The sequence below is a fragment of the Nyctereutes procyonoides genome, unplaced genomic scaffold, assembly GCF_905146905.1.
Source record: "Nyctereutes procyonoides isolate TBG_1078 unplaced genomic scaffold, NYPRO_anot_genome, whole genome shotgun sequence".
Lineage (NCBI taxonomy): Eukaryota > Metazoa > Chordata > Mammalia > Carnivora > Canidae > Nyctereutes > Nyctereutes procyonoides.
The window spans coordinates 32,400,157-32,669,646 of record NW_026575159.1 but is presented as its reverse complement, the minus strand read 5'-3'; the positions used below and the strand labels follow the sequence as shown (position 1 = coordinate 32,669,646).

The 269,490-nt window shown below is 61.2% G+C and overlaps 14 protein-coding genes across 27 annotated transcripts in view; 9 read left to right on the top strand and 5 right to left on the bottom strand.

Moving 5' to 3' along the window:
- FAM83H (family with sequence similarity 83 member H) overlaps window positions 1–12,650 on the top strand; it is a 12,683-nt gene extending 33 nt beyond the window's left edge. The window contains exons 1-5 of one of the 2 annotated variants that reach the window (XM_055314355.1): window positions 1–704; window positions 6,651–7,112; window positions 7,971–8,135; window positions 8,209–8,333; window positions 8,514–12,650. The exon at window positions 1–704 is cut by the window's left edge and continues 33 nt beyond it. In XM_055314355.1, coding sequence (XP_055170330.1) covers window positions 57–704; window positions 6,651–7,112; window positions 7,971–8,135; window positions 8,209–8,333; window positions 8,514–11,229 — 4,116 coding nt within the window. In that variant the 5' untranslated portion in view covers window positions 1–56 and the 3' untranslated portion in view covers window positions 11,230–12,650. Of the gene's footprint in view, window positions 705–3,747; window positions 3,897–6,650; window positions 7,113–7,970; window positions 8,136–8,208; window positions 8,334–8,513 lie in introns of those variants that run through there. The other variant, XM_055314356.1, reaches the window with a different exon arrangement.
- An 88-nt stretch (window positions 12,651–12,738) lies between these two features.
- MAPK15 (mitogen-activated protein kinase 15) lies at window positions 12,739–32,758 on the bottom strand. Its single transcript, XM_055314048.1, has 15 exons — window positions 31,907–32,758; window positions 30,936–31,546; window positions 30,269–30,476; window positions 29,027–29,242; window positions 18,420–18,518; window positions 18,141–18,170; window positions 17,940–18,030; window positions 17,294–17,424; window positions 17,046–17,209; window positions 16,695–16,834; window positions 15,907–15,964; window positions 15,449–15,586; window positions 15,211–15,316; window positions 14,693–15,123; window positions 12,739–14,345 (listed from the first exon to the last, which is right to left on the bottom strand). The coding sequence occupies exons 1-15, from the start codon at window positions 32,756–32,758 to the stop codon at window positions 14,018–14,020; spliced, it is 3,603 nt and encodes a 1,200-aa protein (XP_055170023.1). The 3' UTR covers window positions 12,739–14,017.
- CCDC166 (coiled-coil domain containing 166) lies at window positions 31,683–35,088 on the top strand. The gene is made up of 4 exons (XM_055314357.1): window positions 31,683–32,251; window positions 32,336–32,686; window positions 33,171–33,256; window positions 33,649–35,088. Exons 1-3 carry the CDS (start codon window positions 31,811–31,813, stop codon window positions 33,252–33,254), a joined length of 876 nt encoding a protein of 291 aa, XP_055170332.1. The 5' UTR covers window positions 31,683–31,810; the 3' UTR covers window positions 33,255–33,256; window positions 33,649–35,088.
- Window positions 35,089–44,222: 9,134 nt separating this feature from the next.
- Window positions 44,223–57,419, bottom strand: ZNF623 (zinc finger protein 623). The gene is made up of 2 exons (XM_055314320.1): window positions 57,283–57,419; window positions 44,223–49,196 (listed from the first exon to the last, which is right to left on the bottom strand). Exon 2 carries the CDS (start codon window positions 49,100–49,102, stop codon window positions 47,606–47,608), a length of 1,497 nt encoding a protein of 498 aa, XP_055170295.1. The 5' UTR covers window positions 49,103–49,196; window positions 57,283–57,419; the 3' UTR covers window positions 44,223–47,605.
- Window positions 57,420–66,629: 9,210 nt separating this feature from the next.
- On the top strand, window positions 66,630–71,633 carry GFUS (GDP-L-fucose synthase). 3 transcript variants are annotated; one of them, XM_055314124.1, is made up of 11 exons: window positions 66,630–66,758; window positions 67,588–67,744; window positions 68,066–68,180; window positions 69,327–69,455; window positions 69,545–69,618; window positions 69,803–69,936; window positions 70,036–70,100; window positions 70,448–70,514; window positions 70,669–70,748; window positions 70,935–71,034; window positions 71,289–71,633. In XM_055314124.1, exons 2-11 carry the CDS (start codon window positions 67,599–67,601, stop codon window positions 71,342–71,344), a joined length of 966 nt encoding a protein of 321 aa, XP_055170099.1. In that variant the 5' UTR covers window positions 66,630–66,758; window positions 67,588–67,598; the 3' UTR covers window positions 71,345–71,633. The 3 variants fall into 3 exon arrangements, with proteins under 3 accessions (XP_055170099.1, XP_055170100.1, XP_055170098.1); XM_055314125.1 differs by lacking the exon at window positions 66,630–66,758 and adding an exon at window positions 66,806–67,105; XM_055314123.1 differs by lacking the exon at window positions 66,630–66,758 and adding an exon at window positions 67,127–67,250.
- A 2,713-nt stretch (window positions 71,634–74,346) lies between these two features.
- Window positions 74,347–79,592, top strand: PYCR3 (pyrroline-5-carboxylate reductase 3). Its single transcript, XM_055314122.1, has 6 exons — window positions 74,347–74,467; window positions 76,351–76,415; window positions 76,941–77,120; window positions 77,429–77,641; window positions 77,955–78,047; window positions 78,263–79,592. Exons 1-6 carry the CDS (start codon window positions 74,368–74,370, stop codon window positions 78,443–78,445), a joined length of 834 nt encoding a protein of 277 aa, XP_055170097.1. The 5' UTR covers window positions 74,347–74,367; the 3' UTR covers window positions 78,446–79,592.
- A 683-nt stretch (window positions 79,593–80,275) lies between these two features.
- TIGD5 (tigger transposable element derived 5) lies at window positions 80,276–84,400 on the bottom strand. Its single transcript, XM_055314121.1, has one exon. The coding sequence runs from the start codon at window positions 84,398–84,400 to the stop codon at window positions 82,448–82,450; it is 1,953 nt and encodes a 650-aa protein (XP_055170096.1). The 3' UTR covers window positions 80,276–82,447.
- Window positions 84,401–84,970: 570 nt separating this feature from the next.
- EEF1D (eukaryotic translation elongation factor 1 delta) lies at window positions 84,971–98,165 on the top strand. 3 transcript variants are annotated; one of them, XM_055314116.1, is made up of 8 exons: window positions 84,971–85,112; window positions 93,638–93,761; window positions 94,136–94,207; window positions 96,960–97,059; window positions 97,144–97,244; window positions 97,368–97,586; window positions 97,774–97,968; window positions 98,069–98,165. In XM_055314116.1, exons 2-8 carry the CDS (start codon window positions 93,645–93,647, stop codon window positions 98,105–98,107), a joined length of 843 nt encoding a protein of 280 aa, XP_055170091.1. In that variant the 5' UTR covers window positions 84,971–85,112; window positions 93,638–93,644; the 3' UTR covers window positions 98,108–98,165. The 3 variants fall into 3 exon arrangements, with proteins under 3 accessions (XP_055170091.1, XP_055170092.1, XP_055170093.1); XM_055314117.1 differs by having other exon boundaries at window positions 84,984–85,112; window positions 93,641–93,761; XM_055314118.1 differs by lacking the exon at window positions 84,971–85,112 and adding an exon at window positions 91,094–92,194 and having other exon boundaries at window positions 93,641–93,761.
- A 1,166-nt stretch (window positions 98,166–99,331) lies between these two features.
- Window positions 99,332–102,979, top strand: NAPRT (nicotinate phosphoribosyltransferase). Of its 2 annotated transcripts, none has more exons than XM_055314115.1 (13): window positions 99,332–99,571; window positions 99,727–99,854; window positions 99,942–100,024; window positions 100,144–100,274; window positions 100,388–100,473; window positions 100,676–100,872; window positions 100,953–101,093; window positions 101,422–101,506; window positions 101,738–101,818; window positions 101,905–102,007; window positions 102,083–102,237; window positions 102,336–102,443; window positions 102,524–102,979. In XM_055314115.1, the coding sequence occupies exons 1-13, from the start codon at window positions 99,346–99,348 to the stop codon at window positions 102,584–102,586; spliced, it is 1,587 nt and encodes a 528-aa protein (XP_055170090.1). In that variant the 5' UTR covers window positions 99,332–99,345; the 3' UTR covers window positions 102,587–102,979. The 2 variants fall into 2 exon arrangements, with proteins under 2 accessions (XP_055170090.1, XP_055170089.1); XM_055314114.1 differs by having other exon boundaries at window positions 100,358–100,473.
- Window positions 102,980–104,518: 1,539 nt separating this feature from the next.
- MROH6 (maestro heat like repeat family member 6) lies at window positions 104,519–110,297 on the top strand. 3 transcript variants are annotated; one of them, XM_055314067.1, is made up of 14 exons: window positions 104,522–105,119; window positions 105,232–105,435; window positions 105,542–105,696; window positions 106,186–106,303; window positions 106,444–106,628; window positions 106,708–106,845; window positions 106,950–107,064; window positions 107,134–107,277; window positions 107,635–107,808; window positions 108,061–108,228; window positions 108,468–108,587; window positions 108,829–108,931; window positions 109,029–109,094; window positions 109,255–110,297. In XM_055314067.1, exons 1-14 carry the CDS (start codon window positions 104,874–104,876, stop codon window positions 109,488–109,490), a joined length of 2,172 nt encoding a protein of 723 aa, XP_055170042.1. In that variant the 5' UTR covers window positions 104,522–104,873; the 3' UTR covers window positions 109,491–110,297. The 3 variants fall into 3 exon arrangements, with proteins under 3 accessions (XP_055170044.1, XP_055170042.1, XP_055170043.1); XM_055314068.1 differs by having other exon boundaries at window positions 104,524–105,119; window positions 105,232–105,384; XM_055314069.1 differs by lacking the exons at window positions 109,029–109,094; window positions 109,255–110,297 and having other exon boundaries at window positions 104,519–105,119; window positions 108,688–108,911.
- Window positions 110,298–112,167: 1,870 nt separating this feature from the next.
- On the bottom strand, window positions 112,168–118,265 carry GSDMD (gasdermin D). Of its 3 annotated transcripts, XM_055314425.1 has the most exons (13): window positions 118,094–118,228; window positions 117,184–117,317; window positions 116,854–116,908; window positions 115,505–115,726; window positions 115,169–115,361; window positions 114,630–114,798; window positions 114,412–114,508; window positions 114,064–114,117; window positions 113,412–113,453; window positions 113,108–113,283; window positions 112,883–113,024; window positions 112,722–112,795; window positions 112,168–112,574 (listed from the first exon to the last, which is right to left on the bottom strand). In XM_055314425.1, exons 4-13 carry the CDS (start codon window positions 115,719–115,721, stop codon window positions 112,332–112,334), a joined length of 1,407 nt encoding a protein of 468 aa, XP_055170400.1. In that variant the 5' UTR covers window positions 115,722–115,726; window positions 116,854–116,908; window positions 117,184–117,317; window positions 118,094–118,228; the 3' UTR covers window positions 112,168–112,331. The 3 variants fall into 3 exon arrangements, with proteins under 3 accessions (XP_055170400.1, XP_055170398.1, XP_055170399.1); XM_055314423.1 differs by lacking the exon at window positions 117,184–117,317 and having other exon boundaries at window positions 116,627–116,908; window positions 118,094–118,265; XM_055314424.1 differs by lacking the exons at window positions 116,854–116,908; window positions 117,184–117,317 and having other exon boundaries at window positions 118,094–118,265.
- A 4,930-nt stretch (window positions 118,266–123,195) lies between these two features.
- On the top strand, window positions 123,196–208,377 carry ZC3H3 (zinc finger CCCH-type containing 3). The gene is given in 15 exon segments (XM_055314216.1): window positions 123,196–123,319; window positions 124,955–125,401; window positions 125,404–125,502; window positions 125,505–126,149; window positions 126,152–126,269; window positions 127,246–127,442; window positions 159,502–159,655; window positions 183,996–184,180; window positions 189,171–189,213; window positions 189,297–189,458; window positions 189,562–189,631; window positions 191,933–192,064; window positions 204,990–205,174; window positions 205,768–206,126; window positions 208,219–208,377. Coding segments are annotated over 15 exon segments (2,916 nt in total). The 5' UTR covers window positions 123,196–123,231; the 3' UTR covers window positions 208,251–208,377.
- A 4,884-nt stretch (window positions 208,378–213,261) lies between these two features.
- Window positions 213,262–214,645, top strand: MAFA (MAF bZIP transcription factor A). The gene has a single exon (XM_055314234.1). The coding sequence runs from the start codon at window positions 213,526–213,528 to the stop codon at window positions 214,573–214,575; it is 1,050 nt and encodes a 349-aa protein (XP_055170209.1). The 5' UTR covers window positions 213,262–213,525; the 3' UTR covers window positions 214,576–214,645.
- Window positions 214,646–245,543: 30,898 nt separating this feature from the next.
- RHPN1 (rhophilin Rho GTPase binding protein 1) lies at window positions 245,544–256,399 on the bottom strand. 4 transcript variants are annotated; one of them, XM_055314375.1, is made up of 15 exons: window positions 255,531–255,731; window positions 252,680–252,795; window positions 251,522–251,650; window positions 251,353–251,428; window positions 250,793–250,870; window positions 250,016–250,146; window positions 249,750–249,916; window positions 249,348–249,541; window positions 248,848–249,004; window positions 248,654–248,764; window positions 248,184–248,378; window positions 247,746–247,822; window positions 247,393–247,539; window positions 247,121–247,282; window positions 245,544–246,772 (listed from the first exon to the last, which is right to left on the bottom strand). In XM_055314375.1, exons 1-15 carry the CDS (start codon window positions 255,609–255,611, stop codon window positions 246,614–246,616), a joined length of 1,980 nt encoding a protein of 659 aa, XP_055170350.1. In that variant the 5' UTR covers window positions 255,612–255,731; the 3' UTR covers window positions 245,544–246,613. The 4 variants fall into 4 exon arrangements, with proteins under 4 accessions (XP_055170350.1, XP_055170352.1, XP_055170348.1 ...); XM_055314377.1 differs by lacking the exon at window positions 255,531–255,731 and adding an exon at window positions 255,767–256,399 and having other exon boundaries at window positions 246,630–247,282; XM_055314373.1 differs by having other exon boundaries at window positions 246,630–247,282.
- Window positions 256,400–269,490: the final 13,091 nt, after the last annotated feature.

The following is a 269,490-nucleotide window of genomic DNA, read 5'->3' as shown; positions in this document are numbered from 1 at the left end:
CCACCGCAGCCTCCCAGGGAGGCCTGCTGAGCCCGCCTGATCCAGGCCGGCCCGCGATGAGCCAGGGTCCCAGGGAGCAGACACTGGGTGACAGGCGCCGGCTCGGGGCCATGTCGGGGAAACGAAGTCGCGCTCGAAAACCCCGAGGCAGGAGGAGGGCGGGCAAGGTGCAGCAGGCCTTGGGTCAGCCTGGCCCTGAGGCGCAGCCCCCGCCCCCCGCCGCAGGGGGCCCCCAGGACACGGTGGGGGTGGCCCCTGTGGAGCACGTGACCAGCAACAAGCCAGCTGCCCGGGGACACCCCAGGGTGGCCAAGCCAGAGTGGCCACGAGCAGCCCAGGGGCCAGCACAGGCCAGTGCTCTGGGGTCCGAGCTGGCATTAGCCGCCCCTGCGGACATGGAAGGCTGTGGGGCAGGGGGCCTCACCCCGGGCCTGGGGCCCGAGCTGCTGAGGCTCCACGAGGTCCAGCTGTGCCTGGCTCAGGAGCAACTGCTACTGGAGGACCAGCGGCGGCAGGTTCAGCTGCAGATGCAGCTGTGGCAGGAGGAGCAGCTGTGGAGGGAGCAGCTGTGGCAGGAGGAGCAGCTGTGGCTGCAGCAGCTACAGGAGGAGCAGGCCTGGGTGCGCGTGGAGGGGCTGGAGCTGGCCATGGCCCTGGAACAACTCCGGAGCGAGGGCCTTGAGGTGCTGCAGACCCAAGGCCAGGTAAGGGGGCGGTGGGGGGGGGGCTCCGACAGTGTGTGGGGGTGTGGTGACCGTGCAAGCAGCCGGCAGGTGCGGGCTGCACCGCTGTGGCAGGACGGCCAAGGGATAACCGTGGGCCTGCTTCACACTTGCAAGGGGAGGCCGGTGCCCGGCACACAGGGTGCCCTCCCAGGCGGGCTCAGGGCCTGGCAGGTAGGACTGCCCAGAGAGAACACTTGCTTGGGGAAACCGAGGCAGGCGTATTCCTACAGAGGACCCAGGCGTCGTGGCTGGGGGCGGGGGCTGGGGGCTGGAGCGGGCAGCTGCCGGAGCCCTCCGGGACAGTGTTTGGGGCGCATGGGGTGAGGGCTGCGGCAAGGACGGAGGTCAGAAACGTGCCCCCTCCCCGCCCCCGGCCCTGGCGGCCTCCGCTGTTTACTGCAGGCCATGTTCCCACGGCTTGAGATCACAGGGGAAGCGTGCGGCCCTGAGCCCATCATCCTCATTCCAGAAGGGCTGCTTCCTTAGACGCCGCTGGGGCTATTTTGGGAAACTAGGGTCTAACCACGGCTTGGCATGGAAGAGGAGTCACCACCCCCAGCGGGGCATGCGATCTGTGAGGCCCCTGGGCGCCAGGGACTTGGGGCAGCCCCCTCCAAGCAGACCCCAGAGCTGCCCTGGGTGCTGCAGGGACACAGAACCGCGGCCTGGTCGCTACTGACAGGGTCGCAGAGAACTCACGAGTGCCACGACAGAGAAGAAATGGGACCCAGAGAAGAGAGGGACAACGGGTGGGGGTAGGTGTGAGAGGAGGTGCCCTTCCTGACCCACAGCGGGACCGAAGCAAGGGCATGCTGTCACCATTCACCCCGGGAGTGGCTACGGAGAGGGTGGTCTGAGCCGCAGGCAGGGAAAAGCAAGGGGATGGCCCAGGTGGAAGAGAGGGTCAGAGTGGACCACACGCTTAGCCTGAGAATCCCCAACGTGAATTCTGAGCTCTGTCTCAGAACCTGTCCCCTGTCCCCACGGGCCTGCGTCCCATCTCCATGTGTTCTTGTGCTATGCCCCTCACCCCAGCCTAGGGCGGGGGCACGAGTCTCAGGGCCAGGGTCTGGAATGGACTTCTGCACTCTGAATCCTCCATCTACCGTACCCGAGCCCAGCTCAGAGGTCCCCTGAAAGCCACTCTCAGAGGGAAGGGTCTCCTGAGCGCATCCCTGGCGGCTGCAGAGAGGGCGTCCCAAGTCCGTGCTGGAGCGGGGGTCAGACTCCCCAGCAGCGGCACCCGGCATTGCTCCGGGGAGGGATGTCAGCCAGTTCCCTGATGCAGCTTTGGGACCTGCCTTCTTGCTGCTCATTTTCCTGGAGGCAGGTAGGAAAGGTCAAGGAGCATGTGCTTAGAGTAGCAGAGGCAGTGGCATTGCTCATTGCCCCCTCCCCGTCCCCCAGGTTCCCGGCTCACCTGTGCCCAGCAGCTTCCGTGGGAATGCTTGGCAAGAACACCTGGCGGCAGCTCAGCCCCTTGCCCAGCTCACCTGCCTCTTCTCCCTGGTTCATCCATCCTTTGGCCCCAGGCCCTGACCGTGACCCCCAGGGCGGGGTGTCTGGTACCTCTGTCCCTGCTCCAAACGGCTGGGCTGCCACCTTGCCCTGCGGCAGCCTCCATGCTTCCCCACTGCCCGCAGCCCACCCAAGACCCTGATGCTTCTGTGCCCTCGGCCCTCCCTTGTTCCAGCCTTGACACACGTGGTTGTCAGGGCCGGGAAGCCATGCCTGTCTCCCTAGTCCAGGCAGCTGACCCCAAGGGTGCCTTTCCCTGGGAGGCCTCCCTTGGCCCAGGGGGGAGGGGCGGGCCGCCCCCACTGCACAGGTAAGTCCCTGCACACAGGTGTGACCCCATGCCGGTGTGCTGCCACCTTCTGTGCTGGGGTGTCTCGGGGTGTTTGGAGAAGGAATTAATGAAACTGAGAGCAACCCTGGAAACCAAGAAAATGGGATCATGTAGCAAGAGGGACCGGGAGGAAGATGACCACAGGCTGGCAGTAAGCGGTTCTGGCACCGACTGGGGAAGGAGGAGCCTCGGGCAGGAGACTTGACTGGGACACACGGTTGACCCCAGGGCAGGCCTAAGGGGCATCTGATGGGGAACGGGGGCTCTGAACAAGGACCTGAAGTGTCTGGGGGGACGGAGGACTTCTTGGGGTGGGTGCGTGCTCACGGGGCCCTGCCATGTGGAGCAGGGCCAGCAGGGCACGCTCAGCGCTCGGGTGGGCATGGGCCTGTGGGGGGTCCTGGTACTGTGGCCGGCGCGAGGGCGTCGGTGAATGGGGGGGCCCAGTCGGGGTGCGGGGCTGGAGCGTGGGGCTTCCCGCGAGCACGCGGGGTCTCCCGGGCGTGGCCGTTGGCTGTGCCTGGGTGATAAGCCTGTGGGGGTGGCGGGCGCAGGGTCCTGGGTGCAGGGGCGTGCAAGGGGGGAGGTGGGGCGTCCGACGGCCCGCGGGGTCCGGTCCGCACGGGGCTCCCCAGGGAGGGCGCCGGTGCGCGGGGAGGTACCGGGGCGCGGCGGCCGCCGCCCGGTGGGATCCCGCGGACTGTGGGATCCCGCGGACTGTGGGTATTGAGTGCGCGGCCGCGGCGGCCTCGGAGGTCGTCGGGGTGGGGTGCCGGGGGGGGGGGGGGGGGGGGGGCGGGGTCCCCAGGCCCGGCGCCGCCCCCGCCGCCTCACCGGCCCCACCTGCCTCACCTGCCCCGGCGCGGGCCGGCGGAGAGGCCCCGCCCCCACGTCGGGCTGGCCCGTTGCCTAGCGACGGAGCCGGAACTTCCGAGTCCCCCCACTTCCGGGGCGAGGGTCAGGGGTCAAGCGTAGGGACCTCGAGCTCCGCGAGCGGATGGGCGGCGGGGGCGGCGGGGGCGGCGGGGGCGGCGGGGCCGGGGGGCGGGGGGCCGGGGCCCGGGGGCGGCGGGCCTGGGGGGCGGCGGGGGCGTGGGCGGCGGAATGCGGGCGCGCCGCGGGTGGGGCCGCCCCGCCCCCAGGTGCTGCCCGGGCAGGCCAGCGGCGGGAGCGGCGGGCGGGGCGGGGGCGGGCGCGTGAATCAGGCCGCGCGGCGGGCGGGCCGCGGCAGGGAGTGGCTGCCGGACCGCCCGGACCGCGAGGCCGCTGGGCGGCGGTCGGCTCCTGCTGCCCCAGTCCCGAGACCCCGCGCACCTGGCCAGGTAGGGCCCCCTCCCCATCTCGGGCGGGGCGGGGCGCGCGGGACGGGAGGCGGCGGCCGGGCCCGGCGGGGGACGCCCGGCGCCCCTCGTGGCGGCCTCACCTGCGCGGCGCCCCGCACCTGGGCCGGGCGGGCGGGGGCGCGGGGGGCGCGGGGCCGCGGGTGCCGCCGTGGACGCGAGCGCCCCCGCACGACGCGGCGCGGGGAGCCGACGGGGAAGGGGCCCGGGGCCGGGCCGGGCCGGCCCGCCCGCTCCAAGCTGCCCGGCTTCCGCCCCCGCGGCCTAGTGGAGCCCGGGAGGGTGCTGGGCCCGGCCTGGACGCCTGCCCACCGCCCGGGGGTCCGGGCTGCCTGGACCGCGGTGGCCGAGGCGCGGCCCGTGTCGCGGCGGAGCGGGAAGCCGGGCGGGCGCGGGGCGCGCCGAGGACCTGGGCTCCTGGGCTCCAGCGCTCCAGCGCTCCAGCCTCCCGCCCCAGCCTCCCCCGCCTGGCCTCTCGCGTCCCGGACTCTGCGCGAACCTGCAGCACCTGTCCAGGGCAGGGTCGCCTCGCCTGGTGCTTGACCCCTGGGCCTTCCCTCCTCCCCAGCCCCTAGAAAGCTCCCTCCTAGGAGCCGGAAGGAGCCAAGCCTGAAGGTCCCTAGTTAGGGGCCCACTAGAGCCCCGAGGGCCCTGCAGGATTTGTCAGGGGTCAGAGGTCAGCAGCAAAGGAGTAGATTCCTGCTGAGTCATTGGCCTGGGTGGGAGAAGTGCCCCTCCCTCCCTTGGGGCAGCCCTTTGGGAGGCAGGTGTGAGGAGGCGCTGTCCTTCCGGTCAGAGCTGGACCGTGGCCACTGCCCAGGTCACAGTGCAAGGCTGTGCCGTGGGGTCCTGGGGGGGTCACCTGCTGTGGGATCTCAGGATGGGCACCCCCTTCCTGACGGGTCCCGTCTGCTGAGGTGGCTCCTGGGCACCACGGCTGCCCCCCACCCCCACGGCCAACAGCGGGGGCAGTTTTCATGGACTCCCCTTCCCAATGCCGAGCAGGGCACAGGATCCCTTCTGCTGCGGTTCCCAACGTGGGAAGCGCTCAGTCCCAAACGCAGTGAGCAGGATCGGCCACTGACCCCACACAGCCAGATTCCTTGCTGTCTCCCCCGCACCCCCATGATGACCGGGTGCCTCGGGAGGCCCCACTGCAGCCAGACCTGCTCCGCGTACCCAGCGTGGCCCGCCTCCGAGAACAGTGGGGGCATCCTGTGTGTAGCTGGAGGTGGGGCGCTGACGGAGGAAGGGCGGAGCAGCTCTCCCTCAGCGTCTCCCATCTCCACGGCCTGTTCAGTCACCCCCCCAGGGGCAGTGGGCAGAAAGGTCCCTCAGCTCGCCGAACGCAAAGCCCCATCCGGTTCCCAGCTGCCCCTGACCAGCCAGTCTGCAGCAACCAGCTGCCCCTGCAGAGCGGGGCGCACCAGGGGCCTGGCAGGACCAAATTCAGGGAGCAGTGAGCTAGGCAGGGTGCAAATCCAGCTCAGTCCCAGACCCGAGGAGCGGGTGGAGTGGGCAGTGCCTGGGGCTCTCCCAGGGCAGGAGCAGGCCAGGTATCCAGGCAGCTCAGGAACTGTAGGTGGATGCTCCCTGGGAATCCAAGAGGCCCCCATGCGGCCTTCCAGAGCTAATGGCAGCTCCTCCCAGCCTAGGTCGCCTCCCAGCCGCTGGGAAGCAGGTGGACCCAGCAGGGCTTCGGCGTCAGGGTGAAGTTGGGACAAGGGGAGAAGATGGGGAGGTACATTTGGAGCCCAGACTGAGGCTGGCAAAGGGTGCTGGCCTCCTCCTGAGCGCAGTGGGGACCAGGGCATGACCGGAGACTTGAGGACAGCACCACCGGCACAGGGCTGGGCTCAGCCGGGCAGCCGCTGCCCAGATCTGCCGGGGGTGTGTGGCTCTGGGAGGTTTTATCTAAGGTGGCACAGCAGCGGCTAGGAAGGTGGAGGGATGGGCCAAGGGGAAGGGAGTGGTCCTGGTGCACAGGGACAAAGGGCAGGGGTCAGGGTATGGAGGACTGTGAAGGCCATGCATGGGTTGTGGGGCTCTGTGTGACCCCATAGGACGAGCACAGGTATGGCCAGGGCTGTGGATTTAATGCTAAGTCCTGGGACAGAAGGAGTGACAAGTTTTGTAAGCCGAGCTCACATGGGGCCACGTATGGTATCAGGCGAACCCTGATGGCTGCATTTTACAGCGGAGATAACGGGCTAGAGAGGGCCAATGAGCGGCCCTGGGTCCCCCTCACCCCCCTGGACTGCCGACACGCACAGCCAGGGAGCCACCTGACTTGCTCAGTACACACAATTTCATTCTGGGCCCACAAAAATGCATTAATACCAAGATCAGAAGAAAGTAAATATAATAAAGAATCTCACCTGGATTATATTTTCTTTATACCAATAATCTAAAAGAATTGGTTTTCTTCCTATGGAGGAACAGGCCCACAAAGAAGTGCCTGGGTCATGGGGGCCACATGGTGCCCCCGAGCAGGGGCTTCGTGCAGCTAGCACCCCTGCCTGGAAACCAGGGTGTAGGCACTGCTGAGGTCCCAGTGAGCGTAGGGGCCCAGTGGGTACAGTCTGTGTCCCTAGCTACGGGCACCCCAGGGTCCAGGCATGGCCTGCACTGTCCCGCCCTTTCTACACTGTGTCTACACCCAGCGGTGGGGAAGGGAGGGTCGGGAGTGGGCCCTGTGCCCCTTCCCCAGTAATGTGTCTCCCTGCCCCTTCCCAGGCCCCTGACCCCGACATGGCCCGCCGCTCCCAGAGCTCCTCGCAGGGGGACAACCCACTGGCACCTGGGTACCTGCCACCTCACTACAAAGAGTACTACCGCCTGGCGGTAGATGCCCTGGCCGAGGGAGGCCCAGAGGCCTACAGCCGCTTCCTGGCGTCCGAGGGGGCACCTGCCTTCCTGTGCCCCGAGGAGCTGGAGCACGTGAGCTGCCACTTGCGGCCCCCGCAGCATGTTGCTCGTGAGCCCCCTGATGGCAGCCCTCCCAACGTGGACATGGATGGCTCCTCAGGCACCTACTGGCCCATGAACTCAGACCAGGCGGTGCCTGAGCTTGACCTAGGCTGGCCCCTGACCTTCGGCTTCCAGGGCACCGAAGTTACCACACTGGTGCAGCCACCACCGCCTGACAGCCCCAGCATCAAGGATGAGGCTCGGAGGATGATCCGCTCTGCTCAGCAGGTGTGCTGTCGCGGGCTGGGTGGACAGCGGGGGCAGCCCTCCGAGCAGGAGTGTGAGCAGGCGGGCGCGGGGAAAGAAAAATACCAGCACTTCCAGCTTGGGGGGCAGGGGTGAGCCCTGGGCCAGCTGGCCACGTGTCTCCAGCTATCAAGCTACAGCACGGGCTCCCTGGCAGTGCACTTTAGGGTCCCAGACTGTTTGGTGACTGCACGCTGCCCGGCTTTACGTGCCCTTGGCTGTGGCCAGTGCCCAGAAGCCCCAGGACTCTGGGGTGGCTGGGCCCCCCTCCTGGTTGGGGTGTATTGTTCAGAGAATTCTCTCCAGTCTCCTTTGACCCAACTGAGGGCTTCCCCCCACCAAGCAGGTGGCAGACAGCGAAGGGAGGCTGAGGCAGCAGGTCCAGGAGCCAAAGACTGGCAACTGCTGCCTGCACCCTCCGCAGCAGTCTCCTCTCAGGGGCAGAGCTAGAGCTTTGGCTCAGCTACCTGTAGGCTGGGGCCTGGGTGCTGCTATCTGTAGGGCGACCTGGGGCCCAGCCTCGCCATCTGAGGGCAGGGCCGTGTGAGGTGTGTCGCAGGCGCTTCATTTGCCTTGTGCCTTGCCCAGTGGGAGGTAGGCCCTGTGCCTAGGGCTCCATCATGGGCCACCCGCCCGCCAGCAGCCCCACACCCCCTCTGTAGGACTTTCCTCTGGACTCCCCGTCCCTGGCAGGGCCCCCTCTCCCCTGGGAGGGGCTAGAGGGTGATTTGCAGCGTTTGTGGGTGATCCCGGGGCCTGTCCGGGCCATGCGGGTACAGCTAGAGAATGGTGGGGACAGCAGAGGGGTCTGTCCTCTGTCCCTAACCCGCCCCCCTGCAGGTGGTGGCTGTGGTGATGGACATGTTCACCGACGTGGACCTGCTTGGTGAAGTGCTGGAGGCAGCTGCCCGCCGAGTCCCGGTCTACATCCTCCTGGATGAGATGAACGCCCAGCACTTCCTGGACATGGCCGACAAGTGCCGCGTCAACCTGCACCACGTGGATGTGAGTGCCGGGCTGGGCGGGCAGGGGCGGTGGAGGGCTGCCCCGCGGAGACCTCACGCCTCTGCCTCCCCAGTTCCTGCGCGTGCGCACTGTGGCAGGCCCCACGTACTACTGCCGGACGGGGAAGTCCTTCAAGGGCCACGTGAAGGAGAAGTTCCTGCTGGTGGACTGCGCAGTGGTGATGAGCGGGAGCTACAGGTGCGCCCCACGCGGTGGCCCTGTGGCCCCTGTGGCTCCCCACCTAGGGTCCAGTGGCCCCGAAACAGCACCCCTACCCCCACCCGGGTTCTTGCAGACTTGACACTTCAGAACCCCAGGGCCCTTTTGCGGAGCCCCACCCCCGCCTCGACTCTGATCTTGACACTACCCGCCCCGCAGCTTCATGTGGTCCTTCGAGAAGATCCACCGGAGCCTGGCGCATGTGTTCCAGGGCGAGCTGGTCTCCAGCTTCGATGAGGAGTTCCGCATCCTGTTCGCGCAGTCCGAGCCTCTGGTGCCCTCGGCAGGGGCGCTGGCCCGCATGGACGCTTATGCCCTGGCCCCGTACACGGGAGCGGGGCCCCTTATGGGCACGCCGACCCCCTTCTCCTTCCCCAAACGGGCGCACCTCCTGTTCCCACCATCTCGGGAGGAGGGCCTGGGCTTCCCCTCCTTCGTCGACCCCGACCGCCACTTCCTGTCGGCCTTCCGCCGGGAGGAGCCCATGCGGATGCCCGGCGGAGCCCTGGAGCTGCATGCGGGGCTACGGCCTCTGGCTCGGCGGCTGGACGCCGAGGCGGGTGCGGGGGGTGAGCTCGCCGGCCCGCGGGCCTTCTTCCAGGCCCGGCACCTGGAGATGGACGCCTTCAAGCGGCACAGCTTCGCGGCCGCCGACGGCTCGGGCGCCGTGGAGAACTTCGCGGCTGCACGGCAGGTGTCGCGGCAGACGTTCCTCAGCCACGGCGATGACCTGCGCTTCCAGACCAGCCACTTCCAACGAGATCAGCTGTACCAGCAGCACTACCAGTGGGAGCCGCAGCTTGTGCCCACGCGCCCGCAGGGCCTGTTTGAGAAGCTGCGCGCTGGCCGCCCGGGCTTCACGGAGCACGACGACTTGGCCCTGGGGCTCGGGCCGCGCTTCCCCGAGCTCGGCCCCGACGGACACCAGCGACTGGACTACGTGCCGTCCAGCGCCTCACGCGAGGTGCGCCACGGCTCGGACCCCGCCCCGGGCCCCACGCCCCGTGGCCTGGAGCCCAGTGGGGCCCTGCGCGCCAACCTGGGCCAGCGCTTCCCGTGCCAGGCAGCGGCGAGGCCCGGTCCCGAGGCGCCCGACGCGGAGCAGGAGCGCAGGGGCGGGCCTGAGGGGCGGGCGGGGATGCGGCACTGGCGCCTCGCCTCCTACCTGAGCGGCTGCCATGGCGAGGACGCGGGCGACGAGGGCCTGCCTGTGCCCATGGACGCCGAGGCCTACGAGGACGACGTGCTGGGCTGTGCTGGCCGGCCGGGCCCCGGGGACCTGCTGCCCTCAGCCACCCGTATGCCCGCGGCCTTCCCGGCCAAGGGCCTGGCGCCCTGCCCTGGCCGCGGGGACAGCCCTGAGCGCGAGGCGCTGGAGGAGGCAGGGCTGGCCAAGCAGGACTCCTTCCGCTCTCGCCTGAACCCGCTGATCCAGCGTAGCTCACGCCTGCGCTCCTCCCTGATCTTCAGCGCCTCGCAGGCCGAGGGCGCGGGTGGGGCTCCGGCCGCCGCCACCGAGAGGGCACAGCTGCTGCACAAGGAGCAGGCAGTCAGCGAGACGCTGGGGCCCGGGGGCGAGGCCACGCGCTCCGCCACTTCCACCAAGGTGGCCGAGCTCCTGGAGAAGTACAAGGGCCCCGCGCGAGATGCGGGAGCGGCGGGGGCCCCGGTCACGGTCGCCAGCCACAGCAAGGCTGTTGTGTCCCAGGCATGGCGGGAGGAGGTGGTGGCGCCAGGCGGGGGAAGCGAGCGCCGCAGCCTGGAGAGCTGCCTGCTGGACCTGCGCGACTCCTTCGCCCAGCGGCTGCACCAGGAGGCGGAGAGGCAGCCGGGGGCCGCCACGCTGACTGCCACGCAGCTGCTGGACACGCTGGGCCGCGGCGGCACCGACCGGCTGCCCTCCCGCTTCCTCTCCACCCAGGGCCGCCCCGGCTCCCCACCAGGGCGGGACAGCCCCCCACCAGAGGGGCCGCGCCAGGCACCTCACCCTGAGCCCAAGGGGAGCCCCGCCTCTGCCTACCCCGAACGGAAAGGGAGCCCCACCTCGGCCCTCCCCGAGCGCAGGGCAAGCCCGGTGCCCCCCGTGCCCGAGCGCCGGGCCAGCCCGGTGCCCCCCGTGCCCGAGCGCCGGGCCAGCCTCACCCTTTCCTTCGCCGAGGAGTCCGCCAAGACTGGCACCGCGGAGGAATCAGCGGGCGGCCCCATGGAGGTGCTGCGCAAGGGCTCCCTGCGCCTCCGCCAGCTGCTGAGCCCCAAGGGGGAGCGGCGCGCAGAGGAAGACGGCAGCTTCCCGGCGCCGCAGGAGAACGGGCAGCCCGAGAGCCCCCCGCGGCCGTCGCTGGGCCGGGCTGACAGCACCGAGGCTGCCGCCGCTGCAGACGAGCGGGGCCTGCGGGCGCGCACGGCCTCCGCCACAGCCAACGCCTTGTACAGCAGCAACCTGCGGGATGACACGAAAGCCATTCTGGAGCAGATCAGCGCCCACGGCCAGAAACACCGCGCGGTCCCGGCCCCCGCCCCGGGCCTGGCTCACAGCAGCCCTGAACTGGGCCGATCGCCCACCACTGGCGGCCTGGCCCCTGACATGTCCGACAAGGACAAATGCTCTGCCATCTTCCGCTCGGACAGCCTGGGGACGCAGGGGAGGCTGAGCCGCACCCTGCCTGCCAGCGCTGAGGACCGCGACAGGCTGCTCCGCCGCATGGAAAGTATGCGCAAGGAGAAGCGCGTCTACAGCCGCTTCGAGGTCTTCTGCAAAAAGGAAGAGGCCGGAGGCCCGGGGGCAGGGGAGGGCCCAGCAGAGGACGACACCAGGGACAGCAAGGTGGGCAAGTTCATGCCCAAGATCCTGGGCACCTTCAAAAGCAAGAAGTGAGCCTCCTGGCCCCACAGCCCCGGCCCGTTGAGCGCAGCCAGCTCGGCTCCACCTGGGGCTCAGCCAGGGGCTGGCCTGCCCTTTGCCCCGGCCTCTCCCCGCGGGGGCCCCAGCCCCTCACTGCCCCGTGCCGTACCCCTCCAGCTCCATCCCCATCCCTCCCTGTGCCTTGAGCTTCCCCCTCCTGCACCTCTGCCTCCCTATCGCTTCAGGCTTCAGGTCCCCTTTAGCCCTTCACTCACCTCAGGGCCCATCTTTGTGCCTTAGGTCCCGTCTGTGGGGCCCCATGTCTCAGGGCTTCCGTATCTCAGGGCTTTCCTCCGCTCACTGCCTCCTGCCTCACCGCTGCCTCTCTCCCGTGTCCTGGCAGCCCCAGCCTCCCTCCCTGGGCCTCCGCCTCTGCCTCCCGGCCCAGGTCTCCCCCTCCACCTCAGGTGCTCAGGCTCCCTTCTTGCCCCGCTGGCATCCCTCCTCTCTGCCTCCGGCACCCCTCTGAGCGGCCCAGCCTGTCACTGTGGGGAGGTAGAGCTGCTCGCAGGCCATCCGGGATGGAGTTGGGGTCAGACCCAAAGGTTGTTCGTCTCAGGAAACGCTGTCCCCTGGGCTCCTGGCAGAGGGGTGGGGGGCCCCCTGAGACACTGCCCTGCCAGGAGAACTGAGGCAGACAGACCTGGCTGCTTCCTGCAGGGCGCCAGCAAGCGGTGAGCTGCCAGGTTTTGCAGCACAATAAAACCGGGTCTGGATGGATGCTGGGCCCTAGCCACGCTGGGGAAGGGCTGGACCGGACCCCTAGTACTTGAACAGGTGAGGGTGGGGTCGGGCGTGGTGGTGCCTGGGCCCCCTCCCACCTCGCTTCAGTGCCCAGCAGGCCCTGACTCCACCCTCTTCTGGATCCTTCCTTCCCTCTTTGTCACCAACCTGTGAGATCTAATCCCCCCCCCCCTCCACCTACCTTTCCTGTATCTCTGTCACCTCTGGAGAGTGACTTTGATTTGGAATAACACAGTTTGACACCAAATGCTTAGGAAGGCCCCCATTCTAAGTGCTAGCATTATGAAATTAGTATTTCTGCCAGTTTTGGGTTGTTTTTTTTAAAGTATAAAATTGCAGTCACTCAGGCTGGGAAGGGAAACAAGGCAAAGGCAGCAGTTCTGACGACAGCCGGAGAAGGGAGTCAGGGAGGCTCGGGGATACTTTGATTCAGGTGGAAGGGCCACCGAGGAGCCAGATGTGCTGGAATGTTCCTTGGCCTCAATGTGCTTGCTGACCACTTTGCTTTTGTGTGGCTTGGTGCGGCCCCGTTGCCCTGGAGGGCCCTTGCAGCCTGTCGGCACCCTCCACGTTGTGCTGAGTAACACATCTCAAATGTGACCTCTGCACATTCTGGTGTTAACAATAAAACACAACAAGATATTCCGACACATTCCTAAACATATATATTAATCACCCTTCTTGTTAAGTCTTGTGATCTCAGATTTCCCTCCAGACAGCACCACGAATCCTTGTGGGCTCCCCACACACACACACACACACACACACACACACACACACACATCTGTCCTGCCAACTCCTCCAGCCAGTCTAACCCAGAGACTCCTTCCACCTCAGCCCCTTCCCACGACCAGCTCCCTTTCACAGCCCGAGTCCACGACTCTCCAACTGGCACCAGCCCTCTGTGTAGACATACCTGGTGTCTCCCCTGGGGGCTGCTGCTCACCAAGCCCAGCAGACAGCTCCCACCTTCCCCGGCTCCTCCCCACCACAGGGTGCCCCTCCCCCCCTCCTGGCCCCGATTCCCAAGGCTGGCTCTGGGGGGGCCCCCTCCCTCCGCTTTGCTGGGCTGGGACATTCCTTCACACTCATTCGGCGCCCTGTCCATCACCTGACCCCCGGCAGCCCAGTTGTCTCCAAGCCAAGCCTGGGCCATATGGCCTGGCCTCTTTTCTTGGCCTCCCCCGGAGTCCTGTTGTGCTTGTAGCCGCGTGGTCCAGGCGCACCCTCTGGCCAGCTGTCCCTGCCCTTCCCACCTGTGCCTCCCGCAGCAGCAGGGAGCAGCAGCTTTCACAGGTGAGTGGAGCTGGGGCTCCCAGCTGCCCAGCCCCCACCCAGGCACAGGCCACACCCTTTAGACCGTGACTCCGCCTGTGTTCCAGCCCCTGCCCCGGTCAGGTGAAGTGGAAGCAGTCCTGGAACCAGGAGACAGTTTGGTGTGCACTAGGCCCCTTGCATCTCTGGCTCCCACCCCCTGGGCCCACCCCCTGGACAAACCAGCTGCCAGTCACTTGGTGACAGTGGAGCTCTGCGAAGAGCACCATGACCACACTCAGGGGCTGTGCCCAAGGGCCCTGCCCTGTAATCTCTTCCACCCTTACTCTGGGCCAGGGTTGCAAATGCTGTCACGTGATGGCATGCACCGAGGCAACAGGTGCACCCCGGGGACAGCCCTGTCCCTCTGATGGTGCTCTGGCACCAGGCCAACCTCTGGCATTTGTGCAAAGAGGACAGGAAGCTGGCCCCAAGGGGGACCCCAGGCCAGTCTCTGGTGCCAAGGGCTCAGAGAGAAAGCACAGGGCATTAGGCAGGCAAGAGCCACACAGCGGCAGCAGAAGGTGCCCTCGGAGCTTCTCATGGGCTCTGCACTGGACGGGGGTCCTCGGAAGGGGGTGGGCTCCAGGAAAGGGGCGGTGTGGCCTCAGAGCGAGTCCCTCACTGAGAAGAGAAGCTAGGCAGGCAGGCTGGGGATGGATCAGACTTTATTGGAGGGAGCGACTGGGGATGGGTGGGAAGCTCAACTCCCCCCCAGGAGGCCCGGACAAGCTCCAGGGATCCTAAGAATGCGGCCAGGCAAAAGGGGGGGCGGGGAGCACCGGGACCTAGGGGCAATCCGGGGCTGCGCAGAAGAGCCGGGTGGGAGCTGGAGGGGCGGCCTAGGCGCGGGCCCCGGGGAGCAGAGGCAGGCGGCCCAGCGCCGAGCGGCAGACGGTCCCGTAGGCTTGAGAGTAGCCCCCGAGCGCCGCCCTGGCCGCACCCTGAGCGCCCTGCGAGGCCGAGGCGCTGAACATCCTCCGGCCCGGCCGGGGCTCGCGCGAGGCATCCGCGGGAAGCGCGCGCGGGACCTGCGCACAGCGTGGGGGGGGGGGTGTCAGGGGCGGGGGCGGGGCCGGGGAGGGGGCGGGAGGGACGCCTCGGGGGAGGAGGCGGGGCCGGGGAGGGAGCGGGAGGGACGCCCCAGGTCGGGGGCCGGGATCTGGCCGCGCTCACCCGCCGCGCGCCGGCCGACCTCCCCCCGCGGCGCGGGTGCCAGTCGCTCCGGATCAGGGCCTGGACGGCCACCTGGGCGGCGGCCTGCGAGGCCAGGGAGGGCGCCGCCCCCTTCCCGCTGGGCTCCACCTGGGAAGGGGCGCGTCACGGGGGGGCCGCCAGCCCGCGGGCAGCACCGGGGACACCCTCCCGGCCGACCTACCCACGAAGGCGCCGAGGGGGCCGCCGCCGCCCCCGCCGCCCCGGGGGGCCTGTCCCCTCTCCCGGGACCTCCTGGCGGCGGAGGCTGCAGCAGGGGGACCGAGCTCTGCCGGGGAAGGTTCTTGGCTCCGCAGGCTTCGTCTGTGGGGCCTGAAGGTCAACCCCCGGGGTTAGCCGGGCGCTGTGGTCGTTGGTGGCTCCACCCAGCAGGGCCAGGGGCCGTGAGGGGTCACACACCGTGGACGCCCTGGCGACCCGGGCCGCTCTGAGGTCTGCGTCCCGGCTTCTGTGCAGGGGATCCCGGAGACAGCTGACGGATGGCCCTGGGTTTGAGCAGGTGCGCCCGGGGCCCACTGGGCTCTGCCCCCCGGGGGGTACCCCCAGGCCCTTCTCTCCGGGGACGCGGCCGTCACCCCTGCGCTCCAGGATCATCTGCGGGAAGGAAGGCGGGGCTCAGAGGTGCACGGCGCGGTGTAGACGGTTCTGGGGTCGCCCCCAGGGTGGTCGGGGCCAGAGCACCTGATAGACACGCCTGCGATACTCGGGGGCGGAGAGCTGAACTCCCTCGAGCACTGGGAGCCGCACGGCCGAGTCCAGTGTCCACTCACGGGCTGGGCAGTGGAACCTGCGGGGAGCAGCCGGCGGCGGTCAGGCCGGGCCTCTCGCACCAGCTCAGATCCGCCCCCAACACCTGGCCCCCGCGGGGGAGGAGCTGGCCCTCGGGACCCCGCCTTCTCCCGCCCCCTCCCGCCCCTACCTTCGCACGTAGGGGTGCTGCAGGGCCTGGGCTGCGCTAAGCCGCTTGTCGGGGGCAAACACCAGGAGTCTCCCGAGGAGATCCAAGGCCTCCGGGGGCGTGTCGGGCGGCAGGAGGGTGTCCAGCGTGTGCTGCGGCCTGCGGGCGCCCGCGTACTGTCCCCTCTCCACGTCGGGGCCCCTCCCCACATCTACAGCTGTGGCAGCTGGGCTTCCAACCCCCCCGCGGGCACCACTTAACTGTCCTCCCCGCTCAACACCCCCAGGCAGCCTGGGACGGTAGGGAGACCCCTGCGCAGTGCCTGTGGGCCTCCCCGCCCCTCAGGCCTGCTGGCGACGCTGGGGACTCCTCATACCGCCGGCAACCCACACGCTGAGGTTGAGACACCATCAGAAGGCGGGGCCCAGGTCTGGGCTGGCAGGCTGGCCAGAGCCAGGCCCCTAAGCAGCCCCACTCACCGGGCCCCCAGGCAGGGCAGGATGGAGGCAGTGTAGCTTGAGCCAAGAGCCAGGAGATCTGCAGGTGGGAGGACAGGAGGTGGAGGTGAGTGGGAGGGCCTGGTCCCACGTGTGTGGCAGCTGGGGAGCTGTAGGGCCAGTGGTTTCCTGCCTCGTTGGGCGCCCGTCTCCCTGCAGGGCTTCCGCTGTCTGCTCCAACCTCAAATATCTGTCCTCCTGCCCTAGGCGTGCATGTGCACACCTGCAGTGTGCCTGCCCTTGCACACTCCTTCACTCCCACACCTGCACTCCACCTCCTCCTCCATGGAAGAGCCCCTTGACCTCCACCCAGGAAAGCAGAGACCTGGCCGGACGACAGGGTTCCTCTCACCTGGTCCTTCCCCTCTCTTTGGCCCTGCTCCCTCCTGCGGGGACTAGGAAGGACTCTGAGCCTACCTACCCCCACTGTTATCCTCCTCCATCCCTACCCCCAACTCCCCACCTCCCAGCAAAGGTGCTGGACCTGCCCCTGCCACCCCTCAGCTCTTGTCCTCCTCTTGTCCTGACCCAGCTGGACGCTTGGTCCTCAAGGACCCGTGGCCAGGCCCTCAAGGCTTGTAGCTCCTCCCTGGGCCTACCATGTGCAGGGCCTGGCCTTTCCATCCTCCTGAGGCTCTGGACCCTTCCCCTCCTCCTCTTCCCCAGCCTCCTCCCTACCAGTCCTGACCTTTCAGGTGCTGTCCCCCTACAGTTGTGTGCTCTGAACCTTGGGCTCCCCATGCTGACCAGAGTCCTGCACACATCCTCACCCTCCTTGGATGGTGGAGGGATGGTTTCCAGGATCAGCTCCAGCTGGTGGAGTGTGGATGTGCCAGGGAACAGGGGCCTTCCCCGAAGCATCTCCCCCAGGATGCAGCCCAGACTCCACATGTCCACCCCAGGGGTGTACCTGGGGCAGGAAGGGGTGGAGGCCTGGGCTGGGGGTGGGGGAGGGACCCAGGAGGCAGAGGTGGGGGGAGGAGGAGAGACATTCAAGGGGGCAGGGTCTGGGGTGTGGGGAGGGAGCCAGTGAGGACATGGGGGGCCTTGGCTGGACAAGAGGATATGGGGGGTGCTGGGGGGGAGGTGAGGGCAGGGTTGGGGGAGAGTGATGCTGTTACCAGCTCGAGGACAGCAGCACCTCTGGAGCCCGGTACCAGCGCGTGGCCACATAATCTGTCAGGGCCTGGCCTGCAGGCTCCTCAGGGAGGCCGCTGAGGGGGCGCGCAAGCCCAAAGTCGCAGAGCTTCACCACGCAGCTGGAGTCCAGGAGGATGTTGGACGGCTGTAGGAGAGGAGGCGCCGAGGCTGTCAGGGGTGTGTGCACACAGTGGGAGGACAGGCCCTGCTAATGGAGCATGGATGGCACCTTCTGGTCCCGGTGGATGACGCGTCCCGAGTGGATGTACTTGGTGGCCCGCAGAAGCTGGTAGAAGATGTAGCGCTTGTGGACGTCCCTCAGCAGCCTGCCCTTACAGATGACGGCGTTCAGGTCAGTGTCTAGGGGAGTGGGCGGGTCAGTCTAGGGGGCCTGGGGAGCGTGGACAGGTCTGTCCCACTTTGGAGTAGGGGGGTCAGTCCTCCCATGACTGCAGTCCCCAAGTCCCACTGGCTTGGCCACCCTCGAAGCCCTGTCCCTGGCCCCGTCCTGGGCACAGCCACTTCTCCATGGTTCCAGCAAGCTTCTTGGGGCCTGCTCGCTGCCTTAGTTGGCACAACAATAACAGTCTGTGGGATTATTTTTAATGCTTTATTTCATGTTGCCATGTTTTATAAAATGGGTAGAAAAAGGGAAATACAGAGCCGCAAAAGGGGAGAAAGCAGGAGCCTGTGCAGGTGGGCTCAAGGTGGTCCTGGCAGGCCCAGGTGCAGATTCAGTCAGCTGCTTGTCCTTGTGCACTGAGAAACTGTGCTGGCTGAGAGCTGGACACTGGTGACCCGAGCGGCAGAGGGACATACAAAGAGAGACCGGCCACTGGAGGGTCCTGGACCAGACCGAGTAAGGCCTCACTCACCCATAGACTCAAACACCAGGTAAATGTCCCTGTCATTCTCCGCCCGGATCACGTCCAGGAGGCGGATGATGTTGGGATGGTCCCCAAGTTCCTAAGGAGAGAGCCAGGGGCTGTGTGCTTTGCTGGGCGAGGGTATGGGCTTCCCCCCTTGTTTGGAGAAACTGCACCTGGGGAAACGGTCAGGTGGCCCTGGCCACTCACCTGGAGCAGCGTGATTTCCCGGAATGTTCTCTGGAATGATATAGGAACATCAGTGTGGGTACAGACGAAGAAGGAAGTGCACTTCTTGAAAGGATCCATAGGGACTCATGGTCATCACCCACACCAGACCTTAGGGTCAGAGGGCAGGTGGTGCTCTGAGCAGAACCTGCTGTGAACGGGCTTCAAAATAACCCTGGAGCTTCCAGGCACCACGGCAGCAGGGAGTCACCCCCACACTCCTGCCCCTGTCCCTCCCACACCTCTTCCCCACTCACTTACCTGGGCATCTGTCTTGTCTCTAAAGGCATCGAAGATTTTCTTGATGGCCACGACCTCTCCAGTCTTCCTATCCACCGCCTTCCACACAATGCCATAGGCCTGCGAGGAGGGTGATCAGCTTGTTGGGCCAGGGCCAGCCTCCAGCCTGGCCTTCCCCTACATACCAGACTGTGCCTCCCACCTGCTCTGGCTCCTGGGAGGGAATGAGGGCGTGGTGAGGGCCTGTGGCTCTGGGGGAGGTCCCTGTAGCTGAAGACAACCCCAGTGTCTTCCCCGGTGGAGGAGGATGGTGGGAAGCAAGGTCACAGATGGGAGATTCTGGGTGGGAGATAAAGCCTGTTCTGGGTACCACTCCCCTCTCACATCCCCCATCCAGCCTGTCAGCAGATCCTGTTGGCTCCAGAATTTGTCAGAATCCAACCACTTGCTACCATCTCCACCTGGTCTGAGCCTCTACGGAGGAGGCAGGGTGAGTCTTGTAAAGTGGCATCAAAGGCTGCTACCACCCCTGTGTGCTGCCCAGTAAAAGCCCTTGCAGTTTCCCAAAACCACAGGTGATCAGAGCCCTCCCCCGAGTCACTCCTATCCAGGTCACACCAACTCTGATGTTTCCCCACAGCCAGCAGGTCCTTGCCTCAGGGCCTTTGCACTTGCTGTCTGTGCTGTTTGGAACGTTCTTTCTTCCTCCCGCATTACACGCCCACACAGTCACACACCTTCTCATACACCCTTAGACACAATCCCACATGCTCTCACACACGGTTCTGGCTGTCACTGCATGCCCGTTTATCTGCCCAGGCTCTTCCTGGGCCAGGCTTAGGATCTACCCATCACCCTCAGCGACTGGACTGGGTGGGTCCGGCCTCCTTAGAGTGTCCTATAGGCACCAGGAGAGCCAGCTGGGAGTATGGGACCCTGGGTGAGGACTGGGGAGGGGATCTGTCCAGGGTCCCTCCGGCCTGAGACCGCTGTGGGCCCAGAGCCAGGCGAGGCTCCCTCGGAATAGGCGTTGTTAGGACGCTGTTCCAGCAAACGGAAGCCCGAGGGGCTCGGTGGCTTGGCCAAGGCCACCGTCCAGTCCGTGGACCCCCGGCAGTGTCGGAACGAACAGACCTCGCACTGGACCTGCCCCCGCCCTGCAGGTGTCCGGGCTCACCCCCTTCCCCAGCCGCCGCTTGAGCAGGTATCGCTGGGCTACGTGGTCGTCCACTTCCGCGGCGCACATGCCTGGGCCGGGCTCTGGGGCCTCCAGACGCCCGCAGCGCTGGAGCTGTTGAACCCGGTTGCCTTGGAGACTGCCCCCTCTGTTGCGCTTGCGCGGTGCCGGGGTGGGGCGGAGGGTGCACCTCGAGCCCCACCCCTCGCCCCGCCCCCGAGTGTCTCCCCTCCACCTCGCCCCAGTGGCGCCCCGCCCACTCGAGCCTGGCCCCGCCCCCAGCGGCGCCCCGCCCACTCCTACCCCGGCCCCGCCCACGGTAGCCTGGCCCCGCCCCGGCGGCGCCCCGCCCACTCCTACCCCGCCCCTGGGCGCCCGGCTCCGAGGCCTCCGGAGCCAGACTGTGGGTGACTCCGAGGTGGCGGTGGCGGTTAGCGCGGCGCTCGGAGCAGGCCTCCTAAGGCCCCGCAGTCTGGGGCAGGGGCCCCGCCGCTCTCCGCGCGGACGCCGGGGCTGGGGGATGCTGAGGCGCCCCGGGGGCTGGAGGCTGGGCTCCCAGGGCAGGCCGGAGGAGGCGGGAGTTTGCACACACGGTTGGTGAGAGTGTAAAGTACATTCTTTGGAAGACAGTTGCGCAGTTTGTTGATCATAGATGTACCACGAGCCAGGCATTCTTCACCTGGAGAGTTCCCCAAAAGCAATGGGAACACAGGTCCGCACAAAGAGTCATACATGAACGCTCCTAGCAGCTTTGTCTCTAGTAGCCCCGAACTGGAAACCACCCAAATATTTCCAATTTTTTTTTGTAAGATTTTTATGGATTTATTCATGAGAGACGCAGAGAGAGGCAGAGACACAGGCAGAGAGGGAGAAGCAGGTTCCATGCAGGGAGCCCAATGCAGGACTCAACCCCAGGACCCCCGGGTCAGGCGCTGAGCGGAAGGCAGATGCTCACCACTGAGCCACCCGGGCGTCCCTGCTTCCAACATTGAAACATTTGAAAATGGATAAATAAAACGTGGCCTAGGCGTACGATGGCGCATTGCTCAGCAAGAAAGGGAAAGAAACTACTGACACACACAACATGGGCTGCAAGATCATGATGCTGGCCAAGTCAGACCCCTCCTCAAATCACCGGATGAATCCATTCATAGAGAACTGTAGACAGTGCTTCCTCTGGTTCAGTGATGGCCCCCGGGCTCCCGGGAGCGCAGGGAGAGAGGGACTGTCCAGGGAACGTTCGGAGGTAGCAGAAATGTTACATTGCGGTGATGCTTTCAAGGGTGTATACCTCTAAGTTGTTGAAATCATGCCATGTGGTTGTATCTCAATATAAAGTTGGAGGACGTGGAGAATGAACAAGGGAAAGAAATGAGGCGGGAGAGCGTGCTCTTCTGGTCCCCAGTGTCCAGAGCTGGACATGCCTTCCCCCAGTAAACAGCAGCAAAACGTGACAAAATATGTGAAACAAGTGTTTGTGGATTGGACAAGTAGTGCCAGCCCTGTGTCAGGGAAGAGTGGGAGAAAATTTCCACCATCTGAGACATGGAAACTCAAGGACTCCACAACAATCTCCTTTTTGCTCCTTTTCCTGCTTCAATTCTTATGAGAACTGGCACTTCACAAACATTCTACGCACGCCTCAGAATACAAGTAGTGTACGTGTTCCTTGTAAGGGGCAAGGAGTTAGTGTTTCCCCTGGAACAGCACTGGACACTGGGGACCAGAAGCATCTAAGGAAGGACCAGCGGAGGATGACCAGACCAGCCATCAAATGCATATTGGAGACCACCAGCGCTGGACCCCTCCATGCCAAGGCCTGCTGGATCCAACAGATGACAGCTGGGCTCTCATCTTTGTCCTGACCAGTTCCCAGATGCCTGAGGGGGCAAGTACACCAGACCAGGCCACCATCCTCAATAAAAACCCCATTCCCCCAAAGACTAGGCTTATGCTTCCTTCCTTTCGGAGTCTCCCAGACACTCTGTCTATATCTGCTCTCTCTGTATCTTCAATAATCTCCGCTCTCACTTCCTGCTGGCTCATGTTTGATTTCTAGCCTGCAGGAAGCCAAGGAGCCTCCTGGCTGGTCCTTGGACCCAGCCTGCTGGCATGAAGTCCATGGGAAGAACAACTTGGTGGCAGGGGGTGGGGATGGTGTTGCTGAAAATTTCCAAATTTCACTTCAGTAGGAAGGTCTTAATGTGCCAAGCAGCCAAACTGGACACCAGAGATTCAGGAGAGACTCCAGACATGTCACTTCTCCATAAAGTGACTAAGCCGGCTCTAGACCAAAACCTACTCCACACCCGTCGTGAGTGTAGAGAACAAGCCTTAAAAGGAACAAGATGCTACAAATATAGCCTAACTGTTGGCCAAAAATCTTCACCACTCTTTAAAGGGAAACACCACAAACAGCACTCTATTACACAAAATTCAAAATCTTCAGCATCCAGAATGTAATAAAAAGTTACTAGTTTAGGGCACCTGAGTGACTCAGTAGGTTAAGCTTCCAATTCTTGATTTCAGTCCAATTCTTGATCTCAGGGTTGTGGAACCTGCTTAAAAAAAAAAGTTACTAGATTTACCCAATTAAAAATATGGGCAAAGAATTTGAATAGATATAGCTCCAAAGAAGGTATACAGATGGTCAACAGCACATGAAGAGATGCACAACATCATTAATCATCGGGGAAATGCAATAAAAAATACATGAGATACTGTGCAGTGACTCAATCAGGTGGAGGCTGGTGGTGTGGGCAGGGAAAGAATTCACCAAAGACAGAACAAGGAAGATAGAAGTTTGTTGGATACGCTGCAAGGCAGCAGCGGGCAGGACGGCAAAGGAGAGACTGCCAGGGGGCAGGGGGAGGGCGGTGACAGGCTTGGGGGGGGCTGTATTTATTGGAGGGGAGTGAGGACATATAGCAACATATAGAATTTTCCTTTTTGGTGCCTATGCCTGGTTGTCAGTGGCCCACTGGTCAGCTTGGGCCTATGGCTAACTTGAGGTTGGTCACCTAATGAGCCTGTTTGCATTCAGCTGCGTGGTTGTAGTGGGGCCTGTCACCTTAGTCAGGTTTCTAATGAAACCTGTGGCCTAAAAGCAGCCTCTACAGATACTACTCCACATTCACTCGGATGGCTGTAACAATAACAATAACAATAAGTCTTCACGAGGATGGAGAGAGATTGGAACTCTCTTGATTGCTCAAGGGCATGCAGAATGATGCAGCTGCTGCAGAAAACAGTTTGGCAGTTCCTCCAACAGTTAAACATAGAATTAGCATACAACCCATCAATTCCACTCCCGGAATATACCCAAAAGAATAGAAAACAGGCATTCAAACAGATACTTGCACACAAGTGTTCACAGCATTCACAAAAGCCAAAAAGCGGAAACAACCCAATGTCCACCAATTGATGAATGGAAAAACAAACTGTGGTCTCTCCATACAGTGGAATATAATTCAGCCATAGAAAGGACTAAAGTGCCTGCTACACGTGACAATTTGGTGAGCTTCAGAAACACTGTGCCCAGGCAGCCTGGGTGGCTCAGCAGTTTAGCACCGCCTTCAGTCCAGGGCGAGATCCCAGAGTCTCAGGATCGAGTCCCACACTGAGCTCCCTGGGTGGGGCCTGCTTCTCCCTCTGCCTGTGTCTCTGCCTCTCTCTCTCTCTGTGTGTCTCTCATGAATAAATAAAATCTTTTTTTTTTTAAAGAAACACTGTGCCAGGTGAAAGAGGTCAGATACAAAAGACACGTATGTGATTCCACTTATATGAAATCCTCAGAGTAGGTAGGTCCATAGAGACAGAACACAGATTGATGGCTTCCAGTTCCAGGGGTTGAAGGAAGGGGATGGGTCAGGACTGCTTAATGGGAACAGGGTTCCCTTTAGGGTGATGCAAATGTTTTGTAACTAGATAGAGGTAGTGGTTACATAACACTGTGAATGGACCAAATGCCACGGAGATGTATCCTCTAATGTAGTTAATTCTATGTGAATTTCACCTCAAATTCACCTTGTAAAAAAAGTTACAGGGCTTGTGAGGAAGCAGGAACACATGACCATATCCAGGAGACAAGTCAGTTGATAGAACTAGACCCATAGGGACGCCTGGGTGGCTGAGCAGTTAAGCGTCCTCCTTTGGCTCACCATGTGATCCCGGGGTCCTGGGATTGAGTCCCACAGCGGGCTCCCTGCATGGGGCCTGCTTCTCCCTCTGCCTATGTCTCTGCCTCTCTTTCTTTCTCTCTCTGTGTCTCTCATGAATAAATAAAATAAAATCTTTTAAAAAAAGTAGACCCATAAATGACAGAGATGATGTAATTGGCAATGACTTTAAGAAACAGCTGTTCTAAGTATGTTCATGGCTTTATTTTTTTTTAAGATTTTATTTATTTATTCAAGAGAGACAGAGAGAGAGAGAGAGAGGCAGAGACACAGGCAGAGGGAGAAGCAGGCTCCATGCAGGGAGCCTGACATGGGACTCGATCCCGGGACTCCAGGATCACGCCCTGGGCCGAAAGCAGCGCTAAATTGCTGAGCCACCAGGGCTGTCCTGTTCATGACTTTAAAGAAAAACATGAATATGATGAGATGAGAAGTTATAAAAAAGAACCCTGTGGAATTTCTAGAGCTGAAAAATAAAATATCTGAAGTGCAAACTCATTGAATAGACTTAATGGCAGAAGAGATGGCAGTGAACATGATGACATACCAATAGGAACTAAGCACATTGAAACAGGAAAAAAACAAAAAACAAACAAACAAAAGAAACAGGAAAAAACAAAACTCAAGAACCTGTGGGAGAGTATCAACAAAAGAGAGCAATGAAGAGAGTATATTTGAGAGAGTAATGGCTGACATTTTTGCAAGTTTGAAGGAAAAGTAATACACTCACAAATCCAGGAATTTAAGTGAAACCTAAGGAGGAAAAACACAAAGGAAGCTATAATAAGCACATGATAACTAAATTGCTGAAAAAGTGATAAAAATAACAAAATTATCAAAAAATTTACAAACAGAGGAACAAAAATAACTATAACCACAGAGTTCTTGTCAGAAAATAACTTCAAGACAAAGGACAAAGCAAGGACATTATTAATGCACTAAAAACAAAAATATACAAATCAAAACAAAAACATTGCTAATCTAGAGTAATATACTCAGAGTATCATTCAAAAATGAAGACAAGGCGATCCTGGAGACCCGGGATCGAGTCCCACGTCAGGCTCCCGGTGCATGGAGCCTGCTTCTCCCTCTGCCTGTGTCTCTGCCTCTCTCTCTCTCTCTCTCTCTCTCTGTATGACTATAATAAATAAATAAATAAATAAATAAATAAATAAATAAATAAATAAATAAATAAATAAATTCAAAAATGAAGACAAGGAACACCTGGGTGGCTCAGTGGTTGAGTGCCTGCCTTTGGCCCAGGGCATGATCCTGGAGTCCCAGGATCGAGTCCCACATCGGGCTCCATGCATGGAGCCTGCTTCTCCCTCTGCCTGTGTCCCTGCCTCGCTCTCTGTGTCTCTCATGAATAAATAAATAAAATCTTAAAAAAAAAATGAAGACAATACTTGTTCAGAGAAACAAAAACTGAGAGTATGTAATACCTGCAGACCTGCACTGCAAAAAAACATTAATGAAAGTTTTCTGCAATGAAGGAAAATGATTCTGAATGAAAATCTGGGTTGACATAAAAAAAGGAAATAAAGAACTCTAGAAATGGGATATAATGGCTGAATATAAAAGACATTTTTCTCATCCACTAAATTTCACTAAAAGATATGACTGCCCTAGCTAGACCTGGTAACTCAATGATATGATCAAAAATCTATCTTAAATCCCATCATGACCATAATAAGATACCACCTCATGCCCATGAGGATGAAAACAAACCCAAGACCCAAAACCAAAACCAAAAAACCTAAAACCCAAACCAAACTAAAAAACTGAAAACAGGAAAATAAAAAGAATTGGTGAGAATGTGAGAAAATTGGAACCGTTGGACACTGTTGCCGGGATTGTAAACTGGTGTAGTCAATATGGAAAACAGTATGGTGGTTCCTAAAAAAAAAATTAAAATTAGAATCACCATAATATCAGGGAGTGGGGCTTTAGGAGGTGCTCAGGTCATAAGAATAGATCCCCATGCTAGAATGAATGATATTATAAAAGAGGCACCAGAGAAATGTGTAACCCCTTCCACCATATGAGAACACAGAGAGGAGCTGCCTATGAGCCACAAAGAGGGCCTTCACTAGATTGCAAATATTCCCGCCCCTTGATCTTGAACTTTCATTTTAGAGTAAACTCTCCCCTTCCCCCCACATGGAGCTCAAACCCATGACCTTGAGATCAAAAGTTGCATGTTCCACTCACTGAGCCAGCCAGGCACTTTGATCTTGGACTTCTCAGCCTCCAGAACATGAGAAATAAGTTTCTGTTGTTTATAAGCCACCCAGTCTGTGGTATTTTGTTATAGGAGCCTGAATAGACTAAGACGAATAGGAAAAGATCTAACATGCAAATAGTTTTCAAAAGAAAGCTTTAGTGGCTATGTTAATACCCAACAAAGTAGACTTTAGGACACAGACTATTACCAGGGAGAAAGAGGGACACTTCATTATGATACAAATGTCAAGTCATCAAGCAGATATTCTAATCCTGGGAGTACATGCACCTAATAGCAAATCCTCAAAATACATAAGGTAAAACCTGACAGAACTGAAAGAAGAAACCATCAAATCAGTTGGAGACACTCCTTTTTCAATAATGAGTAGAGCAAGCAAGTGGAAAAATAAAGATGCAGTAGACCTGAGCAGCACTGTTGTACAGTTTGACCTAATTGACATTTATGGAACAATCGCCCACCACCAATAGAATACACACTTTTTTCAAATGTGGAAATTTGAAGAATTTGAGGAATATGAAGGTAAATCATATTCTAGGTACCATAAAACAAAGATCAACAGATTTTTAAAGGACTGAAATATACAAAACACGTTCTCAGATCCCACAGAATTGAATTAGAATTAAATATCAGAAAGATATTTGGAAAATTCACACCCCCCAAAAAAATTTGGAGATTAAACAACACATATAAATAAACCAGTGGGTCAAAGAAGAAATTGTGAGGGAAATTAGAAACGATTTTGAGCTGGAAGGTCATGAAAACATGATGTGAAAACGTGCAGAGTGCAGCTAATGCAGCAATTAGAGGGAAATTTATAGTTGCAAATGCTTATATTAGAAAAGACAAAAGATTTCAGTTTCCAACCTTAAATGCTAGAAAAAGAAGACAAAATTAAACCCAAAGTACATACAAGAATGAAGACAAGAGTAAGAATCATTGAAATGGAAAGTGTATAAACAGGAGGAAAGAATTCAATACAATTAAAATTGATTCTTGGGGTGCCTGGGTGGCTCAGTTGGTTAAGCGTCGACTTCAGCTCAGGTCATGATCTTAGGGTCCTGGAATCGAGCTCCACATCGAGCTGCCCGCTCAGTAAGGAGTTTGCTTCTCCCTCTCCCTCTGCCCCTCCTCTGGCTCCTGCTCTTTCTATCTCTCTCTCAAATGAGGAAAATCCTTTTAAAAAAAAAAAAACTTTGATTCTTTGAATAAATGGGATAAAATCGAAATAGACGATAAAACGAAGAAATTACCAGTGTCAGGAATGAAAGACAGTGCATTCCTACAGATTCTTCAAACATTAAAAAGATGACAAGAGTGTATTATGAACAACCTCACATCCGTCAATTTGATAACTTAGCTGAAATGGCTGATCTACAGAACATGTGGAGCATTCATTCCTCAAATATACTCAAGAAAAAATATAAATATGAACTGAAAAGCTATAGGGCCCCCGGGACACAGAGGAGAGGAGAAGGCGCGTGGATGGAGACGGAGGGAGGAGTGGTGGCTAGTTGGCCACGCTGCAGGAAATGAGACCTGAGCCCACTGATGGGGAGCCCAAGGCCAGGATGGGGCAGCAGGATCCTTGGTGACCTCTGGCAGCAAGAGCCCCTTCCCAGGAGACTGTGAAGCGGCCCAATGCACCTGCTGGGGACTGTGGGCTCCTAGAGCGCCCAAGATGTGTGACAGCTGGCAGGCCACCCCTCTTTTCCTTGCCTCCTCCCCCCAAGTTAGAGGGGGTCTTGATCCTGCCATTCTGCCACTGAGAATGGAGCAGATAAGCAAAATTATACCAGCATCAGTGAACTTTGGCAAAAAAGAACTCTGCAGAGTGAACTTCATTACATTTAATCATCAAGTCAATTTTTCGATGGGCGTTTGACTCATCCGTTAGTTGGTACTTTCAAAGCTGCTGTTAGGTGTTTTCTCTCGGGGCCATATGTCTATGCTGTCCAACTGTGCCCTGTCCAAATACCTTGCAGATATAAAGTTGGCCAAGAGGATTTCATTTTCTCATCAACCGTTAGTCAACAATAAATTTTGTTGTGTGCGATTATACCCCTCAGCTTCGTTTTGAGCACATTATCAACAGGGGATATTTATTACACATTAGTTAAAAAGTGGACTGTGTGTTTCATTTTTAGCTGATACCTGGGGCAGTCATGGTAGCTTGGGGAGGCCTTGTCCAGAAGACCCACAGTGGGTCCCACAGTGGCAGGGAGCGAGGGCAGGTGGGAGCTCCCAGGGTCAAGCGGGGCGGTCAGACCCTCCTGCTCCCTCCACGGCCCTCCTCCTTGTAACTCAGGAGACCACAGAGTCCCCAGCTCGCAGGCTGCAGACTGTCACAGTCGTGTCATGGGCCCCGCCCTTTCCTGCGGGTCACAGTCCCCGGGGGGGGGGGGGCGCCCCACCGCTCGGGGTACAGGTCTGAGGACACAGCACGGTGCGCCCCACCGGCGCCTGGCGGTCTCGAGCACAGCCTCTGCACCTCGCTGGAATGCACCTGCTACGCTCCTCCAGCGCCCGGACCTCCAAAGCCGGCCTCTCCCCTCTCCTGCTCCCGGCGGCGTGGGCTATGGACTCAGGTACTGTGGGTCCCCCAGGAAGGCACCGTGGGGGCGAAGATGCCGTCCTCTCAGAGATCACGAGGGGCCTGGAGGAGGTGTGCTCCGGGCCAGCGCCCCCTCATAGCTGTCTCTCAGGGGCACCTCTGAGCCATCCTGCAGAGGTGCACGTGGCCATTGCCCTCGGGGCCTGCGGGGCGCTCTGGACACTGGGCATCCTTCTTTTTGTCATCCTCTTCCTCACAGAGGTAGGTGAGCACCCCTGGAGACTGCGCCAGGAGGCTGACCTGCACCACGCCCCAAGCCCCAGCCTTCCTGGTTCAGCCCCCTTCAGGGAGGAGTAGGGAGCCAAGCCCACGGGCACTGGCTCCAGCCAGGCCTGTCAAGGCTCCTTCGCCCTGACGTGGCGAAGCCTCAGGTCCCATGAAGCCCCACCTGGCCTTCCCGCGCTCCATGCATACCCCCAGGGGCTCCTGCTGGCTCCCGCCTGTCAGCCCGAGCAAGAGCAGCGGTGGCAGCGCTGGGCCCTCACGGCACCGTGTGTCAGGGAGGGCGGAGCGCTTCCTCCAGTGGCAGCCGTGGCTCTGGGAGCTGACGCACGTCGTGGCCTGGATCTGGGCATTCCACCTGGGGCTGACTGCGAACCTGGTGTGGGTCTGGCACCGGCTCCGAGGTACCTGGCCGTGAAGGGGAAGCCACTTGAGGAAGGGTCCTTGCCTACATGTCCAGCCGAGAACCGACTCCCTGGTCTGGGGAAGTGGGGGGGGGGCAGGTGGAGGCCTGCAGGCAGTACCCAACCTTGGACATAGGGGTATGGACAAGGGGACAGATTTGGGTCCCAGCCAGGGCCCAGAGAACAGCCAGGCCTGGGCCCTCCAGGACTTGACCCCAGCCAGAGGACACACTGGATAGACAGGCTCTCCTGCACTTCGCTCACATTCCTGCCCATCGTCCCCTTTGCCGCGGTGGTCACCGTCAGCGCTGTGCTTCTGATCAAGGGACAAGGTACTGGGGTGGGGCTGGGGCATCCTACCACCCCCCAGGGGCCCTTCCTCCGCTCACTAGTCAGTATCTGGCTCCCGCCCAGGGCTGAGCTTCAAGAACAGGTCTTTGGTATCACCTGAACCCACCGATTCTACAGGTCCAGTTGGCCTGGCAGGTAGAAGGGTCATGGACACTAGCCATGTGCTGGCCTCGGCTGCTGTGGGGTGGGGGTCAGTAAAGGTGGCTGGCTCTGCCCCTTGCGTCAGGGCACAGGGCAGAGATGGGGAAAAGACTGGGCAAGGGGTAGCAGTACACACGGGGACAGAGCCCACCAATGTCCAAGTCACAGCCCTAGGGCTTCCAGGGGTCCTCGGACAATCACTTTGTGCCTCAGTTTTTCCACCTGTGAAATGGGAGCAGAGGCTGCTGGAGGTGCTCACCTGCGGGTCAAGCATAGCCTAACTCCACTGGCTACTCCTGAGGGAGGGGGCTCACCCCAAGTCTCAAGAGCTGAAGAGGGACGGCATGTAAGACAAGGGGCCAGAGAGTGGGCCCTTGGGAAGCCTGACGGGGGATGGTGGTGAGTACTCAGGAGCCTGAGGAGTAGTGTGAGCAACTGAGAACCCGTCTTGGGGGGTCCACGGCAAGAGCTGAAACAGTGCAGGGCCTCCACGGGGGTGGGCGGGGGGCAGCCTTGGCAGGCTGAGTGCACTGCTCACCCCCTTCCTCCTAGTGTCTTTCCAGCTCAGCATTCCTGAGAAGAGGTGAAACAGGGTCCCTGCTTCCCCTGATCCGTGCAGGTCACGATGGGGGGGGGGAGGCAGGGGGGCAGAGGCGGGCAGGGAGTGGATGGCGCGCTGGGCAGGGCTTCCCACGCGGCTGTCGCGTCTAGACTGCAGAACTGGGAAGATGCGAGTCCTGAGAAAACTGGGGGCAGAGGAGAACAAAGCGCTGGCTCAGACCTGTCCTGGGAGGAGGCATCCGGGGGCAGTAAAGCAGAGACAAGAGACGGAGAGATCCGAGAGGCTGGGAAGACTTAACGGCCTCTCTCCACTGAGTCCCTCACTTCGCCCCAGAAATTAAAGGACGGGGCCAATCACAGCCCCATTGTCTTGAGTGTACGTCATATTATTTTTAAGATAAATATTGTTTTACTAGGAAGAAAATGCCTCTTGTGTTCCTAATTTTAAGAGGCTCTGCCACCAGGCAGGTGTGGCGACCAGAGCACGTCCAGAGGTGAGGGGATGCCCATAGCTCTGCAGTTGGCCTCCTAAGAGGTCCACACGAGCCTTCCTACTGATGCAGGCTTCCTTAAACCGTGTTCCTCCCAAACTGCCAGGTGCACAGTTCGTGCCTCTGCTCACACGGCAGCAAACGTGGACACACCTGCACAGGAGAGGAACTATGTGATGACAGGCCCCAAGCAGGTGTGGCTTCAAGTTGCCGGTCAAAGGTGGTAGAGACGCAGGTCTTTCAGAGCACCCGGCCGGGGGTGAGGCGGGACCTGCCCGGCGCTGGCACCCCTGGAAGCTGACCCGGGGCTGGTCAGTGGGATGAGACAGCAGGCGCTCACGTGTGGGCTCAGGAACCCAGAGGGAACCCCAGACAGAGAGGCAGTGGACAAGTGACGGCATCCGAATGGATGCAACCTTCAGGGGCCTCCAGGAGTGGAAAGAATCCCAGAGATGAGGGGTTGTGCGGTGCTCTGTCCTGGTAGGACCGGGGACCTTCCCCGGGGGAGGCTTGCTCACGGCTGCGGCCCAGGAACTGGGGCACCCTCTAGCACGCGGGAGCGACGAAAGGAGTGTCCCCTGGCGGCCAGACTCCGGGAGCGACGAAAGGAGTGTCCCCTGGCGGCCGTGGGCTCCGGGGCCGGGGCCGGTCCAGCGTCCTCGTCGGGAGCCACAATCCTGCGGGCTGGCGGGACCCCCGCGGGGCACACACGCGGGCGGGGCCGGAGGGAGACGGGAGGGGGTGGCCGTTGCCCGGGGGATGCGCTGGCCGCGCGGGAGGGCGACTGAGTTCTGTCTCCATGGAGACCGTGAGCCAAGGTGAGCCGCCCCCCCCACCCCCCCCCCCCCCGCCGGCGACGCTAAGGCCTGGAGAGGGCCCAAGATTAAGGTCAGACGATGCCCTGGCCCCTGCCCGGCCCCACCCCCCGGGGGCCGCCTCCCCCCACCTCGCGGCCCGCAGGCCCACGTCGCTAGAATATTTGGATATTCGGGCCGGGTCAAGGGAAGGCCCTCGGCGGGCCGCAGCCCATGGCGCCCAAGAAGCAGCGCGGGGCCAGCGTGGGGCGCCGGCCGGGCGCGGGGGGGGACGGCGCCGAGCCGCCGCTGTCGGAGCGCGCACAGTACCTGCAGCGCGAGGACACGCGGCTCTCGGAGGAGCTGGGCGCCTGCCAGGCGCGCGTGGACCAGGTGCTGCGGGACAACGCCTTCCTGGACGCCGAGGCGCTGCGCCTGCGCGAGGAGAACCGGCTCCACGCCAGCTCCGCGAGCGCGCGCGGCCGCCGCTGCCCCCGCGCAGTGGTGCGACTGGACGAGCAGCACCGCGCGGACCTGAGGCAGCTCCAGTGGCAGCGGGCGGAGCTGACCTCGCTCTTCCGCGGCCGCGAGGACGGCGTGCGCACGCAGCTGCTGGAGAGGGAGGCGCGCGCGGCGCAGATGGCGCGGCAGGTGCAGGAGCTGCAGCCCTACAAGGCCAGTGGCGCCCCGGCCGTGCCCCGAGGGCGAGGTGGGCGCGCGCCGCCCCCGCTCTGACCCGCGCCCCCGCCCCCGCTGCAGGAGCTGCAGCTGGAGCAGTTGGCCCGCATCCGGGCTCTGGAGCGCGAGCTGCTGCACATGCGCGTGGAGCACACGCAGCTGCTTCGCCGCGTGAAAAGGCGTTTCCTGGAGGACAAGGCGGCCTTCGAGCGCGAGGCGCGTCAGCGGGTGCAGTCCCTGGCGCGACGCGCCGAGCGGGAGGCGGCCCGGGCACTCATCGCGCACACGCAGGCCATCAGGGCGGACAACGGGCGCCTGCGGCAGGAGCTGCTGCGGCTGCTTCGCTGGGCTCAGGGGCTGCACCACATGCGGCGCCAGCTGCTGGAGCAGCGCGAGCAGCTGCGGCGTGAGCACCAGGACACTCGGGACCTGGTGCGTGTGCACGGCTGGCTGCGCCGGGGCCCCGACGGCCCGCCGCTGTGGCAGCCGCCGCCCGCCTCGCATCCCGTGTCCTTCTCCGCCTCCACGGCCCCGTCGCGCGTGGCCTCCCAGATCCTGTCATCGCTCCTGTCGCATGTGGACTCCTGGATCCCATCACGGGCCCCCTCGGGGGCGGGTTCACGGGCTCCATCCCAGCCCTGCACGAACGCGGGTGTCCGGGTCCCGTCCCTGACCCTGTCCCTGACCCCGTCCCGCCCGGGCTCCCGGATCCTGTCCCTGGTCCCGTCCCTGACCCCGTCCCACAAGGGCTCCAGGGTCCCGTCCCTGACCCCGTCCCGCCAGGGTGGCCGGGCCCAGTCCTTGCCCTCGTCGCGCCCGGGCTCCCAGGTCTCTTTGCGGGCCCCTTTAGCTGGCGCCTCACAGAGCAACACTCCTGCTAAGTCGGTCTCGCGATCAGGCTCCTCCTGTCCCCCAGTCCAAGGAGACCCCGGACACTGACGCTGCAGCGGAAGCCGCCCGTGGAGACGTGGAATCGCGAGAGGCCGTGGGGGGCGTGTGAAGGTGAGGGCGCGCGAGCTCAGGTGTTCGGGGCCGCACTGTTAATAAAGATGTGAGCGGCATGGCCCGCAGCAGGTCTGGAGGCACGGCCCCCTCCTTCTCGCTTCGTTTCCAAACGGCAAAGCAGTCGGGTGCGCCGCTCGCCCCGCGTGTCCCTGTACCCCACGACTGACCCCATCTGCTCCGCACGGGCAGAGGACGTCAGCCACGCGGGGTGGTGCAAGCAGGGCAGGAGTCCGCTGGCCTGGGGGCGCTGGGCGCTGCAGCCGGGAGGGCTAGCATCGGGTGGGCTGTGGTCGGGAGGGCCATGGGGTGGGGGTCTAAAGGTCGTGGGAGCTTTTATGCTTAACTTATTGGGGATTTGGGGGTAATTTTTAATTTAATATAATTTCCAGCTTGGAGAAAAGTTGCCGAGTACAGAGAACTCCCGCACATGGTTTATCAAGAACCGCCGGCAGTGTGCATTCTGCCCTGTGTCTGTGTCTGCATTTTGTTCCTGAACCACTTGAGATTAGGTTCAAGACCCCAGGCCCTTTTGCTTAAAGGATTTAACATCCTTTAGTGTTACTGAGCACGAGCATGTTCTCCTACTACCCCAGTACAATGATCCAAATCCAGAAGTGTGGTACAGAGAAGACAGTATTGGCTAAGCCACAGGTCACATGCACCTGCTGTCTGCTGTCCCAACAGCATCCTTTGTGGCTCCGCCTCTGGCAGGGCTGCACATTGCATTCAGCTATCAGTCCCAATGTGCCTAGGCTGGCCCCGACGATGTCCCATGGTTGTGGTTTGTATTCACCCACAGCCATACCTAGGGAGGACCAGCAGCTGGGGGGTGGGGGTAGGCCCTGCTGCTCTCATGCCCTCAATCCTGGCCCTAGGGCAGGGACTTCATCCCCAGCACAGAGGGAAGGTTCTTAAAAATTCTGGGTCTTTGGCTGCACATTGCCAGCCGGCGTCAGAGAGGCCCAAACAGGAGGTGGCCATGGCTAGAGTGGCTGGTGCCCTTCTGGAGGGAGGGTGCTCCCCAAAAACGGTGGCCTACAGACCAGGGGTCCAAGCAGCCAGTCCTGATGGCCGTTAACCTTAAAAATGAAAGGGCCAGTTATTTGACCAGCAGAAATGGGTCTGTTCAGGAACAGCAGGGAATTGCAACCCCCAGGCAAGTCAGCTAGGGCAGGAGGCAGGTGAGCCCTGGGAACAAAGAAGCTCTACAGGCTCAGGCCAGGGGGAGCTGGGAGGGGCGGCTGTAAAGAGAGTGTCCCTTGGCCTGAGCGGAGCTGGACCTGTAGCGGCTTCTCATTGGCTGGGCTGTTGGCGGAGAGGGAGGAAACCATCCTTCCCCAGGGGGCCTGGAGGGCTGCAGTGACTGGCGAGGCCCCAGCTGGCTCTGTGGGGACAAGATGCAGGGGCTGCAAGAGGTCCCCCTACTGGCTTCCCAGCTCCCCCCCCCCCTATTATTTTCACAGCTCCCGTGGAAGGGGATGGTCAGGGCAGGCGGAACCGGGACTGGACCCGGGCGTGGTGGAGACAGGAGTTCAGATCACAGGTTTAAAATGGAGCTTTTAGTCATCAAGGGCAGTGCACACTGAGGGTGAGCCACCCCGGGGAAGTGGGCAGAAGCCCTGGCCTGCCTCACCTAGCGGTATTTGGGGTTCTGTATGCTTTGGCCACACCCCCCACCGTGAAACTTTGGTTTAAACGTTCTGGTCCGGGATCCCTGGGTGGCGCAGAGGTTTGGCGCCTGCCTTTGGCCCAGGACGCGATCCTGGAGACCCGGGATCGAATCCCACGTCGGGCTCCCGGTGCATGGAGCCTGCTTCTCCCTCTGCCTATGTCTCTGCCTCTCTCTCTCTCTCTCTCTCTCTCTCTCTCTCTCTCTCTCTCGCTGTGTGTGTGACTATCATAAATAAATAAAAATTTAAAAAAAAGTAAACGTTCTGGTCCTGGGTGGGCAGTGTTCCTAGGTCCCTCCCAGCACTAAACACAAACACTCTTGGAGGAGTTCAGCATTTCCCTTTAAAAGGAACTAGGGCTCCTTTGAGATTTGGGGAAGGAAATAACACAAAATGTGTTTAGGACATCTTGTGCCAGAAAGCAAGGTTGCTACCAGAAAGAGACCTTTGCCAGAGGGACAAGGTGACAAAAGTGAAAGGCCCTGAATGGCCAAAAAGCCAACAATTTCATCATCAAAAATAATAATGTCTGTACTGAACAGAAACATACCACATATATAAAATGCATGTTTAAAATACTATAAAAATCCATTCCATTAGCCATTTGAAAGTTGCTACTACAGTCATCCACTGTTGAAAAATTGGTAGTTGAAGAATCACATCCTTTCTGACTCTCCCCTATGAACTGCATTTCAGGACAAATTGGTGAAGGAAAGTTATGTGTAGAATTCCATCTAGTAAATGCAGAAGAAAGAGTTGGCAATGTCATAATGGCAGTAAAAGCCTATAGGTGGAAGACTGATGAAAATAATGGAAGATTCAGCTGACCCTCTGAACCCATGAGTGACCCTAACTCTGCCAGGAGGGTATTAAGTGCCTACTGGTATGAAGCCATAGAATCTTGCACAATGCAACCTACAGAGCTTTCCTGATGAGAAACAAACTGATCTAATCAAGCTTCTGAATGTAACTACGAGCATATACAAAATACAGGGGAAAGAGGAACATATTAAAAGATATAGTAGGGATGTAGTCATTCAAATCTTCTATGGAGTAAATGACTTTTCCCCCAAAAAAATAAATGGGAAGGGATTTTTTAAAAAGAAGGAACAGAGTTCCTTTAGTTTTGTTATGGATTAACAGACTTAAGATACATTTCCACTAAATGCAACATGTAGACCTTGTTCAAACCCTTATTCTAATTTGAAGTGTTAAAAAAATAATAATACTTTGAAGTGTTAAATCAGGATCCCTGGGTGGCTCACCGGCTGAACACCTGCCTTTGGCCCAGGGTGTGATCCTGGGGTCCCCAGATCGAGTCCCACATCGGGCTCCCTGCATGGAGCCTGCTTCTCCCTCTGTCTGTGTCTCTGCCTCTCTGTGTCTCTCATGAATAAATAAAATCTTTAAAAAAATGAAGTGTTAAATCAAGATAAAGTTTACTGGTACTTATGAGGGTAATAAGCAGTAACATGTCTCACACCTTCTCTTCCCAGGTACTCCTCCTATCAACTGATGCTCTGATACTCTAGTCTTTCTTCTGCCCAGACACCCTCTGTCCTCAAGACCCTCTAGCTCACAGATTCCAATGAAATAGCTCCCTGAGAGACATCACTCAGACTAGGCATTTGTCAGTTTCTCTCATTTCAGTTTTGTCATTTCTACTTTATGTATTTTAAAGCAATTATTAATTGCATATGAGTTTAGAACTCTTCCTGTAGTTTCTTCCTATAGTACAGGAAAGTCTAGCTCTCCCCTCTAAATTGAGCAGTGTTTTTTTTTTTTTTTTTTTTAGTGTTCTTCTTTATACCTCTGCCCACAGCCTGTTATTAATGTGGCTGCTTCAGATTTCTTTTGGTTTGTCTTGCACACCCCTCTGTATGGGTGTCAATTATATATTTTCAATGTGTCTCTAGAGGCAGTTTAAGTGGTTCTTATTGTTTTAAATCCAGTCCAACAGGGGTGCCTGGGTGGCTCAGTCAGTTAACCATTTGCCTTTGGCTCAGGTCATGATTCTGAGGTCCTAGGATCTAGCCACAAGGCAGCCTCCCTGCTTAGTGAGGAGTCTGTTTGTCCCTCTCCCTCTGCACAACGTCCCCCCTACTGTGTGCTGTTGCTCTCTCTTAAGTAAATTTTAAAGATCTTTTGAATAAATGAACATAGCCCAACAATCTTTGTCCAATAACTTTCATCTCAACGTATTTGCAGTATTGGTAGCAGTATTTTTAAAATCAGTTTATTTTATACTTTCTGTATTTTCTTTCTTTGTATTTCTCTTGAAGCCCTTCCCCCGTTTCATTTGTTTTCCTCCACTTGTGTGGGAATCTCACTCTTCTTCTCTTTCAGTGGTCACCTGAGACATGGAAATGGGGACATTTAAGTCCATCATTCATGAAGATATTAATATATTTACCCTTCTCCTAACCCTCACAGTGCTTTAAATTTCCCTACCTTTCTGGTTTAGAACCTAGCGATAACAAGATTACTCACAAATTACATTGCTACTTTCTTCGCGAAAATTCATCTGCCTGCATACTCATCACTTGAGAGTGATATGCGGTATGTGTTTGTGCTTGAATACTGTTTACTTTAAAACTCCTGCTGGGGTAGCTCTGCTGCTCCCTTCGTCCTCGTCCTCGTCCAGCTTTCTGGCTTCTCCATCTAAACAAGCTGCTACAACTCGGCCCTGGTCTGCCCTGTCCAACTGCGGCCCTGAAGGCACCGCGAGGATGGAGAGCGCGAGCCCCCAGGCCCCTGAGGCCTAGCCACGCGGGACACGCAGCAGCGGAGTGTCAGGATGGACCCAAGTGGGCACATCCAGTCGGGCCTCCCTCGGATTGTAAACGGTCCTCTTCTCCCCCCTCAACACCTGCCCGGGGCCCTGCGGGTCCTGCCCCGGGGGCTATGGGGTCTCCCCTATCCCCGCCTGGATCCCGTTCCCAGGACCTTCAGGCCAGTCCGGAGAGTGGGACTTGCAGCTGTGCTCTCTGGGCCCCCGGGAAGAGTCAATGACCCTGTTCAGCTTCCAAATAAAACAGAGAAAGGGGAGCTCCTTACAACGGGCTGTAGCGGGGCGGGGGGCGGGGGGGCCCGCCGCGGCTTCCCGGGCGCACAGCAAGGGGCTAACCCGGAGGCTGCCGTGGGGCGCGGGGGCGCGGAGGGCAGGCCCGGGGCGGCGCGTGGCCGAGTCAGGACGCAGACCCGGGGGCGGGGAACCGCGGGGCCCGGGAGGCTGCCGTCGGGCGTGGAGGCCGCGCGAGCAGCGGTCGGCGGCCAGGGCGGGGCGCCACGCGGGGGGCTCGCGATCCCGACCTCCGCGGCCCGGGCACCTCCGGGGGAAGTGCTGCTGCCGCGGCCGGAAGCGCCCCGCCCCCCCGGTGCGGAGGCGGGGCTCGGCGGGCGCTGGCTGCCCCCACCCCCCCCCGCGCCGCGCCCTGGCTGCCCCCGGGTCCTCGACGCCCTGAGACCTTCACGGTTCCTTTTTTTTTTTTTTTTTTTTAATTTATTTATGATAGTCACAGAGAGAGAGAGAGAGAGAGAGAGAGAGAGAGAGAGAGAGGGGCAGAGGGAGAAGCAGGCTCCCTGCACCGGGAGCCCGACGTGGGACTCGATCCCGGGTCTCCAGGATCGCGCCCTGGGCCAAAGGCAGGCGCCAAACCGCTGCGCCACCCAGGGATCCCCCCTTCACGGTTCCTTATTGCGGGTTGTGGTAAAATGCCCAAAACTCAGAATTCACTGTCCTAACCATTTTTTAAAAAGATTTTATTTATTTATTCATGAGAGACCCAGAGAGAGGCGGAGACCCAGGCTGAGGGAGGGGCAGGCTCCATGCAGGGAGCCCGACGCGGGACTCGATTCCGGCACCCTGGGGTCACGCGCTGGGCCGGAGCAGGCGCTCAGCCGCTGAGCCCCCCGGGCCCCCCCCCCCCCGGCAACCCCCTGCAGCGGCACACTGCACTGGCACTAGGTGCGTTCACAGCGTTGGGCACTAAACTCCAAACGTACGTTTCACACCAAATGTGGGGCTTGAACTCAGGACCCTGGGATCAAGAGTTGGATTCCCCGGGCGACTGAGCCACCCGGGCACCCCTAGCCGCCAAACTCTTGATCTTGCAAAAGAGGAACCCTGCACCCATAAAACGACTTCCCACCCCTGGGTCCCCGGCCACCACCACTCCACTTCCGGTCTTTATAATTCAATGCCTCCTAGTAAGTGGGCGCACGTGGTATTGGTCTCTGCGGCTGGCTTAGTTAACTGGGCTTTTTTTAAAAAATATTTTATTTATTTATTCACGAGAAACACACAGAGAGAGGCAGAGACACAAGCAGAGGGAGAAGCAGGCTCCATGCACCGGGAGCCCGACGTGGGACTCGATCCCGGGTCTCCAGGATCGCGCCCTGGGCCAAAGGCAGGCGCCAAACCGCTGAGCCACCCAGGGATTCCCTAGTTTACTAGGCTTAAGTCCTCACGATTCTCTTATGTCCATGCACGTGACAGGACTTTTAAGGTTAACATTCCATTGTAGGGATAAACTACATTTTGCTTCTCCATTCATCCCTTGCAGGACACTTGGATTGCTTCCGCCTTTTGGCTCCTGTGAGTAACGCTGCCACGCACAAGGCTGTGCAAGTATCTCTGCAGGACCCTGCCTTGACTCCTTTTCAGTATTTACCCACAAGTGGAATTGCTGGGTCAAATGGTGACTCTAGTTTTAACTTTTTGAGGACCAGTCACACTGATTTCCAGTGGGGCTGCACCACTTCACGTTCCCACCGACAGCGCACAAGGGACCCCAGTTCTCCGCAGCCTCACCAGCACTTGCTACTCATTATTCACGATACCCGTCCCAGCAGGTGTGAAGTAGTATCTCATCGGGAGTCTGATATGCATTTCCCAAGTGATTAATGATACTAAGCAGCTTCTCATGCGCTTATTGACCATTCAAATATCGTCTTTGGGATCCCTGGGTGGCGCAGCGGTTTGGCGCCTGCCTTTGGCCCAGGGCGCGATCCTGGAGACCCGGTATCGAATCCCACGTCGGGCTCCCGGTGCATGGAGCCTGCTTCTCCCTCTGCCTGTGTCTCTGCCTCTCTCTCTCTCTCTCTGTATGACTATCGTAAATAAAAAAAATTAAAAAAAATATCGTCTTTGGAGAGCTCTTTATTGAAGCCCTTTGTCCATTGTCTTTTCTTTTTAAGATTTTATTTATTTATTCATGAGAGACAGAGAGAGGCAGACACACAGGCAGAGAGAGAAGCAGGCTCCCTGCAGGGAACCCGACGTGGGACTTGATCCCAGGACCCCGGAATCATGCCCTGAGCCGAAAGCAGGTGCTAAACTGCTGAGCCACCCAGGGATCCCCCTTTTGTTCATTTTTGAATTCAGTTTTGCTGTTACCATCTTTAGAAGTCCTTTATATATTCTGGGTATTCATCTTTTTTTTTAAAGATTTTATTTATTTATTTATTTATTTATTTATTTATTTATTTATTTATTTATTTATTTATTTATGAGAGAGAGAGAGAGAGAGAGGCAGAGACACAGGCAGAGGGAGAAGCAGGCTCCATGCAGGGAGCCCGACGTGGGACTCGATCCCGGGTCTCCAGGATCACGCCCTGGACTGAAGGTGGCACTAAACGGCTGAGCCACCCAGGCTGCCCTTCATGTTTTATTAGATAAGTGATTTGCAAGTGTTTTCCTCCCATTCTGTGGATTGCCTTTTAATCTGTTGATAGTATCTTTTGATGCAGTTTTTAATTTTGTTTAAAGATTTAATTAATTAATTATTTAGTTAGTTAGTTAGCTATGACAGAGAGAGAGAGAAAGAGGCAGAGACACAGGCAGAGGGAGAAGCAGGCTCCATGCCAGGAGCCAGATGTGAGACTCAATCCCAGGGCTCCAGGATCACGCCCTAGGCCGAAGGCAGGCGCTAAACCGCTGAGCCACCCAAGGATCCCCAGTTTTTAATTTTGATGAAGCACCATATCTATTTTTACTTCCGTTGCCTATACATTTGGTGTCATATCCAAGAAATCATCACCAGATCCAATGTCGTGAAGCTTTTCCCCTACATTGTCTCCTAGGAGTTTTCTGGCTTTAGCCCTTAAGCTTAGGTCTTTGATTCTCTTTCAGTTAGTTTTTATATATGGGGTTAGGTGAGCACCCAACGTTCTCTCGAACATGGGTGCCTGCCTTTCTCAGCACTATTTGTTGAAAACTATCCTTTCCCTACTGAATGGTCTTGGCACCCTTGGTAAAAATCATCTGACTATATGAAAAAGTTTATTTCTGAGCTTTACCCTCTTCCAATGGTCTCTGTGTCTGTTTATGCTAGTACCTACTGCCAGCAGATTTTATACCCTCGGAAGATGGAGATACCTGGCTCAACAGATTGAGTCCATAATACTGTATGATTCCATTTATATAAAATTGTTAATATGACAAAATTATAGAAGCACAGAGAACATTAATGGTTGCTAGCTGAGGAGGGATTGAAGGTGAAGGGAAGTGAATTATAAAAGGGTAGTGAGAGATCTTCTGGTAAGTGTATCTTCTGTATCTTGATGACGTCAGTGTCACTCTCCTGGTTGTAATGTTGTACTGCAGTCTTCAAGATGCTGCCAGTGGATAAAATTTAAAAAAAAAAAAAAAAGGATCCCTGGGTGGCACAGTGGTTTGGCGCCTGCCTTTGGCCCAGGGCGTGATCCTGGAGACCTGGGATCGAATCCCACATCGGGCTCCCGGTGCATAGAGCCTACTTCTCCCTCTGCCTATGTCTCTGTGCCTCTCTCTCTCTCTGTGTGTGACTATCATAAATAAATAAAATTAAAAAAAAAAAGATGCTGCCAGTGGGGTAGGTGGGGTAAACAGAACACAGAAACTCTGTATTACATCTTATACATGGATGTAAATGTACAATTATCTCAAAAAGTTTAAGAATAGAAATGTGTTGGAGATCCCTGAGTGGCTCAGTGGTTCAGCACCTGCCTTCAGCCCAGGGCATGATCCTGGAGTCCCAGGACTGAGTTCCGTGTCGGGCTCCCGGCATGGAGCCTGCTTCTCCCTCTGCCTGTGCCTCTGCCTCTCTCTCTCTCTCTCTATGCCTATCATGAATAAATAAATAAAACCTTAAAAAAAAATAGAAATGTGACAGTGGAGGATGCCTGAACTAATTAAATCAGCCTGTGCTCCAGTAGGGCTACCCCAGGGACTGTTAAAACTCTCCAGGTGATGCTGAACCATAGCCAGGGCCAATCTGTTGCTCTTGGGGCCTCTTGTTTCCTCTGCCCAGAGCACAACTGTGGCCATCCTGGTACTTGTCAAACATTAAGGAGCTGGGGAGACCTAGCTCACTATGTGAACTCCTCCTAAAGACTGAGTGGGAGACCCCGAGAAGGATGACCTAGGGTGGACAGTGCTGACCCAGGAAGAGCAAGGAGGGTGTGTAGATCCCACACAGAAAGTCCAATGGACCTGGTTGACAGACGAGAACACCTTACTCAGGAGGGCACTGCTCAGGTACGTGGCTTTGGCTCATTCCAAACTTGGTGAGAGGCGGTGGCGTGGTGAGTAACTGGGATCCCAGCAGTCCGGTGGAGGAAGAGACCTCTTAGCCCAAGTCCTGATTAGATGTCCCTATAACCCTGGGCTCTGCAGACACCCAGCCCTGAGCCCTCTTGTCTCACCTGGGACTATGCTCCACCCAACCTCCCTCTCCTGCTACTGCCCCAGCAACTCGGTCCAAAGCACATGTCCACCAATGCTACACACCGGGGTGCTCCCCACACCCCGGGGGAGGACAAGACTTGGCCTTGGTACCACTCAGCCCCACTCACCACCATTCAGAAACTGTAATGGAGGGGTGCCTGGTGGGCTCAGTTGGAGGAGTGAGTGACATTTAATCTTGGGATTGTGAGTTTTGGCCCCACATTGGGGGGTAGAGATTACTTAAAAATTAAATCTTTGGGGGACGTGGTTGGCTCTGTCAGCTAAGTGTCTGCCTTTGGCTCGGGGCATAATTCCAGGGTCCTGGGATTGAGCCCCACATGTGGCTCCCTGCTCGGCAGGGAGCCTGCTTCTCCCTCTCCCGTTCCCCCAGCTTGTGCTGTCTCTCTCTGTGTCAAATAAAGTAAATAAAATCTTTTTTTTAATTATTTTTTTTAAAGGGAGAAAAGAAACTGTAATGGAAAAGACTCCAAATTTGATGAAAACAATAAATCTAAAATCAATAAACAAATCCAAAATCAATAAATCAACAAACAAACAAAATCAATAAATCCCGATCAGGATGAAAACAAAAATATATCAGGCACATCAACCAAATGGCTGAAAGGCACTGATAAAACTTTAGAAGCACCTAGAAGAGAAAAAGACATTATGAACAGGAGAACAAAGGCAGAGATGATTGCAAAATTTTCTTCAGAAATAATGTGAGCCACAAGACAATGGAATATCTTCAAGGTAATGAAAGATAACCTGTTACCCTAAAACTTTATACCCAAGAAAAATATCCTTTGAAACTAAAGACAAAATACAGATATTTTCAGCAGACCAGATCTGAGAGAAACTGTCCTTGGTGTAACAGCAATAAAATAAATGATAAAGCACATCATTCAGGTTGCAGGAAACAAAAATGTAAACTTGGACCAGAAATAGTAATTGTGTGGGTAAATGTAAAAACCTGTAACGTTAAAATTTCATTAAAAGATAATTGTTTAGGGATACCTGGGTGGCTCAGTGGCTAAGGCTGAGTGTCTGCCTTTGGCTCAGGGCGTGACCCCCGGGGTCCTGGGATTGAGTCCCGCATTTGGCTCCCCGCATGGAGCCTGCTTCTCCCTCTGCCTATATCTCTGCCTGTGTCTCCCATGAATAAATAAAAATTAAAAATAAAATAAGGGGATCCTGGGTGGCTCAGCGGTTTAGCGCCTGCCTTTGGCCCAGGGAGTGAACCTGGAGTCCCGGGATCGAGTCCCGTGTCGGGCTCCCTACATGGAGCCTGCTTCTCCCTCTGCCTGTGTCTCTGCCTATGTGTCTCTCATGAATAAATAAATAAAATATCTTAAATAAAATAAACCATATCAATATTAAAAGTAAATATACTAGGGATGCCTGGGTGGCTTAGGGGTTGAGTGTCTGCCTTTGGCTCTGGTTGGTCACGATCCTGGGGTCCAGAGGTAGAGTCTCGAGTCCCACATTGGGTTCCCTGCTGGGAGCGTGCTTCGCCCTCTCTCTCTCTCTCTCTCTCTCTCGTGAACAAGAACTTAAAAAAAAAAAGGACCTAACTGCATCTGTCTCCAAGAAATACACTTTAATTATACTGACATACATAGGTTAAGTAACAATTATATCCTGGAAGCACTAATCATAACACCAAAACAAATGCATTAATATCAGACACAGTGGATTTCAGGTTTTCTAAAAAACACCAGAGGGGCAACTGGGTGGCTCAGTGAGCGTCTGCCTTTGGCTCAGATCATGATCCTGGAGTCCTGGGATCGAGTCCCACAACAGGCTCCCTGCATGGAGCTTGCTTCTCCCTCTGCCTGTCTTTGCCTCTGTGTAATTTAAAAATCTTTAAAAATGTATTTATAAAACCCCCAGAGATAGTCATTAAAACACCAGCAATTCTAAATGTTTAGGTACCCAAAACGAGAGCTGCAAAATGCATAAAAGTTGACATTAAAGGAGGAAAAACTCCATTTTTTAAAAAGATTTTATTTATTCATGAAAGACACACAGAGAGAGAGAGACAGAGGGAGAAGCAGGCTCTGTGCAGGGAGCCCAAAGTGGGACTTGATCCTGGACAGTGAGATCACACCCTGAGCCAAAGGCAGAGGCTCAACTACTGAGCCACCCAGGGGCCCCTTAAACTCCACATTTATAATTGAGGAGTTCAACATTCTCTGTGATAGAAAAGTAGAAAGAAAATCAGGAAAGATACAGGAAACCTGAACAAAACCATCAGACAATGTGACCTAAGCGCCATGCACAGAATACTCACGCAAACAACGGTGTAGCACAAAGGGAACATTTATCAAGATAAGGTACCATCTGGGCCATAAAACAAGTCCTGGATTTAAAAATATTAGTATACAGAGTATGGTGTCCTATTATATAATGGAGTTAAATTAGAAATCAGTAATAAAAATATCTGAAAATTGCCCCAAGTATTTGGAAATTAAACAGACTTCTACATACATAATAGTCAAAGAAAACATCACAAGAAACCAGAAAATACTTTTTCAGGGGCACCTGAGTGGCTCGGTTGGTTACGTGTCTGACTCTTGTTTTCAGCTCAGGTCATGTAAAATGGTACAACCACTATGGAGAATATTTTGGCAATTTATTATAGGTTAAAATCACGCTTATAATCCAGAAATTTAATTCCTAGGCATTAACCCAAGAGAAATAAAGAGGCATGTCCAAATACATATTTTTACACAAATTCTCATAGCAGTTTTATTCATAAGAGCCAAATCTGGAAACCAATTTCTATCAACACAGTGGATGAATAACAAAGGTTTGTCCGTACAACAGAACACTACTCAGCAGAGATACCCAAACACATAACTACTCGGCTGAGTCTTTAAAACATGCCAAAGCAAAAGCCAAGACACACAGAATTACATACTGTATGGGTCCATTTATGTGAGGCCCTACAAGCGACTCTAATCTACACGGACCCAAAGAGGGTACTTGGGACTAGGGTGAGATTAACTGGGAAGGGGCAAAAGGGAATATTATTGGGTGATAAGAATGTTATTTTTCTTTATCCTAATGGTGGTTACACAGATAAATGGTTTCTCAAAACTCTGTACACTTCAAATAGGTGTTTTACTGTATGGAAACTAGATGTCACTGACGTTGATCAAAATGGTCTGGTAATCTCTCTTCTGTATCATTTGAAGCATCTCTAGTAATGAGTTTTTCAGATGTAGTACTGTATGCCCCTGTTTATCACTTACCCCCTGAAGGCTTCTAGTGTTGCTTCAATTTAAAAACTCAAACATGCCCTCACAGGCAAAAAAAAAAAACTGGTACATGTCATTTCAAAACTGGTTGTTTTGGTTCATGTTCAGAAGAAAAAAAAAATCAGATGCAGCAACTCAAATTTGTGTAGATTGTTATCTACTGTGAACTACATCTAAAAAGGTGTATGCTGCACCTCCTGGTATCTGCAGATTCCTCTCCCAGGTCATTCTCTTCTCTAACTGCCACAGCTCTCTCTCAGTTCCAGTGTCACCTCTTCTATGAAGCTGGCCCAGATCCTCCACACAGATCAGTCCTGTTCTTACCTATGTTCCTATGCAATGTGGAACCTCTACTTCAGCACTTAACTCTGTGAGGTGATCTTTGTCTTCCCCATCAAACCCAATGATTCCATCTGTTTCTCACAGTTCAGCCCTGGTCTTCCAGATCAATACATTTTCAGGTAAATGACAAAATGAGCCAGAAAACAGAGGAAGTGACCAGAAGAGATGAAGTCAATCACAGAACTGCTGAGACAGAAAACCTTGAGCGGCACACTGGGACTGGGTGCCCCTTAAGTGGCTTAGAACGATACACAAGCAACCAGGTGAAGACAACACTCCCAAAAAGCAAGTAGTTGGTCATGGGTGAGTTGTGAAGGCATAAATATGAGGTGTGCTAGTCTTCCACTGGGTTACTCGTTACAACTTCTAAGTTACATATAAGCAGAAGACTACAGGGCTGCAAGAGAAGATATTTCCAGTAAACCAGTAAATCATACTCTTACCAAACAACAAAATCCAAAAATTTAAATGATAGCAGTACAGAATGGACAAAGCAAAAGAGGTACCAATTACACATAGACTTGGGGTGTACTTTCTATTGCCTTGCACTGGATACCAGGGACACATAAACCAATCAGCTATGACCAGGTCCTTAAGAAATTAGTAGTGTAATAATGAAAAAGATAGTAGATAAAAACCTAATCTTTATATACGAAAGTAAGCACCAGAACAGAAGTGCTCACTAACAACACAAGCACAGAGGAAGGGCAGCTGGCTGAGCCTGACATGATGCCTGAGATGGGTCCTGATTCATCATGAGGAGTCAACCAGGTGTGGAGCAGAGGGCATTCAAACAAAGAGAAGGAGGCAGGTGCAACTTGGGTAAGTGGGAATGTCAAGCAGTTAGTGTTGCTGCAGCGCCAACCATGTGGCAGGTGGTTAAGCCGTGGGAGATGGAACTCCAAGAAGCAAAATGCCTTTGAGAGCTGGACTGGGAGCTGGGAAATTATCCTAAGGACAAGGGGAACCAATTTGTAGTTTGTTTGTTTTTTTTTTCCAATTTGTAGTTTTAAATAACAAACATCTTTCTCCAACCTGCCTTTTGGATAGGTCAAAATTTACCATGTGACATTCTTAAGTACTAAGAATAGATACATAGTTAAGCTTTAAAAAGCATTTTTAACTCGGGTGAATTGTAATTGTGCAATAAAACGTAGAAACCTTCTTTGAGACCTAGCCACCCACCCCCAGCATTGTTCCAGCTCAAAGTCAGCTGTCCAGTCATGTGGCTCTCCTGACTTCACACATTCCTCGTGGAGGACAGCAGCCCAGTGCTGCTGTACAGCAGTGACAGCCCACTCCGAAAGCAGCCCTGTCTAGGACGTTGGAAAACGCTGACACATCTCACTGAGTTGGAGAATAATTATTTTATGTTATCTGTATGCTCCCCCTGACTTGCAGACTTCTCACCCAAATGTATGGGAGTCTTACTCAAGGGAAATCCCTCTTGGTGAACACCTTGATTATTTTTAAAGTTTGGGGTCGAGGTGAAATCTTTCCCATACTGACTACATTCATAGAGTTTCTCTTCAGTATGGATTTTCTGGTGTTGAAGAAAGTTTGACCTCTGAATAAAGCCTTTCCCACAGTAACTACACACATAGGGCTTTTCTCCAGTATGAATAATCTGATGTAGTAGCAGCTTGGAGCTCTGAATGAAAGCTTTTCCACAGTCCTTACATTCAAAGGGCCGATCCCCAGTGTGGATTTTCTGATGTTCAGTGAGATGGGCTTTCTGGAGAAAAGCTTTCCCACATTCCTTACATTCATACACTCTCTCTCCAGTGTGGATTTTCTGGTGTCGAATAAGGTACGAACTCAGAAAGAAAGCTTTCCCACATTCATTACATTCATAGAGTTTCTCTCCAGTGTGAATTCTCTGATGCTGGGTAAAGTTTGATGTTTGGCTGAAGCGCTTCCCACACTCATTGCACACATAAGGCCTTTCCCCAGTATGGATCCTCTGATGCTGAATAAGCTTTGAACTCCGAATAAAGGCTTTCCCACATTCGTTACATTCAAAGGGCCTCTCTCCAGTGTGAATCCTCTGATGTTCAATGAGGTCTGAGCGATGACGGAAGGCCTTCCCACACTCCTTACATTCATACTGTTTCACTTCTGTGTGGATCTGATAATGTCGAATAAGGCTTGAGCTCCTAATGAAGGATTTTCCACACTCATTACACTCATAGGGTCTTTCTCCTGTGTGAATTCTCTGATGGCGAATAAGCAAAGAGCTCTGGCTGAAGCCTTTCCCACATTCCTTGCATTCAAAAGGCCTCTCCCGAGTGTGAACTCGCTGGTGCCGAACCAGGTCAGAGCTGTGATGGAAGGCTCTCCCACACTGCATACATCGGAATGGCTTTCCTCCTGCATGTGCTCTCTGGTGCTCAGCGAGGTCTGCATAGTGAATGAAGTCCTTCCCACACATGTTGCACACATAGAGTCTTTCTCCAGTGTGAGCTCTCTGATGCTCAGCAAGATGGGAGCTCTGGCTGAAGCTTTTCCCACACTGCTCACATCTGTAATGTTTCTCCCCAGCATGAGAAATCTGATGTCTAACTAGATCGGAATTAAATGTGAAGCTTTTGCCACAAGTCTCACAATGGTGAGCTTCCCCTTCCACAAGATCTCTCTGGAGGAGGAGGAGGTTTGAGCTCAGAACGGGGCCTTCTCCTGATTTATTGCTCGCTCGAGCCGCATCTCCTGCTTGGATTTTCCAATGGGTAACAGTCACTCCCCTGAAACTGCCCTCCTGAGGGGAGCAGCTCCGCAGATTCTGCCTTTCGGGGTTTCCCAAAAGTCCCCCTAATCTGGGTTCAGGGAATGCCCCAGACTCAGAGGCAGGGGGCTCCATCATTGTGAGTGTTTCTGAAATGGTTTTAGGCAAATTTCCATCCTCAGAAATTCAGGCTCCAGAGTCACCTTCTTGTCACAAGTTCCTAGGTTAGAACCTGAAATAAAGGAGATTAAGATCATTTTTTCCCTTCATCAACAGACACGAATCTGCTGGAACAGGCTGGGGATAAAACACATCCAGAGTGTGGAGAGAGGAGCGTTTCCTCTGTCCACAGTCTTTACCCCAGTATGCATCTCAGCCACCTACCTCACCCACTTCAGAAGGCTTCTCTGAGGCTCAACCTCAAACACCCACATCCAGGGAAAGAGTGGCTTGATGGCAGATGGAGAGGGATGTGGCTTGGACTCTATTATAAAATTAACACATATTTCCAAAGAAACACAAATGTACTGCTCTTGCCACCTCTTCATTGTCCTCCTTCCCTTTTACCCAGCTTAGATCCCACGTTCTATGGTACTATGTTTATTTCTGGTTATATATTATAACCATCCTAACTAACTCCAGCCCTTCCTGTATCATCCCTGCATTGGAAAACCCCAAGTTGGGGTAAATTTCACTTGCTTCTGATTCTGTTTCTGCATCCATGCCAACTGAGCTCTACACTTACAACCCCTTGACTAATGGGGCCCTGAGAACTACCAGCAATCTCTATACTTTCCTTATTCTTCTACATGACCACCCTGCTTGTCTTCTCTTTTCAAATGTCCAACACTCCCTCCTTCCTCTCAGCGGATGCTCTTGCTTATCTCAATGAGAAGACAGAAGCAATGAGATGAGAATGTCGTTTTTTTCCTACCCCATCTACCAACCTATCTGTCCATAGGCAGGCCATGCCCTCCCTCCTTATACGGGTTACACTGCCCTTGATCTAATCTAAGGTGAACATCACCTGGGCACTAACACTCACCTCTCTCATCCACTCAACAGCACCAAACCTCTCTTTAACAAGTCTAAAGCTGGAATGTTCATAGTAGCACTATTCATAACCACCAAAATAAACAATAGAGGGATGGGCATATTGAAGAGTACTTCTACCAAGGAGTAACACATAGCAATGAAGAACCGCAACACACAAAAAGCAAAGATGAGTCTCGCAGATGTAGTATTCAGCAGGAGCTAGGCACAAAAGAGTTTATGTTGTATGATTCTGTTTACATCAAGTTAAAAAACAGACAAAAGCAATCCATCCATGGTGGAAGAACTGAAACACTGCTGTCCTTTAGGGAGAAGATAAGGACTGGTGGAGGGTGCAGGGTCACTAGGGTACTGGTTATCTACATGGCACTTTGAGCCACACCGGTGTGTCACTGTGGAAAAGCTTGTTTGGTCAGGGGTTATTTAACCCAACAACTGCTGGAGTTCTGGGCCCAGCTCTGCACCGCACTGGGAACCACCTGCAGGCAGGACTCTGCCTCCCCGCAAGGTCATGCCCCTCCCCCTGACAGCCCACTCTTGGCAGGATGACACACCACAAACACAGCAGCAAAAAACAGCACATGTGTCATCTTACAGCCAAATGTGACTGGGACCCCTGTCCAGGGTCACAAAAGGTGTCAGCCAGGCTAAGGGCACATCTGGAAACCTGTTTCTAAACTCATTCAGATGTCAGTAGAAATCAGTTCCCTTCAACCATAGGACTGTCCCTGAGTCCTTGCCAGCTGTCAGTTAGAAGCTGCTCTTGGCTCCTAGGGACACTTCTAACACTAGAAACAATGCAGAGAACCCATCTCTGACTTTTCTTCTGCCACCAGCTGCAGAAGGCTGTTTTCCAAGGACATGCATCATTAGGTCAGCCCACCTGGAGAGCTTCACGCCACCTTATGTCAGCTGACTTGGGACCTTAATTACAGCTGCAAAACCCCTCCACAGAAGCTGGGAGGAAGTGTGTGTACCTGAGGGGCTAGGAATCTCAGAGGGCCATCTCAGATGCCTACCATGGCCAATACCTGGCCAATCACAGGAATGCAGAGTGCCTTGGGGGGAACTCAAGTGTTATCCCGACCCCAGAGCTCCACTGGGATTGGTCGCAGCCTCAGTTTTGGCCCCACAGACAAATAAGGCCTTCTTTACAGATGTATCACCTGAAAACTCTACACAGCTGAGTCTACTTCCAGGGAGCTCCATCCAAGATGACCTCAATCACTCCTTGCTCCAAATCTGCACCAGTAGGGAAGAGATCTTGCTGTGTAGCCCCATGAAGGGATGCCCTCCAGACTTGTTTCCAACGTGGCCATCAAGGAAAAGGATCTGCCTCTGAGGGCAAAGCTGGGGGCGAGGTGGAGCAGCAATGGGAGCAGAAGCAGAGGGAGTGACTGGGTAACACATGCTCTGTGGTCCCGGCAGGGCATCATTTCAACATACTTTTATGTGAGACATAACTGGCATAAAGTGCACATATCTTGATAAACTTGTGACATCTGTTTAACCATCACAGGCCAACACAGAACATTTCTGTCACCAAAAAGGGTCTCCTTCCAAGGGCAACCACCTCTTTTATAATAGATGAATTCTGCTCATTAAAAAAAAAAATTCAATTAGAGGCGCCTTGCTGGCTCAGTCAGCAGAGTGTGTGGCTCTTGAGGTTTGTGAATTCAAGCCCCACAATTAGGCGTAGAGCTTACTTAAGAAATTTTTAAATAAAAAATTTAATTTAAACGGAATTATACAGGTTTCTGTGTCTGCTTTTTATTTATCACCTACTCATTTTTAAAAAAAAGATTTATTTATTTATTTGAGAGAAAAAGTGTGCATTGCACACACAGGAGGAGGAGCAGAGGGGGAAGGAGAAGGAGATTCCCAAACTCCATGTTGATCTCACAACCCTGAGATCAGGACTTGAGCCAAAACCAAGTCAGAGGCTTAACCAACTAAGTCGCCCATGTGCCCCAATGTGTACCTACTTTTTGTTGAATTATAACACATACCATAATATTCACCATCCTAAAGTGCTCAATCCAGTGTTTTTCCAAGTATTCCTAAGATTGCAAAACCATCATGACTATTTACTTCCAGAACATTTTCATCACTCCCCCAAATATATATCTGCTTAAACTCAGCATCCCACCTGTGAAAGTCCCCCATGCTGCAGGCACCAGCAGCTCATCCTTTTTGCTGATGCACAGCACACCACTGCATGAATAGGTCATGATTTATTTTTCACGAACAACTAAGTTGTCTGTGGTTTGGGGTGTTAATTAAAGCTGCCTGAAACATTCCTGTACTTGTCTTTTGGTAGATGGGGGTCCTCGTTTCTGCTGGGTGTATACCTGCAAGTGACTGCTTTGCTTTAGCAGCCAGCTGGTGGGGATACTTTTGCAAATTCCACTGGGAACCAGTGCAGCTGTGGACAGTGATTCTTCCCCTTGAGTGCGTGTGTCCATACAGTCGTGCTGCTTTAGGTGAGTGTTGGAGACAGCGTCAGGGAGGCCAGGGCTTGTATGAGTTTAGAGTATGACTGTGTGAAACTGATGGGCACCTGGTGAAGAAAGCCACATCCCATCCTCGGGGCCACAGGATGTGGGGCAGAATGGCCAGTGGGGTAAACTGTGGCTGACTGAAGACTGCCCAGCATCTCTGCTCCCTCTGAGTGACAGAAACTCCACCTAACAATTGAGCGGGCACATGGACACCTAGCCTAGAGCCCCCTGAAGTTAGGTGTGACTCTGTGACTGGAATCCAGCCAATGAGACGGGAATGTAATGGATGCATGTGCAGGGCCCTTATCTCCACACCGCCTCTCCCTCCCCATGGTGACACGCTGACGAGGCAAAGCAGCCAGGCTCCCATATGGCCTTGAGGGCCAGAGCCAGCTAGTAGACGAAGCAGACTGAGAAATCAAGTTTTTTGTCAGAAACGCTATTTTGGGGATCCCTGGGTGGCGCAGCGGTTTGGCGCCTGCCTTTGGCCCAGGGCGCGATCCTGGAGACCCGGGATCGAATCCCACATCGGGCTCCCGGTGCATGGAGCCTGCTTCTCCCTCTGCCTGTGTCTCTGCCTCTCTCTCTCTCACTGTGTGCCTGTCATAAATAAAATTAAAAAAAAAAAAAAAAGAAACGCTATTTTGAATCTCTGTTATAGCTATTTGAATAATGCTTAAGTAATGCTAACAGGCTGATTACTCAGGCCAATGCTCCCAGGGATGAGAAAGAAACTGAACCCACACACCAGTTACTAGCAGTAAGGACGAGGAACTGAGCACGAGTGTACTGCAGGCATTTCTGAACGTATGAGATCTGCTTGCTAATTCATCTGCCAACACAACCCCCTGGAGCAGCGACACAGAACAGATAAGACCTGCCTCCTGGCATTCACTAGGATGTGAATTTTTTTTTTTTTTTGAGTTAAAGGCTCAATAACTTGATTTTTTTTAAAAAAAAATCTTTCTCCTGCTTATAAATATTACCTTAGTTATTTTTATCAAGCTATAAGGTAAATTATGCCAATTGAGAAAACAGAGACAACAGTAAAACTGAAAAAACAAAAATAAAATGATCTTTTCCTCCACCACTAAGATTATCGGTGAACATTTTCTTCCGGTATACTTCCTGCACTAGTATTTTTATGAAATCAGGACTATACCACTCAGTTTTGCATCCTGTGTTACTTTTTGTATCTAATGCTCACCAATTACAAACATAACATGCCCAATGTAAAAATATTTCAAATAATAAAGAAGTATAGACAATATAGACAAAATTTAGACAATGAGAATCCCCACCAATTCAACAGATTACTACAGTTAGCTGTTTCCTCATACGTATTCATTTACACTTTGCTTGAACGAATACAATTATACACATACATTTACTTACATACAATTTTCAAAAACAAAAATGGGATCACAGTACACTCATCCATCTGCAACCTTTCCCCCATTTATAATATATCCTGGCATTCCTCAAGTTTACCCACACAGATGTTACCTGGTTCTCTGGACGCCCTCCCCATATGTAGTCACGGACTCCCTATTCGGGTTAGACACTGGAAGAACATCCCTGCGCCTCTGGTGTCAAGAGGAGGAATGTTCCCTGCCCATTTACCTGACCCTTCCTCCTCCCCAGGGACGGAAGGCGAGAGCAGAATGAAAAGTCTGGGCAAATCACAGGCAAACAGCACAGAGCCTCCTCAGAGGGGCGCTCACTCTCCACGTCTACACTCGCAGGCTCAGTGGGCAGGCCCCCGTGGGGCTGCAGCAACGCGTGCTTCGTGTGGGCAGGCGCCGGAGCTGGTTTGAGGCTCTGACCCAGCTTCTGCCCAGAAGTGAGGCAGCAGTTGGCCTGTGTGCCTCACTGCTTCGAAGCTCAGGAGAGGGGGATGCTAGTTATTAAGGCCCCTCGAACCCCACCAGGCACCGGGCTGAGCGACGGACCCCACCATCTCCGGCACTCCTCTAAACCTCCTAAGGCGGGTGTTCACGCCATTACTTACTCTACAGACGAAACAGAGGCTAAGAGAGACAGTTCCCCAAGGTCACTAGACTAGTGATTTGAACTAAGGTTCAAAGCCAGGTCTACCTCCAGTGCCCATTTCCCCATTGTGGAAGATTTTTTTTCCCTTTCCAAGTGTCACCTGTCACTTTTACAGGATCCTATGGGGTAAGTACTATAAAACTAAGCTGATAATTTAAACCTTATTTTTCTTAATTTAAAAGGGGGTGGGATGCTGGGTTTTGTTTCGGAAATAATATCTTCTGATTTTTATGTTTAAAGGGCTGTTAAATAAGTAAGTAAGTAAGTAAGTAAGTAAGTAAATAAATAAATAAATAAATAAATAAATAAATGGCTGTTGAGGGGCACCTGGGTGGCTCAGTGGTGAGCGTCCACCTTCGGCTCAGGGCGTGATCCTGGGGTCCTGGGATCGAGTCCTGCATCGGGCTCCCTGAGGGAAGCCTGCTTCTCCCTCTACCTTTGACTTTGTCTCTTTCTCTGTGTCTCTCATGAATACATAAAATCTTAATAGTAATAAATAATAATAAAAGGACTGTTGTACTCCCTGCAAACAAGCTTGCGTGCGTCTACAAGAAAACAGCTTAAAAGTTATGTGTTTTGGGGCACCTGGTGGCTCAGTGAAGCATTTGCCTTTGGCTCAGGTCACGATCCCAGTGTCCTGGGATTGAGCCCCACATTGGGCTTCTTGCTCAGGGGGAGCCCACTGCTCCATCTCTGATTGCTGCTCCCCCTGCTTATGCTTTCTCTGTCAAGTAAATAAAAAATTTTTTTAAATATTTTATTTATTTATTCATGAGAGACACATAGAGAAGCAGAGACAAAGCAGAGGGAGAAGCAGGCTCCATGCAGGGAGCCTGATGCGGCACTCGATCCTGGGACTCAGGATCACGTCCTGGACAAAGGCAGGCGCCCAACCGTTGAGCCACCCAGGTGTCCCCTAAATAAAATCTTAAAAAAAAAAAAAACCCACAATGATGTGTCTTTTAACGAGTTTTCATAATTTCCTCCTAACTTTGGAGAGTTACAGCTTGCTTTGAATAACATTTATCTGAAAATCAGCCATCTGTCAGTTTCTGCTTAGCTGTTTTTTTTGTTTTTTTCTTTGGTGAATTCAAGCAAAATTAAACTGATACTCTTTCATTTAAAGAAGCCTGAAGTGAACAAAAGGAAATAAAAATACACCACATTTGTGATCCCACAACATACTGAGCTACCATGGCCCACACCTTTCTCTTGTAACACCGAATTTGCTGGATGAGATATAACATGAAATTGTGTAAACACACAGTTGATGTTGAGAAAGTTGGGGCGATTCCTGATGCTGGAAATGAAGTGCGATCTTAACCTGGAGTGGAACCCTGTGAGCTTTGGGATGGCAAGGGGGGGGGGAGCACCAAATGCAGGCACTAGGAGCTTTTTCTTATGTGCACTGGTAACGGGGTATGCAGCCCTGGATGCACAGGTAGGTCCCGGTCACTGTCTGCGGCTTACAGCCTCGAGAAAAGCAGCAGGAAGGTTTCTGAGCTTCACGCTTGGGAATAACCAGAGCGAGGGGCACGAGGGTGAGACAGAACCCAGAGCTCCGGGAGAATCTGCACCTCTGCGCCCACCCTGCCTCCATCTTCAACCTGCGCTCCTGCCACAGCAAGTGTGAAGGGAACCGAGAAGCTGGTGTGTGCCGGCCACTAGGCAGGGTATCTCGTTTCCCATTTTCTCATGTTCTCACAATTATCCCGGTTCAGGGAGGTGACCTGCTTAAAGTCAAACCAGCTGCTGGGTGCTTCTCTTCCTCCCTGTCCCACCCCATGGCACTTTGGTTCCTGCTCTCAGGGCTCTAAGGATCCCCACGGCCTTCTCCTCTCCTGAGAAGTCCAGTGTCACCTACCGGGACCCGAGGCCACATGGACACGCCTGACAGCTCCCTGAGCCGTTTCCATGGCACTGCCCTGTTGGGTCCGCTGTCCCCCGGACCACCCCTTCCTCTGGCTCATGAGGGCCTTCAGCTCTGGCCTCTGCCCACATCATCCCCAAAGCCCTTTCCAGGAGTCAGGAATCCATCGCCATCACTGCAGGAGAGGCTGGAGCGGGGTGTGCAGGCTTGTGAAAAACCACAGCGGGCGCTGCCCCTAAGTCCTCTGTCTCTGCCTCAAGGGAGCTACTGCGGTCACTGCTGGCGATCACACACTGTGGGGATGCTACGTTTCTAACAGGGTCAAAGGTTCCATCTCTGCGACCAGGGCGCAAGGTACCAGCTGAAGCCATCTCAGATCCTCGGTGGGCAAAAGACACGTCGCTCGTCGGGCCCGGGCTCCGGGGAAGAGACGCGCTGCAGGGCGGTGAGGAGCCCGCGGCCCGCCTGCAAGCCGGCCTCCAGCCAACAGCCAGGGGACCGCAGGCCCGGGCCCGACTGCGGCGGACGCAGCCCAGCAGGGCACGGCGGGGGGTGGGGGGGCGTCGGAAAGCGCCGGGCGGCGCAGCCCGAGGTCTGGAGGGAGAGCCATGCCTCTGGCTCCCGCACCGCGCCCGCACCCGCATGCGGGCATCGGGCTGGCTCTGCCCCTGCGCCCGCGCCACGGGCTCCAACCCGGCCCCTCGGCCCGCACCTTCGGGAGCGCTCCCCGGCTGCCGATCCAGGAGGCGGGCCCGCAGCGGCCGGGACCCCCAGGGGGAGGAGGTGCGGGCCGGGCCGCGCCCACGGCCCCCGCCCGCCCGGGCCCGACACCAGCCACTCACCCACACGCCCGCGGCGAAGCCACCGCCGCCGACAAAGCCCATACGGCCGCCCGCACGCCGCGGCCGGAAGTCGGCCGAGGCCCCGCCCCGAGCGCTTCCGGGACCGCTCTAGGCGCCCGGCGCCGGCGGCCTCTCGGTGGTGCGGACTTCCGCCCGCGAGGCCCGCCCCGAGCGCCCGCGGCTCCGGTGCGGCCGGTCCCCGAGCGTCTGCGCGCGCCCGGGCTTCGGTCTCCGGGGCGCTGCGGCGCGGCCGGCGGGGACTCTCTGAGCGGCTCGCGGCCCTGCGGGCTGCCCGGGGCCCCACGGCGCCGCGGAAGGGCCTGGACCGCGAGCTCGCGGAGGCAGCGAGCGGCCGGCCGGCCCCCCGAGGCCACGCTGTCGCTCTGGCGCTGGGGCGGGTCCTGGGGTGCGGGAGGACCGCTCCTGCGTCCCGCCTGCAGGGGGCGCTCAGGGCCCTCCGGAGGCACCGGAGCCCTGGTCGCGGACGGAGATCTTTGGGGGGAGCCTGCGGAGCGCGGGGAGCCGTGGGCCTGTCGTCTCCTCGCGCAGCTGGCCGTGTCCAGCCCTCCGCGTGACCTCGAACGTGCCGTCCCGTGCGTCTGCGCTGCTGTCTGCCCCCGCGGGAGCGAGCGCTGCTTGGTTTCGCAGTGTCCTGCCGCGGATGGTGCAGGAGAGCCGGTCAGGGTGCGGCAGGCCTCCCAGGTCCTGGCGGCGATGCCCAGAGACGGGATCAAACGTGCACGTTGCCTGCTCGGCTTTGCGGTGACCGCCGTGACTTACACTCCGTCTCCGTGGCCGATAGAATTGGCCTCCCCACCTCTTCACCCACACTTAGAGCCTGACTTTCTGGATTTTGCCAATCCAAGGGGGAAAGGCAGTAGCCTGGTTCTTACCAAATTCAGGGAGATGTGATTTAGAAACAAACGCAGTTGGTTTTTAATAAATACGTGTGACAAGTAGCTTTGCTCGATGTATCCTCCTGGGTGAGCTCCCCAGTCCAGACGGAAGGTCACCGTCCGACCCAAGCGGTGCCCTAGGCTCCTCCCGAGCCCTCCAGCTGCTCCACTGAGCACCTCTGCTTCCTAATCAGGCCAAACCTCCATGTTTATTAGTCACTTGGACTTCTTAAGTCGGCCTGAAATGACCTTGGCTCCCTTTTCCACTGGCTGATTGTCTTTCCTTGTGATCTGGTGGAGGTTTTTAGTCTGGATACAAATCGTTTGCCAGTTACGTATGTTGCCAATGTCTTGCCTTTATCTGCTCACGAGTTACCCGCGCCCTACGCGCCCTCCACTATTGCTGGGAATTCAGGCCTGACTTTCCCTTTGTGACATGTGCTCTGTTCCTCCCTGCGTCTCAGGACCCTGACGATGCTGTCTTTTCTCTGAGAGGCTTAACATTTTTACTCTCAATGCTTATAGGTCTTGCAACCATCTGGAATATACCTCTGGATACATGAGATGTTGGAATCTGGATACAATGAGCCAATATCTCCGTGAAATGAGTTACACAACTACCATTTCACACACTGCCTTGTCGTAGAAAAGTGTCTGGAGAAGCACTGTGTTGAAAAGAAACGAGTGTTGCAGCCATAGTGAGTGGAGGTGTGTGTGGGTGAACTATGAAGTGCTGGGTCGTGATATATAGGGAGTTACACACAATGCAATTACACATATCAGGTGTGGTCCACAGGGGAGGACTGCAAAGAAACACCCACACATCCTTATTTAAGACTTAGGGGCAGGGATCCCTGGGTGGCGCAGCAGTTTGGCGCTTGCCTTTGGCCCAGGGCGCGATCCTGGAGACTCGGGATCGAATCCCACGTCGGGCTCCCGGTGCATGGAGCCTGCTTCTCCCTCTGCCTGTGTCTCTGCCTCTCTCTCTCTCTCTCTCTCTCTCTCTCTCTCGCTTGCTCTCTGTGTGACTATCATAAATAAATAATTTTAAAAAAATTAAAAAAAAAAAAAAAAAGACTTAGGGGCAGCCTTGGTGGCTCAGTGGTTTAGCCCGCCGTCAGCCCAGGGTGTGATCTTGGAGACTCAGGATCGAGTCCCATGTCGGGTTCCCTGCATGGAGCCTGCTTCTCCCTCGCCTGCGTCTGTGCCTCTCAATCTCTCTCTGTGTCTCTCATGAGTAAATAAAATCTTAAAAAAAAAAAAAAAAAAAAGACTTCGGCTCCTGGCTGGCATAGTCGGCAGAGTATGGGCCTTGATCTTGGTAATGAGTTCTAGCTCCACATTGGTGGTAGTGAGTATTTAAAATAAAAAAGCGGGGGGAATCCCTGGGTGGTTCAATGGTTGAGTGTCTGCCTTCGGCCTAGGGCGTGATCCTGGAGCCCCGGGATTGAGTCTCACATCTGGCTCCCGACATGGAGCCTGCTTCTCCCTCTGCCTGTGTCTCTGCCTCTCTCTCTCTCTCTCTCTCTGTGTGTGTGTCTCTCATGAATAAATAAATAAAGTCTTTTTTTAAAAAAGAAAGTCTTAGAAATAGGATGCTGTTGAAACTAAGGAGTCAGAACAGAGCTGGACCTCTCCCAGCCTTTGGCACAGGCCTGGGGCTGCAGCCATAGAGCAGGGCTGCTCAGTGGGAGCCCGGGCTCCTGGTGGAGGACAGGGAGGCTGCCTGGCAAGGAGCAGAGGCATCAGATCTGCAGGCCTCAAGAGGTGCACCGCCACCCAGCACGGGCCCCTGGCAATCTGCGTGTGCTTCATCTCAAGCCTACCAAAAAATTGCTGGGGTTGCATGGTTTCTCTTACACGCCTGCCTCCTGGGAAGGACTCTGGAGAGGGTGCCCAGGGATCTGTCACTGTGGGAGGCCACCTGCCTTTACCCACCAGGCTCCTGCAGGAGTTAACACATGTGAACCCCTGGAGAGAGACTAGCTCTCTGATGCTTGAACTTGGTTGCAGAGAGCTGTTGCCATAAGAACTTAGTGCCAGATGACAAATGCAGCCCAGGGGGACCAGCTCTCTGAGAAGCACCCTCTGCTTCGCTGCTGGCTGTCTGCCCCCTCCCTGGATTGCACATTGGCCCTCAACCGCACATCTGGGTTGTGAAGACTATTAGCCCAGTCAGAGCAAGGACAAAATCTAACTGGAAGCAAAACAAAATCTAGCAAACAAAATCTAACTGGAGTTGAGGAAGGACAATATTCACAAGGGATGAGGTGCTGGCAGCGTGGGAGGACTCACAAGGAGCTGTTATAATCAGCTGTGTGAAAGGGGCCTTGGGGCCTGAGGATGAATTCCTAACCCTCTTCACCCTCAGCACTGCAGGGAAAGCTTCCTGGAGGAGGAGGCCTCTTAACAGATTCCTGAGGGGAAGGAGGACTGCCTCTCTTAAAACATGGGCAAGATCTGTATGCTTCTAATTACAAAATGCTGATGAAAGACCTAAGAAGACCTAAATAAATGGAGACACATACCACGTTCATGAATTGGAAGCAGTAAAGTTCTCCCAAGCAAAATTAAAAGAGAGAGAGAGACACACACACACCAAGAAACAGACTCTTAATTATAGAGAACACACTGATGGTTACCAGTGGGGAAGTGAGTGGGGGGTTGGGGAAAATAGGGGATGGGGATTAAGGAGTGCACTTATCCTGATGAAAAGAAAAAGTCAATTCTCCCAAAATCAATCTAAACGTTTAATGCAATTCATATCCAACTCCCAGAAGGAATTTTAGTAGACACAGATAAACTTATTCTTAAATTTATATGGACAGGACAGGCCCCAGAGTAGCTAAAAATAATACACACATACATACATAATAAATAAATCTTGGAAAAAGAGAATGAGAGAGAGGATCATTGTACCTGATATTAAGACTTACTGTATTGCTACTGTAATCCAGACAGTGTGACACTGGTGAAGGGATAGATACCTAGATCTGTGGAGCAGAATACAGAGCCCGTGTCTGACTGATTTTTGGCAAAGCTACAGAAGCAATTCATTAGAGTTAATAATAATGATGTATTGATACTGGTTCAACATTTACAAAAAAGAAAAAAGAAAAATAGCTAAGCTTGGATTTTTTTTGTTAGACTTTTATCAATATTATTGATAACCGACATTCCATTTCAAATCTGTGGATAGTGCAAATTCAAGAGTAACTTCATTTTCCACTTAAGACCATGATTTGCTCTTTGAGAATCTTCCAATATCCAAATGAAATCTACTTTCTTCAAAGCACTTAGTTAGCATTCCCATCACGTGTCCAAGGCTAGTTTTAAGATCGATGTGATGTGTTTTTCCAAGATGTTTCATCTCTGGGCAGATCCAGAAATACAAATACAAATACAGAAAATACTGTATTTGATCTTTTATTTGTTCTAGAGAATGTCATCATGACCAGCACAATTGAAGTCAGGTCTCCCTGTGACATGATACGTAGCACAAAAAAATGCTTCTGGATTTTGGCCAAAACCTCTGGCTTGTTCACTTTTATCCTCTCCAAACTCCTCAGCACCAGTATCATCTTCTTGCCCTCAATAATACTTTAAATCAATGCCTAAAATTGTATGTTACTTTTCCCCAGTTCTTTCCGTAAGTCAAATGCATATTTCATCTAGACCTACAGATATACAAACGCAAGAGAATATGAATATATTGCAATATATTCCTCAGCTTCCAATGCAAATACTACATTAATTCCTGAGTACTCCCGGAATCGCAGATTGGAACAGGAAGAAAAGCAAGAAGGATCCAATCCATTAATTTATCTTTTTCCTAACCTAAGTGCCTCCACCACTCAACCTCCCCTTGCACAACCCACAGACTTGCATGGTCTTTAAAAAGCTCTGTTAAGGGAATGAAAAGACAAGCTCCAGAAATAGCTCCCAGAAATGGGAGAAAAACTTGCAAATTACATATCCAACAAAATTTATATCCAGAATATATGAAAAATTCTCCAAAGAAAATAGTTTATTTAGAACACAAACAAAAGATCTGAACAGACATGTTACCAAAAATAGAGAAAGATGGCAAATAAGCACATGGAAAGATGCTCGCTGTTGTACTGCCGTTAGCCATGAGGAAAATGCAAATTACACCCACGATGAGGCGTCTCTCAGAATACATGTCCCAGAACGGCTAAAATAAAAAACAGTGACAGCACCAAATGCTGCTGAGGAAGTGGGTCACTCCTACATTGCTGGAAAGGCAGGAGGCAGTTTCTTACTAAGTTAAACATATACTTGTCATCAAAAGCCCTGCAATTGCATTTCCTGGGTATTTATCCTACAGAAAGAAGAATATCTGGGATCCCTGGGTGGCTCAGCAGTGGAGCGTCTGCCTTTGGCTCAGGGCGTGACCCCAGGGTCCTGGGATCGAGTCCTGCGTCAGCTCCCCGCAGGGAGCCTGCTTCTCCCTCTGCCTGTGTCTCTGCCTCTCTCTGTGCGTCTCTCATGAATAAGTAAATAAAATATTTTTTTAAAAAAAGAAAGAAGAGGGGATCCCTGGGTGGCGCAGCGGTTTGGCGCCTGCCTTTGGCCCAGGGCGCGATCCTGGCGACCCGGGATCGAATCCCACGTCGGGCTCCCGATGCATGTAGCCTGCTTCTCCCTCTGCCTGTGTCTCTGCCCCCCTCTCTCTCTCTCTGTGACTATCATAAATAAAAAATAAATAAATAAAAAATCTTATATGAACCAAATCATCTTTTTAAAAAAAAAAAAGAAAGAAGAATTTATGGTCACCAAAAGCCTCCACCTAAATGTGTTAGCAGCTTTGTGTACAATTGCCCCAAACTGGAAACAACCCCAATATCCTTGAGCAGGTGAATGAATACACGGGGTCCCTCCACACCTCGGGGGACAGCACACTTGAGCCTGTGCTGCCATTGTGGGGGGGCTGTGGGCCCTCTACCCCCAAAAAGCCGGTCCCCAAAGGCTGCATGTATATGGTTCCATTTGTAGGACATTCTTGACAAGAGGACACCGTCGTGATGGAGACCCAGGGTGTGGGGTGTGTGTGCAGGACAGGCCCTCCCTGTGGTGCAGCAGGACTGTGTCCCGGGGCTGGTGGTGGTTACAAGAATCCGTGTATGTGACAACCTTTCAAAAACTATACTCCCCCTTCCCCAACAGCAGGGATGCCTGGGAGACTCTGCGGTTGGGCATCTGCCTTGGGCTCAGGGTGTGACCCCGGAGTCCCGGGATCGAGGCCCACATCAGGCTCCCTGCAGGGATCCTGCTTCTCCCTCTGCCTGTGTCTCTGCCTCTCTCTGTGTGTCTCTCATGAATAAATAAATAAAATCTTTTAAAAATTAAAAAAATAAAAAACAGAAAAAATTAAAAAATAAAGCAGTGCTTCTCAAAATAGTTTTTGAAAAAAGAAATCACAAATAACATTTTTTTTTTGGTTAAGGATAAAAACCTCCCACTCTGACTATTGTGAATAATGCTGCTATGAACATGGTGTACAGATATGTGTTTCAGTTCGTGCTCTCAGTTATTGCGGTGCATACCCAGAAGTGGGATAGGAGCAGCAGCACCACATCACAGCCCCATCAGCAGGGCGCCAGGGCTCTGAATGTCCACATCCTTGTCAACACTTGTGTTTTCTGTGTTTTTGACACTTGCTATCGTAAATGGCATGAGGTGGACATGCATGGTTTTTGAAAGAAATAAAAACTGTGGTAAGTAATTGCTTTGTGTTACTCAGTAGTTCTCTACTCCACGCTCCCTCATTCCTTGAAGCAGACTCTTCCATAAAATAAATGCTGAGAGAGCACCTGGGTGGCTTAGTGGTTGAGTGTCTGCCTTTGGCTCAGGTCGTGATCCTGGGGTCCTGGGATCAAGTCCCACATTGAGCTCCCTGCATGGAGCCTGCTTCTCCCTCTGCCTGTGTCTCTGCCTCTCTCTCTGTGTCTCTCATGAATAAATAAAGTCTTTAAAAAGGGGGGGGGGGGCAGCTCGGGTGGCCCAGCGGTTTAGCGCCACCTTCAGCCCAGGGCGTGATCCTGGAGACCCAGAATCGAGTCCTGCGCCAGGCTCCGTGCAAGGGAGCCTCTGCCTGGGTCTCTGCCTCTCTCTCCCTCTGCCTGGGTCTCTGCCTCTCTCTGCCTGGGTCTCTGCCTGGGTCTCTGCCTCTTGCCTGGGTCTCTGCCTCTCCCTCTGCCTCGGTCTCTGACTCTCTCTCTCTCATGAATAAATAGATAAAATCTTAAAAAAAAAAAAGTGAAGAAGCCAGAACGTAGGCTGGAAAACTAGATGTATTATTTGTGTCATTTGTTGAACATTTCATCTGTGCCTGAGATGTGGCCTCGGTTGCCCTGACCAATCATGTTCCTTAAAACAACTCAAAATCACATAGTATGTTCCTTGATTTGGCCCAGAGATACAACATCTTGATGACATATGGGTCAGTCTTGACCTTGAATGCCTCCCCGCCTAGGACACAGCCTGCGAACAGTGACTACACAGTACAAAAGGAACGAGGGTCATGGCAGAGCAGATGTGGAAGTCCCACAGGGAGAACGCAGACAGCAGGTGCTCACCAGCAGAACCCATGCTCTTTCCTAGAAGAGATCAATTTTGGAGTGAGGGGCCCCCGGCTGTTTGAGATGAACTCTTACTGGTCTTATATGATGTTTATAAAGCTTTCCAAACCCCAAAGAGAGATAAGATGGATAATTCCATTTTCAAAGGGATTTTTAAATAGATTTATTTAATTTTACAATGTTTTTCTAAACTGACAGAAACAGCACGTGAATCACAAAAGAGTAACATTTCAATATGTGAGGTTGAAACAAGGAGTGACAAAATGTTTATGTGACCATGAAGAAGAAAATTCTCACAAAAAGGGATCCCTGGGTGGCGCAGCGGTTTGGCACCTGCCTTTGGCCCAGGGCACGATCCTGGAGACCCGGGATCGAGTCCCACGTTGGGCTCCCGATGCATGGAGCCTGCTTCTCCCTCTGCTTGTGTCTCTGCCTCTCTCTCTCTCTGTGAATATCATAAATAAATAAAAATTTAAAAAAATAAATTCTCACAAAAAATAAGCCCAAATGTACCCCTGCACCCCAAAGTTTACAGCAGCAATGCCCACAAGCACCAAACTAGGGAACGAGCCCAGATGTCCATCAACAGATGATGATAGAGAAGATGTGATCTGTATATACAACAGAATATTACTCGGTTATTACAAAGAATGAGATCTTAGCCATTTGCAAAGATGTGGATGGAACTAGAGGGTATTACGTTAAGCAAAATAAGTCAATCAGGGAAACAATTACATACAATCTCACATTGATATGTGGAAATTAAGAAACAAAGCAGGGCATCATGGGGGAAAGGAGGAAAAAATAAAACAAGATGATGTCAGAAAGGGAGACAAACCGTAAGAGACACTGAATCCTGGGGAACTGAGGGTTTCTGGAGGGGATGGGGGGACGGGGTGAGGGGGTGACGGGCACTAAGGAGGGCACTTGATGGGATGAGCACTGGGTGCTGTGTGCAGCTCATGAATCACTGACCTCTACCTCTGAAACTAATGATACATTACATGGTAACTAATTGAATTTAAATTTAAAAATAAAAAAATTTTTTAAAGCCCAAATGTCAGGCAGCCCCGGTGGCGCAGCAGTTTTGGCGCTGCCTGCAGCCTGGGGTGTGATCCTGGAGACCCAGGATCGAGTCCCGTGTCGGGCTCCCTGCGTGGAGCCTGCTTCTCCCTCTGCCTCTCTCTCTCTCTCTCTCTCTGAATAAACAAATAAAATCTAAAAAAAAAAAAAAAAAAAAAAAGCCCAAATGTCATTTTCATTAAAATTATCTTCTGGGGACGACTGGGTGGCTCAGGGGTTGAGCGTCTGCCTTCGGCCCAGGGCGTGATCCCGGGGTCCTGGGATCGAATCCCACGTCGGGCTCCCGGTGCATGGAGCCTGCTTCTCCCTCTGCCTGTGTCTCTGCCTCTCTCTCTCTCTCTCTGTGTGACTATCATAAAAAAAAAAAAAAAAAAAAAAAAAATCCACGGTTGCATTTATTTAGAGGGCAGGCCGGTCACCAGGGGGCGCCCAAGGGACAGGGCAGGGCTGTCACCCGGGCGCCAGGAGCACCCTCCGAGGGGGGCGCCGGCTGCGGCCAGCCCCTCGGTCCCAGCTCTCCTGCCGCTCTCCCGTCCTGAGGCTGCGGAGCCCCAGCGCCGCGCGGCCTCCCCTCTGCCACCGCCCACCGCCCACAGTCCCCCGACGAGAGAACCAGGTCTCCGCCCCGCACCTCCCGCAGCGGCCTCGGTACCCGCCCGACGCAGGCGGAGGCAGAGGCGGAGCCGCAAGAACTACATTTCCCAGGGTGCTGCGCGCTCCCGGACTCCACTTCCCAGCAGCGCCCGGGACGCCGCCGAGGACTGCATTTCCCAGAGTGCCGAGGGCGGGCCCGCGGGGCCCTCCGGGTTCCGCCCCCTCCACCTGGCACCCGCGCGCGGCTGGGGAGTCCATCCCCTGCCGGAAGCCGCTCCAGGGCGACGGGCAGGTGGGGCAGGTAGGGCAGGTGGGGCAGGGCGCAGGTGAGGCGGCGCGGGGCGCCTTGGGTCCCCAGGGGAGCCCGGGCCCCGGCCGTTCCGCGGCAGCCGGGGAGTCCTGAGGGGTGTGGGGCTCCGAGGGCGTGGAGGGCCCGGTGGGCAGGGAAGCGGCGTGGGTGCCCGGGCGCCGCGGTGCTTCCTCGCCCCCGGCTGCTGGACTGCTGGCGTGGGGCCTGCCCCCGGGTCAGCGCCAGCCCGCGGGGCCCAGCACATCCTCAGCCCGGGGATGCGGGCCGCGAGGGGTGGCGCCCTGAGGCCTGTCCAGTTCCGAGTCGGAAGCGCCACCTGCCCTGCAGGAGCTCGGCAGGTGAAGGCTCCCCTGGACCAGCTGGCGGCGGCGGGCTCCTGGGCGCTGCCCCTTCCTGGCCTGTGGAGCGTGAGCTCTGGCCTCATGACGGGGGCCAGGAGCCCCCAGCCCCAAGACTGTCTGCCTCCCTACCTGTCAGCCCCAGGTGTGCTGACTGCCCCCCTCCTTGGGCCAGTGTGGGGCCCAGCTGGCACCAGGCTCCCTTGGCTGGGTGGGAGCCCCATGGCTCCTGTGCAGATCCAGGCAGAGGGCTCCCTAGGGAATGGGACCGGGAGGGGGAGCCTCAGCCCAGCTGGGTCTCTGTGGCCCCCAGCAGGCTCTCTCTCCTCCCTGGGGCTCTCATCCTGTTCCACTTGCCACAGGGAACCCTGAGTGAGGTCTTGGACAGTTGCTGTGGTGCCCAGTGCTAAGGGCAGTGACCCCAAGGAGGGGCATCTTCAGGGAGTGGGGTTCTGTCTGCCTCCCACCATTTGTCCCCGCAGGTGCAGCCAACATGAGTGAGCCTGGGGGGTCAGTACGAATCCTAGTGACCGGCGGATCTGGACTGGTGGGCAGAGCCATCCAAAAGGTGGTAGCAGATGGAGCTGGGCTGCCTGGAGAGGACTGGGTGTTCGTCTCCTCCAAGGACGCTGATCTCACGTGAGTGGACCCATCCCTGGAGCAAACCCTCCAGATGCAGAGCTCAAGGCCAGGCCTGTCCCTGAGGCTAGTAGCCTCCTGTCTGGGTCCTCCCCGCCAGGTGGCTGCCCTGGCGTGGGTGTGTGCAGTTCTGCTTCTAGGCAAACATCCTCACATCTCTTCCTGGAAGCCCACGGCTTTGTAACAGCCAGTGCCTGAACTGGCCACTTTCCTTTTTGGCAGTTCTGCCTGCCATCAGCCCTGCCACCAATACCCCACCCCCAGGGTGCTAGTTCCTTCCCTCAGGCCTCCAGCAGCCTCTGAGAGCCTGGCTCCTCCCAGGGACGCTGCACAGACCCGAGCCCTGTTTGAAAAGGTGCGGCCCACACACGTCATCCACCTTGCTGCAATGGTGGGGGGCCTGTTCCGGAATATCAAGTACAACCTGGACTTCTGGGTGAGTAAGGGCCCATGGAGCCCTGGGGACTTCTTCCTCAGCTTCCTATGCTTATGTTTTGACCCCAGGAAGTCCCTGAGGGTCCAGCTTGGCACAGCCTGGTGGGGACAGCCCCTGTGGAGCCCCTAATAATCCACACTCACTTTGTAGGTAGATGGGCCTAGAGGAGGGCCTGGGGGCATTGGCCCAATAGGAAAAGCCGAGGTGGGTTGGGGGAGCTGGGAGAAACCAGTATTTGCTGTTTGACCTAGGTAGGGTAGGTTCCTATCCTCTGCACCCTCTGGGCCTCGAGACATTCCTGCTCCCCAGACCTCTCTGGTCTGGCTGCATTGAACCAGGCTCACCACACATTCTGGGGTGCAGAGACGTGAGCTGGGTTCTGGGCCCGAGGCATCTGGCCTAGGGGCGTGGGGTATGGTGGAAGGGACAGGAGAGCAGGGCTCTGCCTGTGGCCCCTCCTGCCAGGCCGTGCCCCTGAGGGCTGCCCCGCCATCTCTGGGCATCCGGTCTTGGTGTGGTTCAGCCCTGCAGCAGGCACAGGGATGGCAGAGGCTCAGATCAGATTCTGCCCAAGGCCCCTGTCACCCCAGGGCTCTCCTTGTCTTAGTAGCAGTCTTCCCAGAAGCCTGCCTAGTCCTCATCTCTCCCTCTGCTCAGAGCAGTGCAAATGCCCAGTGTCCTCCCAGGGTCCAGGGAAAAGGAGGGGTGGGACTGACCAAGGCCTGTCTGCTACTAGGTGCTGGGTAGGCTCCTCCGGGGTGGAGGAGTGGAGGGCCCCTTCTCCCCATCCCTCCTAGGGCCCGATTGGGCCTGCCCTTAGCAACCTGTCTGGGTGAGGTCCAGCTCTGAGCTAGGGGGTGTAGGCCTCTCCTCCAGCCCCCCTCCCAGAGCCCCAGGGAGGGGGAGTGGGGGAAGACAACTGCCTCTAAGGATGTAAGAGGCTTGAGGGGGCCGTGGTTTCTGGAAGGTCTGTGCTGGGAGGTTTCGCCTTGTCCCAGGAAGCAGTTAGGATAAACTGGCTCAGGTGCTGCCCTCGTGGGAGGCGCCAAGTGTATCCTGCTTCAGTCTTTGGAGGAGCAGATAAGGGCTGGGGTTCTGCCTGGAGGGGCCTGAACAGCCCTGCCCGCCCTTCCCCTCCCGTGCCAGAGGAAAAACGTGCACATCAACGACAACGTCCTGCACTCGGCCTTCGAGGTGGGCGTGTGTAAGGTGGTCTCCTGCCTGTCTACCTGCATCTTCCCGGACAAGACCACCTACCCCATCGATGAGACTATGGTGAGGGGCGGGGTCGGGCGGGGCCGGGGCGGGGCCGGTGGGTCCTGGCAGGGCGGGGCCAGGAAAGCCAAGGCCTCCTGCTCCCCTAGATCCACAATGGGCCACCGCACAACAGCAATTTTGGCTACTCCTACGCCAAGAGGATGATCGACGTGCAGAACAGGTCCTCCTCCCGCACCCCAGCCGAGACCCAACAGGAAAAGGGAGGAAGCCCAGTGGGTTCCCCTGGCAGAGGGAATGCCCCCTCTTTGTGGGCCTCCGGTTTTTCCATCCGGGCGAAGCCGGGGCGGGTGCAGTGGGTCAGTGGTCCCAGGGCAAGGGCCGGAAGAGACGCTGTGATTCCGCAGGGCCTACTTCCAGCAGCATGGCTGCACTTTCACCGCCGTCATCCCCACTAACGTCTTTGGGCCCCACGACAACTTCAACATCGAGGATGGCCACGTGCTGCCCGGCCTCATCCACAAGGTGCACCTGGCCAAGAGTGAGTGTCCGCTCTGTGGGGCCCCAGGGCCTCCACAGGGAGGAGGGGGTGGTGGCTGGCACAGCCTGTCCTGACACCGCCCCCTCGCTGATTCTGCAGGCAGCGGCTCTGCCCTGACGGTGTGGGGCACTGGAAAGCCACGGAGGCAGTTCATCTACTCACTGGTTTGTGCAGGACGGTGCCTCGCTCTCCACCCAAATGTTTCCTGGCCTGCCATGCTGGCTGTGGCAGGGCCATAGCATGAGGGAGCCTGGTAAAGGAGCGGGGGTCCAGGCTGAGCCCCTGGAGGAGCCATCACTGGTCCTCTCTGGGGCCCTATAGGCAGTGGCCAGGTGCAGCACTGAGCAGGGTGTTGGGCTGAGCTGGCTAAGAGCTGCCCAAAGGGAGAAACCTCCGGCCCCGCCCCAGTGAAGCCCAGGCTGCACCCTCACTGAGCAGGGGCATGTAGGAGGGGTGGCACGTGGCCCCATGTGGCCATAACTTGTGGCCTTTGACCCTGTTTGACTTCTAGGACCTGGCCCGGCTCTTCATCTGGGTCCTACGGGAGTACAATGAAGTGGAGCCCATCATCCTGTCAGGTGGGCCCCCCGTGGCTCCCCGGCCGCTGCCGCAGGGCAAAACCCATCGGTCCTGAGAGCAGCCAGGGTTGGGAGAGAATGTCATGGGGGCTGGGTGACAACAAGGCCAGGTGGGGGAGGCCTGACCTGGCTGCTGGCCCCCTGCTCCCTGCAGTGGGCGAGGAGGATGAGGTCTCTATCCAGGAGGCGGCCGAAGCCGTGGTGGAGGCCATGGACTTCCATGGGGAGGTCACTGTATCCTTTGGCTCTGGGGTGGGGCACTGTGGGTCTGACGTGCCCAAAATGGGTCTCTCCCTGGTAACTGGAGAGAGGGATGGTGTTCTGACCCCAAGGTGCCTCAGGGAAAGGCAGCGGAAGTTTGAGGGCAGGCTGGGGTGGGGCTGGGTGCCCCTCCTGCTGTGGCCTTGACTGGGCACCTAGTTTGATACCACCAAGTCAGATGGACAGTTTAAGAAAACGGCCAGTAACGGCAAGCTTCGGACCTACCTGCCTGACTTCCGGTTCACACCCTTCAAGCAGGGTGAGCCCCCTGTCCTCCCACCCCATCCCTCAGGACCCCCCAGCCCCTCCTTGGCTTTGGGCTGGCCTTGCTTTCCCTACTCGAGCTGGGGACACCCTGTAGGTTTGGTGTCCAAACCCTTACCGGGGAGGCAGGAAACAGAAGGGGTGATTGAGGGTGTTGCTGGGGCCCCTGCCCTCCCCTTCTCCCCCAGGGGAGATCAGGGCAGCCTCAGCCCTCACCTGCCACCACCTGTCACCTGCCTACCTCTGCAGCTGTGAAGGAGACCTGTGCCTGGTTCACCCACAACTACGAACAGGCCCGGAAGTGAGGCAGTGTGGGAGCAGGCGCCGGCTGCTCCCCGATGCCCCGGAGGCAGCACCCTCAGACTCTGCGGGAGTGGAGGGCACTGCCTGGCAACCTGGGGCCATGTTCTACTTGGCCAGGGCGGCTCTGGGCATCTGTGCACTGGGCCCACCGTTCATGTCTGTCCTCAGGGAAACCAAGGCCTGGCCAGGCCCAGCACCTTGCTCCCCAAACCAGTCCCGGGGTCCTGAGCGTGGCCCCTCCTGATCCTTTTCTCCCATTCCTTGGGATCTAATAAAGTCCACTTTCCCAGGCCTGGCCCCAGCAGCTCTGTGCCCCCCCATCCCGCAACACACACACAAGCACTGTCCCCCCTGAGCCTGGTTAGCCCCAGGACCCACCATTCACCTGCTGACTGCTCTGACCTGCAGAGCTGCTGGGCGAGGGTGGTAGGCTGGCCCTGGAGGAGAAGGGCAGCTGCAGCTGGCAAAGCAGGTATGCGGGCGAGAGGCAGGCAGGCTGCCGGGTAGAGGCGGTGGACAGTCAGCCGGTGGGGGTGCGGGGCAGGGTACCTGGAGCAGTCTCAGCTGCCGCTGCGGCCACAGCTTAGCCTTTCCACGTGAGGTCCCATGCAGGCCTGGTGACCTGAGCTCCCTGGGCCTACCTGTCAGCACCAGGCCTTTGGGGGACAAAGCTGGTTCCGGATTTGGACCGGCTGAGTAGGCATGTGGATGGATCTCGGGAGGGTGGTGAGCGGGACCCCAGGAGAGAGCTGTACTGGGCCCCTCTCCCTAGCCCTCAGGTGGCAGCTTGTGGTGGGCCTGGCCTGCCCTCTCGCCTGGGCGGTAACAGGTGTCACAGAGGAGGGCCTGCTGGGAAGGGGTGCGCAGCACAGACTTTCACATTCTCAGTAGGAATCCAGCCAAGTCCCTGGGGCAGCCGGTCAGTGCTGTGGGGTGTGCATCGAGGAGCAACCAACTCCAAAGCCCTCAGACACCTTCCCAGGCTCCAGGCCCACCCTTGGGGCCGCTTCCTCTCAGGTCCCCTGCCTCCTGGTCACCCTCTGTCATCCTCATGATGGTGACTCTCAGCTCTTTTCTGACCCCAGATGTGCCCGTTGTGTGAACTGTCTCCTCTAAGGCAGTGTGCCAGGTACACGCTTCCCACCCCCACCCGTCGCTGTGCCCGGCTGGCCTCTCTCGGCACTTGTCTCCACCCTCTTTCTCCAGCAAGCTGCAGTGTTTATGCCCCAGGGGCTCCCTAGTCAGTGCCTCCCCACCTTTGAGGCCTGGAGCGAAATGTTGGTTTCTTGGAGTGCCCACCCTGCCGTGGAGTCCCGTGTGCTTGCCCGGGGTGCCCGGGAGCCTCTTCCTGGCCCTGGACGCGGAGCTGTTGGACCTGGTCAGCCGCCCTGTGTCCCCTGTTCTCCAGCCCCGGGGGAGTGGAGGCTCTGCTCCTGTGGGGTTCGGGGAAGGGGGTGGTGCCTGAGCTGGAGCTTGAGTCAGCCACGTGAGAATATTCAGAGGGAGGCCCAGTGTGGCGGAGAGGCCCGGACACACCTGGCAGGACAGAAACTGGCCACGTGTCTTGCAGTGTGTGTTCATTGCAGGGGGCTGTGTCCCCAGCCAGAATGCAGGTCCCCCAAGTGCGGGCTCAGCTGCCTATAGTCTGCTGCTGTATGGCCTTCATCCCCTGCCCACAGCGGGCTGACCCACCGCCAGGGTAGTGTTGAATGAATGAGATTTGATTGTTGAAGAGCTAAGAATGTGTCAAAGTAGAGTTTAGAATAACAAAATATATTTTTAAAAGATTTTATTTGTTCATGAGAGGCAGAGACACAGACAGAGGGAGAAACAGGTTCCCTGTAGGGAGCCGGATGCGGGACTCGATCCCAAGACCCTCGGGGTCACGCCCTGGGCCAAAGGCAGACACTCAACTGCTGAGCCACCCAGGCGTCTCCAGAATAACAAAACATTTTCAGATGCAATCGTAAAGAATACCCTTCAATGTTAGATCTTCAGGTCTCATTGTTCCCGTGTCAATTAAAAATTACAAGTACAGGGATCCCTGGGTGGCGCAGCGGTTTGGCGCCTGCCTTTGGCCCAGGGCGCGATCCTGGAGACCCGGGATCGAATCCCACGTCGGGCTCCCGGTGCATGGAGCCTGCTTCTCCCTCTGCCTGTGTCTCTGCCTCTCTCTGAATAAATAAAAAAATCTTAAAAAAAAAAAAATCACAAGTCCCCTCCCACCCCTACCCTACCCTCTGGTCAGTTTCAAACGGGCCCCTGCGCGGCCGAGCACTCCATCAGCGCCCCCACCCCAGGATCAACAAGGTCTCCGCTGGGGACCCAGGCCTCAGGAAGGCCCCTCCTGCCTTCTCGCAGGATCCAGGCTGACTGGAGAACTTCGGGTGCAGAGAAGGGACAGGCCGGCTCACACGTTTCAGGGCCTGGAGCCGCTGCAGCTCGCCAGCCAGCCGGCCCCGCGGCCCTCGCTCCGCGGCTGCCACCGCCGTTAAGCTCCAGGGCCCAGGGCGCCCCGAGGGCGCGGCTCCCGCCGGAGAACCCAGCCCAGGCCGGCGGGCTGCACTCACTCCCCAGCTCCCCAGGCGCCGGCCTTGCGTGCCCGGGTCTTTCACCGGAATCGGGGCGGATGTTCCTCCGCGGGAGCTCAGCTGCGCAGCGGCCGGCCGCCGGGGCTTTCCGGGACTCCGCCGCGTTCCCGCGGGGACCCCACCCTTTCCGGCCCTTCGTTGAACGGAGCCTCTCGAGCTGCCCCTGGGAAAGCAGGGTCCGCCCGGTTCCACGCGGCCCGACTCCACCACCGCAGCTCTCGCCCTCCGCCCGGGGCCGCGCCTTCCGCGGAGCGCCAGGCCACGCCCACTTCCTCGCGGCGCCACGCCCGCTCGGGTCAATGAGCGGCCGGGGGAGGGGCTCGCCGCGGAGCCCGGAAGGGGGTGGGCGGGGCGTGAGGTCCCGGCAGCCAATCGACGGGCGGGGGGGGCGCGGCGGCGACATGGGCGGGGCCAGGTCAGGCCGCGGTGACGAGATGGCGGCGGCGGCGGTGCTTGGCCCGGGTCCGCTACGTGTGGGCTTCGTGGGCGCGGGACGTATGGCCGAGGCCATCGCGCAGGGCTTCATCCGAGCAGGTGGGGCGCCGCGGGCGTGGAGCGCGTGGGTCCCCAGGCCTGGGAGCCAGCGGGCGTCCCACGCCGGCCGGGTGTGCGCGGGAAGGGCTCACCTGTCCGGAGCTCACCTGCCGGGAGCTCACCTGCCCGGAGCTCTTCTGCCGGGAGGTCACCTGCCCGGAGCCCACCTCCTGGAGCTCACCTCCCGGAGCTCGCCTCTTGGAGCTCACCTCTCGTAGCTCACCTGCGCGGAGCTCACCTGCTCGGAGCTCACGTCCCGGAGCTCACCTTCTGGAGCTCACCTGCCGGGAGCTCACCTGCGCGGAGCTCACCTGCCCGGAGCTCACGTCCCGGAGCGACGCGTCCCGCGGAGGCTCTGGGCGAGGGTCACCAGGGAGCCCTCCGCGGGGGGTGGTAAGGGCTCAGCAGGACCACCTCTCCATCGCTGGGCACGGCAGCAGGGTGCGCGTGGGGCGCCAGGGCTGCTTGTCCCGGTGAGCCTCGTGCCCACCGCCAGCGCTTGCCACGTGGGTGGTCCGAGCCTAGGGGGCTGCGAGTTTGTAGAATAAGATTTTGAGTTTGGAAGATTTACAAGAACGTAACATATTTTAGTACTTTTTAATGCTGATTAAAACCGGATATTTGGAAGGATAGTATTTTGTTTACATGGGGTTAAATAAAATATATACAATTAACTTTACCTTTTTTTTCTTACTTGCTTTTAACATGGCAACTAGAAAGTGTGAAGCTGGGTCTTTGGTCCCAGTAGTATTGTTCTTGGTCGGTGCTACCTTCGCCCCCGGGATCTCCCACCAACTTCTGGTTTCCTTCCGGCCTCGGGTGGTTTGACCTTTGAGACTCTGATTCTGTTTCCGATGTGATGTGTGCGGCAGCTGCACCCGGTGGCGGGCTGCAGGCCTGGTCCACCTCCTGATGGGCATGGGGTGGGGGTGTGGTTCTTAATCCTTCACACCGTAGGGTGTCGAGCTGCCTTCCTGGTCTGTCCCCCCTAGATGTTGGTAGCACCCCCCAGTTAGGACAGCCGGAACTGTCTCGAGGTTGCACACGTGCCCTGGGGCCTGGAGGCCAGGACCTCCCTGGGGGAGAACGGTTGGTTCACAGGAGGCCTGACAGTGCCGTCCTAGTCTTACTCCAGGGGATTTGGAAACCGTTATGTGTAGAATCTGGGCTGGCTTTCTGCCGTCCGCCACAGTCATGGTCCAGAAGGGTGAAAATCATCAGAAAATAGTTTATGGCAAGTCTCAGGCGCTTTCCGTGTAAAACTCTGCAGTATCACCTTCCTCCCAGGGCTGTGCAGGTTCACCGTACTCTGCGTAGGCACGCCTGGAGGTGGTCACTGTCACGACTCACTGGCTCGGTGTTCGGGTTGTGGGGCGCACTTCTGCCTTCCTGGCAGACCTTACAGAAGTGTAATCTCACCAGTCCTGCACCCCAGAAATGCAGATAATTTCTACCAAATGGGGATTTAGCCCCTGCTTGGACATCCCAGCACAGACACACCCCCCACTCCCAGGGAAGCTCAGCACCTACTGGGCCTCCCTCCCCACCCTGCCCGGGCTCTGTCCCCGCCTTCCTGTCCCCAGAGGCACAGGCCCCTGAGATGGAGTCCTCATGAGACTAGGCAAGCTCTGGGCCCCTGTGTCTAGCAGAGCATCTGGACTCGGCAGCAGCAGAGAATGGAGCAGAGTGCCTGGTCCTGGCTGCACGCAGCACCCCTGCCAATCACTTGGGTTCTTACAGAGCATCAGGCCAGCTGGGGCCAGGATGGCCCGGGGATGGCTGAGCAGGAGAAGCCAGTAAGGGGCAGGCCAGGCTCGTTCCTGCTCTTCTTTCCTTCCACTCCACGTCCTCACCGACCCTTCTGCTTTTGCCTTTCTCTCCAGGAAAAGTAGAAGCTCAGCACATACTGGCCAGTGCACCGAGTGACAGGAACCTCTGCCACTTCCAGGTGGGCTGGGCCCCAGCTCTTCTGCGTTGAGGCTGTCCTGGGGGGTTCATGGGGGCTCTTGGCTCCTGAGACAGTTCTTGGTCCAGGGAAGTGCTGCTTGTTTAGGTAAACTTTTGAGACTGGCTGGGCTGGGCTGGGAAAGAGGAGGTCAGGTCAAAGACCAGAAGGAAAGTTGAGGTTGTGGGGGATGCTAGGACAGAGTAAAGGGGGTATGTGTGCATGTGCATACGTGTGTGCACAAATACACACACGTGTACCCATGCATTGGGTTGGGCAGAGACGGTTGTGGGCACTAACTGGGGTCAGAGGGCATGAGGAAGTGCTGACGTCAGGGGTCAGGGGTCCTGAGCCAGGCGGATGGCCTGGGTGCGTCTTGGGCAGTGGGAGTGGGGGTGGTGCAGGCATTCGCAATGGGAGAGACCCACGGGGACCCCTGGGGCTGCAGAGTGGCCTTCCGCGGCAAGTGCCATAGTCTGGGAGGCTGTCCCACTTACCCCAGCCCTGATCCCACTGTTCCCGTTGCAGGCTCTGGGCTGCCAGACCACCCACTCCAACCAGGAGGTTCTGCAGAGCTGCTTGCTGGTCTTCTTTGCTACCAAGCCCCATGTCCTGCCAGCTGTCCTGGCAGAGGTGGCCTCTGTGGTAACCACTGAGCACATCTTGGTGTCTGTGACTGCTGGGGTGTCTCTGAGCACCCTGGAGGAGGTGAGTGGCCTGTGGGGTTGTGTGGGAGCTGAGGCTCTGAGCCCAGAGTCCGTTCTGCTGGCCAGACGCTGCTTCCCACCCCTTGCCATCCCACACTGGTGCCCTTGAAGAAGGTGGGATGGGTGAAGCATGCGACGGCCTCCCGGACAACCTGGAGAGGTGGCCAGTGGCCCAGGGGGCTGGGCTTCCCAATCCTGCTGGCACCACACCCAGGACACAGGGGAGGGAGCCCGCAGCTGGCTGAGGCCTGGGCCTGCCTGGAGGGGCTGCTTGCACATGTCCCCTGACCCCCGCTTCTCTCTGACCAGCTGCTGCCGCCGACCACACGGGTGCTACGAGTCTCACCCAACCTGCCCTGCTTGGTTCAGGAGGGGAGTGTGGTGATGGCGCGGGGCCGCCATGCTGGAAGCAGTGAGGCCAAGCTTCTGCAGACCCTGCTGGAGGCCTGCGGGCAGTGCGAGGAGGTGCCTGAGGCCCACATGGACATCCACACCGGCCTCAGTGGCAGCGGTGTGGCCTTTGTAAGTGTTATCTCATCCCCTATCCCCCAGGCCAGCCCTTGGCTAAGCGGAGACTTTCCAAGTCTCTTCAAGGACTCTGGCCTTTGGGATTCGAGGACTCAGCTCCCGGGCTGCCTGTGAACTCTCCTCTCTGCTACATCACTGCCTTCCTGGAATGCTCCAGGCAGACCACGGGGCTCGAGCCTCTGCCGTCGTTCCTGCACTGGTGGCCAGTGCTCTGGGCCGGGTTCCTGGGGGTTCCAGGCTTTCTGCAGACTGGGTGGTTTGTCCAGGGGAGTGCTGGCTCTGACAGTCCTACTCCCCACTGGGACAGGTGTGTACCTTCTCCGAAGCCCTGGCCGAAGGTGCCATCAAGATGGGCATGCCCAGTGGCCTGGCCCACCGCATTGTTGCTCAGACCCTGCTGGTGAGTGAGGGCAGCCCCAGCGGGGTCGTGTGAAAAGGGACGGGCTGGCATGTCTTCCAGGAGCAGTGGGAAGGGAGACAGCAGGCCCAGGAAGCCCGCATCAAGATCTGGGATGGGGGCAGTGGACACATGATGAAGCAGGCTACACAGTGGGGCTGAGCTGGAGAGGGAGCTGCCCGGGTCCCTGCAGTCACCCCTGGTGCCCCTCTCCCCAGGGGACAGCCAAGATGTTGCAGCAGAAGGAACAGCACCCGGCTCAGCTGCGGACAGACGTGTGCACGCCGGGTGGCACCACCATCTACGGGCTCCACGCCCTGGAGCAGGGGGGGCTGCGGGCAGCCACCATGAGCGCCGTGGAGGCTGCCACGTGCCGGGCCAGGGAGCTCAGCAGGAAGTAGGGAAAGGCCCTGGACGTGGGCTGCCCCGGCCCCTCCTCCCCGCCCCTTCCCGAGGACTGCAGCCCTCCCACCATGCAGGGGCTTCTTGCCTGCCCCCCTCCCGAGCTCCACACGAGGAAGTGAGAAGGGACAGGACTGGAGGGGCTCACAGGCAGTGGCCCACCATCATGGGTGACTCGGGGTCGTGGGGCCTGAGCGTGAGCACTGCTGGCGGCTGCGGGGCAGGAGCAGGGCTGCTGCTGGGGCATCGGTAGCCTTTCCAATAGCTACGTAACTGCAGCCAGCTCAGGGGGTGGGGGACGTGGAGACTGCACGAGACTGGCTCCTCCTCAGCGAAGCCAGCGGGGGTCTTGCCCCCGGCTTGACCTGCCATGGGGTGAGGCCACCCACGGGGAGCTGGGCCCCAACCCCGCCAGCCTCTGAGAAGAAAACAGGGCTGGCCACTCTTTCCCTGGCTGAGGAGCTGATGGTCCTTCCCTTGGGGAGCCCACCCCAACAGAGGCCCGGGCCCAGGATCTGTGCAGCGCTGGTCGGCAGCAGGTCCCTGAAGGGCCCCGCTGGCTGCAGAGTGAGGACTTGGCTTCGGCTGGGTGTGGGCCCCCTCCCCCAGCTAAGCTCCAGACAAGTGGCAGGTGGAGCTGGCCGTGACGACCCTTCCCTGGGTCATCCTGGCGGGTCTCCTGGCCTGGCCTCCGACTACAGGACATGGCTCTTCAGCATGTCCCTGAATGGAGCAACTGGCCAGGAAAGCCAGGAACTCGGGTCCCCAGCCAAAGGCACAGTCTCCCCGCCCACCCTGCCCCCGAGGTTCACCGGAGCCTCCCCACCCTACAAAGGCCCTGGAGTGCCGGACTTGCCTCGCTCCCACCCAGCGGTCTGCTGAGACGAGGCCAGCCACGCAAGAGCCAGGCTGCCCCCAGCTGACCAGCTGAGACGTGAAGCCAATCCATCCCGTCTGTAGCTGGCTGATGGCACCCCCGCTGCAGTGCTCTCCGTGCTCAGGCCCTTGCCCCCATCCCGAGCCTCCAGCCCGTCCTCCCCCTTCCATCCTTCGTTAGCCAGCTGGCCCTTCCACCTGTTAGGCCAGCCTGAGGCCACGTCCACACCTGATGTATCCATGAGATGGGAATAAAGACACTGTCCAGTAGCACTGAGTGACCGAGATTTGGGCTGATAAAGGGCCTGGAAGCACATGTCAGCTGGGGCTCAGGTGGACCTGGGAGCTGGTAGGTGCCGGGGGCAGGGCGAGGTTGTCCGTCCTGGCTGCGCAGCACCATCAGCTCTGGGACGGTGGAGTGGCTTCCTCACGACACCAACGCCACCTTTCACTGTGTTGGGTTCAGCACTGCCTCCTCCCGTACGGTCCCTGGGAACCCGGTGGGTGGGCTTGTGGGGCAGGTGCGCACGGGCAGGCCGCTTGCCAAGTAGAGGCGCCTCCATGAGCCCCCAGCCCAGCTGGAAGGGCACTGTGCCCCTGGTGGCAGTGGCCCTGGATAGTGCAGGGGCCAGGACAGTGGCTTTGGGGGTCAGGGTTGCAGCCTGACCATGGGCTGGCCACAGCGCTAAAATTACTTTTTCAGGAGGCCGGTGGATATAATTTCTCCTCATCAATTTATATTTTCCTGTCTTTTTCAAATTCTGAGGTTCTAGGCATTGGGTCAAACGTTACAAAATGAGACTCTAGGGGTACCTGGTTGGCTGAGGCAGCAGAGCATGAAACTCTTGATCCTTGGGGTCATGAGTTCAGCCCATTTGGTGTAGAGGTTATTGAAATAATAAGCCGAAACTCAAAAAATATATTAAAATAAGACTTTAGGAAAAGGATGTATGTGATGTTGACACGAACCTTTATTATAAAGCACGTGGGGCCCACCTGATTGGGCCACCCCCCTACCAGCAAGGGTCGGTGTGAAAAGGCCCTGAGCCGAGCATGCACCCTCAAAGCCCACGGTCCTCTCAAGGACACGCCCCTGGATCAGCCTCACCTGTGGACACCCTTATCTGGGGACCAAGAGTGCCCGACCCTGGCCCTGGGCTCCCCGCGGCAATCCTGGCGTGTGGGCTGGGGGACCCCGCAGGGTGTGCTCTTCCCCTCAGCTCGTGCGGACATTGCACTTGCCGCCCGAGGGATGTCTGGGTCGCTTCCCAGGCATGCAGCCCCCCTGGGCAAGGCCACACGTCTCAGACCGGCTCCCTCCTGGTTGCAGCGTGGTCTCATCCCCCTGAAACATGCAGGTCAAGGGGGGTTTAGCAGAAGCCTGCACGCCCACCGGGCCTCCATTCCCAGGCCCCTGCCAAGCCCACTGGAGGCCCTAACCACGACCCTGACCAAGAGCAGATCTTTGCTGCTTTGAATATTCAGCCATTCCATGGAGATACACTTGGGGGCCCCAGATGCCCCTGCCTAGCGCCCCTGGGGCCTGGGGGCTGCTCTCCAGTGGGCAGGCCCGGCGGGGCGGAGGCCAGGCGCCCCAGCCCTAGGGCCCTGAGCTGCCATCAGGTGGTAGGAGATGTGAGACTGGCTGAAGCCCTGAGCCAGCCGCAGACGCCCAGAGCTCCTCTAGGGGTGCAGGCTCCACACAGCTGTGGAGTGGATGGGCCCGGTTGGGGGCTGCTGCCCTGGCCTGGCTACCCAAGCCTTGCTTCCCCCGCTCCCAAATTCTTCACACCCTCCCTCAGCTTTCAGATTTGAGCCATATGAATGGCGCACACGCACGCGCGCACACACACACACACGCACACACACGCGCGCGCACACACACACACACACACACACACACACACACACACTCTCGCTTTTTGACTAGGGACGGTTCCCAGGAACAGTTTGCTCTCAGACTCGTGGGGAAGTTGCTCTGGGGGCTCCCTCCAGCTGCCTCCAGGTGCATCCCAGAGCAGCAGCAGGACTCCGAACCCCCCGCTGGGCAGCAACACATGGACACCTCCCTCCTCCTCTCAACCTGAGCCACCCAAAGCCCAACTGCCAGAGGCTCTGGGAACAGCTCCTGAGCCACACGCTCGCTCGGCAGTACCAGCAGAGGTGGGGCAGCGGTGGAGGGGAACTAAGGCACTGGAGGTCATCCCGGTGTGGCTGGCAGAACCCCAGGCCCGCTCCGGGGAGACTGCACCGCTCTGGGCCCTGGGCTGCACCGAGTGCGCTGTGGCCGCCCCAGGGAGCTCGCTCCGCCATTGGTCAAGTCACCAGGGCCCGAGAGTACAAGGTTGCTAACCACATTGACTAAGAGGTTTGGAATGCAATTTTCTTAAGGAAAACTAACAATCCCAGTGGAACAGAAATCTATGCTCCAAGCTGCATCCAGAACCTCCCGCTCCCCACTTGCTGGCCGCCATCGTCCCTTCCCACTCCCTACAGAGCCAACCTCCAAGGCCAGCCACAGGCTGTGGAGAGATACCACCGTGGCCCCCAGGAAGGAGATCTGTAAAAACGGGGTTAATGTGCTAAAAACCCAACTGGAATCGCGTGATTCCGCATGGAGAGGGCTGCAGGGCTGTAGCACATGGACTGTGAGATAGCAGGGCTCGACTTACGGGAGTGCTGGGCCCTTGTCCAGTGCACAGGATGGGCCACCGGGAGGAAGGCAGGAGGTACAGAAAGGCGCACAAGGGCCAGGGCAGGAACACGGGAAACTGCTCTGGTAAGTGCGCTACGACGTTGTGTGCGTGGCAGGTGGGTGTGGCAAGGGACCCTGGCTAAAACCACAGACCCTACGAGTCTGCTTGCCCAGGGAGGACGGAGGACGTGTGTGAGCCCAGGACCCCTCTGCTAGGTCCCCCTCCAGAGAACGGGGACGAGTGGAGCGGGATGACCCTTCACCAACGGGGCCCCTACAAGCCAGCCTGGGGACCGGGATCCCTGTAGCCCCGAGCCACGGGGTGGGCCATCTCAGGGTAGGAAAGAGGGGAAATGGAAGACTGTGCGTGTCCCCTCCCTCCAAGTGCAGCAGGAGAACAGCCACCGGGGGGCCACTCCGGCAGGCCTGGTCACACCCCATCCTCCGGGACTGCAGGAGAGGGACTGATGCCCCCCAGCCTCCGAGCCATACTGATCAGTGAACGCAGCTGCACCAGCTTCGGCGGCCCCACCTCCCGAGGGTCCTGATTCTCCAGCCACCGAAGAGCTGTCTCCAGACCCCGGACAGCCTCCCCGGCCGTGGGCACGGCAGCCTCCTCCTCCTCCTCTGCACCCCCCATGACAGAGGGTAGGCTGGCCGGGGGTGGAGGGGCGGCAGGGGCCAGCACAGGGGGCCGGCCAGGGCCCGCCTCCTCTCTGCAGCTGTCGGGCAGCCCCCCGTCATCGTCCAGATGCAGCCACTTGGCCACCTCCTCAGGCGCCAGGCGCTTGTAGGACAGGGCGGCCAGGTGTGTGAGGTCGCTGAGCACCCGGCTGTGCTCCGCAGCCTCCTCGGCCTGGCCGGCCGGCTGCCCCCCAACACACTCCCCGGCTGGCCCGGGCTCGAATGCCGCCCGCAGGCCCAGCAGCCAGCACCGCTCAATACTGCCTGCCTGCACCAGGTCCCAGGAGAGGCCGGCCAGGTAGAGCATGTCCTTGAGCATGAAGCTGCGCATGAAGTCCAGCGGGGAGCCCCCGGCACAGGACACGGCTAGCCGCAGCAGCTCCCGCTTGTACAGCTGCTTGAAGGCAGCCACGACGCCCTGCTCCAGCGGGGCAGGGATGTGAGCCCGGCTGCTGCCCTTGGACAGGAATAGCACCCGCACCGCACCATCCGGGGTCTGCAGCTCCTCTGGGGGGCTGAGGGGCTCAGGCCGACAGCGCCGGAGGGCGTCCTCGCTCTCCTCCAGGGCAGGCATCCTGGCCGCTGGGCTCGGGCAGGGCGGGTGGGCGACCAGCAGAACGGCCTTCTGCTGCAGGCAGCTGCGGCGCAGATAACGCCGGACCCCGGGGACGAACTCCTCGAAGAACCAGCCCCGCAACAGCGGGCGGCTGAGCCAGGCGTCGGGGCTGTAGCGGTAGGAGGCCGGGAACTTGTCCTGGTTGTGGTGGCGCAGGCTCGGCGGGTCTGGCAGCTGCCCGATGACCAGCGGCTTCAACTTGTGGCTGCCCGTCAGGTTGGCGGCCAGCAGCACGGTCACCCGGTCGCCGCGCCCGCGCCGCCCGCAGCCGCCCGCGCCGGGGTCCCCTGCGCCCAGGGGCGCCGCCTGCTCCGGAAGTAGCTTCCAGTAGAGGCCGGTGACGTTGGCGTTGTAGATCTGCTCGTCGCCGTAGCCGCCCTCGGCGGGGGGCGGCGGGGCGGGGGCCCGGGCGGCCGGGGAGCCGGGGCCGGGGCCCGGGGGCGGCGCGGGCTCCTGCTTGACCGGCGGGCCCGGCGCGGGGCCGGCGGCCAGGGGCTCGGCCTCGCCGTAGATGCGCTGGCTGGAGATGCCGTGGCGCTTCTGCCAGCGCCAGAACCAGCCGTGGCTGGCCTTGAAGGTGCACTCGGGCCCGTAAATCTGGCGCGCGAAGGCCTCGGCCTGCGCCTGGATGAGCGGCCCCGACAGCGGCACGCCGTGCTGGCGCAGCGCCACGAACCACGAGTAGACGGCGCGGTCGATCTCCTCCTCGTTGGCCAGCCGCATCTTCTTGCGCTGCGTGCCCACCTCGCCGCCCAGCTGCTCCAGGAACCAGCGCAGCTTGGGCTCGTCCTTGAGCCAGCCGCGCAGCGTGCCGCCCGGCACCCCGAAGTCCCGGCACACGCTGGCCTGCCGCTCGCCGCCCTTGACGCGCTCGATGGCCTGCAGCTTGTCCTTGATGGAGTAGGCCTTGCGGAAGGCCATCTTCACGGCCACGCGGGGCCGCGGCCCGGGCGCTGGGGGCGGCGGCCGCGCGGCGGGGGCCGGGGTGGGCGCGGGGAGCCGCGGCGGCTGCGCGGGGCGCCCGGGCGGGGCATGGCGGCCGCGGCGCGGAGCGGGGCCGGCCAGGGGGCCCGCGGGGTACATGGCGGCGGCGGCGGCGGGGGGGGCGGCGGCGGCGGCGGCGGGGGCGGGGGCGCGGGGGCCACACGCCCGCCCGGCCGGCCGCGCGGGGCGGGACGGGGCGCTGGGGGCGGGGCCGGCCGGGCCCTCCCCTTTGTCTCGCCAGTTCTGGGGGCGCAGGCGCGGAGGCCCCGCCGCCCGGCCCCGCCCCGCGCCTTCGGCCCCGCCCCGCTCGCCCTCCGGCCCCGCCCCACGCGTCCTCCGGCCCCGCCCCACGCGTCCTCCGGCCCCGTCCCGCTCGCCCTCTGGCCCCGCCCCGCTCGCCTTCCGGCCCCGCCCCGCGCAGTCCGGCCCCGCCCCGCGCAGTCCGTCCCCTTGAGCGTGCGGGCTCTTCCGCCCCACCCCGGCCGGACCAGCCCACTGCGCCGGCGGCGGAGGGGGGAGGCTGAGCAGCCGCCGTGTTCCCGGCCGCCCGCTCCGGCTCCGCTGGGCCGGCGCGAGCCCCGAGTTGGTCTCCCACGGCTTCCGGCTGGCGGCCGCGGGCAGGGCCGGGGCGCGCAGGGTGCTGCGGCGGCCAGGTGGACGGTGCGCGGGCGCCGTTTCCCCTGCGAGCGCGGCTGGCGGCGGTGGTACGTCCCGCTGCTTCATTTCCCGTGCGCGGCGAGGCCGGCGCTCCCTTTCCCCAGCCGTCCCGCGCCGCGAGCCTGCCTCCTTGGTCGCCGCGTCCTTGGCAGGCGTGAGTACAGCGCCCCGCGCCGCGAGCAGCTGCGCGCGCCGCCGAGGCCCCCGGGGCCGGGCGGAGGGGACGGCGGGCCGGGGCTGGGGGCGCGCAGGGGCGGGGCGCGCGGGCCACGTGGCCGGCCGGACCCCGCCGCAACCCCGGCGGGAGGGCGGCCGCCGTGGTCCTGGCCCGCGGCCTCGCGGTGTCTTGCGCGCGCCGGCCCGACCTGGGGCAGCCCCGACGGCTCGTGGGGTGAGCCAGAGGGGCGCGGGGCTCCGAGCGCGCGGGGTCCCGGCGTGGGTAGTGCCGGGCCGACGGCGCCGGGAGGCCGGCCTCTGAGGGGTGTGCGCGGGGCCTCCGCGCGACGTGGAAGGGCTCCCGGAGCCGCGGGGGCTGTACGGGGCGCTGGATGTTGGGGACCCCGGCGTGAAGGGCCCCTGCCGCGGGAGAGACCATGGGCGAGATCGGGGAGGCCTTGCCCGAGGGCGAGCACCTCTTAAGTTGACCCTGGCGAGCACGTTCCCTGGAGGAGGCGGGGAAGGACGCGCTAGGGGGCTCCCGCGGGGGCGGCCCAGGGCACCCCGAGAGGGCGTCGCCCTGCGCAGGGACGGGCGCAGGAACCTGTCACCTCCTAGGGCGGCCCTCCAGCTGGGCCCCTGCCAGTCCTGGGGAGAGCCCTTGATGGGCTGGACAGCTGCCCTCTGCAGGATCCTGGTGCGGGGTCAGGCTGCCCAGGGTCAGCGCAGGTCCTCAAATGTGCTGACCCATGCTTTTGTGAAAACAGCTTTCTCCAAGGCCTTTTTTCTTTTCCTTCTTCTTCTTCTTTTTTTTTTTTTTAAGATTAACCAAAAAATTGTCCGTGGCGTATTGCGCAGGGGTGTGTTTCAGGGGGGCCGCAGGCGGAAAATACAGGCAAGAATATGTGTTGATCCCTGGCCCTGGGCTGACAATTTAGGATCACATGTGCTCGAAGTGGGTGGCAACATTTTGTCCACGCGGAGTAGAGGGTGGTCCCCAGCCCTTCCCTCACTGACCAGGGCCTTCCCTTCCCCACGCCAGCCGTCCAGCTCTGTGTGGGGCCTGGAGATGCTCAGAGTCAAGTGTGCATAGGAGGGTTGAGGGAGCGCGTGCAGTACTGGGGTCGCCCTGAGGGAAGGGGCCCAGGGGCCAGGCTGGTTAGGTTAGACCCGGGCTCTGGCCGCTGGGACAGGCTGTGGTGGGGACATTGTTGTGCCTGCCTGGGGTGACATGGGCAGCTGCAGCGTGACCGCTGAAGGTGACCACATAGGGGCCCCGTTTTTGCCAGCAGGACAGGTTGATATTTCGAAATGGAGCTGGAGTTCCCCCTGCATGCAAGAGGCAGGCGGCCTCACTCCCAGGGCAGCCACCCTCTGGCTACTCTCATTCACCCAAACAGCACCAGCGTGTGTTACTGCTGTCTCAGGCCCTCAGCTACGGAGAGCTCTGTTACGAAGTACGGGGTCCAACTCTGGGGGCCGAGAGGAAACGGAGCCTGCGGGCTCCCCAGTTCCCACTTCTCATGGAAGGTGGGCGGAGATGTTTGTTCCCTGGGTGAACATTTGTGTGTGTGACTGTGGTGGGGTGGTGTCGGAGGATGGGGCAGTAGTACTGAGGGCAGAGCCTGGGGAGGGGCCGGCCCTTCCCAGAAACCTTCCCCATTCACCTAGGCGCACAGAGGCTCAGAGGCCCCCGACCTGGGTGGGCACAGCTCCGGCCGGCCACACCCTCCCCTTCCTTCAAGGCCCTCCAGCCACTAGTGTCCTTTCGGGGGCTACTGCCCCCCACCCCCGCTCTAAGAGCTCTGCACACGCTTTGGAGCACATAGCACTTCCAACTGCTGGTGATGCAGACTGTGCCAGGCTGGGAGGGTTGCAGAGGAGCGGCCGTTGGTGGCCAGAAGCAATGCAGGCTGCCTTCACCACAGTCCCCGGGGGTGGGGGGGAGTTGATCCCTCTGGGATGTCCCAGACTTTGGGCCCTCCGGAACCCTGGGCAGCTCAGCAGGACCATGCCCCTTCTTGCAGGAAGGGTCCACATGTGCCTGGGGCCCTGGGCCGGGCCTTCAGGGTGCGAGGCACAGCTTCATGGCTGCACAGGGGAGCAAGCCAGTAGATGCCAGCAGTCGTCTGCTCTCAGGAGCAGGGCCCGGGGACACCTGAGGCCCCTTCCTCGAGGGTCTAAGGGGACTGCTCAAACTCAGACTTGCTTTTCTACTGGAAGACATGGGTTTTTTGGTTCAGCAGTCTTCATGGAACAGGATGAGGGAGACGGAGGCCGTGGAAGGGGGTCCCCTGCCGGGTGTCCTGGGAGGTGCAGTGGCAGGGCAGGGGAAGCCGGGAGCCCCCTGCTGCCTGGTCCTCCGTGTCCCTGTGTGTGCTCTTGGCCTCAACACTGGCCTCGCTGCCAGCAGGAGTGGTTTGCTGCCATGTCTGTGGGTAGCTTGCCCAGGACCCTTCATGTGCTCCTGTGGGGCAGCTGCGTCCCTTTGGTACCGGCGTCCTTGTGTCTGCCACACACCCCAGGGGACCGTGGACGTCCCTGTCTGTGACTTGATGCTGGTGCTCTCGTGCTGGCTGCAGCGTGGGGTAGACGTAGGAGGGCAGCAGCCTGGAGGGCAGAGCTTCTATTACAGGAGGGCTCTGGGGCCTGAGTGGCTGGGGGGGTCCTGCCTGCTGGACCCCGAAGGCTCTTTGAGACGGCTGTTGCATCTGGGCAGGGGCATTTCATTGTTTCTGGCCTGGTTTACCACCTGTGATCGGGCTCAAGACCTGTCCCTTTGTTCACTGGGAAGACCGTGTCTTTGAGCCTGGAGTGACATGGTGGTGGGGGCTGCAGAGGCCGGTAGAGCAGTTGTGGTGGTCTGTGCCTTGTCCAGCAGCCTGGATCTAGTGGCAGCACGACAGCGCGGCAGGGTAGGGATCTCCTGGACAGCTCCAGGTGGCCGGCAAGGGCACTGGGGTGCTGGCTGACCTCTCCCCAGGTTGGGACAGGTGGGAGGGTGCTCAGCTGGTGCTCCCCAGGGCCCGCCTGGGCTCCAGATAACAGGAGCTCTAGGAGTTGCTCCTTTCAAGTGTCAGCAGAGTGGTGCTGCCCTGAGTGGGTGGCCTTTGGCGGCGGGTCTGTTGGGTGCTCATCACCCGTGTGCTCCAGCACGCACCTCCGCGCCACCTTCCCAAGCACCTTCTGCAGAGGCCTCCCAGCCTGCCTGCGCTGTCCTTTCTGACCACCTCTAACCTTGCTGCTTTCTCTTCATGCCGTCCTAGGACACCAAAGTGAAAGTAAGTACCTGCCCATCCTGGGTCGAGGCGTTCCCTTCGCCTCAGCCAGGGAGCATGTCGGGCTGTCCCAGCATGAGGGGCCTGGCAGTTGGGCCTCTGTTTCCTTGTCTGCCACGCAGAGGGTTGGATTTGTTGGGCTTTGATCTGTGGAGCAGGGCAGCGGCCTTTAGGGGTGTCTCGCTGCTTCCCTGGGCTGAGCCGGTGTCTGCCTCTGGTGGGAGCACCCCCTGAGCAGGCCAGGATGGGCCTGCACCCCAGCTAGCCTCTCACCCAAGCCACGTCCCTCATTGTTCTGAGACGTCTTACGAAGCGGCTTGGCCTTCCCTGAGGTGTGGCCGCAGAGCCTGGTGTGATGCCAGGAGACCAGGACAGGCCGATGCGGTCTGGCAGGGCTTCACCACTCGGGGGTCAGCCCTTGAAGGGGCCCAAGCAACCCAGCCCTGGGCTGCGCTGAGGGTCTACCGGGGGCTTGGTGCCAGAAGGATTGAAGGGCCGACAAGCCCTGCTCAATTGGCCTGCAGTCCCTTTGGGGACAGTGGGTGATGTCACAATGCCTTGCCTCCTGGGCACATGCCCCCACCTCCCATCACTGCCTCTGCTGTCAGCCTGGCCTTGGTAAGTACTGCTGCCGGCCTGGGGAGGAAGGCACAAGGGCACAGCCCAGGGGTCTCCGAGTCTGGGGCTTCTATCCTGTGGCCCGTGCCCGTAGAGGCCTCCAACATGTCCCTTCACAGTACACGAGAGAATCTGTCCCTGATCCTCGGTGGTGTGGGGCCTAGACAGCTGACGTGTCCCACTGGATAATTAGAATCAGGTTTCAGTTTTGTTTGGGGTGTTAGGAAAGGGATGTCGATCCTGCCACAGGTGGTGGGGAAGGTTCGCTGCCCTCCTCTGGAGACCTTGTCTCCTGGGGATGAGGGCCCAGCAGGTGGGTGTCCTTGCACAGGCTCCATGCACGACCCCACAGAAGCGGGGGGGACAGCAAAGATGACCCGAGGGGAAGCTGCTCAGCCCCTGGCAAGTTAGCTCCTGGGTGTTGGTGTGTCAGCACTGGCACTTCTCTGGGATCAGGGCCCAGGGTCCTATCTGTGCTGGTTACAGTCGTTCCTCTCAGAGCCAGCTGAGTGAGCTCGACCTCCAGGTACATCCTGAGAGCACACTGGCTTCTGGGGCTTCCTGGGCTTGAGCTGCTCCTGGCCAGAAGCTGCGGTGGTGGCGGTGTCCCCCCTCCTTCAGATGACCGTGGTCTCCCAGCTGGAGGGAACAGCACCTCTAGCCCAGAAGCTGAGGCTTTTGGGCCAATAGCTTGTCCACTGTAGCAGATGGGACACAGAGCCCCCAGCCTGCCTCCCACCATCCTGTGGGCGGGCCCTGACATCAAACTGCATTGAAAGGAGGGGAGGGCTCCTCACACCCTCTGGGGCCCGGATTCTCAGGTGGCCTCATTTAGCCGTAGGTACACACAGTTGTGAGCTGATGACCCCCCCAGGCCAGAGGTGGCTGCAGCTGACCAGGGAGACTGGTTCTTGATGCCTGAGCCACTGGGCTCTTTCTCTTTTATTTGCTTATTTTTAACTTAATTATATTTTTTAAAGATTTTATTTATTCACGGGAGCCACACAGGCAGAGGGAGAAGCAGGCTCCATGCAGGGAGCCCTATGTGGGACTCGATCCCAGGACCCCGGGGTTACGCTCTGAGCTGAAGGCAGACCTTCAACCACTGAGCCACCCACATATCCCAAGCTCCTTGTATTTTATTTTATTTATTTATTTTTAGAGGTTTGTTTATTTATGATAGGGAGAGAGAGAGAGAGAGAGAGGCAGAGACACAGGAGGAGGGAGAAGCAGGCCCCATGCCGGGAGCCCAATGTGGGACTTGATCCCAGGACTCCAGGATCGTGCCCTGGGCCAAAGGCAGGCGCTAAACCACTGAGCCACCCAGGGATCCCCCAAGCTCCTTGTCTTTTAGATAAACATTAGCATCCTGCCAGGTGTCCCCCCCCGCCCCCCCGTGGCCCTGCAGGGACGCGCTCTCCATCTCTGCTCCCAGCTGCCCGCCCCCCAGAGGCTGTCGTTCGTCTAAGGCTCTTGGCAGCTCCCCTTGAAGCGTGTGCTGCTTTGGATGGTGGTGTGGCCTGTGGCGGGTGTACAGCCCCACAGGGCGGGTGGCCCATCCTCAGAGATGCCAAGTGTGTTTCTGTAAAGCGGGAGCCCCAGTGCCTCGGGCACGGTGGCCAAATGTAGCAAAGTCAGAGGACCTCCAGTTAAAATTTTAGATGAGCAAGGAATAATCCTTCAGCATAAATGTCTTTAAGTATTTCATGGAACATATTTATTTTAAGAATTATTTTCTGTTTATGAAAGTCTGAGTGTGTCCTGTGTTTTCTCTAGCAACCCTCCGGAGGTTCTGTGAGAGAAGGCATCTGTGGCTAGGTTTGGAAACTGTTCTCTAGACCCCTTTGCAGAGCTTGGGTGCCTTAGGAAAGATTAGTTTTACGGTGAAAAGAACACAGACTCACGCACACGCATGCACGTAATTGTATTTTGGTTTGCTGGGTTTCCCAGGGACTTGCCTCCGGGCCCTGGCTGCCTGGGCCCACGGCACCCCCATCCGGGAGCCCACCCAGGCCCCGCCAGCAGTCAGGCTGAGGAGGGGTGGGGGGCGCCGTCCTCCCGCGGCCCGCTGTGTTGCAACTGCCTTCTTGTGCTTGCTTTTTAACGCTGCGCGGAAGATGAGGAGCGGGAGAGCCTCCTGTGCCCTGGAGACTGTCTGGGAGGACAAGCAGAAGCATGGGGAAGCCGAGCGGCGTTTCTGCGAGCAGGAGGCCACCCGAGCCGCTGCCACCCAGCAGCTCCTGGCTGAGGTGCCCACCATGAACGGGCCCGGGCAGGAGGAGGCCCAGGACGCCGAGGAGGCCGATGCCCCCGACAGCAGCAGCAGGAGCGACCCTGGGAAGAGCCACAACGGCAGGAAGCCTCTGCAGAAGAAGAGGAAGCGCTCCCCGAAGGGCTGGCTCGGCGCGGCAGACCTAGCCCTCGTGGGCCTCTCAGCCGACTGCGTGTGGCTGGACAAGCCGCTCTTCGACCAGGCGGAGAGCTCCTACCGCCAGAGGCTGGCCGACGGGGCCGCGCAGGCAGCCCAGCCCGCCGCGCTGGCGCCCCGGGGCCCCTGCACCCACGGGAGCCAGGTGGCCTGCCACCACGTGACCTGGGGCGTCTGGGTCAACAAGTCTTCCTTCGACCAGGCCGAGCGGGCGTTTGTGGAGTGGTCTCAGGCCCTGCTCTTGGCCGCGGAGGGGAGCGGCAGGCGGGGGGCAGCCGGCCCCGACCTGGCTGTCCCCCTGCCCGGCCCACCGGCCAGCAGCCAGTCCCCGCTGGGTGGCCTGCAGGCGCTGGTGCGGGAGGTGTGGCTGGAGAAGCCTCAGTACGATGCCGCCGAGCGGGGCTTCTATGAGGCCATGTTTGACGGCCACCCGCCCGGGAAGGTGCGCCTGCAGGAGCGGGCCGGGCCCGAGGGCGCACGGCGGGGCCGCAGAGACCGTCGGGGCCGCGCGGCCGTGGGAAGCAGGCGGGTCGGGCCGCGGCGGCTGGACGGGGACGCCTCCTGTGCCCTGCCCTACTGGTACTTCCTGCACAAGGACGCCGAGGCCCCCTGGCTCAGCAAGCCCGCCTACGACAGCGCTGAGTGCCGCCACCACGCTGCCGAGGCCCTCCGCATGGCCTGGCGCCTCGAGGCCGCGTCCCTGCCTCACCGACCCAGTGCCCGGTCTGGCCTGTCCGTGTCCGGCCTGAGACCCAAGTAGGAGAAACCTGCCACGCGGGTGCCTGGCCCGGCCCCCCCACCCCCACCCCCGGCTGGGGCCCTGGCGCTCTCCTCCCCGCCCCTGCCCCGCGCGGCTCTCCCAATACCCCTGGACCCGGCTGAGTTGGCTGCAGGAGTGGGGTGGGCAGAGGGGCTTCCTGGGGCGGTGCTGTAGGAGCCTCCCAAGGTTTGGGGCCAGGGGAGGGGGGCGGCTTTGCCTTCCAACTGGGCGTCCCCCAGGGTCCCCTCTGGCTGTCCCAGGGCAGGGTGGGGAGGACGTGGGGGCTGGTGTGTCCTCCTGCCTCCCTTCCCCGCAGCCACCCCTAAGGTGAGGCGGGTGTCCCCGGGACACCAGCATGCCGGCAGGAGGGCACCCTGTGTCTGAAGGGCACCTGCAGGGGGCTGGGGTGGCAGCAGGGCAGAGATCTGCAAGTGCAAAGGGCGGGGTGTGGGCAGCCTGATGGCCAGGCCCCTGGGGAAGCAGCGCCACCCTGGCCCCACGTTCCCACCAGCAGCCCCGCATCTCCTGGGAGGGGGGTGGATTTGTTAGTTTGACTGAACGCTTACTGGTGTGAGGGACGAGGTGGGCGGCTTGTGCAGGGGTGTCCCCATTGGTGTGCGGGCAGCACGGAGCCAAAACCACATCGTGGCCTGGCTACTCCTGACGGGGGTCCAGGTGTGCATGGACGACAATCCTGGGACCCAGCCCCCGTTTTGCCATCAAGGGTGAGGTGCAGTGATGGCCTGGGGCCCTCGGCACAGCCAGTCGGTGAGATCGGGTCCATTTCTGTTGCCCTCGGTCAGGAACGGGCTATGCTCAGTGGCGGGGCGGTGGCGGCAGGCCCAGCGTGTAGAGCAGCTGTTCTCAGACTTAGTCTCTGGAGCCCAAGGAGCTTCTCTTGGATCTCCTTTTGCCATGTTTGCATTTAAAACAAAAAGGGTGGAAGTACTTTATTCATTGAAAAATAAATTTGTTGTTTGTTAATGTTGGCGACTTGTTAGGAGTAGTTTTCCCATAACGATTTACCGAGCAGAGTGGCCTTATACGTTTTCTTCAGATCTCTTCAGTGTCTTGGCTAATGGGCGGCAGCTGGATTCTCATGCTTCTGCGCTGTCTGTTGGTGTGACTTGTTTGTTGGACAATAGATGGAGCCTTGTGCAGATGTGTGGTTGGAAAGGGAGAGTCCTGGGAACCCCCAGAAGCTCCTCGCCCCACTTCGAGAGCCACTGGTCTTGGGGAAAGCCTGGGAATGCTGACCGGGAAGCACAGGGGTGGTGGCAAGGAATGGTGTGGAGGGTGTTACAGACTTGGTTCAGCCGTGCTGAGACCCCTGGTGCCTGGGCCGTCGGTGGAGCGCTCGTACAGGCCAGGCCTGGCGCCTTCGGGGGTGCACCTTTTCCTTCCAGCCACACTGTCTTAGTGTTTCATTCCCTTCCCAGCAGGAAAATGGCCACAAACTTCTTAGTACATGAGAAGATCTGGTTTGACAAGTTCAAATACGATGAAGCAGAAAGGAAATTCTACGAGCAGATGAACGGGCCTGCGGCTGGCTCCTCACGCCAGGTAGGGACTGTACGCAGATCATTGGGTGTCTGTGTCCGCGCCGGTTGGGGTGGGGCATGTGGAGGTGTGGCCGCCCTGAAGGGCTGCTAGGGTTCCGGATCTGCTCGGGTGCCCGCCCGGGACGGACAGTCCCCCCCACTGTCTCAGACCAGTGGGTTGGGCTTGCAGACTGGGTGCGCCTCGGGCCCTGCTGTTACGGCTACGAGACTGGCACCTTGCGCTCCTTGCCACCCTGCTGAGCTTTCATTCTGCACAGCTCTTGCTTGCTCTCCGTATCAGGATTCTTCTTTTTTTTTTTTTTCCCTTTTTCCTCCCCATTAAAATCGTTTTAATTGGGGTGGGGGAAAGACAGGTTGTTTCTGCACTGTCTACAGGAGAACGGCGCCAGTGTGATCCTCCGTGACATTGCAAGAGCCAGAGAAAACATCCAGAAATCCCTGGCCGGAGTGAGTACCTGCAGGCTCGTCCTGGCTGTGCTGCCCACCACGCAGCACGTCTGGCCTTGCCCCCTAGTCCTGCTGCCCTTCGGAGCAAAGTTAGGGCGAGGTATATGGTGCCGTGTTCCTGCTGGGACAGGAGCCTTCCCTGCTCTGCCTCTGGCCAGCCCAGGTCACCAGGACTCCCTTCGGCCCTCGCCCTGGCTGCCACTCGGTGCCATCCCTGCGCCAACACCATCGTCCTCCACAGGCCTCCCGCTTGCATAGCGCCCTGCTGGGGAGGAGTGTGAGCGGCGGCATCTGCTTCCCCTTCCCCCTGCTCCCCAGGTCCTGCGTCCCCAGAGAGAGGAGTTCACAGGGCTTGTGGAGTCCAAGCGGTAGATTAGAGGCCCGGTTCAGCCTCCAGGTCCCAGATGGGATCCAGAGAGGAGGGTAGGGCCGTGTCTAGCTCTGTCCCCAGCCTGGCTGAGCAGCTGTGTCCCCAGGAGGAGGCAGACCTGCAGCCCTGCCTTCCTGGCCAGTGGAGTCAGGGCTGCGTTCTCCCTCTGGGCACGTGCTGTGCTGTGCTGTCCTTGGAGGCCAAGCATCATCAGCGTTGTATTCCTCCGGGAGACTTGAGGAAGGACTCTCTTTTTGTTGCCTTTTCCGACTTTGAGAAGCTGCCCGCATCCTGTGGCTTCCAGCCAGCTGCGTCACGACTCCAGCGTTTCTTTCTCTTCTGCCTCTCACGGACGTGGGGCCTGGCAGTGACCTGGGGCCTGCCCACATAACCCTGGATAATTTATCTCCAGAGCCTCTGTTCCGTCCTATATGCAAAGTCCCTTTTGTCAGCTGAGGTCATCTTTTTATAGACTTTGGGGATTAGTGCATGGGTAAGTTTGGGAGCCTCTGCTTGGCACCGCCAGTTTGGATGTACTGGCTCCTGGGCCATAGGCTGGACAGCTCTCCACAAACTCCAGGGGCTGTTGCCTTGAACCCAGGCCAGGTGTGTGGGATCCTGGCCCCCAGAAGGCCAGGGCCAAGGTGCTAAGCAGCTCTGAATTCAGCAGCCATGGGGGTTCTTGGGCTACAGGAACTCTTGCTCTGGCCTTGTTTGCGGTTGACTGCTGGGTCCTGGTCTTGAGGAAAGCACGTGGGTGTCCTGCTAGGCCTGGGGGCTGGTTTACTGGGGTTGCTGTAACAAAGCACCGCAGACCAAGGCTTTAGTGCACTTTGTAAGCTGGAAGTCCCAGGCCGAGGTGTGGGCAGGTTCCGAGCCCTTTCCTAGGCATGAGGATGCCCCTTGTTTTGTGTCTTCACATCGTATTCCCGCCATGTGTCTGTATCCAAATTTCCTTTTATAAGGACACCAGAGTTAGGGCCAACCTAATGACCTCATTATGACTGGATTACTACTGTAAGGACCCAGTCTACAGACAGGCACCTCTCCTGAGAAAGCAGCGTGAAGCTGACAGCAGTATCATTCGACGGCTAATGGCCTGGGAAGGACGTTGCTAGACCAGCCCCAGGCTTGGATAGAGCTCAGCAGACCCATGGGTTCCTGGGAATAGTGGATGGTGCCAGGGGCAAGGTTGGAGGTGGGGATGGGGAAACCCTGGATGTGGCACTATGCCATGGCCTGCTGTTGTAGGCTCAGACTAGACAGGGTAGCCTAGGGCTCCTGGGTCAGGGTCGGGGTGAGTGAGGTCGTCCCAGGCCATAGACTTCAGTAAGGCCGCCAGCACCCTGGTCTCTGCCCACCACTTCCTGGGACACCCTTGGGACCTGTCAGCAGGCAGTCCCCATTCCATGGTCACCAGGGCTAAAGCTTGAGACACCAGCCTGCTGCCAGGGCCTCGGGGGAACAGAAGGCTCCCTGTGTGATGGAAACTTGGGAAATTCTAGTGAGGAGCTGAGTGCTGGGGAAACAGGCTGGAGAGGAGGCCACAGGCCAGGTGGTGGCAGCCAAGATTTGAGGGAATCCAGCCCAGCTTCCCATTGGGGCAAGGGGTTTCGCTGAAAGGAGGGGAGTGCTGTGAGCAGAGCCCACCCTGGTGCCCATGCTCCTGCCCCAGCCACACGGTGCCCTGTGCACCTTTGGCTGGCTCTGCTAGGAGCCAGGTAGGGAGCTGGGGGTCACGGGTTAGCGTGAGCCTGGTATTGCTCACCCATCCCCTGGCAGGGAGTGGGCACGCCCATCAGCCTCTTTTCTGGGCCTTCACCTTGTCTGTGACTTGGGGGTACGTAGAGCACAGGAGGCCTTGGGGCTTGCTCTGTTGCTGGTGGCAGTGGGCCCTAGGCCCAGGGTCTTTGTCATAATTGGACATGGGGCTGGGGGAATGACAACAACCCTTGGGAAAGGACCAGGTCCACTCTGTCCTCCTAAGCCATGCCATTGGGGTGTGCGTGTGGGCCCCGGGGTGTAACTCGGGCTTGGACTGTGGTGTGGGGCCGAAGGGCTCCCTGGGGAGCACGGCTTGAGTCACATGATGTGCTCCCAGTTTGGGGGGGTGGGGATCCAGAGGGAGGCTGGCAGGTAGGTGCCTGGCCTGGGGGAGGCAAGGTGCTATGGAGTGGCCGTCCCTTGCACGGGAAGGTTCCTTTCTCCTGTCCTCACTGGCCCCTCAGCTGCTCTTCTGTCCTGTGTCCAGTTCCGAGTTGGGCTGCCTGGCCCCGTGGTGGCTGAGGCTGCCCCAGGGCTGTGTGCTGTCTGTGGCCGTGAGTGGGGGGGACCCTGGGAGCAGACTGGGTGCCTCGTCTTCATCTTCGCCCTGCCTTACAGAGCTCAGGCCCTGGTGCCTCCAGCGGGCCCAGCGGGGATCACAGTGAGCTCGCCATCCGGATCGCCAGCCTGGAAGTGGAGAATCAGAGCTTGCGAGGTGGTGAGTCCCTGGGCCTAACAGGTGGGATGGCCCCCCTACCCCGGTCCCTCTGCCCTCTGACCAGCATCCCCTCTGCTCCTGCAGTCGTGCAGGATCTGCAGCAGGCGGTTTCCAAGCTGGAGGCCCGGCTAAGCGTGCTGGAGAAGAGCTCACCCACCCACCGGGCCGCAGCCCCTCAGACCCAGGTGAGTACCCTCGCAGGCCAGGGGCCCTCGGCCACCCTGGGGGCTGGCATCCTCAAGGCCCCCAGCTGGGATGCATACCTGGGGCCCCGGTGGCACAGGCCTCAGCCTCTCCCCCCATGGCAGCACGTGTCCCCCATGCGCCAAGCGGAGCCCCCTCCCAGGAAGGCGGCCACTGCTGCAGAGGACGATGAGGACGATGCCATCGACCTGTTTGGCAGCGATGAGGAGGAGGACAAGGAGGCGGCACGGCTGCGGGAGGAGCGGCTGCGGCAGTATGCTGAGAAGAAGGCCAAGAAGCCAGCGCTGGTGGCCAAGTCCTCCATCCTCCTGGACGTCAAGCCTGTGAGTGGTGTGCCTCTGCCGCCGCCCGCCCGCCCTGCCGCCTGTCCCAGTGGGCTGCGCACTGCTGGCCCAGATTGTGCTTGGGGCTCTGGAGGGGCTGCTTGCTCCGTGGTGCTCTGGGTGAAGCAGGGGACACTCGCTGGGGTCTGCAGGCTCCTGACCCAGTCTCCACCCCTTTACTTGCCAGTGGGACGATGAGACAGACATGGCCCAGCTGGAGGCCTACGTGCGCTCCATCCAGTTAGACGGGCTGACCTGGGGGGGCTCCAAGCTGGTGCCAGTGGGCTATGGCATCCGCAAGCTACAGATCCAGTGCGTGGTGGAGGACGACAAGGTGGGGACAGACCTGCTGGAGGAGGAGATCACCAAGTTCGAGGAGCACGTAAGTGTCTCAAGGAAACCCCTGGCCTGGCAGGTGGCCCGAGCGGGTGGGTGTTCGGGAAATGGGGCCCCACGTGACCGCTGGCCTCCCTCCTCCTCAGGTGCAGAGTGTGGACATTGCTGCTTTCAACAAGATCTGAGCCCCAGCACCGGGCCTGGGTGTGTGAGGCCCCGCAGCCATTAAAGACTGAGATTGCACACTCTGAGTCCTGTCCTGGTCTGGGCCCAGGGGGCGGGCACCGTTGGGGCCGTCGTGCGTGCCACGCTCCAGGGCTCCGACTTGGCCTCCATCCCATCCGTGTCCAACCTGGACCCCCGCCTGTCCTGCCCCCCCTACAGCAGGGATCCCAAGGGCTGTGCCCTCTCCCAGTCTCTCCACCGTGTTTGGGTGACTGGATGACCTCACTCCCCGTCAGCCCCTTCTCTGTCTCTTGGCTGCCAGCCTGACTTCACCCTACCCCCACCCCCACCCCCATTACAACGGTCACGTCCAGTTCAAGCTGTTGAAGCCAGAACCAGAGCGTGCCTTCGTCTTCCGTAGGGCTGGGTCCCCTCTCTGGGTTCCATTCCCTGCTGAGCTACCCCCATGGGAGCAAAGGTGTCAGCCTGAAGCTGTCCAGGGAACAAAGGTTCCAGTGGGTGTCCTGGCCCTGCTGCTGTGGTTAGTCACGGCCCCCCGGGGGTTCCCCAGGCTGACCTGTGCAGAGTCCTGCCAACCTCCCACTGTGTGGGGCAGGGCTCCTGCCTTAGCTGAGCAGCCTTCACATCCCCTGCCTGTGCTGTGACCCTCGGTCCCTGGACCTGGATGGGCCCATACGGAGTCCCGTGGGGTCGCACCCACGGTCCTGCCACTACTAAGGTCCCTAGCGCCTCCTCCCCTGGACTGCTGGCCAGCCTGGCTGGTGAGACGGCCACTCGCGAGCTGGGGAAGGGGTGCGGACTGTGGTTCTGGTCAGAGCTGGTGTCCTCCAGGGACCCGAGCCACAGGGGCATGGACTGCTGTGCCCACCCCCGTCGGGGGAAGCCCTGCACACCACTACAGCGTTCCCCGGGGGTGCAAGAGAACGGGCGCCCGCGGAGGGTGGACAAGTGCCTCCTTGCCCTTTGTCAGCACGCGCCCTGAGCTGTACATAGTGTGGCGCCACCTAGATGCCCACCTGGGGCAGGTTCGAGGCCCCTTCCCGGGCCTGCCCCTTCCCACCCGCCCTGCAGCTGCCCGCCAGGGCCCTGTCCCGGCTGGAGGGGGCGGAGCCGCGAGCGGACCCGGCCCTGCGGGAGGCGGGGCGCGCCGGAGTCCGGGGGGGGCGGGGCGGGGCCGGGACCCGGGGGCGGGGCTGGGGTCGGAGTCCGGGGGGCGGGGCTGGGGCGCGGGGTCGAGATGGCGGCGGAGCAGGACCCCGAGGCGCGCGCGGCGGCCCGGCCGCTGCTCACCGACCTGTACCAGGCCACCATGGCGCTGGGCTACTGGCGCGCGGGCCGGGCGCGGGAGCAGGCCGAGTTCGAGCTCTTCTTCCGCGGCTGCCCGTTCGGCGGCGCCTTCGCCCTGGCGGCCGGGCTCCGCGACTGCGTGCGCTTCCTGCGCGCCTTCCGCCTTCGGGACGCAGGTAGCCCAGCCCCGGCCCCCGGTCCCCCGCCCCCTAGATGAGCCGCCCCCGCCCCCCGCTGAGCCGGGCCGAGCCTCCCCTGAGCCCGAGGCCTCCGGCTCCTGCCCCGACGCGTCCTGCGCTGGCTCCAGCGGTGAGGGCCTCTGTCCCCCCAGACGTGCAGTTTCTGGCCTCGGTGCTGCCCCCCGACACGGACCCCGCGTTCTTCGAGCACCTTCGTGCCCTCGACTGCTCGGATGTGACGGTGCGGGCCCTGCCCGAGGGCTCCCTCGCCTTCCCCAGCGTGAGTATGGGGTGAGCGGGGCGCGTGGGGCGCACAGGGCGCGGGCCCGCCGGGCGTCGCCCAGCCGACACTCCTCCGCCCCCGCAGGTGCCGTTGTTGCAGGTGTCGGGGCCGCTCCTGGTGGTGCAGCTGCTGGAGACGCCCCTCCTCTGCCTGGTCAGCTACGCCAGGTGGGGTCCCCGGAGGAGCGGGGGGCGGGGCTGCGGGGGCGGGGCCTGGGCCCGGGAGAGGGGCCCCGCACGGTGACCTCCTGACCCCCCGCGCGGCCCCTGCTCCCTTGCCCCCACAGCCTCATCGCCACCAACGCTGCACGCCTTCGCCTGATCGCGGGCCCAGAGAAGCGGCTGTTGGAGATGGGGCTGCGGCGAGCCCAGGGCCCCGATGGGGGTCTCACGGCCTCCACCTACAGCTACCTGGGCGGTGAGAGCCGGAGGGGGGGGGGGAAGGAGACCTGCCCAAAGCCCTCCAGCCCCGCCTGACCCCAAGCCTGACCCCCGGCCCAGGTTTCGATGGCAGCAGCAATGTGCTTGCAGGACAGCTGCGGGGTGTGCCCCTGGCGGGAACCCTGGCCCACTCCTTCGTCACCTCCTTTTCGGGCACTGAGGTGCCCCCCGACCAGGTCAGTACCTCTCATCCCTGTTGCACTCGACAGCAGACCCCAAAGCCAGTCCTTGTTCAGGGGAGGGTGGTCCAGCTGTCACTCATGCCATGCGTGGCCCACCTGAGCCACCCCGGCAGGTAGCCCTGGTGCTGGCACTGCCCCCACTCAGACCTCCCCCTGCACGAGGGACTGCCCAGCCTTCACTGAGCCCTCTCCGTAGATGCTGGCTCCAGCCGCCAGTCCAGGACCCAGGGTGGACCTGACTGCTCGTGTGGAGGCATGGCTGGATCGCGTGTGTGCCCATCTGGGGCTGGGGGTGCAGGAGCCCCACCGGGGGGAGCGGGCAGCCTTTGTGGCCTATGCCCTGGCTTTTCCCCAGGCCTTCCAGGGCCTGCTGGACACCTACAGCGTGCAAAGGTGAGGCCCAGGTGCTCCCCTGGGTGGGCTCTGCAGAGTGGCCACGGCCCCTCACTCACCCTTCTTGTACCCGCCCACAGGAGCGGTCTTCCTAACTTCCTGGCAGTAGCCCTGGCCCTGGGGGAGCTGGGCTACCGCGCAGTAGGCGTACGATTGGACAGCGGTGACTTGCTTCAGCAGGCCCAGGAGATCCGCGGGGTCTTCAGGACTGTCTCGGCCCGGTGAGTCCCCCGGACAGTTATGCCTGCGGAGAGATCCCGTCGGGGGGCAGGAATGTTGGGATGGGGCAGAGGGAGGAAGCAGTTTGCCCCTCCCAAAGTGAGGAGCTCTGATCCAGTTGCTACCTCAGTAGAGACACTGGGCCCTTGGTGGGCGAATTGGGTGGGTTCACCCAGGGGCTGAAGCAAAAGGCCAAAGCCTGCGCGGCTGAAGACAGACCTTCGGCTGGTGTTGGTGGCCTGGGGGGGGGGGGTGGCGGGGGGGAATCACTGTGGGGTGCATGTGACCATGGAACATCGGGGAACATTGGAGGGGCTGCCCCCATTACAGGTTCCAGATGCCCTGGCTGGAATCCATCTCCATCGCCGTCAGCAACAACATTGATGAGAAGGAGCTGGCCCGGCTGGCCCAGGAGGTGAGGTGAGGTGAGGTGGGGTGGGGCGGGGCGGGGTGGGGGCAAGCCAGAGCATGGCTAGGAGGGCTCTGGGCCTGCAGATGTTAAGAAGGCCAGTGCCACAAAAAAAATGAAAATAAAAATAAAATAAAAATTAAAAAAATAAAAATAAAAATAAATGAAAAACATAAACAAAAAAATAAAAAAATAAAAAAGTAAAAAGAAGGCCAGTGCCATCCTCTTCTCCTCCAGGGCAGTGAGGTGAACGTCATAGGCATTGGCACCAATGTGGTCACGTGTCCCCACCAGCCTTCCCTGGGCTGCGTCTATAAGGTAGCGGATTGGGGGACCCGGTGGAGTAGGCCAGAGGGATCTCGGGTTGGGGAGGAGTCCAGCGATCCCAGCACACGTTTCTGCAGCTGGTGTCTGTGGGAGGCCAACCACGAATGAAGCTGACTGAGGACCCCGAGAAACAGACGCTGCCTGGGAGCAAGGCTGCCTTCCGGCTCCTGGGCCCTGAAGGTGAGCCCCTCCCAGCCCTCCAAGGCCCTTCTCAAGTCCCTGGGCACCCCCCTTCATTCTTGACCCTTCATACAGGGTCCCTGCTGTTAGATGTGCTGCAGCTGGCAGAGGAGCCACCACCCCAGGCTGGCCAGGAGCTGCGGGTCTGGCCTCACGGGGCCCGGGAAGCCTGTACCGTGAGGCCTACCGGCGTGGAGCCCCTGCTGAGGCTCTGGGTCCAGCAGGGACAGGTGGGCGCCTCCAGCTCCTCCCGTAGTCTGCACCTTCAGCCAGAGTTGAGCCCTGGCTCTGGCCCCTGACCCAGCCCCTTCTTCCCGTCTTCCCCCAGCTGTGCGAGCCGCTCCCATCTCTGGCTGAATCTAGATCCTTTGCCCAGCTGTCCCTGAGCCGTCTGAGCCCTGAGCACAAGCGGCTGGAGCGGCCCGCGCTCTACCAGGTTGGTGCATGGCCACATCCTCAGCTGGCCCTGGGATCCTCTGTCCCGACGGCTCCCATCAGCCTCTCTTCTTCCCACAGGTTGCGTTGTCTGATAAGCTCCGGGCCCTGGTGGACAGACTGAGTGCGGGAGGATCCTCGTGAGAACCCTGCTGGGGGGGCAGCCCCGGGGGCTCGGTAGTTTAGCACTGCCTTCGGCCCAGGGCTTGATCCTGGGGTCCCGGGATCGAGTCCCACATCGGGCTCCCTGCCTGGAGCCTGCTTCTCCCTCTACCGGTGTCTCTGCCTCTTTCTCTCTTTCATGAATAAATAAAATCTTTTAAAAAAGAAAATCTTGGGGATCCCTGGGTGGCGCAGCGGTTTGGCACCTGCCTTTGGCCCAGGGCGCGATCCTGGAGAACCCAGGATCGAATCCCACGTCGGGCTCCCGGTGCATGGAGCCTGCTTCTCCCTCTGCCTATGTCTCTGCCTCTCTCTCTCTGTGTGTGTGACTATCATAAATAAATAAAAATTAAAAAAAAAAAAAAGGAATCCCTGGGTGGTGCCGCGGTTTAGCGCCTGCCTTTGGCCCAGGGCACGATCCTGGAGACCCGGGATCGAATCCCACGTCGGGCTCCCGGTGCATGGAGCCTGCTTCTCCCTCTGCCTGTGTCTCTGCCCCCCCCCTCTCCTCTATCATAGATAAATTAAAAAAATTAAAAAAAAAAAGAAAAAAGAAAAAAAAGAAAAAAGAAAATCTTAAAAAAAAAAATGAACCAAGCTGGGGTTTGCCTGAAGTCAACACGTCACTCACTGTCCTGCACAACTTGTCCTGTGTCATTTTTTTCACCCAGCCCACTGCTCCCTAGACCCCCTGGGGCCTCCAGGGGTGGGCTGGAATCTGGGATTGGAGTGTCGGCCCAGCTCCCAGGGGAGGCCAAGGCTGGGAGTGCCTGAGGCTCATGGAGCTGGACTCGGGGGACAGATCTGAGGCTGGAGGACACAGGGCTGTGGGGAGACGGGGGCTTCTAGTGCCTATCTAGGGTTTGGGGGAGTTGTTGCGGGAGCCTGGGGGCGGGGAGCCATGGGGTGGGAATGAGGTGCCAGAAAGAGGGCCTGGGGGACTTCCTGCATCCGGGCATGGCCGCAGACTACACACCGACCATGGGCACTTCAAGCCTCCCGAGCCAGAGCAGCCCAGGTGTCCCTGGCCACTGCTGCTGCCAACCCCGGGACTGCCACGGGGACACTGCGCTCATGGGCTCCACCCTACTGGCTTGGCTTCTGTCATGGGGTCACCAGGCCTGGACCTTAGAGGAAGCCAGCTCCTGACCCAGCAGCCTCCCAAAGGGAGGGGAGCTAGGGAGGAGATGAGCCGTGCTGGGCCTGCCTCTGAGCAGGGAGCGACTCAGCTTCCAGAGAACCACTTGGGGGAGATGTTCTCTGTGCTGTGGGCTGTGGGGGGGGCAGGGGCTCTTGGATGCAGGCGGCACAAGGGCGGCAGAGGCAGGCAGGGCAAGGGTGTGGAGAGGTGCTGGCTTCCTGGGGCCCTTCCTACAACACTTCCGCTTCTTCAGGTATCTGACCAGACTGGCTCTTCTGGGTCCCAAGGCTGGGTTAGGTTGGGCAGTGTCCCGTGTCACCGGGGGAGCGTTCCAGGATCTGGGACAGAGGCCTGATCAGGCCAGCCCTGGGGGGCATGAGGCTCGGAGGGGTACAGAATTCACCAGGCCCTAGGGACCCACAGGTCACCATGTCCTCTGCACGGGGTCCAGGGGCCCTGACCTTACAACTGACCAGGATGCAGAAGGCCCACCCCAACAACAGTGGTCCCAGCAAGGGTGCCCGAGTGGCCACAGGCACACTCCTCTCCCCCCTGCTCCACCCCTGCCCTGCCTGAGCTCAGAGGCAGGGACAGCTCTCTCAACCCCCCTCATCCCCAGGACACCTGGCTAGGTCAGAATGCGGCGGGGACAGCCCAGCTCCAGGCCCCGCTGGCTCCTCTAGGGCTGAACCAGGCAAAGCCTTAGCTCAGGGCTGGCCCGGACTTCCGGACCCTGCTGGGGCCTGCTGAGGGCTGTCCACACCTGCCTGGGGTCTCCCCACCCAGGGGGATGGATGTCGGGGTGCAGGTCCACCATCCCAGGCATCCCATCCCTTCCGCAGGGCCCTGGCGGGCACAGCCAGAGCCCACACACTCGAGCTCCAGGCTGGCTACTCACTGCGAGGGCGGGAGGGCCCTTCACAAGCCACTGATGCCTACACCTGGGGGTGTCTGTGAAACGCCCCAACCCCCCCACACAACGCTCGCACGCATGCGCCACCACGCCTGTCACCGGTCCTACCTGCCCAGGACCAGCTTCTAGGTCAGGCCTGGGCACGACTTCCCGGGAGAACCAGCACAGGTGCTGCAGGCCGGGCTCAGCTGCGCAGCTTGGGGTGTGCGGTGGCCATGGCCTGGGGACTGTGGGGCAGGGCCCGAGGGGGCCCTGTGGGGGCTCTAACCCTGTCGGCTCTGGCTGAAGGCATCCAAGCCAACCAGGGACAGACCCCAGGTCGCTCTTCTGCTGGTCCTCAGCCTGAACGTGCGCTTGAACCTGAGGTGGAGCCTCGGAGTGCAAGTGCCATCCCCCCAGCCAGTAGGGAGCTGTGCCCCTCGCCCAGCGGGCAAGGTCCCGCCCCTGAGGGACCCCACCAGGTGAGTGTGGAGGGAAGGGAGGCCGAGGGGACCCCAGGAAGGAGGTTGGGGGGCACTAGGGAACAGAATCAGGCGAGGCAAGACTTTGTACTTCCCGCCCACCCTGTCCTAGGAACCCCAGAGTTCCTGGGAAGAGGGGGCGCTCGCTGACCTGGCCTTGTACACGGCTGCCTGCCTGGAAGAGGCTGGCGTTGTGGGGACCCAGGCAACAGCGCTCATGCTGTCTTCCGCTCTGGAGGCCCGGGGGGAGCATCTGGAGGACAACGTAAGCCACGCCCCCCCGGGGCCCCTGACACTCCTGCTGCGGAGTTCCAAGGTGGGGGGACAAGCAAGTGGCCCGACCAGCACACAGGCTGCGGGCTGCACCTGCCCTGTGGGGGCGCAGAGAGTGGCGGAGCCCTGATGCCCACTCACCTGTACAGGTGTATGTCCTGGTGCGAGGGCTGCTGGCGCAGGTGCCCAGCTTGGCCCAAGGGAGGCCCCGGCAGGCGGCCCTGCGGGTGATGAGCGCACTGGCCCTGGAGCACGCGCGGGAAGTGGTGTGTGCGCTGCTGCCAAGCTCGCTGCCCCCCGACCGGTAACCTGCCGCACCCAGGCTGGAGCCACATCTTGGAGCCCCCTTCCCCATGCAGCTTCCTTCCCCTTCCTGATCCTTCCTGATTGGCAGTGGAGTTTAGCCCCCGTAGGGGGGAGGGGACAGAGGGGGGCAGAGCCTCTGAATTCCCTCCACCACCTATCGCCCTGCCCTCGCACCTGGGGGGCCCTGGCTGGGGGCCCTGCCATCATCCCCCAGGTCATGCTGGAAGCCCAGCCCAGGGCTCTAGGGTGGGACGAGCAAGCCAGCTGGCTTCTTGGCCCCAAGGCCCCTGGCTCCTCGGTTAACCTGCCCCGGAGACGTTTTCTTTGGTTTCATCCTCTGCAGTGACCACGTGCAATCCAGCTTCGTTTCCCTGCTGCTGGCTCCACACGGGGTTTGGGGTAGTCTACACAGATGCCACTCACTCTGGTTCTCCGGGGGTTTGCGGGGGGAGGGGGACTCCCCGTCTCAGGTGCTCCGTCCCCCCAGGGCAGCTGCCGAGCTGTGGCGCAGCCTGAGCCGGAACCAGCGCGTAAACAGGCAGGTGCTGGTCCAGCTGCTGTGGGCGTTGAGGAACGAAGCCCGGCCTGAGCTCGAGGCGCTGGCGGTAGGAGACTCCCCAGGGCCCAGGGGCAGGAGCGGGGGCGGCAGCTGCTCCTCAGTCTGGTCCTCAGGTGTCCGCGGCTTTGTCCTCGAGCTCTCGGTATGTGGGGCACCAGGGCCTGAGCCTGGCTTCTTGTTCTGCAGGCCACTCGGGCCCTCGGGGAGATGCTGACTGTGTCTGGCTGCGTGGGTGCCACTCGGGGCTTCTACCCACACCTCCTGCTTGTGCTGGTTACACAGCTACACCGGCTGGCGTGGCATGTGCGCTCCCCGGACACCCCTAAGGTGCAGGCTCCATGGCACCGAGGGCCCCCGCACAGCCACGCCAGGTGAGGGGCACGCGCCAGGGAGAAGCGGGGGCTGGGCCAGCGCCCTCCGTACCCTGACCCCCTGCCGCCCGCCCCGCAGCTGTGCTGTGGAAACCTTGAAGGCTCTGCTCACTGGGGATGGAGGCCGCATGGTGGTCACGTGCATGGAGCAGGCCGGGGGCTGGAGGAGGCTGGTGGGAGCCCACACCCACCTAGAAGGCGTCCTGCTGCTGGCCAGGTGCTGCAGGCAGGGGGCGGGGGGGGGGGGGGGGCGGGTGTGTGCTGGTTAGGGGGAGCCCCGCAGCAGCAGGACAGAGAATGCCCATTTCCGCCCCACCCCAGTGCCATGGTGGCCCACGCTGACCACCACCTGCGGGGCCTTTTTGGGAACGTGCTGCCCCAGCTACGCAGCCCCGAGGACACGCAGCGCCTCACGGCCATGGCCTTCTTCACGGGGGTGAGCCTGCTTCCCCGCGGCGGTGAGGGGCGGCGTGGACGCCCGAGTGCTGACCCGCCGCCCCCTCAGCTGTTGCAGAGCCGGCCCACAGCAGGCCTCTTGAGGGAGGAGAGCGTCCTGGAGCGGCTCTGCGCCTGGCAGGGCGACCGCGAGCCCACTGTGCGCTGGCTGGGCCTGCTGGGCCTGGGCCACCTGGCGCTGAACCGCGGCAAGGTGGGGGCCAGGGGAGGGGAGGGGGTAGAGGGTAGGGGGTAGGGAGGGGGAGGGGAGGGCACCTCGACAAGGTGGGGGCCGGGGGAGGGAGAAGGGGGTAGGGAGGGAGGGGGGGTACGGAGGGAGAGGGGAGGGCACCGCGCGACAAGGTGGGGGCCGGGGGAGGGGGAGGGCGGTAGGGAGGGAGAGGGGAGGGCATCGCGACAAGGTAGGGGGCGCACCGTCAAGGTGGGGGAGGGGGCACCGGGGCGGGGGTGGAGAGGGAGAGGGCACGGGGTGGGGGAGGGGCGAGAGGGCGCCGCGGCAAGGTGGGGGGCGGGGGCGAACGGCCGCCCACGCGAGCCCCTGCCCCCGCAGGTGCGGCACGTGAGCAGGGTGCTGCCCGCACTGCTGGACGCGCTGGGCGAGGGCGACGCGAGGCTCGTGGACGCCGCGCTGCGCGCCCTGCGGAGGCTCCTGCTGCGGCCTCGGGCTCCCGTGCGGCTGCTGAGCGCCGAGCTGGGGCTCCGCCTCCCGCCGCTGCTGGACGACGTAAGCCCCGCCCCGCTGGCCCCGCCCCGCCCCCAGCCCCCACCTTGCCCTCTCCCCCCTCCCGCCCGCCCCGCCCCTCCCCCGCAGGGCCCCTCCCCTCCCCCGCAGGGCCCTGCCCCCCAGCCCCCACTTTGCCGCGGTGCCCTCTCCCCCCTCCCGCCCCGTCCCTCCCCATCCCCATCCCCACCGGGACGCCGCCCTCCCCGGGCTCTCTGGGTCCTGGGTCTGCCCCGAGCGCGTCCCCCCACGCAGGCCCGGGACTCTGTGCGCGCCTCGGCTGTCGGGCTTCTGGGGACGCTGGTGCAGCGGGGCCGGGGCGGGCTCCGGGTGGGGCTCCGCGGCCCCCTGCGGAAGCTGGTGCTCCGGAGCCTCGTCCCTCTGCTGTTGCGCCTGCAAGATCCCAGCCGGGATGCTGCTGAGGTCAGCCGCCCAGACCTTCCCACTGCTGTCCCCATCCGGCCCTCCCCATCCCCCCGGCCCATCTGTGAAGTCTGAGGTCAGGGACTCCTCCAGGGACGCCCACGTCGGGGGCTCCCGAGTGCCTGGCCTTTCCTGGGCGGCTTACCCTGGGCTGCTCCGGCCCTCGTCCTGGCCCCACCCGCCCCCCTATCCCTCTTGTCACTTTCTGGACCTAACCCTGACCCCGTCCCCTGTTGTAGAGTTCAGAGTGGACCCTGGCCCGCTGTGACCAGGCCTTGCGTTGGGGCCTGCTGGAGGACATGGTCACGGTGGCCCACTACGACAGCCCTGAGGCCCTAAGCCGCATCTGCCACTGCCTGGTCAGTAGGGGAGGACAGTGCCTGGTACAGGGTATGGTCGGCTGCCCACGAGCTGCAGTGGACACCAGGCCCCCCAGACTGAGTCTCCTCACTCCCCCAGCCAAGGTGGCGGCAGGCCTAAGACCTCAGGGCCTGCTGCCTTGCCCTGGGGGCTCCCCAGGGGACCCCAGCCTGGGGGCTTGCCTCAGCCACCTCCTCCCCGTGTGGGATTCACGGGCTGCCATGAGCCCATCGCTCCCAGGTGCAGCAGTACCCGAGTCACGTACCCAGCTTCCTGAGCCAGACCCAGGGCTACCTGCGGAGCCCACAGGACCCCTTGCGCTGGGCAGCGGCCGTGCTCCTAGGTGAGGCGGTCCCGCTGTCACTCAGGGCTCTGGGAGCTGGACGGGCCCCACCCTGTTGGGGTCTGGGGCCAGCGCTCACAGGTGTGCCTCGGTCCAGGCTTCCTCGTCCACCACACGTGCCCAGGCTGCGTCAGCCAGGACCTGCTGGACTCCCTGTCGCAGGGTAGGGCCCAGCTTGCTTGCCGGGGTGTGGGGTCCTGGAGAGGCCGTAGGCGCAAGGCCGGGGTGGGTGGGAATGGATGGCTGGAGGGCCAGGGCCTGGAATCCGCGGTGGCCCTGAGAGCCGCCCCCACCCCCCTGCCGGAGCCGCCCTGTGCCTGCAGACCTGGGGCAGCTGCAGAGTGACCCGGAGCCAGCCGTGGTGGCCGCCGCCCACGTGTCCGCCCAACAGGTGGCGCTGCTGACCCACGCACAGGCCGGGCCCCGCAGCCTGCGACTCCTCCTCCGGGCAGGCCTCTGGCCCCAGCTCTGCCCCCGCCGGCCCCCACCGGCCTTCAGCGACAGCCCTTTCCAGCCCCGCAGCTTCATAGGCCGCTGGGGCTGCGTGGGACCTGGCTGAGCCCAAACAGAGCCAGCCCAGAGGGTGCCTGGGGCCAAGTCAGGCTCTGGCCAGTCCCGGCCAGGGCGGGTCTGCAGAGGAGGCTCACAGGTGCAGGTGGGCAGCCTGGGCCTGGTCCTGGGTGCACACACACCCTCCCCGTCCAAGAGCACTCCGCCTGGCAGCCTCGGGGCCTAGGACAGCGGTGCCTCCTGTCCCAGCACCAGCTTGTCCTCAGCCTCCTGTGCCTCCTGCACCCTGGACGGCACCCAGCCTCGTGAGCTGGGGTCTGGTGGGGACATCGTGAAACTGGCCTGACCGTGGGAGCCGGCGCCACCATAGGGTGTCTGCTTTCTGGGCCTGCGCACAGCCCGGCTCGGCCTCCCCGACCCGTCTGGGCTCTCCTCCCCAGCAGCCCCTCAATCCCCGTCCCCCATCCCGTCTCCATGCCCCCACCCCATTCCTGCTCATCGTGTCACACCACCCGAGCCTTCTCCTGGTTTCCCCTGACGTCCCCACTGGAGGCTTGGGACGACACCTGTGGCTTCAGGTGTGAGGTACCACCGTCAGCACCCCACCAGGCCGGGCCCTCACACCGGCTCTCCAGCGCCCTGTGTGGGCTTGGACGAGGACAGCACGACTGGGCATGCAGGGAGGAAGGCCCTCTCGAAGCCGGCTCCTCCAGAACGCCTACTTTGAACTATTCTCTCTCCCGCCTCAGAGAGGCCTTGGCTCACAGCCTCTTGGGGGGCTGGGAGAAGTCCTCCCAGTCTGGAGACCCCTTGGGGTCCTGTGGGAAGTGTTTTAAATAAACACAGGTGGATGAAAGGGCTGTGGTGTGTGTCTGGGATGGGGTCTGTGCCCAGGATGGATTCTGATGACCTCAGCCTGGTCCACCGTGTGGCTGAGGATCACATGTGAGGCAGTGTAGCCAGGAATAAGGATCCGCCTGGTGGCAGGGTGAGAGTCAGGCTGGTTCAGAGTCCAGGTCTGTGGCCAGGGTCAGGCGGGGCTCAGCCTGAGATAAGGAAGAGAAAGCTCAGGAGCTCAAGCAGGAGGGAGGTGAGGTGTCTCTGGGGCCAGGCAGGGTCAGGCTGAGGGCACGGGTCTGCAGGGAGCCAGGCAGGGCTTGGGTGTTAATTCACAGCCTCCAGAGCAGATGCCAAACAAGATTAAGCCGTAAGAAACGTAGGGAGGAAAAAAAAAAAAAAAAGAAACGTAGGGAGGACGCAGGACAGGCCAGGAGGCCCTCAGACTCCAGGGGAGGGAGGGCGGGAGGGGAAGCAAAGGGTTGGTGGGAGCATCCTGGGAGTCCGTGCTGGCCTGGGTGCCCTCGGGCTCCCAAGACAGGTGCTGTGCAGGGCTGGGTCTCCCTCCTCAGTTTCCCTGGAGGCAGCCCGTGTGGGGGGAGCATCCTCAGGGCTTTGACTCGATCGGGGCCCTAAGCCAGGCCGAGCAGGAGCCTCAGGCTGCCCTTGGTAGCGGCCCCTGAGGCCGGAAGCCAGCCTGGCCTCCCCACAGCTGCAGCCTGGGAGCCAGGCCTCAGGAGCCCGCTTCTCTCACCAAGGGGAGCCCGGTGGGATGGAGGCCTTCTCCAGAGGAGGCCCCAGCCCCCATGGAAGCTCAGGCGGGCCGTGCTGCCCTTCCCACCCCTTAGCGGGGGCGCAGGCTTGTCTCTTGCATGATGCATCGGCCTGCTGGCGGCCCCGTGCCCATCCCCGTTCCTTGGCCCCCACCCAGGACCACTGGACCAGCCACCCTCCAGGTGTGGGGTCCATGCGACGTCCACGTGGCCCGAAGGCCCAGGCGGTGGCTGGGCCCTGGGAGTGTGGCTGTCCCACCCTGTGGCGCTGCTCAGCCGTGTGCCAGGCGAGCGTTTCCAGCTTGGGGAGGGGTCTAGGCTGACTGGCTCCACCGGGCCTGCCCTCAGAGGGGCCCCAGGTGCTCCTGCCTCTGGAACGCTTCCCGAGACCTGGCCTAGTCCAGTCCTGCTCACGCACCGTGGTTTCCTTGGCAGCGCCCCGGACCAGGGCTCCCAAAAGAGAAGCGTGGGTCCTGGAGAAGCCCAACAGGCCTGGCACTGCCTGCCTCCCTCCGTGTGTGGGAGGCGCACCTAGAGGGTTCCTGGAACCGGGATCTGGGACGTTTCTGGGGCGGTCCACCTTTGTTCTGATGATACTCATTCCGCTGTTGGGTTTGGATGCCACACATCCTCCCGAGCTCTTGTCCTGGCAATGGTTGGACTCACGAGCCCTGGTCCGGGGTGGGGGGTCCCCGAAGCTGTGTCAGCAGCGGGCTGTGACAGTAGGACAGCGCAGCTTCCTCCACCCTCCCGTATGACTGCGCCTCCCACCGGGAGAGGGACCTGTCTCCCTGGCTGAGCACATTTCTGGAGATGGGGAAGGACACCACCTGTCCCTTCCCCCTGGGCGCTCCCACCATGGGAGGCTGAATGCCCAGGAATCTGCCTCTGGGGCAAGGAGGGATTTCACTGCCTGTCCAGAGCCCCATGAGCCCCAGGAGGACAGGGAGCCCCGCAGTGTCACAGGATCCAGTGTGAAGACCACGGAGGAGGCCCCCCTGCTTGGCCCCCATGTCTCTCCCCACCTCGAGTGGGCACGGGAAGCCAAACAAGAGATGGTCCCTGCTCCCTTCCCGGATCTAGGGCCCCTCAAAAACTCGGTGACCCATCTTTCCTTTGTATATCACATTTACTGACTTTCCCCAGCTCCCCACCCCAGGATGAACTGGCCGCATGGCTGGGTGGGGCTCTAGCCTTCCCGGTGCGGACAGCCAGGTGGGCATGAGTCCCACGCCGTCTGGAGAGCTGCCCAGCATGCCGGCGGGCAGAGCCGGTCAGCTCTAACAGGGGTCCTCGCTCAGGCATAACAGCAGTGCCAGACAGGCGTAGAGTGTACATGTGTGGTCCCGGGCCTCTGGCTCCCAGCACACCTGGGGGTCGTCCACCTGCAGCTCGAGGCCGCACTCCTCCAGCAAGACCCACGCAGGTGCCTCTGCGTCCCAGCTGCCCTCCAGGAGCCCCTGTGGCAGGGACACAGCCCTGCGCTCCTGCCAGGGGGTGCTCTGCTCCAAAATGCTCTGCACCTGGTAGGACAGGGTGGGGGCTTGTCCGTGAGCAGCTCTTCCCCCGCCGCCCCAGCATCCAGCACCTGCCCGCAGCACTCCATCCTAGAAGCACCTGGGGCCCCTCAGCACAGCAGCCCCTTCTCCCTGCAATCTGTGCTCTCTTACCAGCTTGAAGGGCCGGGACAGCTCTCCTGTCTCCAGGACCTTTGTGAGCAGCTTGAGCTGGGTTTCACTCAGCCCTGGGAGGAGACTTGAGGTAAGAAGGGTCCAGAAATGGAGAAGCCCACATCTCTGCCCCGACCTGCCCTGCCCCAGCAGCAGCTCACCAGTCAGCAAGTCCACCAGGTAGAGAACGGGTCTGGCAAGTTGCTCTTCTAGCGTTCTGGAGGTATGCACCAGGCACTCGAGGACGGCGCCCACCGGACCTTCCAGGGGTGCCACCCACCCACAGAACAGGCCCTGTTCCAGCTGCGGACACAGGGAGGGCCGTGAGCCCGATGGGCCGGGCGCAGCACCCCCCCCCCCGCACCCACTCCAGCAGGCCCGCTCACCGCCTCCTCCAGGGTTTGCAGGGCTGGCTCCTCCTGCAGCACCCGCACCAGGCCTGCCAGCAGCTGGTCGCACAGGCCCCTGGACAAGCCCCGCAGGCCCTCGGCCTGGGTCCCCACCTCTGCCAGCAGGCCCTGGAAGTCTTCTGTGACTGCCACTGAGTCCTCGCCAAACCCGTCTGCGGGGAGACGGCTGGAACTGCCTGGCTGCCCACAGGCCCCAGGAGAGCCCTGGTCGGGAAGGGCAGACTCCCAGGGGCAGAAAGGGGGTCCCCAAGGGTTCCAGGGTTGTCAAGAAGGTACTGACCCGACTGTATTTTGGAGCCTGCGCTGCTCATGGGCTTGTGATCTGGAAGGGACAGAGTTAGGGTGGCGTGCAAGCCCCTGGGCCCTCACAACCCATCGCCACCACCCAACACTGGCAGCCCGGGCAGGTGTGAGGCTGTGCCAGGCCGATGTCAGCGCTGCCTTGTAGCTGCTCCGCCCAGCCTGTGTGTGCACGTGTGTGTCCATGCATGTGCGTGCACATGTCTGTATATGTGTGTCCATGCATGCCTGCACATGTGTGTCTGTACATGTGCGTGTGGATGTGTCCGTGTGTGTGCATGTGTCCATGCATGTGTATGCCTGTCCGTGCACGTGTGTGCATGTGTGCCAGTGTGTGCATGTGTCTGTACATGTGCATGCGTGTATGTGTGCACATGTGTGAGTGTCCATACATGCGTGTGGATGTGTCCATGCATGTGTGCATGTGTCCATGTGTGGGTGTCTGTGCACGTGTATGCATGTGTCTGTGCATGTGTGCGTGTCTGCATGTGTATGTGTGTGCATGCATGTGCGCATGTGTCTATGCATGTGTGTGCGTGTGTATGTGTCTACTCCCACGCCTGCTCCTCAGGAGCCTCTCTGCTGAGCTGAGCTGTGCAGAGGCCCCGTCTGGGGGCGCCCACAGGCCTCACCTTTCTTGGACTGCTTGAAGGTCCTCTGCTTCTTGTTCGGGAAGAGGAGGACATCTGGGAGCCAGACCAGAGAGGGGGGGGCACGTTGGCCGGTGACCCAAGCCTCCCCTCACCCACTGGGGCCACCCTGCACCGTTGGCCCCGTGTGCCCCAACCTCCCACTTCCCAGAGCATGGGCTCCTGGGCTCCTGGGCCCCCTCGGCCCCCTGGCCCCCTCGGCCCCCTCGGCCTGGGAAGTGGTCCAGCCAGGTGCTTGCAGCACCCCAGCCAACTGGCAGTTCGTCCCCTGCTTCCCTGCCTATCTGTCCTGGAGCCTGGGCCCCAGAAGTCACCCCAACCCCAGCTCACCCCAGTCAGGGCCGATAACCAGCTGGGCCACCTCGAACGCAAGGATGCTGCCTGAGGGGATGGTGACTGTCTTCTTCCGCCTCAGATGGCCCTGGCCCTGAGGGGTGGATGTGGGCTCAGGACGGGGCTCTGGGTTGTGGGGCTGGGTAGGTTGGGGGCTGGGGCTGGGGGTCTGCCTGGGGGCATCCCCTCCTGCCTCCCCAACCCATACCACACACCTGGAGGGACAGGGCTCCAGGCAGGGAAAACTGGCTGGAGCCCTCCTGCTTATAGATCCAGGTGACTGTCACCTCCTTCTGTGTCTGCAGCACCTCTGTCACCACGAATATGTCGTTGCCACAGTTCCGCAGCTGTTCTAGGACTTTGTGCTGGGGCTGCCGTAGGCGCCTATAGCAAGTGGTTGGCCTGGAAGCTGCAGGGGTGTGTCCGGCCCTCCCCACCCCCGGGTCATGGGACCAGCTTCCCTCCTGGGACCTCAGCCTTTGTGCCAGCCCTGGGGTGGCCGGGAGCTCTCTGGGTGCCCAGAGACAGGGTTCCCATCCTTCCCTCCCTGGGGGCTCCCGACGGTGTTTGTGGGAGGGGTAGCCTGTGGGGAGAGGGGGCACAAGACCCAGGGGTGCCAAGTGGACATCCACAGAACCTCCAGATGCAGCCAGAGCAGAGATGGGGGGTCCGGCACAGACGCCCTGGGACTCCTGACGCCCCAGGCTGTGACCTGGTGGCTGCCTGGGGTTGGCAGGTCCCCCCCGGGGCTCACCTCTCTTGGCGCATGGTGTCCCAGGTGTTGGGGACCACTCGCAGCGTACACACGTTCATCGAGGTGCTGAGGTTGTCAGCCACTGTCGCCTCCCCTGCCAGCTGCACCTGTCCTGGGGGTGCCAGCTCCACAGAGCCCTGCAGCTGCCCGTCCATGAAGTCGCACACGTGGAAGGGGCCGTCACATTTCACAGCTAGAGCCAGACCAGAGCTGAGGCCCCTGTCCTCCCAACTGCCACCCATCCCACCTAGGCAGACGGCCTGGAAGGCAGGAAGCCCGAGGCCCAGCACGGGCAGCAGGCCGGCCAGCTGACACCCTTCCCACCAGGCTGGGTACCTGGTTCTGGGTCATTAGGCTCCAGAATGTCCCTGATGGACAGGTTGATGCACTTGTAGCGTGGTTTCCAGAACCACAGTCTTGAGAGCTTCCTGGCCAGCAAGCAGTAGGGCTGGAAGCTGGTGGAGCTCCGCAGACTGTCCACGGGGATGAGCTTGCCTCTGTGGTCCAGCTCCCGGATCACGCTCTTGATCACTCCCTCAAAGGCAGATCCCATTGCTCCTGAGGAGGACAGGGGGCTCAGCCGTTCTGCCCTCGGGGCTGGAAGAGGGGGCGGGACACCTCTGGTCCTGGATGCCCTGACGGGCAGTGTCTACCCTGCCAGCCACTCGACTGTCTCTCCACGGGGCTGGTGGACACCTCTAGGCAGGATGGCATTCGCAGCCCTCGGCGGGGCTCAGGCCATTTACACCATCTGTACCGTGGCCAGAGGGCCCGGGGGGGGGGGCAGGAGAGCACTGGGGCTCTCAGTGCTTGGGGGGGCACTGAGACCTTTGCCACTTTGTCCACCCAACGTGGCTTAGAGCCACTCACAAAAAGCAGCCACTGAGGAAGGGAAGGGCAAAGCAGGAGAGTGACACCAGGACAGTGCTCTACAGCAGCCGGGTCCCTGGCTGAAGCATCCCGAGGGCAGGGGAAGAAATAGGAAGCACCGAGCTTCTGGACACTGGGCACAGGGGCCCGCAGCCTGGCGCAGCCACAGCATCCCCCACTTCTCAGGATGTCCTCGGGGCTTTCTCTGTGCCCGGAGTTCCGTGAGCCGCCTGTCCAAGGCTGAGGCCTCAGGGACCAGAGGCCAAAGCAGGCCTGACCCCAGGACACGGGAGGCCTGGACCCCAGGCAGGGGAACCGGCCGGCCCCAGCCACTGTGGTGGGTCAGTGCTGGTCCGTGTGTGGAGGAGGCCGGGGGTGCCTGGGAGACCCCCCCCCCAGAGTCAAGCCCAAACCCAGATGGGCTTCTGAGAGGACTCAGACTTCCCCAACGGGTCTGGGTCTACAGGGAGCCGGGGAGGGGCCGCAAGCAGGTGGTGCCCCAAAGAGCAGGCATCGCCCCTGCTTAGCGTGAGCCACACCCCCCCCCACCAGGTAGAGGGAACGCACTGGGCATGGGGAGCAGCTCACCGTGACTGTCACCCCCCGCTCCAGGCCCACGACAGGAAGCAAGTCCGCCCCAAGACCAGGGCGGCGCTGCTCTGCTGGGGAGCCTCCGAGCAAGCAAGCTTAGCTGGCGCCGGGACCCAAAAGTGAAACTTTGGCTTCGTGACGCCAGCAGCCACTCCCGGAAACACCCCAGCCCGCAATGGGGGGGGGGCCTCCGCCCGCCCAGCCGCCCAGCCCCGCGGCCTCGCCTCCAGCGGCAGCGCTTCTGAGATTTCCTTCCTATGCTCAGGTCCGTCGACGTTTCTGCAGAGAAAATGTTCAGAGGGTCAGCGAGCACGGCCCGGGTGTGGGGGGGGGGCGCGGGGGGGCCCCCCGGGCCGCATGCCGCACGGGCGCTTGCTCAGCATCGTTGGCAAAACCGAAACGGAGAAGCGGCCACAGGTCGTGAGCCCGGGAAGCGTCTGGGCGCGGGCACGGGGCGGCCCCGGGACAGAAAGGCGGGAGCCTCAGGAGCCGGCGGGTCATGGGTGCTACATGAGCCTTGAGGCGCCGGGGCTGGGGGGACAGCCCATAGGTACCCCGTTTCTTTTGAGGAGACGAAACGCTCTGAGGTCGGCCGTGGCGCTGCTGTCACGACTCCAGACGCACTGAGCACTGAAGCGAGTCGTATGCCCTGTGGACCGCTCATCCATACAGCTGTTGCTGAGAAAACCTGCAGTCAGGAGTTTTTTTTTTTCTTTAAGATTTTATTTATTTATTTATGTGTGTGTGTGAGAGAGAGAGAGACAGACCCAGGCAGAGGGAGAAGCAGCCTCCTTGTGGGGAGCCCGACGTGGGACTCGATCTGGGACCCCAGAATCACGCCCCCAGCTGACTGCGGTGCTAAACCGCTGAGCCACACGGGCCGCCCTGGAGTCAGGTTTTCTTTTTTTTTTTTTTAATTTATTTTTTATTTATTTATGATAGTCACACACACACACACACACACACACACACACACACACAGAGAGAGGCAGAGACATAGGCAGAGGGAGAAGCAGGCTCCATGCACCGGGAGCCCGACGTGGGATTCGATCCCTGGTCTCCAGGATCGTGCCCTGGGCCAAAGGCAGGCGCTAAACCGCTGCGCCACCCAGGGATCCCCTGGAGTCAGGTTTTCAACATCCAGGCCGTCGTCCCGCTCATGCTGGGCAGTGACAGTCACGGCCAAGGCAGGACAGCCAGAGGGAGCCCCGCGGGCTCCCCCTCCCGCGCTCCCAGCCCTGACACCCTGGAGGCCGAACGGGGCGAGGCTTGGCCGGCTGTCCCTTGGGGGCGGTGGGTGCTCGAGGTGGCCGAAGCTGCAGGCCCACCCCTGGAGGCCACTGCTGCCGGGAGCAGGAGGCTCCAAGAGCCTGAGCGGGGAGCCCGCGTGTGCTCACGCGTTTGCCATGTGCGCTATTTGCGCTTGCACACGTGTGTGCCTATACACATGTGTCGTGTGCATACCTGTGTGGAGGCCGTGAGGCCAAGGCTGGGCCGAGGCTGCTGATGCTGGAAGGCTGTCCCGCCTGGGGCCTGTCTCTTCGGGCACAGTCTGCTCCTTCCCCTGCTCCCACGCGGCCGGCCCCGGGGCCCTGGGTCCGAGGCGGAGGAGCCGGTGGGGCATCCGAGGGCAGGCTGCCGTGCACGCGTGTGCCCAGAGGCACTTACGGGGCTGCCATGGCCCTGGGCGGGGAGGGCGGGGGCCTGGGCAGGGCTGCCGCGATTCCTCTTTCGGTTTCAGTTTCTGCCAATAACCAAAATACGAGGCACTGGCCAAGCCCAGCCTGCTGCGTGTCTATCTCCCAGGCTCCCGGCTTCCGGCGAGGACAGAGGTCAGCCCTGGCACGGCCTATGGGGACGAGAGGTGGGAGGGGCTGCCTCTGTGCCCTGTCCCCTCCCTGGCTCCCATTCAAGAGGGGAAAGGTGGCCAGCAGGACACTTTGAGGGCCAGGAACTCCAGGGTGACACTATGTCCTCCTCAAGCCCACCCTCTGTGTCATGGTCACAGGTGAGGCTGCCCTGGCCAAGGCCCTGGGGGTCCACGGGGATAGCAGGTTGTGACCCCAGACGGGGAGGCCGCGGGCACCTTGGGCTGTGTGCGGGGCCTGAGGGTAACCCAGAGCGCTGGGTGGAGGGCACTGCCCCAGGTGCACCCTGGCCCAGGCGTTGGGGGCACACAGAGCAGGCCCCAGCACCCCCAGCACGAGCAGCCCAAGGCCGGCTGCAGCCGGTGGCGATCATTACAGGGGCGTTCCTGGAAGTCCGTGCCCACACCCTCCGCAGCCTCCCCACCAGCCCCCATCACTGCTTCTGCCCTGTGTCCACATCTCGGTCCTGACCCCTGGGCCACTGGGGTCCCTCGCTCCAAAAATCGGTCAGGATTAGAGACTTCCCTGTGGCGGCAGCCCAGGGCCAAGAGAGTGCTGAGCGCAGACGAAGTCCCAGAAGTCTGAGAATTAAGTCCCCCCTCACCCTGGTATCCCTCCCGCTCCATCCCCACGGCCACCCGGGGGGTCAATAGCTATGGGCCTTGGGGCACAACTGCAATGACCTGGCCAGCAGTCGCTCAGTCAACGTTGTGCGGATCTCAGGACAGCGGGGTCAGGGGCGGCTCAGGGGCACCCAGGGGTCTGGGGGCAAGAGCAGCAGGAAGGCCACTGTACTGGGCCCTGCAGTGATCTGTCTGGTTTGCTGGGCTTTCTGCCTGCTGCAGTGGGGGCTGCAGGACCCTATCCCGCCCCAACGGGACCTCTGCAGGAGGAAGCAGCCCCCTTGCTCACGCTTCTGGTTTTCTGGGCCTTACTTCACTGCCCCAGCTGGGAGGAGCGCTCACTGCCCGAATCCAGGCATTGCTGGGGCAGGAGGTGAGTAGTTACTGGCGGGCCCCGCTTGAGGTCTGCTTAGGTCCAGGCATGTGGGTTGTCCTCGAGCATATTGTGGAAACGCCGTGGTTTAGGGCACAGTAGACCCTAACACCTTTCTTCCAGACTGGACCTGGCTAAGAGTCTGAGGGTCATGCTTTTTAGCGAGGGTTAGGTGTGGGAGGTGATGCTGGGGTGACGCAGGGATCCCCAGGTCCTTGGGGGCAGCCGTCTCCCGCAGGGACACCTGCTCCCTTCCCTCTGGGATGAAAGGCGAGGGGGCGTCCATGGGGTCACGGTCCCAGCCTGCCAAACACCTGTTTCCCCCCGAAGGCCTGGCAAGCCAGGCTCCCACCTGCGTGCGCGCAGCTCCAGAGGGAAGGAGTTGGCAGGAGGGGTGGGAGTGCCCGGGTGGGTGGAAGGAGGCGGGTAGCAGGACGGATCTGACACCTTGACGTTCCCTGAGAATGGATCTGGTATGGCTACGCTGTGCTCTCCTTAATAGGCCCTGTCCCTTCGGAGCGGTGGTGCACCTGCAGGGCAGCTTTGTGCTGTGGCGAAGCAGCAGCCGCAGGAGAGTGGCAGCTGGGCGTGGGGAAGGTGGGAAGCAGCAGGCCTCACTCCAGGGCTTGTCTGCTGAACATCTGTCTGCGGTAGAGACCTCAGGCCGCCCCTGCCTGCCCCGGGCAGCCCTCTGGGAGGGTGCGGCTCAGGTCAGGCCTGGGGGAGCAGCGAGAAAGGCTGCGGGAGGGGGGTGGTCAGCAGGAAGCAAGCACTGCGGGGAGATGGCAGCTGGCCGGGACACGCGGGGCTCAGGAGGGCCCAGGACGGACACCTGCCTCCAGAAGTGACCTCTGAAGACGGTTGTCGTGGGAACTGGCTGTGCTGATGTCCTGACACCAGAGCGGCGCCTGGCCTGCTGTGAAGGGCTACAGTGTGCTCGGTGTGTTTGTCTGCTGGTCAGAGAACGCGCCACGTCTCGGGGCCTGGGAGCTGTCAGTGAAGCCTCTGCCTTGGGCTCAGGTCAGGATCTCAGGTCCTGGGATCGAACCCCATGTCGGGCTCCCTGCTCAGCACAGAGTCTGCTTCTCCTTCTCACACTCCCCCTGCTTGCTCTTTTTCTCTCTCAAATAAAAAAAATGTCCTGTTGCATTTTTTAAAAAGATTTTATTTATTCATAGACACACACACAGAGAGAGAGAGAGAGAGAGAGAGAGAGAGAGAGAGAGGCAGAGCTTCTCTTTCCTCTTTCCTCCAGGCAGAGGGAAGCAGGTTCTATCTATGCAGGGAGCCTGATGCGGGACTCGATCCCGGGATCCTGGGGTCATGCCCTGGACTGAAGGCGCTGCTAAACCGCTGCGCCACCCGGGCTGCCCTGCCCTGTTGCATTTTGAGGAGAGTTCCTAAAAACAAAATTACTCGAAAAACCCTCAGGGCCTTGGCGCACATTTCAAGTCGCCTTTCATTAAGGCTTTGCCAATGTCCGGAGCAGTGTGCGTTTCTGTGCCCCCCACACCCCGTGCCTACACTGAACAGAGCGTTTCCATTTTTGCCAGTTTGAGGAGCGTCAATGAGTTGTTGTTGTTGTTGTTGTTTTTTTTTTTTTTTTTTTTTTTATGATAGGCACACAGTGAGAGAGAGAGAGGCAGAGACACAGGCAGAGGGAGAAGCAGGCTCCATGCACCGGGAGCCTGACGTGGGATTCGATCCCGGGTCTCCAGGATCGCGCCCAGGGCCAAAGGCAGGCGCCAAACCGCTGCGCCACCCAGGGATCCCGCGTCAATGAGTTTTGAGCGTAACTGTTAGGATCAGTTTTGGTGAGTTAGCTGGGGCAGAAGGACGTCCTTGCTACAGTTTCTCACCCCGGGGACAATCCCCAAGGCTGTGCCCTCTGCGTGTGGCTGGGCTCTCCTCTCCGCCACCGCAGGACTGGACCACTCGTCCCATAACAGAAGAGAACAGGCTTAGGGCCAGACTCGCGAATCTCAGGAAATACCCCCACCTCAGTGGCGTGACCGACACCCACTGAGTCAAGCATAAACGTGGGAGTCGTCCTGAATTACGCCATCTAGGCTGGACACAACAGAAGTGGGCCGCCCCTGCCCCCGGGCATTGCCTGGGTTCACAGCAGCCGGCTGGCTACCAGTCCTGTCACGTGTTTGGCAGGTGGCTGACGGTGAAAGCGCTGGCGGCAGAGCTGCGCGGTTCTGTCCTCCACCGGGCCAGCCGCCACGTTCACGGGGTGATGGTTGTAGGAATCTCAAGGGAAGCAACGCAGGACGAGCCCAAAGGACCCAAAGGAGTGCTTTTCAGGATCCCTGTGACAACTCCCTCCCCTGACCTCAGGGTTTTGGCAAGTACGCCGGGCACCCTGGGCAAGTCCATGCAGCCTCCCTCCTAGGGTGCCTAGGCTGACTGTGGGTGAGGAGGGAAGGGGGTGGGACAGAGCATGGACAGGCCGGGTGGTGCCTGCAGAGGGACCAGAAAGGGTGCAGGAAGCAAAGATGGTTCCAGATAGATTCCACTCCTCAAAGGCCTCTGGGCTGGGAGGGACGCCCGGCTGCGGTTCCACCCGCTTCTTCTCAGCCTGGCACGCGCCCCCCATGAGGCTCCAGAGTGTCCACCGCTGTCGCTGTCTGCGGAGCGCCTGGGGCTGTCCCCCCTGCAGACACGGCGCCTGTGAACACCTGGCCTCGTTGCTGGCACGCGTTTCATCCCCGGTCGGGGGATCCCCGGGGGGGGGGGGTGGGCTCAGCGGTGGAGCACCTGCCTTTGGCCCAGGGCGTGACCCCGGGTTCCGGGATCGAGTCCCGCGTCGGGCTCCGTGCAGGGAGCCTGCTCCTCCCTCTGCCTGGGTCTCTGCCTCTCTGTCATTCATAAATAAATAAAATCTTAAAAAAATAACCCTAAGGTCGGTGCTGCGGTATCACCGCTGTGGTCCACGCTTTTCCTGCTCCTGCGGTAGCTCTTCCTTCCGCAGGCGGCCCCTCCCCGGCCAGCTTCCTCTTTCCTCGGCACCTGCCGCCGCCCCGCCCCCCCCCCCCCCCCGCCGCCGGCTCCCGCGCGCCCTCTAGGTTCGGCTGCTGAGCGTCCGGCCCCACCGTGCCTTCTCCGCAAGCCTCCCGGGCTCGCCCTCCGCGGCTCGCGGGTCGTGTGAGGTCGGTCCACGCGGCAGCGCCGCTTCCCGACGCGACCTCGGGGCGCCGCAGGGCTGCTCCGCCGCCCACCACGCCCCCTCCCTCCGGGCTCGCGGCCCCAGGACCAGGCTGCGAGCCTGCGTTCGCCCGTTTCCGCCGACACACCGAGGCTCTCCCGCTCTCGGCGGCTGCTCCTCCCGCCCCGACCCACGGAGCAGCGTTAGCAGCCCCACCGGCCGCCCCCGCGGAGCCCGCACAGCCCAACCATACGGCAGCGGGGGGCGCGGGGATCCCAGGCCCTCCGCGGCCCCGCCCCGGGAGCTAGCGCCACTTGCCGGCGCTCCCTACTGACGTCACCCGCCCCTCTGCGCAGGCGCGGCCCCGCCTTTCCGCGGGCGTCGCCAGGACAACGGCGCGTCCCCCGAGGCCCCGCCAACGCCCCGGCCTGGCTGGCAGCGCGCAGTCTCGGCGCTCCCGCGGGCCCCGCCCCGCTCCCGCCCCGCTCCCGCCCCGCTCCCGCCCCGGCCCGCTCCGGCCCGGCCCGCCCCGGCCCGGCCCGACTCCGCCCCGCCCCGCCCGCGGGGGGAAAAACAGTCGCGCGGCGATGACGTGGCGGGGGCCTGGCCGGGCGTCGCGGACTCCGGAGATGGAGGAAAAGGAGCAATTACGGCGACAGATCCGCCTGCTGCAGGGTGGGTCGGGCCGGCCCGGGCCCCGCGTCCTTCCCTGTGCCCTTGCTGCACGGCGAGCCCTGCCCACCCCCGGAGGGCGTCGCTCCCCGCCTGCGGTGCCGGCGGCGGGTCGGGCGGGTGGGGGGCCCCGGAGGGGGCGGCCAGGGTCGGTCGGCGCCCGGGTTTCGGCGGACGGTTAGTGCGGGTCCCGGCGGCGGCGGGCGGTCGCCTAGTAACCGCGGGAGGCGTCCGCCATCCCCTCGGCCGGCGCCCCTCGTCCGGGGCCGGGCGGTGCGGCGGGTCCCTGGACGTGTGCATCGGCTCCTGCCCTGCGTGGCCCGGCCCGGCCCCGGCTTCCGCTTTCCAACGCGCACATTCCCGTTTGCGGGGATCCTCCTCCTCAAGACTCCGGCCTTGGAAAGCGGCCGTGGGAGGGGCCGGGCGGGGTCCAGCTGCCCGGGCTTCGTGGGCTCCTGGCCTGCGCCGGGGAGGACCTGATGAGGGAGGCAGGACCTGTGATGGGGGGTGTGGGGGGGACAGGACCTGTGACGGGGGGTGTGGGGGGGACAGGACCTGTGACGGGGGGTGTGGGGGGGACAGGACCTGTGACGGGGGGTGTCAGGGGGGACAGGACCTGTGACGGGGGTGTGGGGGGGGACAGGACCTGTGACGGGGGGTGTGGGGGGGACAGGACCTGTGACGGGGGGTGTGGGGGGACAGGACCTGTGACGGGGGGTGTGGGGGGACAGGACCTGTGACGGGGGGTGTGGGGGGGACAGGACCTGTGACGGGGGTGTGGGGGGGGACAGGACCTGTGACGGGGGGTGTCGGGGGGGACAGGACCTGTGACGGGGGGTGTGGGGGGGACAGGACCTGTGACGGGGGTGTGGGGGGGGACAGGACCTGTGACGGGGGGTGTGGGGGGGACAGGACCTGTTGACAGGGGGTGTGAGGGGGACAGGACCTGTGACGGGGGGTGTGGGGGGGACAGGACCTGTTGACAGGGGGTGTGGGGGGGACAGGACCTGTTGACGGGGGTGTGGGGGGGGACAGGACCTGTGACGGGGGGTGTCGGGGGGGACAGGACCTGTGACGGGGGGTGTGGGGGGGACAGGACCTGTTGACGGGGGGTGTGGGGGGGACAGGACCTGTGACGGGGGGTGTCAGGGCGGGGACAGGACCTGTGATGGGGGGTGTCAGGGCGGGGACAGGACCTGTGATGGGGGGTGTCAGGGCGGGGACAGGACCTGTGATGGAGGGTTGTCGGGGGGCCCACTGCCAGCCTGCACCCCCCTGCACCATGGTAGCTATGCAGGAGCTTCCTAGGATGTATTGAGTGACACCCCACCTAAGAGGATGGTTGAACCCATTTCATATTCCAGAAAATTAGGGGTGATATGGGTGCATGTTTAGGATGAACAACCAGAAATAGGACTGGAGTAGAACGTGTGGGAAAAGGCTCACAGAAAACAGAGGAGTTTGGGTTGAACTGTCCACGGTTCTCAGGCACGAGGGGCTGCCTATCCTTGCTGGGGACCCACAGGCCCAGGAGTGAGGGGGTCTGTGCGGTGTCCTGTCAGCTGTGCGTTGCCAGAGGACTGTTGTCATTTTACTTTCACCCCCTGGCTAATTGAGCCTGTGATTCCGCCTTCTCAGGTCTGATCGATGACTACAAAAACCTCCATGGCAATGCCTCTGCCCCGGGCACCGCAGCTGCTTTCCGGTGGCAACCACCTGCTTACAACAGCAGCAGGTCCTTCAGTGCCTGCTACCCTCGTCCAAGCCGGAGGGGCTTCCCCCTGAACCACGGACCCGCGTGGCGCAAGAAGTATTCGCTTGTGAATCGGCCCCCGGGATCTTCAGACCCACCCGGTGACTGTACTGTGCAGCCACCCCTCAGGGCTGAGGGCAGCCAGGGTCCTGACCTCCAGCAGTATGTCCTGGAGAGGCAGGTGCAGCTTAGTCCAGATCAGAACATGGTTATCAAGATCAAACCGCCATCGAAACCGGGCTCGGCTAGCACTGCAGGGGTCCCCCGGGGCTCCTTGGAAGAATATGAGAACCCCCCCTGGAGCGACCACAGGCCTCAGGAGGGGGCGGGCGAGCCCCTGGTGGGCAGCGGCAACCCTCAAAGCCAGGAAGAGTCAAGGGGAGCTGCAGTGCAGAGGACCCCCTTCTGGTCTGCCAGAAGGAGCCCGGCAAGCCCGGGTGGTAAAGTCTGTGAGCAGCATGAGTGACAGCCCCTCCGAGCCCCGGCGGACTGTTAGTGAGAGTGCTGTTGCCGTCAAGGCTCGCCTCGTGTCCTCCGGTCTGCCCCAGCGCAGTGGCATGGCTGTGGGACGGAAGGTGGCCTCACACTCTGTGGACAGCTGTGTCGCACAGCTCTTTGGAGACGGGAGAGTGAACGCTGGCCATCCAGATCAGCCGGCTTCCTCTGGCTTGGTGGCAGGCCCTGCTAGACCAGCTTCTGGACCCAGGCAGGTCCAAGAGTCCTCTCTGCTTGCGTCCTGTCGAACCACCAAGTTCCGAAAAAACAACTACAAGTGGGTGGCTGCTTCAGCAAAGAGCCCCCGGGCCACTCGGAGGGCCCTCAGCCCCAGAGCAGCCTCAGAGAACGTGTGCAAGGCCCCCTTTGGCACAGAGGAACAGGTGGAGAAGCCACAGCTACGAGCTGACCCGGATGCTAAGCCCAGGAGGGCGGCTGTGTCCTCCACGCCCGGGGCATCCCCCAGCAAGTACAAGTGGAAGGCCTCCAGCCCCTCGGTCTCCTCGTCCTCCTCCTTCCGTTGGCAGTCGGAAGCTGGCAGCAAGGACCATGCCTCCCAGCTCTCTCCAGTCCCATCTCGGTCCCCCCGGGGGACAGACCAGCAGTAGGATCCAGCAGTTTGAAGCCCCTCTTCAGTGAGACCCCACTGTCAGCTTACAAAGTGAAGAGCCGCACCAAGATCGTCCGGAGGCGGGGTGGTGCTAGGTAGGTGCCCCTGCTGCCACCCTAGGATTCTGTCCGGGCAGGCAGGGGACAGGCCTGGGCCTCGCGAGCTGCCTGCTTGGTGTGCAGAGCTGTGGGAGGGCCCACCTGCAGGAGTGGGGGAGGAGGGAAAGGAGCACCACCTGCTACTGGGCCAGCCTGGGTGTGTGTGGTGGCATTCACATACCCAGTGCGATGGAGGCTTGGTGTTCTCCCTTAGAGCTAAGTGACGGGGGCTCAGCCAGTGAGGATGGGGGCAGGGTGCCAACAAGCCCGCCCTCTCCTGCTGGTGACAGACCAGAGGCCGCCGGAGCAGCTTTGGTTCTGGGTGCGCAGGGTTTGTGGATGATTGCTTTATACCCAGGCCAGACACGGGGTGAGAGACCGGGGGGCACCGGGGGGAAGTCTGCCCTCTTGGCGGCCAAGTGACCAGGTAAGTCACTGTCTTGCTGAGTACCTGTCACCTCCCTGCGCCTCCACCGTCAAGGACTGTGAGGAGGCCGAAAAGTGGCATCGTGGCTCAGCGCTTGGTCTGGGGTCAGGGCCTTAGTCACGGCAGCCGTTAACACCGTGAGGTGTGTCTCCCGCCCAGGTCTTTCCCGCTGTCTGACTTTGGTCTTTGGCAGCTGCCTGGGGAGGCTGGGGGCTGCTTCTCCTCTGCTGTGGCTCCTCAGGGCCTCCCCCAGCCCCACGGGGGAGTTCATCTGCCTGGGGAGCCACAGGAGACCTGGTGCAGATGCCCCCTGAGGGTATCAAGGTTGGGGCTGCTCCCCCCGGCCCTCACTCCCGGCTCTGAAGGGGAGGAGGAGGGCGATAGTTGTCAGCCGCTGCCGGTTACGTGAGAAGGCTGGGATCGCTGGGGCTGGTTGCCTCCTGGGGTGGATCCCGTGCTGCTGGGGTCTGGGTGGGCAAGGGTGAGTGAGGACAGCTCCCACACTGGGGGAGCCCATTGGAAGCTGCCTACTTTTTGTCTCTGCAGCCTTCCTGGGGAGAAGAAGAGCAGCCCCCCACCTGCTGCCACTGCTAAGACCCAGTTCAGCCTGCGGCGGAGGCAGGTCCTCCGGGGAAAGAGCAGCCCCATTCTAAAGAAGACCCCCAGCAAGGGCCTGATGCAGGTCACCAGGCACCGGCTGTGCTGCCTGCCTCCAGGCCGGGCCCACCTCCCCACCAAAGAAGGTATGACCAGGCGTTGGGGTTCTGGAAAGCTTGCTCAGCCAGGTCTGTGAGCCCTGACCTCACCAGCTACCTTGCTCTGTCGGTGCCCCAGCCCAATCGCACTCAGCCTGCTGGGCAGTGGCTGGCTTGGGCTGGAGAGCAGGGCGAAGGCTGGACCGTTGTACCTTGCTCTGCTGTGGCCAGGTGTGTGGTGGCCTTTGTAGCGTGTCTCTCCTGTACACCTGGTCCTGTCCCTCTTGGTGGAAGGAGCCAGAAAGTGGACGAGAGGGTGGCAGCCATGCACCCTGTGGGGAGGGGAGCTGTGGTTTATACTGCCTGGGGCTCCTGTGCCCTAGGCCTCTGCCACCTGTCCTGGGCCAACAGGCTGGTGGGGCCTCTCCGTTGGTTGCTGCCTCTTCCTCAGGAACCCTGCGCTGGCCTGGGAGGGGTCAGCTTTGCCTGCTTCCTGAGTCACTGTGAGGGTGACTGGGATTTGGTGAAGGGTGCAGGGGAGGAAGAGCCTTGGGGTCATGGTTCCCTTAAGAAGGATGCCCCCCCGCTGTGAGCTGCTGGCCGCACACTGAGGAGCTGGCAGGTGCTGGCCATCTGGGTGGGGGTCTCTGGCCATGGGGAGTGGGGAAGGGCGAGGTGATCACCTGTGACGTGGTGTCCTGGCAAGCCTGGGGTTCCTCTGGGCAGTCCTGGTCCTGTGGCATCCCTGCGTGGCAGCGGCTCCCCAGGCTGATGCGTGTGGGGTCTGGAGGTGATGGGGTTCGGGCCCTGTGCCGTCGGACTTGGGACTTGTGCCCTGGTGGCTCTTTTGCAGCAGGCATTTGGGGGGTCCATAGAGGGGCCAGCAGGGCTTTGGACACGGCTGTGAGAGGAGGTGGTGCCTGGGCAGAGCCAAGCGCCTGCGTGAGAGCTGGCCATGGGAGAGTGGAGCTTAGGGGCTCAGGCACAGGGCCGACTGGTGCCATGAGAAGGGGTGGGGAAGCGGGGCTGGGGGTGCTGGCCACCCACCTGACCTTTGGCTGCCACGGGGAGTGTGGACCTCATCCCTGGTGGCTGCAGCGAGGGGGCCAGATTGAGGGTTGGGCTTTGGCTGTGGGTGGACCAATGGCCAGGCTGTGCCAGGCGTGACGCGAACGTCCCTCGCTTTGGGAGGCTGGCAGGGGGTGGCTGAGCCCCCGGGAGGTTGGGGCAGCCTGGAGACACGTCAGAAAGTAATGTCCAGGGGCATCCATCCGGGCCTTTGCAGGGATTCCTGACTCTGCCTCCGCTCCTCGGTCACAGTGTTGTCACAGCTGGCAGAGCGGTCCTGCTGAATGAGGGAGGTCTGTCCCCACAGATGAGCCGTCACACGGGGATGGCCGCTTGTGGGCATGATGGGGCTCAGGCCTGGCTGTGGCAGGTGCATGTGTCCCCAGGCCTCTCTGCATCCTGCTCCAGGTGCACATCAGGCAGGAGCCGGGAGTGTCCTTCTGCCCTCCTGTGCCCTAGCCCACGAGGCACTGGGACGCTTCTGTAGTGACTTGCCGCGGGGAGAGTGGATCGGGGCAAACGGAGTCGGGTGGCCAGGCCGGTGCCCCCGGATGGCAGTACTTCAGTAAGACTCGAAGCACAGGGACGTGGTGTGCGGATGGTGGCATGAGGTGGCTTGGGGAAGGGGTGTCCCAGTCAGAGGCAGCCTGTCCTGGCGCCAGGGCGCCCTGGAGGGCTGGATTCCTGGAGTGCCGGTGGGCATCTGCTGGGAGTCTGGCCTCCTCGCTGGGCCTGGAAGCAAGTGCTTGAGGAGCAAGTGCCGAGCTAGGTGTTGAGTGGGACAGGGTAAGAGCAGCCAGGGCCTGGGCCTCCTGTCACCCTCCGTGTCTGCCAGGGCTCCCCTGTCCTAATGCTGGGACGGGCACTGAGGGGCTTGTGGGGCACCCTGGTGGGCACGCTTTGACCTCTTCAGCCCATGCTCCTGGGGTACATTTGCCGCTCTCCCCAGAGTTGAGCAGAGCTGGCCTTGATGGGGGCCTGGCCAGGCCTGGGCTGTTTCTGCCGCCGAGGAACCTGGTTTGGAGGCAGACAGGCCTGAGCCAGACCATAGCCATCCCCTATAGCAGGCACCCCTGAGGAAGGAGCACCATTTGGTTGAAGAACACCTGTCTTGTGCGCTGAGGGCCTGCAGCTGAGGACCTCTCTCCAGATGGGGCAAAAGGGAGTCGACACCGGGGACCCTCCACACACACTGAGCTTTCCCTCCAGGCAGGTGGCCTGATGTGCTCTTACCAGCTCCCGGCAGGAGTGCCTGGTGTGCCTGGGGGCTGGGACGAGGGCTGGGATGAGGTCTGGGACGGGGGCTGGAACGGGGGCTGTCTGAGGCCGGGAACAGCCCAGCTGTGCACAGGCTTTTGACAGGAGCTGCTGGCTGAGTGCCACTGGGAGAGCAGGGCAACGGCCACAGGGGCAGCATCCTTGGGCATAGTGACACAGGCCAGGATGTTCTAGGATTCTCACTGCCTGCCAGGGGGACCATGGCCTGGAGGGTTAAGGAGAGGGGGATGCTGGGTCTGCAGGCTCAGGCTGTGCTTGCCGTATCCCATGCTTGTCGGCCCAGGACCACTGGTTTTCTTGTTGGGCCTAGAGCAGTCCCAGGTGCAGCCCAGTAGGGAGACTGCCTCCTGCCCGTAGGGTGGGTGTGGTGCTATTTCGAGAGGAGGAGAAAGCTTGGGGCCAGGCAAAATGGGGGTGGGGGTGGGGTGGGGGGCTGACAAGGTCCCTGCCTTCATACTTCTCTCCACTAGGAGGTGAACAGGTCAGGTCGCTGTTGTAGATGGATGTGCTGACCGTGGTGCAGAAGGCCCTGGGAGGGATGGGGAGGGATGGGGAGGGTCCTGCCAGGGGAAGAGCTTGGAGAAGGCTGCCACTCACTCATCCACCCACCCACCCACCCATCCACCATTCATTGTCTGTACGTCCACCTGTTTATCACTTACGCGTTCTCCCGTCTGTCCTCCCCTCATCTGTTCTGTCTTGCGTCTATCTTCCATTCATGCTCTGTCCATCTGTGCTCTCTACCATTCAGCCAGCCACCCCCCCGCCCCCCTTAGCCAACAAGCATGCAGTGAGTACATCTGGTGCGGGGAAGTGTGCTGGCTCCGGTGGGCACTGTGGGTGCTGCAGCTGTATTACAGCTGTGAGGACAAGCAGCTACCTGGGTCCTTGTAAATAACCTGGAAAGACACTCTGAGGTGGAGAAAGTGCGCAGAGGAGAAGGAAGTGGGGTAGTGTAGTGGAGAGCTGTGGAGAGGGTGGTCAGCCTGAGCCAGGCAGCTGGCGTCTCTGAGGAGGTGACCTGTACACCGAGTTCTGCATGAGGAGGAGAGAGGAGGGAAGTGCACCTCTGCAGGCGAAGGACGCAGGTGGGAATGAGCTCTGCCAGGGCGCAGGAGCAGAGAGGTCCTGTGTGGCAGGCATCTGGGAGGGCGGGACCAGGTGATGGGAGGGAGAGCCCAGTAGGGCCACAGGGAGGGGAAGGGGGTGGTTCTGGCTGCCTGAGAGGAGGGACCTCAGACCTGCATGAATGTGCTCAGGGATGGGGCCCCAGGGCTGTGTTGGGGGCCCCAACGGTGTCCAGCAGGCCTGTAGGGGGCAGTAAGCCAGGAGGAGCTCGCAGTAAGGTCTTGAATGTGGGGTTAAGGAGTGGGGTCCTCATTCTCAGAGGTGGGCAGGGAACTCCTGGAAGATGCTTGTGCACAGGGCTGAAACGCGGACGGGCAGGTCCAGACACCACCCTGAGAGCCTGAGCCTGGCAGAGGTGGTGGTGGTGGGGACAGGGGTGAGGACGAGCGTTTCCCAGGCTGAGGGCCACTAAGGAGTCAGTGGGAAGTACCCAGGCCCCTTTCTGCTTCCCTCTCCTGTCTCCCTCTTTCCCTGCTCCATCTTCCTGGCCCCAGGCCCTGGGCTAGGGGCTCCTGGGCAAGCCCCAGCCAACTACCGGCTGCGGGCCACGCAAGCTTTCTTGAGTGCTGTGCGCTTATGGGGTGCAGACCAGGGGCTGCGGGGCTCAGGGGCTCAGGCCGTGGGCAGTGCCCCCTGCGGCGGACAGGCGGCTTCCCCGCCCAGACCATTGGCCCAGGTGTGGGCTGGCCCTGAGCCTGTAGGGGAGGGAGCTGATGCGCGGTGGGCACTGGCCGGGGAGGAGGGGTGGGGGGACAATGACAGGGACCCCGACTGGCCCAGGCGGTCCCTTGTCACCCCGCCGGCCGCCGCTGGCCAGCAGAGGGCGCACTCGCCCCTCTTATCTCTCCGTCCACCTCTTTCTGGTAATTGATTGCCTAATTTCCTCTTTATGTGAAAGAAAGCAGATATCAAGTAATTTGCAGCAATAACCTGCTAATGCTAGGCCAGTATCGAAACTCCCCTGTTCATTTCAAGTGGCAGATAAAACACTAATACATAATTATCCTTGCAAATTGGATTGTTTTAAATAACCAAAAGGCTGTGGCCAGGAGAGAGCGATCCCATCTCCCTGGAGTTCCTGTTCCCGTGTAATTGCCGCGCTCAATCAATTTCCCTGGCATTAGAAATTCCATCACAATCAACATTAAGCTTTATTCATTGTGATGGCTAAGAGCCGGGCCATTTCTCCTCTTTTTCTTAACTGGCAAAATTAATCAGGGAAAAGATTTTAAACATTTACCCGCGCGAAAGAGGTCAGCTCTGCCACTATATTGCTCAGCAGATAAGGGGGCTAATAAAAAGAAAATTGAATTACTAATGATCACCAGGAACAGAGTATATAAAACCTGGCAATCGCCGGTTCAGGAAAAGGGAGAATCAATTTTCTTGGGACAAGGTGCGCTCATTTTTTATTTTGGCGCATATTATCAGCAATTTAATTTGAGAACGCATAAACAGGAGGAAACAGTTAGGGAATAATGAGCCCGGAGGTGTAAAGTGCCGCAGGATATATGCTGTACACAATTTATTTGGCACAACAGATAATCGCTTTAATTGAATTCAAAACTGCATTGTTCAGCAGCCGTGTGGCCGCTGGTGCCTTGCGCCTTGGGGACCGAGCATTATGAAGATCCAGCCTGACTCCTCCTCCTGCTTTCCCGCCTCTGCCTCCCCTCCCCAGCTCCCCTGCTCTCAGACCCTCCTGCCCAGCTCACCTACAGTCAGACTTTGGTTGGGGGGTGAGGCAGGTGGCCTCATCACTACCCCCCCTCCCCGCCTCTGCCTCTAGCCTGCCTTCCTTCGCTTTATCTCCTGGTGATGAGTCTGTTGGCAGCCGGGGGGATCGAGGGATGATACCCAAGAAAGGGCCCAGGGGAGCCTCATTTACTGAGGACTGTTGGGGGGGTCTATCACATTTTGGCTGCACGGCACAGAGACCCTGCTTGACCTGTTGCAGGATGGACAGACACTGCAGAAAGCAGAGAGAAGAAAACCATTTACAGACTTCAAGAATGGTTTCCGATTTCCCACCCATGTAATTGTGGCAATTAGCAATCCCAGCTTTGGTGTTTACAGCACACAGGGCTCATGTGGGCTCTTGCTCCACCGCGGGGCCAGCTCGGCTTGTCTCTGTCCACGCTGGGCCCAGTGCCATGACTCGGGCCACCCTGAGGCGGCAGGCTTGATGCGTGCCACCGAGTGTGGCTTCAGAGTGGGTACTTCCTGGCCCACATGCACCTGTACCCTAGGCCAGTATGCTCCAGAGTGGCCACAGGTCACGAGGTTCCCTCCAACCACTTGGCAATGTTGGCTTTTGTGTGCCACGGAGAAGCCATGGGTGGGCAGGTGTCACCTCCCAGAAGTCCCTTAGGTAGGAGGGTCCCTCTGGCTCACCTGCCCAGCACGGTGGGAGCCCTCCTTCCTCCCCTTGGGTCTGGGTCCTTGCACAGAAGAGCACCTAGTGTGGTGGGGGAGAGCGTGGGCCTGGGTGGTTGCTCAGGGCTGCAGGGGCAAGACCACAGGTGATGGGAAGAGCCCAGTTCTCACAGTGGCCTCGGGCACATCGAGGGTTACCGAGGCTTTCACAGGAGCCAGGCCTTGCACCGCCACTTTACGTTGGGTGAGAGCTTGCCACCCATCCCTCAGGCCCCCATCTTGGCCACGTGGTCTTGAGAAACTGCTGTCACCAATGTGCAGACCAGAAGTGGAGTGTCCACTCCCCAAAAAGGCAGCTGTGGTCTCGGACCCTTCTCTGGATCTTGCCAGGTCTTCACCATGCAGCCCCCAATGACAGTCCCCGTCCCCTGGTGGTGGCGTCCAGCGGGAAGCACCTCTGGCTGGGACGGCCCAGTGTTGGGCGGGCCACCTGCCACTCCAACCAGAAGTGGGACCCCTAAGGGGCACCTGGGTGGCTTGGTTAAACGTCCGACTCTTGATTTCGGCTCAGGTCATGATCTTGGGGTCATGGGATTGAGCCCCACATTGGGCCATGAACTTAGTACTATGTCTGCCTGGGATTCTCTCTCTCTCTGCTTCTCCCCCCAGTGCCTGTATGCACCGGCTCATTTTCTCTTCTTTGAAATAATTTTTTTTAAGGTTTTATTTGTTTGAGACAGAGCGCACAAGCAGGGGAAGGAGGCTGAGAGCGAGAGAGAAGCAGACTCCCTGCTGGCTCGGGGCTTGATCCCAGGACCCCAAGGTTGTGAACTGAGCTGCAGGCAGATGCTTCAACTGAGCCACCCAGGAGCCCCTAAATAAAATCTTTTTTAAAAAAGAAGTGGGACACACATTTCCTGTGTCCCAAGTTTGTACAAGGAAGTGCTCAGGGAGTTGTACCCGTGAGAGCTCCCAAGGGCCCTCCCGGCCCCTCCCCTAGCACTCGGGGCCCTCATGAAGCCCCTTGGGTGGCCCTTGTACCTTCCCCTTCACCGCAGAGGGGGGCCACAGGGCTTGCTCAGCGGTGGATCTCCCCATCTCCCCGGGTCCCCATGGGCTGTCTTGCTCCTTGCCCACCCCCTCCTGGCTCCTTGGGGGCTGAATGTCCCTGGCCCACTGTCCGGGGCTTGAAGGGCCTGCCTTGGGGCTGTGCCGTGCTTCTGGAGAGGTCAGCACAGGCCTTGTCAGACTCCTGGGCATCAGACATCCAGATGGGCTCACTTTGTGTGGGGCACTTGTGGGGTTCTTGCGGAGCAGGTGGCAGCTTGGAGGGCTCAGGCCACACCCACTGCTGCTTCTCTCCTCAAGCAGCTGCCAGGGGAGCCTTCCTCCTCTGAAGGCTCTGGTGCCTAGAAGGGTCCAGCTCTCCCCACCTGCTGGGCCCTGCCCCCTCCGGCCAGGGCGCCCAGTGACGGGGCAGGGGGTGAGCCAGGCAGCAGCATGGCAGCAGTACCCCTGCTTGGGCTGGGCTGTGTGGCCGCTGCTGGCCTCAAGGCTGCGGGCAGGCCGGGGGGCACGGGGAGCAGAGCCTCCTTACCCTGAGCCTCCACGGGAGGGAGGCATGTTCTCACCCCTGGTGCTCACGGGGTGTGTTGGGTGATTGGCAGCAGAGGGGTCCCCGGCTTAGGGTGGCTGCACCCCCACCCTGCAGTGCAGCCAGGAGATGGCTGGACCCTCTGAGCTGGTGAGCTTGCTGGGAGGCTGACCCTCGCGGAGTGCAGGCTGGCGGGTGGCACTCAGACTCGAGCACCCGGAGCAAAGAAGCCTGGGGGGGAGAAGACACTGTGTGTCTAGGGCCAGCCTCTGGGGCGTGACATGGTGCTGGCCTCTTGGACCTTCTGTGGTGCTGGCTAGCTCTCCTCTACGGAGTTAGCCCGAGGCCACCCGTTCTAGCCTCCTGGGACTGGCGGGGGGGAGGACCTGTTGACATCAGGGATGCCTCTCAGGCCCCATGTGACAGGTGGGGATGCTTGGCAGTTCTGGCCAAGCCCCAGGAGGGCCCTGACTCCTACCCCACCGCCGAGAGGAGGGTGCAGACAGGCTCCCTGTGTCATGGCGTGGGGCCGGGGGGCGGGGGGAGGCCAGGGAGGGCCGGGGCTGGGTGGCTTCTGTCCCACTGAGTGCTGGGAAGCCAGCGAGCGTGTTGGAATCTTGCTGAGGGGCCCAGGTGAGGAGCCTCGCTGGCTTCCCGTTTCCATATGTGTAGCGGGGCCGAGGGCCATTCAAGGGGCCACTGTGCTGGCCGCAGGAGCCGGGTGCTTAGGGCCTTGGGGCAGCCACGGAGGGACCCGCATGCGTGGGGTGGCTCGGTCTCACCGGGACAAATGCAAAGAGCAGTTAAATCCGCGGTCCATGGGGATCCCTGGGTGGCGCAGCGGTTTGGCGCCTGCCTTTGGCCCAGGGCGCGATCCTGGAGACCCGGGATCGAATCCCACGTCAGGCTCCCGGTGCATGGAGCCTGCTTCTCCCTCTGCCTGTGTCTCTGCCTCTCTCTCTCTCTGTGACTATCATAAAGAAATAAAAAAAATTAAAAAAAAAAGTATAAAAAAAATCCGCGGTCCTGCTTTCATAGGGGAAGAGAAAGTGCTGAACTAGGCGCCGCAGAGTGGGCCACAGCGATCCCCGAGCCTCGCGGGAATCAGCAGCCGCGTCTGAGGCCTGGACTGGGCTTATCGTGGCTGCGGGAATTCATTAGTCCCCGGGAGCCAGTGAGCGTGTGGCCTGCGCGGTGGGGCCCCCCAGGCAGTTTCGGAGCCTCTAGGGAGGTCGTGACCCCCCCAGAGCTGGGACTCCCCGGTGGGGCCATGGAGCTGAAGCCTGCCTGGCTGGGGAAGGGGTGTGTGTCCTCAGGACGGCTGGAGCTCGTGTCCCTGGGGAGCGGGAGCCCCTGCTGGTGGGCCTGGGTCTCCGGGTTGGGGCCAGCTAGGGCTGCTCCTGCTGTCTGATGACCAGGATGTGCTGAGGCTGGTCTGCCCCTAAGTCCCGGCCTTCTTGCCTGCTGAGCCCAGCCTGGTTTGAGAATCCCTCTCAGCCTGGGGGGGCACCCTGGGGCCTGCTTGTCAGCGGGCGCTGGGCTGCAGGACGGTGGCTCTGCCCTACTGTCCCGGGCCCCCAGCTGCCACCCCAAGGCTCAGCCCTTCCTCCCAGTCCCGGTGCTCTTCTTGCCGCCCTTCAGGTGGTCTGTCCTGCCAGCTTCCCTGGGTCTAACCCCTCCCACCTCTGGGGAAGGGAGCCAGCCTCAGAGCCATCCGGTGAGAGGGTGTGGGTTCACCTACCTCCTAGAGGTGGGGGTACGGCCTTTCAGGTCTCTGGAGGGTTGGCACCTTCTCTCCACAGTGGTCACAGTGGTGCTGGGTACCCTCTCCAGGCCCTGGGGTCCATTCCTCCTCCTGGGCCCCTACCTCCTCTGTCCCCCCTTGCCGGGGCACCTGCAGTGGCTCCGGGCCCTCCGTGTGCTCCGTGCTGGGGGATCCACGCAGGGCAGGGCCCCACGTGGATGTGTGTCCCCATCAGGGGGCCCCCATGTTTCCCACCTGACCTCAGGTTCCCAGCTTCCCGTGCTGGGCGTCTGCTGGCATGCTGGGGCGAGGCCCTAGCGGGAAGGAGGTGTTGGTTCCCTTCGGTGTCTCCTGCCGAGTGCTGGGCTGGCGGGGCAGGAGCAGGGGCGGGGCAGGGAAGGGAAGGCCTGTGGGAGGGCACACAGCTCAGCCAGTGCTTCCTGCCCCTGCCATGGGGCCCGTTGTCCTCCTGCTGCTTGTTCCTCTCTGTGCCATGTCTGCCCCGAGCAAGTGAATGTCCCTGTCACCGGGCCCTAAGCACTGCTAGGCACGTGGCCCGGTAAGGCCCCAGCAGCATGGGGGTAAAAAGGAGTGACGACAGCCCAGATGGGACTCTGGCAGAGAGAAGACGGAGGGACCGGCCAGCTGGTAGGGAGCCTGGGAGGGGGCGCCTGGCTGGGCAGGGCTTCCCGAGGGCCAGAGGTGAGAGGAGCCCGGGGCACGGGGGGCACTCTGTGCAGAGGGCATGGTGCGTGCCCAGGGCAGGGGGCAGAGCTGTCGCACGCTGCCGCCCCCCCCAGCCCCGGGAAGGCTGGCTTCAAGGCGTTAGTCCCTTGGGCTTCGTCAGCCCTGTTAGCGATTTTCTGCTCTGCCTCCGCCATCAGGCTGCCAGGTCCCTTTTACGTGGGTGGCTGTGCCCAGCACAGACCGGAGCTGTCCTGGGCACGGGGCTCACGGGGAGGCTGCCCAGGGAGGGGAAAAGAGCCGAGAGAAGTTTGCTGGGTGACTGCTGTCTACGGTGAGCCCCGGGTGACCCAACTCCCAGAGGCAGAAAGTGAGGCTGGGGAGACACTGGGCTCTCCTCTGCGGGCAGCGGTCTGCATCAGTCTGTGCCCCCCCTCTGTGGCCTGCAAGCCACACCCCCAGGATGGGCCAACCCTCTGGGCTCCATGCCAGCTGCGGAGAGAATGCCGGGCAGCCCCACCAAGGCAGGCTGGGCCGGAGGAGGCCAGCAGTCCCAGGTGGGGATGGAGGCCCAGGGCTGCTGCACCCAGCTGAGTCCAGCCAGGCGAGGAGGTGGGCTGGGAGACGGGGTGGGGGATGGCCCCCCAGCCCCGCTCTTGTCTGCTGGCCCCACCCTGGGTCCTTGGTAAGAATCTGGTGCAGGCAGATGGCCAGGTTGCCCACCGTGCCTGTGTCCCGAGTGCTGGAATCCCAGTGCAGTGTCCAGGACACAGCGGGCACGCTGCTTGTTGGTGCGGTCAGAGGCTCTCGGGCTGGGTGGCACCGGTGGGGCCTGGGCACCCCACAGTGCCTCCTTTGTCCTGTGCTCACAGGGGCCGATGGCAGACCCCTGGCTCTGGGACTGAGGTGCCAGAGGAGCACCGTCCCCTCGGGGCTGATGAGGTCCACAAGAGCTGCCTGGGATGGGGGGGCTCCTGAGACCTGAGCATTGGGGGTGGAATGCTTTCCTGCTGAAGACAGTTGGGTGAAGGAGGAGGACACATGGAGGGACACGCTGTCCCCAGGCGGGGCCCTTGGTCCAGGCCTCTGGAGAGGGACTAGAGCTGAGCGCGGTAGGGGACAGTGGCCCTGTGGTCTGTCCCCCTTCTGTGGGCTCTGCAGCCAGAGGGTTGTGTCTTTGGGGCCTGGCTCCATGGGAGAGGCAAGGTGAGGGGGTGGTTGCTTCCAGGGACCTGCTCGGACAGCCCTCTCCCCTGCACACCTCAGCTGGGCCCTGTGCACCCCTGGCAGCGAGCGACACGCTGGACTCTACCTGTGAGACTCTGAGAGCCAGTGGTGTGGCCCCGGGTCAGGCCCGAGGGCCCTCCGCGGTTCCTCTGCTTGGTGCGGGGCTCGGAGCGGCCAAGGTGGGCATCTGGCAAAGGAGGTCTGGAAACGTGTCTCTCCTTTGGAGTTCTCTGTTCCCGGCGGACTCTCCTTGGCCCTCGTGTTGTAGAGGGGAAGGTGCCACACGAGGCTGTCGTCGGGACCCGGCCGGGCTGTGTCCCCCATGCCTCTTGTCCCCTGGGCTGTGAAGGGCGGAGGGAGTGGGGCAGCAGGCGCAGAGCCCCCCCCCACCCCGCTGGCTGCCCTGGGCGCTGGGCCTGGCTGGCATGTATGCCCTCCCCCTGGCGCCCTGAGAGCGAGCCCCGAGGGCCAGCCGGTGGGGAGCAGAGGCTGGGGACGGGCGGGGACCAGGCGCCTGGATGAAGGCCCCAGGTTCCTTTGGGAAAGCAGGCTGTGCTAAGGCTCTGCGTTCTCCTAGGCATGGCTGTGTCCCGCCAGTTAATTATTCATGTTTTCCTCCACATTTTTTCCTCTGTTTTGACCCTGGGTTTTGTAGAAGGGCGTTTCGCTTCTGACCCATGAGGGCTTGGAAGTCCTTTGTAGTCGCTGCCGTCCAGCTTCACACCGCCCTGTGCCGTGTGTGGGATTTGGCGGTGCAGCTGCTGGTCGGGCCCCTGCTGCCCTGCCGGGCTCCCCAGGGCTCCCTGGAGCTCAGACCGGGCAGCAGGGGCCTTCCCGCCGCCACGGAGCTGGGGGAGCCCCGGGGAGCCGGGGAGCCGCGTGCACGCCTTCCTCCGCGCCAGCCCGCCGGGCCTCTAGCTGTCAATTCTGCGTTAAATATTTTGAGGCCACTTAACTGAGGGCAAACCAGTTCAGAACTGTGGTGTCTCCCCGGTGGATGGAATCTTTTAAGGTCATGAAATGTTCTTTTTTATGTCTGGTAATGCTTCTCGCCCTTAAAGGGCTATTTTCTCCGATGCAAGTCTAGCCACAGTGGCTTTGCTGGAGCCAGTGGTGTAAAACGTGTGCGAACACAGACGCGTGTGTGTGTGACACGCATGGTCCTGAGTGTTGTATGTGTGCAGTTGCGTGTTTATTTCAGCTTCTCTATTATGTTTAGGTGTTTTTTGTGTGCAGCAAATAGTTTTAATTGCAGTCTGAAATTGTTGTAAAGAAAGATTTAGTGCGCTCACGCTTGCCGTAATCACCCACTTTGGTTTAAACGTCCTGTCTTCCTATAGGCTTTTTCTTTGTTCCACTCTTGTGCTCTTTTCTCTATTTCTTCTTGTTCTTTTTTTTTTTTTAAGTTTTATTTATTTATTCATGAGAGACACAGAGAGAGAGAGAGACAGAGACACAGGCAGAGGGAGAAGCAGGCTTTATGCAGGGAGCCCAACGTGGGACTCGATCCTGGGACTCCAGGATCATGCCCTGGGCTGAAGGCACTTGCTCAACTGCTGAGCTACCCAGGGATCCCCTTGTTCTGTTTTTTTTTTTGTTTTTTTTTTTAAGCAGGCCCCACCGCCAGCGAGGGTGAGCCCACCTCACAGTGCAGAGATGGAGACCTGAGCTGAGATCAAGAGCTGCCCACTTAACGGACTGAGACACCCAGGAGCCCCTCTGTCGTTCTTCCTTTAGGTGCCTTTATTAAATTCCATTTTTTCCTCAGCTAGCTTACTATATATTCTTTTATTCTTTTCTCAGTGGTCTCCCCAGAGGTTATAATGTGCGTTTTGTACTTACTGTTCTTGATACGGAGAGAGTTACCCTGTGGTTGCTGCCCAGGTAGCATGAGCTGCTTGGAGCACTGAGCTCTGTCCCCCCTCCCGCGTTCTGTGCTGTACCTGTCGTGGTCCTAATTCTCCCTCTGCCACAGACTCCATGAGACAGTTTACACAGTCAGCATTTGCTCACATTTACCTGTGCATCTTTTCTGCCTTTTCTCTCTCTCTCTCTCTCTTTTTTTTTTTCTGATTAAAGAACACCTCTTGGGATCCCTGGGTGGCGCAGCGGTTTGGCGCCTGCCTTTGGCCCAGGGCGCGATCCTGGAGACCTGGGATCTAGTCCCACGTCGGGCTCCCGGAGCATGGAGCCTGCTTCTCCCTCTGCCTGTGTCTCTGCCTCTCTCTCCCTCTCTCTGTGTATCTCATGACTAAATAAAATATTTAAAAAAAAAAAAAAAAAGAACACCTCTTAACGTTTTCTTAAAAATTGCAGGTCTGCTGAGGACCTTTTCTCATCATAGGTGTTGGTCTAAACAGTCCTGGTTTTTGCCTTCATCTCCGAATGGTTTTCATGGTTGTAAAGCCTCGGGGCTGGCGGGGTTCCGCGGGCGAGGTGGGCTGGCCTCCCTTCGCCGGTGGTGCGGCGCTTCCCCTCTGGCTGTGCCGGCGCCTGCTGCGCGCGGCGTGCTCGGTGCTCTTGTTAGGGCCCCGCTTGGGCGTTGTGGTATTTCTTGAATCTGTGGCCTGATGCTTTTCATCAGTTTGGGAAAACTCAGCCATCATTCCTTCAGTATTGCTTTGACTCCATTCTTGCTTTCTGGGGCCTCAGCGACCATTCTGTTAAACCTCTTCACTGTGTTCTGTGTTTCCTACGTTCTTTTCTGTATCTGTCATCGTTTTTTTCTGTCCACACTTTAATCTCTATGGTTTCTTCTCACTCATTTTCTAGGTTGCTGGTTGTCCATTCAGCTTTGTGTCATCTGCTGTTAAATCCATCTGTTGAGGATTGTTTGGTTTCAGTTATTTGTAAATTCTAAAGTTTCCATTTGTTTTATTTATTTATCTCATTTAACTTAATTATTCTTTTTAAAGATTTTATTTATTTATTTGACACAGGGAGAGAGCACAAGCAGGGGAGAAGCAGGCTCCCCACTGAGCAGGGGGCCTGGTGCAGGGCTCCATCCCAGGACCCTGAGATCATGAAGGCAGACGCTTCACCGACGCTTCATCCAGGCACCCCTCCATTTGTCTTTTTTAAATTGTATCTAGGTCTCTGCCAAAATTTGCAATCTTGTTCTCAAGCCCTGGAACATATTAATCATATTTAAAGGCCATTTTTGTTTGTTTGTTTGTTCTTCTTTTAACTGAACACTACACCCAATGTGGGGCTCAAGCTCATGACCCCAAGATTAAGAGTCATGTGCTATGGGATCCCTGGGTGGCGCAGTGGTTTGGCACCTGCCCTTGGCCCAGGGCGCGATCCTGGAGACCCGGGATCGAATCCCACGTCGGGCTCCCGGTGCATGGAGCCTGCTTCTCCCTCTGCCTGTGTCTCTGCCTCTCTCTCTGTGTGTGACTATCATAAATAAAAAAAATTAAAAAAAAAAAAAAGAGTCATGTGCTCCACTGACAGCCTGCTGGGTGCCCCGGTCTGGTAATTTTATATTGAGTGGTAGGATTGTGTGTGGAGTTGTGAGATAATTCAAGGATGGATGATGTTATCTTTCCCCAGACAAGATGTGGGGCCCTGCAGGGTGGTAGACGTGCAGAGTTCTGGGTGGTGTGGGGAGTGCATGCCCAGGAGTGAGAACAGGCTGCCTGCCAGTGGGCTGTGTCCTGCCTGGGGAGGGGCTATGTGCTGGGCCTGGGGCAGGCGTGTGGGTCCCTCGGCGGGGGGCTGCTGGCCCCAGCTCCCTTTGGACAGCACTGCCTGGGCTGCTTACTCTGCCAGCGGCAGGAGGTGTGCAGGGGGGGCATTGGGAGCCCACTTTCCCAGCTGCAGGATGAGTGCACTGGACTGCCCTTCCCGTGGCCAGTGTGTGATTGGCTGGGGAGGAAGGATGACTGTCATCTTCCTGGTGACCTGCGTACTGGGGACCGCAGTGGTTCACTCACCTGTGGCCCCTGAGAAGTCTGGGGGTAGTGTGGACAGGGCAGCCTGTGGTCCTCCTGGATGGTGGCCTCCCTCCGGTAGGCTTCTCCTGGCCCCAGCTCCAATAGCCGTGCCCTGTGAGGATCGGAGCCTGTGTGGTGGAGGCGGGCATGCCTGGTATACAGCATGGGCCATGGGGGCCGGGTGAGGAGCCCAAGGGCACACGCTGCCCAGGGTGGGCACTGAGTGGCTGAGTGGGCGTGAGTGACAGCTGGGGGGGTGCTTGTGCCAGCAGGCCCTGGGAGACAGTCCAGGAGTGTCTTGGGGCTCTCAGAGCGGCACTGGGGCAGGGGGCCTCTGGCTCCCTCCCAGGACCTGACCTGAGCTGACTCCTCTTTGCCTGACCGAGCTGACTCCTCTTTGCCTGGGAGGGGTGCTCTGTGGGAACGGGAGGGCCGGGAGGGTGGAGGGCTTCTCCCTGTGGGGGTGGGGGGCTAGGGTGGGTCTCAGATTTTCTGAGCAGCTGGCCCTGCTCTCATAGCCCTCAGTGGCCAGAGCTGCTGGTGGCTGGGAGAGCGGGGGTCTGGGGACACTATACCTCTGCACCGGGGGCCCCACTTCTTGTGGGGAGCTCTGGGACACCAAGGCTGGAAAGGCACTTTGCCAGGGGCTGGTGGGTAGGTTGGCAGGTGCTGGTGCTCTCCTTGGAGACACCAGGGCGCTGTCCCTGCAGTCGGCCCCACTGCCCTTGTCCTCACAGGACTGTGTTGACACAGGTGGAGACCCTCATGATAGGCATGAGGCTAGGCCTCCCTTCCCCCGGGGCCTGAGCTGAGATCTCTTGTTTCTGTCCAGCTGGGTCCTGCAGGTGGCTATGCTGAGGGAGGGAGACCTGGGGTGTCAGGGCGAGGTCGTGTGTTCTCCTTCAGCTGTCAGAGCTTCTAGACAGATCTTGTGACCCTGGAAACAGTGCCTGTGTCCACGGGGCCCCCTTTCCTTGTGGCTTTCCTGCTTTCTCATCCCCATTCTTGGGTCCTTGGGAGGTGATAGTAGCTTCCCCCAAGACCCATTGACAGCGACCTGGTCACGGGTAGGGGCCGCTGCTCGCGGCTGCCGGCACCCCTGGGGGCGGTGGTGGGCAGGGTGTTTTCCAGGTGGAGCCCGGGCTGGAGGGGGTGGGCCGCGGGGGCCTCTCTGGAGCCGCTGGGGGTCACCCTTGTGGCCTGGGGCTCTCCGAGCTCACACAGGTAGCTTTTCAGTGACAAGCTTTGGTGTGACTGCACAGAATGGATGGAATTTGCAAAGGAAACGTCTAGCCGTGCTCGGCAACCGTAAATCCCGCGGCCTCTCATCGTTAAGTGCCCCGTTATTTGTTGGTCTGCCTAAGTGTCTCCCGGGCCTGGCAGGTAGGAGTCCTGGCCTCGGGTAAACCCCGGGCTCTGGGCCCTTCTGGGGTCCCTGGCACACTCGCCCCCTCCCAGCTCATCCAGGTTCTGGGGTGTGGAAGGGATGGAAGAGGGGTGCCGGCCCTTCTGCGTCCCCTGCCCGTCTGCGCACAGGGAGCCGGCCGAGCGCCCCGGGGCCGCCGTGGCCCTCCCCGCGCCCCAGCTCTCACGGGCTGTTTGTTGTCATTCTGCGGGGCTCTGCACTTTCTAAATTAATTCTGGAGCTGTTGTGCTTCCTTCTTGCTGCGTCTTCTGAGCCACGCGGATCCGTGATGGGCTCTGGCAGCTTCTCTCCTAATTGCCCTTTCCGCATCAGCGGCGGAGCGAGGCAGCGGGGAGCGCGTCTCAGTGGTGCGAGCTGTCCCAGGGCCACCACCCTGCGCCGGGCCTGGACGTGGTGGCCGTGCGACAGCAAAGGGCCTGCCTGGGCTGGGCAGGGCGGTGGCTCTCCCCACCCCGCCTCCGGGGCCCCGCGCGCCACGCCACGGGACGCAAACCACCATCCACGCAGGGCTTTGGGGCCCGCGGAGCCTTTTGGGCCAAGAACTCTGGGAGGGTGGAGGAGGCCGCTTTCAGGTGCCGCCACTGCTGCGCTGGCAAGCTGCCTGAGGGCTCCCGTGTGCCTGCCAGGCCCCGGACTGTCGTGGGCAGGGGCAGTGCGCAAGATGGGTCGCGGGGCTGGGCCCAGGCCACCAAGTCACCCTTGGGTTTGCCTGCCAGCACCGGGGCTGCTGAGTGGCCCGTGGGCAGCAGTGGGAAATGCCAGAGTGACCAGGTGACCCGATTTTGGTCCCCAGTCTCTTCTGCAGGGCCGTGCCCCCGCCTGGCTCCGGGGAGCAGAGGCCTGGTCCTAGGTCACCTCTGGCCAAGGCACAAGCCTGCTGCCAGGCCTGCCCCCCACAGTGTTTGGAATAGAAGGGACTACGGTTCCTGCCTTGGTGCCATCTGCCTGCACCGTGTGGCCGTTGTCCCTAGAGACTCAGGAGCAGTGGACAAGACGATGCTGGCCTGGGCTGGGCATTCGCTCAGTGACCAAAGGGCAGTAAGTTAGCAGTGAGCCAGAGGAGGTAGGACTTTAGTCAGAGAGAGGCTCCTGTGGGTGCCCGTGAGGTGCGGTGTGCTGAGTCTGTAAGGGGACGGGGCGCTGTGAGCCCTAGAGACTGCAGGGCTTTGGGCTCTGCTGAGACCGAGCTCATTAAGTTTTATTTCAGGTTTTATATGTCCCTCTGCCCTGCCCCGCCCCGGGAAGGCTGGCCGGGGAGCGGTGGGCAGGGGCACGTGGTTGCACCCCAGGGCAGGTTCTCTCCAGGCCGACCCTCTCCTCAGGTCCCTCGACCCGGGACCTGCGACTGCAGCTCAGAACTGCAGGGCAGTGGCTGCCACTGGTGAGTGTGGTGTGGCTGCGCACCTGCTGCCCTCCCCTCCTCCCAGGCCAGCTGTTTGCAGCTGAAGCTGAGAGCCTGCCCCTCCCTCGTGGGACTGTGGCTGGGGGTAGGGGCAGTGTGGTTGTAGGCCTGGTGGCTGGGCGGCCGCTTCCTCTCGGGTGGGGGGCATCCGGAGGAGATCGCAGGATAGGAGGATGGGACAGGGAGTGTGAGGCGATGGGGGAGCAGGCCCCGGGCTGCGCTGTGTGGACGGCTCCACCCAGGGATGCCCACCCGCACGAGGCAGCAGGCCCACCCGATCCAGCTGGGGCTCTGCACCTGCTGCCTCCCCTCCCCATCCCAGGGGGTGTGGTGCTGGCCAGCAGGGCCTGGGGTGTCTGGGGGATGGGGCTTACCTCACTGTGTGAGGAAACGTGGAAGGACAGGCTTGGGGGCATCGGAAAACCCCCATTCTCCAGACTGCGGAAGAGTGAGTGAGGGATGCTTGCTGTGTGTCTGTGCATCACGTGGGGGGCGGGGACAGGCCCTGGGCCCTTCCAGTGCCCCGTATGTCTGGGGCAGTTCAGAAGAGTGCTCATGTCCCGGCTGTCCCGTCACCACTCCGTGTGCGCCCTTGTGGGCGTCTGGAATGTTGGCAGGGGTGTGGGCCGGACCCCGGGGACCTGATCCACACCGGCGTATCCACACCGGCGTGCCAGTGCGGCACGGTGGGCTGCGGTGCCGGGACTGTCCTGCTGCCATCTCCCGGTTCTGGGGGCTGGCTGCTCCTGGCTGCCTGGTTCACAGCCTGGCCGCGGGTGTGTGCCCGCCTGTGTGCGAGTGCAGGAGGCCGTGGGGACCCTTAGAGGGCCTGTTTGGGGGGCAGTGTGTGGTGGGGCTTCCTGTGAGGTGGTCTGAGAGCAGCCCCTGAGGTCCGAAGGGCCTTGGCTGCTGCCTGCCCTGCCACCCACCCCGCCCTGGCGGGCCCTGCGCCCTCGGCCCCTCCTCCGCCCTCCCCTGTCCTTCCCTCTTCTGGCCCCCTTCCCCTTCCTGCTCCCCCCTCCTTCCCACCCACAGAGGGCTGAGGCCTGTGTCTTTAGGGGGAGCCTCCTCAAGCTGCCCCGGCCCTTACGTTGGCTCTTCACGGCCTCTGCTGGCCGTGTGCTCGGGGGCGTCACTGAGACAGGTGCTGCTCATGGCTCGGGGGCTTTCTGCCCTGTGCTGTGGCCTGAGGGTCCCCGGAGAGGGGGGCCACCTGCCAGGCTGGTAGCACCAGCGCCGGTCCCACTCAGACCAGCTGTGTCCTCAGCTCCACCCTTGTGGTCCCGTCCTGGCCAGGTCCCCGTCACCCACGCTGTCCCCACCCTGCTGGGCAGTTCCTCTGTGCACGTGGAAGCATGAGCCAGCTCGTACATGCCTCCCTGGAGCTGTGACGGAGCTAGAGCCCTGTGGGAGGTGTGTGTCCCACACTGCTGTCCCCGCTGCCTCGGCAGGCTGTCTCTGCCCTGTGGCAGCCACGACCGACTCCCAAGGAGCACGCAGCGTGAGGGAGGCTGGGGCCCACTCAGGGTCTGGACGCTCCTCCCCGTGGCCCACACGCTGCTCCTGCCATAGCCCAACCCTGTGGCCACCAGAAAGGCAGTGTCCCAGCGGGAAACCGGCGGTCGCCAGGAGAGAGTCCTGGGTTTTGTGAGGGGGACACATGGTTTTCTGTGACGACTGCTGCTATTTATAGAGGGGTTATTTCCAGGCTCCCTGGCAAGCATCCCTCTTCAGCCCTGACTCGGAGGAAGCAGTGGGCAGGGACCCAGGGAAGGCCTGGCTGTGGTGAGCGGGGCGCTGTGCCCCTGCAAGAGGCCGTGGGCTGCCTTGGGAGCTGGGACCACAGGCCACAGCAGCTGCCCAGCTCCCGGAGACTCTGGCCAGGCCTCGCCCAGGTGAAGGCAGGATGCGTGGTGGCCGTCACAAGCTGCAGGTCTCTGGGACAGCCAAAGCCAAGTGCCTGTCGTAACCCGTGGGGCCGTACTGCCCACCCGGGGGAGCTTCCCTTCTGTGTGCTCCCATCCCTTTGAGAACAGGGTGTCAGCAGGGAGGAGGCAGGGCTGTGTGAGCCCTCTATCCCGTGGGCAGTGTGGCTCCACTGCCTCGCTCTCGGCCTCACGGTCCGCTCCCACGGGGAGGACGGGGTGTGGTCCACACCCTGCCTGCCCCCTGAGCCAGCATCGGTGTCAAGCCTGCACCTGGGACAGGGAACTGGCCCGTTCCACATGTGTCATGGCTCAGACGGTGGGCTTGTCTGTTTGGGAGTGGTGGGCCCTTCGCTGATGTCCCCGGGCAGCAGCCACCAGGACAGGGTAGGTGGGCCGCCGTTTCGTGGGCCAGGCTCTGTCCCCTTGGCTGGTCCAGCCCAGCTCAAGTGCTGGCCCTGGTGCTCTTGGTGAGAGTCTCCCTGAGGGACTTGGGAGCCCCCAAGTGGCTCCCCAGAGCCTCAGGTCTCCTGGGGTCTCAGCCTGGCTGAGCCTTCCTGGCCCTGGGTGGCCAGGCCTGGAAATAGAAGGGGGTGCACAGATGACAGAGGACTGACATCCCTGGCAAGGGATGTGTGAGGGCAGAGAGCACACACTAGCAGGCCCAGCGTGGGGTTAGGTGTTGGCCAACACCTGGTCCCACCTTGGCAGGGCTGTGGCCTTGGGCCGCTGCACTGGGCACGTGGGCCCCAGCCACAGCATAGGCAGGAGGCCTGGGGGTGATACCTGGGCCTGCTCCAGGGCCTCTGCTGCTGGGCTGGCTTCGAGTCCTGTCCCTGGGCAGGTGTAGGGAACCAGGCTGAGTGAGGCCTGTGGAGAGCATGCCGGGGCCACCGCTGTGTTTACCTGCACAAGGATCCTGGCTGGCAACCCCCAGCTCTGTGATTGGTCCCACCTGGGTCACAGGGAGGACAGGCCACCAGCACTGGGCTGGCCAGGTGGGGAGACCTGCAGTGGGCTGGAGGGAGAACTCCAGCATCAAGCTGGCATCAGGCTGGGCTACAGGTACTGCCACTGCCCCTTCTGATGTGTGTCCTGGGGGCCCCTCCTGTCCTGGCCGCTTGATCCATGTGGCTAGTACACAGACCTCAGGCCGCAGAGGCAGGTGCTGTGCGGTGAGCTGGCCTGGCTCAGCATCTGGCTGTGGGTGACTGGTCCTGCATCTCCTGGGCTGAAGCGAATCCAGTGAGCGGGCCAGTGGCTCCGGGGGCTCCGTGGTGCTGGACCTGGAGGCTACACGCAGCCGGAGCAGTGGGCTGGCCTCAGGAGGGTTGAGGGGTCCCCAGGGCCACTGAGGTCAGGGCTGGGCTCTGAGCACGGGGGTGGGGGGAGGCCTGTCCTGGCCACGAGGGCCGAGGGGAGGAGGGGCACGGGGGGCCCTGGTCATGAACTCTGCCTTCGTGAGGCTGGAGCCGAGCCCCAGGACCCAGCATGCACCGTGGCGGGTTCTTGAGCTCCGATGGGCGCTGCTGCTCCCTGACGCGCGTATGCTTGCCGCCACGTGTGCAGCCCTGAGGTGCTTGTGTTGATGCATCTGCACACTCAGCACATGGGGGCCTGCCGAGCCCGAGAGGGGCCTGCCCTTGGTCCTATGCAGGAGGTGGATTCGAAGTGCTGGAGAGAGTGACGGTGGACAGGTGAAGGGATACCCAGTCCCAGGACGTCCTGTCCTTGCTGCTCTGGCCAAGGTCAGATGGGGCGCTGCAGGGACGGAGGAACGTGGCCCCGAGCTGCCTGGGTCCGTGCCAGGGCGGGTACCGCTCCCCAGCCATGCACCTCTGTGGAGGAGGACCCGAGCTGCCTGGGTCCGCTCCTAGGGCGGGTGAGCTGTCTCCGTGGCGCAGAGCTACTACCCTCACTTGGGGTGCCCCACCGATCCTCTCTCCTTACCTGGAGTCCCCGGGCTGCTGGCCACATTGCCACCTGGAGCTTCCCGGTGTGGGGGAGGGGCGCTTCCTGACCCCCCCCCCCGGGGTGTGGGGGCTTCTTGCACCCCATGCCGGTGGGCAGGCTGGGTGGTAAGAGGTGCCCACGTCCCCCTCCTCTTGGAGCACCGTGGTTAAAAGGGGAGGGACGACCCACCCCTATAATCTATAGCGACTGTCACGGAGCAAACTACTCCCATTTCGTACAGACGGGTCAGGTGTCGGCACGATCGATGGCTTGCACACAATAATTATAGGAACTAGCGGCTTGTGTTGCTTGAGTGAGTTTAAGAAGAGTAGGGTCTCAATCTTTCCTCTAATAGGGCCCTGACAGTCTGTGGCGGCGTTGGCGCCGCGTCTTGGGCTGACAGTGTCGTCATTAAACACCAGGTAGTGTGGGACAACAGTGAGCACGGCCCGCTGGGGGACAGGCGGCTGACAGCAATGGTTTGTCATCAGCGAGCTGTCCGGGCTCTCAGGCTGTGGTGCCGCCGGCTGCTCGGTGACGTACGGCCTGTCGGGCTGCCTCTGTGATTTGATAATCGGTAACTGTTTGTCAGCGGCCGGGCCTCGGCTCGGAGGCGACAGTGCTGCAGACGGCAGGTCAGGCCCCCGCAGGCTGCGGGGTACAGGTGGGACACCGCTGGGGCCGGGCCGCCTGCTGCCCATCAGAGCCCCTTCCTCAGGTTCCGACCCAGAGGTGTGCGTGCTGGGGTCCGCACGGCTCCTGACGCCACCCCGTGCTGCTCGGGCTGGGGCGCGCTGCCCGAGGGGTCCTGGCAGCACCTCTCTGTGGGCTGGCCTCTGAGCAGGGGGGAGGCGGAGCCTCCCCGAGGGCCTGCCAAGGAGCCCATGGGAGCCTGGGCCTCCCCTGGCCTCGGGGTGCAGAGCAGGGGCCATTCCACGTGCCTGGGAGGGTCTCCAGCTCCCCTGTCCCCTTGCCCGTGGCCGCCGCTGGGACAGGGCCCGGACCGTCCCCTTGCAGCCGGGCTTTTCCAGCATTCCAAGTGCTGGGAACCATCAAACACAGGAAAAGTGGAGTGATTTATTAGACTCATAAAAATTCATACTTGGGATTCCAGCCATCCCGCTACTGAAGCTTGTTAGAGCTCCGTGCCTGGCAGCTCCTGCCGGGAGAGCGCGGGGCGGGGCACCCACGGCCTCTGTGTGGTTGCTGTCACGCCTCATTTGGAGAAACGGACGGGCCCCCGCGAGCACATGAATAACTGTTGACAAGGCGGGGGCTTTGTTATGTTGTGGTGGTGTTCGCACGGGTGGTGGCCAGGCCCTGTCACCCGTGTGCTCCCTGCACCTGTGGGGCGGACTGGGGCCACCCAGGGCCAGGTGGACACCGGGCCCCGCCAGGCGAACGGCGCATGTGAGAGAGGGCAGGTGGAGGTCTTCGAAGGGTGGAGACGTGTGCCTGTCGGCAGCTGGTGCCTGGCTGGGGTCCGTAGGAGTCGGGCCCTGTTCTCTCCTTCCTGTGGGACCCTGGGCAAAGGCCCCGTGGCCTGGAGCCGCCCTGACCCAGCCCGCGCCGCTTCCTGCATCTGTGCCCGAGGGGCCAACGTGCCCCATCGCTCTGCCCTGCTGTGCTCTGGGCATCATGTGTTCCTGTGGCGGGGCAAGGGGACGGAGGCTCCCCCCTCTGACGAGGCTGTGCCACGGCCAACCCTGCCTGGGGAGCCCCTGCCAACAGCAGAGGGGCCTGGAGGGCGGGGCCTGAGCCTCTGTGGAAGGTACGTCCCCCTGCTTCCGCACAGGCCGCGATGGGGTCCCCGTCGCCTCCCGGCTGTGTGGCCACCTGCAGGCAGCTGGCTTCACGCTTGATGGGTGGGAAGTGGTGCTCATCAGCACTAATCTCCCGCATCCCCTCGCTGTGCCCTGCGGGCTGTGCAGTGCAGCGACCCTCGCTGACTGCGGTGAAGGCGGCAGGGAGGCAGCGCCAGCTCTGGGAGCAGCGTGCCGCGGGTGCTGGGCGGGCCTGGGGGCGCTCTCTGAGCTGCTGCTGTGGGGGGACGGGCAGAGGAGGTTCCCTGAGCACCCCCGAGTCCGGGCAAGAGGGGTGCGTTTGTGGGGTGCTGTGGCAGGCACCATGGCTGAGCCGGCTGCCCCTGGCCTGTCAGAGGGACGGGGATGATGGAAGAGGTCAGGGGTGCTGACCAGGACAGGTGGAGGAGCCTCCATGCTTCTTGCCCCATGACAGTAGCATGCACACGGGCCTGGGGGGCAGGAGGCCCAGGCACCACCCGGTAGGCCCCGGGCAGCACTGAGAGCACCGCGGATGGCTCTCGCAAGCTGTGCACGCAGGCGTCCTACTCCCTGCGCTCAGTGCCCTGAACTCCTGGCTCAGTCACAAGGCCGAGATCATCACTAGAGAGAACTAAACCCGACGTAGGCTGCTCTTGGACATTTGGCCCCGGCAAGGTGGGGGAGTGTACACTAACGGACCGTGTGTAGGCCGGGACCCTTGCGGGGACAGAGAAGGCCTTCAGCGTGCTCCCGGGTGGGTGCCGTCCCCGTGTCCCCCGTGCCCTGGGGGTGCTGGTGCACCTCACCTCTGGGGCAGAGAGACGTGTGCTGGGGCTGGCATGGGTGCTGCTGTCACCTGTCCACTGGCCTCCTGGGGACCCGGACAAGGCTTGGACCCTCAGGGCCGGACGCCTTCCCTGGCTGCTGCCCGCCCAGCTGAGTCCTCCGGGGAGCTTCCCTCGGGAGTTGCTCTGCGTGCTTGGCCTCCTTAGCACACGTCTTCCTCGGGAGCAGGCCGCACATCCGGGGCCGGGTGGGCCAGGCCAGGCCAGGCAGAGAGCCGTGTGTGGGCACGGGCTGTTTGTTCTGGAAGGTGGGCTGCGCAGCGGGCTGAAGAGGCAACAGGCCTGAGGGGCTGGGCCTCGGGTGTGACGCAGCGGAGCTCCTTCCTCTCCTCTGGCCGCCAGAGCCTGCCTGCCCTGTGGTATCCATGCCTGTGTGAACGGGACCCGGGCTGGGGTTGTGCGTGTGGCCTCGATGCCATCTGGGAGCAAGGGGAGCCCTGCAGGCGTCCTGGGGTGGAGTGGGCCCCCAGTTGCCCAGGGCCCTTTGCTGGATCTTTGCCCTGCGGTAGGGCCAGGGGCCAGGGAGGGAGGGGCGGTCCAGCCCAGTGGGGATGGATGGCCAGGGTGTCCCTCGGTGTCTGGTGGAAGCCTGTGGCTCGGCCCAAGCCGGGGGGCGGGTGGTGTAGCTGAGCCCTCGCCTCAGCAGCGGCAGTGGAAGCCGGGCTGTGGGCGTCCTCCCCAGGGCTCAGGGCCGGACCCCAATCTGGCTGCCCAGCTCCAGCAGTGCGCAGACAGGGCACGCTGGGAGCCCCAGCCCTCCACCGGACGCACCCCTCCTGGCTAAGCATGGAGCAGAAGGGCCGGGGACCGGGGTGTGAAAGCCCTGGCGGGTCTGCGGGGCACTGGGTGCCAGGCTGTGAGCGGGAAGCGCCGTCCAAGGTGCGGTCGTGGGCAACAGGGTGGGCTCCGTGGCGCAGCCGTGGTTGGGGAGCGGGGTGCAGCGTTGCTGGGGCAGCCTCCAGGCCAGCTGTCCCTTGGCAGCTCTGCCCGAGAGGAGCCGGCCTGAGCCTCGGGGAGCCGTGGAGTGGGAGGGTGCTGCTGGGAACCCCTCCCCGCCGCCTGAGGACCAGAGCCTGTCACCACAGGGCCTTTCTTCCGCCTCCTGCAAGTGGCACGCATCCATGGAGTCTTTCCTGGTGGCCTCTGGGGCCTGCCCGCCCCTCCGAGGACGCTCAGGCCGTTTCCACCCCCAGTGCAGCCCGGCTATCACCGTGTCCAGGACCATGAGGGTCACCAAGGGGACAGCTCAGATGAGGTTGATTTTCAGAAACCCCCTGGTGGAGGGGCCGTGTCTGGAGAGGGCGGGCGCACCTCACTGCTCTGAGATGGAGTAGGGTGTGGGGCCCGGTCCCAGCCCTCCCCCGGGCCAGGCCTCACCCGCTGTGGCTGCGCGGGCTGCCGTGCCTTCCAGGGGGTGCTCTGGGTCCTGGCCCTCGGCCGGGAGGTGCAGGCATCTGGGCTCCTGCTGGCAGCGCCTGCCCATCCCAGCAGAGAGAATGTCCTGCCGACGTGGGCTGTGGCCCTGGCAGTGGGCACGGGCGTCCCGCCAGGCTCAAGGCTCTGCGGACAGCTCAGATGCATGGCAGAGTTTCAGATGTGGGGATAGCACTACCTGTTGAAGGCTTTTCCAGAGTGTGTGCTTGTTCTTCTGCTTGGTGTCCGTGGCCGTGTCCCCAAGAGTGCAGGGGAGTGTTGTTGGGGAGAAACTGCTGGCACAGCCCCTCCCCCGGGAGCACGTGCTCTGGCACACGGCCTCATGTCCCTCGGGCCGCCTAGCTGCGGCCAGGGGGAGCGAGGGCCCAATGGCACCTCCTGCTGCACAGACTGGGGGGCTCTGGGCTGGCCTGTGCCTCCCTGGGTCTGCCTGCCCCTTGAGGGGTTGGCGGTCCTGTCAGGGTGGGAAGGTTAGGGCCTAGAGGGCCACGTGACTCATCTCGAGCCAGGTGCCAGCAGTCTGCCTGCGTTCAGTCCTCCCGTTGGCTCTCTGGGGACCCTTCCCCAGCTCAGGTTCTGTGGACTCCTTGCTACCTGCCCACTGTCTGGACCCACCTGTCCTGCTTGGCCCACCTTGGCCCCAAGTCTGCCCCTGTCACTGTCCCTGGTGTCCTGCAGAGTCTGGGAGCACGGTGAGGCCCTGGTCGCAGGTGCGAGCCTTTTACCAACCTAAAGGGAGTGTGGGGCATGCCCAGATCCTGTGCCAGCCAGCTCCTCCCCAGGCTCCCTGTAGCCCCCTAGTCCACCTCCCCAATTCTGCTGGGAGAAGCCAGAGCATTGCCTGCCTAGAGCTGTGCCCTGCTTCTCATTGTCTGGGGCCTGTGGCCATACTGTCCCCTCCCTTTGGGCCCACTCAGGCCCCTTCTGCTCCTTCTGAGCTGGCGATGTCCCTGCCGGGAGGTGCTTCCCGTGGGTCCCGCCGTGGTGTGCCCCTCTTTGCATCACTGATCACCATCCAGTATAGTCACAACTGTAAGCAGCCTCTTAGGAGCTGAGAGTCTTGCTGTCACTGGAGAACAGGATTGTGTGTAGGGCCCACCCTGAAGGCTGTGGGAACTCAGGGACAGTGCCCAAGGAAGAGGCCTTGCAGGGGAGGGATCTGTGGGTGTGCCCCTACCCCACCAGCTTACGGGTCCCCAGGCACTCACCGTGGCCTCCTGCCCTCTCTCTGGGGTGCACCAACAGCACCCCTGCACGGTGCTGTCCTGCATCTTTGCCAAGGAGGGGAGCGGGCTGGTTCCCATGGCCCGACACCTTGCCTGCACTGTCCCCTCTCATCTGCCTTATGCCAGGGTCGAGGACACCAGGGCCAGATCCTGGGCCGGGCCGAAATTGGCACCTCATCAAAGACTGCCATGGAAGAAAAGACCTTTCAGACCGCAGAAGGGCGAGTTTGGAGGTGTGTTAGTTGCTTGTAATTGGCACCCACAGGCCCCGGTCAGGTAGGGGCCCCCGCGCCCATCCCAGTGAAGGGCTGTGGGCGGCCTGAGGGCAGCAGGTGGGGGCACTATCTGCCGACGGCTTGACCACAGGCCAGCTGTGACCTGAGCCGACTGGGAGAGGGGAGTGGTTTCTGGGGGAGAAGAGCGGAAGTCAGTGTGCCTTCTGAAATGCTGAGCCACGACACGGCGTTTTAGAACAGTCTTCAGCCAGTGAGGGGCGTGGGCACTTCGGAGGTGCCCAGGTGTCAGCGTCGCCGTTGGTGGGAAGCACAGCCGGCAGTTTGCACAGGGCGGGGATCTCATCCAGCGTGCGCTGGGGAGCCGGACCCGGGAGAGGGCCTCCACGCATGGCCCCCCAACAGCCTGGCTCCCCACCCTCAGCCAGGGGGTCTCTCCCCCGTCATGCTGCAGTGGCCCTGGGAGACAGGGGCCTGGGGCCCCTCCTTCAGGAGCATAGCTTGGTTTCCAGGCACATTGGATTGTCTGTGTTCAGGCTCCATTCAGTCCTGCGCCATTGGCATGGGTGTCTTGTATGGCTGATTCTGGTGAATTCTGTGCTCAGGTGCTGGTCACTCGGCTGTCCCATCCCTTGGCTGAGAGGAAGGGCTGGAGGCAGCGTGCCCTTGGGCTGTGCCTCTACCCGCAGCACCCCAGCTGCCTCCTCATGCTGCCTAGCCCCTGGAGGCTCAGGAAAGAGGCTTCTGGAACAGGGGGTGGGAAACCCAGCTGTGGACTGAGCCACCGCCTTCTTCGGGTGCCCTCAGCCTGTTGCTCAGCTGGCCTGTTTCTGGAGGCTCCAGTGTCACCATCCATGGTCCATTGCTAGGCAAGCCCAGAGGCTGGGGGACAGGGAACTACGGGGTATGGGGCCTGGGACACGGGGTCCCGGGGGAGCACACATGGACAGCCGGGGCCTGCAGGGAACACTCTCGTGGCCCTGGCTTTGCCAGGCCTGTTTCAGATGCAGCTGCCCCTGCTGGTCCCGTCTTCAGGCAGGTCTTAGCACAAAGCCTTCATCTTCTTCTTATTCATTAAACAATTGTGAAATTAGCAACTCATTTTCTACCTAGTTATTGCCCTTTGAAGTTCCATAAAAATCTGAACTCCATCTCAACTCCTGCGCTGCACTACATCAGAGAGAGCGAGCCATGACCTCCGTCTGCTGGGCTGTGCCATCTGGGTGGCTTGTCTGGGGAGCTGGGGAGCTGGGCCTGGGGTTTGCGGCAGACGAGCCTGGACGGCCCCCAGCCCTCCCTTCTCTGCCATCCACCCCGTGCCCTGCGGCCCTGGGAGGGGCAGGCCAGGGGCTGGTGTGCTCCGGGCTTCTGCAGCAGGCTCACAGAGGGCCGTGCCCTGTGCTCTACCCCGGATGGGTCCCTGGCTCTCTGGGCCTCGGTGGCCCCTGTCCCTGGCAGCACGCCTGCCTATGCCTGCAGCACCTGTGCCTGGAGCCCGGGAGGGCCCCTGGTGGTGGCGTCTCCCTCCCCCGCCCCCCCTGCGCAGGGCCCCCGGGCATGGGAACGCGGGGGGCCGGGCCCTGGGCCTGCTGCGGGTGCGTGGGCTCTGCTGATAGATGGGCTCATATCCCACTCAAATATGATGCCAGCGGTTTTTTTGTAGTTTGTCTTCCATTGCGGTAGTAAAGTTTTTAATTAGGAAAGCTAATGAGATCGATTAGTCATTAGAAGTGACCTCTGCACGGCAGGGCGGAGAGGGCTGTGTGTGTGGGCCTGATAACGCGGCGCCCGGGCCTCGTTGGCAATAAAGGCGCAGAGGGTTTGATTTGAGTGAAATGTGCCACAGGGAATACATCATGCGGAGAAAAAAAATTACAACCCTGGGAGTCTGTAATGAAGGGAATTAAACCCACATCCTATCTAAATAACATGATTATCTACACAAACCCTCCGCCAGCCGGGAGGAACGGCAGGCTGCTGCTGGGCCAGCCTTCCCAGCCGCGGGGTTGGGGCGAGCCCCGGGCGCCGTGCCGTGGCCTCGGGGCCTCGGGGCCTCTCAGCCTGCCCGCGCTGGCCACTCTGCCTTTGCTCCCTGTACCCCAGCGTTGTGATCCCCGTGGCCCATCTCTGTGCCCTGTGCACGGACGCCCTGGGCAGCTCTGTCCGCGGTCACTGTCACGAGCACTTCCGCTGTGTCCACACCGCCTGACCAGGAGTGGCCTGCAGGGGGCAGGGTGCTGGCTGCTGGGGGGTGGGGTGCGGGCCTAACTGATGCCGCCCTGAGGGCACTGACACCCATTGGCCTCTTAAGAGAAGGTCTGCTCTGTCCCTTTGTCTTCTCCTAGAAACTATGGTGATTGGACACTGAGTAGTGAAAACCTGACTTGAGGACAGGCCTGCAGTGTGCAGGGGCATGTTACAGATCGTGCTGCCCGTCACCCTGAGCGCAGAGCCCAAGCCTTTGGGCATGGGGGCCGGGGGCTTCCTGGAGGAGGTGGCAGTGTGGTGCGTTCTGAAGAGGGGAACAGAGTGTGCTTAGAAGGAAGAGGAAGAGGCTGGTGAGGCCCAGTGCCCCCAAGCAGGGATCCGGCTGCAGAGCCAGGGCTGTGTGGCTCTGGTGGGTGGGGGCAGCCCTTGAGCAGGGGCCATGGGCTACAGGCAGGGGTGCTGTTCAGGTGCAGGGGCTGCAGAGCCGGGAGGTCGCGGTGGTCGGAGGCGGTGGGGGTAGCTAGGGGCTGGGACGACCTAAGGAATCTTAGTTGGAACGAGGTGTTATTGATTTTCTTTGGTCTATCTTTGCTTGTAAGACCTTGAAAATTCAATTCAGCAAACATTTGTCTACCGATGCCCACTGCATGCTGGGCTCTCCCCTGTGTCCCAAGTGTGTGTGGGGTGCCCAGAGTGAACAATCTGCTCACTTTGGTTGCTCAGCAAGACCAGGTGTCCCTGGTGACGCCATGGCGCCCTTTGCTTTTGCTGAGTTTCTTTTTTCTCCCTGACTCCCCAGAGCTGCTGCTTGTGGAGGGAGGGAGAATGAAGGGGAGACAGGGAGAGCCAGAGAGAAGTGGGGGAGGGGGCCTGTCCTGTGCGGGGGGTGTCTGGTCTGGTCTCACCTGCACATGTCGTGACCCCGTTGGTGGCCTGTGGCTGTGGGTCCCTGCCGCATGTCGGTGACCAGAGCCGTGTCCTGCCCTAGCACTCTTTGGGCCACGAGGCCCCGTGTTCACCCCCTGACCGGTGTGAGGGGCCTATACATCCCCCTTGGTCTGACAGCAGGGGTAGGCGCTCTGGTCTGGGGGCACTTGGGAGGGCTCTGAACCTCGCCGTGTCCTGGCCTTGCCTCGTGGGTGGACGGGAGCCCTGGCAGAGGGTGAGGGGACACCTGGAGGAGGGGCTCTTTTGGCATCTGCACAAGGAAGCACAGTGCCACTTACCAGCCAGTTACTGGCTCTGTGGGTGCAGTGGTGCCCATGGGGTAGGCTTGTCCTTGCTTCTGGCCAGGAGGCGTCCCCCACGGTACACTGGGTTCTGGGGGTCTGGGCAAGCCTGGAGAGGAGGTTTGTGGGCCAAGGTGCTGATTCGGGGGCCTGGTGGTGGGCAAGAGGTGTCTTGGGTCTAGGGCTGTGGAAGATGATTTTTAGATGCTGTCCATAGACCTGTAACAGCTCCTTCCTGTGGGCAGGTAACAGGGAGGACCCCAGTCTGGACCAGTTTGTGGGTGCTGGGAGGGTGAATCCTTGGGGTCCTGGGGGGCAGGTAGAGGTCACGGAGCTCTCAGGTCTGTGTTGTCACGGGAGTGGAGGGAGTGGCTGGCACTGGGCAGTTAGCGTGGGGTCTGTGGGTCTGGTGCCGCCGTGTGCCTGCCCTGCTTCTGCCCTGCTCCCTCTCCTGGGCCATCCTGCTCTCCGGGCGGGCTTCATCCGAAGGGTCACGGGCCCACTCTGGTGCTAATGCACCACATGCCTTGTGCTGGGGGCCTCGCCTGGCTCCCCTCCTGCCACCTGGCTGCCTGGCCGTGCCGCCCGGCGTGATATCTGGGTCAGCTCCTGGTGCGGTGTCTCTGGGACTGGGAGCCGCAGGCAAGCACCCGTTGCCGGGGCCCTAGCCGAGCTCCCGGTTGCTGCGCAGGCAGGTTGGACAGAGGAGCGCCTGTCCGAGAGGGGAGCTTCCTGGGAGGCTGCCGGCCGAGGGTGGGTCAGGAGAGGCTTCGGCGCCTGCGGCCCACGCCGCATTCACTTTAATTATCTGGGCAGTTAGAGCTGTATATTATGAGAGCCGGGCAATTAAGTACATTCCTCGAAGCTGTGGAGAAATTGCCGGCTATCAAGTGGAAGGGAACTGGGGCAAAACAGATCCCTGTTAATTGCATGAAACATTCAGCAAGAAGAAAAGCTGTGGCGTTCATCACCCCGCAAGATGTTATGAAAACTGGTGATTAAATACATAAATCTGCGTGAGCATTTGGCAGGGCGGTGCCCGGGGAGGGAGGTGAGCACTCTGTACCCCTGGCCTCCCGGGCCTGCCCGCAGTCCCCTCCTCGCTGCTCGCTGGAAGCTCTGGGCAGTGGGGCCAGCCCTGAGGCTGGGCGCTTAGGTCCCGCCTGCTGAGGGGCACCAGCCCGTGATGCTGCCCTCGTCGGCTGTTCCCAGGAGACTGGGTGGCCCGTTTCCCTGCCCGAGTCACTGCGTGTCCCTGATGTCTTACATCTCAGGGCTCCAGGCCTAGGCCCAGCTCTCCTGCAGCCCTGGGCCACTGGGTGCCCTGGGGCCACATGTGCACCGTGGGGCAGGAGTGGGAGCTGCTGACCTCCACTGATCCCCTCTGTGTGGGTTTTCTCTTCAGCATCCAGCCTGCACACCCTGCGGACCCCTCCCACCAGCAAAGTGATCAAGACCCGCTACCGCATCGTCAAGAAGACCCCAGTGTCTCCTCTCAACGCCCCGCAGTTTTCTCTGGCCCTGCCCTCCTGGCGGGCACGGCGGCTCTCCCTGTCCAGGTAGGAGGCCCTCGTCCAGGCATTGTGGCCACACCGGGAGCTGTGCCTGGGCGTCCTACAGGGAGGGACTTGCGGTCAGAGTCTGGGCCCTGAGCAGCCCTCTGGAGGCCGTGGTCCTGCCTTTGCATTGACATACTGATTATTGGAGGCAGGAGATGAGGCTGAGGCCCTCTCTGTGCCGCCCCCACACAGGTGCTCCAGGCTGACAGCTTGCAGGGTGGGGGCAGTTCCCCCTTCTTTTCTGGGTGCCCCAGGCCCAGAAGTCAGAGGGCTAGCTGGGACAAGGAGCACTGGGGGACAGAAGTTGGGGGTCTCACTCATGAGCCTGCTCAGCCCTGGGGCCTCAGGAGAGACCCAGCGTGAGGTGTGGCCCCTTCCTTTGATGAGGTAGGGGAGGGGTGACAGCTCTGGCGGGTAGGTGGGAAGACCCTCGCTCTCTGTCCTGTACCCCCTCCTTCCTGGGGGAGCTCCTGCATCCCGTAGGCTTCCACCTGGCTGCAGTGGGCACTCTAGGGCATGTAACTTCGGCTGGAGGCTGTGGGGCAAGGGATCATTGTGCTCCCGGGGGCTGGACCACCTGGAGGCCTGGGCAGATGCTAGCCTACCATGAACCCCCTGCCGACAGTGGCTGCCAGGCTTGGGGCCGTGAAAGCAAGTGCCTCCTTCCCACCCCTGGCAGGTGTACTGGGCGACCAGCCCTCGCAGGCAGGCGGCAGCATCCACTGCCCTCCTCCCTTACCACGAGGCTGCACTAAACTTGGCCCTGCTGCCGATTTTTCTGGAGGCAATAGCTGGAAGTATATTTTAAATTAATTTTACTGCACTTTTTGTAATATTTTTGTTTTAAATAGATTTATAAGTATCTTGGGGGCTATTTCTACAAATTTATGAAGATAATTTTCACTCTCTCGATAAGGTTAAATTTACACCTGCTATTTCCATATTAATTCACAGTGCTAAGTGGGTCTAATTTTCTTCCGTTCTCCTATCTAGTGAGCATGGCCTTTCCTAATGCAATTTCCCCCTCACTAAATCACTGTGATCGGGAGTCATGATCGAGCTAAATTAACTTAAATTAATTTACTTAATAAGAGCCCCAGATCATCATGAATGAGGTTCAGATTTATTGATTCTTGCTCCTGCCTCCCCTCCTGCAGTCCGCATTCCAGCCTGCATCCAGCCCCGGCCCGGCCTGCCTCTCCCTGGGCATGTGGCAGGGGCTGGGGTTAGCTTTTGTCTCTGAGTGCCAAGGAGCCCCCGGGTTTGGGTTCAGCTGGGCCAGTTCTGAGCATGCTGGGCCTGCAGGGGCCGCCAAGCAGAAACGGGTGCCAGGCCTTGTGGGGTGAGGGCTCCTGGGGAAGAGGGTTAGCATCCCTAACCCTTAGGGGTGCTGAGGGCGCCCACTAAACAGTAGCCACCTTGTAACCAGTCAGAATGTCAAGCCCGTAAGGTGGAGAACAGCCCAGGGGGCAGCAGGACAGGGAATATGCCTTCTCAGTTTCGGAGGTGAGGAGCAGGTGGGAACTGAGAGAGCCACATGGGCAGGTATGGGTCAGGTTGATGGGTGGGCTGTGAGGGGAGGCAGCCCGGTGCTGTGGGTGCTATAGGCAAGGCTGAGAATGGACAGGCCATCCCTGCATGGCCACTGCTCCTCACAAGTTCCTTATCCTAGCGGAGATGGGGCCGGCCAGCTACCTCACAGGGAGGGCTGTGGTTGCCTGGGTGGCCCGGCCCAGGGGCCCAATTGTCGCTCTGCTGGGTGGGAGCAGCTAGGGGGTCCCTGCCCAGGATGGCTCTATGCAGAGCCCAGAGGCCCGCCTCTCCCAGGCTATGCTGGGTGCCAGACGGCTCATGTCCTGTAGTCCCGGCTTGTGCATGGTGGCTGCAGCTCAGGGCAGGTCCCCAGGTGCCCTGGCCTTAGAGCCCTCCCCGGGCATGCCTGTGTGGCTGAGTTCGCCCTCAGGATGGCTGCACGGTAACAGGCCACATGTGGAGGCTTTTCTCACTGGGGTCTCTGTGTGCCCTGACCATTTTGCCACAGGCATCCAGGACATATCCTGAGCACAGGGCCCTGGATTCTTGGGGAGCCAGGCCTTGGGCTTGGTGGGCCTGCAGTGGTGGGTGCTGAGGGCTGAGTGGCTCAGGTCCTGGGAAATGTGTCTGCCCGTGGGCCGGGCTTCCTTTGCCCAAGGTCACCTGGACCCTCAGGAATGGCCACCTGCCAGCTGCCTGGCCTCACTGTTGGCTACATACACCTGGGCCTGGCTTGTCGAGGCAGCATAAAGGGCCTGTCTCCAGGCCCAACAGCCAGTCTGGTGCTCACCTCCCTGCCACCTTCAGCTCCATCAGAGCTGTTGGCTGCCTGTGTATGGTCAGCGGGCCCCAGGGAGGCTCTGGCTGACTGGCCTTGGATGTGGCCTTGATCTCTGCCCCGTGCATCAGCAGGCTCTTTAGCTTTTCCCTGGGCAGAAGGAGGGATTGGGCTGGTGGCTGGGCCCAGGTGCCAGGGATCAGGGCCGCAGTGGTGAGAAAGCAGGACTTCCTGCCAGGTAACCAGCCTGAGCCCAGGGGCCCTGAGCTCTCCTTGGGCCTCCTGATCTGCACCCACCCCAGAGGGGAACACCCGTAGGGGGAGCAGTAGGCAAGCCCCAACAGTCCTAGAAGTTTCATTTGGCAGTGTTGGGGGCTGGTACACACAGATGGGAAGTAAGGCAGGTGACCCAGTGGCCAAGAGTGCCCCCGCTGGCATGGGGTGGCCCTGGATCCCACCCTCCTGCACACACTCACTGCAGAGAGGAAGCTGTTTGTGCGTGGAGCTGCTGCATCCCTGGGGAGCCCGGGGAGCACTGGTGAGTAGCCCGCGCTGTGGCCTGGGCAGGCAGGAAGGCCAGGGGACAAGGCTCTCGGCCCGGAGGAGCCAGGCGTGCTGAGCAGGGCCCTACAGCTAATGGCCAGTGGCCTTGGCAAGCCCCTGCCCTCCCTGTTCTGAGGGATGACACCCCTCATTGTGGTGGGGGGCTTGCCACACTCGATCCTGCACCACAAGGGACCTGGTATTAGAAAGACTGGAGGTGGCAAGTTCCTCCTGGGAAGGACACTTAACTGTGTGTGTGTGGGGGGGGGGTTGTCTGTGGTACCAACTACCACCCCCTGGCCAGCAGGCTCCTGGCCTCGGGCCGCCTGGATGTAGGGTCAGCGCTTGCTGGCCTCAGAGGCTGTGGGCTGGATCGGTTCAGGACCCCCAGGGGGCTGGGCTGGGCCCCTGGGACCCTGTACCACTGCCGCCCAGCACAGCCCTGGGGGGCCGCAGAGGGTCCCACGAGCGCACCGGAGGGCTGAGGCTCACACTGAGCCAGGATTTAATGTTTTTGTTCTCAGATTTGTGGATTTGCCTGTGCCCTCGGCGGTTTCCAGCAAGTTCATTAATCTGAACTGAAGCTGAAATGTGACTTATATCCCTAAACTGCCTGTCACTTTTTTTCTCTTTCCAAATTCATTTGATGTGAAAGCGCGGAGTACACAGGAGCCGCTGTGCTTAAGCAGATGAGTCTGGAGGCCGCTCTGTCCCGACTACAAATGGTGCTGTCACAGGGGCTGCTGCGCGCAGGGCTGCTGTGCTTTATTTTATTTTATTTTTGTGTCTGTGCGGTAAATCTTAAGTAATCTCCGGGTGGTTTGACGAGGTTTGGGCTGCGATTTTGAAGGCTCTGAAATGCTTCTCCGTGGTGACATCTCATTAAAGAGGAATTCAGCCTGAGGATGGGCCGCATCCCCTTGAGGGTGGCCGTGGGGTCCTCTGTGCTCCCCTCAGCACCCCTGTCTGCCTACCCCGGCTCTCGGGGTGTCATGGCACAGCTCCGAAGCCTGGCCCACCTAAGCAGCGGACGTGTGTTGTCTCTGTTCTGGAGCTGGACCTGTGAGGTCAGGGTGCTGGCATGGCGGGCTCTTGTCCAGGCTGCACGGAGCCTTCTCGCCATGTCCTCCCTCGGCACACACAGTGCTCTGGTGTTTCTCCTCCTTTTGTAAGGGCACCGGTCCCATTGTGGGGGCCTCGTCCTGTTGACCGTCAAACCCTGAGCACTTCTCAAAGGCCCACCTCCAGACACCATGCCCCTGCAGTTAAGGTTCCAGGAGGACTTTGGAGGGCACATTTGGTCCATCTGGGGAATGCCTGCTCCTCCCCAGACCTGCCCTGACCAGGCTAGTGGAACTGGGGCTCCCACAGCCTCCTGACCTATGGTAGTGAGAGGAGCTCCCTGCATTTCATGGCCAGCACCCCAGGCCCTGCTCTGTGCCTGGTGAGGGCCCCGCTTGCTCAGCCCAGGTCAGGACCTGTTACAGGGCTAGAGAGCGCCTGGTGCTAAGTGGCAGGGCTTCCCCACCTGTGCCAGGTGCCCACTCTGCCCACAGTGCTCTCCTCCCAGCAGGAGGCAAGCAGATGAGTGAAGCATGTACGTCCATGGGGTGCTCAGTGCTGGGAAGTGCTGAGATCTACCCAGGGTGGATGGGTGCTCAGGGATGCCCAGAGAAGGCCGCTCTAGGGGTGGGGCAGGTGTGGTCTGTGTGGCCATGTTTCCAGGGCCTTCCAAGGGGGCATGGGGAAGGAGCCTGGAATGTCTTGCTCAGAGGGCAGGGGCCACCTAGAGGTGGTATTGAAGTTGGGACCTGGAGCCCTGCTGCTGGGCTGGCAGGGGTGGGGGGTGTGCATCAAGGGGCTGCAGCCCTTCCTCCCGGCAAACCCCTTCCCAGGCTGTAACTGCTGTTTAGGCCCAGGGCAGTGGCCAACCTTGATCTTGACCTGCCTGCATGTTCCCGGGGGTGCCCGCCTGCACCCTCCCTTCCCTCTGATGGGGAGCCCAGGAAGTCATTCACGGTGCCCGGCTACATCTAGGCCCCCAGCTGCCCCATGATGACTCTGCCGGGCGCAGCCTTTACCAACAGCCTGAGAAGCGTGCCAGGCCGGGCATGGCTCCCGCTGCCCGTGAGCGTGCTGAGCGGCCATGGCCAATGCAGCAAGATTTTGAATTGGTTCTTTTTTTTTTTTAATGAACTAGATTTTATTTATTTATTTATGTATTTATTTATTCATTCATCCATTCATGTTTATTCATGATAGTGAGAGAGAGAGGCAGGAGACACAGGCAGAGGGAGAAGCAGGCTCCATGCAGGGAGCCCAACGTGGGACTCAATCCCAGGACTCCAGGATTGCACCCTGGGCCAAAGGCAGGCCCTAAACCGCTGAGCCACCCAGGGATCCCCTTGAATTGGTTCTGACAGACGTGTCCACTTCGAGCTGAGAGAGCTGTCTGGCTGCTTCCACACGGGTGCTGGGGTCTGGGTGTAAGAGACCCACTCCGGCCCCAGCCTGCTCCATGCAGCAGGTAGTTGGGCCGTCCTGGTTTTCTGTCAGACGCAGGGAAGGCCTAGCTTGGATGCATGTGGGGCTCCATCCGCCTGGGTATGCCCGTGGAAGAGAGGGTGCTATCTCCGTAGGGCAAGAGCAGGTCAGGAGGAGTGCCCGATGTGCGCTGCGGGGACTGCTCTCTGCCCCCCCCCCCCCATGGGGCTTTCCTTGCTGGAGTCGGTGGTGGTATGTGCCTGCATGGATGACCCTCAGGAATGGCCTGTCCTGTGGGCCCTGGGGAAAGCCTGCTGCCCACTTTTCTGCTCGGTGGGGACCAGAGAGCCCATGGGCCCCTGACCCTCTCCAGCCACGGAGGACCGGGTGGGGGCATCACCATCCACACTTGGGGTTTCTAGAACTGACTGGGATGGCCAGACCTGTGTGAGGCGAGGAGCTACTGCCAGGGGCCACGGGGGGTGCCTGGGGCCGGGGCTGGTGGGGTGACCTGAGCCACACTAGCCCCCCGGCCCCTGTGGCTTACCTCCGTGTCCCCTCTGAGGGCAGTAGGGAAAGAGGGGAGCCACCCACCTGGTGTGGACCATGCAGTTTGGTTGCTGACATCCAGGTCATGAGCTCTGATGACACAATGACACTCAGTGCAGGGGGCTCCTGACCACACTGACGGGGACTTCTAGGCCCTGCATGCTGTGGGAGATGGCCTTTGACCCTGGCTCGAATTCGGGGGTAGTGTGGCCGGGGCTCTTCACTGGGTGGTCCTTGAGCCATCTCTCCCTGTTCTGGGCTGTTGAAGTGCAGGTCAGTCCCTGGCAGGACGGGGAGGCCCCCAGGTGGTGGCACTAGTGGCTCCTACCTGCCCTTTCCCTTCTCTGGCCACAGCCTGAGGTTTGTGGAGGATGCCTGTGTGGAAGCTGTGGTCCAGGAGGGGACAGACCCCGAGGAGGCAGCTGCTCACCTGTCCCCGGGCAGCAGGCCTGGGAGCTGTGCCCAGCCGGGCCTCTCTAGTTGTGGATCTCTCCCAGGCCTGGCGCTGGTGAATGGGGAGGTGGCCACGCATGGCGGGGTCTCCTGGCAGAGGAAATGGCACGCACAGCGCGAAGCCGGAGGGGTGGGGCGAGCAGGTTCAAGTGCAGAGGCTGGACTAGCCTGGGCAATGCACGATACCCCGGAGCCCATTGGGGAGCCTTGGCTCGGCAGTGCTGGGCAGGTGGTGAGTGACCCTGGCCCAGGTTCCTCCACAGGGCGTCCAGCCACGCAGGACCTTGCAGACCACGATACCACATCTGTCCCTGGCCGGCCTGGCAGACGGTCGTGGGGTGTCTTGCCTTTAAGTTCATCCCGATACCCTTTTGTACTTATGGGAAAGTTCAAAAAACTGTATTCTTCGCCTGAGTTCTCTGGCTGCTTGTACTTTGCCTCTGTGCTATATCATTTTCTCCCCATTCATTCCTGTACAACCATTTGTGTGGAAATTGGAGACTCGGTGCCCCCTGACCGGCCGCTGTGTGTGGTCCCCCAGGGAGACCAGGGAGTGCTGCCTGGAGGCGGAGCTGGCTGTGCACCCCCTTGGCATCTGGGCTCTGCGTCTGTTCAGAGGCCTGGAGCCTGGAGCCGGCCCTCAGCCTTGCTCCGACTTTGCCGACCCTGAGTTTTGGAGAATGGGGGCCAGGCGCTTCGTGCAGCGTCCGTGGGCCAGGAGGCCTGCGCGTGCCAGGAAACTCAGTCGGCGGGTAGCAGGGCTGCCGTGGGAGCGCGGACGGCCCCTCCCTGTGGCCTGCGGGCCTGGCATCTGGCCAGAGAGGCCTGTCCACCCTGTGCGGGGCGCTCTGTTCCTCGCTGGGCTGCCCCCACGCCTTCTAGACCCTTCGTGGTTTCCGACCCTCTCCTGCCAGGATCCACTGTCCCTCATCCCCCACCACATTGTACATTCCTTGACTTATTTCTGGCAGCGTGGAGTCCAGGTGTTTCTGTTTTATTTTATCCTACAGCCTGTAGTCTGTTACTGTGATTCATCTGGATCCTCACTTTGGGCCGCCCCCGGCCTATGGAAGCCCCTTTGGGTGGCCTGGGTCCTTTGCACGTGGTTCCTTGTGGCTTCCAGGCTCGCCTGAAACTCTCTGTCCCTAGGTTGGAACTAGCCCGCTGCCTGCAGAACCCGGCTCTTGGCTGCACCGTGTCCCCCACAGCCGAGGCTCTCGTGGCCCTGGGGTGACGGGGGGTGAAGGGGGGGGTCCTGGTTGGGGCTGTGCATCTCTGCTTCCAGGCACCCTTGAGGCAGTCTTTGCACACATGGCTCTCTCTGGATTGCAGAGCTGGCGTGCTCGCTGATACCGTCGGTTCCGGTTCTGCGCCGCTGCTTCCTTCCCGCAGGGGTGTGGCTCCTCCCCGTCGGGGGACACCTGGTCCTTCACTCTTGGCGTGTGCACTCGCTGGAGCCCCACATTCGTTTACATCCAGTGACATGCTGGATCCGAGTGTGTGGCTCAGCCTCGGTCGTGGTTGAGACGTTCTGTCGCCGAGTGCCCTCAAGCTCGCCCCGTCGCCAGCCCATAGCCAGGATGTCCGTGCTGAGGGTCTGCCCTGAGGATTTGTCGGGCTTGATCTGGGGCATCACATGCGTGCAGCTGCGCGCCCTCCCCCCCCCGCCCCCGCGCCAGCACTTCACTTTTTATTGCTGAGTGGCTTCCGTGGTTTGCCCACACACGTTTATTAGCTCTCTCCTCGATGGACGCGTGAGTTATTCCACTTTGGATCACCGTGGAGGACGGCAGCTCACTGTTCCTGCCCGGCCCCTGGAGACCAGCATCCTCGCCATGGTGTGTCCCCAGGAGGGGGGGTGCGGGGACACCAGAGGTGCGTGTCTGACTTCCCAGAGCAGAGATGCCCCTCTGTCCCCATCACGGCACTTGGTGTTCTGGTTTCTCTGATTTTCACACTTTGCCTGTGGCGGCACCTCGTCATGATTTCGTCTTCATTTCCCTGACTGCCTGTGGGGTGGAGCACACACTCAGGGGCCGACTTAAGGCCATTTGGGCTCCTTGGCCTATTCTTAAGTTGGTCTGTCCTTTGTTCTTGAGCCACAGGAGCGCGTGGAACTTATTTACCGCCTGGGGGATGCAGGGGAGCTCCCCTCCCCCTGGTTCAGAGTGCCGAGTGAAGGACACCCCTCTCTCCCAGGGGGCTCTCCCTTGGCTCTGGCCTCTGTCAGCATTGCTGCGTCCCCGACCCAGAAGGACCCCGGGAACCCTATAGGCCGTGGTCTCCCTGGGGAACCTGGAGCTCCTGAGGGAAAGCCTGGCCTTTCTAGGCCACCATGGTCCTGTCCGGGGGGGTTCAGGCTCCTGTTTGGGGCTTTCTGACAGGGCACAGCGGCTGGACCCATCCTCCGCCTTCACTCACTCATGTCCCTCACTGGCCCGGGGCCCTGGCCTGGCCAGAGAACAGCTTTTCCTCTGGACATGGGGAGCACCCATCGGCCAGCACCTGTTCCCTCGCTAGGTGAAGAGGTGAGAGCAGGAAGTTGGGCCTGGGGGTGGCAGAGAGGGCGGGCACTGACTTGGTGCCGAGGCTCTGGCCTCCGAGCTGCTGGGCCCTGGGCAGGTTCTGGGAGAGAGCCCGTGGGGGTGACCCGGGCCCCGCCCACTTCCCCGTGCAGTGCTGAAGGAGGTCTCCTCCGGCAGGTTTTTTAGAATTTTATTTTATGAGAACAGGCGGTTACGGCTCCCCAAGTGCCGTAAAAGTTAATGTGATGGCCTCCCTGCGCCTGTGCTCATTTTTATAATTTTTTATTTTATGAAACAGGACAGGGAGCTTAGTGACTTATTACTATTCATTTCGTTTCAATGCAGTAAATATTGATTCAGTTGGGGGTTTTCAATTTAAACCACTCGGCGATTATATAAAATATTACTGGCCTCTGAAATTATGCTTACCGATCCCTTCGGCTGCTCATTAAGGAAGGAGTGCAATTGTAGGTCCCTTTGCCTTCATCATTCTAATAAATGGGCTGAGGTGCGTTTCTGCTCGGGAGGTGCCACAGAAACTGCTGGCGGGGGCCTGACAGCAAGGATGCAACTCTTAATTTGGAAGTCGGTTCAAAGCGCGTCTGCCTTATTTATTTATTTGTGTCTGTTTGAAGCAAACGGGCCTTTCAGCTGTCAGCAGCCCCATGGCAGCAGGGCAGCGGGTCCTCCTGAGGCCCGAACACATGCCCGTGCTCCTTGGCAGAGTGTGGGGAGGGGCCGGGGCTTGGTGAGAATGCGGGGCCCTGACCCCTCACCCCCTCAGTGGAAGGGAAGGGAGGAGGACCAACCTCGCCGCAGCCCTGTCAGTCCCGATGGGTGCTGAGGCCGGGACACGGTCAGAGATACCTGCTGTCACTGGAACCTCATCTGGAAGATAGGGACCTTTTCCAGGTGGTAGTGCCCAGCCTACCTGGCAGAGCTGGCAGAGCTGGGCCTGGGATGCAGGACCCTGTGGAGTGAGGAGAGACCCCCGCGTGCCAGGGTCTGGCTGCTACACTGGCCGAGAGGGGCCCTGCTGCCTCCCTGCGGTCTGTGTTCACGGTCAAACACCTGCCCAGTGTCAGGTGGCACATTGAGGCCTCTCCCAGAGCCCCTCTGGCATCAGGCCCTCGGGACCCTAGCAACAGGCCAGCTAGTCCCTCTGGGTCCGGAGTCTGTTCATACCACCTGCCTGTGTGGACACCTCTGGGACGGCCCCGTGTAATGATGGAGGGCAGCGAGGGGGTCAGGAGTGAGGGCGAGGAGCCCCTGCAGCCATCGGGCCCTTGGCTGGGGTGGGGGCCAGGATGGGGCTGACCTAACATCTGTCAGCCTGAGCCCCTGGCCCGTCCTCCTTGGTGATCATGTGGCCCCGTGACCATTGCCCCCCCCCCCCATACTGTTTATGTCACTGCTTCCCTGCTGGCCATGGGGACTGCAGGCATCTGGCCTGGGGTCACAGGCATCACAGCCACAGCCTGTGTGGTGAGAGCGTGTTGGGGTAGCACCCAGGCTCCGTCTGTGAATGGCACGGGAGGGGAGGGGCCCTGGGACGGGTGACACCCTCATGGGAAGGGAGGGGATGGACACCTGCTCGCGCCACCTCAGGCTGGGCCTGTGCATCAGGTAGGGGTGCTCACCTCCCTCTGGGGGCTCCTGGTGTCTGTCCCAGGGCCCATGCTGGTAGGGAGGAGGCCCTGGGGGGATGGAGCCATGACTGGGCCCAGCAGCCCCTGGGAAGGCCAGCATGCTGTGCCGTGCATCCCCCCTGGGACAGTCTCCATCACCGGCCAGCCCCCTGACCTTGCGGGGCTCACGTCTGTGACTATGTCTCTGACCCTCGAGCCTTTGGCTGCTCCGTCCTTGGTCTGTGCCTTGCTGCTTCTGTCACCACCGCCATGTGTCTGGGTTTCTTGTTTCTGCTCTCTCTGTCCCTGGCTCTGCACAGACACGTGTGTCCTCCTGTCCTGCTCCTGTTGCCTGGCACTCTTTGTCTGCGAGCGGAGCTGCCGTGCGTAGAGCCCTTGTATGCTGGTTCCTCGGGCATGCCACGGGTTCCAGGAACAGGGTTCCCTCCTTCACTGGGAAGCCAGGAGAAGCGGGTATCCGGGGCTCTAGGGCCTGTGTGCACACAGGCCTCAGCAGTGGCCCAGGGCAGGTTCCAGCCCCCTCTGGCAGCCATCCTGCTTCCCCAGCCACCTCCCGTCCCTGACATGCATCGGCCTTGGGCCATCTGCCCCTGGACGGCCATGCTGGCAAGCTTGTGTCCCCTTGCCTGGGCCAGCCTGTCTCGCCTGCCATAGCACGCTGTGTCTTGATCCATGTGACGTACAGACGACTTCTTTGTCCTTTGGGAGTTGGATTGAGTGGCTGAGGCCTGCCAGGCAGATTTCAGGCCAGCCCGTTGGGGGAAGCAGTGGGAAAGGGGCCAGGCAGGCAGGTGCCTCGCCCAGGCCTCATCCTTGGGGGCAAATCCCAAGGGGGACAGGACCTTGTAAGAGCTGCCACTGCCACGGCTAAACCACAAGCCATGGTGCAGCCTCCTGTGGGCCAGTGGCTCACGGAAGAAGAGATCCATCGGCCAGGGGTAGGTGTTTCATGACAAAGTGAGAGAGAGCACGTGTGTCCCTTTGGTTTGCCAGAGGGAAGCTTCTTCTAGAAGCTAGCAGGACTATTGTGAAGGAAGCCTCAGAAGGTCTTGTTAAGTTTCTCCCTGTGGAGGGAGCACTGGGTGGCTCAGTGGTGGAGCGTCTGCCTTTCGCTCAGGGCGTGACCCCAGGGTCCTGGGATTGAGTCCCACATGGGGCTCCCAGCATGGAGCCTGCTTCTTCTCCTTCTGCCTGTGTCTCTGCCTCTCTCTGTGTGTCTCTCATGAATAAATAAATAAATAAATCTTTAAAAAAATAGAGTTTCTCCCTGTGGAACTCTGGGGAGATTGCCCTCAGGTTGTGCCTGGGCCCCCTGGCCACAGCTGGCCAGCACTGTGGGCTCTCCTGTGCCAGCACTGGTGACCCCAGATGTCCCTGGAGATGAGGAGCAGAGGAAGCTGAAAATATTGCCTCTGACAGGAAGAAATAAAATGTCCTTGTCGCCCAGTAGTACCTGGGTGCCTTACACAATCAAATACCATTTTAAATACCACTTTTATCCTGGTTTTAGAGAAAGTAGTAAAGCATCGCTCAGATAATCAATATCATATTTAACTCTTTGCATATATCAATCCTTTAGGCTGCTCTTACCCCAAAACATGATTCTCCTCTCAGGCTGGGCCAGGGCCTCTGAAGGCAGGTGCAGGAGACGTTACTCCAGGGTTGGGGAGCCTCCCAGCTGCTGAGGACCATGCCGGAAGGGCCCCTGGCTGCCTCCTCCAGCATGCGCCCTGCCCTGTGTCACCTGCATGTTCTCTGGGCGGTTCCAGAGGTGCTGGGCCTTGGCGCAGGTGTCCTTCTCTACCTGGTCCTGGTCGTCGCGCTGCCTACCTTCCTCTGTACCCACCTCCCCACCCCTCCCGAGGGTGGTGCGTGGCCTCAGGGGTGGCTGGGTGAGCCCCGCCTCCACTGGCTCTCCTCCCTGGGGCCTTGGCTCACCCTTATGGGCTCCGCCCGGGTGGGAGCTGCCGAGCCGGGCTGCGGGCTGTCCATTCTGAGGCTGCAGGGGCGGCCAGGGGATGGTGGGGATATCTGAGAGGTGCTTTGTTTTTGGTGTTACATCTTGGGTTGGGGAAGACCGGCCACCCCTGCCTGCCCTCCTGCAGCCCCCCCCCTTGCTGGCCTGGCCCCACGGCCCCTGCAGCGCCACCGGAGGAGGGAGTGCTCTGGCTCTCCTCTGGCTCTCCTGTGACTTTCCTGCAAGTCAGCAAGGTTTCCCCGGCTGCCCCGCCCACTCCCCCGGAGTGAGGAGCCCCGGTTTAATTTGCGGTTAGATGTCTGTTAAGATTGCGTCCACTTCCCAAGTCAGCACTTAATTGGCAAGGCACTTGATTTAACAGCGTGGGAGCCTCCACCGGAAAAATGGCCTGAATAAATCACCGCCTGACGCCAGAAAATAGATATAATCTCAGCATTAACTACATTAATAGTAGCAGGAGCCGAATTAAGAAAGCCATAAAGCATAGGCGGGGGAGCATAAATTACGGGAGCGAGCGGGTCCCCTAGGCGGGCCCCTGGTCGGGGGGCGGGGCTGGCGGCAGGAGGTCGGCCGGGCCCCGCCCATGGCCCCGCCCACGCCCCGCCCCTCCCGGCCTGCGGTGGGCGGGGCCGTGCCGGGAGCCCTAGCAACCCCTCACGGCCTGGCCTGCGCACACCCCCCCACCCGCCCCGCTCACCCCAGCCCCGCCTCCTGCCTGGGGAGCCACCTGGTGCTGGCAAGGCCTCTGGTGCGCGTCAACGCCCTGAGTCCGCGGGGAGTGGACCCGGCGGGCTGGTGCCAGACTCAGCCGCCAGCCACCTCCTCCCTGCTGCTACCCATGGCCTTTGCACCCTGCTCTGCAGACTGGAAGGCTTCTCGGAGGAGGTGACATGCCAGCTAGGCAGACACAGCCTGATCTCCCGGTGGGACCCTCGGGCCCTGGCAGTTGAAGTTGTGCCTCTCCATCATTGTTTTGTTCAGCCCCGTTCTGGCTGTTGGGGCAGGGCCCAGCGGTCACCCCCGCAGCCCTCCCAGCCCTCGCAGCGGCTGCTGCCAAAAACTTTGCCACAGCTTCGTGGAGGAGAATGCTATCCAGTTTTAATTTCATTTTTATTCATATTCTTTGTCAAGTTCAACATTTTTTGTTTACTGTTCGTTTGCCTTCAGCCTGTTTCTTACAAGTTCGCAAGACTTTTGAGTATTCAGGGTGTCACCCTTTGTTTTATAAGAGACGATCCATTGTTTCTCAGTTTGAATTTTGCCTTCCAGTTTTGTGTATGAGGATTCTTAGCAGACCTCTTTGCTTTTCTGCATACTTAAGTCGTCAGTCTTTTAAGACTTAGTCTATTGATTGTTTAGAACAGCCTTCCCCACCCCAAGGTTATAGGAGCTCAGTTATATTTTTTCTAGTGCTAAGATTTCGAGTTTTGCATTTAAAACTTTAATCTACCTGGAATTTATTTGGGGATGTGGTATAAGATTAAAGTTCAAATGTAATTTTGTTTGATAGTTATTTGGTTGTCTTAAGGCTTTTTCCATTATTTGCAAATGTCACCTTTCTTGCGTACAAATGCTCGTCCCGTACCCGGCTTTCTGCACAGATCTTCCCCTTTGATTTTCCCTTTGCAAAACAATCACAGTTTGTATCTTCAGTGATCATTCTATGGATTTTTTCTTTTGTCAAACCCATCCCCCCCTCCCCCCCCCGTCAGGCAGGGGGTTTCAGGCAGATCCAGACCCGCCCCCGAGTCTCCCTCGGGTGCCCCCCAGCACCCCACCACCCCACCTCATCCCACAGATGACCACTGCTCTGGCCTTTGTTGGTCTAGACTGGCTCAGCCTCGGGTCCTTGAGCTTCAGTGAATGGAATCGTACAGTTGATCCCGTTTGGTGTCTAACCTCATTTGCTCACCATTTGTTAGACTGAATGGTCTAATGTTCGCCCTGCCCCCCGTGGGACTATGTGTAGAGATGGGGCCTTCCCAGATGTAAGCAAGGTTAAATGAGGTCTCTGGAATGGGGCCCTGATCTGATAGGGTTGGAGTCCTAGGAGCAAAGGAAGAGACACTGAGCTCTCTCTGCAGGTGTACAGAAGGAGCCCCTTGTGAGGACACGCACGGGGTGGTACCTGCTCAGCAGGAAGGAGAGGCCTTGTCAGCAAGCAGCCGTGCTGGCTGCGTCTGGGGTGCTGTCCAGCAGCCCGAGCTGGCCGAGACCCCGAGATTTCCCAGGTCCAAGGGGGTCACTGTGGGTAGCAGTAGCCTGTACTTTGCCCTCGAGGTGTGGGCAGTTCAGTCGCTGTGCTAAATGACACATTGATGGGGGTATTTCTAGTTTTTGCCGCTCCCTTGTCTTGTGGGGCATGTCACCCACTGACTTGGAGCCCTCGTTGCTGTGGACCTGCTCCATCGGAGGGTGGGGGGTGCTGCACCGCAGCAGTGAGGCTGGCGCCCACCGTGACTGTCCTCAGACGCACGTCCTCAGCAGGAGAGTGCTCTGGCCTCCCGTGGCCTCACCGGCACCTGCTGCTCCCTGGCTGTAACCATGCTGCGGGGGTGTGGTTTGTTTTGTTTTTTATAGAGGGGAGCAGGGTGTGGGGATGGGCAGGGGGGTGGAGAATCTCCAGCAGACTCCACACCTGGTGTGGAACCTGACGTGGGGCTGTGTCTCACGACCCTGAGATCACGACCTGAGCTGAAGCCAACAGTGGGACGCTTGACCAACTCACTGCCTACGTGCCCCAGAGACGTGCTTATTGACATGAGTGCTCGCCCTGCTAGCGTCCAGGGGACTGGAGACAGTGCTGTTCCTGGACCCCAGGTCCTTACCCCTGGCCTGTCTTGTCTTCATTGCTTCTGAACATTTGTTTTTCCAGGTGAACGTTAGAAATGTTGGCTCAGTTTCTCAGCCTTCCCCAGCCGATCAGCCTCCAAACCGGCCGAATTGCATTTTATTTTCTCTCCCCCCGGCTGTGCAGGGACCTGCCGGCCCGTGGCTTCTGCACGGCCGCTGGGTGCGCTGACCACGGGCTTCCGTCAGGGTGAGTTGGTGCTGCTGTTCTTTGGATGTTGTGGCCCGGTCTTGCCGGGTCCCGGAAGGCTGCTGGCTCTGCCGGGTTCTCACCGCGAGCTGGGCTGTTCACCTTCGGACTCTCGGGACCTTTGAGTGCTGAGCCCGTGCCTTTTCCTGCTGTCTGTGCCAGCTGCGTGGCTCACTGGGGACACCAGTCCCTTTCTGGGGGAGCCGGGCCACACGTGCTATGTGGTCCACTCTGCAAGGTGGCGACGGGGTGGGGGCCCCTGGCTCTTCCATCCCCTTGCTTGGTCGTCTCCTTAGCATGACGAGCGCCAGGACTCATGTGTTCTGTGTGGCTCTTGTTACATTTTCACTTTGTCACATGCCTGTGGTGTGAGCCACCCTCCTGCATCCCTCAGCTCGACTCTGCAGATGCTAGGCCCCTTCATGACTGGGCAAGCGTGCGTGTCTTAGGGAGTCTCCAGAGGGGCGGGCGTAACTCGTGTGAGAGTTGGGGGTGAGGAGGGTGTGCTGTGGCCACGGGAGGGGGCTGTGGTGCTGGGAGTGATGGAGCTGGATGGTAGGGGGTGAGGCAGCTAGGGCCCCCTGCCTGGAACAGTGGAGTGGGCACCGGGGACCAGAGAGGGAGGGCGGAGCGGCTGTGTCTGGAGGGGCCAGGCCCCGCAGACATCCTGGTTGAGAGCACAAGTGTGAGGGCAGGAGCCTCCACGCAAGCAAGAGGAGGCCTTATAAAGGAGGCCAGGACACCGGGCTGCTCACTGGGGCCTTGAGAAGACCTGTCCCGAGGGGAGGATGGCAGACATTGGCTGCCAGGGCTCAGCAAGGGCCCCCTCTGGCCTAGGTCTCAGGGGCCCCCACAGGGAGGGCACAGGAAAGGGGTCGCTGTGTGGACAGTGTACAGGCAGCAGGGGTGGTGAGGAGCCTAGCCCAGCTCTCACCAGGGACACAGGCTGGAGGTGGAGACTACCTTGGCAGGTCCAGCTTTGAGGAGGGAGCCTTGAGGAAGTGTCCCCAGGGCTCAGAGGTACAGAGCTCGGGGTCTGGAGGCTAGGGGCGGGGGCTGTGGAGAGAGGGTTGAGGTTCAGCGTGTTTTGAATGTCCCTGGGGGTGACCTTGTTCCTGGGCTGTTGTCAGGAGGGTGGTGGACAGGGTGGGCCAGGCGACTCATGCAGGGCTCCCTTGGGGACTGTCAACCAAGGAGCCAGAAGCCAGCTGGGGTCATGACCTGCCAGGTCTTCCCAGAGAGGCGTGGGAGGAGCTGAGTTCTCCTCCGTGGGCTCATCCCTAGTCCCTAACATGCAGCCTGTGCCAGATGCAGTTGTGGGGACAAGGGCCACTTCAGGGCTGGAAGAATGGTCAGTGGGGACTCGCTGTGTACAGTGAATAGGGGTGAGGGGGGCAGGGGGGTGCTGTCCGAAGAGAGAGAGGGAGAGACATTGGGGGTGGGCAAGGGAGCAGAGGTGGGGCCAGCCCTGCCCCTCAGCAGCTGCCTTGGCGCCAAGGCTGAGAGCCCAGCCCGGAGGGTGATGCCCAGGTGCAGGGGATGGAGGGCCCTGTCCCAAGCGGCCCAGCCCGGGCGCCTGCCCTCCGCCCCGACAGCTGAATTCTGCACCGTGGGGCCGCTGAGGCCCAGTAATACGTGGTGTTTGCAGCTAACGTACAGAACACCAGTAGCTGCAGCTGAAATGGATTTTTAAAAGTGTCATTTTATGGAAAATTTTACTTTCCATCTTGTTGTTTATTAGGCTCTTAAAGGGAAAGCTTGTAATGCATCCATTGATCGAAATACCAATTGAATAGATGTGAGCACATAAAACAGTCCCAGCCCCTCATAATGGAGCCGCGGCATTTGTAATGGGGGCACAGCACAATTAGTGTTGCCCGCCAGCGTGCTGGCTGGCCAGGGACGTCCTGAATCACTTCTGCTCGTTCCTGGGGAGCCATGGGACGGGGGGCGGGGGTCCCTCGGAATGGAGCGGCAGCCTCAGTGCTGAAGCCTTCGGGTGGCCCTCCAGGTTAGACCCCACCCCCACCCACCCTACAGGGCCACTATTAGGTGCTTGGCCTCCACTGTGGACATGTCCTGGCCCAGTGGCAAGCCCACCCCCAGGTCATCCAGCCCCCGAGGCCTCAGCTCCCACCCAGGCCCATAGTCTCCTGTGAGATGTGCCCAGGAGGCCGAGCTCTCGGCTCGCCCCTGCACCAAGGTGGCCCGAGTCCAGGTGGGGAGGTCAATACCTATAGCCAGCTGCAGGGTGACGGCCGCAGCCGGGCATGAGCCCCAGCCCTGACTCAGCAGGAACGGGGGGGCGGTCCCCTGGAACTGGCTGTGGGCCATACCTGGAGGAGCCAGTTGTGGGGGTGGAGGAGGGTCTTAGGAGAGCAGATGGCCCTGGTCGTCCTGAGGCCTGTGCCTCGTGTGGGGTCCCCGACCACTGAGCCCTGTTTCTGAGACTCTTCCATTAGGCCTGCACTTTGGCTGTCCTCTCCCCTCCCACCCTGCTGGTCCTGCGTGGGCCTCCCTTCCTGCAGACCACCCCGTGTCGCCAGGCCCCTGCCCCTGCACCGGGCATGGGCTGCGGGCTGACCCCCAGCAGCACATGGTGCACACCCACGGCCTCCGAGCTGAGCTGAGGTGGCGCCCGTCAGCGTTTCCATGGAAAGCCCACTTAAGCACTTTGTAGCCTGTCACGGTGGCGGCTGAGCCTGACCTACTTGGGATTCGCTGTGCAGAGCCGCCTCCCCCGGGCACTCCGCTTCTGCTGACGGCGCACTCCCCGCTCGCCTCTAAGCTTCGCAGAACCGTGCTCCATTTCCTGAAAAATGCTTCCCCGGTTGTTTTCTCTGCTCCCCAGCCAGCCTGCCCACCTCCTGCACGGTCACCACGGCTTGCATGGCCTGACCTAGAGGCTGCTGGGTCCTTGGCCACGCACTGTCCCTGCCCAGCCAATGGAGGTTGGAGGTCAAGCTCTGGCCAGGAGCCCGGCCGAGCCCCTCTGCCAGCAACTGCACCCGCGGCCTTGGGTCTTGTCACCCACAACCTGTGCTCCTACAGCCCTGGACAGTGGCCACAGCCTCCCAGCTTTGGTCCACCCACCCACTGCGTTCATGCCCCAGGGTCTTTCCAGGGGTCCAGGCTCCATGTGCGTCCTCCAGCAGTGTGTTCAGGCCTTTCTGTTCCCGGGAGCCCCTCCTGTCCCTTCTGCCTGCCCTGGCACATGTGTCCTTTCTGCGTCTCTCACCTGACGTGAGCCCCAAGAGGACCCCATGCAGCACCCGGCTCAGGCCAACAGAGCCCCCATACACCAGCATGGCCTTGGGTCGCACCACAGTAAACTGCCCCAGCTGCTCCAGGGTGCCTTAGTGCCCTGTGCCAGGGCTGGGGGTCTGTGACAGCGAGCTGCGGGGGGCGGGCATAGGGGAAGGCGTCCTGAGGACCTGATGTCTGAGCCTAGTCTCAGGATGACCCCCATAGTAGGCATAGGGTCTGCACGTGCAGAGGCCCCTGCAAGGAGGCACCACAGCACTTCCTGGGAAGCAGAGCTGTCCAGTGTGGCGCTGGAGTCCTGGCCGCTGGAGGGCGCATGGGGACAGTGGCCCAGGAGGGCCTGACAGCCCAGCCTGCGGGGTCTCCTCACAGACCTCCCCTCGAGGGGTGTGGGGGCTGCTGCAGAGTGCGAGTGGAATGTGGACAGAACTGGATCCCACATGCTGTTTTCAAATCAGCCAGTGGGACAGGGAGGTGCATACCCCTCTCCAGGGAGCTGTGAAGCAGGGTGGGCCCCCAGCCTGCCTCGGGAGCGAGAGCTTAGATGTGGTAGGTTCCATCGGTGACTGCAGTCGCTGGCTGGGTGGGGGTCCCCAGGGAGGGGAGGGGACGGGAGGGGTCTGTGTGGAACGCGGGGAGCAGACAGTGTGGACATGCAGGGTCCAGGAGCCGTCCCAGAGGGGCTGGGAGGGACCCCCCGCAGACCACCTGTATGCCTGATGGTTCACTGTGGCCACCGGGTCCCGCTGGTCTTTCCTGTAGGTCTGTCCTGGCCTCTCCAGGTCCACATGGCCTGTGATGGGAGCCTTGGGACCGGGTACCCTGTGCTGTGTCCTCAGGACGAGCTAGTGGGGGCTGCTGTGCAGGGCAGCCTGAGCGGGGTTTGTGTAGAGGTGCCATCGCCAACGTCTGTGAGGAGGCCTGGGCATCGAGGCCAGCTTCCAGTTTGGGACTCCCCTACCCAGGGCCCCCCAGGGACTGGGGCCACCTCCCTTGCCCCCCCGCCCACTTGCACCCGCGTGTGCCCTTGGCCAGGAGCGAACCTCTCCCTGGGGTTGACCCAAGGTGGCCCAGGGGGCTGGCTGGCCTCAGCCCCGGGTCCAGGGAGCAGAGCGCGGCACCCGCTGTGGGGTGTCGGGAGGGGCTGCTGATCGGCGGGTCCCGCTCCCAGGCTGGGCAGGGCACCGGTGCTGCTGGTGCAGCTGGCACAGCTGGGTTTGGGAGCGATGGAGCCCGGGGCGCCTTGGAGCCCGCTCACCCTGCCGCGGAGGAAGGCGTGTGAGGGTGCGGGTCGGCCCTCGGGGCCCCGGCTCGCTGAGTGAGCAGGCCTGCGCCGTGCCCACCCGACTGGCCCAGACCCTGACGTCGTCCCGCCCTCCTGGGCTCCCTTGCCTGGCACCTGCAGCACCTCACGGCCACGGGCCGGACTTGCCGGCTGCCGCCCGGGCCCTGGCCACGTGGATGGCTTTTCTTCTTAAACCGACTTTTGTGGTGTGTGTGTCTGTCTCCCCATTACCACTGCTATTCATTTAAAATGTTATCTCCCCCCACCCGTTCCTCGTGCCCCCCGGGGGGGGTGAGGGGGCCCAGCCCTCACCCTGGTGTAGTCAAGGTTATGGTGATAAATCCTGGGGCATTGTCACTTCTATTCGGAGTAAATTGGCTGGCCGCTTTCGGGCTGAAGGAAAGATAATTTGCTGTAGTATTTCAAATGGATTAGAAATGGATTTGAAGGGAAAGTTCATGCCTCCCATTACAAAGGCGAGAAAGAGGACTATCTTAAGGCACGGTTCCCTCCCTGGCCTTCATTATCCACGCTTAATACCTTTCCTATTTTCCAGCGTTAATGAAATTTCCTGGCGGCGTGGGCCTGCCGGACGGATGGGAGAAGCCTTTAGATCTGAGGCTCCTGTTGTAGAAAAGGAATTACAGGGCCCTCGCGGCGAGGGCAGGAGCGTTCTCCGGGTCCTTGGCCCAGCTATTATCTCATTAATTTTATCCCCTCTTCTCAATACAGTTGGTTTCCAAAGCCTGTCCTCTCCATTAGGGTAACAATTTACCAGAGTGCTGTGACACCCACGGCAATGAAAAGCTACAAGGCAGCCCCCTGCCCGCTTGGTGCCCGCCTGGCCACAGGTCCCGAGTCAGCGAGCCGGCCTGGCGGGTGAGGGAAGGGCAGAAGTGGTCTGCGCAGCTGCAGGCAGGGCTCATTTGCCGTGGGCAGGTGGGCCCCTCTGCAGTCCTGGCCAGCCCCCCCCCCGAGTTCCGTGGGTGCATCCACGTCCTCTGAGTAGCCCCCGCGTCTCCACTAGGCTCCTGGCTGTGCCCCTGGAGGCTGCAGGCCCCGCGGCTGTTCCCAGGGTCCCTCGGGTAGGTGCATGTGCATAGACCGTAAACACTGGGCCAGGACAGAACAGAAGAGCTGCTAGACCTCCCCCCGCCTTACGATCATCCTGTAATTGCCTTAAGACCCAGGGGCATGGTTTTTGGTGGGAGTAGGAGACAGATCTATTAGTCACATTCATCCATAAAAATAACTGTGGGAATAATCAACAATGTCCGGGAGAGAAGTGTCACCTGAGATAAGCCTTTTAGCCAACACAAATCATGAAGGGTACTTCTCCAGAGGTGGGCGTTGGCGATGTGTGGCCCCAGTCCCTGGCCTGGGAGTCAGGAGGGCGTCCCTGGAGCCCGTTCTTTGGGGTGAGCTATTACCAGCCCCAGACTGAGGCTCTATGCCAGAGCTATGGGGTGGGCCTGGATGGGACCACCCTTGGGGCCGGAACATAATCTGTCCTGAAGCTTCTAGTTCCTTCTGAACCAAGGTCCTGCCGGCCTCCGTCTCCACAGGTCCCTGTCTGGCCTCAGCCAGGGGCACATGCCCATGGGTGAGCTTCCTCACCCCTTGAAGGGCTAGGTTTCTGGGGCATGTGGGGTCCTGAGATGCTGTGCCCAGGTGGCTAGGTGGGGTACAGGCCTGTCCTCATGCTCTGTGGCGTCCTCTGGTGCACATAGGGCGTGGGTAGGGGCCCAGGAGAGGAGGGTCCGTGCCCCAAGGGCAGAAGCAGCTAAGAGTGGTGTCCTTGTTCCTGTAAGCGGCTGCTGCATCCTCTGGCTGCAGGGCCTGTCGGGAGGTCTGGAGTCTGGCCCTGACATATGCATGTGTTGTGTGCACGGGCTGGGCTTGCTGCCGCTGCGCTCAGCCTCCAGGACTGCTGGAGTGGAGGCTTCCCGGTGCCGCCCCTGGCCCGTGTGGCATATGAAGGAGCAGCTGCCTCGTCGGTGGTGAGACCCCTGAGGGCTCTGGACACATGGGGCTGGGGGCCGGGGCTGTAGGGGGCCTGTTGCCCTTTGGCTAAGCGAGCTCTGGTGGCCCCTGGCCCTAGGCTCAGCTCTCAGTTGGCCAAGCCCTGCCCTGTGGACAGTGACCACAGCTTGTGCAGTGGCTCCAGAGCCCCTGCTGAGCCCCCAGGGCTCACCACAGGGTTTGCAGCGGGGGCTGGCACAAATGATGACCCTGTCTGGCCTCACCCTCCTCGTACCTTGGCCTGGCCTCTGAGCGAGCCAAGGGGCTGAGGCAGGTACTCACCAGACACGCAGATACTCTGGGACCTAGGTGGGCAGAGCTGGGGTCCCAGGGTCTGAGGAAAATCTGAAAGCCTGTCTGCCTCCCCCAGGGGACGCCCACCCACCCCACCTCACCTCTTCCTGCCGAGACGTGCCCTACGTGGGGACAGCTGGAGCCTGTCGGGCATGGACAACACCAGTTAGGCCAGCCGGAGGTCCCTTGGCAGGACTTTTCCCCAAGTTTGGTGTTTGTGAACTTGAATTCTTTTTTTTTAAAGATTTATTTATTTATTTATTCAGAGAGAGCGAAGAGAGAGGCAGAGACACAGGCAGAGGGAGAAGCAGGCTCCATGCAGGAAGTCAGATGTGGGACTCGATCCTGGGTCTCCAGGATCACACCCTGGGCTGCAGGCGGCGCTAAACCGCTGCGCCACCGGGGCTGCCCAGTGAACTTGAATTTTAATTAAGGGAAGCTGGGTTAAGTGCCGTACAGCTACGGTGTCCGTCTCTGCCTGGACTTTGTCCTTACACTGCAGCTTTGGGCCTCCCCAGTGCCCAGCTCACTTGCGCAGTGTTTGTCTAACATGCCCTCAGAGGCTTTGGGCTGGCAGCCATCACCCCCAACTTGCAGAGAGACCAAGGCCCAGGGGGCCATGGGGCCACAGGGTCGGGGTGGCAGCTGCACCCAAGAGCAGGGCTGCTCCACCTCCAGTACCTCATTGCTGGGTGAGTCTGTCACTGGGGTTGTGCTGCAGCACCAGCCTGTGTGCCCAGGTGCCCCGAGGCCTGTCCTGTCCCTCCTGCACTCATCAGATTGTGTATGGAGGCACTCCTCCCCATCCCTGGGTGCCCGGGAAAGGGTCTGCTACTGCCCCAGATGGAGATTTGGGGGTGTCTGTGCTCTCATCAGGCCTGCGACATGAGGACAGTCAGAGAGCCCAGAAGGTTAGGTGCGTGACACTTGCAGTGGACCTGACCACCCTCCTGCTTCGGCCGGGTCCTCTCCGGGTCCCACTAGCGGTGGTTGCTATGGTGAGGACTGCTCTCATGCCCTGCCCCTTCCGCTGCTTAGAGGCCCCAGCACGCACAGGCCCAGGTTTGCCGGTGGGGTGCAGCATGTACACTCGGTAGTAATAACATTATGAGCAAGTCTGAACTAATACGGAATTAAGGTCAATTTGCATAAACAAATTATCGCTGAAATACGTCCTGAGGGGAAGGCCTCACGCCCCTCTGGAGTCATGAAGCTGGCTGGTCTCCATGCCAGGCACCCGAGTGGGACGGCCTTGTCGTCTCACTGCAGTGGCAGCCTGCCCGTGTGACAGCTGTGGGGGAGGGGGTCAGCCAGGACAGCTGCACGCCCACGGTTGGTGCTGTCTGGGCACATCCACTGCCCACTGCAGCCATGCTGTCTGCATGGGGCATCTGAGCATGGACATCTGGGGCCTCCTCCCAACCCCCCTGCCCTTGGCTTCCTGGCAAAGAGGGGGAGTGCAGGTGTCTGGCAGGATAGGGCCCAGGACCCTGCTGGAGGAGAATTTGGAGGGAGGCAGAGGGCAGATGACCACCTGGGTTATCCACTGAGCTAATCCCAAAGGCTGTGCCAGGCCTCCTCCAGCCCGTGATGCTAAGGCACCTCGCCTTTACCCCAGACAGCTTGCCTGGGTGGGAGTCTGTGAGGCTGTCCCCTCGCACTCGATGCTGGGCTCCTGTATGGTGGACGGAGGGGCAGGCAGTAGAGCCTGCTGACGCCAGAGCATCCGCTGTCCCAAAGGCCGGGGTGGTGTGTGCTGGGGCAGCATCTGGGGGCAGGTGGGGCAGGTGGGCAGTGGTGAGGAGCACCAGCCTCTGTGCGGAGCCTTTTCAAAAGGCCATGCCGGAAGGGATGTACCAGGGGTGTATGTGCTGGGGGGTGGGGGGAGCCTGTGCCCTACTTGTGCCCTTTCCACCCACAGCGGGGTCTCCCTGTCTCCACAGGTCTCTGGTGCTGAACCGCCTGCGCCCCGCTGCTGCGGGTGGGAAGGCCCAGCCCGGCTCTCCTCGGTGGCGGAACAGAGGCTACCGCTGCATTGGAGGGGTCCTGTACAAGGTGTCGGCCAACAAGCTCTCCAAGACCTACAGCCGGCCCAGTGGGGACAGTAGTAGGCCCCTCCTGCGCACAGGTGAGGCTGCTCAGGGTGGGGGCCCACTGCCCACCTCCCCGCTCCCCGCCCCCACCCCCACCCTGCGTCATGGATCGGACAGCGGCTGCTTGACCATGACCTGAGGCAGGCGGGCCTAGGGCTCTCCAGGGGCTGACGCCGGAAACTGCTCCCCGCAAGGGCCCCGGGGCCAGGCGGGAGGTCCCCTGTGGCTGGAGCTGATGGGGCGGCTGGAGCAGGCGGGACGCATGGGGAGGCCTCTCGGCCTCTGCGTCCCCTGGGGAGCCCCCCCCACAGCGTGCTGCCTCTCGCTTGGCTGAGCAGGCCGAGATTTTCCATGTTTTGCTCCTGGACAAAGGAGATGAGCCAGGTATCGTAAACACAGCCCTGGCGAGGGAACACCTGGGGCCGTGGCGCCCCCTAATCTCATTGGCAATGCCTCCCAACTGTGTCTGGAGGCAGCCACCGCCACCGCGCATGCCCCCGCGGCCTGGGGAAACAGGCCGAGGAGAAGGAAATGCTTTGGATTCACTTATTATACAAATTAACTAGAAAATATTTTTGGTTTCAGTCCAATTTTATCCCTATCCTTTTCTGTCAAGAAAAAAAGGGTTAGGTTGCAGGCAGTATGGGGCCTGCAGAGGCCCGGCTGCCCCCATCCTCTGCCCCACCCAGCGGGAGGGAGAGGAGGCCTTGCCCAGGGCAGAGGTGGGGCACTGGGGCCAGCTGCAGGCTGGGGGCCCGTTCTGAAAGCTCTTGCCCGGCTGTGTCCCCGGGGCCCCTGTGGGACTGGGAGGAGGGAGGGAGGCGTGGGGGCGCCGGGCTCCCCTGGAAGGCACTGGGGGCCCAAAGGCCATGGCTCTGCTCCGTCTCCGTGCCTCCATTTCTCCGTCCCATTCTCAAGGGATTGGGCTGTGTCATCTAAGGGCCCTTCCACCTTGGCTTCAGCTAGGTCCCCCGGTGGAGGAGCAGGTGCAGAGCATTGCCTGCGCTTCCTCACAGGGCCTTCATGAGACTCAGCCCCAAGGTCAACAGACGGCCCCCTCCTCTCGGCAGGCCCCACTCTGAGCCTCTGACCCTAGAGCTCGGCAGGCCCATGGCATCGGTGTTCGTGGTCTGTGAAGCCCCACACGCTGCTGTTGGTCCTTCACAGAGCGTCCCTAGCCAGGCTGGTGTGTGGACTTGGAGCCAGAGAGGGCTTCTGGGCCGCCTCTCTGCAGGGTGTTTCTGGGTGGCCCCGGCTGATGGGGCTTCTCTATAGGTTGCACCCACTCACCCCAGCCTCCCCCTGGGCCTCCTTAGTGAAAGACGAGCTGGCCTTTCCCAATCATCATTCTTTCTGCCCCCACCTGCCACCCCTGACCCCACAGCCAGCCCAGCAGGCAGGACCCAGGCTCTGTCCCTGCTGTCCTCATGTGGGGGCTGGATGGAGCTTACTGGGGACGCCCATTCTGCTGACATTTCCTCAGCCCAGCACGTCACAAGCCACAGCAGCCCCTCCAGCACCCTTCCCTCCTGTCCGCCCCAGTGATGTGGTCTGTGGGACTCCTCCCTGGGGTTCACACTGTACATGCAGGGACCCAGAGGTGGATTATGGTTTGGGGCCACCATGGCCCGCTGCCAGGGCCCCGCTGCCCATGTGCCCTGGGCTGTGTGTGGGTCTATCCTCATGGACTCTGATCTCCAGGGGGCTGGATAGGCCTTTGGGGTGGGGCTGTACCCTGCCTGGCCACTCAAGTCTGCGGTGGGAGGAGAGGCACCTGGAGACAGAGGAGGAGGCCCGTGTGAACCACTTGGCAGCTGCTTGAGAGGAGGGTACAAGGGAGGAGAGCCAGGGCTGGGGGAGCCCAGGCCAATGCTGCTGTCGCCGCCTCAGGGTGGAGAGCAGGTAGGCCAGCATCGGGGTCGTGGAGCACTCCGTCCTTTTCTCCCAGCACAGGCCTCTGGGGGCCTGGCTGCCCAGCCCCCTCCCCCACAATGCTGACCTCCCCTTACAGCACAGCACCGTGTCCTGGCCTCCAGCCCCTCCTGAGCACCCAGGCCACAGGAGCAGGTGGGTTCCCAGGAGGGAACCCTGCAGGTTGGCAGCTGTCTGCCTTCTTGGCTGCTGGGGGCCAGTCCCGGAGCTTAGCCCTCCCAACTTCAGGGCAGGCAGGGGCAGGGAGGTGGGATTGGGAACACAGACCAGGGGGTGGCCTGTCCCCGGTGTGAGCCAGAGCCCAAGAGACACCCCACCACCTCAGGCTCCAGCCGCCCAGACCCCCACATGGGTGGCTGGCTCCTTGCTGTGAGGAAGGTGGGTGCTTCCCAGCTGCGGGAGTGCCCACTGACCCAGCGGCTTGCTTAGACGAATAATAATTAAAGGAATAAATTTTCTTCTCTGGTGTCAGCAGAACTCTGACTTGGGGAAGGAAGCACATCCCTTCTTGGAAGGTCAGGGTCTCCACCTCTGCTCCTCCTGACTTGTCCTCCTGGCTCCTCCTGGCTGCTGGGCTTCCCTGGGACAGTGCCCGCCCCTGGTGGGGTACCTGAGCCATGCGGACGGGCTGGCAGGAAGGGAGGTGCAGAGCCTTGCCCCCACCTCCAGCCCTGTGAACAAGGGTCCCTCTGGGTCCAAGACCTTCCCAACCAGAGGGCCTGACCAGGGTGCCCCTCTCTTGTGCACCAGCGTGTGGGCTGCAACGCCTGCTCCCCTGGGCCTGGTGTGTGTCACGGCCCCAAGAGCCCATTGGTCCCCACAGTGGAGCAGCAGCCCCGGGCTCGTCGTGAGCCCCCAGGCCCCGGAGGGACGCAGGTTTGTGGTGAGCTCCCTGCTACTCACTGGCCACCACACAGCCCTGGCAGGTCATGGGTCCCTGTGCTTCATGTCCTCATCTGTGACCTGCCGACCTGCCCTGTGTGTTGAGAGGTCGCTCAGCCTGGCATGAGAGGGCACAGGAGCCCCCCCCCACCCCGCCTCCTCCCTTCCAGGTGCCTCTTCCCGGGACTCCCTCTGCCTGGGACGGGTGAGTGGAGCCAGGGCACCGTGGGGCTGCAGACCTGCCCACTGCTCCCCCGGACCCCAGAGCCCCGACTCTCCCCGGCCTGGGAAGGGCGAGGTGCTGCGGGGCAGGGACTGGCAGGGTTGGGGGTGGGACGGGGGTGTCTTATTTTGGGAAGATCCCTCTGGCAGCGCAAGCTCTCCTCTCCGGAGCATCGGCTGCTGAGGGTTTCAGCTGAACCCTGTAGCACCCCCAGCACCTCGCGGCCTCTTTTCCAGCCAGCTACTTTATGTGCATTTTTTAACACCGCACAGCAGTTGAATGCTGCCTCCCACTGTGAGCCCCACACTGGCAGTTTTTTTAAGAGCAAACTGGAGGTGGGGGCGGCAGGGAGTAAACCTGCCCCTGCCCCGCCCCCTCAGAGGCCAGGCCTGGGGGCCCAAGTCTGACAGGCAGACACATGTTGACAGCGGTCCCTGGCGGGAGCAGATGGCGCCACAGTGGCACCAGCAGCCTGGGTGACAGCCCGGGAGCTGCGCTCACCGGCAGCTATCAGATTACACTGCGTTGAGCCTGGGCTGGCAGGTGTGCGGCACCACGTGCCACCTGGATGGCCTCCCGTGTGAACCCCCGGTCGGTGTCCCCGGCTTGGCTGGGGAACCGGGACCACACGGTGGCCTGGGGCTGCCCTGCTCCTCCCCCCATCGGGGTCTCACTGCTCAGCCCTGGAGCTACGCCCTCTCGGCTGGAGGACACTGAGGCTCAGAGAGGTGCAGACAGTGGCCCGAGGGCACGGCCCAGAGGGCACTGGGCAGCAGCTAGATGTGGGAGGGAGTGCCTGACGGTCCGGCCTGGGGGGCGTGGGGGAGTTTGGGCGTGGACAGGCCACGTAGCTCACGTGAGCAGGCCTGGAGCTCAGAAGAGGACACTGAGCTGCTTGGGCCCTGGCAGAGGTCGTCCTGGGGAGGTCAAGGGAGGGGCCTCCATGCACTTCCGATGGGGGCGGCTCAGGGCCAGGCAGCTTGGGGACATCCCTTTTGAAGCCCAGGATGCTTTGTCATTGCCTCAGGTCCCTAGAATTTCTGAGTGATGTCACTCTGCCTCTTACCACCAGATCCATTTCAGCAGCTGCCTGTGGGAAATTGGATCTGGTCTGAGAAGGTTCACGCGTGTATGGGGGGGCAGGGGACCGCGGGCCTCAGTGACCATCTGAGCAGACTCTGGCCCCGACCTGCCCACCTTGGCCCTGGGGCACAGAGACATCGGGCCTAAGACGGGGGTCAGGAGCTGCATGTTGGCCTGGACTCCTCCCCTTCCCACTCAGGACAAGCATTGTCCACTGGCCCCTTGTGCCCTGTGGCCCCCAGCTGCCCCCGTTATGAACATCCTGTCACCTGCTCACTTGTCACCACTGCCCATTTCATGAACACCTCCCCTTTGGGCCAGTCAGCGACCTCAGAGAGAACTTGATGGGTTTGCGTACTCAGGGTTTTGAGGAATAGGCACTGCAGAGCCAGATGTGCTTGTGTGGGGTCTGTGTAGGCTGAGGTCAGCATGTAGCCCCCCAGAGCCTGGGAGTGAGGACCTCAGGCTTTGCAGCTATGTACTTACTATTACGTTTTTGTTGTATGATCCGATCAACACATAGAAATCGTTACTGGTTACTACGAAGCTAGGTGGCATTCCTGGACCCCACTCACGTCCCCTGGGCCCTGCCCCTGGCAGAGGGAGGTGGCAAGGAGGCCCCCACCATCTGCGGATCCTGAGACCACCTGTCTTGAGGCAACGCCACCAGGCAGCAGCGAGATCTGGCCCCTGGATGGGTTGCTGCTCTGCACAGGGTGGGGTCCGGCAGGGTCCCAGTAGGGTATGCCACCCAGCCCGAAGGGAGGGCAGGCGGCTTCCCTTAGGGGGCAGCAGTGCCCGAGGTGAGAGCCGAGACCCTGAGAGGGCTACTCTGAGCAGCTCGGTGGGCAGCGGGAGAACCCGGGGCCTGGGCGCCTGGCATGACCTGGCCTCTTTCCCCACAGGCCGGTTGGACCCTACCACCAGCTGCAGCCGCTCCCTGGCCAGGTACGTCCCTCGGGGTGGGGCTTGGGGCTCATGGGTTGGTGAGGGGGTCCCTTGGGCTCATGAACCTCCGCCTCTGTCCTCAGCCGGGCCGTCCAGCGCAGCCTGGCCATCGTCCGGCAGGCGAGGCAGCGGCGGCGGAAGCAGCGACAGGAGTACTGCATGTACTACAACCGCTTCGGCAGGTGCAACCACGGCGAGCACTGCCCCTACATCCACGACCCCGACAAGGTGGCCGTGTGCACCAGGTGGGCCTCTGGGGTGTGGGGCTGGCGGGCGCCGCAGGGGCTGTGCAGGCCCCCTGCCCCTGGGCTCACCAGCGCCTCTGGCCCTCTTCCCCCCTTTACACAGGTTTCTCCGAGGCACATGCAAGAAGACCGATGGGACGTGCCCCTTCTCCCACCACGTGTCCAAGGAAAAGGTGAGCTCCCCAGGCACGCCCCACCTGAGCCTCCCACAGGCCCTGCCCTGCAGCTGTGTTACAGCGCGGGGAGCTGGCTGCGTGGCCACCCCTACCATGTGCCCAGGGGCAGCAGCCCCCCAGCTGCCACCCAACCTGAGATCCAGCCCCGGATGGGTGAAAGGCGGCGGGGTGAGGCAGGGTGTGCTGGAAGGGTGGAAGAGGAGAGGTAGGCGCCCAGCCGGGCCCTCTGTGGCAGGCCCTCCCCCCAGCGCTATGAATGTGGGGACCCTCACACAGCGCCCACACCGGGGCAGGGGGCCAGGGTGGTGCTGGGGCCCGGGCACCAGCATACTGGGAGCCCCGAGGCGAGGGCTCGGTGCTGGCTGGGCTGCCTGCCACCCGCCCCCCACTCTGGGGCCTCGGCAGGGTTAGGGGAGGCGGGATCGGGCCAAGGCTGCCGCTACAACAGCTTTTCCCCTTGAGGAACTTGAAAAGAATCAGCATTTTTCTCCCTAATAGAGCTTCGAAACTCTGTTGTGAGCAATTTGGAAATTCACGTCGAGTTTCAGGTTCATTAGCTCTGGCTCCGAAGCCGGTGCACATTCTGAGCTGTCTAATGTGGACTCCCGCACTCGCGCCCTGAATTAATGTTATTGTTATTTGTGTGGACGTGGTGGGTGCAAACAAGGTTAATTGAAATGAGAATGCAGTTTCCTCTCGATAACAGCCGTGCTGACAGCTAGGAGGAGTTCCGTTTGGTGTAAGAGTTGGCTTTATTATCCCTTTTTATTAGAGCTAATTTGGGCTCTATATCAAAAGCCACATTAAGGGAATTGTTTGCAGCCGCACCACCACCAGCCCCAAACGGGGCAGCCCTTCTCCCCTGTGCGCTGCAGTTAAAAGACAATTAAAAATAAACTCTTGCACGTTAAATCACCCTTTGTTTCTTTGCTTTCTCCCTCATCCCCGCCCTGGCCTCCCCTCTGCCCTGCCCTGGAAGCCCCGGTGTGGGGCCCCTGGCGGGCCGGCCAAGCTCAGTGTGGACGTGTGAGGGGGAGCTGAGCCCAGGGGCACCGCAGGGTGCCCGAGAGGTGGGTCCAACAGAGGAGAGGGGAAGAGGGCGAGCTCCCAGAGGGGCTCCTGCAGGGGTAATGGGCCTGACTAGATGGCCCGGGGGTTGCCCAGAAAGGGGCCTCAGAGGAGAGTCACCTGGCAAAGTGGCAGCTGCAGAGGTCAGGGTGGGCAAGACCAGAGAGCCCTCCTCGCTGGCTCTCAGGCCTCAGTTTCCTCCAGTGGGGAGAACATGGGCTGCATTTCTCTCTCCCAACCCGGGGGCCAGGGACTGCTGGGCTGTGGGGCCCTGCCCAGGCTGCCTTCTCTGTGTCCCCCTTCCCCACCCAGTTGTGCCCAGGGCCCACCCGCTGGCCAGGGCACTGGAGCTGGGCCCCCTGCCAGGCCTGCACAATGCCAGCCTGTGGTCAACGCCCCCCTGGGCTGCTCCAGGGCATCTCCCTGCCTACCCAGAGTCCATTCCTAGGCTTCCCTGGGTGGAATCAGGTCACAGCCCATGGACGCTGCCAGGTGTCCAGGTCTTGTAGGCTGTTGCCCCACCTAGAGCCTCCATGCTCTGTCCCCATATCTTCCAGACACCAACCCCTCCATGGCCCCACTGCCTGGAAACTGGGCAGTCTCAGAGCAGGTAATAGGACACCTGGACCTGAGCCATCTGCGGGGGGATCTTTTTTTTTTTTAATTTTTATTTATTTATGATAGTCACAGAGAGAGAGAGAGAGGCAGAGACATAGGCAGAGGGAGAAGCAGGCTCCATGCACCGGGAGCCTGACGTGGGACTCGATCCCGGGTCTCCAGGATCACGCCCTGGGCCAAAGGCAGGCGCTAAACCGCTGCGCCACCCAGGGATCCCTGCGGGGGGATCTTCACCTGGACTGTGAGGGCACGTGTGCCCTGCCTTCTGGGGAAACTGAGGACCTGCCTTTAGGGTGGGCAGCCCTCCCCTGGCATGGCCCAGGTGCCCTTGGGCCCTGATGGCTGCGCTCCTGCGGACCAGCGCTGGGTGCCCACTTCTCCCTGGGGGGTGGGGTCTCCAGCCAGTCTCTGTGTGGCTCATGCCTGGCCTTGGGACCCTCGGCAGGTCCTTCGAGTCCAGGTGTTTTATCTGTCAGCAAGGTACAGGCTCCTGATGCAGGGTTGGAGGGAGGTGGGGGCCGGAAAGCACTGAGCAGGGGAGTGCCACTCCCAGTGCCAAAGGGAGCCACGGGAGTCTGCTGACCCTCACCACTGGTCCTCTGGCCCCCGCAGATGCCTGTGTGCTCCTACTTCCTGAAGGGGATTTGCAGCAACAGCAACTGTCCCTACAGCCATGTCTATGTGTCCCGGAAGGCGGAGGTCTGCACGGACTTCCTCAAAGGCTACTGCCCGCTGGGCGCAAAGGTGAGGGGCAGGGGTGGGCCGTGGGCAGCACCGGGCCCCCAGCAGTGGGCCAGTCGTGCGCCTCAGTGCCTTCCTTGGAGCTCGAGTGACAGGGTGTCGGGGGTGGAAGTGGACTAGGGCGAAGGGAATTAGGGAACTGGGTCACGAGGGCCGCCTGTCACCCTCACCTGTCTGCGAGAATGCTGCTGTGGTGGGAAGTTCCCGACAGCTGAGCGCCTGGCTCCTTCCCTGCATAATTGCTGTCCTGCTCTCCAGAGGGGATGCTGTCGCCCCTCCTCATCCCCACCCCCCCAACCCCTGCCTGCAGGTGGGGCCCTGGGCTGGGAACCCCAAGATGGGCCTCTTTAGTCTCGGGGGCCCCAAGGGGGAGCCTGCTCGCTGGCGCGGGGCCTGCAGTCCGAATCGGGCTCCCTGGGCACCCCCAGTGGGCAGGGCAGCAGGGCTGGGCCTGAGCAGGGGCACCCTGCCGACCCTCCCCCACCCCATCCCCACTTCACACCATGGGGCTCGTGCCCTTTCTTTCCCCACATCCTCTCCCTCCTGCCACGAAGATGGGCTGGGCCCAGCCAGACTTGGCAGACCTGGTGGCCTGACCCGCAGCCAGCGGGTCACCATGAAGGACACCCAGATCCCCACAGGGGGCCCTCCCAGTGAGGCGGGGCCCGGGGGTGGGGTGGTGGGACCCCTCCACACAGGCTGTGCGTGATCATTGTAAGATATTCCAGCGTAAATGAAAATATCAAAGTGATGTTTAAGTTCTGCTTCTATTAGCGGAAGTGCTTACTGCGTCCCTTTCGGCGTGTTGGCGCTGCGTGGCTGCCACATGATGGATAGCGGCTTGTAATTATATATGGGGGAAAGCGCTGAGCAGGCCAGATCCAGCAGGAGGGGAGGCAGCGGCCTGGGCCGGCGAGGGTTAATTTTATTCTCTAAATAATATAAAAAGTGCTGAGTCGTCGCCTTGTGCCTGATGTACAAGTCCTCAAACGGGCCCCAGAGAGTTTATAATATTCCACTGAATCAAGTGAAATTGTTAACCTTGCTTCATAAAGCCATGGCTTGTTAAAGAGGCGCGCTCCCTTTTCTTGTGAATAATTTAGGCTAGGAGTAAATCTGCACTCCTTTCCGTCTTCAGGGGCCACACGGTGCCGTGGGACCTGCCGCTGGCCCCCGGCCCCTGGGCCGTCTCCTGTCCTTCCCTCAGGAACATCCCGTCTGTCCCGCAGCCACTCAGGACACATGGCCAAGTACGCTGTCCTTCCCTCGGGGAACCTGACGCCAGGCGACATGGCATTGCCCTGGGCTATTTCTCCACCGTCCCAGCGAGGACCGTGCCCCCCGTAGCCACTTGACGGGGTGTCAGCTGGGGCTGCGCTGGTCCCCTCTCTGGGTGATGCCTGTGTTGAAGGAGACACTTGGAGACTCGGGAGGACCGCATTGTCACCTGCTAGTTTTCCTACCCCGGGGGGGTCTCGCATGCCCCCTTCTCCTTCCTGGTACCCCTTCCTCCCCGTTCAGGCGTGTGTGCCGTGGACCCGGGGCTCCTGCTGTGCATGGGGGGCCACAGCCCGCCGCGCTCACCGTCTAGGTCAGCGCTCCATGGCCATCCATGTGTGTGGCAGGCATTCCTCCCACTCTGGCCCACCTGATGCCGCAGGCCGCGGGGGTACAGAGCTGGGGGGCGCCCATGTGCCTGTGGGCGTCACTCAGCCCTTGGCCACGGCCCTGCTGGTGCCCAGCGTGCACTCTTCTTGTGCCTCGGCGGGCCTCCCTGTCCGTCCATCTCCTGCACGTCAGTGCACGGCCTGTGCAGGGTGCTCTGCTTGCTAGTGGGGCTCCTGGCATGCGCTGACTTGCTGTGGACACCCCCTTCATGACTGCTCCTGTCCCCTAGCTCGCCCTGCCTCACTGAAGCTCTCGTGTCCTCTGGACGTCACTCTTTGGCTTCAGGGTCACAGGCCAAGTTTCTGTGGCTGTCATCACCTGCTGACTTTGCCTGTGATGTCCTTCCTTCAGCTGAAATCCTTCCTGCGTTTTGTGGACTGGGTCCTTCCAGAACATTCCCCCTGTGGCCATGTTCCCGGACCTGCCCCGTCCCAAGGCCACAAGGACTCTCCTCCGTCCTCAGGCCCCAGAGCAGGGGCTCAGACCTCACCCGACCTGGTCCCCACTGCGTGAGGTCCACTGCACACCTGTTACCTCACCCCTCTGGGCCTCTGCTTTTTGGGTAAAATTAGGCTAATGAGAGTCGCTGCTGTAGGAGGGGATGGGGGCAATGAAGGCTTCATTTGCTGCCTCTTGAGCTGGCCTTGGGCAAGTGTTAGCTGTCGTTGGGTTGGCTTCCTCTACACAGTGGACCCTGTCCCCCAGAACTGCGGATGGGACACCCCTTCTCTCCTCTCTGCTTCGGGTGCCAGTTTTAAAGAGCCCAGCCTCGTGGAGGTCCAGTTCAGTGTCACCCGGCTCACGGTGCAGGCAGGGCTGTGTAGCCACCCCTGGCATCCAGTTTTGGAACACGTCCATCACCCCAAGCCCTCCCTGCTCCCTTCGTGCTCAATCCCACCTGCTCCCCCCACACCCACCCAGCCAGACATAGTGATCCACCCCTGCCTCCGTGCGCTGGGCTTTTCTGGAGTGCCCCCCACGGGAGTCCCACAGCACAGCTGTCCCGCCTCTCTAACGGGTTTCTGAGGGCCATCCAGTCGCGGTCTGCGCCAGGCCTGCTTCCCACTTGGTGGGTGAACGGTGCTCCGGTGTGTGCAGAGACCATGTTGTGCTCATTCGGTGGTCAGCAGTCAGTGCGTGGACGTCTGACTGGATCTTGGTGAGCGCACAGGCTTCCGTCTCTCTGGGGTAGACCCCTGCAGGCGGGGCTGCCGGGTCATCTGGTGGCTGTAGGTAGGCCTCACTACGGGGCGCCAGGAGCCAATGACGCTTTTGTTCTGTCACATGCTTGCCAGCGCTTGTCATTCGTTACCTGCCCCGGTGACCTCAGCCTCTCGGGGTGCAGGCGGGCTCACTGTGGCTTCATGTTGTTTTCTCTGACAGCTAATGAGGTTGAACACTGTGCATTTATTGGCCGTTCCTTTTTTTTTTTTTAAGATTTTATTTATTCATGAGAGACGGGGGGGGGGGGGGCAGAGACACAGGCAGAGGGAGAAGCAGGCTCCACGCAGGGAGCCCGATGCGGGACTCGATCCCGGGACCCCAGGGTCACATCCTGGGCTGAAGGCGGCACTAAACCGCTGAGCCACCCGGGCTGCCCCCACCTCCCCCCTTTTTAATAGGCGTCCTAGTGAGTATATAGTTGTTTCAATTTGCATCTCCCTAAAGACTAAGGACGCAGCACCTTTTCATGTGCTTGTTGATCGTTGGTACATCTTCTTTGCAGAAATGTCTGTCCACCTGTTTTGCCGATTTTTGAATGGGGTTATTTAGGGGTGTTTTGTTGTTAAGACTTTTTTATATGATCTGGAAAGTAAACCCTTATCAGGACAGGATATATGACTCTTTCCTCCCATTCTGTCTTTTCACTCTCTTGGCAGAGAAAAAAACATAGAGTTTTTCATTGATTAAGTAAAATTTATCCTTTTTTTTTAAGATTTTATTTATTCATGGAGACACAGAGAGAGAGGCAGAGACACAGGTGGAGGGAGAAGCAGGCTCCCTGCAGGGAGCCCGATGTGGGACTCGATCCCGGGTCTCCAGGATCACACCCTGAGCTAAAGTCAGATGCTCAACCGCTGAGCCACCAGGCATCCCGATCTCTTCTTTTTTTTTATTGCATGTGCTTTGGGTTTTATATCCAAGAAATACTTGTCAAACCCAATGTCAGCAAAGCTTTTCCCTATGTTTTTTCATAAGAGTTGAATAGTTTTCAGTTCTCAAGTTTAGGTTTTCGGTCCATCTTGAAAGTCCATTTTCGTACGTGGTATGAGATGAGGGCCCAGCATCAGTCTCCTGTGTGTGGGCAGTTTGCCCAGCACCATTTGCTGAAAAGGCTGTGCTTCCCCCACCTAATGGTCATGGCACTTTTGTTGAAAGTCCATTCACAGACACCTGGGTGGCTTAGTGGTTGAGCATCTGCCTTTGGCTCAGGGCATGTTCCCGGGATCTGGGATCGAGTCCCGCATCGGGCTCCCGGCATTGAGCCTGCGTCTCCCTCTGCCTGTGTCTCTGCCTCTCTCTGTGTGTCTCTCATGAATAAATAAATAAAATCTTAAAAAAAAAAAAAAGTCCGTTCACCATAAATATGGTGGTTGGTTTCCAGGTGCTGTGTTCTGTTCCGTGGGTCTCTATGTCTATCCTTAAGCAAGTATTTTGATTACAATAGCTTTATAATAAGTTTTGAAACCAGAAAATGTAAATCCCTCAATTTTTTTCTTCTTTTCCAATATTATTTTGACTTTTCAGAGTCATTTGAGATTCCATATGAATTTTAGGATGGACTTTTTCTTCTCTTCTTTTCTCTTCTTTTCTCTTCTTTTCTCTTCTCTTCTCTTTTCTTTTCATTTCTTTTCTTTCTTCTTCTTTTAAAAAAAGCTTTTAGGGATGCCTGGGTGGCTCAGTGGTTGAGCGTCTGCCTTCAGCCCAGTGCATGATCCTGCAGTCCTGGGATCGAGTCCCGCATCAGGCTCCCTGCATGGAGCCTGCTTCTCCCTCCGCCTGTGTCTCTGCCTCTCTCTCTGTGTCTCTTATGAATAAATAAATAATATCTTTAAAAAAATTTTTTCCTAAAAAAAATAAAATATTTTTTTCCTTTTATGTATGAATTTAGTTAGCTGGGTCCTATAAATTTTGAGATGTGTTTTCATTTAGTTTTGGTTGTTTTTTGTTCGTTGTCTCTCCTTGCCTCCCTTTGAGACTTTTTGATTCACATATTATTGTTTGATTTCCAAGTGTTTGGATATTTTCCTGTTATCTTTCTGTGAGTGATTTCAAGTTTGAGTCTATGATGGTAGAGAATATACCCTGTATGATTTTAATTATTTTAAGTTTTTTGGACTTTGTTTTATGGGCCAGGATATGCTTGGTATATGTTCTATGTGCACTTGAAAATATATACTCCACTCTTGTTGCATACAGTGCAATGTTTTATAAATGTTGATTAGGTTTTGCTGGGTAAGGGCTTTTTTTTTTTTTAGTTCTTCTCTGTCCTTGCTGATTTTCTATTTAGTTGTTCAATCAGTTGTTGTGAGAGGGGAGTTGAAGTCACCACCTGTAATTTTGGACTTGTTTCTTTCTCCATATCTCTCAGCTTTTACTTCATGTATTTCATAGCTCTCTTATCTTGCACATGTAAATTTCAGATTGCTCTGTCTTTGATAGATATTGATCTTTTTATCATTATAAAGTGTGCCTCCCTGTCTGTAATTTTTTCCTTTCTAAGTCTGCTTTATGTGGTATTAATATGGCCATTCCTGCTATCTTTTGATCAGCATTTGCATGATATAACTTACTTCCATCCCTTTGGTTTCAACTTACCTGTTGCATTATATTTGAAGTACCTTTCTTGTAGACAGCAGATATTTGGGTCATGTTTTAAAATTTACTTTGCCAATCTCCATCTTTTATTTGGTATATTTAGGCCATTTACACTTAATGTAATTATTGCTATGCTAGGGCTTACATCTGCAATTTGACTTCTGATTAGTGTCTAGTTTTTGTTAGTTCTTGATGTTTTTCACTTCTGTCTTCTTAGGGGTTACTTGAACAATTTTAGAATTTTGTTTTGATTTATCTGTTAGCACTTTTGAGTGTGTATATATTTCTGTATAGCTTTTCTAGTGGTTGTACTAAGCATTCTGTTATATAACCATAGCTTACTCCTGGTGTTATCATTTTCCAGTACAGGTGAAACGTGAAACCTCAGCTTCCTTTCTGTCTCTTTACGCCTTACCCATCTGTAACTGCCTTACATATCTCTTCCACAGACATTTAGAACCACAACAGACCCTGACCATTTTTGCTTCAATAATCAAACATAGTTTAGGAGACTCAAGAAACATCTGGCACATTTGCCCATGTATCTCAGTCTGCCTTTCTGTTGTTCCAGAGCTTTGTCTTTTATTGTTTCCTTACTGTCTAGAGAACCTACTGTAGCCATTTCTAGAGCAGGTCTGCTCGTGACCAATTCTCTAGGCTTTCCTTCATCTGAGAATGTCTGGATTTCCCCACATTCTTGAAGGATATTTTTTACTGACTGTGGGTTTCTGAGCTGATAGGTCTTCCCTTTGAGCACTGGCCCCAACGGTGCTTAAGGAGAGATCCACTGCCATTTGAACTTTGACCCCCCACAGGTAGTGTCATTTCTCTCTGGCTGTTTGGAGGATTCTTTGTAGCTTTTACAAGTTTGACTATGGTGCATTTTGGGGGGAATTTCTTTGCTTTTTTACTGTTTGGGGTTTACTCAACTTCTTGAATTTGTAGAGTTATGTTTTTTTGCCAAGTTTGGGACATTTTCAGCTATTACTCTTGTACTCTTTCTTCTCTCCTTCTACAGCTCTGATGCATGGATGGGACATTTCCACAGGCCCTTGAGACACTCTCCATGTTTGAAAGTCACTCAGATTGGTTAATTCTGTCATTCTGTCTTCCCGCTCACAGAATCTTTCCTCTGTACCTCCCTTCTGCTGTTGAGCCCATACACTGAGGTGGTTTTCTGTTTTGTTTTGTTTTGTTTTCAGTTATTGTACTTTTCAGTTCTAAAATTTCCATTCGGTTCTATCTTATGTTTTTTTTCTTAGTTGAGACTTTCTATGTTTTCATTGTTTCCAACATGTTTTTAATTGCTTAAAAACACATTTATGGAAGAAAAAAAAACACATTTATTGGGGAGCCTGGAGCGCTTGGTCAGTGGAGTATGCAACTCCTGATTTCAAGGTTGTGAGTTCGAGCCCTGCTTTGGGTGTAGAAATTACTTAAAAATAAAATAAACACATTTATGGTATTCCTTTAAAATCATTGTCAAAAAACTCCCAACACCTCTGTTGCCTCGTGCACTGATTATCTGGAATTCCATTCGGTTTGAGGTCTTCCCTTTTTCTTTTCTTTCTTTTCTTTTTTTTTTTAAAGATTTTATTTATCTATTCATAGACACAGAGAGAGGCAGAGACACAGACAGAGGGAGAAGCAGGCTCCATGCAGGGAACCCGATGTGGGACTCGATCCCAGGTCTCCAGGATCACACCCCAGGCTGCAGGTGGCACCAAACCGCTGTGCCACCGGGGCTGCCCAAGGTCTTACCTTTTTCTAGTATGATGAGTCATTTTTTATTGAAACCTGGACATTTTGACTGTTATGTTTGAGGGTCTGGATCTTATTTAAACCATCTTTTTCAGCTGGTTTTCTGTGATACCATGGGTGTCTCATCCTTGCCAGGTGGAGGTCCACATCCAGGTCTCCCACTTGGCCTCCACTGACACCTGAGGAACAGCTTCCCTAGTCCTCTTGGGTGGGTGGTAGTCCCTGATTGGAAGGGGAAGGGGCCCCGCATTCCTGCTTCTTCAGGACCTACTGTGGCACCACCCTAGCAAGGCAGGGAGGGATGCTAGGGCCCAGGTCTCCCCACCCAGTCTTTGCTAGCCTGAGTAGGGTGGGGTCACAGTGTTTTGAGGCTTCTTGCTGGCTGGACTATCCGCTATCTGCACCTGTTGACACATCCAGGTTGCTTCCTCAGCCCCAAGTCAGGAATGATAAAGCAGAAGGAAGTCCCGGGGACCCAATTCTACATTGGTCCCTAGGTCTCTTAGAGAACCTTCCTGTGGTTGTCACGTGTGTAGCACCCAGTGCCCCCAGCTACCTGCTTCTGCTGCCTCCTCTGGGTGCTTATTCACTTTTTAGGGCCCAGCACAGAGAATCCTCGTCATTTCCTGTGTTTGATAAACTTATTGTTTGTAATAATTGTGGATTTACTGAAAAGAGGGAGAGTAGCATGGCACATTCCTGCCAGCCTGACTCCAGGCTCTGTCTGCACTCTGTCCAGTTTCCCACTAATTTCTGTTTTCTGTTCTGGGGTAGCCATTGGATATGGTTATTAGCATTTTGGAATGAGTGACTGTGAGGCCTTGACCCAAGTGACTACAGGAAGGGATGAGGATGAGTGGCTCCGGGGATGTTCAGAGGGAGAGTGGTTGGGCATAGTCAGAGGAGGTACAGAGAGAGAGGGGATCCGGGACCATCTCCAAGGTGCGCAAGGGGTAGCTTTGGTGCGGGAGGGTGGGGAGGCAGCTGGTGAGTCACTGGGGACCTTGGTGAACCACCCCACTTGTGTTGCTGGCAATAGAAGTGGGACCCAGCCCCCAGAAGGGACAGGCGGCATGGCACCTGCATTGGAGGCTACTGTAGATGAGCTAGATGGAAAATTTTGACCAAGGGAGAGAGCACTGTGGAGACACAGAGTGCCTGGCCTGGAGCAGGCCGCCAATGGGAAAGGGCCCTGGGAGCCCCGGTGACTCTGGGGGCAAGCACAGGTGGGCATCGCGGTTGGGCCTGGCCTACCCCCTCTGGGAGGTGCTTCCTGGGGGGCAGGCTGGCATCTTGGGGAACTGTCTGTGCCACAGGCTCCACGGGTGGCCTGTGGGGATCAGGGCTTTAGCGTGTGTCTTCAGCAAGGCGCAGGCCATGGGTCTGGAGGGAGGCCATCGGCCGTGGCGCACTCTGGAGACGGTTTCCAGGTGGCTTATGCCTGTTCACACTTGTGGACTGGTTTTCTTGACAGCACTTGGTGGTGACATTCAACATCCTTTTTCCTCTTTGAACAGGACAAGAAGTTACTTCACTGTATTTTTTAATTTGCCTTTACTGGACTCAGGGCTCAGGGAGGCCATACGCCTTCCCTGTGTTTAAACCTTTTGGACCTTTCCTTCTGAAAAACACTTGGGGTTCTATTGGTCTTCTTAGGTGCGGGTGGGAGCAGTTTTCCACTGGACTGGTTTTCTTTTGCTGATTCACAGGAAATTTATAAAGTATGAAATATAAGTATGAACAGAAAAATACATCAGATATTCTGGACATTAGCCTTTTGTTAGTCCTAGAAGTGGCAAATATCTTCTTCATGGTTTATTTTGAAGAACAGAAGTTCTTTTTTTTTTTTTTTTTTTTTATGATAGTCACACAGAGAGAGAGAAAGAGAGGCAGAGACACAGGCAGAGGGAGAAGCAGGCTCCATGCACCGGGAGCCTGACGTGGGATTTGATCCCGGGTCTCCAGGATCGCGCCCTGGGCCAAAGGCAGGCACCAAACCGCTGCACCACCCAGGGATCCCAGAACAGAAGTTTTTGATTATAATGGAAATGGTTTTACTGGTCTTTGCTTACAGTGGGCACCCTTGTGTCTTGTAGGCAAACTCTCGCCACCTTCCAGAATCCGCGTGGGCTGGTCCTTCCCACGTGGGCCTGTCTCCTTTGTTCCAGGTGTCTGGTGTGAGGTCAGGGTGCCTTGCAGCGGAAAGCCCGGGTCCTGCGGGGCTGCAAGCGGCTCCCCTGAGGCGGGGCCCTCGGCTTCCCCTGTGTACCTGGAGCCGGGCCTGTGGCCGGGCTAGTGTTCCCTCCCCTCATCCTTCTCACCACCGCTGTCACCGCCCCTGCTCCCTCACCTTCCAGAGCTCTATTGTAGATCCAGTGTAAGTAAAACAAAAAAAGTTGGAAATTTGATTAAAATTGTCCTAAATAGTGTCTCTGTTTGGCGAGACTTGGTCCTGTCTTCCTGCCCAAGAGCAGGCATCTGGCTCCGGTCACACAGGCCACTTCTCGACGCTGCTCACTGAAGTGCTTTGTCTTTGTGAGACTTGTTGCTGTTGTTTTTATTATTATTATAAATAACATATTTTCAGATTGTAGTTTTTCACTGTTCATTGGTAGACGTGCAATTCTTTATACTGACGTTGTCTCCAGGAGCCCAGCTAAACTGTATTAGTGATGGTCACAGTGAACCCAGACTCTCCGACTCTCGGACTTCCTACATAAACGGGTATTTTGCAGATAAGGGTCACTTTCCCTCCTTGGAACACAGATGTGTTTTCTTTCTCTTTGCTGCCTCGGCGCTAACTAGTGATGGTTGTGGGCTTCTTGCCTTTCCCCCGGGGCGAATGATGCTTTCTGGAAGGTTCTTTTAAGAAACCTTTATACTGGGGCACCTGGGTGGCTCAGTGGGTTGAGTGTCCAACTCTTGATGTGGGCTCAGGTCATGATCTCGGGGTCTGTGCTGGGGAGGGGGTGTCTGCTTGAGACCCTATGTCTCCCTCTCCCTCTGTCCCTCCTCTAGTGTACTCTCTCTAAAATAAATAAATCTTTTTTTTAATAAACCCTTTATCTTAAACTAAGGTAGTTCAATCAGTAATCTGTTAAACTTTGAATTAGTGCTGAATTTATTAAACACTTTTCGTATCTAATGAAGTGACTATACGATTCCACCGTGTGGTCTATCAATGAGCCGATTTCTGCTCGTTGACCCTCCCCACTCCTGAGGTAAAGCCAGCCTAGTCCTGCGGGACTCTGCGCCCGAATCCCCAGGCACGCGTGAGGACGGCTGAGTGTTGCTCAGTGATCTCACCTGCTCGGGTGCTGCCCTCAGGGTTGCTCCAGCCTGCGAACCGGGCTTGAGGAGCGCCCACTCTGCCCCGGGCCATGCACCGGTTCCCGAACGGTGGGCTCCTTGGACCTCTGGGAGAACCCACAGTAAGACCCTGGGCTGCACTCACTCTGACTCCCATTCACTTGTGGTCCTGGGAACATTCACTCGGGTTCTGTTTTTCTCCTGACAGGGTTTCTGGAACTTGTCAGTTCCATCCGTGTTTTCAGGTTCACTGGCATAAAGTTTGTTGGTGATGTCACGCTGGGGCCGTTTCTCTGCGGCATGGACCATCAGGGCACATCTGTCCTAATGCTGCTGTGTCCCTCTTCTCTCTGATTCATCGTATTGGACAAAGTTATTAATCTCTTCCACGAACCGACTCTTTGCCCTCTTGGTTTTTGCTGTTCTTTTGTTACTTCATTTTATTTCTGTTCTTACCTTGTATTTCCTTCCCTCTGCTGAGTACTGAGCGTGGGTCATCCTGCTGCTCCCCCCAAATGCAGAGTGACCCCCCGCCCCCAGCTGACGGAGCCCCAGCGCTTCTCACCATTGTTTCCTATTTGACCCGGCAATTAGTAGTATCTTTCTTAATTTCTGGGCCTTTCAGAGGTTTCCTGGGGCTTCTCTTTGGTGGTTTGGCTTTGCCCTTTCCTTAGCGGGTCGGGTCTACGTGAAGATGACAGGCCTTTGGAATTGGGAGACTCTGTTTGTGTCCCGTGTGCTTCTGAGCAGATGTGGGCAATCATTGTGCTGCCTCGTCAGCTCCTGGATGATTCGAGGTCCTTCTTTACATCCAACCCCAGATGTTGGCTGTTCTAGTTCAGAGCAGCACCGTCCAGTAGGAAGGCCTGCCAGACGCGAACCCCGTGTGAGATGTCAAGTGTTCTAGTAGCCACCTTAAAAGAGCAAAAACAGAACAGATGAAATGTCTGTCTCACGTTTCAACATGCAGTCAGGGAGGAAACCTCACTGTGGCCTTTCACACTCTCCCGTCTTCACTGAACCTGTGTTCCCACCTTGGCTCGGGACAGCACAGGTCCAGGCACCCGCCTCCGTCTCTCAGCACGTGCTTGGCATCCGGGGACCTGGCTGTTAGAGGATCCTGCTGGCAGCAGGTCTCCTCTTGTCCAGTGCCAGGCCCTCTCCACCCACGCAAACTGCCCTCCTTCCCCAGCAGTACCCCACCCACTGGGCCCGCGGCCCACGCTTGCCACGGTGCCTCAGTACCTCCGTGGGTGGGCCCCACAAGGCTTCAACCCCGTTTGGAGGGCACAGGTGAATGAGCACGTGAGCAAGCATTAGCCTTCTCTCGGTGGCATGGGTGGGTCTGGTGTGGGCGTGCAGTGGGTGTTCAGGGGTCCTGCTACCTGCCCAGTTGGCCCTGCCGTTTCCACACCAGCCCCCAAGCACCAGTGTGAGGAGCTTCTAGCCTCCTGGTGACAGCGAGGGGGGCAGGTGTAAGGCCACAAATGGGGCCAGTGCCCAGATTCTGCTCCAAGAACGGGCACATGCTCCGTGGGGTCCTCAGCCAGGCTCTTTGTCCTGGGTGCTGGGAACAGGACCAAGATTGGGACTCTAGGGACAAGTTCCCAGGAGGGAGGTTTCAGGGCTTGGTGGGAAGTGGTTCAGCTGGTGCACAGCCCCACTCTTGGGTGTGAGCGCTGCAGCACCCAGGCTGGTTTTAAATTGAGCTCTGGGTAGGATTGGTGGGCACTCTACAGTGGTTCTTGTCTGGGACTGTGTCTCCCGTCGCCTGGTCCAGCACGAGGGGCTGGTGGAGATCCGACGACCCCTCCCCTGGAAGGGCCTCAGGCAGAATGTGGGTGCATGGCAGGCCTGTAAAGCGGCCTACCACTCCCTCAAGCTCCCACCCCCAGAAGCAGGTGGGCCAAGGAAAGGCAGGCCGTGGGCAGAGCTCCGTGGTTCCCTATGGGCCTGGTGGGCAGAGCTGAGGCCTCGTGTTGCACCAAGCACCTGCTCGATGGCGCGCCCCACACTGGCTATAATTAGCCACCATGACAGGTGTGGTGGATCGGGTGTGCCGCTGGCCTCAGCCGACCTGGGCACCCCTGGGCTTGAAGCCTAAACCCCATGCAGTGAGGTCCCCCGGGCACTGAGCCTCTGTCCCCGTCTTCTGCTAGGATGGGTGGGCTGCAGTCAGGAATCCCCATGGCAGCTGAGCGAGACCCCTAGGCCAGCCTGGTCCCTGTCTTCAGTCCAGGCCCAGGGCCCACCAGGCAGTGCTGGCACCACCAGGGTGGCGCCCTCACCGTGCTGATTGCTCAGGGGGTGTGGGTAGGAGGGGGCATAGGCCGCTCTGGGCTCACCCCGCTGACCCTCTTCCCTCCCACAGTGCAAGAAGAAGCACACGCTGCTGTGCCCTGACTTCTCTCGCAGGGGCACCTGCCCCCGGGGCGCCCAGTGCCAGCTGCTCCACCGCAACCAGAAGCGCCTCGGCCGGCGGGCAGCCTCAGCCCCAGCCTCGGAGCCGGGCAGCGCGCCTCCCAGGAACAAGGCCTCCTCCAGCCATGGACCCAGGTGACGGGGACAGTGGGTGCCATGTGGGTAAGCTCCGGGAATGGGTCTGGAAGCAGCCCCTCCCTGCTCTCGGCTCCTCGTAGGGAGCCCCTCGCCCCTTCCCAGCTCTTAAGGCTTCAGACCCCAAAAGAAACCTCAGTTCAGAGTTGAGGCTCAAGTGACCCCCAGAGGTGCCCACCACACGTCCCCAGGCTGGACAGAGCTGAGGACGTCCCCAGCCCAGACCAGCCTCTATGGAAGCAGGTGGGGCTCCACAGCTATTCCCTCCCACTCCCCAGCAGAGGGAGGCTCCTGGGTGATGCTCATGGCTGGGGCCCCACAGTGTGCTCACCGGTCCTGTGAGTGGGGTTCTGAGAGCAGGGTCAGGGAGGAGGGGGGTTCCCTGGCCGGGCTCGCCCCCGCTGCTTCGGGCCAGAGGCTGCGTGTCGTCACCAGCCTGTCCTCTGGGGTCAAGGGCTGGCCTCAGAGCCGGATGGCGGTGCCCTGTGGCTGCTGGGACAGGTGCCGCGCAGCTGGTCGCCAGTGCCCTCTGGACCCCAGCCCTGCCGAGCAGCTGCCCACCCTCACACTTCTGCCCCCTTCCTTTCCTGCAGGAAGTCCTCGGCTGCCCAGCGCCCCACCAGACAGACGCCCAGCTCCCCTCCCTCCTCCCCTCGGGTGTTAGCTGCAGCCTCAGGCTCCCCCCTGTCATCAAAGCCACCTCCCTCTTCCCCCTCCCCCTCCTCCCCCCTTTCCCCCCCCTCCTCTTCCTCTCCCTCCTCCCCCTCCCCCTCCACCCCCTCCCTGTCCCTGGACCAGGAGGAGCTGTCTCTCCAGGAGGAGGCTGCCTCGCCGGCGACGGGCTCCGGCAGCCTCTCCAAGCTGCCCTCCTTCATCTCCCTGCAGTCCTCACCGAGCCCAGGAGGCCAGCCCAGGGCCCGGACCCCCAGGAGCCCCCCAGCCAGGGACTCAGGTAGGCAGCGTGGCCCCAGGGGCCCGGCGTGGCACAGCCAGGGGCTCTTCTTTCAGTGCCCATCTCAGACCCCCCGGGTCAGAATTCGCAGGTGGGGCCTGGATGGGGTGTGAGCGGCCGGCACGGGCTGGGCGCCGCTGGCCATGTCCCCGCTGGCAGGTGCATGCCTCCGGGCCGCCGGGGCAGAGCTGGCCGATGTGCGAGCGCAGCCGCGGCCGCGCACAGACCACCCCAGCCGAGCGCTGATTTAATTAGAAAGCACCCATTTCTGTTAATTTGTTCTGGAAGATCACTGCGCGCTCCTGGAGAGAACAGATGTTCCCTCTCCCCCGATGAACATTTGGGGCTTGGTAAATGGCTCCACTCAGCCTTGTTTAGGAGAGAAAAGAGGATTTTATGGCTGCAAACGACCCTTTCTGTAAACATTTTACAGCTCTCCGCGCGTTTGAGTGACGATAAACCCCACGCAGCTCGGCGGGCTGCAAATTTGCGACCATACGGCTATCATTTTATTGTCATATTTCACAGTCGTAACGTTAATGGAAGATGCTTGCCGCAGCCTTCTCTAATGGCTCCGCTGAGCACGCTCAAATGCCTGCCTCCGATGGGCTGGGCCGGCGCCCGCGTGCAGCCCCCACTGCGGGGCGCAGAGCTGCAGCCAGGCCTCCACCTGCCGCCGGGACTAGGGCAGCAGCCCCCTCCATCTGGGCGGGCCTCCGGGGGGGGGAGCAGGTGTCCCCCCAGGCAGCCAACCCCAGAGTCACTGGAAACCGGCAGGGTGGGCAGGGCCCCGGGGGCTACAGAGGCCCCCCCCAGCCTTTATTTCCTGCTCGGGCCTCCCCCGACCGGCCAGGGCCCAGAGCCCGAGGGGCAGGCGGAGGAGGGCCTGGGAGGGCTCTGGGGCAGGAGGCCTGGAGCCCCGGCTGGGCCTGGCTCTGAGCTCTGGCCTGGCTGAGCAGATGACGGGAGTCCTTGTACTGTCCTGGGGTCCCAGGGGAGAGGCGGGCTCTCAGGGACACGTGGATGGTGCCATGCCGTGGGCAGCCACGTGGAGGCATCCGTGGTCAGTGGGGAGCCTGCCAGAGAGGTGGCCTGAGTATTTACAGCACAGGAGAGGCGTTGAATCCCAGCGTGCGTGGGGCCCCCGGGTGGGAGCCCCCCTTGGACTGGACATTCTGTCCTCAGGCCCCCTGCTTTGCTGTGGGAAGCCCTCCTTGCCCCTCCTGCCCCCCAAAACCCTCTCCTGCCCCCTCGCCCCCAGCCCCTCCTGCCCTCCTGCCCCCTGTCCTCCTGCCCTAGCCCCTCCTGCCCCCAAAACCCTCTCCTGCCCCCTCGCCCCCAGCCCCTCCTGCCCTAGCCCCTCCTGCCCCCAAAACCCTCTCCTGCCCCCTCGCCCCCAGCCCCTCCTGCCCTCCTGCCCCCTGTCTTCCTGCCCCAGCCACTCCTGCCCCCAAAACCCTCTCCTGCCCCCTCGCCCCCAGCCCCTCCTGCCGCCCAAGCCCCCCCTCCTGCCCCCCAAGGCCCCCTCCTGCTCCTGCCCTCCTGCCCCCTAAACCCCCCTCCTGTCCCTGCCCCTTCTGCCCCTGCCTGTCCTGCCCCCTGCCCTCCTGCCCCAGCCCCTCCTGCCCCTCCTACCCCCAGGCCCTGTCACTCCGTACAGGCACCAGGTCCCTCCCACCCCTGCCCAGCAGCTGCTCGTGTGCCCTGGCTCCTGAGGTTGAAGGCACAGTGCAGCCGCCAGGTGTGCATCTGGCAGCCTTGCTGCAGGTGTGAACGTGTGCCGTGTGTCGGGCCTGCGCGGGGCCAGCACCTGGTATTTTTTTTTTCACCTGGTATTTAAGCCCCACACAGGCTGTTGCGGCTTCCGCGTGTGACCCGGCCTGCGCTGCTGGCCCTGCGCTGCTGGACCGCAGGACCTGTGGGATGGGGACAGGCAGGCAGGGGGCAGGAGGGCTGCCGATGAAGCTGCCGCCCCCCCCCCCCCCCCCGCCTCCTGCAGGCCTGGGCCTGACCCAGAAGCTTTGGCAGTGGGGGGGCGTTCCTCCCCGGCTGGGGGGTTCCCAGCACCTGACCTTTGCCCCTCTCGGAACAGGGAAGACTCTGCACATCAAGCCCCGTCTGTGAGGGCCCTGGGGGCCAGCCTGTGCCTACCTCAGCCCCTCGTTCCTGGAGACAAGGAGGCTCCGCCTGCCACTGCCCCAGAGGAGGGGCCGCCTGCCACCGAGTCCCCCCGCTGGGGCCCCGGGGTCGTTGCTCTGCCTGCCTGGCTCTCAGCCTTCCGTGACCAGTGCGGGCCCGGGGCTCGCCGTCTCCGTGGGCCTGCTCTGCCCAGCCAGCCCCTCGCCCACCGCCCACCCCGGGTCCTCAGCCCCACACCCTCCACACACCCCAGCCTCCCGCCAGGCCTGCGCCCACTGTGGGTGCAGCAGCAGCTGTGCAACGTACCCCACCTTTCCCAGGACTCCTGCCAGGCTCCCTGGTGGGTGTTTTATGTTCAGCAATAAAGGTTCTGTCCTGTGTCTGCCTGGCTCTTCTGACTGCTGTCGCGCCGCCACCCGGCCCTGCTGCGCACCCGCCCGGACGGACACACTTGCCCACAGACCCCAGAGGCGCCCCTCCAACGAGGGGACCTGGAGGCCTGGGTTTTGAGGAGTGCCTCGTGGAGGAGGAAGAGCTGGCCACAGGCCCTTGGCGGCCACAAGGGCCCCGGGCAGGATCGTCGGCCATCCTCCCTGCTGCCTGAAGTGCTCAGAGGATTGGGCACAGCCTGTTCCCCCGTGGCCAAGCCCACGTGACTTTGGTGAGAGGCCCAGGAGGTGGTCCAGGGGACGTGTCGGATGCAACGGACTGGGCCAGGTCCCCCAGGCTAAGGTTCCTGACCCAGCCCCTCCTCTGGGTGTCTCGGGACAGTGGCTGGGCCAAGGACGGGGATGGAGGGCAGGTGGGGCCAGCTTGTCTAGGCGCACACCCCCCAAGCCGGAGCATCTGCACTGCTCAGGGGCCCCGGACAGATCCTGGGAGGCCAGGGCAAAGGCCTGGGGGGGCACACGGCCATTCCGGGTGTTCTGTGCCACTGCACGCCCGAGCGTGGGCCTGCTGCTGCCTGGAGTTGGGTCCACCGCCCTACCGCCCCTCCTCCACCTGTCCCTTGCGGGCCAGGGGGTGCAGCCCCAGCCACTGCCCGCACCACGTCCTCTCGCCTCTTGGCCAAAGCGGATCCCTCCTCGGCCCCAGCCACACCCCTGGAGGCCACGATGAGGATGGGGAGTGAGGGGGATCCTGCTCCCCGCCAGTCCAGGTCCAGGAGGGGTGGCATCGCTGTGCCAGCCCCAGAGGTGACGAGTTCATCGCAAGGAGCCTGGCCAGCGTCCGTGGCCGCAGATGGCCAGCCAAGAACAAGACGTCCGCCTGGACAGATGGACAGACGGAGAGACACCCCTGCTGGGCAGCCTGCTGTGAGCTGTGGCCCCCCAGGTCCTCCCCCCGCGCAGCCTCCCTGCCCTGCCCTTCAGGGTGAACACACGCACCCCGGGCTATGGAGCAGGCTGCTGGATGCACTGGGGGGCTCCCCACAGTCCGGGGGCAGCTGGACAGCCCCCCAGCCTGCCCGCCCGGTGCAGGAAGCCCCCCCACCTGCCGTGGGCCAGCGGGGAGGCCTCGGGGAGGGCTGGCACTCCAGGAAGCGGGAGGTGGCCGGCCAGTGGTTGTGGGCCCAGGCCCAGCTCGCCCACACTCTCTGTAACCCATCGGGGGACCTCGCAGGCCTGGGGGTCGGCATGGTCAGGGTCTGCCCCTGCGCAGGGAGGGGGCGGCCCCCTGGGCCGAGCGCACCCACTGGTCACTCTGGCTTCTCGAGCCCAGGAGCAGGCCAGCAGAGACCCTCGGGGGTGAAGTACTGGTCACCTTTGCCACACCTGGGCCCACCCCGACTGACCAGGGTGCCGCTGGGGTGACGTGGATTCCGGGCAGAGCCTCTGGCCTTTGCCGAGAGCGCAGCATGAGCTCCTCCAGGCCTTGGAAGGGCCACCCCGACTTCTCGACTTCTCCGTCCGAGGCCCAGGCCCTCCTGGGGTGGCCCTGGCGTGCCGGGTCACGGGACTCCCCGAGACTGGCCTCACACGGATGCGGAGCCCCCTGAGGGCGCCAGGCAGGCGGGTGGACCAGCTCCGACCCTGACCCTCCGAGCTGGAGGCGATGCACTGGGCCCCGGATAGATGGGAGGTGAGCTCGCAGCCCGGTTGCGTCTAAGCTCAAGGCTGGGGGGCGGTAGTCTCTGGGTGAAGTGAGGAGCCTGAAGTGGGAGCAGTGGGGGGGGTGGGCGGGGCCTGGCCTTGCCGGGGGCAGGGGGAGCTGATTGGGGAGCGGAAGCCCTTTCCCAGGGCAGTGCCTGGAGCACAGTTTCAAGGGCGAAGGCGGGGATCCCTGAGTGGCGCAGCGGTTTAGGGCCTGCCTTCGGCCCAGGGCATAATCCTGGAGTCCCCGGATCGAGTCCCACGTCGGGCTCCCTGCATGGAGCCTGCTTCTCCCTCTGCCTGTGTCTCTGCGTCTCTCATGAATAAATAAATAAAATCTTTAAAAAAAAAAAAAGGGCAAAGGCGCCCCTAAGTGGGGAGGGGGTGGAGAGGGGCCCTCTGGGGGGCTGAGCAGCAGGGCGGCTGGGACGCAGGTGGGTGCCCTCCCGCCGTTCTGGCCTCTCCCCTGCTCTGCTCCCGCCTGGTGGTCCCCCCCCCCGCCCCGGGAGGCCCATGACCTAGCTGACCTTGCCCCCCACAGACGCAGGCCTCGACACGGGGCCCAGTGGGGCAGCTCCGGGGACCCCCAGCCCCCAGGCAGTGGGCCCGGCTCCTCAGACCCCAGGCGGCAGCCTGAGCGGGCAGGCGTCCTGCACTGGGGAGCCCACCCCCGAGACTCCCAGGGGCGCCAAGCCCAGCAGGACCCCGGACCCCGGGCACTGAGCTAGTCAACGTGGGTGAAGTCACGAGATGTGGGCACCGCTCCGTAGCGCTGCGTCACTTACTGTGGTGTCACCACGGGGCGTCCCCACCGGCCCCTGGGTGCTGGGTGCACGCAGACCTGCCACGGCTCCGCTCACCCTGCAGGGCCCCCCCGCTCTGCGGGCCCCTCACCCTGGGGAGCAGCCCCCGCTGCCAGGAGCCCACCGCCACCACCAGCCGGGCCTCACCCCTGCCCAGCCCTCTGGGCTGCAGGGAGCCCTTGAGGCCTGGGCGAGCGGCCCCCCATGGAGCCCGGGAAGCTCAGAAGCCCTGGGGCCTCCCGCTCCCTCCCATGAGCCGACCGGGCGCGGGCCAGGTCCCAGGCAAGATGTGGGGTGCGTTTAGTGGGGAGACAGGGCGCAGCCTGAGGAACTCCCCTGGCTGAAGCACTGTTGGGGGGGCCTGAGGCCCCACAAGGCTGCGGGGACAGGAAGGAGCAGTGTCCTCTGGGGCTGGCCGCCGTGGCTGCTCCGGGGCCACCGAGGCTCAGGGCGCACGGCATGCTGTCCCTTGGCCGCCGCAGGGAGGTGCTTGGCGCCGGCGTCCAGGGCAGGAAGTCCAGCACCTTCCCTGGGCTGGAGAAGCCCACCCTGTCCGCACCGCAGCACGCCACAGGGGTGAGCCCCCCGGAGCCTGCGGGCGGGACCCCAGGCCCCTTTCCCACCGGCCCCTCCGTGACTGGCCAGGAGAGAGCCCCCAGGGAGGGCAGCCACAGGCGGGAAGCTGGGGGCCTCCTGGGGGCTGCTGCACCTTGGGGGGCTCCTCCTCCTGAGGCCCCAGAGCAGCCAAGAGCTGAGGGCAAGCCTGCTGGCGAGTCTGACCCCAAGGCCAGCGCCGGAGCCAGTGGGGACACAGTGGCCCGCTGGGCCCCAGGCCGCCACTTCCCCATGGCAGTGCATGAATGAATGGCTGCAGAAATGAAGAAATGCTACGTGCCCAGTGGATGAGTCTGTGTGACGGCGAGCAGGCCCAGCGGCCTGGGAGGCAGGACACCTGTCCCCACTTGGCCTGACTAGGTGGTGGCTGAGGGTGCGCCTCCCTCTGAACTCGTGAAGTGCCAGACCCACGACCCACCCAGCCTGCGCCCAGGGGGGCCTTGCTTCTGGCGCTGAGCCATGGGGGGGGCAGGAGGGGCCAGTGTAGGGCCCTGCCCGCACCTGGGGTATGTAGGGGCGAGGAGGAAGGGGTGAGTGGTGCCCTCCAGGCACAGCGGGCTCGGCCACCCCATGACGTCTTAGGAAGTGGGGTTTCCCTCCCATTTGTATGAATTTTTCTTACCGTAAAATAGTAAGCATCTATGCCTGGAACAACATGAAAACAAGCGGCCCTAGTGACTTCCTGCCCAGTTCCTTCCAGAGTTTTCTCTCTATGCACAACTGGTTACACTTAAGATCGAATTTGTTGATTGTAACAGCCCTACAGCGGCAGCATGGAAAACCCGGGGGCCACCAGGCTCGGCCACGCTGAAGCCCCGCGGGCCCCTCCCGGCGACGCCCCCGCCCCGCCCCCCGGGCTCGCCGCGCCCCGCCCCGCCGCACCTGCGCCCAGCGGTGGAGCCGCCGAGCCGCCGAGGTGCCAGCAACTTTGTTGACTACATTCCTGCGCCGCCCGGACCGCGGGGCTAAAAATAAGCGGCGGCACTCCCCTCGCCGCTCCCGGCCGGGCCCCGGCGTCCGCAGGCCGGAAGGTCCCGGCTCGCCACGCTCCCGGGGCTGCGGGGTCACGGCCCGCGGGGCGGCGGGGAGGCCGAGCCACCAGGCGCCGTCCGCTCCCGGTCGCGGACGCGGGGCCCCGAGGCCGCAGGCCCGCCCCCCGCGCGGCGCGCCCTCCGCGCCCCTCGGGCCCGAGCCCTCCGCGCCTGCAGTGCCCCGCGGCGGCCACCAGAGGGCCCCGCCCCCCCCCCCCGCGGCCGGCGCGTCCGCACCCCTTCCCACAGCTGTTCCCGCAGGAGATTGACAGCTGGGCTCCGCGTTGCCATGGGGATAGGCAAATGAGGGCGGCGGGTCTGGGGCTCCGATTGGCCTGGGGGCCCGCGCCCCTCCCAGGGAGGCGGGCCCGAGCGTCCGGCTCTATAAAGGGGAGAGCGCGGCGCGGCGCCCGGCCGTGGAGGCGGGGCCGCTCGGACGCGGGCGGAGCGCGGGGAGCCCGAGCAGCCCGAGGCTGCGGCCGCGCCGTCGCCCGCCCGCCGGCCGACGCGGGGACGGGGAGCGCGGCCCGCTGCGTCCCCCCCCGGGTGCGGCCGGGCCCCCCTAGCGGCGGCCGCCCCAAGTTGTCCGCGCGAAACTTTTCCCCGCGCGTCCGGGCGCCGCCCCCACCGGGCCCCGCCGGCCGTGCGGAGCGGAGCAAAGGGGGGGGAGAGGCCGCGGCTCCCCCCCCCCCGGCGGGCGCAGCCGGCGCCCCGGGCGATGGCCGCGGAGTTGGCGATGGGCGCCGAGCTGCCGAGCAGCCCGCTGGCCATCGAGTACGTCAACGACTTCGACCTGATGAAGTTCGAGGTGAAGAAGGAGCCGCCCGAGGCCGAGCGCTTCTGCCACCGCCTGCCGCCCGGCTCGCTGTCGTCGACGCCGCTCAGCACGCCCTGCTCCTCCGTGCCCTCCTCGCCCAGCTTCTGCGCGCCCAGCCCGGGCACCGGCGGCGCGGGCGCGGGGGGCGGCGGGGGCGGCGGGGGCGGCGGCGCGCAGGCCGGGGCCGCGGCGGGGCCGCCGGGCGGGGGCCCGGGCGCCGGCGGGGGCGCCGCGGGGAAGCCGGCGCTGGAGGATCTGTACTGGATGGGCGGCTACCCGCAGCACCTGAACCCCGAGGCGCTCCACCTGACGCCCGAGGACGCGGTGGACGCGCTCCTCGGCAGCGGCCAGCACGCGGGGCACCACGGCGCGCACCACCCGGCGGCCGCCGCGGCCTACGAAGCCTTCCGGGGCCCGGGCTTCGCGGGCGGCGGCGGCGCGGACGAGCTGGGCGCCGGCCCCCCGCACGGCGCGCACCACGCGGCGCACCACCACCACCACGGCGCGCACCACCACCACCACCACCACGCGGCCGCGGCCCACGGCGGCGCGGGCCTGCACGTGCGCCTGGAGGAGCGCTTCTCCGACGACCAGCTGGTGTCCATGTCGGTGCGCGAGCTGAACCGGCAGCTCCGCGGCTTCAGCAAGGAGGAGGTCATCCGGCTGAAGCAGAAGCGCCGCACGCTCAAGAACCGCGGCTACGCGCAGTCGTGCCGCTTCAAGCGCGTGCAGCAGCGGCACATCCTGGAGAGCGAGAAGTGCCAGCTCCAGAGCCAGGTGGAGCAGCTGAAGCTGGAGGTGGGGCGCCTGGCCAAGGAGCGGGACCTGTACAAGGAGAAATACGAGAAGCTGGCGGGCCGGGGCGGGGCCGGCTTCCCGCGGGAGTCCTCGCCGCCGCAGCCGCAGGCCGGGCCCGGCGGGGCCAAGGGCGCCCCCGACTTCTTCCTCTGAGCGCGCGGCCCCGGCCGGACTCCGCGCCCCGCGCCCCGCGCCCCGCGCCCCGCGCCCCCGGCTGGGCCGTCGGACGGGGCCGGGGCCAACCCCCTCGGGTGCCCGCCTGCCCGCCGGCCGCCTCACCTCCCTCGCCCGTTTGTACGACTCCTTTTTAAAGCGATCTTATTTTCGAAGCATTTCTATTTATTTTGCTCGGTGATTAGGACACGGAACCCCGGAGGAAGCCCTCGGACGTCCGCGTGTCCCAGCATGTGTCGCTCGCTCGCCTGCCCGCCCGGAGGGGCCCGGTCCCTGCCTGCCCGCCCTCCCGCCCGCCTGCCCCCCGCCCCGCCGGCGTCCCCTCCAGACGGAACCGTCCAGCCCTGCTGCCCTACTGTGCTAACGGGGGGAGGGGGGGGCGCCGCGCCGCGGGGGGGCTGGCCCGCCCGGACTCCCCTGCTGCTATTTCTCTATGCACCAGATCGTATTTATGACTCCCGGGGAAATATATCTTATTTTAATCTTCAAGAGAAGTGGAAGGGGGGGGGGAAGTAATGCACAGTATTTCTAGCAAACAAAAAATAATTTTTTTTAAAAGGAGGTTTCAGCTTGAACCTCCTGGCATGGGGGCGAGTGAAGAAAGTGTTTTTATTTTAATTTAAATTGTGTTTTGTTTTGTTGGTGGGACCTTTTTTTTTTTTTTTTTAAGCCCAGGGGCTTTTTTGGACAAGGCAGTGGGGAGAAGGGAGCTTGGCCACTGGCCACGGGATCCCTGCAAGACAGCCAGGCCCCTGGCCTCCAGCGGGTCCTGCGCTCCTGCCGGGCCTGCTCCCCCCCAGCGCTCTGAGCGGGAGGTGCGGAGTCGTTGGAAGTTTTTCTTGTGTTGTTGGGTTTCGTCGGATAATTTTTTCATTTGCTAAGATGCCGAGGAAAGGAGGAAAAAAAAAACACAAAATAAATCCGTTTAGATCCAGAAGTCCCTGGAGCGTGGTTGGTTTTTCTGTGGCTTTCGTTTCTGCCCTGTTTCTCCCTGAATGGAAAGAAAAGGAGGTGGGTGACGGGGGCCCTGCCTGAGCTCTGAGTGACCTGCCTGGGCCCCCTCCCCCCGGGGACACTGAGCAGCGTCATAGTGGAGGCTGCGGTCAGCCAGTGGCATCTGCAGGCCTGTGCCCTGCCCGCGCTCTGGGGCTGCCTGGGGGGAAGGCCCAAGGCGGTGGCCCCCGCTCCCCGACACAGGATGGCGGTGACTCCACATGCAAGGCCATCGCGAGCTGCTGGCAGGTGCTCGTGCCCAGTCCTGAGGGACAGGTGGCCTGGCTGTGTCTTCTAAAGGGCCAGGGCGCGGGCTGCGGGGACAGCAGGGCGCCGCACGACCTGCCTCACTCCCGGAGGGTCCGGGGCAGTTCCAGGACGAGCTGGGCTGTCCGCGGCGGGGCCGGGCGTGAAGGTCCGAGGTTTGCCTGTTTAGGGGATGAGCTCTCGGTGCTGCTCCCCCTCGGGGTTGGGACGGCTGCGGCTGAGTGGCCTGAGCTGCTCCGCACAGCCTGGGGGACCAGGGAGAAGGTGAGGGCCGCCGCCCCCCCTTTGGCTTCAGGATGAGACTTGTAGCAAGAGCTCAGTGGGTGTCGGTCTCCGGTCTCCGTGGGGCTTTGAGCAAAATCCCCCAACCCGGGGGCTGGGGTCCCGAGCCCTCAGCAGGGGAGGGAGAGGCGGACGCGGAGAGGTCGGAAGTGCTGGTGCGAGAGCAGTAGAAAGTGGGGGTGCGGATGGGCTGGGGGAGGCTGCGGCACAGCGGGCGCCGGAGGGTCACCAGGGCGGGGTGCCCTTTCGCTTATGGGTGGGACCCGCTGGCTGCTTTGTGACAGGGACACTTGCCACAGGAAGAGCTGCCTGGAGTGCCCCCGCCACCCACAGAGAGGCTGGAGGAGCTGTCGAGGACCCAGGTGGCTCCAAGGAGGCAGTGGGGGCGGGCTCGCCCGCCTCGGGCTCCAGCTCGGGCCTCCCAGGCCCCACACTCCAGCCCCCACTGGGCGGGCCCCACAAGCAGAGCCCCCGGCTGGCAGCTGCCTCGAGGGTTCCTGGGGCGCTGGGCTTGGCGTCCCCGGCCTGCCTCTGCTCTCCCGCCCCTCCCTCCCCACTCGCCCCCTTCCTCTGTGCTACGCCCACGGTGGGGGAGGAGGATGAGCCTGGAAGCCGGCAGGCCCGGAGGCCGGGGAGGCAGCTCGGGGCTCCTCAGGGCCTCCCCAGTGCGCACCATCGGGCCCCGCCGCAGGGACCGTGAGGACCTACTGCCCGGCCATCCCTGCGGCGGGGGCGTGCCCAAGTGTCGTGAGTGCCGGGAAGCCGTGGGGACCAGGGGTGCGGCGCTGTGGCAGCTTGGGTGGCAACCTGGAGCCACCTGGACCAGAGGCCGGCAGCCCCGGGCGGGCGACCAGAGTGGCCGGGCTGCAGGACAGGCCTCCGCACGCCCGGCCCCAGGGTCCCCACCCCGGCTGAGGGGTGACCGTCGCCTCAGCCGCTCAGCGCACATGTCATCCTCTGTCCCCAGAGGGGGTCCCAGGAGCCGTCTTCTGATGGAGTCGGTGCACCTTGGCCTTGGGGCCTCCCCGCCCCCCCCCCCCCCCCCCCCGCCCGGTACCCCGCCTGCATTCATTCCGTCTGGGAGTACGTCCTCTGTACCAGGCCCCGCAGGAAACCAGGTGACAGCCCAGGCCCAGAGCTCCAGACGGAGGCGGTGAAGTCAGCGAAGTCACTCAGTCCCCAGCTGCCTGGGCTCCTGAGCACTGGGGGAAGGGAGGACTTGGGTGCGGGTTTGCATGTGGCAGGGCTGGCGGCACGGTGGCCCAGGACCCCTGCTCCGGGGCAGGGGCCGGGCGGCGGGGACAGCCCGGAGGAGCCGCGGGAAGGGCTGTGTGTGCACACGGAGCCCGGGGACCCGGGGGAGGACGGGGCCTCACACGTATGCTGGCCCTGGGCACCCTCATCACCAGCACAGACTCACGCGTACACTCAGCGCCCGACACACCCCACCCCTGTGCCCCCTGCATGGCCGCCCCCACCGCAGCTGTCCCTGGATGGAGGCCGCTCTCCATGCCCTTACCCACAGCAGCTGTGCTCAGCGGTCTCGGGGACGCCCCAACGCTGGGCCGTGGCCGCCCTGCTCCTAGCCAGGGGGAGCCCAGACCGCTCCCAGCACCACCCCAGACCCCACCCTACCCATGCCGTCCCAGCACCTCTGGGGGTGTCATTCCAGGCCCCCAATTCCCACAAGTACCACCCACTTGGGCTTCATCCTCAGCGCCTGCAGGGGTCCCCACACCCCAACATGCACACACACCACACAGTTGCTCCCTTGTCATCAGCTGGTTAAGGGTCCCAGGAATCCAGCTCCCAGCTGCTGGCCCTACGGGGGCCCCAGAGCTGCTCTGTGTTGGGGGCACCCCACCACCCCACTTCCATCTGCAGCCTGCAGCCACCACTCTCCACTGCCCCCCAGCCCCACCCTCTGTAGCTGGTGGCGCACGCAAGCAGGCACGTGTGCACGTACACGTGGCCGTGGGTATAGACTGAGGCATACAATGCACAGATCTCGACCCCCCACATGCAGGCATGCACACGTGAGTGCACACGGATGCGCACATGAAGGTCAGCGCACACACATGTGACCTGCACACAGGGACCCCGTGAGTTTCGTCTGTCCTGGTCTCCTGCCCCCATATTCCGGCCGTGTAGCCTACAGGGCCCACCCGACATCGGCCACCACAGGGAAGTGTCGTCAGCCACCGTCAGCTGCCTGTCTCTAAGGCCCGCGGCCCCGGGCCACTTGCCCTGGACTCCTCACGTCCCGGGTCCCAGGCTGGCCCGTCAGTGCCACAGCGCGGGCCCGGGCACGCCCCTGCACGGAGGCCCTGTTCCTTGCCTCGTGGCCTTCCCGAGACTTCGCCCACCCCTGAAGTGACGTAAAGCCTCTGCCTCAGTTGGACTGTTACCAAGTGCACCGGGTTGGGGGCTCCAGGTCAGGGCTCACTCACTCAGGAGGCCCTGGGGCAGCCGGGGCTGGGCCTGCGGGGTGCTGGGGGGCTCGGAGGCCGGCCTGCGGGGCAGGGCCCAGAGCCTGGGCTCATGGCCCCTTCTGGGTCCCAGGAATGCCAAACCACCCCTTGTCTGTGGCCACGCGTGGGACTGCCTGGTCTGGGGCCTGGGGACTTGGGGAGGGCGAGCAGCAGGAAGAAATTCGGCTGTGCCCCAACCCCAGAGCCTGTGACTCCTTCTCTGCCTGTTGGGAAGCAAACTAGCCGGAGCCTTGACCAGCCACAGAGGCGGCCAGCGGGGTTGTCCCGCACCTGAGGGGCTGTGGGGGGCCAGAGAAGGGTCCCCAGGCCTGCCCGCTGCTCCCACTGCAGGACCAGCTGTCACTTCCCCCGGCCCAGCTGTGTGTTCAGCAGCTCCTGAGCCACGGGATCCAGCATGGACCAGGGAGGCCCCGGGGGCAGGGAGGGAGGCCTGGGTGCCCCTCCTCTCCCAGACCCAAGCCCACACCACGCAGGCCCCCACAGGGACACCCCGCCTCGTCGTCGGGCAGCCAGAACTCTTGGCCTGGAGAAAGCTCTGCGGGCTGTGACAGTGGGAAGGGAGTCATTTATTCACTCCCTACTGTGTGCGGATCCTAGGAGGCGGGGACAGAGGGGGGAATTTGGCCGGCAGGGCGCATGGGGGTGGGCTGCAGCCTGCACAGCCCAGGGGTGGACCTGCAGTGCACAGGGGGACACCCAGCCTGGTGCTCGGAGGAGGGATGAGGGGAGGTAGGGGAGGGAGGGGTGGAGGGACCCCGCCCCCTGGTGGGAAGCAGGGGAAGCCTGGGCTGGAGCTGACTGGCCAGGGGAGCTTCTCTAAGGAGGGAAGGGGCAGGTGGGAGCCGGGCTGCAGGGGGCAGGCTTGGCTGGGCCCCGACTGCAGTGTCCCCAGTGGGGAGGGCAGCAGCCCCACACCCCGCCGCCCAGAGAGGGCGCTTAGGGCCGGAGCACCCCCAGGACGGGGCACAGGCCTGGGCCCCAGGGCCCCCCACACTTTCCCGGGGCCGGCCAGGGAGGGCTGGGGAGCAGGGGGGCCAGAGTGGGGGCTGCACTGGGGCCAGGGGGGCCCTGTGTGCCGGGAGCTGGGGCGGCCTGCAGGGACGCGGGAGGCGGGCGCAGGGCGCACGGGGGAGGAGGCGGGGGGGGGGCACCACGCCCACCCTCCAAGCACGGCGCAAGCCCACGCGCGGACCCGCAGCAGCGGAGCAGTGACGAGTAATTTGCTGTCGGCGGGCTCAGCGGGCCCAGTTCACGGTGACGCCGCTCAGCTGCTGAGGCCCGAGCTGTCAGCCCGTTAGCCGGGGCGGGGCGGCCTGGGGCGGCCTGGGGCGGCCTGGGGCCCCCAGCTCAGCAGGTGCCCACTCCCCGGGAGCGGCTCGCTCGGCCTCCCCCTCCCCCGCCCCTCCAAGCCCCGCCCCTTCCCTTCGCTGCGGTCACCACCCCCTCCTCCGGGAAGCTTCGGGGTGGCCCGGCCTGGTCCCGCCGCCGGGAGGGGGGGGAGGGGGGCTGTGCCCGGGTGACGTGCAGACCCCCGGCCTCGGCCTCGCGTGGGCCCACAGCCGGAATTTCTCGCGCTCGGAGCCAAGCCACGGGGCAGGGGCGGAGGCACGTTTCCCGGCGCGCGAGGGGGGCGGGGGCGTCGGCTTCCACACTCGGGCCCCGCCTCCGGGCCCTCCCAGCGCCCGGGGGACAGGCCGGGGTGTGGCCCGCTGCTGTCCCGGGGGCCCTGGCGCCCCGAAGCCTTGGCACCTCATCCACACCGGCCTCCGAGGCTCCGGGCCCCCGGCTGCCCGCACCCCGGCGAAGTGCCCCAGCAGCGGGGTCACCCATTCTAACGCCCGCGGCTCCCGGTGCCCCGATCCCGCCCCAGCCCCAGGGCCCGGCCTCCCCCCCCCCCCCCCCCCCCCGCCCCGGGCGTCCTCACCGGGCCTGGAAGGACGCGGCCGGCGTCCAGCACGCGCCAGGGCCCGCCCGTGGGACCTGGTGGCTCCTGGCACTAGCCGGGGGTGGCAAGGACCCATTTTACGGACGAGGGCCGGGGTTTTGCCTGAGCTCGTTAGGTGCGGCCCAGGGGGCTCCAGACACCCGGAGGTGGCGCTCAGCAGGCGGGGCCCAGGGAGCAGCCACCGGGTGAGTCGATAGCCTGTCACCTGCCGAGACACAGGCTTAAACCCCGCCACTGGCCCACGCGGGCGCCGTCCCCAGTGTCCTCTTCACTCCCGCGGCAGCTCCGTCCAGGCAGGAGCCCTGAGGGCTTCTCTGCCCTGCACCAGCCGGGGCCTTGCTTCCTGACTCCCAAGGGCCCCCCTTCCTGGCCCCCAGGGTCTCCCGCTCCCCTAGGGAGCCCCAGTGAGCCCTGGAGACCCCTCTGGTGCCACACCAGCTCGTGCCCCGCTGCCCAGGGCCACCCAGCGCTGAAGCCCCTGGTTTGGAGGGAGAGGGGTCAGGCAGAGGGGGGTGGGCTGTCCGGCCAGGCTGGGTGGCAGCAGGGGGTCCGAACTGCACACGGAAGCCCCCCACACATCTGCTCCAGTTGGGGGGGGGCGCTTGCCGCGGGGAGCATGTGACTCTGCTGTTGCGAGTGGCAGAGGGTGCTAAGAGGTGCCACTTCCAGATGTGTGTCTCCGCGTGTGAGACGTTCTAGGGCCTGTTACTCTAGGGTGGGGGTGAGAGCGCCCCGCCCGCGGACAGCACTGTGGGGGACACAGGAAGGAGCTCACCTCCACGTGGGGGGGGGGGGCGCCAGCAAACCCCAGTGGATGATCCAGTAAACCAGACGCGGTGGGGATGGGGGAGAGGGCAGAGGGGGGCAGGGAGAGGACTGGGGGAGGCGGGGAGGCACAGGGGGGGCCGAGGGAGGGGGAGGACTGGGGGCAGCAGGGGAGGCAGAGGAAACGGGGAGGTGACAGGTCCCCTGGGGGTGAGCACGGTGTCAGGCCATACATCCCTGCAGACAGACTGGGGGGGGGCTGCAGGGAGGGGGCTGGCCTGGCAGCGAGGCGGTGGGCTTCCCCCTCCTCCCCTGCCCAGGGGCCTAGACAAGCTCCGCAAAACCCCATGGGACTGGGGGTAGCCCCCCCCCCCCCGCTCAGGGGTGGAATGGCTCTTCCCCCTCTTGTCCCTGCTGAGGGCAGGTGCTCACTGGTGCCCTGACCGCCTTCACTGTCACCGTGGCCCTCGGGGCCTGGGGGCCCTGCCTGGGCCACCTGGGGTTAGAGCTGGGCCAGAGGTTGCCCCATTCCAGCCTCAGCCCCGTCATCTGTGGCCTGGGGGTGACAAGAATCCTGCCCCCAGTCACAAGGTTACACTGGCCCAGAGCCTCCCTCCACATCCCTGCCTAGATGCCAGCACCCTCCTGCACCCCACAGCCTTCCGGGAGGAGAGCAGGGCCAGGAGGCGGTCCGGGTGCGCTCGGGGGCGCTTCTGTGGAGACCAGGGCCCCAGGAGCCCAGGGGTGCGGCAGTGCCGGGCCCTTCTCCAGGGCCCGGGGCCGCCCTTGCACCCTGGGCTCCTGCACCTTGGTGCCCATCCCACCCACCCCCAGGCAGTGGACAGACAGGGCGGCTCCCCCCTCTGGAGCCCAGCCCGCCCCCGCTCCCACGCCTGCCCCCCAAAGCTGGCGGGGGAGAGAACTCTGGGCTGTCACCTCACCTGTGACAATGCGCGCCCCTGCCCACTCCCACATCTGCATGGGGTCCTTATGGGAGACAAATGAAAAAAGGGCAAGTCCTCTGTCAGTCTGGGAAGGCTTCCTGAAAGAGGAGGCTGTGTCTGGAGGGAGGACTGGAGCAGGGGCTCTCCGCGTGCCCCGGGGCAGTCTGTGGAGGGAGCCTGGCTCTTGCCACAGGGGCGAAAGCCACCACTTTGCAGGAGCTTCTCCTGGGGACTGGGGTCCTGGGGAGTGGGGGCAGGGGAGGAGGAGAGGGCAGGGGGGAGGTGGCCAGGAAGGGGGTGCTGGGAGCTGTCCAGCCGTCGCTCCTCCAGCCACCTCGGCTCACCCCGAGGCCCGCACACCTGATGTTATTCCCAGAGGACAGGCCCGCCCCCACCCCCCAACCCTTGCTTGAGTCTGGGGAGCTGAGTTCCGCTGAGTTCGGAACCCGGGTGTGGACGGGGCACATCCGAATTAAGACCCGACCTGGGAAAGCAGGACTAGGGGCTCAGCGCGGGGACCAGTGTCCGGGCAGCAGCTGGACCCGGGTCAGGACCGGCCACCTGGGGTGAGTAGGGGAGAAGACATAGGACTGGGCTGGCGGGAGAGCAGGACATGGGAGGACGTGGTGCGGGGGGAGGGGGGAGGGGACGGCGGGATGGACACGTGGGTGCTGGGTGGGGCGCTGCGCGGGCAGGGGTGTGGGTGCGCGGGCAGCTCCGCAGGGCCCCCCCTAGAGCTTTAGGAAAGTGGCTTCACACGGGGACCCCACCAGCTGGGCCACGCACTCAGGTGCCTGGGGCCCTGGGGTCGGATCCGCCCTGCCCGCCCCTGTGGGGCGACCTGAGCCCCGTCCCTCCCACGCCCTGGCCTGCCTGCGGTACCCCCCTGGGGGACACGGGGACGGGAGGCTGGGACGGCTCCCTCGAGGCTGAGCCGCTCTCTAGGCCCCGGGGCGGCGCGCTGGCCGCCGTGTCCTTCCCTGTCCGCCTCTGGGCCCCACGCGGCACCTCTCTACTCCTGCTGTGTCCTGGGGGGACACGCGCCCCCACTGCCGCCGCACAGAAGTCCCTGCCAGGCTTCCAAGGGACAGCGGTGTCTCCGGGGCCAGGACAGCGGCGCCCAGAGGCCCTCCTAGGCCAGGCCTCTCCCAGGGCAGGGATGAGGCTGGGAGGGCCGCTGCAGGGCAATGGGGGCCTCCCAGGGGCAGGGGTGAGGCGCTGTCCCCGCCCCAGGCTGTGACCCCAGGACCTGGCCCTGCACTCCCAGGGCCCCAGCCAAGGGCCTGCCCCTGCCTGCCCATGCCTGTCCCCATTAAGGGGACAATGGGAGAATAAGCACTTTCCCTCCTTCATTTCCCCTGCTGTCGGCTAATATCATATTGATGATAATTTCTCTTTAATGGGCTATTTGCACTAATTATGATACACTGAGGGAGTAATTGTATCTGACACCCGCGCCCACCCTGGGGGCCGGGCGGTCACAGCCCCGGGCTCCCCGCCCAGGCCCGCCCCACGCCCTGCCGGCCCTCCGGGCTCCACGGACACGGTGGGCCTCCAGCGCAGGCCTCCCTCCCGCAGCTCCCCACCCCCATGGGGCTCCCTCCCCCCCCATGAGGCTCCCTCCCCCCCCACTCCTCTGGGGCCTCTGTGGCTGGACAGCCTCCGGCCTCCGTTTGGGACGCAGCTCCACCAGCGCAGCGGCCCCGCCATCCCACGGCCACCCCCAGTACAGCCGCTCTGGCCTCTCCGATGCGGTCCCCCCGGGTCCCTGCCATCTGCCAGGCCAGGCCCAGCTGGACAGAGGACAGTGGGGCCCCGATAGCCGCTGGCCCCTCCTGGGTGCCCGGCATGCGCTACCCTGGCGGAGGTCACAGGTCACGTAGAGCTCCGCCCTACGGTCCCCATGTGGATGTGGTGGTCAGGGCCCACCCTCAGGACACACGGAGCCCCAGGGAGACCCTGCTGGACCCCAGTCCTCCCCAGGCCTCCTGCCCGGCCCAGGAGCCCGCAGCCTGCACTGCGCTCCCCACCACGGGCTCCTCCCCAGACTGGCTGGGCTGTGCTCGGGACACTCACTTCTCCAGCCCAGGAGGGGCATCCCTTGTCCCCTGTCACTGTCACCTCCACCTCCACCTCCACCACCTCCACCTCCACCTCCACCTCCACCACCTCTACCTCCACCTCTACCTCCACCTCTACCACCACTTCCACCTCCACCACTATCACCACCATCACCTCCACCTCCACCCTCACCTCCACCAACCTCTACCATCACCTCCACCAACCTCCACCATCACCTCCATCAACCTCCACCATCACCTCCATCATCACCTCCACTATCACCACCATCACTTCCACCAACCTCTATCATCACCTTCACCACCACCTCCACCATCACCAGCACCTCTGCCACCATCACCACCACTACCATCATTATCACCACCACACCCACTCCCTGATCACCAATGCATAATTCATCAGTGCTTACTGTGATGCAGGATCTTGGTAGATTCATGATCATCTAGTTGGGAGACAAGACAAGACCTCTGGAGTTTCTGAGAAAAACTACCAAATAACTATTTTTGCCCATAGCACAGTAGTAAACAGGGAGGTATCCCTGGAGCTGGGATGGCCCAGGGCCTGGCCACTACGGCTGACAGTCTGGAAGAGCACTTAATGAATTGAACGGCATGGCCCGACAGGTCAGAGAGCACGCAGGACAGGAGCACTCTAGATAACCTGCGGCCCAGGGCAGAGGCTGCAGGGGGGAGCAGACTCACACAGGCCTGCTCCAGAATCCAAGAGAAAAGGACGAGGGTAAAGGCGTGGCCTCCGCTCTGGGGGAATCCGGGCCATGCACCCAACCTGCCTGGGACGAGGTACCTGCAGTCTGAGGGCAAGGTAGGTTCAGGTAGAAACTGGGAGGCTTGGGATCCCGGGGTGGCGCAGCGGTTTGGCGCCTGCCTTTGGCCCAGGGCGCGATCCTGGAGACCCGGGATCGAATCCCACGTCGGGCTCCCGGTGCATGGAGCCTGCTTCTCCCTCTGCCTGTGTCTGCCTCTCTCTCTCTCTCTGTGACTATCATAAATAAAAAAAATAAAAAATAAAGAAACTGGGAGGCTAGAGTGGAGTGGGGAGGACTCAACCCCGGAGACCTGGGGGGGACTGGCCTGAGAATGTGGACGCACCCCCCACCCAGGGCTGAGGGTCTCCCCGTCCCACTGCCAATGGCCAGGGTCTTTTCATGTGTCTTTTCTGGTCAATAAACCTTGGCTCCTGGAGGGCCTGGGGGTGGGGGCTGATGGCCCCTCCCTGCCCCCACCAACGCACTCTGTCATAATTAAGTACGTGCAGCCTAATTAATTGAGTGGTCAGGATGCTAATTAGCAGCTTGATTGAGACTGAAGGAGGATGAAGGGCACCCTTGCCAGCGAGCACACCTCCCGGTGGGGTCTGCACTCTGGGCCTTGCCCTCAGCGCATCCCCCCTGCCTCTGCCTCCTCCCCACCCCCTCCTGCTCCCTGGGCCCTCCCCAGTCAGCTTCCTGGCCTTCTCTGCACCTGCCAGCCTGGCCCCGCCTTGCCCTCCAGCCAGCCCCTGTCTGTAGGGCCCTGGCCCCAGGCCCATGGCCTCTCTTGTCCCCCTCTGATGACTCAGGCAGGGACGCCTTGGCCGCTCGGTCTCCTGCTCGGCATCCCTCCCTACGGCATGGCCAGTGTGACGTTGGCCGGCCCAGTGACAGCCCACTTCTCAGGCCACCTACTCCGTAAGGCTGTGTCCTGGAGCCCCTGGCCACCACTACCCGGGCCTGGCCCACCAGTGACCGCCCAGTCTCCTCTGGACTTTGGCTCCCCTTGCCCCACTCCACGTAGCCACAGACCCATGAGGCACCTGGACACAGCGGCGGGACAGGTGTGGTCGTGCCCAACCCCCCCATCCCCTCAGCGCGGCCCCTCCCCCACACCTCGGAGGCTGGAGGGGGTAGGAGGGGGTAGGAGGGCGGGCGGGGGGAGGGCAGGGACGGTCCCACAACCCCCCCCCCCCCCCCCCGTACTGTGTCCTCACACCTGCTCCTCTCCTCCAGGCTCAAGAAGCCAAGGGGCGCGAGAGGAGGGAGCCCTGCGCGGGACAGCGCATTCCTGGGGAAGTGGGTGCTGGTGACCCGCCGGGCGGGGGGAGGGGAGCGGAGCTGGCGGGACTCAGGCCCCTCAGGATTCTGCTGAGCCTGATTCTGTGGTGAGGACCAAGGGGGCGGGCCGGCGGGGAGCCCCACAAGCAGCTGGGCGCAGGGCCCCCAGCCTGACGCTGGCACCCAAGCCCTGGGGCGCCCACTGCCTTGCCCGACGAAGGGCTGCGGGCTCGGGGAGGGGGGTGGGGGGTCCAGAAGCCCCGGGGTGCAAACTGGAGGTGAAAGGCCTCAGGGCCCCCAGGAGCCTGGTAGCACGGGGCGGGAGGTGCGCAAACGCAGGGGCCCAGGGACAGGCTGCGCCGAGTGGGCGCAGGAGGCCCCAGGGAACCGGGGAGGAGCGGCGTCTGCGGGGCGGGGCGGGGTGGGGCGCCCTCTCCGCACCCGCCCTCCCGCCGCCCCTAGATGGCTCCGCTGTCGGACCCAGCAGCGGGGCGGGGCCGGCGGACTCGGGACGGCTGGGGACGCTCTCGGGGTCCTGGCCCGGGCCAGGCAGACAGATGGCGCGGGCGGCTGGGGACGGGCGGGCGCGGGGGCGTCAGATGGCTCGGCCCGGGGGACCCCCGCCCGCCGCCGAGGAGGCGCGCTGGGCCCCGGGCTCTGCGCATCTGGAGCGGCCGCGTGCCCGCTGCGCGGCGCGGGTGGCACGGGAGGTGACACGCCGCGGAGCTGCCACCGCCGGTGCCCGGGGCGGTCGTGCGGGCGGGCGGGCGAGGTGGGAAGGGCGCGGGCGGCGCAGCTGTCTCCCTGCATCTGCGGCCCGAGGCCAGTGCGCACGCGCGGCGGGGGGCGCGGGGAGATGGGGATGGGGAGGAGGCGGCCCGGGAGGAGCGGTGGCGTCCAATCCCCCCCGCCCTGGCCCCTCGGCGCCCCCCCGCCCGCGGCCGCACCCCCTCCCCCCGCCGCCCCGGGGGCCCCCCACCAGCTACACTGTCTGCCCAGGGGAGGGGGCCATTGCCCGCAAGGCCTCAAGCAAGGACCCGGTGGGGGTGGTTTAGGGATTTGAGAGAATGTTCCAGAAACCCAAAGGATAGGACAGTGGAGATTCTTAGACATAAAAACAGAAAATGCAAGCCCAGGAGGGCGGAGGAGGGCAGGTGTTTAGGGGAGTGGAGGGGCATCCTGGCCCGGCACCAGAAGGACCTCCCCTCCCTCTCTGGCTCAGCTTCCCGCCTCCCAACTGACCTGTCACCCTCCCTGTCACCCTCTCTGTCACAAGTGGAAAACACCCCCATTTTCCTAGGGGCTGTGTCCCCACCAACACTCCACACCAAGGATGGCGCTGGAAAGACACCCCATAGGGAAACTCGATGTGCGGGGTGGCCTCCACCAGGTCCCATGGAAGCTTCCTGAAGGTCCAGCTGAGCCCAGCAGGAAGTTGCGGCAGGGAGAGCTCCCTGGACAGGGGTCAGGGACCATCCTCCGGGTGGGAAGGAGAGGGCTCAGGCCTGCCTGGAGTACCAGGCCCCCCCCGCCCAGCTCCCGGGGGACCCATGAAGTGAGCCACTCCACCAGCCCTTTCTCACCGCAGGGCGGGGGGGGGGGGGCTGGGGGCTGCTATGTCTCCTCCAGGGCATGGATGTTGGGCCCCAGTGCACCTTGGCTGGCTCTAGGCCAGCTGCACCCAGGGTGGTGGGAGGGGTGTGTGAGGGATGCAGGGGGCTGGGGATGCACAGCTGCTAGCCCAGGGCTGCGGGGACACCATGGGACAGGGAGGGAGTCCCAGATCGGTAGCTTTGTTCCTGTGTCGTGGCTCTGGGGGTCCAGCGGAAGCAGCCCCCTGCCAGCCTGGGCAAGTCCGTGTCTGTGAGCACCCGGAGGCCCCGGGTGGGGGCGGCGGGCCGGGCAGCAGCAGGGCAGAGCTGGGGCTGGGTTTCCCTGAGCACAGAGCCTGCCTCCTGAGGCCTCACCTCCTGCCTCCTGCACCCCCTGGCCGTGTGCTGAGGGGGCTTCCCGGAGGGAGTCGGGGGCACAGGAGCCGGGGAGGGAGAGGCGGGGGTGCAGAAGGGTCAGTGTGCAGGGCCCCAGGGCAGAGCTGCCAGGGAGGCCAGCCAGCCTCCGGGACCCCAGGCTGAGTGGACCCACTCCTACCCCTGCTGGCTGCTGTGGGGGGCCCTGTGCTGCTGGGTGAGGGGGCAGCGCTCGTGCCAGGGCCTGGGAGCCAGGGACTCCCAGAGGGGTGGCTTCCTACCAGGGCCTGGACGAGATGTTGGCAGCGTCTGCTGCGGGGAGCACTTTGGGTGGGTGCGGCCTGAGGGGAGCAGGCCAGGTGGGTGCTACGGGCAGCTGGGGTCAGGTTGGCCTCGGGCCTCTTCCCGCGCCTCCTGAGCACAGCATCGGGGGCTCCTGGCTGTGAAGAGGACATCTCGACAAGGCTCCTGAAAGGAGAGCCCAGGGACAGATTAGCCACTTACTTGAGTGCCGGGGGTCGGGTCACAGGGGGACACGCTTGGACGCACGTGGCTGGTGTGGGGCCAGGAGCTGCAGAAGGGGGCACCTGGGAGGGGCTCTGGAGTGAGGCCTTCTTTCAAAACCACTTGCGAGGGCCACCTGGGGGGCTCAGCGGTTGAGCATCTGCCTTCGGCTCTGGCTGTGACCCCGGGGTCCCGGGGTCCTGGGATCGAGTCCCGCATCAGGCTTCCCGCAGGGAGCCTGCTTCTCCCTGTCCCTGTGTCTCTGCCTCTCTCTCTCTGTGTGTGTCTCTCATGAATAAATAAATAAAATCTTAAAAAAAAATAACCATTTGCACCAATACATTTTTATTAAAACAAATAGAATTTGGGATCCCTGGGTGGCGCAGTGGTTTGGCGCCTGCCTTTGGCCCAGGGTGCGATCCTAGAGACCCGGGATCGAGTCCCACGTCGGGCTCCCGGTGCATGGAGCCTGCTTCTCCCTCTGCCTGTGTCTCTGCCTCTCTCTCTCTCTGTGACTATCATAAATAAATAAAAAAAAATTAAAAAAAAAAACAAATAGAATTTAATTCTAACCCACATTTACTCTGTTTTCTCAAAGCAATGAAATTCAGCTCAATAGGTTTTCCCAATCCAATCCATTTGACCACAGTGGAATATATTTATCACACATAACATGGTTTGGGGAGGGTGGCGGGGAGCAGGGGTCTCAAAGCTTAGAGGGGCTGCAGGAGGCAGTGCGGGGAGCCACAGCTGCAGCCAGGTCTCCTGGCTGTAGGTTCCGACCCTGCCAGACGCGGTGGTTCCGTGGGGCCTGGATCCACAGGGTGGCTGGGTGGGTCCCCAGAGCGTCCCACGGCAGTGCCCGGCCCTGGCCTGCAAGCCCGAAGGTACAGGACTTTGAAACACCCCAGGGCAGTCCCGGTGGCTCAGCAGTTTAGCGCCACCTGCAGCCCGGGACGTGATCCTGGAGACCCGGATTGAGTCCACCCCCACCCCCCCACCCCACCCCCCCCTCCGGCTCCCCACAGGGAACCTGCTTCTCCCTCTGCCTGTGTCTCTGCCTCTCTCGCTCTCTCTGAATGAATAAATAAATAAATCTTTAAAAAAAAAAACACCCCAGAGATCCTGCTCCCCACTCCGCTGGAGACACCGGGCTTCGGGCCTGGCACGCAGGCCAGTCCTCGGGGTGGGGGTGGTCTTGCTGGGGTGGGCATCCGTGGCTAAGGGGGCGTTCCCAAGCAGGGGTGCCTCGTGTGGTGGAGCAGGCCAGCGGTGAGGGATCTGCCCCGAGTGTGCCCTTGGGGATGTGGAGAGGGAGGTTCAGAGGCCGGGCTGAGCACGTGGCGAGAGCACAAGGGCCAGGAGGGTGGAGGGCCAGGGGCCAAGAGGGAGGGCTTCCAGGGGACGGGCATCTGGAGTGACCTCACAGGTGACCACAGCCAGGGCAGAGCAGCTGGAGGCCAGCCTCCAGTGGAGGGAGAGTGCAGAACCCTGGCTGGGTGACACCGCTCAGTGTCTCCCACCCCCCAGCCCTGTCCCATGGTTTCTGACCTCACCTTTGCTTGCCTCACCTTCCCTCCCTGTGGAGGGAACCGGAGCTTCAGGGTTGGGTTTCAGGCTGCTCTGCTGGCCATGAGTAATGCAGCTGGCCGAGACTGGAAGATGACCTCAGCCCGAGGGTGGGGGACACCCCCAGAGCCTCCTGCCTGCCCCAGCCTCCCTGCTGCTAACCCAGACACTGGGGTTCCCAGCCCCAGCCTTGCCTGGGGATCCAACCGGTTGCCCACTTCTGCCCTGGCCTCCTTCCGCCACCAGCCGGGTGCCCCGGAGGCGTGTGGCCGACGGCGGGGGCAGGACTAGGCAGCTGGGGGCGGTGGGGTCCCACTTTGCATGGAGAGGTGGGGGCCTCCCCAGTGGGCCCACAGCTGGTCCCCCAGACAGCCAGGAGGGGCTGGGCCCACCAGGCTCCACTGAGGCCATGCGTTGGGGCTAGAAGATCCTAAAAGCTGGGGGGGGGGCGCACAGGCCCCATTCGAGAAGACAGTGAGAAAAGGAGGACCCAGGAGGCAGCGGAGGGGCCTGCAGGGCGGATCTGCCACCAGAATGCGGGGAAATGACACTTTAAGGCATGAAAATCTCCCAAAGATCCACCTTCCATGTGTCCTTTCTGAGGAAGTCGGAGACAGGAAAGGTGACAGCCCGAAAGAAGGACGCAGCTTGCAGGGAGGATAGAGGACCGCAGTGGGGTCACCCCGGGAGACGGGCCAGTTGCACACAGCAGGGCTTGGGAAGACCCAGGGGGGGGGCCGCAGACACCAAGTGTGGCGTGGTCAGGACACGCGTGAGCCTCAGGAGGGGCCGGGGCAGGGGAGGGGCGGCCCCGGGAGGCGCCGCGAAGCCTAGGGTGATGCTGGGGACCCTCTGTGCGGTCCCAGTGACGCAGCCAACCGGAGGTGGTGCTTGACCACGGATGGCAGAGAGGGGGGACGGGACAGGGAGCCAGCGTGAGGGACTAAGGCCCCCACTCTGGGGGAGAAGGCGGAGGGGCTGGGGAGGGGTGCGGCTGGGAAATCAAGAAAGAGCCACACCCACAGATTATTCAGAAATATGGAGAAAACAGCCCACGCCAGGCGCGGGGAGGGGGGCGCCGAGCAGCAGGGGCTTGAGCCTGGGCACTGGACACACAGACGCCCCCCACCAAGGCTTTGCAGTTTCTCACTCTTTGCATAAGACCCAGGAATCCTGCTCCCTGGGACTTCCCAGCTTGCGTCCACACGGCCCCTGCACGCGGTGTTTAGAGCAGCTCTGTTCACGATCGCCCGGAAGCAGCCAGACGCCCGTGGGCAGGTGGACAGATGAACCGCGAGCCGACCCACGGCGCTCAGAGGACAGGAGCTCGCGTGGGGACTACGTGGGGGAGGCTCGGCGCGCATCAGGGGGTCACAGAAGCCTGCCTGTGTGACTCCGGGTCCGCGACATTCTGGGGACGGCGACACCGTGGAGGCAGATGAGGGGTCCAGGGACGGGGGGGCAGTCAGCGCGGAGGGTCTAGGGCCGCGAAACCCTCTGTGTGACCCCCCAGTGCCAGGACACGTGTGACCCACAGAGGCCCGGCCCCCGGGGGAGCCCTCGGGAGCGGGGCGCTTCCCTGAGCATGAGCTCTACCCACCTGAGCTCGAGTCCTACCCCAGGGCGCCTGGAAGCGGCTCTCTCCTCACTTGCGTAGCAAGGGCTGCTCCAGAACGCCTGACTCCCGGGCAGGGGGCTCTGGGGGCTGCGCTCAGCTTACCCCAAACCCACCCACCCAACACCCGTCCCTTCCAATCCCCAAGTCACAGGAGGGGAAACCGCCAAGGGAGGCCTGGGGGTGGACTGGCCACGCCGCTCCCCCCCTGACCCCCCCACTCCCCAGCCCAGCAGCCCCCGTTCACTCGTGTCTGCGGGACGGTCTAACTCGGGTGCAGGGCCTCACTCAGCAAGGCCGCCCGGTCCCTGGATGCCCCGCCCATGGATGAGCCTACTAGGGGCCCTGACCCCAGCTCTGGTGGCCTCTCAGTGGGACGGCCTGGGAAGGCCCAGGGATGCCTCGAGGGGGCGGGCCCACGGGTAGAGCCCAGGGGGACTCGTCCAGCGGAAGCAGCCCCCCATCAGCACCCTCACCCCACCTTGGGCTGCCTCCTTGTCTTGGGGCCCCGGTCACCCCCCCTTCATACACCCTGGATCCTCCCTCGCCTTCCGGCCGTGGCCCTGCCCCTCACCCCTGCCGGGCCCCCCTTGTGCACCCCCGGCGGTGGCGATCACAGAGCTGCGCCCAGGGCCCACCAAGCGCCCCCCTGGTGCCCCCCTCCTGCCCAGAAGGCCCTGCTCTGTGTGTAGCCCCGGGAGGGTCTTCGCAGATGGAAAGAGGGAGGAAACCACCCTGATCCCTTGGGGCTCAGACGAGGCCCCTCGGTCCGCCCCCTGTGGGCCGGCCTGGTGGCTCAGGGGTCCCGGAGGCCCGTGCTCACGCCACCCTGTCTCCGCAGGACCTGGGCGGGTCCTCACTCAGACTGACACGGGCCTCTCCGCTAGCTGTCCACACGGTCCGGTGTCGCGTCGGAGGTGGGCAGCCTGGTCTCAGGCTTTCCCGGGGCCCTGCCCGGAGGTGGGGGTGGGCTACCGTGTCTGCAGGGCCCCGAGGCTCTCCTCACCCCCCTCCCCTGGCACGGAGCTGCCCTGGTCCCTGGGGTCCCTGGGGAGGCAGGCTGCCCGCCCCCCAGCACTGAGTGGCTGCCCAGCCAGCCTGTGGTCCCACATCTCCCAGGGCCCCCATCTCCCTGCACCTCTGGCCTCCTCTGCCCGAGTCTGACCCCTGGCCTGGGGGCAAAGCCTCCCCGGCCGTGAGGAAGGGTGTGGCTGCTTCCAGGGGCCACAGTGATGGTGGGGTGCAGCGCTGAAACCCAGCCCCTCCTGGGGGAGCCCGGCCCCAACAGAGGGGCAGGCCCAAAGTCAGTGGCCTTCCTGTGGACAGCATCCCCCTACCCCAGGGCCGCTGGGGTCGGAGGGAGGGATTTGGCTCCACAAGGACCATCTTGTGAGACAGTAAATTTGGCCACTGCCCCAGCAAGCAGACATCGCTACCTGAACGGCTAATACGAAGAACGTTGTCCTTCTCCAATTAATCCGGGCCGTGGGGGGCGGGGGGCACAGGGTGGGAGGGAGGTTGAAACAGGAGGAGGAGGCAGAACAGGCCCACATGGCAGCAGGACGGGGGCTGCCTCTCCTGGGCTCCCAGCAGGTGCTGGCAGGTGCTGCCCCGGTTCCTAGGGCAGCCAGATTGTGCAAGTAAAAACCCAGGAGGCAGATTCTAGACATCTAGATTTCAGATCAACAACGAAACGTCTTCATTATAAATATTTCCCATGCTTGGGGGCGGGGAAGGGGGGGCGGTACTTATGCTAACGATTACGCACAGCCCTAAGACGCTCATGCCCTGCGTGGCGCGCACTTTCTCTGGCCACCCGGCAGCACCGAGGAGTCTTGTGACTGTAGGGCCTGAGAGGCTCCAGCCCCACCACCCCCGAGTGCTGGGAGCAGGGCCAGGCCGTGGGCTCCCCATTGACGTGACTGTGGGGAGCACCACGGTGACTCGACTCCCCTAAATAGCCCTCACTTGTGTGGCTCCGCTTCCCCACCCACAGGGAGGAGGGGGCGCCCCAGGGACTGCTTCCCAGGGTGCTGGACATCAGCCATCTTGGTGGTGAGTGGGCCCCTCTTCGGCGGGGCCTCGAGTGTCTCAGGGGCTCAGCACCCACCCCCCTCGCCTCCCCGGCCTGGAGTTCCTAGTCCGAGTCTGGGCACCACCCAGCAAGAGCCCTATAAATAAATAAACTCTGTCGTATAAATAAACCACAGCCTGCTGGGCAGTCCTGACCCAGAGCAGCTGCTGCACCTGGCCAGGCCGGCTCTTGTGCTCACGGCTTGCCCGTGGCCTCCGGGAAGAGTGTGGGAGCTGCCAGCCCCTTCTCCCTGGCTCGCACCCCGCAGCCAGTGGCGGCTGAGCCCAGTGAGGCCAGTGGCTGGACCCTGTCCCGGGCGCCCTGGGGCCTGGCCGGCCTCCCAGGCTCACTCCAGGCCGGCAATGGGCAGACAGGCCCAGAGCCCAGCAGGGGCGGCCCCAGGCCCCTCCTGTGGGTGGGCCACGAGGCCTGAGGTGGCCAGCCAGCCTGACCCCGGCTCCCACGGCCCAGGCACCTGCTCCCGCCGCCCGGCCGCCCGCCAGCGCTGGGGGATGGCCCTGTGGCTGCCCCTCCCTGCTCAGGAAGCCACCTCCCTCCGGCATGTTCCGAGTCCGAAATGACATCCTTCCCAAACAGTCCTCCTGGGTCCCGTGGGGGGGCTGCCCTCAGAGGCCCCCAGCCCAGAGCAGGGTGGAGGAGCCTGCAGACCCAGGGCCCGTGATTGATGGAGACCTGGGGGGCTCAGCCCGCCCTAAGCTGGGCAGACGAGAAGCAGCTGTCAGCACCTAATGGGCCCTTGACAAATAGGACCGGGGGTGCCGAGGGAGCTTCCGATCCGGCCTTGCCCCCGGCAGGGCCCCAAGGGCAGGGCGGTTCCAGCCTGGTGAGAAGGGGTCTGCACGAGGGTCGCCCCGGACGGGACATCACGGGACATCCTGGGGACATCCTCCCCAGTTCTCTGCCGGGTTCTAGAGGTCCTGGGGGGAGGCGGGGGGCTGGGAGCAGAGGGCTAGGTGCCTCCCCACCCCCAGCCTCACAGGGGGATGCTGAGCTCAGCGCTGGCTGACCTAGGGCTTTAGGGACCATTAAAAACGCTCTGGGCTGCTGGCCGCCGGGAGACATCAATTTGCTGCCGCCACCAGTAGTTCCCAGGGCCCCTCCGCCGCCGGGGCCCCTCCGCCGCCCTCCCCGCCCCCCCCCCCCCCCCCCCCCCGCCCTGGGCCTGACCCGCCGGCCTGAGCAGGACACCTGCCGCCTCCCCTGCCGCCTCCCTGCCACCCAGGGCAGGTGGCAGGTGCCCGCTCCAGCAATTGCTGTGACTCCGGGGCGGGGCGGGGTCGCCGTTGAACACTCTGGGAAGATGGGAAAGTTCTGGAGCTGGACAGGGATGAAGCTCGTAGGGCCCTGTGAGTGCGCTGAGTGCCCGTGAGCTGTGCACTTAAAAAAGCTTAAGACGGGGGACAGGGGGTCCCTGGGGGCTCAGCGGTGGAGCATCTGCCTTCAGCCCACGGTGTTACCCGGGGGTCCTGGGATCGAGTCCCGCCTCGGGCTCCCCGCAGGGACCCTGTTTCTCCCTCTGCCTCTGCCTCTCTCTCTCTGTGTCTCTCATGAATAAATGAATAAAATCTTAAAAAAACAAATCTGCCGTCCTGTGTCTCACACTCTCCAGGCCCTCCTAGGCCCAAGGCCCCCGGACAGGCAGGACCGGCCCCACGGGGGGCTCCTTAGGGGACCGCATCCGCCCACAAGCCTGAGACTCTGGGGTCCTGGGGGGCGGTGCTCAGTCCTGGGCAGACCTGGGCCAAGGATTTGGGACTGAGCAGGAGAAACTCCATCCCAGGCTGGCCCCCCTGAAGGGTCGCAGCTCTCGGTCCCGACGGCAGGACGCCACCAGCCTGCAGAGGGTGTCCAGGCCGGTGCCCGGAGTCATCCCAGCCCCGCGGCTCTTCCAGGGTCTACGAAGCTGCTTGTTGTCCCAGGTAGGACGACGGCCACCTTCTGGGTTAACTGACCTGCCTCCTTAGGAATATTCACAACACTGGTGCCAAGGACAGGTGAATCCCAGTCCGCGTGTCACATCAGCCAGGTGGGCGCAGCTGCACACAGCTCCCGCACGGCCTCCCTCCTGCGCAGGGGCACTGTCCTGCCTCTCCTCCCAAGCCTGCCATGCACCCAGGGATCACCCAGGGCAGGGGATGTGGAGGCAGAGGCTGGGCCTGCCCGCCCTCCCAGGACATGGATTCCAGTCAAGTCAAACCCCAACAAATTGCCCCAAATGGGCCCACAGGTGAGTGTACCAAGCCCTGCCCTAATGCTGTGACACCCTGGGCAGATCTCTGAACCTCTCCAGCACTAAAGCAGAGCCTAAGGCTGCCCCACAGACCCGAGAGGCCGGGTCAAGGTCCCGGAACACCTCCCGGCTGCCCCTTCAACCCACAACCGACACAGTGGCCTTGCTGGGTCTTCTGAGGCCACCAGGAGCCGGCTGGCCCCCCTGTACCACCTCTTCTCCCCTGCCTTCTCCCCACACCAGCCTGTTTCAAGCTTCTCCATTCAGCCCACAGAACTCTTCTTTGTTGTTTTTTTTTTCAATAGGCTCCACACCCAGCACAGAGCCCAACATGGGCTTGAACCCAACATGGGGTTTGAACCCATGACCCTGAGATCAAGCCCTGAGCTGAGATCAAGAGTCAGACTCAACCAGCGGCGCCACCAGGGCGCCCAGCCTACAGAGCTCCTACTCATTCTTCCAAACCCTTTGTGGCGCCTCTCCCAGGCCTCCCGTTCAGGTCACCCATCCTGCTGCGTGCTGGTCCTTGGGCAGCTCCTGTGCCCCCGGCCCGTAGAGCAGGGCGCTTGCTGACGGCCGCCCAGAAGCCCGGGCTCTCCTGCGGGGGCCAAATGTGTCCCTTGTTAGTTCATTTATTACCAGTACCCGTTGCATGGATGACGGTCCACCTGGTGGCCGCGCCTCTGCTTTGGGGCGACCCCGCCTGTCCCCGGGGAAAATGGCCAGGCCAGCTGTGCTCGGGGCTTGGGGCAGACATGGGGGCTTCTCCATCGGGGTGCCCTCCTCCGGATTCCGGGAAGTGCCTGAGATGTCCCCGGGGAGTTAGGTCAGGCAGGGGGAGGGGCGGCACATGGGGTGGGGAGGGGCCCCTGGGCCCTGTCCCCCACCCCCCAGTGCATGAGAAACCCTGGGGGCTCAGTGGGGGCCAGCGCAGCAGGCCAGAGGGGACGGAGGCGGGGTGTAGGCCTCAGGAGGCGGGGGACAGTGGCCTACACCCTACAGCTGCCCATGGCTCTGACCGGCACTGGCAGTGGGCCTTTGGGGGCCTGTGGGGAGGCCGAGGGCTCTGGCCGCAGCCCCCCGCCCCGAGGTGGCACCTGGCCGGCAGCCTCGATGCGAGGCTGGCCAATCTCTTCTCGGGGTGCTCCCTGTCCTTGGGTGGAAGACCCCACCTGCGTGGCCAGGGCTGCTCCCCGGGAGGCAGGGATGTTGTGCACACGCTGCGTGTGGAGCTCTGTCCCCCTGGGGACTGTGGGCATTGGGCCTTGCCCAGGCCAGGCTGGGTGCTATCACGGCCATTTGGTCTCCTTGGGGACAGCCCTGTCCACGGGGGAGCTCACCCCTGCATGTCCCCATGTTATCTGGGGCGGCCTTGCCAGTTGGAACGCTCTCCAACCCACAATGGATCGGGCCTGGGAACCCCTCTTGGGCCTGTGGGATGCAGGGGCTCGCTGTCCCTCCCACCGCAGGGTGATGCCTCAGTGGCCAGCGGTCAGCAGTCCTGAGGGAACGCAGGAGTTCTGGGAGCAATGCCCGTCGGAGGCCCCCGGGCAGCCTTGGGGTGCCCACCCTGCCAGGCCGTTGGAGGCCACCTGCGAGGTGGGTGGGGTGGTGAGGCTGGGAGCCTCCAGCTGACGCCTGCTCTGCTCCCAGGGCTGAGCCCCCCGGTGGCTGCAGGGCCAGCAGCTGTCATGCCGGAGCTCCCCAGGGGGCTGAGGACAGCATGCCGGATGACCCGCTATTGATGAGGCAGGGACAGGATGGGGCAGGCGGCCTGGGTCAGCAGATCCGCCCTGGCTCAGGATGTGCCCAGTCATTGATCAGATGGACGCGGGCCTGGCTGGGACCTGAGGGAGGTGGGGGCCGCCCGTGCGGCATTATCAGTGGGTGAGTATAGATGTGGAGATGACGCCCTCAGCCCCAGCCCCCACCATGTTCCGCGGGGCCCACCATGAGGGCCGGGGACGGGTCCCTGATGCTGCCCTGGCTCCGTCCCGGTGGGGAGAGCTGAGGCCTGTCCGGCACTGGGAGGCCAGCGTTCCTCTGGCTGCAGCGGCCCAGATCCCACGGCTGGAGGGAGCCCCAGATGCCCTGGAGCACCGTCTCTGCTGGGCGGGGGGTACCCCCACCCCAGGCAAGGAATGGGGCTGTGACCTCTGCACCCAGCGGCCACACTGCTGGCCTGTTCTGAGGAGCTCCCTGAGCTGGAGAGCCTGACACCCTGCATGGGCAGCTTTGGGCACCCAAGACCCCTGAGGTATGAGAAAGGACAGACAGGACGCCCAGGTGGGAGCCAGAGGGAAGGGGACCCAGCTGGGGCGGCGGGAGTGCATGCACCCAGGAGACAGCCACAGGCCGCGAGAGGGCGGAGCAGGGAGCAGAGAACCCGGGGGTGGGGGGGACCCAGAGAGAGCAGGGGCCAGCGGGGGGCCAGCAGGGAGAGGGTGGGGGTGGCTTGGCGGGACCAGGCTCAGGTCACCTTGGGCCAGCTCCCCGCTGGCCCCTCTCGCCTGCACTCCACTAGCCCCAGTGATTCATGGTTGGCGTGTCGTCCACCAGATTGATCATCGGAGGCAGGTTCGCTTGATGGGGCCTTGGAGCCTCTGGAGCCAGGTGGCCAGGCCACCCGGAAAACCGCAGACAGGGCCTCGGCCCCCTGCCCACACCCACCCTCCCGCCCCACCTATGCCACTAATGAATTGGGATTTGGTCCACAAAACCGCAGCCCGCCGAAACCGAGACTGTCTGGCTCCAGCAGGGCCGGGGAGCTGCGCCGCGGAGCCCCCTGGGCGGACTGCGCCCCCGGCTGGGCCGCGGTGCCACGTACTCACGGCTCAGTGCAGCATCACCCTTCTGGCCTGCGGCTCCTCAAGCCACCCCGTGGGAGGGCCCCTGGGTGAGCCCCCCTCCCGGCACCCGGGCTCCGAGCAGGCGGTCTCCTGCACTGAGACCCCAGCTGGCGGGTGAGCTCGGGGGGCCGTGCGGTCCCTCCAGCTGCCTCAGCTTCCCAGGACCTGGGGCCCCAACACTACCCTCCACCCGCCTCCCCAGGCCCTAAGCCCCAGCGACCACACCTGCTGCAAACACACCCGTCAGCTGTGGCCCACTCTGCCCCCCACGCCGGGAGTCCCCCTGCCCCCAAGGGCCCTGCCTCTTACCTGCCAGGGGCCAGCAGCCCACCCGCTCCCGGGGCAGGGGCCGGAACTCGGCCCCCCTGGGCTGCTGGCCCCCTGCAGGGCAGGCCCAGGAGACAGGATGAATGAGGGCATGAGGTGAGAAGAGAGGCACCCAGCACGGGAGGGCAGCACCCCAGGAGCCCCAGGGAAGAGGAACTCCTCGTAAACTGCGGGACCGAGGGGAGGGGGGACGGTAGACCAGAGGCCGCGTGCCTGGGGCTGGGGCGAGCTGGGGCAGGGAGCCCCTAGGAGAGGGACGGGGGGGGGGGGCGCCTGCCTCTCCCCACCCTGCCCGAGATCAGGCCCGAGGGAGGTGGGCGCCAGGGGACAGGAGGGGTCAGGGTGGGAGGGCAGCTGACGGATGCAGCTGTCAGGGCGGCAGTTTCAAGGCAGGATTCCAGGAGAAAAAGAGAGAGATTTGCCAATTTAATGGAAAATCGATCGAGCGTCCGGCCGGCGCACACCCTGCCCCAGGCACAGAGGGGCTCCGCAGCTCACCCTGGGGCCTGCCCCTGCCTCCTAGTGGGGACTGGGTGCTCGCCGGCACCCGCCTCCGTCCCAGCCCCGGCCCCGTGGCCTCCGCGGAATGACAACGCCCAGGGCCTGCCCGCCGCCAGGCTGTGCCCAGGTCGAGGTGCCCGGGCCCCACAGCCTGCTGCCCACCTGCGTGTGGGGACATCAACAGCCAGCACGGCCACCAGCCCCGTGACCACCGCCCGTACCCACCATCTGAAACCCGGACCCTGGGGGCCGGCGCCGGCGCCCCCTAGTGCTGTGGCTGCCAGCATCCCTCGTACCCTGCCTGCCAGCACCCCGCTCCCGTCTGTACCACCTTCAGCACCTGGGTGAAGGGCCCCTGGGTCTGTGCGTGGGGAACCCACAGTTGAGGCAGCCTCAGCCCGGGCTGGGGTCTCCCGGGGGCTCTGGGTTGAGAGCCCCGGGCCAGCGGGGCCTGGGCGCCCGGGGCGGGGGCGGCAGGTGTCCTCTCAGAAGTAAGCGGTTGTAATGAATGGGGGGGGGGGCGCGGTAGTTCACGGTGGCCATCGGATTGCGCGGCTCAGCCTGTAACCAGCACATTATGAAGCCTAATGGATTTTTGAGGCCAGATTGATTTTTCATTAATTTGGTAAAAATCTTTTTCCTCTCCCCTATAATTCTGTCTTCAAACGCTCCTCCTGACAGCTCGATAAGTCACTCGGCCTTAATGCACGTCTGGCTCGTGGTCGGTGGGGGGGCGGGGGAGCCCAGGAGGCTGGGGGGCTGCCAATCACCTCCAGGTAAATACTGCATTATGTATGGCCCCGGAGCCTCGGCCACCCCGCGGAGCCCGCCCCCAGGGTGGGCCTTGGCGTAGGAGCTGCCGGGGCCGCAGGGTGCTGACGGCACAGCCCCCCGGGGCGGGGCCTGGGGTTCGGGGAGAACGCCAGGCAGCGAAAACCGCTCCCAGAGGGGGAGGCCTGCTGGCCCCAGAGGGCCTGACCGCCACTGGGGTCTGCCCAGGACTCTGGCCCGGCCCCTGCCCAACGGCCTGGCCCCAGGCAACCTGAGAGCAGGGCCTGGCCCCGAGACCCACACCCATCGTCATCCTCTGGAGGGGCCTGGGGCCGCGGCTGTACCTCTCAGCCCGGCCCGCCTGGGGGACCTGGGGGGCCTGAGGGCCCAGCTGACCGCTTCCTCCCACTCACCCCCTCCTCTCATCCCACCGGCTCCCCCTCCCTTGGCAGCTCCTATGTCTTCCCTCTGGTCAGTGTCCCTGCCCCCTCCTGCCCCCAGTTCTCCAGGTTGCCCCTGACCATCTCCCGGGGCTCCAGGTGACCCTCTTGCCCCGGGGGGCCGTGCCCAGCAGCTGGCTCCTGACTGGAGCTGACCCCATCTCAAATGCACCTGGCTTCCTACAATCATGGTCCCAGACCTGGCCCGGGCACCCCAGAGCCTCGGCCCGCTTCTGGGGCTGATTCTTGAGGTGTTGGGGGCGGCGGAGGTGGTGGTGGGGTGCGGAGGCTGTGGGGGGACAGCAGAGGCGGTGAGGTGTGGAGGCGATGGGGGTATAGAGGGTGTGGGGGGGTGGAGGCCCGCCCACTTCGTCCTCTAAAGGAGCCCCTCCATCTGCTGGCCCTGGCGCGGCCTGCACAGCTGGGGGGACGGGGGGTGGGGTGTCCCTCCCGCTCCCTGGAGCTGACCGAGTCTGCGTGCCATCCGTTCATCAGGCGTGCAGGCTCCGACGTGAAGTCTGTGGGGCCGTGACGGGCAGGATGACTCCCGGGCACGAGGGGATTCAGGGGGGAGCTTATCTCCTCAAGAGGAATTCAGAGCGTCCCCTGCAGCAGAGCTCCCATTAGCCTCTTGTCAGTTGGAGCTCAGGCAGGGAAACTGAGGCCCAGACACACACTCTCAGGTGCTTTCTCTGCAATGGGGAGAGGGCGCCCTCTGTTCCGGGACAGACCGTCACAGCAGAACCCTGGGCTCCAGGTGGGTGCCTCCCTCCACCAGGGGCCACCTGCCCTTGGCCTTGCACATCCCGCCTTTACTCCCCTGGGCGCAGGTGAGGAGGAGGCCCCTGCCGCAGGCCTGCTCCTTGGGCAGAGGGGAGCCAGGTGCCAACGGGAGTCCCAGGTCCCTGGAGGGGGAGGCTGGGAAGGTGGAGGCTGTAAGGCAGGGAGAGAGTGGGGATGGCTAGGGACAGCCTCAGGTGGGGCACGGCTGGCGTCCGGTCCCCCACGGTCACTGGCGTGGGAGGCAGGCTTGGGGTCAGAGACACGGAGCTGACGGCCCCTGGGCCTGGCCTGGAAGGGGCGCACTCCTCGGGGGGGCGGGAGGGAGCGGCCACAGGGGTCAAAGATCTTCCCCGACCGGTCGGAGCCCTGGGTGCGCCTTGGTCAGCGAGAACCTGGGCAAGTCCCTGTCCTCGCCGCCCTCCCGACTGGACTGGGAGCCAAGGCACCCGGCCCCAGGAGCCTCTCGGCGCCCCCCAAGCAGAGGTGCGGCCGGGGTCAGCCGGGGGTGGCGGGAGCACGGATAGCACGGGCAGTTCTGCTGCGGCAGACGCAGGGGGGCGGCGGTCCTCTGCTGTCCCCAGGGGACTGTGGGTTCCCAGGGCCCTAAGGTGTGTGTCAGGGCAGCAGCCCGGGGCTGTGTTGCCTCTCCCCGCACCAGGAGGCAGATGGCCACGCGGCCAGCAGCGGGCTGGGGGACACTGGGAGGCTCTGGGCGGCACCCCACCCGCCTCCTTGGGCTGGGAGCTGGAGGCTCCGGGCAGCGGCAGGGGCGGCAGTCTCTGGCCCACGCGCTCTGTGCCCTGGGCAGGGCTGCCCTCACCCCGCTGGGACAGCAGCATTGAGCTGGCACCTCCCCAATGGGCCTCCTGACGCATCCCCGTCCTTCACCCCCCAGCTGTCGCCACACGGACAGACGGACAGACGCAAACTCCGATCCGCCCTGGGAGCCCCTGGACCACCTGGCCATTCCAGCTGGGGGGCCCACTGAGCCCCGTCCCTCGCCGGCAGGCTCCGCCTTTGGGCCCAGCCCAGCCCCTCCTGCACGCAGAGAGCCCCCCCCCCCCCCGCCCCCAGCACCGCCACCTCCACCCAGGCCCAGGCCCCAGGCCATCAGCACCTCTGCTCAGCTTCCTCGGATGGTTCCATTGGGTCCGTGCGCCCGCAGGGAGTTTGGGGAGGTCCACTGAGCTGTGCGCTGGGTGAGCGCACAGACCCCCGGCCTTGGGCAAGCGAAGACCTGGCCGCAGGGCTGGGGTGGGGACAGTGGGCTGGGCAGCTCTGCGGGCCTCACGCCCCCCGCACGGCCAGGGGGTTGGGGGGCTGTTCTGAGGCCCCGATGTGGCTCCACACAGACCACGAGTGACTGCACAGTCCTGGGCCGAGGCCTCCCCAGCCACCCAGCCCCGGCCCCTCTGTGCCTGCCTCAGTCTACCCCTGATCCCCTAAGAGGTGGGGTTGGCCCAGGAGCCTCCAGCTGGGCCTGAATCAAGGCCACCCCCTGCCTGAAGGAACCCCGATATGCCGTACCTGCTCCCTGCCCTCGCCCCACGGACACCAGCCCTGGTGGGTTTGGGGAGGCAGGGCGGAGTGCAAGGCAGGGAGCAGCCCGCATCCCGGCAGCCTCCTGGAGGCCAGCGGAGGCCAGCGGCCGAGGGCTGCAGGGCGGGTGCTCCGAGGCCGCGGGGGTGGGCGGTGGGGCGGGGTGGGAGGCCCGCGGCCGCGGGCCGTCTCACCCGCTCGGTCACTCTAGCCAGATGCCCCCAGATGCGGGTGCTCAGGCCACGTGACCCAGCGTGCCTCCAGATGCCGGGTGTGTGTGTCCAGGGCCGCCGGGACTGAGCCCACCGCCCCCCCATGGGTCACGGCCTATCCCACAGGACACGCTGAGGCCAAGAGGTATGAGGATGTGCGTGAGGCTGCGCCCAGTGCCCTGCGGCCCTTCTACCAAATGACCATAAACCAAGAGGCTTTAAACAACAGACCTGTCTGGGCCCCAGAAATCCTAAGTCAGTGTCTGCAGGGCCACGCGGCCCTCGGGGGCTCCCTCTTGTCCCCTCCAGCTTCTGGTGGCCGCAGCCCTGCAGTCTCTATCCCCTTCTTCGCATGGCTCCCCTCTTCTGCCTCCTGAGGGACACCCATATTCAGGACGATCTCGTCTGCCTGCACTTGCTCTCCCAGGCATGGGGTTGGCACTGCTGCGTCTCCCACTTACCACCTCCCACACGCCCCACTTCTGGGTCCCCTGGGGCCTGGGGACCACCCCCATGCTGTGCGAGCTCAGGGCATCTCACCCCCCTGTGGACTCCTGGTGTGTTCCCGGAGTGCCACCTTCCGTGGCTTCAGCCCCGGGGTCAGGGTCCAAGGGACGAGGGAGTGAGGCCACCCTCTTATCAGGGTCCCTTTGGGTGGGGCCATGGCATCGATCTAGGCCCAGCAAGGAGGCTCCTGGGCCAACCCCGCCTCTTAGGGCATTAGGGACGGTCGGTGCTGCAGTGGAGGCACCCAAGCTGAGCCCAGCCAGTGGGGGTGGAGGGACCCGGAGGACAGTGAGTCCCCCCCCCCCCCCCCCCCCCGCGCCGCTCATCTAGGGCCCGCCCCCAGCCGTGTCCATCGGCCTCCCCAGCCTCTGCTCACATTAATCTCCTCGAGGCTCACTGCTGACCCAAGCGAAACTGAGTTTGCTTTTCCCCCTCTTGGCAGTTTTCTGTTGGCAAAGCAAAAAGGATCGCAGCGCACACTCACCCCGACCTCCCTGCCAGGGGGGACCGCTCTGGAAAATGAGATGTCCCTGCATGGAGCATGGTGGCGCACGGACGGGTCCCTGCACACGGGCCCTGTGTGGTGCTGGTCGCGGGGGAGGCGGGGGCTGCTACTCCGGGAAGTGCCCCGAGTGTTGATCCGCCCTCCCCAGGGGGCACACGCGGGGACCCTCCGGGGCATTCAGCCACTGTGCCCCCGGTGGCGTGTCTGTGACACACACATAGGTGGTGCGCTTGACCTAGAACCGGTGGTCGGGGTGGGGAGCCCAGAGTCTGGACGCGGGGGGGTGGGCATCCCCTCAGGGCCCAGGATACACCGGCAGGCCTCTGGTGCAGCTGGACTGGGCCCCTCGCTCCCCAGCCCGTCACCCGCCTCCCTCCCTGGGAAAGGGGTCCTGGCAGCGAGAGGCAGATCAGGGGCCCTCGGAACCCCCAAACCAGGGGCAGGGCCTGGCAGCAGGACCTCAGAGACCCCCTTGGGGAGCTCCCGACCACAGGGGTCATCGACATGGATGGGGGGGAACCGACCCACGGCAGCCCCCAGCCCCCGCCCCCTCGTCGCTCCCCCCCATCCCCGCCCCCCCAGCTGAGGAGCCCCAGGCACAGGGCCTGCGGTGCCCACGTCTTCCTCTTGGGTCCAGACTCCCATCAGAGATAGGGGGTCGCAGCATCCTCCTGGACGAGACCTGCCACCCCGTCATCCCTGATTAGCAGGTAATGGCCTCTTTGACGCGCAGTTTTATTAATTGAATTAGTAAGCGCAGAGGTGACCTTGGCTGGTGGCGCTGAGGGGGGCGTTCTCCCAGGAGGGCAGGTGGGTCGGAAGGAACGCACCTGGCCGCCCTCGCCTGGCTCAGTCAGGGGAGCCCTGCCCCCCACTCAGAGCCCCCCCCACCCCGTGGTTACCACCAGAGGCCGGCGGGGGGGGGGGGGGGGGGGGCGGGGGCTGGGAGGAGGCTGCCCCAGCAGGTGGCGGCACGCTGCCCGCCCGCCCCTCCCCAAACGCTGCCTCCAGCGGACAGCGGTCGCCCCCTGGTGGCCACGCAGACTCCGGGCCAGCCGGGCCTTCACCCTGACGCCCGCGGCCTGCTGGACAACTTGGGGCAAGTCTCCCGGGGTGGGGGTCAGGCCCAGCGGGAGGCTTGGAGGAGGCCCGGACAGCAGTGGCCGGGTGGTTCGAGGTCCGTGCCTGGCGCTGAGGCGTGACCGGGGTGCAGAGCAGAAGCAGAGGCCTGGGCCCGGTGGGACGTCCCTGTCCCTGTGGGACGCTGCCCACAGGGTGGGTGGTGCAGCAGGCGCCCAGAGCCCCGGCTGGCCTCTGGGGTGCTGTGGGGCTGGGCCAGTGGCGGGGTCACTGGAGGGTCACAGCGCCAGGCCCAAGGTAGGGTGTGGCCAGGGTGCGGTCTGTCCAGGGGCGGGGGGACGGGGCACCGAGCATCTGGGCTTCAGGGACCCACAGCCGACACATTACCCGACCTGCCCCACCTCTCCAGGACAGCCCTTCTCCACCTGGGAGGCTGCTCTCCTGGGGGGGGGGCACTTGGGGGATGCATGAGGACAGGGCAGCCCAGCGGCAGTGTTCTGGCGTCTGGACTCCGCGCCCAGAGCAATGGTGACACTCCCCGTGGTGGGTGCAGCACCCGGCCACCACCACTGGGCTCACACACACAGCATCTGACATCGTCTTTAATGGGCAGCTCCGGCCACTGGGATGGAGGAGGGCGTAGGGGCAGGGGAGCTGGCCCCTCACCGCCGCCCTGGGCACCCCCAGGGGGCGGGTGGCCCACGGCTCAGGGCTGTGGGGACAGCCTCCCTCTGCTCTTGCCCCTCTTGGCCTTGCGGCTCCAGCCAAGGAAGGGCCTGGGGCTGGCTCGCACAGGAGCTGGCGTCCCCCCCCCACACTCCTTCTGGCTCCGCAGAAGCCCCCCCAGGGCTGGCTGGTGGTGCCCCTGCAGTCGAGACAGAAAGGATTAAGTGAGCACCCCTGCCCGCCTGCCTGTGGCCAGCCCGGGGAGATGGCTGGTGGCCGTCCAGACGAGCTGTGGTCGTGAGGGCGACAGTGCAGCAGCACCCCCGCCGTGGGCCACACTGGGCTGAGTGAAGGCAGCTCCAGCAGCGGGAGCCTGGGCACACCGAGCCGTGGAGGGCAGGGAACGGCGCCGGGTGGAGGCCAGAGTACAGGTGGTGCTGCCCACAAAGCTACCCAGTGAGGGTGGCCCACACGCAGCCTCCTCTTCCCAGGGCCCTCCTGGCATCTGGGGATGTTGGGGCCCAGGGGAGGACCCTCCCGGGCTCACCGTGCCGGGTGGCTCTGCCCGGGGCAGCAGCGTCACCACCTGCAGGCTCACACCCTCATCGCCCACACCCTTCAGCTGTGCCACCACCTCGGCGTGCTTCCACCACTTGCACGGCTGCCCATTCAAGGACACGATGTAGTCGCCCTCCTGCAGGCCGGCTGCCTGCGGGGAGACGGGGGTCTGGGAGTGGGCACCCGCCACCTCCGGCCACAGTCCCATCTGCCCGCTCCAGGCCGGGGGCCTCGGCTCTGGGGGTGGGGTGGGGGCCTTACCGCGGCTGGGCCCCCCGGGATGACAGCGGCAATGAGGACGGGCGCGTCTCCTCGCAGCGTGAGGCCAAAGCCAGCCTCTCCCCGGGTCATGTGGACAGGCCCCACCAGCCGCCAGCAGTTCTTGGCTGAAAACACGGACAGGGGCCCCTGGGGGTGGGCGATGGGGCGTCAGCGGCCTGGCCAGGCCCCACAACACCTGCCACCCCATCTCTACGTCTTGGGTCAGAAACCAGGTGCAGCAAAGGGCGGGAGCAGGCTAGGCCACCACCAGGCCCAGGGTCCTCCCCCAGGGCAGGGCCACCTGCCTGAGCCCCTGCTGAAGGGGAGGGGTGTCCTGGGCAGGGGACGCTCACCAGCCGGTGGAAGATGTCGGTCACCTTCACGCTGGAGAAGCTGGGCGCCCTGATCTCTGGCTTCTGCTGTGTTTTGGCTGAAATGACAAAGGTAAGGCGAGGTCAGGGCTATGCCTGAACTCGTGGACCCTCAGGCTCCTGGGCCGCAGCCAGGACTGGGGTCAGCTGGAGCCGAGCAGGTGTCCTGAGGAGCCGTGGCCGCAGGCACAAGGGACTCCTGGGCCCGCGGCTCCCCCTCTGGCTATCCCGCCGGCTCCCATGGAGCAGGTGCCGCCGCCCCGCGCAGGTCTGCCTCCCAGGCCGCAGCTTGCAGCCTCCCCGGGGCAGGAACCGCCGGCGGGGATGGCGAGGCCCCCCAAGAGCGAGGGAGTGTGCCCACGTGGGCTCCCCGCCAGGGCTCAGCCCCCCGCCACCGTCCCGATGGGCCGGGCTGCTCACGCTGGATGTCAGGAGCTTCGCTGGTCTCCAAGAAGTCGTCCTCGCGGTCGAGCTCCGAGTACTTGGCCAGCGAGCAGCGCAGCGCCCGGGCCAGCACGGCCTGTAGCAGGTCCACTCTGCGCAGGGCCCGGCACACGGCGTGCAGCCGCAGTGCCTCCTCCTGGCCCAGGATGGCCTGCTTTAGGTGCGCCTTGCCTGCGGGGATGCAGCCGGCCCGTGCCCGTGGGCGCCGCGGCCAGAGGGCAGGTGAGGGGTCTGGGTCCATCCCAAGGGCCCGCCGGCCGCTCTGGGACGGGCTGCCCCCCACGAGCACCCGCACACGCCTGGCCTTCCCGCCCCGCCTGGGCCATGAAGGGGACGTCCCGAAGGTGAGCTGGCGACTGTTCCCGCCGGTGCTGGGACACCAGGCGTGCCCGTGACAGGCGACTCGTGAAGGCTGGGTCACTCAGTCCCCTCCACACCCCCCTCACCGAGCTTCCTGCGCTCCTCTGGCTCCTCAGGCCATGCGGAGCCCCAGGGCTGGGACGTGGCTGGCGACCCGCGGAGGGGCTGCTGGAGCGCCGGGAACCCCACCTGGGCCGCTGCGGGGGTCAGAGATGGAGAGGGCCGTGAGCCCGCGCACTGGGGCCTGTGCAGCACACAGATGCGGGGCCAGGGCACTCACGGGGGCTGTCACAGAGGGCCACAGCCGCGTGGTAGTGGGCCAGGGCGCGGAAGTGCTCAGCCTTGACGTGCACCAGGGCAGTCCAGGGGAAGGGCACGTAGTCTCGGACAGGAGGCTGGGCCATGGTCTGGTGCACCAGCCTGTACTCAGCTGCCACCTGCCGGCACGTCGTGTGACACTGGGGTTTCCTCTCGGGCTCCAGGAGGAGCCCAGCAGCCTCAGCCCCTGCCCCTTGCCACCCTGAGTCCTGGCCCCTACCTGCCCCGCAGCCCGAGCTGAGCCAAGCTCAGGGGTCTGGCCCCAGTTTCCGCTCTGCTCGGTGCTGCCCCAGGGGCAAGGACTCAGGGCACTGGGGTCCTGCCCAGCCCCAGAGACCAGGCCAACAGGAGACACAGCCATGTCACCCCGCACCCCTGCAGGACCCTCGGTCCAGGCCCTCCTGCTTGTGCAGCTACCACACTTGGCCAGGTCCCTGTGGGACAAGGGCTCCCTGTCCTCACCTGGGCAGCCTCCTGGGCCAGGCGGAGCTGGGCCACACCATCCTGGGGGGTCGCAGGGGGCGGCAGCAACAGGCCCTCAAAGACGCACTCCTGGGCCTGGGCCGTCATGAGTTGCTCCAGCATGGAGAGTGAGGCGGGGCTCATGTCTGGGCTGGGCGCTCGGGAGAAGTTCTCCCGCAGGAGACTGAAGGCCCCTGCAGAGGGGCGCTCACAGCAGGCGGCCAGGGCTGCCAGTGCCCCCCCTAGGCCTGCATCCCCCAGGAAGGGGCTGTGTGTGCGCCTGACCCCCTGCACTGGCGGCCACCCCCGCCAGCTCTGGTCCCGGGGAAGGGGCTCTTCTACTTGCAGATGCACGCCCCCCCCAACTGCGGCCGTGGGGTCCAGGGTCTGGGCTGCCCTCACCAGCAGCCCTCTGAAAGGCCTCGATGGCGCGCCTGGTGCCCTCAGGGCAGGAGCGGTCCTGGCGAGCCCCAATCTGGGTGTGGAGAGCCCCAATGTTGAAAAGCACGCTGCCCTTCTCGAAGGCGAGGGCCCGCTGCTGGGCCGGGACCCCCGTGAGCGAGTCGTACCTGTGGGTGGGGCGGGCAGGCTGGCTGAGCCGAGAGTCTCAGAAGGGCCTCGGGGCAGTCGGTGGTGGTGGTGGGGACCCCCCCCCACTCCCATCCTACCAATGGAAGAGTAGCCCGAGGCTCCCGGCAGGGGCAGGGGCAACGAAGCGCGCCTCCAGGAAGCAGAGCTGGTTGTAGTAGGCCATGAGCAGCTCCAGGCCCGCCTCGCTACGGCTGGGCGTCCGAATGGCCTGCGGGGTAGGCAGCAGCTGGCCCCAGCACCCAGGCCCAGCCCAGGGCACCCACACCACCCAGCGAAGTCCCTCAGATGTCACAGCCCCATGGGAGCACTCCAGGGTCTGGGGGGGGGCACAAGGTCACACGGAGGCACACCTGTCTTCTCTGAGGCTGCTGGGGCCCCACCCTGGGGATGCAGAACACAAGGCAGAGGCCCGGGCAGGGTCCCCAGGAGGGGACAGCCACAGGGCAGCCGTTCCTAAAGGGCCAGCAGCATGTGGTGAGGACAGGACCTCCCTGGTATGCAAGGAGCCGTCTGTGTGCCCCGGGTATGCACCTGTCTCTGCGCTGTCCCCAGAGCTGCCCCAGTCAGGGACCCCTGTACTGTGTGTGAATGCCTATGCCAAGCTCCTCTTCCTGAGCCTCAGTTTCCCTTGTGAGCTGGGAGTAACTGGTCTCCAGGGAGGGGAGAGGGGGAGAGTACGGGAGGGGGAGGGGGGAGTATGGGGGGAGGAGGGATGGAGAGAGGGGAGTGGAGGGAAGGAGAGAGAAGGGGAGGGAAGGGGGAGGAGGGAGGAGGGAAGGGGGAGGAGGAAGAATGGAGGGGAGGGGAGGGGAGGGGAGGGGCAGCGGGAGAGAAGGAGGGGAGAGCCCAGGCACCTGCCGCAGGTCTTCCAGCTCCCTGATCTCGGCCCCGTAGGAGGCACCGTCCTCTCCGAAGTGCCCAGAGATCAGCTCCTGGGAGGGGAGGGGCAGTTGCTGGCCACTGGTCACCCAGTGCAAGGTGGGCAGTCAGCAGCGGAAGGAAGCCCCGGGCCCTGGGGCAGGGTGTGTAGGGCCGTGGGTCCCCTCCCTGGCCCTGGGGCTCCTGCCCCGCAGACACAGGGTGCGGAGGTGCAGTCCCTTATGCCCCCGAGGCCGTGCGATCTGCTGAGGCTCCAGGTCCGGCCAGCACCCGCTCTGACTGCAGGCCCAGCCCCCAGGCACCGGGCTCTCGGCGACAGAGGGATGACCCGCGCTGCCCAGCCCACCGGGGCGCTCCTCTCCAAAGCCCAGCCAAACGGAACCCCCCCAGCCTGGGCAGCTGGGTGGCCCCAGGCCACTCTTCCTCCCTCTGCCTGGACCGGGAAGCCTCCTGGACCCCTCGGACGCCAGGGCAGCCCGTGTGGCTCTCGGCCGCAGCCCCGTCCACCGGCCCCAGGGCCCCAGTCAGCACTTACCTTCAGGGCCGCGGACCAGTCCAGCTCCTTGGTCTCCTTCAGCCCCAGGGGGATCATCAGAACGGCGATACCTTGGCTGCAGCCAGAGGGGCAGAGCCGCAGGGCGCTCGCGAAGGCTGGACACCCCCCCGCCCCCGCCCTGACCCGGGCCACGCGGTCCCGCGCGCACCTCCCGGGCCCATCAGCCTCCACGCTGCCGTTGAGCTCCTCCAGCTCCTCCTTCAGCAGCTGCAGGCTGGAGTTGACGTAGCTCAGCTCCAGGACCACCGTCTCCCTGACCTGGGCGTTGCTGGTGGCCCTGCGGGAGGCACGGGGTGGGGCTCTGCAGGGGGACTGCGTGCCCCGGGCCTCCCCACCCCCGTGCTCACAGCCCCAGCGCCCCCCCTGTGACCTCCCTCTTCTCCTGAGTCCCCCTGCAGTTCGGGGGACTCCCATGCACGCGTACATATGGCGCCTCTGGCCCGAGCACATCAGCTAACACCCAGGCCGCCCAGGGCACAGGCTCTCGCCTCCCACCACCTCTCCCCTGGAGGCGGGCCCTGGTGCAACCTCCACAGCGACACAAAACCAACCTCTCTGGAAGGCTGGGGTCAGACCCTCTCTGTGCCTACATCGGAGCACCCGACAGAAGGGGCAGGGAGTCCCCGGAAGGCCAGGCTGACAGCAGGGACGGGTTGCCAAGGTGGCGAAGGGTTGGAGGGCCCCTTGCACCCAGCAGACCCCAGAACCTGTCTGCCGGCCCTGCACACACCGGCTGTGGCTCTACAGGTTGGACCACATCCCTGGGCCATCGCCCATAGAGTGGGCTCCTGGAGACATGGGTGAAGGTCTGAGCAGACATGCAGCTCACTGTTCCAAGGGGGATGCACCCCTTCGGCCTGGAGGACACTTTCCTGGGGCCACAATCTTGGGGGATGTGTCACAGCTCAGCCTAAACAGTGCCTCTGCTGAGAAACCCCTGCTGTCTCCACTCACAAATCAGGGGCTCCCACACCACACCCCAGCTCCCTCCAGCCCCACGTGGCACTTGGCTGACCCTGGGCTGACCCTCGCCAGTGAGGCCCACCAAGGCAGGAGCCCAGGTGGTCTGTGAGGGTTTCAGTTGTACAATATGGCTGCCCCAGACTCCAGGGGGAGGCCCAGCCTCGCCTCCTGAGCCTGCAGCAGCCACAGTCACCTGCTCACGTGTCCATCTCCCAAACCAGACCACAGGATCGGGCACCCAGCTGGGTCACTGCCTTGTGTTCAACATAGGCTGGTTTGCAGAGGGCCTCAGGGAGCAGCGCCGCCACCCTCCTGAGGGATGGGGATGGCCGCCGGCACTCACCTGTAGAGGTTCTCGGCACCTGTTCGCATCCGTAGCTCCTTGGTGATCTGCTGGTGGACCTGAGCCCTGCGGCTCTGCAGGCGGCCGGGCGCTGTCTGGGCCAGGGGGTCACAGCCCTGTGGAGAGGCTGCAGGTCACAGGGGCCAGGCCAGGCCTCTGCCAGCAGCTCCCAAGGGCCAGAGGACTCTTGCAGGCAGGGAAGGGGGCGGTCACCACAGGTGAGTGTGAGCCAGCTCCACGGACAGCAGCAGGCAGGCCTGGCGGAGGTGCATGAGCGCAGAAGCTGGGCATAGTGCGTGATGCCAGAAAGGAGGGGCGTGGGGGCAATCAGGCCAGAAAGGACAGAGTGGGGGGGACAGGGCTGGGACCAGGGCCCCAAGAAGCAGCTGGGCCTGTACTGTGGGGCCAGCACCAGTGCGACGGGGCTCTGGGAGCCCCTGGCAGGAAGTAGCCAATTGCTCACCACACAGCCTTCTGCACTTCTTTTTTTAAAGATTTATTTATTGGGGTACCTGGTGGCTCAGTCAGTCAAGCATCTGCCTTCAGCTCAGGTCATGATCCCAGGGTCCTGGGATTGAGTCCCATGCCAGGCTCCCTGCTCAGTGGGGAGTCTGCTTTTCCCTCTGCCCCTCCCCCTGCTTGTGTGCACATGCATGTGTGCTCTCTCTCTCTCAGATAATTATTTTTTTAAAAAAAATATTTTATTTATCTACTCATGAGAGACACAGGCAGAGGGAGATGCAGGCTGCATGCAGGGGGCCCGACGTGGGACTTGATCCCAGATCTCCAGGATCATGCCCTGGGCTGAAGGTGGTGCTAAACCGCAGAGCTACCCAGACTGCCCTCTCTTAGATAATTAAAATCTAAAAAAAAAAAAAAAAAAAAGATTTATTAATTTTAGAGAGAGGTAGGTAGTGCGCTCGCACAAACACAGTGGGGTAAGGGGCCAAGGGAGAGAATCTCAAGCTGACTCCTCTCTGACCATGGAACCCCATGTGGGGGGGGGGTTTGATCTCACAACTCTGTTACTGGAGAATGGGGGGGGGCAGAGAAGGTCAGGGGCTTCGGTAAGCCCCATGGGGAGTTGGAGCAGTTCTCAGGGCCCAGGCCACCACGCCTCCTCCTGGTCAGTTAGGAACCTTCTGTTTGGGGGATCCCTGGGTGGCGCAGCGGTTTGGCGCCTGCCTTTGGCCCAGGGCGCGATCCTGGAGACCCGGGATCGAATCCCACATCGGGCTCCCGGTGCATGGAGCCTGCTTCTCCCTCTGCCTGTGTCTCTGCCTCTCTCTCTCTCTCTCTGTGACTATCATAAATGAATTAAAAAAAATTAAAAATATTAAAAAAAAATAGGAACCTTCTGTTTGGGACAGTCACCAGCCCTGGAGCTCAGAAGAACTTCTCAGGATGCGCCTTCCCTGAGCTAAGTCCACAAATATGGTCACATGGCCCCTGAACAGAGTGGGGATGAAGACGGTCCCTCCCAGGACCCTGCCCTGATGCAGCGACAGCTTCCCTGGTGCCTACCATCTTCCACATGCCGCAGGAAATGGGGCCTATTTTCCTTGGTGTGTACCCCCCAATCAGGCACAGGGCAGTTTCAGATGCTTTGGGGGCTATATCTTGTTCTACTCCCTCAAAGAGAGCATCCTAAAGAAAGCCTCCCACCCTCCCACGCTGAAGGCTCCTGGAACATGGCCACCTTGGATTATGCTCAACGTCTCGCCCCCACTCCAACGTTCTCAAGAGAGATCACCAAGGAAGCTCTCTCAGGCTGTCTCCTCTCCAGGAGGCCTGAGACCCTGGGGGTAGGGGTGCAGGCCAGAGCCAAAGCTCCATCCTTCCCCTTCTGAAGGTGCGACTGCAAAGCTGCAGCAGGTTCTAGAGGTTTGGGGCCAGCAGCCATGTCCATCTGCCCAGGGAGGGGGTGGTCCATGTGCTGGGCAGAGGCCATCAGCTCAGGAGGGCTGTCTTCATCAACACCGTTCACCTGGTCTCAGATGTCCAGTGCTCCTGGAGATGTGCTGGAAGGGGCGGGGCGGGGGGGGGGGGACGACGGACCTGCAGCCTGGGAGCCAGAAGCTACTCTGAGCCCTGTAGCGCCCCACATGGGCCTGGTAGGGACACTGGGATGGCCTCTTGTGGCCCCCAGGGAACGCCTAGGCTTCAGGCCCCAGACAGGCAGCCCCCTCCCTCTCAGCACTCCCATCCCCTTGCAGAGATTCCCCAGTACTCCCGGGCATGGCCCGCAGTCCTAGTCAGCGCCCCAGGATTAGGGACCTCAGACGGGGAGGAGGTGCGCGGTGAGCGAGGAAAGGACAAACTGCCCAGCTGTGGGGTCCTCCTGCCACTTCCTGTCCGCGGGAGGCTCCCGCTGCCGGCGCGGAAAGTTTCGGTCAGGACAGAGCCAGGCGCCCGGGGCAAGGCTGAGCAGCCCGGGCGAGAGGGAGGGAGAAGCTAGGGAAGGAGTGACGGGCACGGGGAGCTGGCACGGGGAGCTGGCACGGGGCCGCAGCCTCAGACCCGAGCCCAATACCTGCCTAGCGGGCCCGCGGCGTCCCCGAGCGGCGGAGAGGCGCTGAGCTCTACTGAGCCGCACAGGCTGTGCCCCGGACGGGATGAGGGGCGCCCAGCGCAGGCAGGCGGGAGGGCCCGGCCTGTGCGCCGTGCCTCAGTTTCCCCGGAGGGCAGCCTCCGGAGCGAGGGCGGGGGGCTGCCACAAGTCTTGGAGCGCACAGACCTGAGAGGCCGCGCCCACCCCGCAGCCCCGCGCCCGCCGGCGGCAGGTGGCAGCCAAGGTGGGCTGGGGTCCCCGACCCCCCCCACGGGCCCCCGGCCCCGCGGACGCGCCCACCTTTCGAACGCTGCCTGCCGCCTGCAGCCTCGTGCTGTCCTCGCCGGCGCCCGGGCCGCCCGGCCTCTCCTCGGGGATCATTGCCGCCCACCGTCCGGGCCGCGCCCGCCTGGAGGCCGAGGCTCGCGCAGGTCCCTCTCGGGGCCGCGCCGGGTCCCCCAGCGTCCTCCCCTCCCGGGTGGCTGGCGTGGGCCGGCTGGGGGGGCGTGGCCCAGGAGCCGAGCGTGCGAACTTACCTTTGCCCAATCGGCGGCCGCGGCGACGCCAACGAGCAGCGGCCCCAGCCAATCAGGGTGCGAGGGAGGCGGGCCCGCTCGGCCAGGCCCCGCCCGCGCGGGCGCGGAGTCTCGGGAGAATGCGGTCGCCCGTGACAACCGCCTGGCCCGTCGCCCCGCGGCCCGGCGGGGCGTGGACTGCGCATGCGCCGCAGCGTCCGCTCAGCGTGCGGAAAAGTTAGAGTAAGAGGGAAAAAGACAACTCCCTGCTCGGCCTCCGGAGCCGCTCCACCGGCTTGCACCGAGCTTTCTCGAGAATGCCCGAGCTTGCACCGCGCGGTTTGGTCCCGCCCCAGGGATATAACGGCGGTGTTAGAGCTGGTGCGGGTCCTTCCTCTCCGCTCGCTCGCAGACGCCGGCTCGGCCCTGGCCTCCGCTGTCACGGCGGCAGAACCCGCTTCCAGAACCTTCCTTCGAACCGCTCCCTGGAACCCGACCCGGCAACCTGCTTGTGGAATCGTCTTCCGCTGGGGATCCCTGGGTGGCGCAGCGGTTTAGCGCCTGCCTTTGGCCCAGGGCGCCATCCTGGAGACCAGGGATCGAATCCCACGTCGGGCTCCCGGTGCATGGAGCCTGCTTCTGTCTCTGCCTCTCTCTCTCTCTCTCTCTCTCTCTCTCTCTCTCTCTCTCTGACTATCATAAGTAAAAAAAAAAAAAAAAAAAAGGAATCGTCTTACGCAAACACCTTCTAGAACCAACTTGGCCTCCAGGACCAGCGCGGCCTGCAGAACTGGCCTGCTTCCAGGATCAGACTATGTTCAGAGCCTGCGCTCCCTGCAGGGTTGTTCCAGCAATGTCACTCCATAACTTCCGTGAGGCCCTGGTGGCCCCGGAACACATGCAGATTCCCCGTGAGGCTCTCCCCACCTAACGGCACACCTTTTGTAGGGCAGAAACACCAGGGCACAAGCAGTAAGCAGCGGTCATAAGGCCCTCTGACGGGGCAGCCTTTCCCACCTACCCGCCCGCCCGGTCCTGCGGGGCTGCGCCCCGGGCTCCTCTCCCGCCCCCGCACGCGGCTCGCAGGCTCGCCGCAGTCCACAGAGCTAAGCCCTGCACGCTAAGCTGCTTGGCCGGCCCTGGCCATCTGACACAACAATAGCAACAACATAAGACAGTGACGACTAGGAGGAAAATAAAAAGTAATCACAAAATACTACCTGAGTCAGCTGTGCATTCCTTTCCATTGCCTTAATAATGTAATCAGACATCCTCCTGGCATCTTGACCCCAGGGCAATTAGAACTTGAGTCTATTAGGAGGAGGGGAGAGGTGAAGGGGGAGGAAGACCGGGCACGGTGGAGGGGAGAGATGCTGACACTTCATCTTCCTGAGCCTAAGTCAGTGAGAAGCCACAATTAAGAAACAGCGCTGCAGAAGCATGTTGTTCAGAATTGTGGGACTCAGTCCCAACTCACCAACTCCAGGAGTCACAGGGGTTGTACCTGGGGAGGGGCAGCAGGGCGCAGGGGGATGCTGCTGTTTCGCTAAGCAGTTCTTGCAGAACTATGTGGTTGGTGAAACTGCTCCTCCAACAATAAAGCAACTCCAAAGCTTGTTTTTAGAGAGTAAATGTTTAGAAGATGGCAATAAAAAACATCCAATGGAAAACATAACCATTTTAAGTGAGGAGATCTTTTGTTTTTTTTTAAGAGTTTACTTATTTATTCATGAGCAACATGGAGAGAGAGGCAGAGACACAGACAAAGGGAGAAGCAGGCTCCCCAAAGGGAACATGATGTGGGACTTGATCCCAGAACCTCGGGACCCCGACCTGAGCAGAAGGCAGATGCTCAACCACTGAGCCACCCGGGTGCCCCAAGGAGATATTTCTAAAAAAGGTTTGAATTGAAAGAAAGTTACAACACAACTGCATGTTACCTAAAATGTGACTAGATGGTAAATGACATTATATAAAATGTATGGAATAGACCAAAGGAAATTCTGCAAACCTAGGTAACTTTACTGCCTATACACAGGTGTGTGTATATATACATATATGTGTATATGTGTGTATATATGACATCAATTCACCAAATCAAAAGAAAATACAAAGAGGAAATTACTAAAGATTAAAAGTTGACATGAGTCATATAGCAAAAAAGCTGAGCATTTGGGAAAAAACAAAGATGACAAATCCTTGGGGGCCCGTCAGTGAAAAAAGAGACGGACGGTATCAAGGAGGATTGGCCTCTGACCGCATGGGATTGGGACACAGTCATGTCTACAGGGAGTGAGATGTTTATGATTTGTCCCCAGACCACCATTCAGAGTGGGTGGCAGAGGCACGGGGTGCGACCCAGGGTACTCACTCCCAGGCTCCTGTCCTGCGCTTTCCACCTTGTGAGAGAGATCAGATATTCCTCCTCAGGCCTCATTTCTGTGCTTTCAGGAAGGAAAAGAGAAAAGAAGTGTCAAAAAGGAAAGCAAAACATGTCCCCAGCTCCCCATGACTTTGTCACTTTGTTAAACACGGCCACACACGGTGCAGGGGAGGCCAGGAGTTCCAGCTGGCACCTTGCTGTTCCAAACACAGTCAGGTCCTGTGGATCAGGAAGACAAGAATGGCTCTGGGGTGACTGTGAGTCGTGCCTTGGAGGGAAAACACAAATACACCCCACCTGAAGAAAGGGAAAAGGGCACCATCCAAGCCACAGGGGAGATTTTACAAACTAAGAAAACATCATATGGGATCCCTGGGTGGCACAGTGGTTTGGCGCCTGCCTTTGGCCCAGGGCGTGATCCTGGAGACCCGGGATCGAATTCCACGTCGGGCTCTTGGTGCATGGAGCCTGCTTCTCCCTCTGCCTATGTCTCTGCCTCTCTCTCTCTCTCCCTGTGTGACTATCATAAATAAATAAAAATTTTAAAAAAAGAAAACATCATAAATGTGAACTGGAAGATCTAGAGAAAATGTAAGAGTCTGTATCAAGACTTCAATGGTCAAAGTTGACCCAAGAAAGCAGAGAGAAGAGGAGCAGACCAGTAGCCATGGACTAAACTGCTAAGACGGGATCTGGACTCTGACAGGCCCGCGGCGGGTCTGCCCACCCAGGCGGCCCAAAACACGGGCTTTCTCTGCTCCTCGAACCGAGCCCCGTTACCCAAGGGATGCTGCCCACCCCCTCCCAACAGCTTGCCAGCCTAAAACCCCAGGTCCGATGAAGAGAGGGCACAAGGCACTGTGGATCGCTTTCATCAACAAACATAAGCTGCTGGCTTTGTCAGTGGCCTGGCCCAGTTGCCTCGCCCCTGTCATTAGAGTTTTGTTTGGCTTGTGTGACCACTTCCTTAGTGAAGCCACATGCTCCAGGGAAGGATGGCCAGTCTCGGTCCCCGTAGGGGGACCACGGCCATATAACCAGAGGGTGTTGGAACCATGGGGTGGGGGTACCGTCCGAAGCTGGGGCCGTGAAGTGGCCTGTGATGCCTGGGCACACAGGTACAGGCTCACTGTCCCAGATGCCAGCAGGACATAGTGACCCAAAGAAGTCACCTTGGGCCTTGTACCACTGATGGATCTGCATCCAGAGGCTTAGGATGCAGTTGGTTAAGAGGGGAGTCTTCAGAGTACCCCTGGAAGGGTCCCACAGGAGGAGGCCATGTCTCCCTGCCTCTGTTCACTGTCATTACATTAGGTGTAATGCCAAGCACCGTGTGGTCACCTTGCACCTTGGGTGGGAGCCACAGACATACAGAGGGTGGCAGAGAACCCAGGCCCTGCTCCTCTTCTCCTGAGATAACCAATCCCCTTCCCATCCCAGTCCCTTCAAGTAGGGCTTTCTGATACTTGAAGCCAAATGTGTCCCAACACAATGTATATATACACCTTGAATATAAATAACAGCAAATGAGATCCAGCAGTGAGCTCATGCACGGCCTGCCCTGACCAAGTAGATCCCACGTCAGGAACCCACCAGCCAAGGCGATCTCACCAACATGTTCACAGAAGAATCTGCTGTGCGGTAATCGGCATAGGGCCCCCGATTCAGCCGCTGTTCTATACAAAAGTCCAAGTACAATAGAAATGGAAGGGACTCTTTAAATTTGATAAAGACAATGTATCAAGTGCTGACAATGAGTATATTACATATTGAAATCTTAAATCCATCCATGTCTATTTTTTTTTAATTTTTAAAATTTATTTATGATAGTCACACAGAGAGAGAGAGAGGCAGAGACACAGGCAGAGGGAGAAGCAGGCTCCACGCACTGGGAGCCTGACGTGGGATTCGATCCCGGGTCTCCAGGACCGCGCCCTGGGCCAAGGGCAGGTGCTAAACCGCTGTGCCACCCAGGGATCCCCTATTTTATTTTTTTAAAAGATTTTGTTTATTTAATCATGAGAGACACAGGCAGAGGGAGAAGCAGGCTCCATGCAGGGAGCCCGATGTGGGACTAGATCCCGGATCCCCAGGATCATGCCCTGGGCTGAAAGCAGGCCCTAAACTCCTGAGCCACCCAGGGGTCCCCTCCATCCATGTTTAAACCAAGGTGTGAGCCCCTGCTACTGCCACTATTCTGAGTTGTTCTGTAGTTCTCACTTATGAAATAATAATGACGGTGATGATGTTGATGCAGGAAAACAAAATCTTATGATTAATATTAATTATATTCAGATGACATGGTTGCATAATTTGAAATCCCAAGAATATTAGCCAAAGGAACTGTCAGAACTGACTTGAGAATTTGGTAAGGTAGCTAGTTTTAAGCTATGTTAGCTATGGAACGGTGCACCCCTTCAGATATCGAGGCCCTACCCCCAACCTGACAGTGTTTGGAAGGAGGGTTGGGGGGGTGATGAGGCTTAGGTGGGGTTGGAGCCACAGCAGGATCAGTGCCTCGTCTGAAGATGCTCTTTTTTTTTTTTTTTTAAGATTTTTTATTTATTTATTCATGAGAGACACAGAGAGAGAGGCAGAGACCCAGGCAGAGGGAGAAGCAGGCTCCCTGTGGGGAGCCCGACGTGGGACTCAATCCCTGGATTTCAGGACCATGCCCTGGGCCAAAGGCAGATGCTTAACCGCTGAGCTATCCAGGGATCCCCTGACTCGTCAGAAGAGACTCAGAGCTGGCTGGCTCTCTCCAGCAGGCCGGCCCAGGCGAGAAGGCGGCCATCCGCAAACCAGGGAGACGGCCCTCACCCGGAGCTGAAGCAGCTGGCTCCCTGATCTTGGCCTCAGCCTCAAGAATGGTGAGAAAATTAATTTCTGCTGTTGTAAGCCGTGCTGCCTGTGGGATCCTGTTGCAGCAGCCTGAGCTGATTAAGACACTATATAGAGATCAACTGCTTAACACACACACCACACACACACACACACACACACACACACACACGACTACAAATAGAAAAACAGAAATCAGGAATACCTTCTGTCACACATGTGACAAGTCTATAGGATGTCTAGAAGAAACTTAGTAAGAAATATACCGTCTATGAGATGTGTACCCTTTTACTCAGCAACTTAAAGCCAGACTTGAATCGTGGTTGCACGTACCGTGCACCTTGGTGAAAACATGGACTTGCTGTAAAAATGTCAACTCTCCCAAGAGGTGGCTTAAAGATTCCCGTGTAAGCAAGCAGACTGCCAACGATGTGACAAGAAAAAGGAGATCATTCGAATGAACCCAGGGTTGAAGGAACACTTTATATCGAAACAGAAAATCTGGATGCCGTTGAAAAGGTTGTACAATATAAAGATTTAATATTTCTATACACCAAAAGACATCAGGAAAAAGTCAAAAGACAAAGAAGACCGAGGGGAAAATTGCCAACACATGCTATAAAGGAGTGAGCGCCCCTAATGGCAGCCTCTAAAACTGATTCCAGAATAGTCCAAGGTGAGCACAGACAAGGTGAGGAAGGTGGTGTCAGTCTGCGTGGAGCCGGGAGAGCACACGCCACCCCAGCTGTTTCAAAAAGAGGAGACCGAGCCCAGCATGGGTGCGGGGTTATGGAACAGCGCCCAAGGGTGGTGGTGGCCGGCGGGATGCCCCAGGGCCCCGGGGGGTGGGAGCCAGCGCTGCTGCAGCTGCAGGTGGCTGTGACCTCCCTCCCTCCTTCCCGAGGCCGCGGGCAAGGCAGACTCCAGCTGTGCGGCCTCCGTGTGGTACAGGTGGGTGGAGGGTGGCTGGCATGGGGCCGGGACCAAAGGGTGACATCCCACCCAGGATACAAACACGAAATACACACGAAAACATGCTCTCCTGCGCCAGGGGTCAGGGCAGGGCGAGCCGGAGCAGTGGGACGCGGGGCTTTTCCACGGGCTCGCCAGACACGGGGAGGGCGGTCAGGGGCTGCTGGCGTTGGGAAGGCAGGCCCACCCGTGAAGAGGTAACGCCTTTCAGGTAAGTCGTCTGGAAGGAGCTACTGACGTCTAGAATATGCACGCTCTGCTTCCACGAACCTGCTTTTAGAAATCACACTTTTTGTTTTTTGGTTTAAGATTTTATTTGAGAGAGCCAGCACCAGCAGTGGGGAGGGTCAGAGGCAGAAGCAGGCTCGCCTCTGAGTGTGGACCCCGACGTCATCGCCTGAGCTGAAGGCAGACGCTTCATCCACTGAGCCCCCCAGGTGCCCCCAGGAATCACATCTTCTGAAGTAAAAATGTCAGAATACAAAAGTAAAACAAGGGATCCTTGGGTGGCGCAGCGGTTTGGCGCCTGCCTTCGGCCCAGGGCGTGATCCTGGAGACCCGGGATCGAGTCCCAAGTCAGGCTCCTGGTGCATGGAGCCTGCTTCTCCCTCTGCCTGTGTCTCTGCCTCTCTCTCTCTCTCTCTGTGTGTGACTATCATAAATAAATAAAAATAAAAAAAATAATAACTTCCCTTTAAAAAAAAAAAGTAAAACAAACTGCAGAATACCATATGTATGGGGAAAAAAATCCCACTTATTTTAAAAAGAAAGACCTGGGTGGCCGAGTGGGTGAGCACCCACCTTTGGCCCAGGTCATGACCCCGGGGTCCTGGGATCGAGCCCCGCATCACACTCCCTGCTCAGTGGGGCACCTGCTTCTCCCTCTCCCCCTGCACCCCCCTCGTGCTAATAAATAATAAAATCTTCAGAAGACAGACTAGGACGACGACTCCCAATATGCCTCTGTTTGTGTAACTGGCAGCACCGCCCGCCCAGTTTGGCTATACACCCTTCTGTGTTATGGGACTTGTCACAGCAACAATGCACTACTGTACCTCTGAAGTTAAAAAAAAAAAATAAGAGGAGAAAACGAGAGAATGAGAAATGAGGACATGGAGAATTTGGGTTAGAAAAGGCAGAGGGGATGGCCGGCTGGCAGCTGGAGGGTAGGAGGCCACCATGGGGTTTCTGCAGGCGGAGGCCGTGCGGGGGAGTCGGCCTCACGCCTGCACACAGATCAGTACTTCGCAAACCCGCACCCAAGAGGCTCTTGATGGGAACGTGAACACTCGGCCCACCAAGCCAGGAAGAAACTCAGGCTCATTTCTGAGCCTCTGCAAGTCCCATGAGAGGACCTGGTGGCGGCAATTCAGAGACTTGCCCGAAGCAGCCCGGACGTGGCAGGAAACTGAAACCTGGACCCCCGCCGGGTCTGGTACCTGCTACTTGCACCAGCCCCCCTCTGGTCGGACCGGCTGTGGGAAAAGCCACTGGAGAACCGTGGTCGGGGGCCACTGGTGTAGATAGAGAAATTCAGGTGAAAACAGCCGATTCCAAAAAAATCCTCCTGGTGCCTGGGTTGGACCACTTCCAGGACTATCCCCAGAGGTGCTGAGAGATTCGGGTTTGGGTGTTTCGGCTCAATCTTGAATGTCAAGGAAGTGGTGGCCCTTCAGCGACCTTCTCTCCTCCTGAGTCTCCATCAGGCGATGGTGCCGACCCTGTTCATTTACACTAGCATTTCTTCCGAGTGGGTGGCAGGGGAGGCAGGCTTGGGAGACACAGGATCGGGGGAAAGCCAGCTAATTTAATTACACATGTGTTTGTTTACAGTGTGGCGCGCTCAGACTCTGGAGTTTCGCTGTGCACCTGTACTTAGAGGGTACACGACACAAATTGAAAAACAAATAACGGTGAAGCACGAAGAGGACATGATGTACTGCAGCGTGCGAGCCACTTGTCTGTGACAAATGGAGTAGCGGGCTCCGCAGGACCACAGGAAGCCTTAATCAATGGCAGTAATCGCCCCCGATGCATCAGCGCTGGGGGTGTCATGGAGGACGCTGGAAGAGAATCAACAGAACGTGAAAAATGAATTGTTTGTAAATACTATCAACAATTTTGTGTTTGTGAGCTAGCCATTCATCATTCGGAGACCGCCTTCAGTAAAAGATGCACCTGGCTTCCTGGTGAGCCGGCACAATCAATCCCACCCAAGTCAGGGGGCCAGCTTGGGGCTGTCAAAGGCCCCAGAGGACAGACACACATATTTATTCTTATTTGAAGAGGAGCTGAGAGTCATTTGGAGGGGAGCGGGAAGAGCCACTGGGAGGAATGGCTTGCTGTGGGCAAGACGTAAACAGCCGTTTGGGGGCGCCTGGAGGGCTGTCGGTTGTGTGTCTTTGTCTCGGGTCATGATCTTGGGGTCCTGGGATCCATCCCCACATCGGGCTCCCTGGTTGTCCCTCTGCCTCCCCTCACTCATACTGTCTCTCGAATAAATAAATAAAATCTTAAAAAAAAAAGTCATTTGGGAACACAGAGAAGTCCTTAAAGCTCCCTTCCCAGGGTGTGTACCCAGGGGCCCCGGTGGGAGCGGGGTCTGTGGCCACTGAAAGCCCACCACACTCTAGATTCTTCCCTCCTGGATATAAAGGTACAGGGTGTGTGCATGGGAAGGAGGGAGGAGTCCTGCTCCGGGCGAGGAAGTTGGCTTGCCTGCTGACTTCTGGGGAAATGGCACTTTTCGGGATTGAGGTCTGAGGACATAGGGAGTGGGGAAGAATGATTGTCTGAATGTCTGGGCCCCATGGGCACTTTACTGGCCACTGTGGGGAACTGGCTCCATCCTTAGAACAGCACAAGGCTGAGCACTGGTGTCAGTGGTTGGCATTTACTGGTCTGACCACAAGCCAACAGCTGGTCGGCTTCCACCACTGAGCCCTGCAGCAGATCCTACTGCTGAGGAACCACCTTGGGCCAGAGGAGGCAGGGAGCTCTGGAGGGGCAGCGGATGGGTGTGGAACAGGGTGCTGAGCTGGAGCCTGGGTGAGGGTGCGGGCAGAGCCACATGCGGGTATCTGTGCTGTGTAGCCATCAGAGAACACTCAGGGACGGGGGCAGGCGAGCTCACCACAGTGGTCAGGAGGAGGAAGGGCAGCCTGGAGCAGCAGGGACCAAGACAGATGGTACCCAGAAACCTGCGGAGGGACGAAGTCCGAGGAGAGCCAGTGACTGCTGCCTTGTGTCATGCTGCCGGCGGGTACGGGGATGAGACCAGGGATGTGCTGGAGACTTCTCAGGGGAGTGTGCACAAAAGGCTGCTCTGATAACGATCAAAAGCGAGCTGGAGAGGAAGTGGACACAGGCAGTGAAGACGTGTCTGGGGAGTTCTGCTCTTGCGGGAGCACAGAACTGGTGACCCCGGGCCATGGGGTAAGGGAGGGCCACATGGCCAGCTGGCCTTTAACAGAAGTCCTAGCAGTCCACCCACAGAACAGAAGGCAGCGGAAAGGGGGACTCGGGCACAGCGCAAGTGGGTTGGGAGGGTGCAGGGGCCCTGTGGACTGTTTCTGTGTGCTGGTGGCACAGGAAGCAAGGTCCCCACTGACAGAGGGCTTCGGAGGGACAGGGGAGGTGGTAGGAGGGTGGGGGCGAGAGGGCACGGGCCAGCCAGATGATGCCTTGGACAGTGACCGCGCCCTACTGATAGCTCGTGACACGGAGGAAAGAAACCCCTCAATTTCAAAAAACCGTAATTCATTTGCAACCTAAGCCAGAAGGACTCAGATTCCACATGGAGGGAACTCTGACGTCACCACTGCATACCTTGTTGTCAGATAGTTTGGGATAGGATTTATAACATGCCTTTGACGTCTGCCCAGCCAGTCACCTGAGAACAAGGCTTTTACCTTACCGTGTCCCAAATCTGGGACCACCTAGACATAGCCACCCGCAAAAACATATATCATCAGAAAATATGCATCATTCATCTACCGAGCAAAAAAGGGGGCATTATTCAGTGGAACCAAAGCTTCCTTCTCTCTGAAAACCTGTTTCTATTTTCCACGTATGACTAATTTTTAATCTTAGTGACTGAGCGGTAATGCCATTGTCACTGATGCTGACAAGGGGGTTTTTTAAGAAGCATATGATAGATGTTGCCTTCACGGTACCCTTTTTTGGTTATTGTTCCCGTGGTGTCCTGAATACAATGAGTTCAGGCTCCGCGGGGCTCTAGCAAATGCAGGCACAATTGCAGATTAGATGCCATCTTCATGCAAAGCGCTGGCGGCACCGCTCACAGGCGGTGTGAAGCCTCCGCCCGGCCACTGCTCACCAAGGCAGGAAAACAGCTACGCACCGAACGTCCATTTGTTCGGAAGGCAGGAAAACGGGGTCTTTAATAACCTCACAAAAGGCACTAGAACATATGAAACACTCCAGCTGCAACGCAGGGAACGAGTGCGGGCCTCCTCCGTGGTGTCAGGAGGCTCTCCTGGGGGGTGGCAGGGGGCAGGGGGCAGCCGCCGGCCACCCTCGCGGACTGGCACCTGCTGCGCTCCTGGCCCCGGCGCCTCCGCCCTCACTTCTGCGTCCCGTTGAGCCCGTCTTCCAGCTTCCCACGGGCCTCCCGGCCTCAGGAGCGCCGCCCAGGAGGGCCCAGGAAGGGAGGGACGGGCTTCTGTTCCCTGGGTGCTGCCCGGGGCACCGAGCCCCCAGCACCGAGCCCCCAGCACACGCGCACGCGCACTCACACGCAGCACGGCCGACGCTCCCAGCGCCCTGGCCACGGTCCCCACGCGCTCCCCCTCCTTGTGCGAGCACCTGTGACCTTCACGGGGACCTCAGCCCGAGTCGGGCCCCAGCCCAGGGCACCCAGCGGCCCTGGGCCTCGCCGGCCCTCTGTCTGGGGCCCACCTCCCCAGGAGAGTACTTGCACAGAGCTGCAGCGTCACCTGCGCCCGCCGTGCCCGCGGCTCCGCCCGCACCCGCACCTGCACCCGCACGCCGGCTGCCCGGAGCCCACTCCACCCCCCAGACCCAGTAGGCGTCGCCTCTCCCGACTGTCCCCGGGCTCGGGCCTCCGGAACCCCGAGGAGCAGCGGTCGGCAACCCCTCCGTGTGGCCCCGCCCCGCCTGCGCCAGCCCGCCACTTTCCCAGAGGCCCCCGCGGCAGCCGGAGGCGCAGCACGAGGCGGGGAGGCTGCGCACGCGCAGAACTGGCGGCGAGGCCGGGCCCGGCTGCGGGCGGCGGAGGGCCTGGGCGCCCCGAGCTGGTGGGGCCGGGCCCAGGGGGCGGGGGCGGCGCAAGGCGCCGGGGAGCCTCGGCCTGTGCCCGGCGCTGACCTCGTTCCCCTCCGTGGCCCCGCCGTGCCCGCCGCCCCCCGGGGTGCCTCCTGCTCCGAGCCCTACCCCCCCTGCACCCCATCCCAGCCTCGCGCTCCGCCCTGGCAACAGCCCCTACCCCCAGCTTGCCCCCCAGCTCCCGGTGGGGGTCCCCTCCCAGGGACGCTGACTCCCCCGCCCAGCCGGGACGCCCCCCCACTGCTAGGGAGCTGGTGTGCCCCGTGGGCCCCTCCCGGACGCCCACCGCCTCCCTCCTCTTCCGGGCCTTGCTGGTCACGCCCTGTAACCCTGCAGCACCCCGACTTTACAGGCGTTTTCCCCTTTTCTCCTGATCTGACGCTTCTAAAGCCGCAAGTACTGAGCTCGGGTTGGCAGATGGGCTCCTTTCAGGGCCGCCTGCCTGCATTCCCATACTTGCTTGTAGGGATTAAAGACACAGGTGTGCTGACCTAGAAAACCCGGGAAGATGCTCTGGACTCGTTCACAGAACCGTCCTTAGGTAAGGAGATCGCGGGGGTCAGGGGTAAAGGCCCCCTCTGGACCGTCGGGGCCTGCGGGCCTCCCGGCCCCTGCGCCTTTGCTGTCCTCGGGCAGCGGCCCAGAGCTGTGGCCGTGTTAGGGCGGGACCCAGCTGGCTGCGCCCTCAGCTCCCGCGGGACAGGCCGTGGCCGGTGGGCCACATGGGGCCCGGCTCCCCTGGGAGCTGGCCGGGCGCTTGCCCTGGCATCTTCCAGGCTGCGCAGCCCGTGTGTCGTCTTACAGTCGGGGGATACGCAGTGACAGGCCAGGAAGGGCCGTGGGACAGGCTCAGGTGTCGGATTTGAAGCCGCTCTTGGCGGAAGATAAAGTTGCCCTCCTGAGATAACAGGACACGTGGGGAAGCAGAGTGGCCTTTGCCGGGTGGGTGGTGGATTTTACTCACCAGCTGCTGGCCTCTCGCAGGGCCCTAGGATAAGGAGCCCTGCCTGCAGCGGGGACGCGGGGGACAGGGGGGCTCAGGTGCGGCATGAAGTGACCTTATCGCTTCTCCTTGCAGTTTGTGTTTCTTCCCCCCAAAGACACTGTTCCAGCCTTGGCTTTGCGTTTCTCCCCTTGGGAGTCACGTTGAAACGTTTCTTTGATTAGAGGAAGAAGAGAATACTGAGGGGATGAAGCTAGAAACAAAGAAATAGAAAGGGAAGCAGCAAACAGGAAACCCGGGAAGATGTGGGAAACACCAGGTCTGGGTCTGTTACTCAGTGTTTCATCCGGAAAGCCACAGTCTTCAGTGCGTTGCATTCTTCTTCTTCTTCTTCTTCCTTTTTTTTTTTTTTAAATTTTTTTTAATTTTTATTTATTTATGATAGTCACACAGTGAGAGAGAGAGAGGCAGAGACACAGGCAGAGGGAGAAGCAGGCTCCATGCACCGGGAGCCCGACGTGGGATTCGATCCCGGGTCTCCAGGATCGCGCCCTGGGCCAAAGGCAAGCGCCAAACCGCTGCGCCACCCAGGGATCCCCTTCCTTCTTCCTTCTTCCTTCTTCCTTCTTCTTCCTTCTTCTTCCTTCTTCCTCTTCTTCTTTCCTCTTCCTCTTCTTTCTTTCTTTCTTTCTTTCTTTCTTTCTTTCTTTCTTTCTTTCTTTCTTTCTTTCTTCTTCTTCTTCTTTCTTCTTCTTCCTTCTTCTTCTTCTTCTTTTTTAAGCTCTGAGCCTTTCTTAGTTTGCGGGTCATCTTGTTAATTAATTAATTAATTTTTTTCATCTTGTTAATTTAAAAATAAGTACTTTGTGTTCAGGTAAAGTACATTTATTTCAAATTTCAGAAGCCGTGCTGCCTCTTGTGCTGTATGCGGGGCGGGATCAGGCCTCGGAGGGGTGGGTGTGGTTGCCCGCTGGTCGGACGCTCCGGGGAGGGCTGGGGGGGCAGCCACGGGCGGGGGGTCAGGGTGACCTGGACCACATCTCACATCCCAGGGGCCACATCGGTGGTGGCCTTTTTGGTGTTTTCACAGAAGTTCTAACCAGTAATCGTGATGGGAACATGCTCTCGGGCAATGGATGCCCGGTCATCTTGGGGCTTGCAGCGGTGCTTGAAAGTACATCCTCCATCTCAAAAGAGAATCCGGACCAGGATAATCTTGTTATCAGGTAGGGTTTGTTCACAGCCCCCTTTCTCTGGAGGAGGGGGTGTAAGGCCGGAGAGGATGAGGTGAGTGCTGGG

What these genes read in the sequence shown, in the direction of transcription:
- CCDC166 (XM_055314357.1), top strand. Translation starts at nt 31,811, where the DNA reads ATGGCGCCCAAGAAGCAGCGCGGGGCCAGCGTGGGGCGCCGGCCGGGC. An exon ending in AGGAGCTGCAGCCCTACAAG is followed by an intron (nt 32,252 to 32,335) that starts GCCAGTGGCGCC and finishes CCCCCGCTGCAG; the next exon opens with GAGCTGCAGCTGGAGCAGTT. An exon ending in ACCAGGACACTCGGGACCTG is followed by an intron (nt 32,687 to 33,170) that starts GTGCGTGTGCAC and finishes CCTGTCCCCCAG; the next exon opens with TCCAAGGAGACCCCGGACAC.
- TIGD5 (XM_055314121.1), bottom strand. Translation starts at nt 84,400, where the DNA reads ATGTACCCCGCGGGCCCCCTGGCCGGCCCCGCTCCGCGCCGCGGCCGC.
- ZNF623 (XM_055314320.1), bottom strand. Translation starts at nt 49,102, where the DNA reads ATGATGGAGCCCCCTGCCTCTGAGTCTGGGGCATTCCCTGAACCCAGA.
- MAPK15 (XM_055314048.1), bottom strand. Translation starts at nt 32,758, where the DNA reads ATGCGAGGCGGGCGGCGGCTGCCACAGCGGCGGGCCGTCGGGGCCCCG. An exon ending in CGCGTGTCCTCGCGCTGCAG is followed by an intron (nt 31,547 to 31,906) that starts GTACTGTGCGCG and finishes CCGCGCGGCCAG; the next exon opens with CGCATCCCCCGGGCAACGGC. An exon ending in AAGACACTAGGAGGAAGGGG is followed by an intron (nt 29,243 to 30,268) that starts GTGAGCAGTGCA and finishes CTTCACGGCCAG; the next exon opens with GTACCTCGGAGCCGGTGCCA.
- NAPRT (XM_055314114.1), top strand. Translation starts at nt 99,346, where the DNA reads ATGGCGGCGGAGCAGGACCCCGAGGCGCGCGCGGCGGCCCGGCCGCTG. An exon ending in CACCTACAGCTACCTGGGCG is followed by an intron (nt 100,275 to 100,357) that starts GTGAGAGCCGGA and finishes CCCCCGGCCCAG; the next exon opens with GTTTCGATGGCAGCAGCAAT. An exon ending in CCCTGGGCTGCGTCTATAAG is followed by an intron (nt 101,819 to 101,904) that starts GTAGCGGATTGG and finishes ACGTTTCTGCAG; the next exon opens with CTGGTGTCTGTGGGAGGCCA.
- RHPN1 (XM_055314373.1), bottom strand. Translation starts at nt 255,611, where the DNA reads ATGATCCCCGAGGAGAGGCCGGGCGGCCCGGGCGCCGGCGAGGACAGC. An exon ending in CGAAGCTCCTGACATCCAGC is followed by an intron (nt 247,823 to 248,183) that starts GTGAGCAGCCCG and finishes TTGTCATTTCAG; the next exon opens with CCAAAACACAGCAGAAGCCA. An exon ending in TCCCGGGGGGCCCAGCCGCG is followed by an intron (nt 247,283 to 247,392) that starts GTAAGGCCCCCA and finishes GTCTCCCCGCAG; the next exon opens with GCAGCCGGCCTGCAGGAGGG.
- GSDMD (XM_055314423.1), bottom strand. Translation starts at nt 118,253, where the DNA reads ATGCCCCACCGGCTCCTCCGCCTCGGACCCAGGGCCCCGGGGCCGGCC. An exon ending in CTGGAGCCCTGTCCCTCCAG is followed by an intron (nt 114,509 to 114,629) that starts GTGTGTGGTATG and finishes TCCACCCCTCAG; the next exon opens with GGCCAGGGCCATCTGAGGCG. An exon ending in GGTTATCGGCCCTGACTGGG is followed by an intron (nt 114,118 to 114,411) that starts GTGAGCTGGGGT and finishes TCTGGCTCCCAG; the next exon opens with ATGTCCTCCTCTTCCCGAAC.
- GFUS (XM_055314123.1), top strand. Translation starts at nt 67,190, where the DNA reads ATGACGGGGGCCAGGAGCCCCCAGCCCCAAGACTGTCTGCCTCCCTAC. An exon ending in TCCAAGGACGCTGATCTCAC is followed by an intron (nt 67,745 to 68,065) that starts GTGAGTGGACCC and finishes GGCTCCTCCCAG; the next exon opens with GGACGCTGCACAGACCCGAG. An exon ending in GGAGCCCATCATCCTGTCAG is followed by an intron (nt 70,515 to 70,668) that starts GTGGGCCCCCCG and finishes TGCTCCCTGCAG; the next exon opens with TGGGCGAGGAGGATGAGGTC.
- PYCR3 (XM_055314122.1), top strand. Translation starts at nt 74,368, where the DNA reads ATGGCGGCGGCGGCGGTGCTTGGCCCGGGTCCGCTACGTGTGGGCTTC. An exon ending in GCAGGGCTTCATCCGAGCAG is followed by an intron (nt 74,468 to 76,350) that starts GTGGGGCGCCGC and finishes CTTTCTCTCCAG; the next exon opens with GAAAAGTAGAAGCTCAGCAC. An exon ending in CTCTGAGCACCCTGGAGGAG is followed by an intron (nt 77,121 to 77,428) that starts GTGAGTGGCCTG and finishes CTCTCTGACCAG; the next exon opens with CTGCTGCCGCCGACCACACG.
- MROH6 (XM_055314067.1), top strand. Translation starts at nt 104,874, where the DNA reads ATGGCCTGGGGACTGTGGGGCAGGGCCCGAGGGGGCCCTGTGGGGGCT. An exon ending in TCCTGCTGCGGAGTTCCAAG is followed by an intron (nt 105,436 to 105,541) that starts GTGGGGGGACAA and finishes TCACCTGTACAG; the next exon opens with GTGTATGTCCTGGTGCGAGG. An exon ending in GCTGGACTCCCTGTCGCAGG is followed by an intron (nt 109,095 to 109,254) that starts GTAGGGCCCAGC and finishes CTGTGCCTGCAG; the next exon opens with ACCTGGGGCAGCTGCAGAGT.
- EEF1D (XM_055314118.1), top strand. Translation starts at nt 91,128, where the DNA reads ATGAGGAGCGGGAGAGCCTCCTGTGCCCTGGAGACTGTCTGGGAGGAC. An exon ending in GTGTCCGGCCTGAGACCCAA is followed by an intron (nt 92,195 to 93,640) that starts GTAGGAGAAACC and finishes CCTTCCCAGCAG; the next exon opens with GAAAATGGCCACAAACTTCT. An exon ending in CCGCAGCCCCTCAGACCCAG is followed by an intron (nt 97,245 to 97,367) that starts GTGAGTACCCTC and finishes CCCCCATGGCAG; the next exon opens with CACGTGTCCCCCATGCGCCA.
- MAFA (XM_055314234.1), top strand. Translation starts at nt 213,526, where the DNA reads ATGGCCGCGGAGTTGGCGATGGGCGCCGAGCTGCCGAGCAGCCCGCTG.